The sequence below is a fragment of the Pseudopipra pipra genome, chromosome 6, assembly GCF_036250125.1.
Source record: "Pseudopipra pipra isolate bDixPip1 chromosome 6, bDixPip1.hap1, whole genome shotgun sequence".
In the NCBI taxonomy this organism is placed as follows: domain Eukaryota; kingdom Metazoa; phylum Chordata; class Aves; order Passeriformes; family Pipridae; genus Pseudopipra; species Pseudopipra pipra.
This window is the reverse complement of record NC_087554.1, coordinates 14,095,021-14,355,937: the sequence shown is the minus strand read 5'-3', so window position 1 is coordinate 14,355,937 and position 260,917 is coordinate 14,095,021. Positions and strand designations below refer to the sequence as shown.

The following is a 260,917-nucleotide window of genomic DNA, read 5'->3' as shown; positions in this document are numbered from 1 at the left end:
TCCTTTGCCAAATTACAAAGCTAAATATAGGCATGTGATTTTTTTTAAAAAGAATTTTAAAAGGGAAATACTTAATTCCGGTTTAACTAAAAATGCTACTGTCCATCTTAAATTGCCACCCTCTATCAGAAAAGCACAGGGACACTTTCTCTGCTCCTCGTTCCCAACTGCCTGTATGTAAGTAGGGAAAGCACCAGGAGGTGGCGCTTGGAAACAGGAGTTTCCTATTGCAAACAGCTCCACCGGGCGGTCACATGCTGAGGCCGCTGGCCCGAGCCCGGGAGCAGGTGAAGGATTTAAAATGTGCCGGCTGATCCAGTGGCCTTGGGCTTGTTGGAGCTCACACAGTTCTTGTATTTCGTGCCACTGGGGTGTCTCGGTCTGAACACATTCTGTACTGTCTTTTCCTGGCGCTGGTTTGCTGGAGGGGCTGCAGGCAGGCTGTGCTCACGTGGCATTTCACCCATCCAGAGGTGCTGAAAGCTGCTGACTTGGTAGGAGAAGAGGGAAGGGTAGGGGTTGTTACAGTGATGGGATCTGCCTCACAGGGGTGCAGGGGAGGACTACCACCATGTCAGTAATTGCCTTGTGCTGTACTGTCAGGAATGAAAACACATCCTAGGCTTGCGGTAAGATCAGGTCCAGGTGTTGAAGGTACTCTTGAGGATGGAGGAGAGGTACCCCTTATCTCCTATTGAGGAATGGTAATGGTATTGTGATTGTACTGTTACACACATGGAGTCCTGCTGCTTGTCTTGCTGAAGATTCTGTATTTCCTGTAAACATACAGGCTGGCTTAGGTACATTGTCTCTTTTCAGTAGGATTAATCACAAAACCATAGAATGGCCTGGGTTGGAAGAGACCTTAAAGATCATCTAGTTCCAACCCCCCTGCTCTAGTTGGGGACACCTTTCACTGGTTGCTCAGAGCTCCCTCCAACCTGGCCTTGAACACTTCCAGGGATGGGGCATCCACAACTTCTCTGGGTAACCTGTGCCAGTGCCTCACCATGCTTACAGTAAAGAATCTCCTCTTTCAGTTTGAAGCCATTTCTCCTGTCACTACACGCCCTTGTGGAAAGTCCCTCTCCAGCTTTCTTTCAGGCTTCCTCAAGGTACTGGAAAGATGCAATTAGGTCACCCTGAAGCCTTCTCTTTTCCAAGCTGAACAATCCCAATTCTCTCAGCCTCTCCTCACAGGAGAGGTGTTTCATCCCTCTAATGAACTTAGTGGCCCCCTCTGGACCTGCTCCAAAAGGTCAATGTCCTTCCTGTGCTGGTGACTCCAGAGCTGAGTGCAGCAGTCCAGGTGGGGTCTCACCAGAGCAGAGGAGCAGAATCCCCTCCCTCGCCCTGCTGGCCATGCTGCTCTGGATGCAGCCCAGTCTGTTCTTTATCCCTCGGGTTGCCAGAACAGGAACACCAGGAGTCTAACCCTTGCCCCAGGGCACACAGGTTGTCTGTTCAGCAGCTGCTGTGCCCCAGGGCAGTGGGTGCCTGGCAGCTGTAGGAACAGTGGAGCCAAGCGCTGACCCTGGGGAGTAGAACCCTGCAACACATGACACTGAACAGCACATCAGGGGGATGTGGTCCTACAGCTCATCTGGAGAGGAGGGTGGGACCAGGAGGAATGTGGTCACGTGGAAGCATCAGCATTTGGGGCTGTGGTACTGGGCTCTGCCTGGGTGAGGGTGAAACTTTCAGGTAGTCTCTTAAGGCTTCTGCCATGTTAGCTGAGCACCAGGATTGCCCCAACAGCTCAGGACTTGTGATCCAGCTGCCCAGGAGAGTTAGTGGAGTCTGTCCTGCTGCTCTGCATAAAAGTCCTGTAATTTCCCTTGTCTGGAGAGATATGATGATGGGAATAAATCCAAATCTGCAAATAGTTGCCCCAAATGAATTCTTTTTAAAGACCAGCACAAAACTGTCCCTGCCCCATGGTTATGTCCAGGCACCACACTGGCTTCCCTTTCCACAGCAGCCTGGGTTGTTCTCAGGCTTTGGGCCCCACTGCCCTCTTGCTTTCTATTGTCATGATGTCACATCTCTTTATGGCTTCTTTTGCCTTGATTTAGTCTCCAGAAGGTGTGTTGCTGTTTCTGCCTCATTCCCAGCAGCCTTTTCTGAATTTCTAGTGTTGCTTTTCCCTCCTGCAGCACTTTTTGCTCTCCCAGCAGGTACAAATCTGAACAGTGATTATTTTTTTTCCCTATTCCAGTGTGAGCTTTTTCCTGTGTTGTGCCAAGGCACACTTCAGAAAGGAGCTCCCAGCCTCTGCCACTTCCAGCTCTCTTGGTCCCTCTGGCACAGTGAAGCCTGCTTTTCCTTCTCCAGGGAGGTGCAGCCACAGGGCTGTGCTTTGACAGCAAGGTATGGTAAACGGGGCCCCTCAGCAGCCACATGGCCACGCTGTGCTCTGCAGGTTTGGTTCACAAAAGCCTTCCACTAGACTTCAGTCCTTGCCAGCTCTGCAGCTCTTCCAGGGTGTATGGCAGAGGCTGCTTCCCTTTGGCTCATCAAGAGCTGGGTTTGAAGGCTGGCTGCAGTGGCACCCTTTCCTCTGGTAGAGCCCTCCATGGTTGCCTGCAGTTTCCCAGGAAGGTTTGTTCTAGGGTTTTAGGAAGAACAGTGATGGTTCTTGCAGTCACTTCTGGATTGCTGAGGGTGGTAAGAAATGGTCTCCTTAGGTCTGAAGAATTGAGTTCTCTGATGGATGTCGAACAGGGAGATGGAACGTGGAACGTGGGCATTCTTCAGGTTCTAGGTTGTTTTTTCCACATAGATTTTTCTAATCCATTTTTTCATGGATTAGAAAAATTGATTTTTTAATAATCAATTTTTCTAATTCCAGGCAGTCCTTTCTGATCCATGCTTTTTCTTGTGAGTGTGAAGGTCCTCCCTCTCTTGCCTTTCTTGGGCCTTCTCCCTTCCTTCCCCCAGGTTTCTGTGTACTGCTTGCCTTGACACTTCTGGATGTGTGTCCAAGCTCTTGTTAAGGAATTTACCCCCTTTTTTTGCAAATCATTCAAGCCAATTTTTTTCCATTCCTTTAGGTAACCTGAGTTTAGCCCACCCTGACTTGAGTCAGCTAAGGCAGCATTCAAATGTATGAACACAACATAATGTTTTCTTCACTTGTGCAGTTCAGCCTGGAATGGTAAGTCCAGAAAGGTTAAGTCTTTGGTTAAATCAGTAAATGCCATGTGCAGTTTCTACCTTTGTTTCTAGGAAAGCATTTGAATGGTGACTGTTAAGTACGAAAAGGATTAACCTTTACAGGGATGTGAAGGAAAGCTTTGATTCAGTCATGGCCAGAGGACTCTCTGAGTGCTAGGTATCTGTTCATTCTGAAGGATTTGGTGATGTGCAACTGGTTCCCTTGTGGAGGCAAATAAACCATTTTTTACCTCTGCCTCTCTGAAAAATAAAAAATCCTTAGTAATTTATTTCAAGTATGGAAACTTAAACAACAGTTATTCTGCTGCCACGTCATTACTACTGCTGGAAGCCATGAATTTCTTTAGCTGAAAAGGGGCAAAAAAAGTAAACCAAGCTATAGTAATAACAATCAGAAAAGGCAAGAAATTATTTGGATTTATAAATGTAAAGCTGTAAATGTAGGCTGCCTTGCTTTTTCTGGAAAACAGCTTCTAAAGTGTGTTTTCAGTTGCATTTTCTGCCAGTAAGCAGTGAGCTTTTTAGTTTTCAGCTCAAAATCATTGCTTGCAAGTTAATACCAAATAGCAAAATGTGAATGAAATGTGCACTCTGATTTTTTTCTGAGCGATGGTTTGCGCGTCACTTTCTTCCACTGTTTTCAGTGTCACTTACAGATGATGAAAAACAATGTAGTTAAAAAGCACCTCACGTGTTTCTCCAGACTCAAGGACCAGTTTCTTTACCCATTCCCATTTAAATAAAGAGCAGTAGGGCCTATGGAATTCTCCGAAGGCAGGTTTGGTACTCCGTGAGCTCGGATAGCTGGTGATTCTGGCTTAGGCTAATGCTGCTTCACGTTCATGGAGTTGTTTTGTTTCCTTTTCAATGCTGGGATCAAACTAGTGAAAAAATGCGGCTGTTGCTGGGAAGTCCCTTCAATAAGTCGGCACATTTGCATGACAATATGTCGCTGTGCCCTGGTAACCTCCCTCCCTTGCCAGCACATATCTTGGCAGCAGGAAGTGGTTCCACAGTGTTTGCTGCACTAATGGGATGTCCGTGAATGTCCTTTTCTTGCTTCCAAGGATTTCTGGACATAGTTGCAGTTGGATAAATGAAGGCTTCCCTCTTTCCTCTTCCCCCTCTCCTGCGTTTAGGATAAATTTTACCTCTGGTTAGAAATCCATAACCTTTGTAATGAACAGTGTTGCTGACTGGTTTGAGTGCTTTCCTGTCACCACAGGATTTATTAAGATGTTAACCATCACAGATGGAACTGTAACTGGAGCTGAATCAATATGAAAGGACAATGTTAATGGCGTGGCAATATGTACTGGATGTGAGGATAAACGGTAGCATTGTGCTACAGGGCCTGATGACTAGAGAAGAAGCACTGGCAGTCACTTTCTGGAGGCTTGCTCAGTGCTTGGGGCAAAAGGAAGTGAAGCACAGCCTGTTACATCAGCCCCTGAGCTGAGATACTGGGTGGCAAGTAATTATGTTGGCTGTGCCTGAGGCAAGAAGTGTACCTACATTAAAAGATCACCTGAGTTTTCTAGTGAGTGTTGGTTTTACAGGCTGATATTTTATTCCCTTTGAGGCTGCTCACTCAAGACTCCTTTTCAGGTCAGAATTCTCCTTCTTCAGAGCCAGGAAGGGGCTTTCAAGTTTAGTGCACCTGTCAGGGATCAATCTCTTTTACAGCTCCTTCAAGTTCTTTATGATGCAGATGAATAATTTCAGTAGATCCTGACTCCTGTGTTGTGCCAGGATGGGAAGAGGATGGCTGGGGTTTTGAACTGTAGAAGCTGTTGACTGACTGGGTGAAAAAACAAGTGACACCCATTAAAAATTAATCAGGTTAAATGAACTTGGGAAGGATCCAAATCTCAGAGGACCTGTTCTGATGGTGAAGGCATTTGAGGTTTGCAAGACAGGGGATGGAAACCTCTCTCAATATAATATACTTTAGTGGACACAGGGGCACACTGAAAGTTGTTGTGAAATACAGGCTATAAAAGATACTGTTTCCTTGCGAGTTTGGGTTTTTTTCCTGTTGTTTTGTTGTCCCAGAAAAACACCATACATCTTCTTTTTTTTTAAAGTAAAGTCCATCCCATCTTGCTCAGCTCTGGCAGTCTTGGTTAAACTAGGACTACAAATTGATACATTTTCAGAAACTGCTGATGAAGCAATACTTATCTTTTGTATTGGGTGTTCCATTTACAGCTCAGACTCATGCTACAGATACCTCCTTGGACATCACTTCAGTAATTATTCCTGCTAACATTCTTCAGCAGTAGAATCAGGTCTGGATTCTCTTTTGGTTTAGTATTCTGTAATTTCCAGCATTGTATTTGAAAAGCAATACAAGAATAATATTTAAAAACAGTATTTAACTACTCTCAATCAAGATAAGATCTAAAAAACCTGTAAGATTAACAAATAAAGCCCTTACTACAAAAAGAACATTCCTGTAACATTCAAGGATGTGACTGTTTCAGTGGTCTCAAATTCCAAGTAAAGGTTATGTAAAGACCTAGGAATAGTTAGTTGCTGGAGAAAATGTGTAGTTTCCTGGAATTCGCCAAGTGAGAGTGTTGCAAATTTGATGCTGCAGGAACACCATTTCACTGATGTCCAGCTCTTACGTGGTACTTTTGACCCATAAATCTCTGTGGTTTTTGTGAGAATAGACTATACTATCCCCCAGCTTTGCAGGGAGACAGAGGCATAAAGCAGTGAAATAATTTGCCTGGGGCTGTAGGAGAGCTCAGCATTCAGCTCTGATGTCCTGGATCCCAGTCTGGTGTTGGGCCTGTGAGCCTGTGATGGTTGCACTTTAAACAGGGATGGATGTTTATATGTAAATGGCTTGTGTGTAGAGCCAAGCATGGGGGCAGTTCACAGAGGCTTCTGGGGACACAGACTGTGGCACTGACTCCTGGCACAGGATCCCATAGTGTGACCCTTGATGGACAATAGTTGGTAGTTACAATAACCCCTTTTTGCACTGATGTATGTGCGAGGTTGAGAGTGAAGAGAACAATTTCCCAACCTCTCCCTGCCCAGAGAGGGGTGTGGGCTGGACCTTTTTCCTTCCCTGACAGAGCACCAGGGAAATGGAGCCGGGTTTGTCTCAGAGGTTTGTCCACCTGACTGTGCTCTTGTGGGGCAGATAACTCTATGCTCCTACCAGCTCAGAGCAGATCTTGGTGTGGTCTGCTGCTGTTAGCTTGTCTTTCTGTGTATGGCAACTTTGGATATGGAAAAGGAAGATATTGGGACAGTTGGGACACTGTAACTTCTCAGTTTTGAAACTTCTTCACTTACAAGTTCTGTGGTATAATCCTTACAATAATCTCCTTGATTAAGCTGCCAAATATACAGGATTTTCCTTAAAACATAGGAAAAGCCTATGTTTCAGTGATCTCTGGAAACAGCATATCCCCTTCTTAACAAACATCAGTACCTTCTGCAGCTGTGTAATAAAACTCTGAGGGTCGCAGATTAGTCGAGTAAGAAATTCTATTTCATAGAGGGATTCCTGAGCCTTGCTTCTAGTCTGATCCAAAGATCCAACTAATGGGGTCAAATCTGAGTGGTTTAATGAAAAAATGTTATTTAGGCAAAGCAATCATGTCCTGCTGCGGTATTGTTTGGTATTAAACAGCAGTTAGATTTGTCTCCCCAACAAAATTGAAAAGCTCCTCTGAAAGCAACTGCAATCGGAAATGTCATACTGCAGATACCAATGACAGATATGGTCTAACAAAACACAGGCTTTGGCTGCAGTTCGTCACAATGATGGATAATCCCACGGCACACAGCAGTTTAGTACTGTTTATGTAGCTTGCAGTTTAGGCTGAGATTATTCATTTCACTGCCACATACACGCTCGTGTTTTTCTTTTTCACTCCAGCAGGCCATGTGACCAACAACCAGGTTAAAGTGGAGTGTTTTGCCCTGTCACTTACTTTGTAGTGAGGGTCAAGTGAAACAGCATTTGGGATGATGAACCTGAGGTTTACTGAGTGGTACTTGCTATAAAAGCACACGTGTTGAACTCCAGCCTGATCTTTTTGCAGTGGCTCACTCTGGAAGCACAAGAAACTAAGCAGCAGTTTTGGAAAGCTGCAGAGGTGGGTCATGCAAAAGTCAACACAGACAGTGAAGCAGATGTGCTGAAGTGCTGATTCAGAGGGGTCTTTACACGGGTTTTAGAGGTATATGACTGGATATGGTTCAGCAGCCTGCATGGGAAGTTTGACAAGGGATACTTTGTGGATTGCACAAAGCTCCATCTCCCAGATTCATACAAATTTACAAGAATTTTTTGCTTAAAAAAAAGACTAGAACATGTTGCATGTGTCTTAATGCAACTGTCAGCCAGTCTTAAAAAGCAAAACTTTTATTTGGCACAATATCCGGAGTAATAAGCCTCCCTCCAAGCATCCTGACTTGTAATCCTTAAACATCTGTGTTAAAAAAATATTAGAAATGAAAGAAAGCCGTATTAGCATCAGACTGCAGAGTAGGTACAAACACACTAAGTGTGTAAAAGAGCTGATCATTGGTGTATTTTTAGTCTTAATATTTCGTCTCCTGTGAGCAGGGAGACAGTAGGAAAATCCCTCGTGCATTTTTCATGGGAAGATATGAACGCTGTGAAGAAGTGTTAAGGTGTAGTTGCCTTGGAGGTTTGCAGCAGTAGCATAACTCCACGTTTTTATGTCCACAAAACCAGTTACAGACTGTGGGTTAGACTGTGCTAGGTGTTTCAAACAGCGTTTATTTTTTTTCTGCTCCTTAGTCTCTCTTACTCCTGCACTTATTAAAGCACGGAAACTCACCAGGAGTATGTTCAAGTGCCTGGAGTCCTGATGTGTGTTATTTGTAACTTCCTCTGAACTGTGCCATGGAGATATAGCTGGGGTAGTCTGAGTGCTGTCTCTCCCATCACTTCCCCTCCAAGCCAATGTATTCTGATGAAGACACCTCCTTTCCAGGTTAAAAGCCTTTGCCAGAAGTAGTGGTGCTGGTTCCATATTACCTCTTCTCAGAGGGCACAGAAGGGGGCCCATCTGATTGCTGCACTTTCCACGGGCACACACTGACCCCGGCATCTTTTACACACACTGTTCAGGTGCAGTTTCATTTCCTGGGTCCATTCAAGATACAAGTTAAGAGCTGGATTAAACAGAAACCTGCTGCTGCCCAGTCAAGTTGCAGGCATTTACTCCTCATTTCCAAGATGTTGCTATACATTTTGATGCAGGACACAATGAATTGCAGGCACCTCTCTCGCTGAAGGAGGAAGGGGAAACAGATTTGCCATATATTTTTTTGCCTCTGTTTCCCAAGCAGGGGAATGGGTTGCCTTCCAGCTATCTGCTTCCAGGAGGGCTCCTGGTGCTGGAAACCTTCTCCAGTTCCATGGCTTGAGAAGAGCCGAGCCTCATGTCTGTTGATTTAGGCTTCAGCTTGCTCTAGGGGTGAAGATGTCATGAAGAACAATGTGTCCATATCTGTATACTTGGGATATATTCCCCGTTCACAGGTGCATGGCTGTTTTCTGTCATCTGATCCTTTTCCCCCACTCCTGCCACTGACACCTTTGGTACCCCTGTTAAGAGAGCACGATGATAAAGTCCTCTCAGTAGCTGTGCAGGAAGCAGTTTACTCCTTGAGCAACGCTGGTGTAGCAGCCTACTGCTGCTGAAAGCGCAGCCCAGTCTAGAGCTACTGTTGCAGCTCAGTCTGCAGACACTAGATTGGACATAAGGATAGAGGCAGCGCGGGAGTGGGAGTCAGAAGAGGATCCCTCTCAGTGTGTGGCTATTTGTTAAATGCTCTTTGCTGTCATGCTGACTACAGGTTCAGCTTTGCCTGACAGCTGGCTCAAGGCAGCACAGAAGTGAGTGGGTGTGCAGGTCATGCAGCTCGCTCCGTGCTGGAGGAGGCTTTGGCATATCAGCAGCTTTCCCTCCATGCTTGAATGGTGTCACCAACCCAACAAATCTGTGAAACTGCATGTGAGAGGAGTTTTTGTGGTCCTGGTAGCAGGACGCTGCTGCTACCAATGCCTTTTCTGGGAGACTCTCTTCCCCTCCCTGCTATGTGACCTGCATAGGTCTGTGATAAAATGGGGAAAAGCCAAAAGAAAGGAGCTGTGGCACAGAGACGTGGCCCTGTGTGGATGCAGGCCACAGTCCAAGCAACCCCATCAGGGGCAAGTCAAACCTCAGAAAATTAGGATAGTTAGTTTTATGTGTAGCATTGTCATAGTTCCTCTCAGAGGGGCCCCAAACCTCTCCGTATAATTTTTTTCCCGTTTTATGATTGTTCAAATGTTTCCTCCCTCAGTCTTGAATTACTCTGAGTGCTTTCCATGTGTTAGAAGTAGCTCTGCCTTTTTACCCTTCAGGGTAATTGAACAGTCATTGGGCTTGCTTTTTTTTTCTTTTCTCTTGATCTTTCAAATAACTACTAAGCCATTGTCACTTTTTAAATTAATTTTTTAAAACATAATTATTTTATAGTTCAAGCCTATTACAAAAGCAAGATTGAAATTGTGCCTTTCTCTATGGAGAATGATGAGTGTGTCAGGTAGGGCTGCAGTTTCTGCTCTCGATACCGTAACTCCAGTAGCAAAGACATCTTTCTTCAAAGTACCTTCTTTCAATTACCCTTTTATTTTTCTTTCTTTGCTGATCTTAATAATTCAGTATATGGAGCTGAAGTCTTAAACGAGAAATAAATGCTTTGCGTCCTGTTGTCTTTGAGCTAAAATTCCTTTGGTAAATGCAGTCCATGGTGTGTGGTTGGGCTGTGGTGTGGCCTCAATAACTCTGGAGCATTAAGTGCAGCCGGATCATGCTGCCTTAGGAAACCCACGAGAAGATAGCGCTGTGTGTCAAGGCCTTGGAGCAGTTTGTCTCCACTTTTTAGATTCATTTATCCAATCCCCTAGGAAAGCCTTTTAGTACTGCACTGTATGTTATATCGCCTGCTTTTCCTGTTAAGTAAGGAGTACTTAGGGAAAGCAAAGGAAGCAGTAGGTTTTGCACAACAGTAATTACTTCAGGCTTCAACACCAGAGACCTTTTGACCTAATGCCACTCAGGCTGATTCTGTCATGTTCAATCCCTCATGCCCCATCCGTCCCTGTCAGTCTGCAGACGTGTCCTGTTCTTTGGCCTGAGCCAAACAGCTTCTGGATACTTACATATAAACATGGTCTAAAAGGCAAAATTCATGTGGTGTTTCACTTTGAATTACGCACTGAACCCATTCAGGAATTGCTCTCAAGCTTTGAGCAGAAGCCATGCTTTTGTTGGGAGGTTGAGATTGGCTGGTGGTTAAAGTGAAAGGCTGAGATTATGGATTGTTTCTGTTCTGTCCCTTGCAGGTTTGCCTAGAGCTGGTTGTTAATTGCTGTGCTTTTGAAAACAGTTTAACATTTTGGCTACATGTTTTTGTTTCCTCAGGGCTGGCTCTGCCTAAATAGCCCCATTTAATCATTGTTTAGTTTTCAGACTGAATGCTTCATACAGGTGTGGGTAGACAGTGGCTTCCTTTCTGGTTGGTAAAATCAGGCTGTTTGGATAGCCACTAATTTTCATTTCTTCATAAATTCTGGGTGTAGAAGTACGGACATAAACATGCAGAGTGTTAATTAAGAGTCTTTTGGCCTTATTGTTTAGTTTGTCCTTGGATTGGCCCACTCCTAATTACTACCCGGTTACTATTGCTATTATTCTTGTTTAATGAGATAATCCAAATAATCTCATTTCAGTTTCACAGATCATTAGATCCAACACACTTATTAATAAGGCATTTGTGAGCTCTTTATGTCCACTCAGCTGTTTTCAGTCCTTCTCTTATCCTCTACGATGGAAGGAAGAGAGATGCTGAACATTTTGTAGTTGGGTATGTTTGCTTAAAATATTAGCACTTGTCACTACGTATTGTTTGAACAGCTGCTTCTTTTTGTTAACTGCAGTAATAAAAATGTTGTACATCTTGGACAGAGGTGTTGATTGTGCTAGTGAAGGGTGGCTCTTGCAAAGAGGGAACTGCTGCAGCCTGTCTCCTGCCAAAAAGGGTCACCTTTCCCAGGCAGGCAGTAATGCACAGCAGGTGTGGGGCTACTCCGCTCCACTGGCAGTAGGATGAGAGCGAGCAGGGACGCTCTCATGCCAAGTTCCCAGTGACAGCCAAAGGCAAGGAAGCACTAGTGGGACCATCCAGTTCATTGCTTCCTGATCTTTTCAGCAGCACATTCACCCATGCAGCCAATTACCTGCTCTCCACAGGTCTCCCCAGAGCAGAACGTGTCAGTCACGGACGTGTGCCCCATGCCTTATTGGCTGTTTGTAGGTTCCTTGCTGGAGAGATGGGCTTCTGAAGCAGGGTGTATGGATCAGGAACATATGGTGGGATGGCAGGGAGTTTAGGTGCGCCCTTGGTTGAAGTATTTGCAGTGTCCTTTTACCCTGCATGTCTCCCACTGATACCTATATCAGTGTGCCCTGAACACTGGCGCTTGGATTCAGCTTTTGCTGAGAGGTATTTGGATATCCTTTGTTTGCTGGGACTGTGTTATTTAAAACAATGAAAATTCTCCAAAGAATTGAAATAAACAGGTGTGTGTGTCAGTGCTTTTGTGCCAAAAATGAAAAAAATCAATTTTGCACACACACACACACAGAAAATTAAATGCAAAGGGTAATACATGCTTCACTGCTTTTGATAAAGCAAACCTCTGACTCTGGAGGACATGTGCTCTCCTGGTCGTGTCAGTGGACTGCTCAGGGTGACAGCCCTGGCACTGTTGCTCTTAATCACTGGAGTTTGAAGCCAGGCACACATTGCTTACTCAGAACAGTGATCCAACAGTGAAATGACAAAAGGAAAAGGGTTAGAAAAATCAACCCTGTTTCATCATTGGACAAGCTGGCACAGGCCGCCTGGGCATCAGAGGTTCCATCTATTCTGTGAGACTCTTCTCCCTGCTGTGTCACCCACGTGTGTCTGTGATAGAAATGGAGGGAGAGCTGCTGGAAAGGGCTGTGGGCTGGAGGCCCAAACCGTGTGTGGCACCCAGACTACAGCCTGTGGGTCTTTTAAATCTTGAACTTGCTTTAAAGGCAAGAGCTAAAGGATGCTGCACTGAACAGCTGATGAATTCTTAGTGCCCAGGAAGCTGTTCTTCACGGTGGGGGAAAACTCCATCTGCTCCACTCATGATCACTGTGGGCCTGTTTTCACCACTGTGAAGTCCAGCTTAAAGCCAGGCTACTGACTTAGCCTGCACTCACATGCAGAAGTCTTTAGCCTGATTAAGTGTTAACTCTTTGTAAGGAAATGTGCATTGAGGCTTGCTTAGTGCTACACTGGGGATAACACAGGCTGTGGATTTCTCATGTGATACCAGCCCTGCTTAAGCTGGATTTAGCAGTCTTCTCAGGTCCCTCTTTCTACCCCTCTGCCCCTCCCTGGGTGTTGGCAAGGATGTTGCTGTGGCAGTGTGGTGAGCTGGAGCGAGATAATAGAGTTTGTGAAGGAAACAAAAATCATAAAACAAGTAGGGGCTTCATTTGGTTGATTTAAAAAAAAATAATTTAAGTCTTTTCTCGGATTTGTTTTGCCATGTCACTGCACAAACAGCTCTGAAAGAAGTGGAGCAAAGGCAAAAGCAGATCTCTGCCCCAAAAGCGACAGGGATTGCATAAGGTTTGTTTTTGTGTTTGATGGCAGGGCCAGCAACAACGCTGAGCTAATGCCATCTGTGCTGATGCTACAGTGCTGTCACCCGGGTTCTGCCAGCGCAGCTGGCTGCAGGGTTGCACTGGGACTCGCTCAGAGCTGCTTCCCGGCACAACAATCCCATGTGCCAGTGCTGCTGAAACCTCGGGGCGAGCCACCGTGTTGCACGGTGCAGCCCGGGCAGAGCTTCCAGCTCTCCTTATGTACTCGCTTGGGGAGCAGGGAATGAGCTTAAGGATGGATAATCCAAGCTAGCGCTGCAGTGAAAACAAGTACCTTACCTCAAATATCACCAAAGTCTCTTCTGCCCTTCCAAACCTCCAACTTCACTGTCCTTTTAACAGTAGCCGAGATTCTCCTGGCAGAGACTACAGCAGGGAAAATTAATTGTGCTCTAATGACAACCCCCCTCTCGGAAACTGGCCTTCTGTTCAGTGTAAATGGAGGGCAATCTGTGGCCTATCAACAGACTGTTTCCTTTGGGGAAACAGCCTCACAGTTCTCAAATGTCCCTTTACGCTACTGACTGTTGGCATCTCTTCCTACCTCAAGATCTTCTGTGTTGCTGCTCAGGGTTTTTTTCTCTTTAATTAATTTCTTTCAGCTCTGTCAGGATAGAGGGTAATTAAATGCTTCAGTATCTTGTCATAAAAATGCCACTTTTCAGAGGAATTGTCTTAATGAGCCTGTTTTTCAGTATAGCAGAGGCTCATCTATTAGTCCAGTGTATATTTTTAGAGCATGGCATTAGCCAGAAAAGCCCATTAGATCGTTATACAAGTGGCTGAATCAGCAAACTGTATCTGCTGCTATTCTGTCAAAGCAATAACGTTAACATTATCAAAGTGATTAAAAGCCATTCATTCATTTTGCATCTGGGTTGACAAGTTCATTCCTGCAGAGGCATATAGTGTGAAGCTGTAAGAAAGGAAAACTAAAAGCTCATCATATCCCCCAACCTGAAGATCTACCAGTGTGTGACAGATGCAATCAAAACATGACAATTTAGTGGAACACCGGATGCCTGTGTTCTGTCATATGGTGGGTTGTCACTGACAAAGCAAAATCAGCCTTAGCCTGGGACCCTTTTTAAGGGTTTCCATTTGTATGCAGTGAGTTTAAAAAGCTGAGTGTGCTGGAACAAGGTAGGGTTTCCATTAGAGAAACCCTTGCTGTTCTTCAGCTCTGGGTCATCCTCCTGGACCTTCAGAGCAACGGTGATGCTGCTGGTCTTTCCTTAGGAGGGGGTTACAGCAGTGTTTGGGCGGTGGCTTTCCAGCTCTTCAATCCCCTTCAGTACCTGTGAGCGCTGGCTACTTCAGTTCCAGTTCTTGGTCTTGGCAGAGGTGTTTGTGCAGTGTTCGTATAAGAGAGCAGAAGTTAGGGGAAGGATAAACAAGTGTGAGCATTGCTGTCATGACTTTTATGAAACAGCTGAGTGGACAGAAAGGTTCTCTTCCTAGGGGCTGCCTGGGGAAACTGTTCCATTAACTTGTTTGCAAAGGCTGCAGCATGTGCAAATCCTTCCTAGGGATAGGGGAAGATGGCAAAGGGAATGAGAGTTGAAAGAGCAGTCCCTGTGTCTGAGGCTGGAGTGACACAATCCCTGAGTGGGATATTTGCATGTAGAGGCCTCTGTTTTTGCTAACAAATGTTAAGCAGCTTTGAGTTCTCCAAGTCAACTTGTGTATCAAGGAAGAAGAAAGCAGAGGAGAAGGGCAAGCTGTTACTTGGTAAAAAATTGGCCACCTGCTTCCGTTAGTGATCCCACCTACTCAGTTCTGGTCTGTACCTGAATGTGCTAAATTGCATTAAAAAACAACCCAGTAATGACCCAGTGAGTTATCACACTGGCGTACATACGTGTAGCTGAGTTTTTTCCCACATTGTGGATTGTCTTAATTCTGCTGATGTCAATGTGGCCCTTTATTATTGATTCATTTTAGTGCCACAGGCCTGTTGTGGTGAGGTGTCACTAACACTGCGTGTCTGTTTTAAATTAGTGTCTTGTGATTACACCTGTATCACTGCAAGTGTCAGACTTGTGTGCTGTGTGTGCTTGTGCTTGCCTGTCCAAGGGGTATTTGCCCCTTTAATGGTTGTTGTGCATGCTATGCACAAATAAGTCTTTCCTACCATGGTGAAGAAAAACAACTTCTTTTTTATTGTCTTTTTTTTTTTTTCTTCATTTTTAATCTGCAAAGAAAAAGAAGTAGCAAATCTGCTGGTTGACATTTATCCAGAGAAGAATCGCTCCAGTAAGGCATCAGTGATATTCTCAGAGCCCATGAAGATAAAAAAAATCCATTAAAACTGTGATTTAGGCACTTTAGTTATCTTACTCTGAACTGCACTCTGGGATTTACTTTCCCATTTGTAGGTATGTGTTTTTTAGTCACTTGGCCTCCTGCTCACTGAATTTGTATCCTCATCACACTCTTCAAATTAAGAAAATTAATGCATTTACCAGTTTATTATCTTCACTAGCTTGCTAATATGAATCATGCCTGAGAAGTAGTAATTCTTTATAAATGGTGAATTCAAATCATCAGGTAACTGTGAGTTAAAAGACAGAAACAATGGTATTTCATTTTGAGGAGCGAATTTGAATTTCTGAAAGGTGTTTAAAAATGTACAGAGTGGTGGTTTGGTCTGATAAATGTATCTTGGCAGAGCAGTTGGAAAAGAGAATTGCAATAGCAGTGCTTTCTGTGCAAAGTCTTGGCATTGATAAAGGCATGAGAATGAACACCTGAATATTTTATAACCAAGAAGGAAACCTTGATGATCTGTTGTTGCTTTTTGTCTCTTTTATCTATCAAAAATCTGAGAATCCATTTTTATCTGTGGTTTGCTTTGTACATACCCTTTGCCAACTGGATTGTGTTAGCTAAATTGTACGTAGAGTGCAGATCAATAATTCCCTTTAAGTGTCTGCCACAAGAGAGCAGTGTTGGTGTAATAAGCTGCGAGAGTGTGCCTCGGGTAGTGGAATTCTTCCATCAAAATGTACACTGAAGTACTGCAAAAGAAATTCAAATATAGTACAACAAATCTTCTGGGAGCTCAGCGAGATTAAGGGATAAAAATAATGAATGATGCCTAATTTCTGGTATTGATATTTAAGTTTCTTAGAGACATCATTGATATGACTGTGGAATCTTTGGAAAATTTCAAGGAGTTTATACAAATTTAATCACACTGCCAATAATCTAAATATGTCTGTTCCCATATTTTCCAGTGTTACTCCACTGAAAACAGTGCTGTTTCATTGGTACCGTTGGGAGCATAATGTGGCAACGCACGTATATTTTTGTAGGATACAGCCAGCTTCTCAGATCTGCAGGAAGAACAGCTTCCACCGAGTGCACTGGAAAGTGAGGTTGCTCCAGAATTTTGATCCAGGCTGATTCAAAATCAGTGTGGCCAGCAGGTCAAGGGAAGTTATTCTGCCTCTCTACTCCACTCTGGTGAGACCCCACCTGCAGTGCTGCATCCAGATCCGGGGTCTTGGGCACAGGAAGGACATGGACCTGTTTGAGCGAGTCCAGGGGAGGGTCACCAAGATGATTAGAGGGATGGAGCACCTCTCCTATAAGGAAAGACTGAGAGAATTGGGATTGTTTGGACTGGAAAAGAGGAGGCTTTGGGGTGACCTAATCACAGCCTTCCAGTACCTGAAGGAGCCTATGAGAAAGATGGGGAAGGACTTTTTATAAGAGCATGAAGTGACAGGACAAGGGGGAACGGTTTCAAATTGAAAGAGTATAGGTTTAGACTAGATATAAGGAAAAAATTCCTTACTGTGAGGGTTATAAGGCACTGGAACAGATTGCCCAGAGAAGCTGTGGATGCCACATCCCTGAAAGTGTTCAAGGTCAGGTTGGATGGAGCTCTGAGTAACCTGGTCTGGTGGAAGGTGTCCCTGCCCACGGCAGGGGGGTTGGAGCAAGATGATCTTTAAGGTCCCTTCCAACCTAGGCTATTTTATGATTTTCAGAGCTGGTTCTAAGCTCTGTGGAGTCACAGACTGGGAGTTCTCTGTGGATATTATATGCTGGGTTGGGCTCGTTAGCACTCAGAGTGTGCTTCAGTTTTAAACATGGAACTCAGTCTACTCAGCTGTGTGCTCTCATAGAAGCACAAAACTACCTCTCCGCTGTAGATACCTAAATCCCAGTTATATGAAACAATTAGGACTGTGCCTAGTGGATTCACTGCCCTCTACACTTTCCTGGTTGGATACATGAGCTGCAGCAGTACTTGAAATATATTACTGCTGATTTCTCCTCAAAAGAAGAAAAAATTAAACTTTTATTTGGAGAAATTTGTATGGATTAGCTTTGAAATAATTAACTTTAATTTGCATGCGGTTTCTTAATGAAAATGTCTTAATATTACAAAAAATAACTGCTTTCAGTCTTGATCATTTTCACTGAAATGCATTAAAAATCTCTATCAACAGAAGTCAATACTAATTTTTTTAAAGTATGTGCCTGATAGTTCCTGACTTGAAAGCCTGGACTCTGATTTTAAAACTGACACTTTACTTGCTGCTGTCAATGATCTGTTTCCGTGTGACAGAAAATTTGCTATCTAAAAATGACAAGGCAAGTATGTGTCAAAATGAGATCTTACAGAAGCCAGGCTCAGGCCTAAGAAACCAGGATGGATTACTTTGAACACAAGATGTGTTTAAGGGAGGAAAGGATGTAAATAGGGAGAAGTGGGAAGAAAAAAAAAAGAGATGAAAAATGATTCAGTCATGAAGCAACTTTTTAAGCTTGTAGTAAGTAGAAGACATATAGAAGACTGCATTATCTCTTGGTAAAATAAAATGCTGAACTTAGCAGAAATGGATCAGCAGATAATTTGTTCCATTTGGAGGAGACCAACAAAAAGCGGTTGGGTGAGAAAATTATGGGAGAGCATGGCTGTACTATATCAGGGTATAGTGGACTAGACAGGTTGCTGGCCTATCTCCAAGTATCTCCTACTGGATGCTTAAGAAGGGGAAGTAGAAATGCTATGTGAAAAGTTTATGATAACTTTTCTCCTGCTTTACCAGTTACTTTTCAGAAGACAAGTAGGGAGAAGGGGTCACAGCGTGCAGTGTCTTGTGGGTGAGAATAAGAGCTGGAATAAAGTGTATCTGAACTGATTAGCCACATTAGTGCACTTGCTAAAGTAGCCAAAACTGAGCTTTATTTTGACTAAAAATAGTTCTCTTATCTAAATATGTCATGTACCCACTATGCCTTCCACTTCCGAAATGTTATCGCAGCTGCAGTGTCCTGCATCCTAAATATAGAACCATTCATCCCACTGAATTTTCCAGTACAGTAGATGGATGCAGCAGCTTTTTTAGAAACTAAAAAATAGAAAAGGTTAAGAATAACATAATGCAGAGCCACCATACTGAAATATCTGTGCTTCATCTTTGGTAGCTATTACTGTCTCCAATTCTTTAAGTAATGATAATACAAAATGTGTGGGGATTTTACAGTGTCTGAATTATCAGAGATGGTTCTGCTCTTTTCTAGAACACTGATGAGTGTCCTTGACACCCCTTTTGTGAAACAGTGTAATTGACTGTAATCTGTGAGTCACACAGGGCATGCACTGTACTGGGTGCTTATTGCTGTAAGTCAAATTTGGATGCGAAATATATCCCTAATATGCAGCAAAATGAGACAAGGACTTTCAGAGCTTTATAGAGCTATGGCTTTTCATGAACCCTCACAAGTACAGATCGTTTGGGATTTGTTTTGTTTTGTTTTTCACAGGTACATGCAGAAATAAGGTCACAAAATCTTTTTTTCTCCTACTCATATATGTCAGCACAACAGCCCACATAATGTCTGATAGCCAACACACTTTCATATTTTAGGACTTCCCAGAATTCCTTTGTCTAAATCCAGATTTAAACGAAAAGTGCTATTTTTTTAGTTTCTGTTATTAAATGATTGCAAACTCCTCCTTTGTACTCTGTCCAATCAAGATTCCTCTAAGATATAAAAAAACCCCAACAACTCTATTGAAAGAATAGGTGAGTAAGCCTTTATGTTTAGATTAAGCCTTTATGTTTAGATTGGTTATAATGTTGCTCATCAGCTGATAAACTGAGCAGGGTTCTTGATACATCCTGCATTGCTGTTAGATCTAGTAAAATGCATGTGAAATGTTGAGTTTGTCCTAATGTTTTGCCAGTTCTTGCCAGATTATGACCTTAAAAGTTTAGTAGTGTTACGTATGAGCTTTGGAGCAGAAAGTTGCTATTTTGTATCTGTCCAAGGATGCAGAAGTCTTGAGGGGCTTGTAGATTAACTGTAAAGCTACTGATTTCCCATAATATTTACAGCTGTTTTCCTTTTGGAAACTCTATAAATGCTAGTGATAGTGAGAATCAAGCACTTAAGCTGTATTCCTAAGGTGACTTAGAACATAAAAATCCTATGAATGGTACAGGGGGGAACAAAAAGATATTTTCTGACAGTGTGAACATCAAAACGCAGCTCCTCGTGGTAGCCAGGCCAAAGCAGTCTTTAGACTCAGCTATGTGGAGTGAACAGTGCTCAAAGTGGATTTCATGCTCGCACGTCCTCCTTTGTGTTGGTGAAAAGAGAGGCTCCTGCCCAATGCGGGGCGGCGGGACTCGGATGCCATTCCCAAAGTGGGCTGGCTGCGAGACTGCTGCTCTCCCCGGGCTGCCTGCTCTCAGAGAGAGACAGTTTTGTTGTCATCTGCAATTTCAATGCTTTTCAGAGCTGCAATTCCCTTGTAGAAAAGTTGTTGCCATAAAAGTAATTTTTACAGGGAGCGATGGTAAGATCTTGCCGGTGGGTTGCTATTTCAGTCACCCAGGATTGTGTGGGGCTTGTGTGGGGCTTGTGCAACAATTGGTTTGTTTGTGGAGTCTTTTTAAAATTCAGACTTTGATATAATTTTTTTTAATATTTCTTCTTATTTTTCAGTTAGGATAAGTAGAAGTAAAGGGAGAGCTGGACTGAACATCTTCCCTAGGAAGTAATGAATTTTGCACCTTAGCCAAGTTTTTCTTATCAAAACTGGATTTAATGATGATTTGCTCTCTGAGTGACCAGATGGGTTTGATGCCTGTCTGAACTTCGTCATTATCTTCTAAATCTCCAGGCGTAACCTCTGACCCTTCTTTGAGGCATCTCTTTGCTGACAAACCTGAAATCCCAGTTGTTAACTACCTCACCTGGGTTGTTTTCAATTCTAATTCCTTAGCTTTCGGGTGAGCCAGTAAAACCTGGGTCCATTTTGCTGTTTTCAGTTGAGGAGGGCACGCTGCCATTTTCCAACAAGTTGGCATTCTCAGCAAGTTCTGTTTTGTAATCACCCAGACTAACACTCTTGAAAACAGATTTGGTCATTTCTTTCTTAAAAAGCAACTCAATTTCTTACCACAATTACCTCAAGCGGTTCTGTGGCAGTTTCACAGTTATGGCAATCATTAAGAATGTTCATTATTTTGTTCTTTATCGTACTTGCCTTTAGTCAGACATTAAATACACATTGCTCTCTGAAATTCTACAGCTCTCTTTGTGCATTGTGTGACCCCATACCTGGACCTTTAATCAGGCTGTGGGAGTGCTCCTGTATCGCACTTCCTGAGGTGAAGAATAGGGCTCTGTAAGAGAAAGTGACTCAGGATCAAAGATTAATAATCACCCTTTCATTGTTACTTTTGCCATTTTTCCATTTCAGAATAAAAGGCATAAGATTTGAGGGGAGGGGAAGTAGAATTTCAGGCAGCATGATTTATTTCTCACTGTATTTTTAGGTTCTTTAAGTATTTTAGTCAGAAATCTAGAGGCTGCTGCAATAAGAACCGTGGGATACCTGCTCACAACTGGCTCAAAGTCTGTTTACAGCAGTAATGTTCCTGCCCCTAAAGGCAGATCCAGAGCTGAACTTTTGCAAAGGTTTGAGGTGGGATTTGATTCAGATTATGATTTGCTGTTACAGCAGCTAGAGGCCCCTGCTGAGATTGGAGCTTCCTTTTGTTAAGTAGCTCATATCAATTAAGAGGCAGATTCACAATGTGAAGAAAAAGGACAGAACAAGAGTGCAAGAAAGGAAATATTATTTTCCTTTGTATATTTGTAAGATGACAACTGAGTCTGAAAATTTATGAAATATTTGGGAACTGAACTCAGATGTTCCAGGCCAGTGTTCAGTCATAAGATATCCTTCCTCTGGTTTGTGTATTTGCTGGATGGTGGGGATGAGGGTAGAGTGAAATAAACTCTGAAGCTACTCTGCTTGTGTTTGGCAGCTCTTTCGTGACCTTCCATCTGTATGTGGTCCTCTTTGCCCTTGTTTCCCATTCCCATACATTGAAATTTCACTGCTGCAAAATTTCAGTCCTTCAGTAACAGAGATAGTCCAAAAAAATGTCAAGTGACAGATGAAGTAAAGGTTTCTGCCTGACCTTTCACCCTGCCAGAATGTCTGCAAGTAAAATGCAAACCTGAGAGGTTTTATTAAACTTCACTTTCTGCTGTGTTAGAATTGTTCTTACGCTAATTTCATCTGTTACCTTCATGGAATACAATCCTGAATTGAATATTGGTATCTTTCATGCTTTATTATGTGTTTCATACTCTGCTCCATGCCCCCCACTCCTATTTTTTAGTGGCCTTGACTCATGAGGTTAGGCCAGACTGCCAGATTTTATCTGAAAACACAATACTTCCAGTTCTCCTGGGGGTGATTAGGGTCTCAGGAGTGTGAACCTAAGGCTGGAAAACAGAAAGCCCAGAAAACAAAGAATGCTAGATTATTTATCTATTTATTTATTTATTTATTTATTTATTTATTTATTTATTTATCTATTTAACAAAAAGATTTAAAAACTATTACTATTGGTTTTAGTGGCTGACCCAAGTTTGAAGAGGCAGGGTTGGTAATACTGTGTTGTATATCCCATCTCAAAGCAATGCCCAAAATAAGGGACATGTGCTGGGCTGCGTCCCCTTTATTTCATAATACCTGGGGCATGAAGTAGGCATTGGGCTTTGCTGGCACATGCCCTCCATACAGAGTTCTCCATCTGAGGGCACTGAACCTTTTCTAGCTGCTTGTGCTTTGTGCACCAGATCCAGGTGGGATGGGAGGAGCAGGAGAGGTGTAAGGAGCAAGGAGAGCCTGGCTGTGGTATCTTTAACTTTCCTATGCACAACTGATAAAGCCAAACATCAGCCTAAGGAGGTGAAACTTTGGCTAGACCAGACCACAGTGTTTGTATAAGAATGAGGGAAAGTTGTGAATGTGTGTGTTCAGGGAGTGAATACAGGCTGTGCTTCTTGCCAAGGCAGTGGAAATACCTTTTTTCCTAGATGTCTTTTTAGGTGAATAGTAAAGACAACCTCAGGCAAACGGTTTTTGTATCCATTCATCTAACATATTTTAAGACTTACTCTTGTGGGAAATGTTACCTGCCTTAATAATGTCTCTTTTATTGTTGTCTTTGTCCTCTCTGTCCCTTGTTACTGAGAGCAGTGTGCCAAGATAATGGGAATTGGGGCATGGATTGCATTATAGATGTCAGTGGGAATTATGAACGTGCATCAGAGGGAAAACTTCAAAATGTTAGAAACAAATGTATTCTTGATCTCCAGTACATAAAAAGTGCATTGTATTTAATTTAGGTGGTCATCTCTCATTGTCCTCACATCCTCACAGAGGGCTAAACTCTTCTTTCAAATTTCCCAGCCTAAAACCACAGTAGCTGTGCTGGAAGTGTATGAAACTTGACCTAGAATACCTGCTAGTGTTGCATCTCCATTAGCCCAGTATGTGCTGTATATGAGAGGAGCTAAAGGGTTACAGCCTTGCTACAGGGGAGCTTTGCTTAGTACAGATTTAGAAAGTACTAGTCTTTTCTCCTTCTGCTTAGGATTTTCCCAGAGGCTAGTATCATGGATTATTGGAGAATACCCTGAATGCATCTCATGTAGGTCAGCAGGTAAACTAACTTAATTTCAATAAATTAGCTTAGATAAGCGAGAGCAGCAGGCAGTATCCTTTGCTAACCTTGGAGCTGATTAGTATGGAAAATATGTATTCATCTCAGATGGTGCCTGATAAACCAAAATGAATTCACACCATCACTGTTGAGTAGAAAATAAGATCTTGGAAAGACATTTTGGGATAGTCAGAGGCAGGCTTATTGATAGACAATGTCAATTGAGCCTCTAGATTCATACACATACCCCAAAACTAGACTTTGTGTTATTTCTTCCTCTGACTTGGTGACACAGTCTCTGCAGTTTGAGAACATGACAATTATATCTCAACAGGACACCTCATCAAGCCCTGTTCCCTTAACAAAGGGTTTCAAGGAGATGAAGCCTGTCTGCCTGCCTGTCTTCCACATTTACTGGAGAAGCCAGTGATGTTCCAGTCTTGCCAGTGTCCTTTTAGATGTGTTGCATTAAGCTTTGCAAGGGGTGCACACGCTGGTAGAAAGCTCAGCACTACACAGGTGGAAGACTTGAGCAGAGGAGGAGCTGGGTACTTTGCACTTGGCAGCATTAGGACAGTGACCCCAGAGCAGTCTTCTCCCAAACCCAGGTGCCAGGACTCTCGATTTCTCATAGATGCAGACAAGTCAGATCAAGATAATGAGATTTGATGGTGTGCTCATGTTCTGTTGAGAAGAAGGATGAACTCTCGGCTCCTAAACTGATGGTAGAGGTCCACCTCTGAAACATGAGCTGTTATCTAGTCAGATTGTTTCATAGAGAGTGAGTGTGTTTTTCTGATAACAATATGAGCTCTGTTTTGCCAGTAGATCTGCATGTCCACAAGAAGTGTTTTGCTGTGACAGTTTCCTGGATGAGTGAAGTGGTTCTGTTGTACAGAAATCCTTGAACCTCCTTGTCTCACAGCACACAATGCTTTATTTTTCCAGTGTGTCTGCACTGCAGCTATCAGCAGCCTGGCTCTGGTCTCACCTTTTCCTTTCCTCAGTCAGAGGGGGTTCTAAGAGTCTCTGTATCAAATCCAAAGGCAAAATCACTGTTGGTTACGGCAAGGAGTTTGCAGACTGTGGCTGAAAACATTCTTGTGACCTTTACTGGGACAAGCTCCTGTGTAGCTGCTCCAAGCCCATGACAAAAAGCTGTTGGCCAGTGTTGGTACATGTTAGTGAGGCTGGACCATAAGCTTTAGCTTCATGGCACACAGTTACTTTATTCTCTCTCCATAAGGCCTGGTGGTGCGATAAATCCACATTCCTTAGTCATCTGATTTGCACGCTGAATTTTTTCACATTAAGCCTATTTTGCATAGGCTTGTTAGAAGCTGCACTTCAAAACCTACTTCTTGTAGGAAAAGAGGATGCAAAAATAAAACTAGTAGCAAATCAGGTTTTCTGAGCTCCTCTCTATAAGGGTCAGTGTGTTCCTTTAAAAACAGACATTGTGAACTTCGGGCATAGGAAACTGGGAAAAATGCCAGTACAGGATAGAATGAAGATTAATGCAGGCAGCTCCTAGGCAAGTTTTCCACATTTCCTTTCCAGGATGTCAATATGCTAAGATTATTTATGAATTTATATAGGATATTATTATAAAGGCTGCCAATAAAGACTCTCCTTCTTAACCTAAACTGTAGCAGTTCTAATGTTTCAGTGTGAGGCTTCTTCTGCACAGAGCTGCTACTGTGCTGAGCAGTGTTCATGTGAAGAGAATACATTTCTGAAGGGATTATGCTGAAATTGCCCAACTTGTTTCCCTTTAGGCTTAAGTGAGATTTAAATTTTGGCTTGTGGATGTGAAAAACAAACACATTGATTTGCTGAATTGCTTCCTGTTCCCAGGAAGCAATTTTGCTCTTTTGCTCACACCCTAAATATAAGGGTGCACTCCTATGAGCAGAGTCAAACCTGCCACATTAGGATAAATATTAGCACCTCACACGTACCATGTCCCAGTTTCCTACAGATGCTCCAGTTTTTTCATTGTAGCCAATTATGTTTGAAACTAGCAGTTTGTCCCAGTTTCACTAAAATAACACCTTACATTTATGAAGTGTCTATTATCACAAGTTTTTTCAGCATTTTACAAATTACAAAAATATCTCTTAATACCTATACAAGCCGATGGGAACCGGAGGTGGCAATTGGAAATGGAATTCCAAAGAGACAATAATAGAGATAAGACAAAACAAAGTGTGGTACTTTGAATTGTTAGAATGAATTAATAAGTTTGAATCTACTTGAGTTTTACTGTGTTTAGGATCAAATATTGAGTCAAAGTCCAGAAGAGCAGAATATGTAAAGTTTTTTTTCTTTACATGCCTGTCAGAAATACCTTTGATTTCAGGACGAAAAATCCAGTGAGTGTTGCCAGGATTCCCTGTGGATTTCTATTACGTCTCCTAGTAAAAATCCATTGTTCTAATGCTTTTTGACTATGGGATTTCTTCACTTTTGGTCGATTTTATCAGCTTAATAAGAAAGCTACTGTTCTGTCTTTATTTGGCAGACTGTGTCTGCCAAATGAAAGTTCCTCACAAATTAATTAAAGATTATTTCCTGCTTTCCTTGGCATTCCTCAGTAATAGTGCCATTTTTTTTCAGAATTCATGCATGACCTTCTCAGTGAAGCTCTGTTGGGAAAAAAACCCACCAAAAGCTTGTCATAAGTGTATCTTTGACTCCATGCTATGCAACACAACACAGTTCTGTTTCTTATTTTCTTTATTTATTGGTGAGACAGGATTATGCTTAATGTGATGAGCTGGCATCTTTTCTAGGTATTGTGCTCTGTCAATTATTACAGAGGCTATTAGAGAGATGTGTATAGGACATTTCAAATTGTTGAGCTGGCAAATGTTTACTCCAAGTGGCTTTTGATTCCTAAGAAAATTCCAGGAGGATTTGAATTGGTCCTTTGCTCTCTGCCTTGCATGTTAATTTTCTGTTATGGTTTTTTTGGCTGGAGTACACTAAATATTTATGTCAATGACATCTTTGGATGAAAAATGCCACCAAATGTAAATCAGAATGTTTTGCAAAGCAATTTTAGTAAAGCACAGACTTCACAAATAATCCACAGTGCATACATTCTTTTATAGCTAAATTTCTCTCCTATCCACAGAGGAATTATTGTTATGCCACTCCACAGATACTGGCAGTTTCAGGTGGCCTTAAGTTGCATCTGATTCTTTTCTGTTCAAGATTTGAAATCTCATTCAGTGGAAATGATAAGGCAACTTGCAGAAGGACTTCAAGGAGGAGGGTTCACTCTTCAGTGAAAACAGCAGAAATATTGCTTGTTTCAAAGCAAGAAGCTTCTCCCTGCTTTTCAGAATGTCTGAAATATCCAAGCAGGTTTTTAGGATGAGGAAAACTGTTGTTTCTCAGAATTAATACACTATTATCTTCCCTTTTCCACCTCCAGGCCTATGGAATACAGTTAGAGTTGTGTAACTCTCTCCTGGGGATGTCAGACCCCTTTTCCTGCGAAGGCTGGGTTAATGTTACATCCTCTGCAGAACAAGCCACATATTGGTCTTTGGTTCAGAGGTTCTGTGCTGTTCTGCATCTACCCCTGGGTCCTCATACCCACCACAGTCTCACTGAAGTGGATTTCTGCTGAAGTGGATTTCCACTTAGTGCGTTTTGGTTTGAAGAATGTGAGGTAAAGGGCAGGAAAGTAAGACAGAAGGGTTAGGCACTAGACAGGGCACTTACCTACATTCAGGAGGCTGCATTTGCCTCTGGTGGATGTTGACTCGCCATTTTGATAAATTACTTTCCATCTCTTTTCTTGCTTTGTGTCTATCTTGTCCTTTGAAAGGCATCTTCTCTTCCAGGTAAGAATGATATCAGCACGTTTTCACGGCACACTGTCAGTCGTACCTTGAGTGCAACTGAGGTCTCTACAGCACCATAAGTAACAGCCTGCTCAGTCTGTCTGCTGCTAGGAATTGTGGATGCATTGCCATCCCTGAAAATATTATCTCCCTTCTCCCTCTTTTTCCAAGATTGCTATGTGTCTGGGAAACAGGGTGGGGATGGAGAAAGGCTGCTTTTTTTTTTTTTTTCCCATTTTTTTCCTCCCTGTTTTGCAATATTTTCTTATTCTGTGTTGCAAAGGAGATATTACGTGGCAGTGACTGCCCTGGCCCTGTTGGCTCATGCTCTTCTCTCCGGGAGCTCCAGCAATCCAGCCACGGAAGCCACGTGTGCTGGCTAATGTGTAACTAGTTTTGTTCTGCTCTTGTTCTTTCTGAGGACTGGCTCTATTTTTTTTTTTTTTGTAAGATTTCAGTGCATTCATTTTCTTTTTTACTTTGAAATATAGGGCCTTTTGGATCATTGCATCCAGCCTCCTGCTATCACAGGTACAACAGCATTCAGTTTATTTCCTAAACCTGCCAAGTTCTGTCTTAAAACTAGTTGCAATTACACCCACTGGAATGCTGTTATAAAACCTGCATATCTCACACTTGTAAGTATTATTAGTTTGCCTGTGCTGGTGCAGCCAGGATAGGAGAAGGCCATATGGAAGATGCAGCATGTCACACAGGGAAATTTTTCTGCTGGGCTTATTTCCCCACTTCCCTGGATACCAACAAAATATTCTGTAATTTTGCCAATGTAGACACAGAAGATAAGGTTTGGATTTCTTTCCACATTCTTATCTGACAAACTATAGTATTAAAGCTTTGTAGGATACACTGGGCCTTATCTGCAGATAACAATTGTATATTATGCAACTGCATTGTTTTGGGAAGCTGCTTCAAGGTATAGGTCAAATCTGGAGGCAGGATTCACTTCAGGTCAGTTTAGGGGAGGAAGGAAGGGGATAAGGGAGAAGAGAACTTAGGTCACTGGCAGGTGGAAAGAGTGAAATGTTTGAGTGCCCCAGGTCACCTGCAAGGACCGAGAAATGCCACACAAGCTTGGGGAAAGAACAGCAACTTTTTTTCACTTACAGGTAAAGTGTAGATGCCGTTTAGCCCCCTAAATCTTTTCACCATTGCTGTGCTGCTGGCCTGGGCACTTTAATCATGTGATTTTGGTAACAAGCTGTACCTGTGCCCTTAGCTTGCCTCAGCTGTTGATTGCACTGCTGTCATAACAGCAGTTATGTCCTCAGTCATGTGCCCTTGCTCTTGGTAAAAACAATACACCTATTTTTTTAGACTGTCTTAAATTATCTGACATGTCACCATAGCAGGAGTATAGCACTCTACCAAGTAAGTTGCTGAAGGAATTTAGTTACATTGATATTTATTTATGTGAACAAAGCCTTAGTAGGTGCTTAAGTTTAAAATTTTCTAGAAAACATTGACTGTGACCTTTGGTATGCATCTGATTTTTCTTGTTCCTTGAAAAAGCCTTTCTTAAGGGAAAAGGAATGCAGGAAGTTGATCAACAAGTTTTCTGACATTGATTTGCTGCCTCTTTAGATGACAGCTACTTTCACTGACTGACTTTCCTGCGGGAGCTCAAAAAGAGGTGCTAGGAATGACATTCCTGCTTAGGCAAATGTCAAAACAAGAGGATTTTTAAAGTGTAGAACAAATTCAGGACACGTAAAACTAGCAAAATTCAAAGAATGTCGGAAATCTGTCTGGATCCCTGTTTTGTCAGGGAGGAGCTGCATTTCTCGTTCTGCTCCCCTTGTCCTCACTTTTTGCAATGTACCTGCTCTTTGTCCGCAGGTCATCAGGCACCCCTGGTGAGACATGGTTACAGATATTTGCACTTCTTGTGCCAATATATTGCATTAATCACTAGGGAGACCTAAGCTCGCATTAGAATTAGGGGAGGATGCACCTTGAAAAGCACCCACAAGAATGAACCCTGGACACAGAACCAGGTTCTGTGCTGGTATCACAAGATGCTTTCAATCACCACGGGTACTGAGATTGTCCCAAATACACATAGGAACTTAAATGGGTAACATTTAGCATGTGCAAAATAGGTGTGAAGTTCTGTAATTAGTCCCCCACGCACTACATAGCTCTGCCTGCCATGGCCAAATGTTTTGTAAGATGCACAGCACTGATTTTTTATCAGGAACAGTGTGGCCAACAGGTCCAGGGAAGTGATTCTTCCCCTGTACTCAGCGCTGGTGAGGCCACACCTCAAGTACTGTGTCCAGTTCTGGGCCCCTCAGCTCAGGAAGGACATTGAGGGGCTGGAGCAGGTCCAGAGAAGAGCAACAAGGCTGGTGAAGGGACTCAAGCACAAGTCCTACGAGGAGAGGCTGAGGGGTTGTTCAGCCTGTAGAAGAGGAGGCTCAGGGGAGACCTCATCACTCTCTACAACTACCTGAAAGGAAGTTGTAGCCAGGTGGGGGTTGGTCTCTTCTCCCAGGCAACTATCAGCAAGACAAGAGGGCACGGTCTTAAGCTCTGCCAGGGGAGGTTTAGGTTAGGTATTAGGAAGAAATTCTTTACAGAGAGGGTAATCAGACATTGGAATGGGCTGCCCAGGGAAGTTGTGGATTCTCCGTCTCTGGAGGTTTTTAAGATGAGTGGATGTGGCACTGAGTGCCATGGTCTGGTAACCATGGTGGTAGTGGATCAAGGATTGGACTTGATGATCTTGGAGGTCCCTTCCAACCCAGCTGGTTCTATGATTCTATGATTCTTGTAGGAGAATGGAATTAGGTCATAGAGCCCTTTTTTTGTATGCTGGGAGACAACTGAGACTGTGAGACCCTGATGTTATAGGCATGTGCTCACATACCTGGTGTCACCCGGGTGAACATCCTGATTGACTTCAAAGGCTGAATCTAAGTCAAGTTGAGCATGTGCTTCAGTGCCTCCAAGACTGGATGTCCTACCAGTAAATCTAGAAGAATTAATCATGATATCTATACAGCTGATGAGATGAACTTCAAAGAAACTTGAGCTCCCCCCACTCCTCCCAGCACTGACTACATGTGTTTAACTGGTTAGCTCCCTTCGGTTTGATCCCTCTGTGAACTCATGTCAGTAATGTGATTAATTAATATTACTTAGAAGGGTTTGAGACTTATTAATGTTGCTTAGAAGGGTGGAATATGCTGTGTGTTATGTGCTAGTGCTATCTAGTGATACTAGACACAGATGTATTCTGAACAGATTCATGACAAACCATAGCCTGTTATTCAAACAGATAAATTGGTAACGTGTCTTTGTGTTTCTGCCTGTCCATCTAACCATTCTGATGTTCTCTACAGAGTTTCTGCATGCTTCCAAAATGTTTTAAAATATGAGATTTTAATGCACTCTCTTGACAGTGGTCAGGATGTTCCCACTCCTCAAGGCATTTAAATAAAGGTGGTGGTTATTTTTTAATTCACATCTCCTTAATCACTTTGAATATGTGATTTTCCGTAAATGTCATACATATTTTAATATGCATTTACAGTGTGATTCAACATTGAGTCTTCACAAGGAATTATATATTTGTACCAGCTGTGGTAAAGCCGTGATAAGGCAATTGAGAATGGTATTGGGCTGTTACAGTAATTTATCCTGGGTATTTGTAGTGCTGGAGTATCCTGGTTATCTGGACACATGGCTTTTACTCTAGACTGATGCAAAATTAATTACAGTTCCTGATGTTGTATGTGCAGCTGTTTTCCCTTGAGAAAAAGAAAATCCCACTGGGGTAAAAACTTAAAAAGAACACTGAAAGATCAGGGAATTGGCACTTTCGTTTGCAAGAATCTGAATAACTTTACAAGTAGAACAAGAATCAAAATTTTTAATGGTCTAATTGCTAAAACCAGTAACTCTGAGAGGAAATCATTAGACATGACCTTCTTGCAAACAGGAATTAATAAAATGCAATCTTAGGCTATAACACATTTTAATTAACATAATGCCTATTTCTGAGAGATGCTAGTTTCTATAAATATTATCTGCATATACAGTACAGTACTGCTGAGGAAATTGGTATAATCTGGAATTTCAGTCGTGTTTCTCCTGGGCAATTTTTTAAAACTTTTTGATTTTTCCTTCCCAGCAGAATCCAGTCTCCACACTGACTCCTGCTTATTAGGTTCTATTTTAGCCAAACTAGTTACTATGCCTGGCTAATGAGGAAAAATGGCGTTAAACTTCCAAGTTGGCTCATTTAATAAAAGGAACGTAGCAATAATGTCTATCCTTTTCTGTCCATGAGTCTGCCATGAACCACTGACAGCTTTATCTTTTGTTTGTACATTGACATTGACCCATATAAATATAAACTGTTCCCTCTCCCGTGTCCCAAGATGCAGTAGAAGCCATGTGTGAGCAAAGTAAGAGCCATTCTAGAAATAACCACCATTGAGAGGTATGGGAGAGATGGGCTAATGGGCAGAAAGGTGAGAGATATTAAAAGCCAAGGTTTTGCCTTTCCTGATTTCTCATTTATTGTGCACAGCAAGATACAGGAAAAAGTGTTTGGGCGACAGCTACTTAACATGGAAAGAAGGGCTACTTAATCCTAGAATCTTTATTGTGCCTAATCTTTCTCTTTTCATGCTAAACCCTGGTCTTATGAAGTCCTGTATTTCCTCTAGAATTAGTGGAACTATTCTTTACTATCATTAATGTTAAATGAGTTTTTATTATTAGTGATAATGGAACTATCATAGAGTACAGAGGAAAAAAAACTATAGTTTAAGAAAATTAACATTTGAAAATCTCATTTTTTTAATAGACATTTAACAATCTTCAAAGGAGAAACATGATCATGCAAGCAAGGAACAAGAGATGACTTCAGTTCTTCACTGTGAGGGTGGTAAGGCACAGGAACAGGTTGCCCAGGGAAGTTGTGGATGCCCCATTCCTGGGAGGTGTTAAAGGCCATACTGGACTGGGCTCTGAGCAACCTAGTCTAGGGAAAGGTGTCCCTGCCCATGATGGGAGGGTTGGAACCAAATGGTCTTTAAGTTCCCTTCCAGACCAGACCATGCAATGATTCTATGAATAAGATACCAAGGTGGCAGAGATGGGCCAAAAGAGCTCAGCTATCCTGGTGTTCCAGCACTCTCCTCTTGATGTTAGTGACAGTGATAAAAGTGCTTGAACTCACAGGACAAAGAGAAGAGATTTGGACCAAGTCAGTAAGACAACTATAACTTTTTAGAAATGAAGAAAAGCTGTTTCCAAAGGAAGCACTGTTGCTGCTTAATATTGTTTATTTATTCTCCTAGAAATTCTTTGAGATGTGATATGGGATTTCCCCATATGGGAAAAATAAGGCTGAAATGGGACGAAATAAGAGAAGAGACAAAGTTCCTCAACTTTTCCTTTGTCTCTGCATATTAGAGTGGATTCAGTGGGAAGGAAGCACACTTAGTCTTTCAACTGTACAGGACATTAACAGGGGGCTTTCCTAGCTGGTGAAGTAATACACCCTTCAAATGCACATGTTGATGAGCTTTAGTGGCTTTTTTGAACCAGTAATCTACACTACTTCATTCTTTGTAAATGGTATAATGTTTTGCATTTAGAGAGTGCATTTCAGCCAGAGCTTTACAAATACTCATTAAGCCCCGAAACACTGCTCTGGAATAGATGAATAAATTATATGGGGAAAGTAATCATTAGAAAGCTTGTTGTTTTGTTGAATGGTGTACAGTTTTCATGTAACCAAGGACTTAAGTGCAGCAAGTCCTTGACACCTATTTTCACTTTCCTATATGAATATTCATTTGGCTTAGGTTAACATTGCATCCCCACATCTTATCAGAACTAAAATTCATCGTCCTCTAATGGAAACTGTGCTGTTTCACTGCTACAGACAATGGTTGGCATCAAATGAAATTGTTCTTTGTTCCAAAACTATGGTTAGAATTCAGTGGTTAATCAGATGCTGATAGCAAACACTCTTGGTTTCCTTTACATCCATGTGACTATACAAAAGACAATTGATGTGGTTAGTGTAAGATTCACTCTCAACATTCCAGGAGCATTGGGTTTTGTTAATATACCAATCTATAGCTTGACATTATATGTTGCCTTACTTTGAGCTGTGTTTATTTTCCCTAGGGCAAAACAGCTGTGCACTGAACTCTATTATAGACATAGCTTAAATGCATATATCTTACATATATCTACGGATCTTACACTTGAATAGTGCTACATTTTGTTCTTAAAATCCCTCTAGAATGTTAAAATTAAAAGAAAGGATATTTCCAGGGACATATGGTAGGTTATTAAATGGTTCCTTCTAAAAATCCAGCCTGAATCTGATCCACGTTGTTAATCTCCAGATGTTTCTTGTTACATTAGTATCATCTTAAATGAAACAAGTTTAGTCAGGGTGCTCACAGTAAGAAAAAAATAACCATAATGGTATCATTTTTGCTAATTTTCTCAGTGAAGATAATATTTGAATGGCTGGAGTTGTAGGTGCACTTGATCCTGCCATCAGGTTTTACTACATCAGAGCTTAGATGTTCACAGATCTTAAGGTAAAACCTGCAGTATCCTAATTTATCTTGTAACTGCTTTACGAACTGTCTGTACAATACCTACTTATCTTCATCTTGATTCACAAGCCACAAAATAATCTTAGAAAAGTAAATATTCTCAAAACTGTTAAAACTGAAAATTGCAAAGCTAATTTCCCATGTACCAAAATAATTATTTTCCCGAGTTTAAATGACAAAATAAATCATCGATACCGCCAGCTGTTTTTTCAGCACCCGAGATGGACATAATTCCGACAAAAAGTGGAACTTGGATTTTATCTGATTTTCCTTAGCAGCAACAACCCCAAAGGCAGGGTTAAGTGGAATAATGACCTTTGGTTCAGGCATTTCTTGTGAAATCCACCAAAAAGTGGAGAGAATGGCCTGAAGTGCAAATGTTGCCTTGCTATTGATCTCTGGAAATGCCTCAGGCCACTACTGCTACTACCAGACCAAAGCTGCACCCTCCACTTGGGAATTAGCACATTCCCTACAGATTTGCATATAGTGGAAGTAGTTGTGATAGTTTCTCAAAAAAGTCTTTGTTTTCATCATGCCTTTGCCAAACCTGAGCCAGAAATGTGTCATCTAAGGAGTCGTTTATGTATTTAAAAAATGAGCACTGCTTTTACTCTGTTGCCATGGGACAGCTATAGCAGGAAATGAGCAAAACACCCACATAATTATTGTTGACAGAATACAGTTTCAATTTTATCAAGTGTAGCCCCTGTGTGATATGTTGTTAAGGCAGCCTTCAACATCTTGGTGAGTGAAATGCTGATTTGAGAAGTACACAGTGCCCAAAAGAAACGTACAATTGTTATGCTTGGAAAACAGAGCATGTTAAAGACATCTCCTTCACTGAGAGATGGCATGTGAGTAATTATTGCTAAGTCTCTGAGGAACAATTAGAGTTGTTTTTTATTAAATTTTCATGTTTTGATTGACATTGAAACGGAATGAATCAATATGTAAATCCAGATTACAGTGGTCTAATAAGATATTGAGAAAGATTATACTTTACAAAACAGTCTGTGGAAAAACTATACAGTGCTTAGAAAAGAACCCCATACATTTATCATTTTGCCAACTGCCTTGCTATTGTTCTTGTTTTTGAATTTAATCTGCTTAGCTACTATTTAAATTAGATTTCAGATGGCTCTGTAATTAAGGAGTGGGATATAATTCATCATTTGTAGAGATCACATTTATTATGTATCTAAATAATAAAAGTTATTTATAACAGTGTTTTATAACAACCTTAGAGAGTTTTAACCATTAATCAATAACAATGGAGAGATGTCAATGTATAAAATTGAATCAGGCATAATAATAATTATTGCATGGCTACTTACTTCACTGATTAGAAAGAAATCTATTTCAGGTGGGTTTTATTGAGAACATTAACAAATTTTGTATGCATTTAAGAGATATATGGAATAGTTCTACTCCCTCAAGGAAGGAAGTGTCAAATAAGAAAAAAAAATTTTTTGGAAGGTAATACTGCAGTAAACAAAGTTCGTTTCTTTTAATTCATATAAAATAATTTTCTGGGGTATGAACTGAGTCTGTATTGTTTATCTACTTTGACATGCATATTTCAAAAAGCAGGAATGAAAATGTGTGACACAGGTATAAGTGCTATAATTTACTGAACAATGTTTTGCACCCTGCTGACCTTTTTAGTGCTAAAGTAAGCTGAGGCCCTGAGTCTATTTTGGTCTTTTCTGTGGAAGTCCACCTACACGGGCTCTAGAGGAATGGTTAAAAACCCCCCATATTTTCTATAATACCTTGACTCAGTCCACTCAGATTCAAGAGCTCTTCTCAAGAACTTGCAGAAGGTTCTTTTCATATCTGTGTTTTAAAAGTTACCCATGCTATTCTGCATTATTAGAAGTTGCTCTCCAGCTCTGTGTAGCAGTGAGATGTGTCACAAGTACCAACACGTGGCCTTACTGCTGCAGAGTCTGAAGCGATCTCTGTAGACAGCACAGCACCATGCTGGGGAAAATGTCCAACACTTGTTAACTTCCCAAACTGCTCCCAGTTGGATCCCTGGGGATCTGCACCCACAGAACTGCCTCAGGTGGGAGCTGCATTACAGGGGCTGGCTGTGTGTGTGTCCAGCACAGCAGGGAGGCTCCTCAGAATTCTCATCCCCAGGGCTGGCTCCCATGCTGGGTGCCAAGGCCCTGTGAATCCACCCCCATGCTCAGGATTTGGGGATTGGGGCAGTCAGTCAATGATGCCTCAGTCCTGGATGAAGCCTTTGGCAATGCTGCCCTGAAGACCCATTTGTAACTCAAAAGTGTGAGCCTCACATCTGCACCCCATCCATCTTTTTGAGGAGTAAGAATAAATACTATGCAGTCCCCTTACATGTGAGATGGAACTGAGAGACAGTGGTCATGCTGATGGTTCATTGCAGGCAGGGGAGATTACTGAGGAAAAAAGACAATAAAAAAGGAACAATGGAAATTAATTTCACAGCCCACAAGGGTCATAAGGCTGATCCTGTATCAGCAAATAAGGCAGAACAGGGATAGTGACAATTTTGCCTGTCCTGGATTTGCAACTTACAGATTTATTTTTTCTTCTCTTCTGGAAAGAGACAAGCTTTTCTTTCTAGTTTTGTTGTATGTTATTATTTATTTATTTTTCCTCCTTCAACCAAGCAAAATAAAGTTTTATTTGTATCTCACTCTCTTTTGGGCTAGGGGGAAGATGTAATTAGGTGAAGGAACACAAGAGGATATTTATGGAGCCATGCAATATTTGGGGATGGAGGAAAAGATGAGCGATATCGCTCATCTTTTTTTGTTTGTTTTTCGTTTTTTGTTTAAAATGTGCTTTCCTGTTACTATAGCTACTGGTTATGCCATGCTCACATACAGATGGTTTATTGCATTGCCTTTGCAAACTGACTGATTGCTGTTGCAAATCATTGAAGCCAGGAGTGGAAGGGATACAGGTATGTAGCAGGAGACTGTAAAACCATGGAATGACCTGAGCCCGGCATAGGAAGAGGCAAGAAGAGATGTGGGGGATTGTCAAGAAGGCACACTTTCTAGGATTGTACAAGAAAGTAGGAAGAAACCAGAAGGAAGTCAGATACTGAAAAGCTGTGATGAGGTATGTACACTTCATGTTACCAGAAAAATCAAGGAGGATGGTTAACTCTCAGTTATCTCCTTCTGGAGCCAAGCAGATTCTCCTGCAAAGGTCTTTGAAAGAGGAACTGGGAGACCACAGCCAGAAGAGATTGTTCTGCCTGGCAAAAGCTTATTTAGGAAGAGGGCTGACACCTTGGTGAGTTAGAAGCATGCTGAGAAAGTAACATCTCTGGAAAGATAGGGCAGAAGATGCTAAAATTGAATCTTGTCTGGAGTCTTGTTTGGGGATTGCTATTAGTATGCCTAGACATGTGTTAAGTGATCTACCGAGCAGCAGCAAGCTATTTATGGGTTTATTAAGAAAAATGAAGTAAAAATCTGCTTCATCAAAGGCTTTGACACATTCAAATTTGAAAACATCCTGTTGAACGTGTTAGTTTGTATTACTATTAAGGGGAATCAGGGGTGAAGTTTTGGGTCTTGCAGAGCAAATGAAGAACAAACTTCAGGAGAAGACTGGATAGTGAATTCAGGGGTCTTTAATTTTTTTAGAAAAAATGTCTTAGTGAATATGGTTGGGAATATGTGACATTCTGCTTGCCTTGAATGTGGTATGTAAAATATTCCAAAAAAAGGGGGGCAAATATGGTAATGGCAGTTGCCAGAGGGGCTGGAAAAAAGGGGTAATAACAGTCATGGACTCAAAGCTGGGGGAAAAAAAAGCTTTGATGGGAATAAAGGAGTGAGGTATCTCATGTTGGGGAAGGAAATAAAACACAAAATTTGTGAGGAAACATCAGAGAATTGAACAGTTTGATTTAAAATTTTGAAGTTTTTAGTCTCAGAGGTCAGTAATGTCTGTCTTTCCATTTGTCCTGTTCCTTAAAAAAGGATCTTCTTCATACTCAGGTGTCCATAGCCATGGGATGACAGTGAGCCTGTTTGTGTTCATAAATATGGAAATGACTTCAAGTCTCTGCTTTAAAACAAACCAAATGTTGACAGCTGCAGGTATATCAATATTGAAGAACTGAGGGCTTCTCCGTGCTGCCAGGCTTACAGCGTCCTTTGACAAAAAAATAAGAAAAACACCCACAAATTTTCATTTCTGGAAATGATCTTGTAAGTGACTTTGGCACATAATTGTTTTTCTGTATTTCTCCCTTCTACAAGTAACTTGAACATTGTGCAGCAATTTGACTACTGCCACCTCTGTTTAGAATGACAAGATGTGCCATGACAAAATTATGACTATTTATTTAATTCTTAATTAAATATTAATTAATTAATACATCTTAGTCTGAGTATCCTAGGTGCTGGGTATGTAAATTATTGAGACTTTGTGAAATGCAAAAGAGAGAAAATGAAGAGAAGAAGCGATAGGACTGTGTTAAATATAGTAATCATAAAAGCTTGTGTGACAGGAAATTGTAAATTGACTTAGTAATTAGGAAATGCATTCATTCATTTTTGCTTTTGCATGCATTTTTGTGTATTTCAGGGGACATGCTTAACTCGATTCTATGACTATAATTCTTTAGGACAATGGGATATTCTGGTGAGAGAGGTAATTAGATATATTCAGATACATGCATCTAAAAGATGAAACAGTAGGATATCTTTAAACAGGAAGGAAATTTGTAAGGAAAATAGAATTATTTTGAAGATATCTTCTCAATTGCAGAAAGGGTACTTGCAGCGTGAACATACTTTTAAAAACTGACAGTGGTTTGGAAAAGAAAACCTTTTAAGTAAAGAGAATTACCATTTTTTTTTTACTCCTAGGAGAGTTCAGCATGGTTTGGAAGGAGAAGTTTGGATTTGCTATGCAGCACGAGTGTTGCCTTCTCAATGTCATTTTCCCATCTGTCTTGCTCAGCAGTGTCACTGTCTCGGCTGATGCCTGTGTGCAGTCATCAGTCAGATCACAGTGACACAGTGAGCCTGAAAACTATTCTTGTACAATGTCATGCTCCATATCTTCCTCAAAGGAACTGTGGATACAATTTGAACTTGTTTATATTCTTTCCAGTGGCCAGGAAAATGAATAATTCCTTTTTCCGTATTTGGAAATCCCTCAACAATGGATTTACCATTATTTAATCTTTCTTATTTTATCAGCTATATTTATCTTCTGGTGCTCATAGAACTCTACTGCCTGACACTAGTCCCATGGAAATTTAGGGAAACTTCTCAATCTATTGCAAGGGAAACAGGCTCTGAAAGTCTTATTTTGTCTAACATTTGCCATCACCTTCCCCACAGCATAAATTGTCCTGTGCACAAAATGCAAAAGATGTTTCATTTAATGTCGTACTTACAAAAAAACCAAACCACAATCGATTGGTGACAGTACCTTTTCAGTTCTGTTCAAGATTTATTTGGTGTTGTATTAATATGTATTAATTCTGTCCTGGAAAGTACTTAGGCTGGAACTGAGTGATGTCTTGCAGATGGTGTGCCTAACTTTTATACCTATCTTGTGACTCTTGCCGCCTTACATTGTGTCAAGCTCTCCTGGCTTCTGTGGATTATGAGTTTTGACTGAAAACATTCCAGGTCTGGAATGAGCATGCGCTCTATATTTAGTCATGTCATTAGGAGTACCATTGTGCAAGTTGCTTATCTTTCTTAACTACATCAGGGATTGTCCTTCCTCTCCTTGTAAATAACAGAAATCTTTAAATTCAAATGGTTGCCATGAATTCTTCCTGTGAACTAGTCAGCCGCTCAGTAATGGTGTTCTTTAGTACATATCATGCAATGACAATTTTAGACATCCACCTATTTCTAAAATTCTTAACATTTTGAATCAGCTTTTGTTTTCATAGAAATCCAGGCTAAAAGGGATCTTGTGAGGTCATCTCTTCATAGTTCCTGATCTAAACCAAAATAAGTATACTGAGAATCTCCCTGCCAGAAGCTTTGCCTGGGCCAGCCTTCAGAAACTGGTGATGAAGGAAATGCCATGACATTCCTAGCGGTTTTGCTCCTCATTATATTTGGGAATATTTCTATTTATTTCTATCTTCAAATTTATCTTGCATAAATCAGGCTGATTTCTACTTACCCTGCCATGGATGAACATGGAAAAAAAATTGATTGGTACGTATTAAATCCCATCAACTGCATTTTATTTTGAAATAATACAACAATGATCTTCTTGCTTGCTTTCCTTATCCAGTAAGGTAATATTTGGTCTTTCTTTGACTTGAATATTTTTATTTTGTCCTCTTCTTGTTGTAAACAACTTTTGGACTTGAGACTCGAAAATAAAGCAAATCTTTCTGTATGTTTGATCCTCTCCTTATAGTGCTCTTTCATCCTACAGCATGACACAGGTATTAGCTGTGCATGACCATTTTTTCTCTTCTGAATTATTGGAGAGTTCTGTTATATACTAATATTTTTATTCTTTACTGAATTACTGACATTAAGTAACCCATTACATATATTCCCTTTTTCTCTCTAATTCCTTTTGAAGGCAAGCTATCTGGAAGTGTGTGAAGTCTACCATTTTTTGTGGGTTCAAATTTGCAGCAATTGGGGACCTCAGCAAATCTCCTTGAGTTAGCCACGGACAAAGGAATCTGTTCCTCTTCTTGTGCTATTTTTGGAATCATTAGTACTGTTCTCCTGAAATGGCTTTTTCCCACGTTGTTTGGGAATCCAACAGTTGAAAGTTGTTTTCCCCAATTTGAACAAATATTCCATAGTGATTCCTTAGTGAAGTTTTTCCATCCTCTGAAAAAGCATTGTAGTTTTGGAGTAATGGCACTGAAAATTTTCCAGGAATGTGGATTTGCCTAATGCCTCCAAGACCTCTTTCATATTTTGTATTTCCCTATCATCTGATTAACATATTCTTCTACCCATAAGAATCAGGGTATTGATTTCTAGTCTCTTAAGCACTTGCCACTGCTGGATGGGAATTGCACTGCACAATCTTGAAGAACGATTTGGTTGCATAACCTATATTTCAGTATAATCAGGAAATGAATTGCTCTGAAATTGTCTTGCAAATTAACCTGTCTTACCATGAAACCTTTTGTGGTTTTAATTCTCAGCTGTTCTGAGCAGAGCTGCAAAATCATGCTAAAAGGCATATTACATGTTTTGCATTATGGCTTATGAACTTTCTGAACCAAGATTTAATAATTGAAATTCAGTGCTCCTCAAATGCTCTGCCTCTGGTCTGGCCTTGCACCTTTTATAGATTGTGCTTGCCCTTTATAAAATGTACAGGCCATGATGAAAAAGTCATAACTAGCAGGCTTTTCTATGCATTGTACCTCATTTAAGTTTCCTGAAACAGCAGCAGCCTCTAAGTCATCAAATTCGATTGTATTCAATTCTCAGGAAAATAGGAAATAGATCATTAGCGTACAAGGCAGCCTGAAGTCCAGATGTGATTCCGTAACCTCCTAGGCACTGGATCTAGTTGTGACTGATGGAAATTATACTCTTTATTATTATTATTATTATTATTATTATATAGTGTTTCCAGCATTATTTGCAGATTCCTACTCCATGTTTTGTTGAAAAGTTATAGCATATGAAGGGTTGAAAAAGTGCAGGGAAATATGCAGACCTAAGTTGTGCAAGGGGTGACGATGTGTGTAATAGAAGTGGAAAAAAGAGAAAATGAAAAGATTTGGATGTTGCCATTGACAGGGTGAAGCTGGGTTGTAAGGGCAAGGGCTGAAAAGAAAGGAAAGGACGTAGAAAGGATGTTCATATTCAGTGATTTTACTCTGGAAATAGCAAAGGCATGTAGTGATAGGAAAAAGGGTAACAATTTTAAACTGGAAGAGGGCAGGTTTAGATTAGGTACTAGAAAGAAATTCTTCACTGTGAAGATGGTGAGGCACTGGAATGGGTTGCCCAGAGAAACAGTGGATGCCCCATCCCTGGAAGTGTTAAAGGCCAAGTTGGATGGAGTTCTGAGCAACCTGGTTTAGTGAAAGGTGTCCCTGCCCACGATGGGAAGGTTGGAACTAGATGATCTTTAAGGTCCCTTCCAACCCAAACCAGTCTGTGATTTTATGTTTCTGTGAAAGTGTATATACAGATTTTGACATACTTTAAAATATATACCACTGCTCTCCCAAGGCAGAAAAAAAAATTAATGAATTCATCCAAAGTGTTCCCAGGGGATGCAGACAGAGCAAGAAACATCAGTAACAGATTTCTATAAAGCTGCCATATGTGGATTCAAACTTGCAGTATTCAGGGACCACGTCTCCTTGAATTACCCAGTTATCAACAAAGGGAGCCTCAAGTCTCACAGCTTTTATTAGACCCTTAATGTTGTTGAAGAACATATTTCACAACCTTTAGCTGAGTTCCTGATATTGTGGCCTTAAATCCCTAATTTTACCTCAAATGGTTTCTTCCACACAGTGCCTCTAGAGAGCAGTGAATGATATGTAATAGAAAAGTGGCCGAGATCAGCCAGGGAGGACTGGAACCAGAGCCTGGAAAAACAAAAAAAAGAAAGGAAAAATCAGAAGAATCTGGTAATCTTATTAATGAATGATGCCTGGAGGCATTCTTCCTCCAGGGATCTAAATCATAAACCTACCCCCTGGTCCAACACAAGTCAGCTTGTGAACTTGTATGAATCTAGACTAAGTTTTCATCTTGATCTTATTTTTAGAATAGAGCTCTGCAAGTTACTATAATAAAACATGCCTTTTCAATAATGTATTTGGCTGCAATTAACAGATGTATGTGATAATATGCTAATACCACAGGCAACATGATGCATCAACTCAATATCTGGTCATATGACAAGGGTGACAAATCGAAAAAGGGAGTTTCTAACTTGATATAATGAAAGTATGTTCACCGCAAGAACACAGGAATAAGTTGCTAAGAGAGGCTGTGGAATTTCTGTCCTTGGAGCATTTTCACACCGTTACCTGGACAAAGGCCTGAGCCACCTGGTCTAAATTCAATGCTGACTCTGCAGGAGGCTGCACTAGATGACCACTATCTCTTTCATTTCAAGAACTGAGGGGAATCAATGAAATAGGATCTGGGTTCAAATCAAACAGAAGAAGGTGATTCTTCATACACAGATCAGGTAAGTTGAACGTTAGGAACACTTTGCTACTGGCTGGCTGGAAGTTATGTGGGCTGTAGTCTGGACAGGTTCACAGAAAAGACTTACCAGGAGTTACATATGTAAATAACATCTTGCTCAAGAGCTTTCTGAGCTCACAGCTTCTGAAGCTAGCCTGCAATGTGTCTCACTATAACAACCATGACACTAGTATAGTGTCCTCTTCTCCAACAGTGGCCAAAAAGGGAGGTCTACACAAGGTCATCCTGATGCACCATACCAGCATGATGTCTGAAACTGGTGTGAAATTGAGCAAAGTCCTCTCTCTTCTCAATGATGTTGTTTTTCCTGCCTACTACTTTCTTCTGATTATTTATTTTGGTTATCTGGAAGAAAAAGGAAATATTATCGTACTGCAGCACTCTCCGCACTGCATGCACGGGTTCTTCCTTTCCTCCACAGCCATGTCCTCAGGTGGTCTGCTCTGTTTTATTTTACTAACCTGTCCCCAATCAGGCACATCTACCCTTTCCTACCTCTCTTTGCAGCCTGTCTTTTCCCTGCTTAACATCCTCCTTCTACCCCAAGATAGCTAACATCCCACTTCCTGGCTTTTTGATCCTTCTCTCTCCCCAGTATCAGACCAGCAAGAACCCCCCAGAACCATGCTTGGCTCCAGTACTGCTACCCTCAATGAAAGAAGCAGGTGGAGATTTCCACACCCTGAATCCCTTGGCTTTGTCAATCCCCCTCTCCTGCTGCAACTACCACTATGGCCAAGCCAAGGCACCAGCTAGGACTCCTCACCTGGCACCCATCCTGGCTCTGCCGGCTGGCACAGAGGACCAGAGTAAGAAGCCTAGGGGCTCTGCTGTGTGGCAGAGCATCCCTTGCCTGTCTCATCCACTCTGTCCCTAAACCACACTCTGGGTGACCCCAGCTTTGCCTGGAGCACTTAACTCCGTCCTTGGCTGTAGCATCCCCGTGCAGCAGCACCTATACGGATCGTGGTGTCACAGGTCTGAGCTGGGAGCCAGCAAAGCCTCACTGAAATGCACTGAGCGGGCTCTCATGTTACCACTCCCGCCTTTTCTAGGTCATTGATGAACACAGGGGCTGGCACAGGTCCCTCGCGATACCGGTGACAGCTCCGCTTCGTCGCCTGGCTCTTCCTGCCTCTCTGCGATGTGTTTTAACCTTGCTGCCACCGTCCCCTGTGTGCCCAAGGTTCAAAGTCCCCGCGGCCTGTCTGCCTCTCCTCACCTGCCGCCGCTGCGAGCGCGTACCCCGGGGCACGGCGGCAGCCAGGTGCGCTCACACCTGCACATCCCACCCCCCTCCCCCGGGCGTTCCGGACGCGGCTCCCACACCGGAGCACGACACTCTCCCCGAGCGAGGAGCGTCCCTGGGGATGTGCGCCCTCCCCCGGGGCCGCTCCTGACCCCGAGCACCCTCTCGCTGCCGGGCGGTGCCCGCGGGGGTGACCGCGGGGGGCCGCTGCGCCTCGCCGGCCGCGCCGGGGACGGGGCCACCGGCGCACGCGGGTCCGGGGGGCGGGCGCGGGGCAGCGGCGGACAAAGCCGGCCGGCGCCTCCGCACGGCTCCCGCTCTCGCTCCCGCCGCCGCGCCCGCGGCCTCCCGAGGGGCGGGAGGTGTCGCCCCCCGCCCGCACCGCGCCGGCGGCGGCCGCGGTGGCGCTGCCGAGCCGAGCCGGGCGCTGGGCGCCGAGCGCCGGCCGCCCGCCCGCCCGCACCCCCGCCCCGGCCGGCGGCGCGCACGGCGAACATGGCGGCGGCGGTGGGGCGGGACACTCTACCTGAGCACTGGTCCTACGGCGTCTGCAGGGACGGGCGCGTCTTCTTCATCGAGTAAGGGGGCGCCGCGCGAGGGGTGCGGGGAGGAGGGAGGGCGGCCCCGCTCCCGCCCGCCCGCCCGGGCGGCCGCACGCAGTCACTACTAACAGGTGCATGTTTTCCGCTTCTCCCTTCCCAGCGACCTGACCCGCACCACCACTTGGCTGCATCCTCGCACCGGGGAGCCCGTCAACTCCGGCCACATGATCCGCTCAGGTGGGTGCCCGGGGGGCGGCGGGGCCCGCGAGCGGCGCCCCCTCCTCGCCCCCTTCCTCCCCGCGGCCGGGAGGCACCGCGGGCGAAGTTCTCACCCCTCCTTTCCGCTCTCTCTCTCTCTTTCCCCCGTCCCTTGCAGACCTGCCCCGCGGATGGGAGGAGGGGTTCTCGGAGGAGGGCGCCAGCTACTTCATCGAGTGAGTACCCGCTCGCAGCCCCGGGGGCGCTGGCGGCGCGGCCCCGGCCCGCCCGGGGGCTCGGCTGAGCCGCTCCCACCCCCGCACCGGCCCCGCACGTCCGCCGGGCTCGTTAACGATCGGCGGGCGAGCGGGACGTCGGGGTGCGCCGTGCCACGGGCAGAGCTGGCTGCCGGGAGCGGCGGGATGCGGGATCCCCCCGCAGCCGCGCTCTCGCGGTGCTCAGCAACAGGTTTGCTCAGAGCCGGCGCTTCACTTTTCCCTTCTTCTTTTCTTTCTTTCTTTTTTTTTTTTTTTTTTTTTTTTTCCTTTTGTGGCGGTGTTTCCTCCCCCCTCCCCGGTATTTACAGAGCGGTGTGTGGCAGGTGGAGCGTTGCACTGCTGAGCGCCGGCCGTGGTGGAAAGTGTGGATGGTGGTTTTGTTGTTTTAAGTGGCTCGTGGCTGTGGACGCAGCCCCGGGGAAGTTTTGCAAGTGAAAGGCTTCCTCCAGTGTTTCTTCCCAGAGACCGGGCTGAACAGATGAACTTGCCGTTCCAGGACTGGTGGTGGCCGCCGGGTCTTTCTTGTAGCATTTCTCATTCAGAGAACAGTTAAAAGCAGAGATGTGCTGCTTATTTGAGGTGCTTTTATTCTGTGGGATGCCAACCTGTTGGAGTAAAGTAGAATAATTAACAGAGCCGCTTTAAAACATTGCATATACAAGACATTTACAAATGTAAACACTGATGTAAAAGTAGAGATTTAGTCAAATCAGTACAACTCAGGGACATCCTGCATATAGAGATATGTGTCACTTGTGATGCTATTGCATTTTTCCTTTGGAAGTCTGAATGCCTGACAAATTTAATGGAACTAAGAGAGAAAGTCTCAGTGTTTTCCAGTCTATCTTATTGCTTCAGTGCAGGACTGGGATGGCCAGGCCAGGTCATTAAGTACAGCCCCCAATAGCTGCAGACAGCTGTGTCATAGTTGCCTAGTTTTGAAATGCCTACAGAGCTTACCCCAAAACCTTTGACAAACTTGAGCTTTTTAGTAAAGATCAGATTTCCAAACTGTGCTGTGCCAGGAATTGACTTGGAAGGAGAAATTGACTGAAGGCATCAGAAATGCCCCTCGTGATAGAATGTTTGTTAAATAAAGTTCCAGATGATCCTAATATGTCAATTTTTCACCTATAAAGGAGAAAAAAGGCATTCAGTCTCTGTTTTTCTGAGCCAGAGAATTCCTTACAGTGCTGGACTGGGCAGTTAGTTTAGCCCTCAACTAAAGGAGGTAGTAGCAAGGCATTGGAGAGCAGCTTAATACCACTTAGAGCTGCCACCCTTTATCTGTGGCTAGTGAGTTGAAAGAAAGGAATAAAAGTTCTTCTGGTTACATAGGTGGCTGACAAAACTCTAAAATAAGGTAGCTGTCCGGTCTGTAAGTGTAGTGTAAGCAGATGCTTTATCTGGGTACAGCAAGACAAACTTGTAGATGTGGGAATACAGCTATTTGCTTTCCTGTTCTTTCCAGAAACTTACTAGTGCAGTTTAAGAACAGCTTAAATTCCTTTTCCCAGCTGCTCTATTTGGAAGAGTGCTTCTTCATGTCTTGTGTATCAGGCAGTTAGAAAACTTTTAATTTCTGATGCATTAAATTAGAGCTGTGTGCAGTGCAATGTCATAACTTGTGCTAATAACATTTTTTTAGCTTGGGCTGGAATTGTTGCAGGAAATGAAATAGGGAATGGAGTATGTATTTTACAGGGCAGTTGGATAAACTTGACCATCTTTAGTCAAAGTTTTGTGAGGAGGCCAGCAATTTTTTGACATGAATCTGTTCAACTGTACTGCTTAAGACCAAAGGTTCACCTGATACTGAATATGATATTCACCTCTTCAGCAGTGATACTTCCCCCAGCACTGCTCTAGCCTCTCTAATTTCAGCTCAGAGGCTTCCTGAGCCAAGTGGAATTTCTCATTTTTTCTTCCCTGAACATATTGAGCTCTCCTTGTGCTCATATAAACATCAGTATCCTTAGAGGATGATTTCCATACCTCACAACTCTGTTCATTCCTCCTATGTTGCTTCCACGTGATGAGCTCTCAGCTTACAGAAAAGGTTACTGGTCCCTAAACGCATGATTTCACATGTTGTGGTATTGAATTCCATTTTCTGGCATTCCAGCTCACAAAACCCATGAACTCTCCTGGATAACTACCCGGTCCTCTTTGTAATGGTGATAGTTCCAGTCTGGTGTCATCCATAGAAATTTCCTAAGTGCATTGTTACTCCTTGGCTACTAATTTATTGAAGGGTGTCAGGAGGAATATTCCAAGTAACCCCTCTCCCTCGTGATAGTTTCCAGTATTAATACAGCCCAGTATTGTAGTTTTCCAATCTGGCCACTTACTTGAGGTATCTTACAAACCTGATTTCTGGTACAGCAATAATGAAAATATTAGGTAAAACATTGGATGTGAGCTGTCTGTGACATAAAAAAACTTAACTAATCCTGTGTCCATTTACTTCCATGTCTATATTGCTTCTTTCTATACTGTGAACCAACTTGAAACATCATACAGTAAAACAAAGGTTTATAACCTGGTCAAGGTTAATATCAAAGCCAGATAAGCTTTTCTCCCCTTTCCACATAACCAGAGTTTGAAAATTTCCAGAACTCTCCTTCTGTTGGACAGAAGCTTTCCAAATGAATGTGCTGTGATTTAGAATGGTTTTTTGCTGTTCTGTAGTTAGGCAGATATCCTGTAGTCTAAGGAGCACTATTTTCCCTTTGGTTATTTACTCGAGATGCTCATCTGAAATCACATTCCCTCTTAGCCTTGTTTTGCTCAGCTAAGCAAGATGGGTTCTTTGTCCAGTCCTTTAAAAAGGGCTCTCTGTCTCTTTCATTATCCTGTAGTTTTCTCTGCACCTCTTGCAATATGAAGTCATCTTTGTTGCATTTCAGTGAGCGGAATCGTATGCTGGAGTGAGCTTTTGTGAGGCTCTCACACAACAAAAGTGCTTTTTTGGCTCTAAAAATTTCTCAGTTTTCTGCATTTTAGGTTGTTTGTGTATTTAGGGAAGATGCCCACACTGACAGCACATGTGAATGCTGCCAATTGACTGATACGTGCAGATCTTTCTTTTCCTTTTCTGCTTTAACTTCTAAGACTGTAAGTTATATTAGGAAGCTACATTCCAGTTCTTCCCATTTGTGCACATCCATGTCTTCATGAATGATTTTATCTGTTCCAATTATTCAGGTTTTCTTGATAGGAGCAAACCCTATTGGTGCAGTGCTACCTCTTGTCCTAAAATCACTAAATAAAAATTATGTATAAACTGATTTGTCTGGATCTCCATTTGGTAGTTTTGGTAAAACCTATTTGTCTGAAAGTATCATGGATGTTGTGTTTTCTGACTTGGAATGCTCAGTACATCTTGCACCCTTCTTTTCCATCTCTTTGTTTGTTGATGTTTTTGAGAAGTCTTGTGTTTGTTAGGCAGCTGCTTTATGGGAGAGTCCCTGCAGAAAGGTTGTTGCTGAGCATATGTGGAATTGAATGGAAACTTGACAGCACTGGCTCTGGTTTGTTTCTGTGGTTGCTGGTTGCTGATGTGAAGTGTTGTGGTTGGCAGACTGTCTTTGGGGAAGGAGATAGGGGCATGTAGGGCAAGTAGTGACTGATGGTAAACCAGTGCATGTATGTGTGATAGTTCAGATTTTTGTTTCCATTTGCTTACCTTTTTCTGGTCATCCAAAAGACTTGGGCAAGTTGGAAAGCTTTGAAAGTGTGGAATGCTTTTTTGTTACGTTTTTATAGCTTGCAAAGATTGCTATGTCTATTGATGTGAATGGATCTGTTCTTCCAGTGTTAGATACCTAACTGGCTTGTATTTAAGTGCGTTAAAAAAAATGTACTGCTGCTACAGTATTGCACATCTCAAAGGTAATATTGCATTCAAATTGTAATGTAGAATCAGGAGCAAAAGAGTAGAAATCAGCACTTAAATATCTGAAGTCAGTTTTTGGTTCAACATGGCCTCTTCTTTGGGTAACAGTACAAGAAATAAAACTGTGAAATTGGCATGTTCATAGTAATAGTCAGTAACTGTTTTGCAACTGTTGTTCTTTAATTCTTCTATTTATCTTGTAGTCTCTGAAGGAAATATGTGTGGTACGTATTTCAAGTGTTTGGAAATACTAAAAGAGCAAAGCACACCAAACTGAAGTCTGCCTTTTTAACTTTGATTCTTCTGTGCCAAGCCTGTACATTCAGGTACAATGTCACTGAAAACTGCACTGAAGCTCAGATTCACCCAGTGTGGGCTCTGGATGATACCCACTTAATGATTATTTAATCACAGAAGCCCAAAGGGGGAGAGACCATCTGGATTATTGAGTTCAGTCCTTTTGATTATCTGAGAAGATTGTTTTATAATCTCATTAATAAATTTAATCAACAAGTTTCTTCTGCCCTGCAGAAATTTCTGTGTTCTCCACTCCTAGCAGGAGGTTGAAAACTGTTTCTTTTTAGTGGCTGCTTATGTGGGCTGAAGCACTGTTTACTGTATGTATTCCATGGCCTGCCGTAAAGACAAATTATTATTTCTTGTTCTTAATCTGTTTTCCACGGTGGTTGTTGCTGTAGAAGTTAAAAGATATTGAAGCACTTAACTACTGTAAGGAGTAGTGATGGCCTTCATAATGAGATCTTCAATATAGATCATGTCCTTTGGGGTTCTTGAACCCGTGCTTAGATAAAAGGTCTCATTTAATGGATAAGTAAGTGTATCAACTGACATGAAACCCACCTGTGAGGAGCTGGCCTATGAAGCACTTTAGCATTGCTGTGCATGGCCAGTTTGAGTTGTGGGAAGCTCCTGAAGTGGAATAAAAGCTGGAACCATGTGAGAACTTCACTAAAAGTGATAAGTTTATGCCATCTCTAGAAAATTTAAGCATAGTCTCTGGCAAAATGGAGGGGCTTTGTATGCTGTGGAGTGTCATGGGGAAGCTTTTAGGGAAGGAAACCTGGACTGGTTCCACAGCAACAGGTAAAAGGTCTAGTTTGGATAAATCTTGAGAGCACCATGTACAGCAACCTGAATTCTAATAACCAGCCATAACCTACACTCAGGAGTTGCCCTTGAGGGGACTAGACTTCACTGAGGTGACTTATACGGGTGGAAAAGCAGGTGTGAAATGGGGAAGTGGAAGAAAGATGCGAAAACTGGCTGTTGCGTTGAAAGGCGAGAGTTGGGAAGCTGTCCCATCCCGCACTTCTGCAGGAGCGATCCATGGTCTTGAGCGGCCTCTACTGGCTCACTTGGCAGGAGATTAGGCAGCAGGAGAAACGCTGCCAGGCTGGGGGTAAAAATGTGCTGGTTCTTCTTCTTAATTTTCTTGGGATTAAGTGTTCCATTTGGGCTATGGGAAACAGAACTATTTACTGTAAAAGTAAATATTTCAGCTTTTACGAGTTTCTCTGTGTCTCTCATCCTTAATTCTCCAGCTCTGGACTTGGTCAGGCAGCCTGTTTAATAAATTTCTCCTGGATTGTGAACAGAATTGAGCTGGTAATATTGGATCTGCTGGTTAGATACAGTAGACATGTTTCATTCCAGTTGGGGAAACGGTTAAGTGTCCTTTTTTGATGACAGCTAAAATGAGAGATCACTCATTAATGAGTGAAGTAAATGCTGATAGATTTGGGCTCAGGCAGGGATTGCTGACAATTGCAGACAGCCAAAGTACTTTGTAGTTCAGCTGCCAGAAGGCGGGAAAAGGGTACTTTCATGCTGCCTGAATTCCAGAGTGCCCTCTGGAAGAACAGGCTTGGAACTGTGTGTAAGGGAAATGCCGTGTGCGGTTTGATTCAGTGAGGTATATGAATGAAGAGGAATATTGTGTGCATTCCTTGGGGGAGGGAGAAGCATGTAAGGGGAGGTGCTGGCTTTTGTTTGCTTTTAAAGCATGGCTGCACCTTGCAAGTACTTAGCTTGTTTTGTCAGTCCATGTTTGCCTTCATTCCAAGATACGCAGATGTTGGAAAACTGAATTTTGACTACCTGAGGAGGCCAGCAAGGATAACATACACTTGGGGGAGTGGTTTGCATTAATGTGAGATGCTTTTTTGAGTGCTGAACACTCCTGAAAATCAAAGTTGTCTGGGAAACAGAGGAACATTGTTTTGTTCTGCTTGGGGTTATATGGCTTCCTTGTGTCGTAGCTCAGAAACAAGGCCTTGAACTGGTTCTCCAAAGCTGCCAGCATCCACATTTTGTTTAGTACATGTTCTAGGTTTTTGAACATTAATGTGTCAGAAAAACTTCATTCATTCAGCCTCTTTCCTGAAGCACTGTCCACTTCTGCATTCACTGAATCTGTGCAGGTGAACCTATGCACATGTTTTAGGAAGGTGCATATGGTAGTGAGGGTTTCAGTATTTCTGAAAGTCTGTCTAAAATGTAAAGATTAAAAATAAATACAGTTTTATTGGGTAAGCATTGCTAGAGTCTTAAAAATAGTTTTCATAATCTTGTGTTACATTCCATACTGCTTTTACAGGTGTGCAATATGTCTATCCCATCGGATGAGGAAATAGATAATTTATTCCACACTTTTAATTTTATTTTTGTTACCCATTAGCTACCAGAAAAGAGAGAATCTCAATACTTAGGACAGCAGAATCTTCATATTATTAGTACATGTTTTGTTGGAAAAGGTTGCTTCTTCAATCTATCAGTAATAAAGTCTAGCAACTGGACCTGCTTAAAAAGGGTTACCAGTCTGCAGATGAATATTTAGAACAAGATGTTTTACTATTTTGTAATGGAGGGAAAAAAAAGTACCTTTTTCCAGGCAGGTCTAGCAATACCGTCTAAACAATCTTAGCAAGTGTTTCAGTGGAAAGAGAAATGCTGTGAAGTACATGGGTGCAGGTTTTTCTCATGTGTTCTATACCCTGCATTTTCCCATCATTCTGTTTGCTGCAGATGGATTATACTAAAATGAGTTTTTACCTCACTACTGATCAAAGTTTGCCATCATCTCAAATATTTACATTTCATTGGTACAGATTAAGTGTACTGCTTCAGTATTGTAGTGCTGCATCCCTGCAAAGACCAGCTTGAATAATGTGGTGTCACATTCATTTAATATGACATCTGATTCTACCCAGTATGAGTGTACAGTCTAATTTACTGCTAAATCTAATTTGTTTTGTCTTTGCCTCCTAGATGTGCTTTTTAAAATTTTTTCTTTATGACCTTGTGTTGGATAACGGTAAAAGATGACACATTTTATTTATAGTTTAATTGTCTTTTCCTGCAGCATTATTGGACAGTTTTACAAAGTCTGCTCTGAGATATTGTCTTTAGAAGCAGAACTTTTAATTTAAAAACAGTTTTGTAATTAAAGATGTTAAAATCCAAGAAGAATCTGGTTAAGTGCCCAACCCTTTTCTTTTTGATTGTCTGCCATGCAGTACTTGGCAAAAATGTCACTGACTTGTCTAGACAGGTACAAAAGCTTGTTACCAATACATAGTAGGTATGTGCTTGTCTGCCTGAAGTTTTCTGTTTAAACCCGTTTTCCTTATTGCTTATCTGTACCTTTAAGGGTTTTATCTTTAGTTTAATAAAATGTACAACCAAAGCTCTTAAAATGAGATTTGGATGTATTGCTGAAACGAAGCATCTGAGTAATACTGGGTTTTATTTACAGTTCTTTGTCAAGTGAGGACTTTTATTACATTTTTATTTACTTCCTAGAGACCAAATATCCTGATCTAAGAGCAGACTACTAAGCAGTTTGAAAATACACATTGATTTTGCAACATGCAGGTGATTTTTTCCAGGAGCTCATGTAGACTCTGATTGTAAAATATGACTAAGCAGGAAAGCTGCTGTTAATATTTTGATTTATTTCATCTGCAAAAATGTAGTTACTGCCTTTTGCAAGCGTCTTTGTTTCAAAATGTCATAGTTTCACAGTCATCTTCAAAGTAGCAAAATGCTTGAACAGCAACTTCCACTTAACTTTCATGTTTATTTTGTTCTTTGCTTTTTGCAGTTACTTCTTTGTCCCTTTTCAGGCAGAAGAAAGACTTGTTTTGATTAACTTAGGATATAGATATTAATATAAAGGAGAGAAATGAAAAGATAGAGGTACTGTTTGTTTTGCTTATCAAGCAGCATAAATCAGAGAACAAAAGCTAAAATAATTTTTTTGGATGGGTGTCTTTTAAGCCAGTTTTTAGGTGTTTTAAATGTGTGCTCTGAGGGTTAACCTCTTAGTGCCTACTTTGAAGCAATGAACTGGGGCTTATTCTAACACCTGTTAATTTCAGCAAATAGTTTAAATACATCTACAGACAGAACTGTGCTAATGGCTGTGATTAATATATGTAATTTTCGCTGGCTGGTAAAGCAGCATTAGTAATATTTTCTTTGCCTTTTTCTGAAGCTCACGAGTTAAAACATTAGCTGTTTGCATGGTGAGATAAGACTGACAAAATCTAGGTGCAGACAGTTGTTCTACAGAGGACATGGTGGTTCAAAACCGTGTTGAATACCCTGGAGTAATTTAAATTAATAAAACTCAGCTGTAAAATGGTAAAAGCCATTTTCCTTAGATGACACTTGTCAAACACTTGACATTGATTATTACTATCTCAGAATATCAGCCCTATTTTTTATTTTTTTTTTTATTTAAAGAGAAGAATTTGTGAACATGCAGTTTTTTTAATGTAAAGTTGTTGCTTGCTTTCCACTTAAGACAATTATATTGTCAAGTGGCTTGAGCAAATGTTTTTATTTCCTTCCTTGGAAATCATAGATTAATGCTGTTCTTTAAATGCTGCTTTTGTGCTTTGCTTTTTTAGCACAGAAATACTTGAATGCCTATTTCAGCTAGTGATAAGATTTATTCCTCCAGCACTGTGCATGTTATTACTTCCAGTCTTCAATTTTAAATCTTTGCTTTTGCTCTTCCAGTTAGCTCTGTAGTAAGTTGAAGTTTGAGCTCATTTATATTAAAAAAATACCCAACAATTTTGTATTTTTACTTGTCTCATGTGAAATCATATGAAAGTCTTTAAATGAACAGATTACAGGTGTCCAGTTGGGCTTTGATATAATTATTTAACAGGGTATTTAGTCCTTTCAGTTGAAATGTGAAATGATAAATCTTTAGTGGAGTGAGGTGTTAGTATCAGTATAAGAGATGCTTTTTGGTGCCACTGGCTGGTTTTTATCGTGTTACTACTAAGATGTTTGAGAAGGTGGACAGCTAAATCTCTGGATAAAGAGTCTTCCTTGAGAGTTGCATTTCCATGCCTTTGGAGAACATTGACTTGTCTAAGGAAATACTGAAACAACTAAATGATGAAAAGGAAATTGAAATTGTCGAAGGACACTGTCATAAACCTCAGTAAAGACATAAACCAACATTCACTTTTATGACTTTCAGTATGTTTCCATGTGTGGTGTGTGATGGCTGGGCATTCAATATGTGATTGTTGGGCATGAAATCCAGGTTTTGTGTGTGCATTTTTATTGCAGTTGAAGGATTAAAAAAAAATTGCAGGTAGAAACATAAATTGAAGTTAACATTACTAACCTGAAACATCCAGTGTCAAGGTAAAACACAAGATATTAAAATACACAATTAAGGCATTCAAACATATAATACCCAGTATTTGCTGTGCAGGAGCTGCCATATTGATGCAGAGTAGTCCTTGCTTAGAGATTTACAAGTAATATGGATTTTTAAAGTCTGGTAGTTTCCCTCTTCTTTACTGAGCAGTTTGAATTGCCATGGCAATATTGCTGGTTTTGTAAGAATTTTGATCCAGAATTTTGATCTGGAGAATTTCAGGAGAAATATCTTCAAATTTTGTATGAGATTTTAATAACCCTTGTATTTGGTGCATTTCTGCACTGCAAGGAAACATCCACCCCTGTATACTGACTACAGTAAGGGATAATTTAGATTGGAAAGGAGCTTTAAGATCGAGTCCAGCTGTTAACCCAGCACTGCCAAGTCCACCATTAAACCATGCCCCTAAGTGCCAATTAAATTAAATACCTCCAGGAGTGGTGACTCAACCACTTCCCTAGGCAGCCTGTTCCAATACTTGACAACCTTTTGATGGAGTAGTTTTTTCTAACATCCAATCTAAATCTCCCCTGGCGCAGCTTGTCCTGTCACTTGTTTCTGGGAGAAGATGCCAACCCCCACCTGGCTGCATCCTCCTTTCAGGTAGTTGTAGAGAGCGATAAAGCCTCCCTTGAGCCTCCTTTTCTCCAGGCTAAACACCCCCCAGCTCCCTCCAGTGTTCCTCACAAGATTTGTGCAGGAGATGCTTCACCACCTTCACTGCTCTTCTTTGAACGAGGAAGGTGGCGTCTCAGCTGTGACTGTAATTTTGGAAGTGTAGATAAGTAGTGAATTGAAAGCTTTTCGTTGTGGATTTTTGGATGTGTCTGTATGTGTTCAGAAATGAGAAAAGAGATGAAGCATTTTGAACTTGAAAAAGCCAGAGGCAGTGTTTATGTTGGATACTATGGACTGTTTCAAATACAGTTTCTGGCCCACCTCCCCCAAATCTGTGTCCTCTTTCTGCACCTTTTGCTGTATCAGCATTGCTTATAAGGAAGCTCAGAGGTTTTTTTTTTTTTCCATTGGTCAGATGCAGTGGTTGGTTGTGGTGCTGAAATGGTTGTCCTTTCCCAGGTCAAACCTGTGTTTGTGGTAGCTTAGGACTGGCTGGGTGATGAGGTGCTTGGAAAGCTGCACAAAAAGACAAGCAGGCAAGGCTAAAGAAGGACATGATGGAGCTTTTTAAGTATCATCTGTCTCTGGGGAGAACAAATTCTTCAGTGTGCAGGGAGCAGGATGTAAAATTTATTGATGTGGGAGGGTTGAAAAACATTGGTTTAAACTAGTTGCAAATAAACTGTTAAATGGTATTGATAAATAAGGTGGGCTAAAGACAGAAATGAACAAGGAAAATTGAAGTTTCTGTGTATGGGTGGTGTGATGTTTCCCTCACCAGAAAAGTAGCAGTAGGAAAAAGGGGAGCTACACGAGACCAGTTTTTTTGCAACTCATCTTTCTTGACAGGTCCAATAGAGGAAATATTTAGCAATTTGAGGGGTGTCTCTGATTAGCAGTGTGCTGTTCTTGTGTCACTCCGGTGGGCAGACAGCAGAACCTCAAGTAAACTGTGGTCTGTGGAAGTCAGATGAAGTGTTGCCTGAAATCTTAAAAAGAAGTAGCTCAAAACTGTGTTTTTAAGTAATATAGGAGCAAAGCCAAAGAAGAATTTCTGAATTATTGATGACCAGGACAAAATTTTGTTTGTGTAGGAAAATTAAAAGACTTGTAAATTTATGTTTAGACTGTCATACAGCTATTTCCTGAGTGGTTTCTATAATTTAGGATGACGTACATTGTAAATAGGCCTATTACCTTTTTTTGGTGGAGAGTAGGAGTATAGAAAAAACCATGATTTTAAAATATAATGGGCTGCTAGTGAATAATGTATCTATTTCCTTTAGAAAGAAAATTTTAGGTTTTGTGATGAATTTTTAAGATATCTATGATTAGAACCACGATGAAAAAATCTATTAATGTGATGAATAAACTGTGATAATTCCAAATGAGCTAATGCAGATGGAGTCAGTTTAAAAGTAACATTTGGCATCAACAATTTTGTTTTTCCCAGAGATAGATTAACTCTCTTTCCTTTCATCTCATTTTTCAGGAATTCCATTAATGATAATAAACATGGTTTTTACCTGTTATTGGTTCTGTATAACAGTTTTTGGTGAAACTGAATGAAGGAAATGTGCTGAAAATGCTGTTCTTGGTGAATTTCAACATTTGTAAAACACGGAGGTGAAAATATAAAATAAATTGAGCATGATTGTATGTTTGATTGATTTAGTAAAGTTCTTAAGTATTCTGTCACAGGGTTTCTTGGTTCTGCAAGAGTACAGAATTTGAGAGACCGTTGACCTCTACAAATATATTAAAAATTCTGCTGTGTTACTCATTTTTGTGTTCAGTTTGGCTCAGCAGCTCTTCCATGCCAATTAACTTGACATTCCATTTAGTTTGGCTACTGAAGTTTGTAGTGAAAATGTTAAATTGCAGTGTGGGACCTCCCTACCAGGGAAGTGAGTAGAAATATGAAGGAGGTATGAATTCAGAGAGCAATGGTCTGAGAGAAATGCCCATGTGAAGAATTAGAGTGGAGGAGCAGCGTTAGGAAAGCCCCAATGTTCCGCTGATTTGAAGGGAGTGTGGCTCTTTCTCAGCTGCACTGTGGCTTTCTTTAGGTTGAGCTCTAGTTCAGAGGTTTAGGAAACACCTGAACCTGCCATGTGGGAATGGATTATTGTAAGAAAACTCAACTTTCTGGAAGCTTTTAACTCTTTGTGAGGTAGACAAAACAGTTTCTAACAATCAGAGAAATTACTTTTTGTGGGGGAGTAGTGTGTCAGAAGTTGGCAATATTTGAACTGCTGTCTTCATGAACAAAGTTACTTCTGTTTATGAACTATACCCTGCTTAACCATTTAAGTACTTTTGCATACTTTTAAACTGTTCTGAATTTGATATATGAAATATTTCAGTGGATATTTCATGCTCCACCAGTGTTTCCAGAAATGGAATTGTTTGGTAATCTGGAGAAGAGGTCACAAAGTAACTTAAATTGTTTCAGTTAATAAATACACGGTTCCCACTTACATGTCACTTCTGAAGTGAGCTATAATGAAATGTCTCTTATTTGGTTGTAGTAAAAATGGATTTAAAAAAAAAAATTATAATTTTTTTTTTGCCTACTTCAGATAATTTTAAGTAGTAAATTGTGATTTCCCTTTCTCTTTTCAATCTGGTTTTAATCTAGACCCATGTAAATTTGTTCTCCCTTTCCTAGCGGGTCATAAATTTCAAAAAGAAAAAGTGGTTTAAGTGCATCCAGGTAGGTTTTCTTCACTTCTGACCTAGTTGTTGACTGAATTACCTGAATAACAGAAGGAAATATTTTCTCTGTGCCTGCCCAGAAACTAAAGCATTAAACAAACTTTTGAAAGAAGTTAAGAGGTATGTGAATTACTTTATCACCATATGTTATGGGCAAATTAAATTAACAAGGTTGATGTTGAAGTGTGGAATTTCCGATATGATAGGAAGGGTTTGTGGGGTGGGGTGTTGAAATAATCATGTATGCATGCATTGTGGAAAGCTCTTGAAATGGTCTTGCATCAAGGTCTTACAAGCAAGCCTTTACACTTAATCTGTTATTAGGAAAAAACCCACACACAACTCCCTGGCATTTTAAATGCTGTATGTAAAAAAAAAAAAAAAAGGGGGGGATTTTTTTTCTTTTGTCATTCCATCTAAGATAACGATTGCTTTTATGAAAGCTTCCATTTTGTAAGAAAGTTGCAGAGCTCTAATCTTGGAAAATTTTGACAGTGAAGTTATTCTGTCTACCTGATCAGTTTGTGTCAAAATGTGTTTATGTTAAAATACATTTATGTTAAAATACATTTATAATGATGTAGCTTCTCTCCTTTCCCTGCAAGAAGTGTTTTTGAAGGTCAAGCAGGTCAGAGATTGTCTAGTAGAAGCTTTTTTGTATCTCATGCTGGATAAATAAATCTTCTGAGAAGTGAGCACTTGTCATCTTCATAAAACAACATGATAAATATTCTACTTATTAAGATAAATAGCTTTCAGGAAATATTTCTGTATTGGGTATTTTCCTTGATGCTAGGAAAAAAAAGTTCTATCTCTTTCAAAAGTTTTGGAAAAATGGTGGGAGCAATTCTACCATAAGTCTTTCATGGAATTTATGCTGTTTGAGCTGTTAAAAGGTCAGTCAGAGATTTACGGTAAACTTTTAGCTTGTACATATCTTTCTGTCCATTTCCTTCATTTTGAAAGTGTGGACTTCTACCATTGTTTGGGGTAAAGACTCTTCACTAATTCCATTTTCGAGTAGACTATGGTAACTCTAATAGCGCAATTTTTAATGTTTTTATTATTTTATTTTTTAAAGTGGCTAATCATGAGGAGGGGTACTTGTCAAAAGGTCCAACGTTTAGAGGAATAAGTTTGTACTTAATCTGAAATGCCACAGGAGAGGAATGTCCTTCAAAGCTTTCTAGCTCTTAGGTTGATAGTCCCCTCCCCACTCCCTCCACAGTTTCTCCAGGGCGTGAAAATCGGGTTTCTGTTTAGGTATCACTTCTCTGGAAATAAACTTTAAAAAGACTGTAAGAATAACAGTTTTTAGTGATGTTCTGTTTTGGACAGCAGTGATCTGAGTGCTTGGAAGAAAGGCAGACCAGCCCACTCAAATGGGCTACTGCTTGATATGTGCTTAATAATAAAGTGGATTTTTTTGGTATAGGCTTCTTATATTGCCTGCTAAAGAAACTTAAGTGTCACAACTGCCTTTTTAAAGTTGACTTATATAAGGATATCCTGTAAAATACGTTGAATTAACTGCTTAGAATAGTTGCAAATAGCTAAACATTTGTCAGCTGAATACTTGCCTTCTCCTCACAATTGGTACTGTAGATACTGTAACTGATGGGAATGTGCTCCTGGTTTCAAGAAAAGTGAGATACTTGTGACCTGTGTAATCCATACCGCTTGTTTAAACATTCGTACACTAAGTGAGGTTCCAAGTGAGAGACCTTCTTAGCATTCAACTGCTCCAGGATTATGTTGGGATTGGGAAATTGTGTTCTCTGCCTGAATGGGTAGGCTGATGCTCTGGAGAGGAGACTTTCTGAGTCAAGATGGGTGGATACAGAGATTGAGAATTTCATTCCAGAGTCAGAAGACAGAGACACTAAGGGAGCTGCAGAAATCCTGGGACAGCACTCAGGTCTGGGACAGATCTGGGCTAAATTATGCAGAGGATGAATTTTTGTTACTATATACCTGAGGAAGGCTGGTTGAAGAGGAAGCCTTGCAAGGCTGAGTGCTACTCATAGGAAACCTACCTCTTCCAGTCTTAGGTGTGGTTTAACAACTAGTCTGAGGTAATGAGAACACTATGGTTTCTTTTTCTCTCCTTCCCTAACCCATCTCACTCGTTTTATATGGGTGTGTACACACATGCATCTATTCCTTGTATTCTACAGGCACTGGAGGAGAACTACATACAAGGGTGTGGGAGACTGCAGCTCTTAATAGGTTGGGATCTTGACCAGATAACTGGTCTGCTGAGCTTCATATGGCTTGGTTTTACTCAGTGGCTGATAGTTAACTTCTAGGTAGCAAGACCAGGGTGTAGAAAATAGACACAAGCTAGGATGACTCTGGAAGGAAATACTGATTTATTGGTTTCCAAAAGCATGAAAATATTGGTTGTACTTAAACAGAAAAGGGCTGTTGGACTGTTAGGACTGGAAGAATGCAGCTTAATGACTCTTGATTTTCTGCTCATGTCTTTACTGGAAATGCTGAGTGAGGAAAATGATCAGAAATATCTCAGATTCTACTGCTTTCCCTTTTGTCGTGTTGGGTTGATAAACCCTCTCACCATAATCCTGTGTGGTTTCTGAACTGCCTGAGTAGCTTTGCAGCACGGCTAACAGGGCTTTGTCCCGAGGAATCCGCCCTTATGTTCAGTGTCAGCGATGTGTGTGTTTCCATGACCATTGCATGAGGGGTTCTGTCATCTGAGGGGCCCAGCCCACTACAAATACAGTGTGTGTATGGGACTCTTCATGGGAAGACTTGCGTCTCAGCTACATACACACCAAGTTTTGAGAAAAAGCTCAGTGACTCTTGTCAAAAAGGATTTTTTTTCTTTTTAAGTTTACGTCTGTGCTCTTACAGATGAAACGACGTAGTGATTTCACTGAGGATTGAATAGTAATTTTAATTTAGAAGACATTGTTTTTATAACAAATGTTGAAAAGTATATAAAAAAATTTTCTTGAAACTTGGAACTTGAATTGAAAACTTATGTGTAAACCAAACAAGGACGGCTTATGTCTGAAAAGAGAAAGTTTCAGATACTCAAATAATTAAAATGTATTGTTATGTTCTAAGGTTGTCTTAATATTTCAACTGAAATTTTGTGCTCGATTGAGGGTTTATAGTAGATTGTGAAAGCACTGTGGGGTTTTCTTTTTTCCTTGTTTTTTAATTATTTCACTGAAGTAAAAATATTTGTTGAGTATTTTCCTGATTGACTGAAATCTGCTTTTTTCCTCTCAAACTTAACACTTTCAACCTTGGATGTTCTCTCCCACTGCTCAGCGCTGCGGATGCTGCTGCCAGCTCTGTCCAAGTGCTTGGAATGAGCTGGCAGCAGTGAACATGACCTTGCTCTGGGCTGCTGCAGATGAGCTGGCAGCTGGAATATGGTATTCCTGTGCTTACAAACAAGTGCTTCCTACTTGGGCTGTCTTTTGTAAAAGCAGAGTAACACCTTTCACATCAGACTGTTTGCAGAGGAGCAGGATGAAGAACCCAAGCTGATACGGATTGTCCTCAGGAATAATCTGGCAGGCTGCCAGAATGCAACCAAAAGACTGATGTGTTTAAAGAATGTGCTCTTAACTGTGCTGTACCGTAGACACGGAGATAGGAGATGCCCTCCCTCCTCACTGGACATCAGGACTTTAGTGCTTGTGGAGGTTTGACTTCAGTTTAAAGTGTGGTTTTTTTTTTTTTTTTTTTTCTTAGTGTTTTTTTTTTTGTTTGTTTGCTTGCAAATGAATTGCTACTTTAATGTCATTTTGGCAGGCTGAGAGCTAAAAAGCAGCAAAAATAAAACCTGCTGCTGCTTTCAAATAAGGGAATAGAAGCTGTCACAGCCACATTTCTGTTAACAGTAAATTTGTAGTGTGCTTGCTTTGCTCCATGGGAGAAAAATCTGTTGATTGTAGTTGTCTACTGATTGTTTCTCTCATGCTCTGAGAATTAGTACTCTGTGGGGATGAGAGTGAGGCAACCTTGCAAGTTGTTGCCTGTTGTTGGAGATGTCAAATTGTTTTTTACACATATTCTTTCATAAAAAGATTTCAATCAGCACAAAGACTCCCCTTTCAGGAATCTGCTCTGTTAGCAGAGCAGCTTTCCCCAGGAATTGGATTATGCTTAGATTTATAGGAGGGTCAGATGTTCCCACTACTTACACTAGCAGTCAAAAAAAAATAAAATGAAGGAACCACATAGAGAGACTGGTTTCAAGCATTCATTCATTCAAACTCTGAATGATATCTGCAGTTTTAGTTTGCCTTGTTATGTGCTTTCCTTATCTCGTTTTAGTTTCAAAACAAGCCCTGAGTCATATATTCTTGTTCTAAAATTTGAGTTGGAAGACTTGAGGGCAGGCTCTGCAGGGTTCTGCTGTGCCACAAGAGGGCATTTTTGATGCCAACTCTGCAACTATTAAGGAATAAATCTGCTTTTAAATGTCTCACTTTGGATGAATTTGTCTTGAAAAGCAGAATTGAAATGATGCACCTTTTCTCCAAGGGCCTTACTTTCAATAACTAAGAAAGAGCAGTTTCAGATCTTTGTTTTCTCAATTAACATGGAATTGTTGAATGATTTTTGTAATTGCAGAAAGCCTGAGAATTCAAAGTAGGATTGTGGTGCATTTGGAATTTTGTGTCTGGTGAAGTTTATTTAAATGATCTGCTTAGCATTGATTACCAGGAATTAAGTTGGACATTGAAGTAAATAACGGTGCTAGAACTGTTTTTCTTTAGGACCAGCAACTTTAAATAATGTGGTTTGGTGTGGGAAATTGTGTCATAAGAACAGTGTATCCTTTTCTTCTGCTTATATGTAATACAAGACTAATAAAAATAGAGGAAATGTACTATAAATACAGCAACATATAGTACTTTAAATAATGCAGGATATCATCATGCTAACATTTTACAGAGCTTACGTTTTGTCTCTGGAGATCAGTAATATTTTAAGCGGGAGAAAAAAAAAGTTTGACTTGCCGCTTAATTCAGAGATGCCCAATCTTTTTGGTGGTACAAGCCACTGCTTTGTTCAGTAAGCCCTAGAAGACCTGGGCCTGTTGCTTCCTACTTGTGCATGAGGGTGTCTGCATGGGATTGCTTCATCCTGTGCCTGTGACATGCGTGTGCCTGTTGCCTGTCAGTGCACATCCTCTTAACAACACGGAGGCGTCCGCGGCGTGTGCTCCTCTGAGGTGAGAGGGTACGTTCACTTGTTTATCTTGATTCCCAAACCTATTATGTGATAAGGGGGCTCTTTACTCACAGGAGAGGGTTGCAGGAGCAGAATGCCAGAAGAGTTTATCCAAGTTGAAATACATCTGTTTCTGAGCGTTCCTCAGGAAATATGGCTGCAAGGAAGAGCATATAAGCCAGATGAATTGTTCTGGCAGGTTTGGTTTGTTATGCCAGCTCAGCTAATCTTCAGGGGCTTTCCAATCTCACTGAACAAAAACACATTTGTGGTAGGATTGTTTGTTTTTTGAAATGTGGCAGTTTAAGCCTTGCAAACCATCGCTCGTGCTCTCATGTTGGTGGGCTACACTTGGGATGAAGACATTAGCAAATACTAGAAAAACAGCATTGAGAATTTGGAGAGTTGACACAAAAATTGTGACTGCGGCAAAAATTGGCTGGATTGTTTTAATGTGATTTTTGTGCCACCAAGTTCACATTTAGAATAAAAAAATAACTTATTTCTTTAATAACCAACCTGTGCATTATTAAATTCAAAGATAATATCAGATCTCTGTCCATAAAAGCTGGAGTTAGGGAACCACCGTTAGCTTTATTTACTTCAGTCACTTGGCATTTTTTGCTCCAGTTCATAAATCATATTTGTACTGAAATTGTGCCTTCAAAAGTTAGCAATGTGCTTTGCATCAGGAAAACAGAAACCTGTGCTTTTGTCATTTGGATCTGCAGCATCTCTGAATGATTATTTAAAGAATGTCTGAAGCCTTCTGAATGTGGAGGGGTATGTTGGCACCAATAATTTCTATACATCAGTTAAATAATGTGGGTGCTTATTTTTAGTAATGCTATCCAGTTAGATTTGGCATGGCTCCTTGTGAAAACCATTAATTCTTCTGCTGATGCAGTTTTCTATGGGGAATTTTTTTTTAATTGTGCTGTATATTTTTCCTGAAATTTGTGTGCTTTTCTATACGATGTGCCTTATTTTTGTGGCTTGCTGGCCAATAATTGAGTTACTCCATTGCTTGGTTTGGCTTTATTTGTTTGTTTGTTTTTTTTTCTTCTTTAAAGGGAAATCTACTTTATTGGCTTTAAAAAAAGAAGTTTGAGAAAGCTCCCTTGTAATGCAGGTGAGCATTGAAAGAGAAAGTGGCATACTAAATACATGCTGACAGAGAGGATAACCTTAACATTGTATTTTTTTAAAAAAAACCCTTGGTTCTGTAGTGCTCCTGTGTCTTCTAACAATTTGCTTTGGAGGCTGTTACAGAATTTGAATCATTTTGCAATGAGAAGGTGCATGTGCTGGTAACTCCTATTGTTTACTCTTAAGGAACAGTTTTTCAGTCATTAGAAAGGGTTTATTAACACTAGGATGGCAATTAAAAACTTTCAACGTATGTCTATTTTTAAACCTTTTTAGTGTGTTTTTGTGTTGAAATGCAAAAATAACTAGTTCCAAACTAAAGGTCTGTTCTTTTCACAGTGTTAAGGGTGACAATGGAAAATGTAGACAGCTGCTGGAGATTTGGGTTTATGTGTGCTTTTAGAGAGATTCTGTTGAATGAATAAAGGCTAATAAAGCGTTTGCAGTCTGGCTAGCCCTGCTTGGATTCTTAAAGCGTGCTCATTCAAGAAGTAGTGGCATAATTGACACCAAGTAATTACTGTTTTGAAAGTCTTAATTGGGGCTTGGCATGGATTACTCATGGAATTTCTGTTGTTTTCCTCTATAAATTCTTCTATAAATTGGTGTTGAACTGCGGGGAGAAACTGGTAGAAGTCCAAAGATAGACACCTATGCAGCAGAAGTACTTGCCTGCAGATACATACATGACTTGAAACTCATAGATACTGCCAATAAAACACTTTTCAAAACCTCTTGTCTTCTAATCTAGAGTCTAGGAAGTATGACAAGTTGTGCTTGCTGTATTTAAAAACAAACATACCCTCCCTCTTCCCACACATGCACGTGTAGAAATGACAGGACTTAACATTTGCATCAGCCTAGAACTGCAGAACTTGTGTTCATACTTGTGAGGTAAAAATCATACTGGATTTGTGGAAAATCAGCATTAAATGTCTTGTCAGAAGCAATGCTTTGGATGGTAAGGTTTAACAAAGATGCCTGCAAGTGTAGTAAAGATTTCTAGTGGAGACCTATCCAACAAAACGAGCAATAGATTCCAGGCAAGTTCCATTAAAACGTCATTGTTACTTCAAGTAGGCAAAGCTCTTGGATAGTATGATAAAGGGCCTGTTGTAGTGTAAAATATTTGCAGTCAGCCTTATTTAGAAAAGACAACAATTGCTTTTGTTCATACATGTAATGTAAATGGCAGTTTTCAACTTTTTAATAAATTCTGGTGCCTTCAGAAAGGCTTTGGAAAGAAGTATCTTCAGCTGAGATGATTGGTTATTGCCTAGATTATATTGTATAGGCTGGATATTTTTCATAATAGTTTTCTAATTATACACCACAACTTTTTTAGAATAAAGCTTGTTTTAAATGTTTCAAATAATTAATGCTTTCTGTGGTTTTGAACCATTAGAAGAACAGTGTTTGTGTGCTGCCCAAGAAATTTTTGCTTTTTGCAGTTCATAACAAGAGGGAAAGAATTAGTGGAGGGAAGTGTACAGAATGTGAGTGACTGTATATAGGTAGTGTTTGGACATGAGCTTTTCCAAGAAAATTATTAGGAGATAGCTTGGCTGCATACTGGTCTGTAAATGAGGAAACATTAGTCCCCACTTCTGTGATTACCGTATTACTTGGTGTGGAAAAAATACAGTAGTGATCAAAACAAATAATATATCATTACAGGATATAACTAGAGCATGTCTGCTTTGTGGTTTAAAGCCAGGGCCAAATCCTGGGAATGTTAATTTGGCCACGATGCACATGTGCATACTTGCAGTGCTTTTGAATATGTCACGTGCTGCCATTCCGTTGTTTGGTGCAGAGAATACAGTACCTCACCATAGGCATCGTACTTTTGTAAAATCCTCTGTGTGTGACATTCCAGAGATTTGAAAAGGAGAAAGAAAGGGAGAACAGTTTTCTTTAACTTGGAGAAAATACCCGTTTGACTGGCACTAAGTACCTGTGCGTGTAGTCCTTACATATATGAATGGCTTGCGATTTCTTTGCTTAAAGTAATAGAACAAACCCAGAACAATTAATAACACCATATATATCAAAGCTTTGGTTCTTTATAAGGTCTCTCCTACAAATATTTGATAAATAGGAGAATAATGAAGTTATTAAAACCAATAAAAGTTTTTTTTTCCTATATTTTAGCGCATGTATTTGGTTGTTTTCTACTTCATCTCTGCATTATTTATTATAATTGGCATAAAATCAGATGTCTGTACTGTCTGTATGCTGTTACTGCCTATACACTGTTACAGGTGTGGGCAGATGTATTTACTGACCTGTTTGACTCATGGTTATTTTGTGAGGGGGAATCTTGAAATATAACAGATGATGCCTGGCTTGGTTAGTGAATGTAAAGGTTATTTGGTGATCATTCAGCTGGTGACCTTGAGAGTGCCTTTTTAGAAAATGAAATTTCTTTAGCAGGTAATGTTCAACCTTGCCATCCATTTTGAGACATTTGTTTAGCCCTTTAGTTCTTAAGCTAAATCATAAAATTAGGTAACAGATTGGGTGTTCACAATTTTGAATCTTACTAGAGCAGGGCTTCTGTCAATACGTAAAAAAGGCCAAATTTGTATAGTTAAACTGCTTAAAGTCAGAAAATTGCTGTTTATTTCTGAAGACACTAACACCCATATGTGTTTTGTGGGTATTTAAATTCTAGTGTAAAACTTCGTAGAAATAAGTGCGTTTAATTTTATGTGGAAGGTTTAGGTAAACCATCTTGCTATGGTTTAGATTAGTACAACTTGTGGTGTACTCATGTGCATGTTTGTCCTGTCTTACCTCTTTTAAAGTCATTGTAGTGTGCTTGTTGCTTTGTGCATGAGGATATGCTAGTTCTGTGTAATTGTTGCAGTAGCTGAGGTTTTGTGTGACCATAAATTCAGTTGCGTCATGTGAGTACAATTAACTCTCATTATGTGTGCCTCATAAGTTCCATTCAGTTATCTGAGTTGTAATCAGCTGAAAAAGTAGTGGAGATACTGTACTCACCAGCCACGCAGAAGAAATGTGGGAATGTGTAAACAGCAGTGGGATTTGTGTTGGGAAGTAGCCTTTCAGGACAAGAAAGCCGAGAATCCAGCAAGGACGGGAAAAGTATCAGTAAGTCAGAACGGTATTGGCTGAGACCACGCAAGGAAGGAAAGCTACAGGAGAATGTTACCATGTGAAGGAGTAGTTTTATGTAGTAGTTTTATGGCATTTTTTCCTATTAATTCTATAGCTGGGGATGTCCCCACTGCTCTGCTAAAATGATTGCCGAAGTGCTCATCGTTAACTAAAAGTCAAAGCTGGCAGTTTGAGAACCTCATGTGTTTCTTGTAGCCAAGGTCCTAAATTTCAGACTACACTTTTGAGGTCCCACGACCCTTCCCTCCAGTGAATCCTCTTTGCATATGATGTTTTACCAGAATGTGCATCATCCATCCTGATGGGTTTTCTACCAAGTACTCATAAATAGTGAGTATTAGCAAATGTATATAAAGATAGGAGACAAAAACTGTGTGGGAAATAGAGTAAAACTTTGAAGATCTAAGTGTTAGTTGCACACTAGTAAGTTAGCATACTTAGAAGATTTGCTGGATTAAACACTTTATTCTGTCGTCTTTAAATCTCATGCCTTGACTTTTCCCAGAAACTTTCTGTTCTCTGAGGTAAATCCACAGTATCTGTCTTTATAATTTCCTTTTACATGAGCTTTTAACAATAGCCTTTCAAGTCAGCTGCATGTGCTGACAGTTGCGAGAAGTATTCATAAGTGAAATTTTAATGGGTGGAAAATAAGGAATGCTAAAGAATGGGTCACTCAAATGAGTCTGCAGGGAAAGCTAAATGTCTTGAAAATTAATGTAGTTACAATTTCATAAACCCCAGGCTTGTTACAGATTCATTTTTGTATGCTGTTACATTCTTGACATGCATTTCTTCTGTCCTGCAGTTCAACTTTTTGTCAAGTGTGTTAGGGAGTCTATTATAACTGGGAAAGCTTGGCTGTCAGTTCTGCATTTTAAAACAGGATATTTTGATAAAGGAAATGTAATTTCTGACTGTATAGAAAATATCGTACTGTAAAATAGGCAGACTTTTTGATAAAGAGTTAAGCTTTCAGGCTGTGTAGGTATTGTGGAAAAGCCTGTGGTTGCCAGTATTTGGTTCTGGATTTTTATGAAGGTCTGCAGTAAGCGGAAAAATGGACAGAAAGGTCAGAAAGGAAACTATCTTAAAACCAGTATTTTTCTGTTTTTAACTAAGCTTTGGGCAGTTTTCATTCAGGCTTGTTATATTTTTGTATGCATCAGTTTGTTGGAAAAAGAAAGTGGAAGTGGGAGGTTTATAGGATAAGATTTATTTATAAGGCAGAGTGTTTGTTATTCTCTGTTTGATTCTTGTTGATTTCCCCCCCATTATTCTCTGTTTGTTTCTGATTGGTTTATTCCCCCATCTCACTACCTTCAGGTTCCTTTTCTCACTCTTACCATGAAATATTTTGATTAGTAGTGTTTTAAACAATGTAATTCCAAACTAGTTACATTTAGTCGTCTTTGCCTTCAGTGTGATGACTGAATGTTGTGGTTTGCTTGTGTTTTGTTTTTTTTTTAAAAAACTTTGAATTATCTCCTTTAAATACTTTAGGTGACTTTGTTTCAGTTAGAATCAAATGGTCAAATGATAATTCAGTGTACTCTCCCCAGGTGTATTTGGAAGTTACACAGTTGGCAATGCCTTCCTTTTTAAAATCCTTTCCAAACTGGAGTCCTGCTATATATGACTCCTGTACTCCCTGCTGATCTAGCACAACCTGTAGTTCTGCCTAAGAAAATGGATGAATGTTCCTTGCCTAGACTTTCTTGTGATACCAATTTGACCATTTAAATGTATTTTCAGTTTTGGCATAAAGTCGTTCTAATGGTGTCCACTTCCTTTATGTTCTTGGATATTTCTAATATAATCTTATCCTGAAAGCTATAATCTGAAAGTTATTTTCTTTAGTATCTCTGTGTTCCTATTTCTGTTAATCTCTTCCCTGGCACAGTTGCAAAAAACGCTTCCATAGCACTTGCTAAAAAGCATTTAACAAAAAATGATATATTCAACCAAGAATCCCCAAAGAGCTGACTGATGTCATTGCAAAGCCTCTCTTAATTTTTGAGTGGTCTTGGGAATCCAGAGCTGTCCCAGCTGACTGGAAGCTGGAGAACGTTGTCCCAATTTTCAAGAGGGGCAAGAAGGTGGACTCCGGGAACTACAGGTCTGTCAGTCTCACTTCAGTGTCTCGTAAAGTTATGGAGAAGATTATTCTAGGAGGTATTGAAAAACACCTGAAAGACAATGCAGTCACTGGTAATAGCCAGCACAGCTTCATGAGAGGAAAGTCCTGCTTATCCAACCTGATTTCCTTTTATCACTAAATAACCCGTCTAGTTGACCTAGGAAAGCCAATCGATGCAATCCTTTTGAACTTAAGCACAGCTTTTGATACTCTCTCATGCAGTATCCTTCTATGTCCAGCACACAGCTGGACAACCATGTTATATGATGGGTGAGCAACTGGCTCACAGGTCGGGCACAAAGAGTTTTAGTGATGGGGGTGACATCAGGCTGGTGACAGGACATTTGGTACAGAACTAGAAAAGTCACACACCTGTGTAAAGAACTTTTCTTAAATGCTTTCAGTAAAGATCCTGAAATTAATACCTACCTGTCAACTGCTGTCCTTGTTGATTTGGGTCCAGAGAGGAGAGCTTTGTCCTTTTGCTAGGTAGTGGTTCCAGCTATTAGTCTGGGATTGATGGAATAACAAGTATTTATAAAAGAAACAGTAATGCTATCTTTTTTAAAATTCATGTTGTTATTTCAGTGGATAGTTGCTTCTGTGTTGTAACATTTCATAGGTTTTTCTTTAGTTGAGATACTCTCTGGGATTAATCAAAGTTTTGATTTTAAATAGAGTCTAAGCACAGATTCAGATATCTTGCCATTTTTCAATGTTCAGTTTGCCTCTCAGATGTTTTCTGCCTGCATACAATTAAGCTGTTCAACAAAGACTCTGGTTTTGTTTCTCATTTGTGACAATAGCTGTTGTAAGCTTTCAAATTCCAAACAGCTAACAAAATACTGTCAGCAGGAGTATCCAAGTGAAAGACAAAGAACTAGAGTCGTTAAAGTCAGAAAATCCATGAATAAATCATTAAGGGTACTGCAGTACACGTTTTGAAAGTTATTTAAAGAACTTTTCTCCATTTGTTCCTTCACTTCAGTGGGTGTTTGTTTACCTTTTTCAGATTATATAAAATGTATAGGGAGAAGAACCAAGACTTTTAAAAACAACTGATGTTGGGTAGTTTTGTACTTTTGTCTTCTGTTTTGTACCATTTCTCAAGTCCACTCCCCTCACCCCATCATAGCCATATGCCTTGTGTATTCTAAGCAGTTTTAAATGGTGCCCTGAAAAGTTTCTTGTTTCTTCCTTAAACTAAGAATTTCTTAGGTTACTGTATTTGTGACAACTTCCCATCTGAAGTAATTTTGTTTTACTTTTTCTGCATTCATTTTCTTAGATACCCTTATCTAACCTTTGCTTTTAGGGAGGTATTACATGCTCAGTTGAAGTAGTTGTTGCCACCAGACAGAGGGCTACTCACACCCCTTGTGTGGGAGTGGAAGAGTCAAAGGAATTAACATGTGCCGGTTTCTGAGCATTTCTGAGAAACAAAGAACAAGAAAAGTAAATTATGGCCTTTCACTACTCTAGGTCATTAAAGGTCCAATCTGAAGCTTGCTCGTTTTGGTGAGCTTTAGATTACTTACAGGGAAATTAATTCACCTACTTCACTTTCATTAGAAGGAAAAGGTGTGAAGCCCTGTCCTGATGGCTGTGGATGAGAACACCACAAATTGGCTAGCTAATAAGTTTCATGTGGGGCTTAAATTAATCTGAAAGTGAGCTGTCAATGAAGGGGATGCCAACATTTCCACTGTATGTTTCCTTTGCAGCCCTTTCCTGATCAGTCCTGGAACATTTATTTAGTAGCTTAATGCTCCAGTCCACTTCTTTGATCTAACTGAAAAACACATCCTAAGGGAGACTGATTTAACTTGCCCTTCACTTTGCTGCAAGGCTGCACAAGCACCAGTGCTGGTGCAGAGGAAGCATTGGGAGGGCAAGAGGTGGGACTGTTCCTTTCAGTAGCAATGGTATCTTTGTTGGACTTCAGCTCTTTAGAAAATGCTATGTTCAGTGGAACTGCAGGGCAGATGAGAATTAAGCAGAGCACATCTTAGAGATTTCGACCCCCCAGGAGACTGGATGTTTCTTGAGATTTGATAGATGTCCTTAAACAGTTTGGTTTATACACTTCTCATCTGAAATAATTTTATTTTACTTCTTACATTCATTTTCCTAGATACCCCTTACCTAACATTGCTTTTTATGGCTGTCACCTCACTGAGCAGAACTAAAATAGCTCCAGTTAAATAAAAGCAATGGATAATTAAAATTAAGTAGTTTTACCTGTGAAAGCTTACCTTGGATTTCATGTGAACTTTGAAAAGAAGTTACTATGCCAAGCATCCTTTGATAGAGATAGGAAAAATAAAAAGTTTGCTAAATGACACCTCTGTTTAAACTTTTTCAGAAGAGCATTAAGCTTTTGTTTTAAAAAAATAGGCACTTCACAAATGCTTACAGACAATGAATGCCTTGTGAAGTTCGGAATGCAGATATGCATGCTTTTAACATAGTTTAGGCTTTAATGTACTATTTATGGAGTCTCAATATAAGGATACACAGACACCCAGGCTAGATCACTGATATGTTCTGATAGGTGCTTAGGGAACAGAGACATTCCTGGGGACATGGCACTTGGTTTGTCTTGCTACTCTATGAAATGGGGAAACATGAGTACATTTCCTTTTCAAGAACTTTGCAAAATACCAAGCCATTATTTTGGTACATGGAGAGTTACTATTGTAAAAAAACCTGATATTTTTGTCCTTTTTTCCCAAACAAGGAATACAAAGAAACATTCAGATCTACAGCTGTGGTGGGAGGATGTGCTTTCTGCGGGGCCACCACCGTGTACATTCCGTCTCATGGAATGCACTTGGTGTGACATTTAACAAAATGTGTTGCCTAACAGCTTCAAGAAATACCAGCTTAATTGTAAAGACAGATGCAATGGGAACCCTTCCTGAAAGATGGTGTGCCTTCTCTACAGTTCTACAGAAGGCATTTATTGACGATATAGGGAATAGGACTGTGCTGCTGGAGAATGTTCTTGAAACAGTTGTGGCTTAAACTGAGTTACAGGAAGCACAGTTATATGTATCCCAGGAAGGCAGAAGAATACATAGTCCATATATAGTCCCAGGTGAGCAAATCGAAATGATTCATTTCAATAAGTAAGATAAATTGTTTATTCTCCAGGTGTTTATGTAGTCACGTTGAAAATGGCAGCTAATTTACAGTCTTCTACTGTCTGCTTTTTATGCTAATACGGGGTTATTTTGCAAAGGTCTAGGAAGGAAATCCATTTTTGGGTTTATTGATCTTTGTGGTATTGACTACTTGCAAAATAGTTTCTGCAGATGGAAAAGCAAACTCATGTTTTTAACTTAAGGTGGTGAATTTGAATGTTGTCCTACTTCCATTTCGTAATGAAATCCAACAAAGAGCACAGGAATTGTGAGTTGGGTTTTGGTGTTTTGTTGTTTGTTTCGTAACAAATCTTACAAAAACATTTGTTAAGCCCTAACAGTTATATTAGACAAAGTGTGTTTATTTTTGTGGGTTTGGGAGGGGAAAAGTTGGGAACAGTAACTTTTTATCTCCAAAAGGAAACTACATGAGTAGAATGTGGTGGTGATTATGGCATGTAATCAGTGAGAGATAATTCCAAAGTTAATCTCCAGTGTATCAGTTGTGAGGTTTTCTAAATAATATAATACTATCTAATGTGAAAAAAAAATTATAGGCATGATGGATTTTCTATAAAATCTGCCTGTCACATGCATTTCTTTTTCACTGGAAATACCAGATTGTAATTAACGCAAGATGACAATTTTTTAGGTGTCTCTACTTTGATGAGGGGCTACAATTTTCAATACTACAAAATAGGTCAAAAAGACTTTAATAAATTGAAGAAGCAAACAATATAATCAAATTTGGACAAAATCTATCTTCTCAATTGCCAGGCAGGAAGAATATAAAAATTGATATTTAAAAGTACACTTTGAAGAAGACAGGTTTAAGCCAAGAAAATTTCATGATGAACCTGTAGAATACAATGATGTATGGTCATATCTAGGTTTGTGAATATTCCTGAGACATTGGGAAAACAAGAATACTGAAATACAATGTAATTTGAAAAAAATCTTATTCAAGCCTGTTTTAGACGAATGTCATATATTTTTAAAATGGAAATAAGTTACACATATTTGTACTTCAAAGAGCTCCGTGTTTGCACTTCTCTCACAGTGAACATAAATAATATAATTTTCTATTTCTGTCTGTTAAAGTTTCATCTTTTTCTGAATGGGAACATTTGGCTTCTTGAAAATAATGGAAGTGTCCTGATCTTCTGGAGAATGCAACCAAAGGAGCTCAGTGTGTGAGCGGGGTCTTTTTGGAAGCCACAGAAGCTGAAGCTTGTTGAAACTGATTTTTGTCAGACCTGTTTCCAGGGGACAGGGACAAGGAACTTGTAGTCGGCAAAGTATGTCGAGGCTTCCATAATTGTTTTTGTCAGACTGTGCTTTTCTGCAAGAGCATGTCAGTCCTTGTTAGTGAACCAGATTCTTTTGATATGCTAGTTCTTGGTTTTCAGAGAAGGACTATCTGTTCTTGACCTCTGCTTTCCTAGCACTGCTTGTTCTAGGAAACTTAAAAGATGTGTAATAGTCTCTTGGTGTAGATTCTTTCTTTTGTTGTTTGTTTTTTGCTTTTCCCTGTTGTAATGTAGTGGAGAGGTCAAGATCTAGAATGAAAATTGTGTAATAAATAAATTACTTGTGTTCAACTTCTTCACAAAGACCCATAAGAGCCCTTTGTAAAAACCTGTCTTCTGGCCAGTTGGCCTCCAACCTTTGCTGCATGGGCTTATTCCAACCCAGGTGCATGAACCTGCATCTGCCTTTGTTGAGTGTCATGAGGTTTCTGTCAGCACGTTTCTTCAGCCTGTCAAGAGCTCTCCAGATGGCAGCTCTATGTAGCTTCCAGTCTAGTATTGTTTAAAACCACCTATTGTAGTAAATTTATAAAGTTTATTAAGCTTGGCTTTGGGTCAGCTTTTGCATTGGTGTCCTCTTTAGTTCTATGCTGTGAAGATTGGCTATAAGAAAGTAGGGTAAAGCACCCTTAAAGACAGCATCTTATTTTAGCATCTTATTGCACTAGTGCACAAAGTGCTTATCTATTGTGGCTCAGTTTGCTTAAATAATATAGTACAGCTATGGAACTCTGTAAATTTGACAAACCTAGAAGAGGAATGCTTGTCATGTAGGATTTTTTATGTGTGTATATGTTCAAAGAATGGTAGACAGCACTGTAAGAGAGATGTTTGTTGAAATCTTCATTGTTTATTGTGCTTTTCTGTGTATGAGCTAAAATGTTTGTAAGAAAATATTTGTTTTCAAAAACTTTTTTTTTTTTGTTCCTGCAGTCAAACCACTGTAACTGAAGAACTCCATTACTGTCAGTGATGCTGTAGCAAAACTTTGAGCCAATTACGGTCAACTTAGAAATGTCAGTGCAGGTATCTGTGATTGTCTTGCTCTAATTCTCCTTTAAGACTTCGCTGTGCTTGGCTCAACTGGTTACTTTTTCATGGTCAAATTTTGAATTCTTGTTGTGGGGTGAAGTAAAAGAACACACAAGGGAAATGATTGGAGTGTAAGAGTTAGGAACAACCTCTGAGTAAAATGCAAGAAAAGGATTTTTAAAATAGTGTATTTGTGGACCGTATTATTCTTTAATTATTAATACAGTTATTATTATAATTTTTCTGTGGAGTACACTAGAATATCTGGCATCTATACATCTCATGTAGACTTACTTAAAATTTTCTAGAATTACTGAGTTCTTAATCTTTATTTATACCCCCCCTATTTACATCTGCTTTCTGAGCCTCTTCAGGGCCTATTTTTTTTCTCTGAAAGTATGAGTACTAGAAAAATCTTTTTAAGATGAAAGCAGGCATTCTTAAGTCATTACATAATTCCAGGATCTTGGGTCTAAATAAAGATGCCAAATATCACCTCTGTTTGCAAATGGCAGCTATGAACTGCCTGCCAAAAGCTTTTTGTTGGATTGAAGGCCAGGCTGGCCCAGAATGTTGGAAATGTGCATCTCCCTGACTAATGCCACTCCGTGATGACTCTTGCTGAAGCGCTAATGAGCGAGTGCCTCTTAGCCAAATATATTCCAGTGTGATTGTTCCTGTCAGCTGTTCTAAGGCCAAGTCTAGTACTTATGTTGTATTGATTAAAAATATATGAATGCTTCATTTAACATAATATTTATTTCTAGCCTGCGTAAGAGCTTAGCAAGTCCATCCTCTCTTCCCCCCATGTTTGATAAATGCACACCTAAGAAAAGCCGTGCGTGTCAAGGATTGTGCTTACGTGCTTTGGGGCTTGGAGGGGCTGTGCAAGCACTGTGCTTTACCATCCAAGTATGACATCCACAAGTCTTCACCCTTACCCCTGATCAGCTGGGAAAGATGATTCTTCATTTTGAAAACAATTAAACATTGTAGTACGTTGCCTAGAGGAGGGGTGGAATTTCCCTTGCTGAAACTATTCAAGACTCAGTTTGGATGAATTTGGATCATCTAATCTAAAGCCCCACTTTCAGCAAAAGGTTGGACCAGATGATTGCCTGAAATGTCTTCCAGTTTAGGCCTTTCTATGTCTCTGATTCTTCACTGGGAAAGAGTAGGGTTTATACTCCAAAGTCTTCCTCAGATTAATTTGGGAAAGATTTTGGGTATTACTAGTTATCCTTCTATGGATGAAGCAGGAGTATGTTTGCTTTCTCTAGATTTAGTTTGATCATTTGAAGCTTTTAACATCCTTATCTCAGCAGATTGGGCATCTTGGCTGCATGGGTTGAACTGCAACAAAATGGATCTATACTTTTGGGGCAATCTAATGGATTCCAGAGCAAGCTGGGATTCCTGACATTCTGGACTTAGGATCATATCAGCGAAAGGTATATTCTTAATGAAATTTTGTATGATAGTTGAGGTCCTACTTTGCCAGCAAGAAGAAAACACCTAGCTTCTGATGCCCTTGTCATTCGTCTGGTTGGAGGGGAGGAAGGAGGAGATTCCAGTACTGTTGCTGGAACCAGATTGACAGAGGCAGGAATTCAGGTCAGATTCCTTTGCTGGACTGAAGAGACCACAGATAGAACATGATCAGCACTTGATGACCTTTTATGTTAATTAAAAAAAAAAAAAGAAAAAAAAAAGGAAGTAATTTCCTAACTGAGGAAGACAACATTGTTTTTGGCATCCAGCTGGACAGATGTTGAACTCTTGATCCAAGAAACATGCATTGCCCAGTCAGTGCTTTCTCTGTGAGTAGGCTACTGTGGACATGGAATATTATTTTCAGCAACGAAGCAGTTTTTAAGTACTATATAATGTGATGCCTTCGTGATATGGGAAAACTACATTTTTTTCTGCAAACTAAAATGTGACTTGAAGTTTCAAGAATCTGCTGACTTCTGCTCTACAGTAATGCTAGATAGCTCTTACTGTTTATTTAAAGGGTAGTCTAAGGAAACAGGAAAAGAAGAGTTAAATCAGTTTGTATAATAGCTTAACATGGTAAGCTCAGATTATCTTCTAGTATGTTACAGATCAAAGACTTCTATTGAGTATTTTTGACTCAGAAGTTCTGAAGTTTGCAAGTAGGTGTTTGCAAAATTGGAGAAGTTTCATAGCTTTAGAGATATAGTAGAATCCAGAATATTTATTGATCTTTAGAAACAGCCATGAATTCTTTGCATGAACAGTGTTATGGAGTACCGGTAAATATGTGAATTGTCTTTTGTTTCTAATTTTTGCAAGCAATAGGATGGTATCTGCAAGCAGGTATTGACTCATGTCTTCTGATTTTCACCACATCGTTATCTCATGGACTGATTAAGTGCATCTGTTTTTATGTTTGTTTGAGGGGGTTTTATCTTCCTTTTTCTGGTAGCTATAAGATTGTGTTGGAAATAAAGAAATTTAGGCAACTCTGTTTTAAATTCTGACTTGTAAGAACTAGTAGCAGTCTGGTATCTGTTGGTCTCCTGCCACTCCTGTTTTTTGATGAAGGCAACTTTCCTCTCCTAGTATTTGTATTACTGTTTTGGTTTGTTTGTTTTTAAACACAGTGGTCCTACACCCTACAAAACAAAGGATTGAATAGGTTTCATGTTAATGCCTATCCTCACTGTGCAGTGGATTGAACATGAGGCCCAGCTCATACACCTGTGTAGCATGAGCCAGGAGCATAAGTTTTGAGGCAGCAGCATAGTCATGTCTGCATGGTGTGTGCCTGGGCTATCAAGTGTCTCTCTGCATCCCACCTTCAGTCAGTCTGGTTCAGACACCACCTTAGCTTCTTTAGCTCAAGTTTCTTTGCTCCTGCTGAGTTTTACAAAGTACATGTGCCCCAGCTTGTTGCAAATGACAGACTGCTTGGTGCGTCCTGATCTCTTCCCCAGATGCATCAGGTCCTTTTTACATGTGCCTGTTTGATGGGTTCTAAATCTGGATTACCTAAAATGGTGCATGATATTCTTGATAAAGACTTGATAGAACACTTATAGTTAAAGGCTGCTTAAAATGTTTCCTTGTCTCTTCTGGAAATACCTGTTGTGATGTATCCTGGCATTGAATTTTGTCGTTTTCACTGCCATGTTACAGTGCTGGCTTTTACCAGGGTACCTTCTGCTTACTGATCAGTTTACTGTCAGACATACATTATGCATTATCTCTGCATTTCTGTACTTTCAGTTGTTAAGCCATGCTTGGGATCTAATTTCAAATGTTCTATTTCTCTTGCTTTTTAAAAATTTTTTACTTAAAGTTTTTCAACTATCTCCTAGATTTGAAGCCTTTTGTCTGATAATTGAAAAGAAAATCTTTATGCAGTATTTATCAAACAGTTACACTTGTGTAAAAATTAGTATTTACTCTTAGTTTCTAACAATGGGAGACAAAACTAGAGGAAAAAATTATTTGGAAGGGAAAGTTTGTCTTGCCAAATACACCTCTTTACTGGATTTTTTTTTTCTTTTTTACTTGGCAGGCTGTTGTGCAACTCCTCTTGCTGCTTTTTAGATTGGTTGTAGGCTCTTACGACACAATACAGCCATGAATATTTCATTATATTTTTGAAGTGCCTTGCTGAAAATGGTAGATGTGGTGGTTTCTGATTACATCTAAGGTGGTTCTGTCACATAACTCAATTGACCTCATCATGTTTCTTGAATTAAACTAATGTTACGTAAAGGAACAAAATGCTGTAAATTCATGTAGGACTCGTTATTACATTGTTATTATTATATAATAATACACATATACCAGCAGCTGAGTCTTGCTTTTAGGCTGTGATTTTTAAACCTGTTAGCTGTTCTTTTGCATGGAGAACTTGGCTTTTTGCTTGGCTTCATCCATTCTGTTTCTTGCTGCTGGTAATGAGGCAATCCTCTTCTGAAGCTCCAGCTGTTCCCAGGCTTTGCTGCTCATTTGAAAATCCTGTTAGCAGAGGAAATGTGGTAAAGCTCTGCTGCTGTCTTGGACAGAACAGGTCTATTGTAAAGATGCATGGAGAAGAAAATGGGAGGTTTCTGAAGAAATTATTCTGTTAGAAACCGTAATTTTTTTGGAGATGGGCTGTCATTGTGAAGCTGCTTTGTCTCTGATGTGGTACGTTTGTTGTGCAGTGAGTCTAGTGCTTAAAAACAAAGATGCTGCTGGTTAGTTTTAATCTTCTTATTGTAAACCCTCAAATTAAGATATGGTCAGTCTTTTTAGTCAGTGTAATCTCAGTGGATTTGAGAAAATTAGTGTTAACCACCCTCCTTACCATAGTGGAGATAAAACTGCCAAGACATGAAAAGAGATAGTTAAGGAAAAGCTTAACTACAGCCAAAAAGCCTTCACTACTGCTTTTGGCTGTTACAAGCATGTTTTTTTGCTCTGTCCAGGAATTCCAAGTCTCAGGAACTGCCAAGTTGTACAGGCTGTAGTATTGCAGCATGTGCTGGGAGTTAAACTTCTAGAACAATTACATCCATCCTGTGTCTCATGAGTTAGAAATACATTTAATTTTATTTCTCCTAGCTTCTGTTTTATCTAAAGGAGACTGCGACTTCTTTGTATTTTTCCTTTCCTTATTAATCTTTATTCTTTCAGTCTTCATTACCGTCTAAAAACAGGGTGAGTGGCAGTTTATCTTCATTTTGATGGATTCTCACGATTGCTTCCTTTAAGCAGCTGGAAATTAATCAGAGATAGTGTAAACCTACAAATCGGTAAGGTTTTTAGGGATATTTAAGCACAGCTATTTAGTAACATGAAGATGAAATAAATCAAGATACACTTCTGATGTTTAAACTTTGTGTAGGTGTTTTGAGTAACAAGTCAGGGCTTAGTGCACTTTTAAAAGCTGTAGACAGATATGAAACTTGCAACTGAGCAGCAGAATTGAGGGGGTTGCTCATACTTACTAATCAAATTTTCTCCTTCAGGAGTTTACTATCCCCTTGGATCAGCCAAGTGTAACTGTGTCTATTGCCTCTTCCTAACTTGCTGTCTCAGTGATCTGAGTTACTTTACTCTATGGTTTAAAAAACTAAGATTTTTTTGATAGGCTTGGATAAGGAACAATTACATGTACTGATCCAAGGGAGGGACCTTGGCTGACCTTTTGAGGTGTGAAGCAATGAGCTTTTGGAGGTAGAAGCCTGAGCAAAGCCTCACTTGCAGCATAGTCTGAAAAGAGTGATTTGCACTGGTAATTGCTTCTACACAAAGTCTTTTTAATCTCAAACCTATTCTTAGTCAACACAGACCTAATTGATGTGTTTGTAAGCTGAAATCTATGCAGATTTTGAACTCAGTGAATTTCATACCTTATAAAAGTATATAACTGGCTATGAATGTTAGTGATTTGTATACTGTGGAAAGTCAGTAAGATGAAGTGCAAGATTTTCAGAATCCTTCTGACCAGTTTTGAAGTTACTGTTACTTCCAAGAAAACAGTGGGGTCTTTGAAGTCATAGTGTTGTCCTCAGTAATGCAGAAGCAATAACAGCAAACAGAACTTGATGGAAAATCGTTCTCCAGAGAAATGTCATAGATCTTGACTGAACCCTTAATTTAGCAATTCACACAAATCTGTAGATTGTGCAGTTGTAGACTTTTCAAAATAGAATATACAAATGATACAAAATCTAATGGAACATATGGGGAAGCTTCATAAATGATCACTGTAGTGTGGTACCTCTTCTCTTGATAAATTGTATGAGTGAAGTAGAATAATACTCCTATGGATTTTGGGGGAACTAAATACAAAGACTGAAAAGTAGTGTAGAAATGGCAATGTAAAGAGGGAAAAAATTAAAAGTAATGAACACTATTTTAGAGCAGTTGAGATCTCACTGTTTTATATGGGTAGGAATGTGTATTGTCATTTAGCACTTCATCAGAATGGTTTATGCTGCCATCATCAGGAAATTTTATTAAAAGTAGCTGCTTCTACAGTGTGATACTTGTTCATCATTTAAACAATTCTCAGTTAAAACTGTTGAAGCTCCTTTTATGTTTTTCGGTATGCTTACAGACTTAATAGCATATTTTGGATAATTAAATGAATTAAAAATCTTTAAAAAATTTCCAAGCACAAGCATTTGGAAATAAGATGAAGTATAGAATTGAATCTAGGTAGACCTGGTGTTCAGGTTTCTGTGCTTTTAATATTTTTCTAAAAGAAATGCAGTGAAACCTGCAGTGTACTTATCTTCTGACATTTTGTATTAAAAACCACACAACATCTTCCATATTCTTCTAGATCCTTATTATGCTGCTTCTGGCATGCAGTGCAGAAGGAAAAATCTTCTAGACTAACACATCACTTATGATGTGAGGTTTATGATGTAGGTTTAGGCTGAACAAACACTTCAGAGCTTCTGTAGTAGAATTGCAGTGCTTTTCTCTTAGATGACAAAAGTAATCTGTTGGAACAGAAGTAGCCTTGGAATGGGTTTGACATTTTAGGATGTTAAGTCAGGAATAAATCAGAATCTGAAGTACCTAATGTACAATCTTAGAGGGTAGTAGCTTCACACAGTCTCTGGTATTCCAGCTCTTCATTTCTTTATAGTGCCAAACATGTCATGCATGAGGAAAAATATTGCTTTGGTTTACAGAAATCCATTGGAGGGTTTTTTTATGTTTTTAAATACTTATAGAGCCACTATGATTTTAATTTGAGCTTCTTTTAGAATTATTTTTTCTGTACCAAAAGGTTAAATCTTAGGAAAGCTGTTCACACAGCTTCACAGGACTTCAAAGTATTTCTCTATGCAGAAAAGCTGTTTAGCATTTCGATATATCCCGTGTCTGTTCTGTTTTAGATGACATACCAAAGCTGGAAGACAGGTCCACAAATTGTCACAAGCATCTTATGTGTAATCTTGTTTTCTTCTTTTCAAGGGCCATCAGTAACACAGATCCCATAGTTTAAGGTTCTCATCTATTAACTTATTATAGTAATCCTTTGGAAGTTTGAAAATTGTATCTCATTTTATGCTGATATTTCCTTTTTCATCAACAGTGTAAAGACTAATCTGTCTCCCCTTCCTCTTTTTTTTTTAAGCGAGAAAATTGTTAAGGGATAATAGAGTAACCATGAAGTAAGTCTGAGAATTTTAGTTTAATCTAAATACTGTGGGGAAAAGAGGTGGTCCTGTTTTATGTGTGGGTTTGGTTTTTTTTGTTTTGGTTTGGTTTTTTGGTTTGGTTTGTTTTTTTGTTTGTTTTGGGGGTTTTTTGTGTGTGGTTTTTTTTGGTTTGGTTTTGGTTTTGGCTTTTTTTTTTTTAGTATATCCATCTACTGTTCTCTTTTAAAATTTAAAATTAGCATGTAGAAAGTTGTGTGCTTCTTGGTAATGAGCCAGTTCTGATTTTTGAGGAACAGTGAAGGTATGAAACTTAGCTTTTTCCACAAAGCCAAGTAAAACTTGAAACTGGTTGAGAAGTAATACTTCCACTAGGAATGGCCAGTATATCTTAGTCTTGTATGAAAAAAAAAAAATCTGGTTTGTGAATGCCTGAGTATCACAAGAAGATTTCATGTTATAGACAGTTCCTAAATTTGGAAGGTGTCAGGGACAGAAGCCCCAGCTGAAGTCTTGGGGAGGTCATAAGGAATCATGGGAAATGGAGCAGGAGAAAAAGAGTGAGTCACCAAGATGGTGAAGTTGTGTTAGGGAGAGCTGGGGGAATCTGGGAAGTGGTTACTGAAATATCCAGAATAATTGAATTGAACTAATCAACACATCTGCTAAGTAATGGTTTTTAAACATCCCTATAGGCAACCCCCCTCTTTGCAGCCAGAGGTTGTGAACCTTGATTTTAGTGGTTGCTCAGTGTGGAGAAGGCATTTATGGCTGGTCCTGACAGGTGGTTGGAAGGATGGGACACTGGGGTTTCAGCAATTACATGTAGCACTGCAGGAAGATATTCATCCTCTTCTGCCCCGTGTAGTTTTTTGGGAAGAATAAACAATGTGGGAACCGGTGTCAGGTTAAGTGAGTGATTATGTTACGTTTGTATAAAGTTGAAGAGTGAAAATTTGTCAGCACCGAGCAGCTGAGGTGCAACAGCTTCTTCCTGATGTTGCTCTAAACCTTGTATGTGCTTGTTTCTGGTCTAATGCACCCCTAGGAAGTCCTGTCTGGGATGTGTTTACTGATGTAACATTATGTAAATACTATTTCAATGCAAAAATAACTTACTAGTGACTAACTGATATTACGATCCCAGCTTAAAATATTCCATAGTAAGCAGAGATCAATGTGCTTTGTAAGCACCTTCAATTAAATGGAAAGCAAATGTTGAGTTAGAATGGATTCTCACTTACTTGCTACATCTGATCGTCTGGTAGGCTTTAATGGAAATATTTGTGTAGCATTTAACCCTAGAACCACTTCTTTGCATGTATTTTCATATCTCATTTATAAGGTAAATAAGGAGTAATGAATGTATTTCCAAACTTTGAAGTTTTTGATCTCGTGGTAATGAGTGAAATAAAAGCTTAGGAAAAGGCTTAATTTCTCACACATATGTTTGGTGAACAGGAAAGGAAACAAGGCTTGCAGTTTCACAGACTTTTATTTTATTTTATTTTTAAAATTGTATGCCTTAATAAGACAAGCGTGGTAGTTTTGCCTTTTATTGTTTGCATTGCATTTGATTTCAGGCAAAACATTTTTACTTTTAAATGAATACTGTATGTAAATATAGCTAATATATGTCTAAACTGTGAAGATGTACCTCTTCAGATATTGTGTCATGCCTTGTGTACTGCTCTTTTGAGCGCAGCCATAACACAAATAACAGCAAAGATTACAGGAGCTGCGAAGAGCAGTTCAGTGACAAGAATTAAGTCACAGCAGCTTGGTGATAAATGACACCCCCTTCAGCCCCCTTCTTCTCCCAAATATGGAAAAAATTTCAGTCATGTAGTTTCAAGTGATGGTATTTTGACAAATATTTCTCTGCATATTTGCGAACAAAGTTCATGTAAAATACATATACTTTGATATAAGTGGCAGAGAACATGTTGAGTCTCTGAAACATGTTGAGTCTCTGGGTTGCCTAATATTTAATTTTAAATTAACAACTTTTTAGAGAAAATAAGGCAAGCACATCTCTTGCAACTTTAGATTTATTAGGAAGAGCTTTAAGGCAAATCTAATAGAAACAGTGTGACCTACTTAAGTTACCATAACATGTTAGATAATTGCTTTAACACAGCATATTGTTGAGACAAAATTTAGTTACCAGGAGCACTAACAGTGAGTTTTCTGGTTGGTTTGTATGGAAGTTTGTTACTGAAAAGTTTTAAACTTATTGAAGTGATTGGACTACAAGTCATTTTGTGATAGGCAGTATTTTGGTGGCAGTTTTAAAACAAAACGTAATAATTCCTGATAATGTTGTTACTTGGAAGTAGGAGTCATGGAACATATCAACGCTCTTCTAGTAAATTTAATATCTCACAAAACTGCAGAGATTTTTAATTCATATCTCTGCAGAAAAATTGACAGATTTAATCCCCCCATCCCAAAAGTGTTCTGATTTTATAAGAATTTCCATTAAAATCATGTTTGCAGTAACTGTTTGTGCTTTGCTTCGAGTAGTTAATCTGAGGGATATTTCCCTGAAAGATTATATTTAATTTAGCTTTATATAACAAGCTGATTAATTTGTTCTAGATGGGAGGAAACCCAGCAGGCAAAGTCGCTGTCATATCCACTACAGAGGTTGTGTGGCCAAGAACTGATGTTGAGAGCTAATGAAAATCATGCATCATTTAAAACATCAATTTCCTGGTTTTAGGAGTTACCTCAGATATAATATCATAATTATGCTTTCTTGATATGTGGTATTTAAATTTATTGCCTTTATCTTGAAATGTGTGAAAGAATGATGGCACTGAGTAGATGTGGTCATTTTAGGGCATCTCCATTTAACATCAGAGTAAAATGAACTAACATCAGGTGTTCACACATCAGTTACATAAAATGAGCTAATCACGGTTTGTTTCTCTTAAGCCAGTCTGAAACACTGAAACCAGTGTAAAGACCAGTTTTAGTCCTTTTTCTGTGTGTGGGTGACCTGTTGGGAGGAAATGATGGCAATGAGGTAGGCGGTGTTCTGCTCTAATCTACTTCCCTCCCATTTCTTTGTTTCCCTGGGCAGAAAGAGAGTAGTGAAGGTGTAAATGATTTATTTTTTTTTTTTAGCAAATGAGGACAGGGCAAGCACGGTCCTTTTTAATGACTGTGCTTCACTTGGAATGCTTATGAATGCTTCAGGCTTAATCATGAGAACTGTTAATGGCTGACTGCAGCTGATGGTCTTTAAACAGTGCTCTGAAAAAGTATTGTCTTAGGTATGTATCAGTGTTCAGTCCTTGAAAAAGAAAAGCTTGTAATGTTTCATTTGAAACTCTGTGTTTTGTCCTTTGTTTCAGGTACTAAATGCCTGAGGTAATATGAGGATTTTGTACTGATCTCTTGCTAACTCTTTGAGTTTTCCATCCTGTAACCTTAAATGTGCACTGTTTATTTAATGATATGTTTTGCAAAGTTTGCTTTGTGATTCAAATACCTGACTGAAAGTTGAGTGCTATTATCTTGAATAATTAGGGCAGTGAATGTTGGATATTCCTGCCTTTCTCTTAGTACTTACATTCCAGATTTGGGAAAGATCCTAAAGAGAAAGGTAGGGTTCTTTCTTGGTCTTTATAGACTCTGCCTTCAAATTGATTATTAATTCTTATCAAAGAAGATAAGTATTTGCATTATTTCAAAAGTGTTTAAACAGATTTTAGTATGAGAGATGGAGAGTGGAAGTATTTCTAATACCTTCTGAAGTAATGAAATTGGTGAAGCAGTCCAAAGTTTAGTTGCAAATGAAATCATATCTTACCTTGGCTATTTCTTATAATGCTGGGTCATAGGTTTTGTTGTCCAAATTTGAGTCTATGTCCTTCACATTTTTATCCTTGTAGTTCTTCGGGGGAGAGGAAAAAAAAAAAGCCCTTTGCTTTTGGCAAAACACCTGAGTTTAGGTGGTCAGATGTTGTAAACATGAATCATTTCACGTTAATCAACGTACAATTAGTGATTTTTATGTGTGTAAGTTAGTGTACGTTTTAAGGGATGCCCTGTTTGTCTCCTCTGTTTTGTATGGAAATGCATCTCATGTCCTTAAAAGCACGTGGCCTCTGTTACATTGCCATTCCTGGTGCTTTTAGGTATTTCATTTTATTGTTTCTCTAAATCTCATTGTTCTTGTAGAATTCTGTGCAGTCCATTCAGTTCTTAAGTGTGACTGAGAGTCAAGTCTGTGATGCACGTTGTGTCATTTCATGGTTAAGTTTAATTTGTGCCATTTCAAGATTGGGTATAATAATGGAAATAATAAGAATGTAACAGAATATAAAGTATTCCTTAGCATTGTTTTTTCTGAGATTAATGTGGCACACAAAAGAAAATGCCAAAAGTAATTAAATAAAAGCTTACAGCAACACAGAGTGAAGAGTTTAAATGGTTGACTGCTTAAAAAGACTAGTATGAAATATTTACATTTCAGAGAATAGATTTAATTCTAGTTTAGTTTGTAGTGCTGAATTGTCACTTAGTGGCACATGAATTGACCTGACAAATAAAAAGGTTTTGCTATGCAAATTAAATTTCTTAAGTGCAAATACAAGTATAATAAAAAATGCCATCTGTCTAATTAAGCAAATTAAATATTTCTTCAGGGAGGATGGGATGACATAAAGTTGATAAAACCTGTGTATACATTGTTTCTGTCTTTTAATAAAAAACACTCACCTGGTTTTTAGTAGTCCAGAAGTGCCTGAGGGGATGAATAAGTAGAATTCAGTAGATGTAATCCAAGAACTGACAGATACATTGTTTCTTTTTTTAATTCACAGATTATACTATGTTAAATTGATAATTATAAGCAATCTTATACTGATTTAAGTATGGAGTTTTCAAAATATTTTTGTGTAGTTTTAGTTATGTTTTTGTTATTTTTCCTGTGTGTGAGCATTACTTTTCTTCATTCTCATAATGACCTTCAACTGATGTTAATATGCTGGAGTCGATGCCAAAAATATTTTATCAAGAATATTTCAGATTACTTGTAGCAGTGGTATTAAATGAATGCAAGCCAGCTCTGGTTTAGAAGCCTTAATTAGGAAAGCTTATTTTGCAAGTGATTTCATTTATCACCCCGACCTCGGGAGTTTGTACACCCTAAAGTTTTGTTTTACTTTTGTTGTTTTGAGGCACATGGAGTTAACACAAACTGTCCACTTTAAAGTGGAATGACGGTGTTTCATTTGCCTCTAATTGTAACATTTTTCTGTCATCTGATGTGTCATTTGCACAATTTGCAAGGCATCGTAGTTGCAGTTTGTTTGCTAGTATGAATTTTGAATAGGTTATTATTACAGATAAGAATTTATCAGGGCTGTTAATGTAAAATATGTCTGGGTTAAAAAGGACACTGTGTGATGGTCCTGTCATGTAGAAGACTTTGATTTATTCTGAACCTCAAAAATACAAGAAGTATATGATATACTCTGCAGCTTCATCAAGGGCCAGCAAGCTGAAGTTTGGATGCCATTAAATAGGCATCTGTTTAGTTTGTATTAATAAATTGTGTCTGTTGGAGAGAGAAATGTGCTATGTTCTGGTAGCTCACATAAATTAATATTTGTTTGTGTCATGAAAGAGAGTAACCTTGCTTTCTAAATTCAAAGTAATTTTAAAAATTGCTTCTAATATCAGCATTCTGGCTTCTACATGTGTTTGAGGTGACTGTTCTAATTAATTCACTTCAGTCCAATTTACATGCATCCATGCTCCGTGAAATACTAGATTTCCTGTTTGCTTTTAGCAAAAGTTAATTCCTTTAAAGCTTACTTGGCTGACTGGGGTTTGTTTTTTTTTTTTTAATTCAATCATTTTAGTTAGTTTTCTGTTCAATATTTTCATGTCACTTGGGAGGAAGTATTTGTCTCTGCTCAATATAATTCATTTTTAATTAGGATAAAGTAGCTTAATCCCATTTCAGGCTCTGTGCCTTTTTTTAAATATATATACATATATAAAATAATGTAATATCTTCATGAATGCTATTTTTCTGGTTTTTATAAAAATCATTTCAGATTTAAGAATAAGAAATTATTTCATACAATGAGAGAATGTAATTTGATTCTCACATTATCTTTGAGCCAAAATGTGTAATACCTGCTGATTCTGTAGCACACAAGATCTCTACTCTTGTGTTTACAAATGCAGTAAGCACAAAATAGAATTATCACTCTGAAATGGTCTTTGAAGAAGGTAAAAACCTGCTACAGGCCTTAAAATCTTTGCTCTGTAGAACTGCTTAGAAAAGTCTTGTATAGATAGGTCAAGTTGATGAACTTCCTATTAGTGTTAAGGGTGAGATCGTCCCCCAAAGTTTACATAGGGTAGAATTCAAAGATGAGCAGTACAGAGTTTATGTGCACAGGTACAGAATAACTAACATCTGTGTACTTCAGACTGTACTTCAGTAGTGATCAGGTGAATCCTGGAAGTTAGTTTGCAGTTGCAGGCTACTTGAGGCTAATTGTTTCAGCTGGAATTGCAGTTGGAAAGGAAGACAAGGTTGTAAGGAGGGTCCTTTCCCCCTTCTTGTCTAGGTCATGGTCAATGGCTTTATGTCTGTGATGTTTCATGACTTACAGTAAGTTAATTTACAGCTCAGGTACTTCTCTCTGCCCTAGAAGACATCCTAATGTTTTATTGTTGACAAGAATTTTTCTGGTTCTTTCTGCAAATTGTTACAGACTACTTAGCCAGCTGTAGGGCAAAATGGCCTGGTTGAGAAAACAGTACCTGGTTACACAGGAACCTCATTGTGGTTTTAGGTTTGCAGGCAGGAGGGTTCGCTGCTCTAGTTCAACAGGACAGGGTTATCTCCCTCACGGGCAGGGTGCCAGCTGTGTTCAGTTACTCATGAATCAACTAAGAACTTTTGGGCACAATGAAGAGTTGTTTAGCTTCTGCCTGAACACTCGCTAAACAGTAAAGAAACATGCCTTGGTTATCTGACATCTAGATCCAGATTGCAGTTTATTAATTTCAGTTCTAGTGTGTGATTTCTTCACGTTTGCTATCACACGATATAGGTGAGAGCCACTGAGAATTCATGGCTGACTGTTGAAAACCTGGTGGCAAACGTTACCCATAGAATAACTGAAATAAGTTTGTCAAATTAAGTTTGTCATTATGGCCCCATGCTCTGCTGAATAGTTTATTTTGGTCTATGAGCTTTAGCTTACAATTGCTTAATTACCCATCTAGCCTTCTATGTTTAGAATAAAACTAAAAAATAAGCACTGTAAGTGAAAAGAGAAACTGAGTTCTGGTTTTTATTCAAAAATCTCTGAGGGTGTGGTGAGTGAGGAATGGGGAAGCTGCAGTGTAAAGCACACTATTGCTCAGGAGTTATATGGGTTGTGTGTGTTTCTGGACACAAGAGCTTCTGTCTGGACTCCTCAGTGATGCAGGTTTTATACAGAACAGCAAACCTCCTTTTGCTTTGAGATACAGTAGTAAACAACAGTGTCCCAGCTAAATCCCTGAGGAGATACTTTGGCATAAAGGGTCCTTCTGTGAACAGGGCCAAGTTGCTGCTGGTACATACCTCCACTTATTCCTCAAGCCACTCTGTGTTGGTCATTGTTAGAGAATAGTGTACTGAAACCTAATACCATGGGACATTTTGTTAGAGGGATGATGGCAGTATTAATATGTGAAGCCTGAAGAAGGATACTGTCTCTTGAGCATCCAGAGGAGAGTAGAAGGAGTGGAGCCTTCAGCTACATAAAAATGGGGAGTGACAACTTCCAGGAAAAGTGAAAGAGGCAAGAGAGGGAGGTGTGTCCTCTCGGTTTGGGCACAAAGCCTAGGAAAGTGTGCTTTGAAGTAGTGATGGGATGTGTGATTAGTACTTAAGCTGTGATTTTTTGACTTGCTGTAGCATTGTCATGCATCAGGTGAAAAGAGGCTGTGCAGGCTGCCCTGTAACTCTTGGTAGCTGGAGTGGCTTTTGGGTAATGCTGTTTAGATTGCCTCCCAAGTCAGGGCACTGGTGTTGGACTTTGAGCATCTTTACAGCCTTGCTACTAATAAAGTTACTACGAGCATTTTATGTTTGGGCTAAAAATACATCTTGTTTAGATGAGAATTTAATAACTTTTGCCCTTTTGTTCCAGACTGGAAAAAAAGACACTAAAAATATTATTTCTTAATCCAAGTAAGAATATCTGGAAGGGCTAAGGTAGCAAGCAGACATGTAGTCCTAGTAACTCCACTATGAATTCTCAGATGTTTAGGGTAAATTCTAGAATATTTTTCTGGTATAGGAATTTTTAAAATCTAGCCTCACACTCTTGACCTAAAGGCTCAATCCAGATTTTACTTGTTTTTTTTAAATCTACCAAAAAAAGGTTTTGTTATGAAATCTTTCCAAATCCAATGTATTTTGAAGTTCGCTTTGTCAAACAGCATTTAACTTTTTCATGTATGTTTTAATGACTGATTCCTGGAATGTTATTCAGAATACATGGAAGCTGGGGGCTGTCTAGAGGACAACTAGTTTTGAGTCAGTGCTGCTGATGTCTCTGTGTGACTTCTCTGTCTCTGAAGAGGAGCATGGAATGAAGCAGAATTGTTTGCTTCATATGTGGCACGTGGGAAATTATTATCCCCCTGCACGCAGCACTGGTGAAGCTGCACCTCAAGTACTGTGTCCAGGTCTGGGCCCCTCACTTCAAAAGAAAAACATTGAGATGCTGGGGCATGTCCAGAGGAGGACAATGGAGCTGGGGAAGGGTTTGGAGGATAAGCTGTGTGAGGAGCAGCTGAGGGAGCTGGGAGTGCTTAGCGTGGAGGCAGGAGTGTGACCTTATCACTCTCTACAACTACCTGAAAGTGCATTGTAGCCAGGTGGGGGTTGGTCTCCTCTCAGGCAACCAGCAATAGGACAAGAGGAAATAACCTCAAGCTGCACCAGGGAAGGTTTAGGTTGGACATAGGAGGAATTTCTCAGCTGAAAGGGTGATCAGGCATTAGAACAGGCTGCCCAGGGAGGTGGTGGAGTCACCATCCCTGGAAGTGTTCAAGAAAGGACTGGATGTAGCAATTAGTGCTATGATGTAGTTGACAAGGTTGTGTTTGGTCAAAGGCTGGACTCAGTCTTGGAGGTCTTGTCCAACCTTAATGATTCTGTGATCTTGAGATAAGGCTTTTGGATGCAGATATGTGTCTGTACCTAAAATATAACCTACTGCTATGTCTTGCAGTTACTTTTACTTCACTATTCCTTCAAGGATGAATCCTTAATAGAAATAAATTCTTCAAATTTCAGATACTTTATACTTCAAGGCCCTTATTATTTCTACTTTACGGAGTTCCATCAGTCTTGTCAGCCTACATGGTCGCAATGAAGTGTGTGTTGGCATTTTACCTTGCAAAAGATGTCTTTCTCAAGAATTTCATGTGATATGTAAAGTTCTTCAAAGGAACCTTTTTGCAACTTGAGAAAGCGAGGTCCTTTATAAATGTTACATGTTTTTGTATCTGGAAAATTAGGTTTGGGAGTGCACTTTTCCCTTTTTTAAAGTAAAAATGCAAGCATTTTGCCACTGAGAGGCTTAGCTAAAGTGAAAGAAAGAGTGACCAAGGGTAGTTAGTTTGCAAATATTTGTACTCTGATTTCTGTCCCGGAGTGGATTCTCTGAGCTGCTGTTCAGGGTGTCTGAGCCAAGGCTCTGTTCTGTAGAGGGTGCTAAGCTCCACCTCTGATGCCAGGAAGAAAGGCATACTTACAAGGATAGATGATGGAGCATTACATAGGGTTTAAAAAGCCTTAAAACCTCTATATTGTTTCTGGTGCTATTATGTGGTACTAACCAGTAGAGTTCACATCTCATGCCTGGATACCAGGGAAAGAGTAGATCTCTCTCTTTTTACTTTCCTTTTTTTTTTTTTTTTTTTTAATTTTATTTTTTTTTATTTTTTATTTCCCTAGAACTTTTTCATCTTACCTACCCAGCCTTTCAGTGGGTAACATGGGGCCCAACTGCAAATTTACTACTCCTTCTAAAGGAGATTTCACATATTTTTGAATCTTAGAGTGTCTTGGGCTGGAAGGGATCTTAAAGATCATCCTGTTCCAACCCCTCTGCTTTGGGCAGGGACACCTTCCACTATACCAGGTTACTTGGACCCCCATCCAGCCTGGTCTTGAAAACTTCCAGGGGCATCCATAAGTTTTCTGGGCAACCTGTTCCAGTGCCTCACCACCCTCACAGTGAAGAATTTCTTCTTAATACCTAATCTAAACCTACCCTCTCTCAGTTTAAAACTGCTACTGCTTGTCCTATCCTGACATGCCCACGTAAAAAGTCTCTCTCTGACTTTCCTGTAGTCCAGCTTTTTCTTCATGCTCCAGTATTCAGTTTGAGAGGGTAGCTTTACACTCACATTTTCCTTCTAAAAATAAATAAGAAACAGACAGGCTTGACAAACTAAGTGGAGATTCTTGCTTTTTTTGAGGGAATCTTGCCCTTTGAATCACTTTTATGTCAGAATCACAAGACATACTTCAGGATGTGCCAGTATATGGACAGGGAGTACGCAGAGGAAATGTAGGGAGACTTGACTGTCTTTGTGAAGTGTGCAACACTTAGTTGTTTAATCAAGTGTTGCTTGCTCTTTGGGATGTTTACTTCTTTTTAAAGATCTTACTGAGAATGATGTAAAGCTGGTGGAGGATGAGGATGGGTAACAGGTAACTATCTCTGGGCTAGATAAATGTGCTATCAAGCTGGAAAAGCATGTATAGGCCTAGTGGGATAGTGCCATATATATGCAGCAGAAAAGCTGTGTGTGTGTGTGTATATATATATATATGTATATGCAGAAAGCTGCCTTAAGAGTAGGAGGGAAAGAGAGGCTGGAGAAATGAAAAGCACTGAAAGGCAAACAGAGCAACTAGGTAATAGGAGACCAGGTAAATAAGAAACTTTAAAGATGGAAAGGTGGGATAGGAGAGGGGGAGAAGGTAGATGGGTGTTTTGCTTTGGAGAACCCAGTGTAATTGAAGTCAGAATACAAACATCTTCATGTGCTGCCTATTTTCTTTCAGTGGTGGCTCACTTTACTTGATTTTTCACTAGGTAGCCTACCTGAAAACAACAACTAACCTGCTTATTCAGTGTCTACTTATGTGACAGTGATAATTTCAGTTTTCTTGAGAAACTAGGGTGAAAAAATAAATCTTAGTTGAGTTACTTGACCAACAAGTTTAGGAGTGCAGCAGGGATTATGTATTATCATTGAACCGACTAGTCTGCCTCAGAAAAGAGTGAAAGACATCCATTGGAAACTGGGTTAGATGGCTTTCTCACATGGTTTTTTTTTCACAGGTACTGGTGTTGTTTACAAGTCCTCTTTCCTTCCAGTTGTCACTTCTGCATTGTTTATTTGTTTGGGGGGTGTGTGTTTGTTTTTGTCTCCCCCTATATAAACATCCAGTTAGTCTTTCACTCTGGATGAATTTTGAATTTTCAGTGGCAGTGTCCTTCTTCAATTTCAAATTTGCCATTATTCTTCAGTATTGTTGAATATTTCATTATTCTTGTATTTCGTACAGAAAGGAAGGAGAGACTTTCCATTATGTCTTCTAAGTACTGCTCATTATATTGAATATCCTTGTAATATTTTCTTTGTAAGTAGTCCTGTTATTTTCAAACTCCATGTAATTTTTCTCTAGATTTCTTATAATATTTTTTCCTTCTATTTTAGTGTCTAATATATTAGACACTAATATAGCAGGCAGTGAAAATATCAAATATAACACTTTGTATGGGAGTAAATTACTGATTTATGGTATTGATGTTACAGTAATTTCTGCGTGACACTTAATTCTATTTTTATGAATACTAGATATTTTATATGCATTTTGATATATCATCACATAATTGTCTACTATGTGCCTGCTCTCAGTTCTAGACTTGATGAAGTTGATTTAGATTTTGGTAATGTGTTTAGTTTCTATTTCTCCTTCAGACTGGCTTTTTAGTTTAAGCAAATTTTCCATTAGCTTACCAAGGATACTGCTTGTTTGAAATGCCTGAGAGTGGTCATGACCTTATTGTTGTCCAGAGTTTCAGGCTGTCCTTGCTTTTGAAGTGCAGTTAGATCTCAGTTAAGTATTTCATACCTTTTCAAGTAGCAGCATTAAGTGCTCTAACAGGTCTCTTCCTTCAGTAGTAGGGTCACTGTAAATTTTGGAACACACAGTATTTGTGCCTCAAACTTATTTTCTTTGTTTGATTTCGTTCCTGCAAAGTGATGAGTATTACATGGAATGCTATGCCAAACTACACTAATGTGGTTATTTTTAAGTGAGTTTGCTGGCTCCAAAACACGGAAGTAAAATTCAAACAGACGTGAGTGCAGTTGGAATGAAACCCACTTGTCTCTGTCAGTGGAGATGGTGTTTGGCAAGTACGTCTGGATCCCAAAAGTGGTTCTGTTCTGTGATCCAGCCTTCATGTAGAAAGAAATAAAAGGGACACTTGGAAAATGTTGGGTTTCATTGTGTGGAGGCTTTCTCTTGGGTCCTTGCCAGATTTTCTCTTTCCCCTTTCTCTGTCTTAAGCCACACTTTCCCTTCCTATTTCCAAATCACTGAACTCAGGTTTGATGCCTACCAGTGAAGGATTGTGCTTCGATAAAGATCATCTTAAATACAGTTTTTGTCTGCCTTTTGTCATCTTGCTTATCCCCATCTTTAAATGCTATGTAATGCTATCCACCTATTTAAAAACTGCACTTTCCACCACATTTTAAAATTTAAATGGCTTTTATATTTAAATTTCAGAGCACAGTAATGCTTCTGTTATGTTAGAGCTAGGAGCAGTAGACAAAAAGAAAGCTGTATTCTGAATATTCCCACACATCTTTTCCCTCAAATGCTACAGCTGTTTTATCCCTTCATAAATCTTTAATCAGAGGATTTCAATACTTAATTACAAAAAAAAAAAATTAACCTTGCATCATTCCTTTGCTGTCAGACAGTATTTTCCTTATTATGTGGATAAGCTAGGCATTAAGGGACTATGTGATTTTTGCAAAATGGCATGGCAAGCCACTGGCAGCCTCTAAGACTCCTGGTTTATAAGCCTGTAATCTTCTGACTTGACACTAACATTTTTTTCAGCTGGCAAATCCAGTGGAAACATCCTAAATCCTGTTTGGGACTAAGTAAGAAAGTTACTGCATAAATGTGCTAATGCTGTTGTTATCAGTGTTGAGAAGACACCAAGTAAAAAATTGAGTAAATGTACAAAATAAAAGTGTGAGTGATTTAAGGATGTGCACACAAGGTGACTCCTCAGGGCCAACCACAGCAGTGTAGAATGACTGGCCTGTCCCTCAGCAGCTGTGGCCAGAGAGGTGAAAGCTGACAGTACTTACCCTAACACCCCTCATTAGGCAAAGGTGAAGGTGACTCAGACAGACCTGGTAGAGTTTTCTCTTCCTCTCACGTGCACACAACTTTTTTTGCTGTTACCCATATGGTTTTTGAGAGTCTTGAGCTTTGAAGTTAATGCTCTATAGTAAACATGAGGGAGATTATGCTTTCTCAAGTCTGTTTGTAAAAATTCAGCTGATACCACAACATTATTTGTGCTTGAATTGCCTTTTCAAGCTTTTTCTTTGCAGCCAGTAGAGAGAGAAAAAATTATGCAAAATGACGTACCCAGGAACTTCTTTGTTTTTTCCAGACGTATCAGTTGAACAAATAAAATAAAAAAATTACTTCTCTGGGAAGACTGTGCTCTCTTTGTGTTATCCTGGTGTTTTTATAGGACTTCAGAAATTGGTGCCCTATCCAGTCACCTATGGTATCCATATTGTTCTGTGTGCAAGTGTATGTTGTATTTGTTGTGGAAAATGACCTGTGATTCCCCAAGTTGTAGGTGGTGGGAACAGTCAATTGAGTGAGCTCTGTGTATAACAGTGTGCAGAGCTAATTAATAAGCATTCCCTTTTTTTTTTTTTTTTCAGGTCTAAGCCCTTATTGTATAGCCTGTGAGTGTTTTGGGTTCCCCCACCCGCTGTTTCAGCTCTATTTGAAATGTTACCACATTTCACAAATAAGCTGCTGTTTTTTACACCTTGACAAATAGTACTTAGGTGAAGTGAGATAGCGCAGTGGTGTTAAAGCACGATAAAAGCAGCTGAGTTACGCAAACAAGAAACTAAACATTTCACTGAGATGGATTCAGTTTTAAATATAAGGTATATTTGAGGTAGAGGAACAAGCTCCGATTCTTTTAAATCAGATTTTAAAAGGTACCTTGGATAGTGACAAAGTTTTGTACCATTTTTCTTGTGACTGAGATGTTGATTATGGACTAGAGATAAATCAGGAGAAACCAATTCATTGTTTTCCAAAACTGAGAGACAAAATTAAAATAACACGAGAGTAAATATAAATAGTATGTCTTGGGGTAGAGGTATCAAACTCAACATTTTAATGTTTTCCAGTGCAGCTAGCACAGGAAATGAAATACTTAAAAAATCTCTTTTATTTAGTATTTTGCTTAAACTAAGCAAATCTTCATGTGAGGGCAGTGTACACCTTCTTTAAGAGTAGTGTAGGTACATAATCATTTAAGTCTGTTTGACATTAGGCATGCTACTGGGCTATGCTCTGACTACTCAGGTCTTCCTACTTTCCAGTAGTCTTTTTCTCCTCTGAGGAAGCGATGCCCAAATAAACTTTCACGCAACTTACCCCTGTACTGTATATCAAAAGAAATCTCACTTTTGATATTTCTTTGATTTAAGCAGTAGTAAAATACTACAGGAATGCATGCACATAATTTTATTTCTGTATTCAGTAGCTTAAATAATGTGGTTTAAGATTCTGTCTCCTGTCCTTCCCTCTTGCTTTCCCATAGTTGAGGGTGTAGCAGGAGAGGATTCTTTTTTAGCAGGGGAAGCTCAGTATGATTTTTTACATTACTGCGATGTGCAGTGCAATCTGATGTTGCTTATGAAACAACAGTGTGCAGTGTACATTTAACTGAAAATTTTAAATGAAGCTTTTGTCACTAAGTTCAAGGTCATGGATCTCGTGCATTTTCAAGGAAATTCTTGTAATGGGCTCAAACCATGTTTCACCTGCAGTCTGGCTCTTCATTAGCTGATCGGAGGGATTTGCGGCATTGGCAATAAGTTCTGCTGGTTGCTGGCTGCCTGCCAAGGCAGGGCTGCTGTTCAAGGCAGCAGGTCTCTGCCTCTCGCCAGCCTGAAAGGCACTGTGCTTTCAGGAAGAATGCAGTGCAGGGCTTTATGTCGAGTCAAAATCGACGGGCTGTCCTTGCTTTACTGAAACAATTGCGTGTTTATGGTTTTGTAGTACGTGATGTCATGAGGGTGTTGGCTTTTAGGAATTTCACTACTGAGGAAGCAGTTTGAAATGCAGGCAGAATCCTCAAGACCTTCGAGTATGCACTTGGTTTCTTTTTAGTTAGCTTTGAACAAAGGTACAGATGGATATGCACATACGTATTTTTTTTGGTAAGGACTTAACATATGGAATGTAGGAGCGCTTTAAGTGGATACAATACCTGAAGGCAATGTCGAGTCAGTCTGGATTTTCAAACTCTCTTCCTCTACCAGGATATCCATTCTACCAGGTGTCATGCAGGTATATCTTGTTTTAAGTTTCATCTTTTAATGCACTTGTATATAGAGCTGTAGCATAATGCTTGTATTAACAGATTTTTTGTTTCCATATCTTTGTTCTCTGAAAAAAATTATGAAATTGGAGAATTAAGAAGCTGAAAACCATAAATACAGTTTTAGAATGCTTTTGTGTCTGACCTTATAATTAAGTTCACATTTATTTAAGGCTAATGTTTTTTATTTCTAAACATACTAAATATTTTGAGAGGTTTTCTAACTGGAAAAATGAAGTTGTAACCTTGGAGATTTTTTAAGTGAGTTGTGTATTCGAATATTTCAGTCATTTATTAGGAACCAGATATCTACTGTTGAGAAATGGAAATTATACAGATTTCTAAACCATTAATAATTTTAGGTCTTTTTGTGCATAATTAAGGTAAATAAACAAAAGTACTTACTGTCATTATGTTTTTAAGACAATTCACACAAAACGTGCACGTGTGGAAAGGTGATAAATGCCAGTGTTGTGGTAAAGCTTAATCGTAAGAGCTTCTTACTGTTTTATCTTTTTGACTCAACAGTCTTGTTCTGTTAAAAATCCTTGCTTCTGAAAGTGCTGTATAACAGTTTGCTAGTGAATGGGTTGGATTCTAACCATGAAATTACTCTTCCTGCTGTAGAAGACTGTAATATTGCATAATAATTAGAGAGAATGTGTTACAGTACTTCTGTGGCTGAAAGAACTCAGGTTTCTGGCACACCTTAATACAGGAATGTAATCTCTGTTTATTGTGTCTAAATCTGAAGTCCCTGCCTCTCATGCTGCAATAATAACAGAGGGAGGGGAAAATCTGAGTTAGGACAGGAGTTTTGTGCTATTACTCATCTTCCTGTAACACATATGAAGAGAAGGATAAGGGAATAAGTTAATTATTAACATATTCAGATCCAGAGAATGAACCTGACAAATAAACTTCATAAACTGCAGCATAGACAGTGGTATGGGTTATTTTTGTAAGGTTGCAGTGATAGTCAGTTATGAGTAGAAACATAAGTGGTTTTGCACAGTGTTCATTTAAACACTTTTTTGTGTATTTCTTGAAATAAATGCCTTCATTTATTTACATGTTTGTGTCTCTGTAGCACTACCAAAGCTGTCTGCTCAAAGGTACCAGGAAGGTTTTATTGAAACCGGAGTTGGCCATTTAGAGGTCGACCACAGTGATTGCTCACGGTTGTTTGTCCTTTGGCCTAACTTCGGTGGATGCTGAAGTCCAGTAGCTTTTCTCCTTCCCCCCCTCCCTCCTTTTTTTGTGATAATAGGCATGAATAAACTGAAAATTAAAGACAACACAAATTCAGTAAATGGTGGTTGGTGTAAAAGCCTTCTCTTCCCACTAGTGTGTTAGGTTAGTCAAACACACAGCTTTTCACTGCTGCTCCTTGAGATCTGCATGACCAGAGCCACCACCCAACTCCCAGATTTCCACAGTGACCTTCTCGACGGAATGAAGGTCTCGTGAGCAGGTTCCAAGTCCTTGCCTTTCTGCTGTGAAAAGAGATAGATTGAAGTTCATGAACTTTTGGATCCCTGTGGCTTATCTGCATATTGGTTTTAATACTCTCCTTTCTGTTTTTTCATTTTTTAAATAGTTATTCAGCATTTCAATGAAGCCCGTGTTTAAGAATTTTCAGATAAGATAATTAGTTTCTGTGATACGCAACTGAGCTTATTAAAATCCTGTTTCATGTATGTAAAATTGGGTGGACTTACTTCCTTTCATGACTAAGTCATTCTGACTTTGCAACTCTTTTTGTTTCAGTATCTAAAAAGAGAAATTCTTTACATAGTGTACAATCACTGATAACTATGTAAAATTAGTATTCCTGCAGTCGTTTTAGAGCTCATCCTTGGTGCAGAATTTTCACTCAGAATAGTAACATACATCCATTTTTGTGTGGGGAGTAATGTACTTTACACAGACAGGGCTGAATTAGGGTTTTCATTCTACTCCAACTGGCATATTCTGGTGAGTGAACTTTTTCCAGTAAAAGAAATAGGCAGTGGGTTTACTGTTTATCATAATTTGTTTATGATCTCTATGGGTGGGAAGGTTAGACTACATTATGCTCAATTTGTATCTTAGCAGAGACATTAACCTACTGTGGCTTGCAATTGGGATGACATGGAAGTCCTGGACAGAGTTCTGGAAAAACTCTGTCTTCAGGAAACTTTTTGTCTTTTTTCTTGTAGTAAAGATTAATTTTCTGGAGATCAAGTTGCCATTGGGATTGCACGGTATTCAGAATGGGTTGTGTTTTATGTTACCCATAAGGAGTAATAGTTTTGGAATAATATTTTTGTGGAAGTGTAGTCTGAAGTATTGGTGGCAGCCTGTTCTGGAAGAGTGCACAGTCAGTGTTTTGTTCATTTACGGTTTTCTAAGATTGCTTGGAACATTGTTGAGCTTGGAGATGACCAAGATACAGTCTCCAAAACTAGGTCACTCAGGGTGGCATGGCCTCTTGGTTGTCTGTGGATTATGGCATTGCGTAAATCAGGAGTACAATGTAGGCACTCTGTTTTTGAGCCATATTGTAATTAATTTTTGGTATACCTTGCAATTCACAATTGGTGTTTCTTGGGAACTTTTTCATATTTGAACAAAATTAGCAGATTAATATAATTTATTTTGAGTGTGATAAAAAATACCCTCTTGTTTCTTTTATAAGGGCACTACGTAAGATCTGATCTAGATACTAGTTGTAGAAAATGCTCCACATGATTGCAAAATGCTTCCTCATAATGTATCGTCTCTGTTCTGTTACAATTTTGGTATTTAATGTAATTAATCTACTTTAAGATAGGTAGCAGCAAATCTAAACTTAGTATTGGCTGTTAAACTGTAAATGGTAGTCCAAGCACACAAATAAACCTGCTGTGTGCCATCACAGTGGCTAGAGTGGCATCAACCAGGTACTTTTTCACCTGCTTAAGGTTTTAGTGTTGGGTTTTCTTTGTATGTCATATGGTGCAGAAGGAAGTCTGTTCAAAAGTCTTTGATAATGTTTGATTTTCATAAACTTAATCAGTAGAGATTAAGAACAAAAGCTCCACTCATGTCTTTTTCCCAATTACCCTGGTATGGCAAGAGACCTTTATTGTAAGAACATTTGCTACCTCTCATTGCTTTAGGCTGCCAGACAAAAAGAGCGTAATCTTGTGAGTATTTCTTTGGCAAAGAGAAGACATCTAGTATCCTAGCCATGTTTGATGAGGGAAGCCAGAACTTTCAACTCCACTGGGATATTAGCAGATTGTAGCCATTTCAGAAAACAGTTGTTGTTTTTTTTTGCCTTAAAAATGTATGTTTAAACCCATTGTTGAATAGGAGGATGTTTTTTGAGTAAGAGGAGTTACATCTCTTTCCTCACATGGAGATGTGAGATAATACAAACCCCAGCCCTGTCTCAGCTATGGGACAATTTCTGGTGTTTCTGTGATGTAGTTGGAGTTTTGCTGGTGGACTGTGATACTCTTCATAGGAAGGCTCCTCTTTAGAAAGAATCATCTTGTTTCTGACACAAATGCGTAAGGCATGGATGTTCTGCATAGCTGAGTGATTTTACCATTGTCAGTAGTTACATTCAAACTGGCAAAATGGTTTTTAGGGTTTATCAGGGCTGTCATAGTCCTTCGACCTAACCAATATCAGAACCTTCTGCATCCCTCTGTAATAATAGAATTTCTTCTTCTAGCAAGGTTGATGGAAACTGTGTTCACAAGGAGAAGTCTGCTGTTCAGATTAAGACTTCCTTGGAATTGCATATGCTATTTTACCTTTTCTGTCTACTAATAAAGAAAAGAGAAGAAAGAGCTATCCAGTGAAAACTTGTGATTTTGATAGTGAAGACTTGTAATTTTGTGAATTTGAGTCAATTGCATCCATGCAGCTGAGTCCAAATGCAGTAATGCAGATCCCACCCAGTCATAGCAGTATTGCAAGTAATCTGTTATAACTGAAACTAGGCAGGGCTAATGTGTGGAAAGGGAAGAGATTTTGCAGCATTAAGCAACTACTTTTCTTTTGAGGAGGGAACTGCTACCCACTTCAAATGCTGGTCTTTTATTAGCATCCATTTCTTAAATTAAAAAAAAACAAACTGCTGTATTTTGGACAGAGGAATAAATCTTGATCACCTCCACGTGATAGAAGACAGTGAAGGCTTTTAAAGAAAAAAAATTACTGAGTTTTCTTTGGAGCATAATCTGACAAGTTTGTAGCATAAAGTGACAAGTTTAGCTAAACTAAAATCTTCGAGAAATAATGTGCCCAGGCAAATCGTAGTCAAGAATAACAAAAAATATATATAACAATATTTGCTTGTTTGGTAGTGTTAGCCAAAGTCCTAGGTGACTATTTAATGTTGCTGTTCTGAATATTCAGCGGTATGCATGTGTATGACAGGGATTTAAAGTTGCATTTTTCTTGGAATAACTAAATCAGATGAACAAAACTTCCTGTATTTTATTTTCTTTGTTGGTTCAGAGCTATTCTCTTTCTCTTGTAGGGACAAGGAGAAAGGGAAGGGCAGAGTTTTTGACAAAATTGACAAAATGTATGCAAGAACATGGTGTGCTAAATTCGAGCTCCCCTTAGAAGCTGTTTCTCCATAGAACTTGATTTTTATATATGCCTACAACAGAACACATTCTTTCATGTTAGAAGAGGGAGATTGGTCTCTGCTTTTTGGAAGACTAATTCCTTCTTCAGGTCTTGGGAAGAACTACTAAAGAAAGCTGATGCTGTAGGAATATATTAAATTCAGGTTTAAGTAAGAGAGGAAATGATTAAAATCTGAAGAGGACAGTTTTATGTATTTTATTCTCTGCAATTTTTAAAATGTGGGCAGGCTATTTTTATATTAAAATGATTTAAACATGGTATATATAATTGCTTTATAGGTAAATGAAAAGATTGCTTTTAAGCAAAAAAAAACCCACCCTTTTTTTTTTTCAAGGGCCTCATGATTAGAATGTCAGCAGTTATTTGGGCTTGACAGAACAAACAACACATTAAAAACCTTTCCATAATAAAAAGTAACTCATTAAGCAAGATTGAACTTGAAAAAAGAGTTTAGCTTGCAGGGAATATGTCTTAAGTACAGACTGCTCTCTGAGAAGACAAAATGATAGGAAAACTGCTAAAGATGAGGCAGGTTGCAAGATCATCATCTCTAAATTTTGTGTAAAAAATTTTGTGTCCAGAGGATAGAAGCATGAAATGGTGAGTGAGAGATGCTGATTAAGGTGTGGGCTGGTGGTGTGGTTCCTACCTGACTTTCCTCAGTTGCTTCCTTGGAAGAATGGAGCTGGTAAGAATGCTTTGCTTACAAAATGTTTCTGAGATGGCAAGTCTCTTCACTCTTCCCGATCTCCTACCTCTTGCCTCCCCCCAACCCCCCTTTTCCCCTCACTCTGTTTTGTTCAGGTTTTTTTCTTTAAATCTCCCCTTTTTTGTCATATGTGAACTGGAAATGAAAAGCCTCAGCTCTGTGTGACTCACCAGTAGATCAGCACAGTCCTGCACGTGGCTCCCTGGTGATCTCCAGGCCCAGGTGTGAAGCTGCGCGTGTGCTGATGCTGTCCCAGCGTTAAACTGAGCGCTTGTCAAACTGTTGGCTGTGGTGTGGTACCAGTTTTGCCTGTGTTGAGTTATACTGGGTATTGCCTTCTCTAGGCACGTGTGTCACTTCTGGCTTTCTTATCCCAAGTTACCTTCTGGCTCCTCAGGTCTCTGTTCACATTCCGAGCGTGGCTCGGGTTACGCTTGATGGAAAGGGCGTAATCAGATGAATGCGTGACTGATTGCAACAATTCATTATAAATCATTCTGTCAGAAAAGAGGAAACTCTGAGGAAAAATGTGAGCATTATGATAATGTTATCTATTAAGTGTCCTTAAAAGGAGACAGAAGTATAAACTGTGTATGGTGCAAAGCAGTAGCTCTTATGTGGACTACTTACTTTTCTAATTAATTCTAACTGAAACTTTGAATATTTCTTCTTGTTTACCTTGTGCTATCTGGTATTTCAGGCTCTTATTCACAGAAATGTAATTGTAGTTCTTCTAATGACATTGATATTTGTCTGGCTGAACCAGTTACAGCAAGTTCTGTGTAGCTTTTTTCTTAACAGCTATTTTCTAACATATTATTCATTCTAAAAAAAAAAAGGAGAAGGTCTAGTGTAACTAGACATTCAGATGTAAAGTATTTTGTACTGTCATTATTCTGAGGATTTCAGCATGAAGGGGCAGTTTGTTTATTTTTGGAACACTGTGCAATATTTCTGTTGTTTAAGGGAAATTTGTGTACGTGTGTTCCAAAACAAAATTCATCTGTTGGTATGAATATACACTAACTTGGTTTCCTGAATGATGATTGTTCAGAATTCTGTTTGGTTCTTCTCTTCTTTCAGTTACCATTTCTGCTGCATCAGTTGACTAATCTACTTATGGCATTAAGTTAACGAATTGTCATAGTTCTTACTCTAGTAGTGTGCTTCCCAAGATTTACACTGTGATTGCTTCTCTTAGAGCTGAAGGTGGTGGGATACCCCTTGGATCCTTTTAAGAATCCTTACAGGGATGTGTCTGGCGCTTTTCTGAGATTTACCTGGTGTGTTGAGTGGGCCCAGATTATGCAGTAAAACATAGGTCACAAAATCATCCTGTGATGCTGAGGGTTTATGGTCTTAATCCAGTGGTTTTGAAATTAAATATGGAAACTAAGTTTGAGTCTTAGAAATTGGACTTAAAGAGAAATATTGTTCTTTCTAGTATGCATAAACATTGGCTTATAATAAATCCTGCAGTTTAAAGGATGTTTGTGAAGCATTTAGTTGATAGTTTTAGAAATGTAAACTAGGAATTTGTTACACTTTGGTATGGAGAAAAAAAGTTTGAAGCACTGGCAGAATATTTGTAAGGCATAAATTTGCAAGTTTCTTCTTTATGCAAATTCAAAACTTATTAAATCATAAATGATGGCATTGCAAAGCTTAAAAGTTGCTTCTAAAACAATTAACTATAGGAAAATTAAAACCAATGTGGTGATTTATGTTGAAATTTGAATAAGTGTCTGCTAATATTTGAGTTATAACAAATTGTTAAGTATAGATAGTATCTATTCAAATCAGATGTGGGTTATATTTAGTCTCACTTTTTATGCTATTATTTTGGCAGGTGTATGATTTATGACATTGTTAATCCAGTTTCATGAGTCCTGCAATGCATATGAAGGACATCCTCTTGCAGAAAAAGAGCATAAATTTGAGCACTTGGTAAATGGATACTTATATATTCCATTTTTAGAGTTTTTGCAAAAAAACAGACTACTTCTTTCTCACATGCTGAGGAGAGCCATCTTAAATTAAAGAGAGTTATCTAAAATAGACGGTGTGTCCTGTTGACGTGTAAATGCCTCTGTACGCTGCCGAGATGACTGCAATGCAGATAATGCTGATGGTGCTCTTCTTTTCAAAATTTACATCAGGTTTTCAGCTCCTGCAAGAGGTTTCATTTACTCATGACTTTGGGTAAGGAATGATCATCTGCTGAAGCAAACAATTATAGTGGAGAGGACTGTAATGGCTGAGATTATGACCTCATGTGGGGAGGGTGCCAGGGCACTACATAACCGTGCTGCTTCCCTGGCAAGTCTGTCTTAGATATGACTTGCCCCAAGTGACAAATCAGGTTGACGTAGAGCTCTTTCTCAGAAATTAAGACCCGTGCCATTTTCAGACATTATTGCACTTCAGTCTCTTTCCTTGGAAACTCTTGGATGTTGTACCTTTAACTTTTGCTTGTTGTGACATTACTGACATCAGTTGTCTCTTCCCTGTGGCTACTGCCTTCTCCTGAAGTGGGAGAGCATCTCTGCTGTTTTCTTTTACTCTTCAAATTTCAACTGTGCCTGCACTTTACTACCCCTTTCCCTAAGGTGTTGAAGACCTGTCCATTTTCCCTTTGGCTTTGCAGAGCCTCCTGTTAGAGGGCTTGTCTCTCTGCAAGGTTATTGTAACTTTCTTGGAGCTTTGTAGCATTTCCCCTCCTCTTCCTTAGTCCCATTTAGGTAATCCACATTTTACCTACTGCTTTAACTACATCATCTATTTGAAAAATCCGTTTCTTGGCTCTCCTGTTAAACTGCATCAAGTTCAAGCTTGTCTTTCTTGCTTTAAGACATGCCATTAGCTCTGTCCCCACTCTGGTTTCTTACCAGGTTACTCCCTCTGCTTAAGTCTATTCAGATGTGGATGTAATAAAAATTACTTGGTTTATGCTGGTCTGCTGTTTACCAGGTAAGATTTGAAATTTGTCCTGCTTTATAGAATTTGTAACTTTTGGTGTGTAAGTATTCACCCATCAGTGTTCTGAAAATGTAATTGTCTGGTCTTTCTCAGCCTATTTTGGCTTTTACTGCTTTTCCTTCCCTCCTCCTGTCCCCTTTCAGGTAAAATTTGGAGTGTTTTCCTTCATTTTCCTACAGCCATTCTGTCTTTTCCATTGCTCTTAAAGAAAAGGTTGCCTGAAGGGAAGTAAAAGACAAGCTTGGAGCATTACCTATAATTGTGAAGTCTTTTAATTGTACCTTTGTCTTCTGTTGGGGAAGGTGAGGTTTGAGGTGATTTCACAGATCCAGAAGCATTGCTCACAAAACTTTCTCTACTGTGAATTGTTCCCATTAATGAAAAGTCAGCATGTGCATATCGATTAGAGAAATGTATGTATATATTGCAAATCAACTGGATTTTAATTAGAATGATTTTCATGGGTGTCCACAATGTACTCCTGTTGTTTTAACTCCAGCTTTTGTGAGCTGTTCAGTGATATCTGAAGAACAGTAGGAAGTGTTGGTATAGCTTTTGAATGGGGAAAGATGCAATCAGGTTTTCATTCTGATTCTGGCAAATAAAAAGGCAGGTTTATTTTTTCCCTGCACTGTGTTACCGTAGATGGATGAAACGCAGAATATTTAGTATGTGGCCTGTGTCTGCTTGTTATACTAAAATCTCAGTTTGCAATTCAAAATTGTTACAATTAAAGAGAAGCAGCATGGATCTATTAATGCCTACTAAGAGTCTTTTATTTTCCCTGGCAGAAGTGGTTTTCTTTTATGGATTTATTGCTACTGTCTGCTGGGCCTGCTTTATTTCTGTGTCCTGAAAACATTAGGCAAATGTGCAGTGGATTTGCTAATGTAAACTTTCCTATTGCTCTGCACCATGGCCCTTGATTTCACTCGATTGTCCTTTGTCTCTATATTCTTTTCTGCCCACTCTCACCCTGCTGTGTCATGATTTGCTGTATTTCAGATGCTTAAAGCTCTTAAAGGTAAGCCCCTTATTTTTAAGCACAAGCCTGTTCTAAAAACCTGAGTTGCTTAAATGTCATAAGTTTGCATGTTTTAAAACTAAGTAATTGTAACAACCAAGGCATTGAATGTTTGTAGTTAGTAAGTTTGCATAGTCCACTTACTGCATTGGTTTGAAAGAAACTTCCTGTGTAGTTTACCAATATTGATGTGTATTAAAATAATCTTCTACAATATTCTCTACTCTTCCCAGTTTCAGTTTAACCTTGGGTAGACTATGGTTTGTAAAAGTTCACAAGCACACTCCCATAATCTCTGGGTTTTGTATTATGACTGTGAATTTTTAGAATTTGGAAGTGTTACAGAGTCAGCGGCAGCATTTATTCTTTTCTACTTGAGTACTGGATTGATCAGGGACTGCAGTAAGTGTTTGGGCTGAAGTTCTTTGAAGCAATGCTGTTACCTAATTAGGTCTCTTAAGTAGGTGTGTCCCAATACATGAATCCATTCTCTGCTCTGTTATTTTTAAACTACTGTCTCTTCCTTGGTTGTTTTCCAGGTGTGAATATCCTGATGCTATGTGTTGGTCTTGATAGTTTATTCAGCTTCACCTTGCATCACATATAACAGATTAAGCCCTGCTTGAGTACTAGCCAGAACTTTTTTGGTGGAGTGATCATTGTTAATCTGCTGATCATTGTTAAGTGCACTGATTTGGAAGGGGAGATCTGTAAGTGTTGGGACATGTGTCTCGGATCAAAGCCATGTATGCTTATATACTTCATAGAACTCTGATGAAATATTGGCAGCCTTGACTGGAGCCCAGCTGGAGGCACCATGTATTGTGCAAGTGATTGTGGTTCAGGTTTAGAAATGTAGCTCAGATTGTTGAATTAGTTTTTTCAAAGGAAGATCCCCTTTCTAGACAGTGGAAAGAAAAACTGCTTTAGAGCAAATTGATAAACTCATATGACATGAATTGTCCTGTAAGAATCTGCTGAAACTAGTTTGAGTGTAAGAGTTTCTTTTACTGGGCTGTTGTACTACTGTCAGCCTTCTGATGCACGGCAATATTTATCTTTAAAGCATTGAAGTCGGAGCTATGCAAACAACAAAGGGTACTCAGTACTAAGGCCATCTTTTTGAGCTCAAAACATCATCATTCGTTTCCAAATGGCATCTGTGGTTTTCTTTCAGCTTGATTTAGTCTGGATCCAAAGTTGTCATGATAGGCTTGGGTCATGATGTGCTCATTTGCTTATATTGCCGTGTTCTGTGGAGAATTCTCACATACACAGAAGCTGGGGAAGTTTTCCTTGGTGATAAAGGAAGGACAGAAAGCAGAAATGGGAGATACCCGTAGGACAGAGGTGACTTTGCAATCTTCATGTCAGATGACTATAAAGCTGCTGCAAGGACATCAATTAACATTGTCACAAAAAGACCCCCCATAGTTCTATTACCTTGGTCAGATGTGATTGGTAATTTATGCTTTGCCTAAGCTGGTGTCTTCTTGCACTCTTCTTTAAAAATGCTGCTGAAGTAGTGAGAGTAGAAGCAGTAACACAAAGGGTGTTTGAAGAAGAGGTGAAGTTTGTTTCCCTGTGTCCTGACTATCTCTATTATCCTGCTTCTCATCCAACTTGGTCTTCTGCTGCTCTTCTGTGGTTTAATCTGTTTGTTTTGATAGTGTGGTTTGGATTTTTTTAAAAATGAAAATGTTAATAATTTAGTCTTATTTTTGTAACTATTTTGTAACGTACAGCACACTTTTGTTTTGCAAAGTCCCAGTGCCCCGCAGGTGTGTTTCAAAGAATATGTTGTCTGTCTGCTGCCTATTTGGATCACTGTGTTTTGGTGCTAGCGTGAAATTACCTGGGAATCTAATCTGATGGATGTATGGTCACTGAGTAATCACTAGGAACTCTCTTATGAAAGTGTCTTCATGTTAATTCCTCAAGGATTTTTTCTGTTGTTTGATTAGTGAAGAGCAAAAGATTTTTAACTATGCTTTATTGTAAATGTAGAGCCAAAAGGACATTTTCATGAGAAGCAACAGCTGGTGTGTCTGAATACACTTTTGAGGCAAATAATTTTGTGGTGTAAACAAATGAAGAACTTTTTTCATTTAATATTTAAGTATACAACATGATGTGAAATGTATGTTTTTTTCTATTGGCTACTTTTAAAGTGGTGGTTGTAATTTTAACTTGGAACTTGCTTTCCTTAAATTCATACCGCATGCTGACATTTTGGAACCTTTGAAATCTAATGTTCATACTTTGCTTCTAATATGTTACTTGCCTTTTATGACATGTACCCTAATGTTTGTGAATTTGGAAGTTCTTTTTGTTTAAGATCCTTCAGGAAAATGAGATAATGCTTGAAATAACTTCAGTAGCCCTTGGGCTAGAAATAGACACATTGATTAATATGATTAATACTGTTGGTATCTTACAGCTGTTGTTTCTGAGTCACTTCTGCTTTCTACTAGTGTTCTAATTAGTGTTTTTCTTTCTGATACAACAGAAGTTAAAGGCTTCTGTGCATAGTACAAACTGAAGCATTCGCAGTATTTGACAAATTGCCAAATACGAAAACTTTATAATTCAACAAATAAAATTGGAATTACTTATTGGCTTTTCTTGTTTTAGTTTAATATTATGAGTTCATGTTGAGAGTTGATACTGGCTTCCATGACTTCATAATTTTATCAATAAATTTTAAAATATAAGGAATCCAACATAAAAGTGTTGTAGAGCACACATATAATAACTAATGTAATTAGTTATTGCTAATAGATGAAGTCTGTTTCCCAGAACGGAGGAAAGCCAAAGACTGCAGTAACAGAATCGTTCTTCTTATCCCTTTTATGTATTATGTAGATGTGATATGATTGAGGTGCAAGTCAAAGTACTAAAGATAGCCAGGAAAACGTTTGGAATGATTTAAGCTAATAATTAGGTAGTTGGCAGGATGAAAGTTTGTTCCTTTATTTTAGATGTGACTTTCAAGAATGCTTCATTTTCAGTTAATTAAGGGCAGAGTAAAGCTCCGTGAAGCTAAGATCACTTCTTTCTCGCCTGACTTGTGATACTGGTTAAGTTTTAAATAATGTAGAAACAAATTTTAGTGTGAAAAGGAAAATACAGCTAAAAATGATATATTGTGTGTATAAAACTTGTTTTTATTATCATTTTAATGCTTATTTCTAAAGGTATAACTCTAAAACCACTGTCACACAAGATTGTTCCTCTTGAATTCTGGTCTTTTCTTTTCTTTGCTGCACTAGAAAATCTTACCCATTGTTGAAGTGAAATCCATTTTAGCAGATTATGTACACTGTAGCACAAGTAACTTGAACATCTCTATCTTTCCTCCTAATAAGCACAGCTATGAGTAATCAGCTGTAAGACAAATGGCTGGTTCTGACACTTCTTGTAAAGTCTTGGATTTCTCAAGTGATACTGGCAGTTGATACCAAGTGAGGCTTTTGTGATAAGGATTTATTACTTTAATATTTCATAAAAACCTCTGTTTAGGCACTGTATGTTAATGGTTTACAGCCTTTATTAACCCAGTTGGGATTCAAGGTATTTATGTAAATAATTCCAGTAGTCCCTCTGAGTCACAGAATCAGGTTGGAAAAGACTTCTGAGATCATAGAGTCCAACCTGTGACCTGATACCACCATGTCAGCTAGACCATGGCACTAAGTGCCACATCCAGTCTTTCCTTAAACACCTCTAAACACCTCCAGGAATGGTGACTTCACCACCTCACTGGGCAGTCCACTCCAATGCCTAATCACCATTTCTGTGAAGAAATTCCTCCTAGTGTCCAACCTAACTTCATCTGATGCAGCTTGAGACTGTCCTCTTGTCCTATCACTAGTTGCCTGGGATAAGAGGCTGACCCCCACCTGGCTACAAACATCCTTTTCAGTTGTTTGCTTCCTGTAGAAAATTTGATTTAAATTAGCATTGGTGATAAAGCCTCTACTAGTTTTAGTCATTACTTCTATGGTGTCATGGTTCAAAGAAAGCAAATACAGGTCATTATCAATATAGATTTTTATTTAGTTGATTTTTCTAATCGATATACATGCCAGAATTTTTTTGTGTTGATTTAGAACATTCTGCCTGTGTAACTTGCTAAGTTGTGTGAATAAGTCTGCTGTTGTTAAATGGTGCATTTTAAAAAGGCAATGATCACTTTTGCTTGGTCATGATTTGGAACAATATCTAGAAATAAAGGGCTTTGACTCCCTATCCCTTCTTGTCCTTGCAGTAATAAGCAGTTGAACGCTAACTCTTAATAGAAGGACGTTCCTTTTTTGTAGAAAAATGTGTATGTACTTTCTGAGAATAGTCAACCCTACTTTTTGTCCTTTGCTACTTGATTGAATGCCTTAAGGAGTTCTGGATGACAATAAAAATGATGTCCTTGATTTAGAAAAAAATCACAAACCAAACCATCGAGCTGCATAGGAAATTAAATACTAAGATGAGAAATTTTTTATGTACTGTATGTAACATTCATGGACTATTTAACATATACTGTTGCTTTTTTTGCCATCTGTGTTCTTTTAAAGACTTCCCGGTTTAGATCACTTCCTGTGAAAAAGTTATCTCTAGACAGATTGGAGGCTTCTGCAGTGTTTGTGAAGTACTTGGCTTCAGTGCAGTGCTTTCGGTACTATTTGTGGTATTAGTGAAAATGGGTGTTTGCTTCAAATATAAATTCTTTGAACGCACAGTTTTATGCATCCTCCCAAACTTTCGAGTTTCCTGCAATCTCTCTTACTTTCAAGGGATCACTAATTAAATCACAGTTCTCCATGTAACACTGCCTTCTCAGTCACGTTAAGATCTTACTAAGCAGTAAAAAGTTACTCTTTCTCACTGTATTGAACCTGGTTTTATTCTCCTCATTGAACTTGAAGCTTTGCAGTATTGATCCTTTACAAGTGTCCTTCATGACCATTTGTTTTGGAAATCATTCACCAGAAGAGCTTTTCTGGATTGAATCCATCTTTCCTATTTAGGATATCCTGTAGTATCAGAATAAATACATTTTCTTTATTCCTTTGTGGTTTTCTTCTGTTGCTGTGTTTTGGTCTTCATACTGTGGTTTGTCACGTTGGTAGTGGTAGTCTGGGCTTAAAATGTTCATCTATGCTTCATGTCTTGGAGAAATCGAATTAAATCTCATTCATTGTGCCTTACTTGTCACCTTTTTTGTTGTTGTTTTTCTTGTAAGAAAAAACTGTTGCTGTTTATTTCGTCTGTTTGTTGCAAGTAAGGGATTGAAAATGTCATCTGTTCACATATTCTGTGAAGTTTGCACACATTTCTATATCTGTAAATGAGATCAGTGTATGATAGTATGGTTTTTTGACATCCATGAGTACTTAAAAATCTGCATGAATGCAACTCTTAGCTTCAAATGTATGATTAAAAAATATGGGAGGAAGAGTCCTAACCCCTTACTGATTAGGACAGCATATATTCTGTATGAATCTGTTTTCATTATGAAAACTTATGTGCCTAGTGCTTCTGTTTGGTTGTTTTTTTTTTTCTCTTGTGGTGTGAACAAATGTTCTTAATATCAGAAAAAAATGTGATTTCCTTGGCAGTCTAACTACATTTCCAGTTGATTCATATTCCTTACTTGTATATTAATTAATAAAATTTCTAAGCAAAGTGATTACTCTGAAACCTGTCTAAATATTAGTTTTTCCACCACTTTACATTTTTATTTTAATTTGTGTATTCTTGCATCATATGAGTTTCTTTTTCTGTGTTTCCTGATAGGACATGTCGTGGTGGATATAGACCAAGAAGTCAAGATTTTTCTTTGTTATGTGATCTAACCTGATGTTCAGTAATTCAATACTAACTCTTCACAGAAGGACACTTTTTTGGTAGAAAAAGATGCATGTATTTTCAGAGAACAGTCAACTCCAGTTTTTGTCCTTTGCTACTTGATTGATGTTCAAAATATACTTTAAATATTATTGTCTGATGATAGACTGTAGTATATGAACAACTACAAATAACAGCAAATTATGAGATTATCAAACTGTATCCATTTGCCAGCTTGTTGAAGAAAAACAACTGCTATGTGGTTATACAAATAATTGCTGTAGTGTTTTGTGGTAGCTTGGAGAAAAATTAACACCAAGCACTCTGCTTTTTATCCCCTTGTATGTTTTTATGAGGGTACTGAAAATATTTTCTAATTGCCAGGATTGTTTATGCACACTGCGAGTAACGAATAGCCCTGTCAAGGTAGGCATTTAAGAATCTGCAGGATCCAAAACATTATGGTTTTTAATTATTTTTTTTTATCAGTATCTAAAACATTATTTTTAAAAGCCCAGAGCAGTATTTATAGCTGTCTCTATTTTTCTCCAAGATTAGAAAAGACATGAGATGTCTTGCCCTAAGCTTTTCCTTCACTCCTTTGCAGGTAACTAATCTGTAGTCATACTGACTTGGACAAGTCAGTCCCTGATAAATATTTGAGATTTCCTGCTGAGGTGACTTAGAACACTTAGTCTGCATTGACATGAAAAGAATTCTGCCAGCCATCCTAAAAATCATATTCTCACCAAAGTATTTGATAAACAGCAAGTGTGAAATCTAAATGTGAGGAAATAAATACAAAGAGCAGGATGTTCAAGGGAAAAAAAATTGTATTATTATTCTTGCAATTCTAAATTTTTTATTTTTTTTTTTGAGAGCAGAATTTGAGTTTCACTCAAACTGTCAGCAGAATGAATTTCAGTAATTAAAATTCCTATTGTCTACTTTAGGCATGAAAAGGTTTTTGTTGTTGTCATGGTGACAGTTGAGTGACAACCTCAAAGTGAGTAATTGCTACTGAGAGCTCCATTATGAACATTTGCAATATTTCAGAAAGGATTTCAGGACAAAATAGGATATCATTACTGGGCTTTCCAAACGTGGTTTTTTAGCCTCATTTTTTGTGTAAAGAAAGTGTCTAGGTGACTTTGGTTCAGAAGGTTCTTTTTAAGAACCATATGAAATATTACTACTAATTGCTTCTTCTCCCCATGCTCTCATGAGAAGGGCCAAATTCAGAGGAACTATTAGCTGATGGAGTGGGGTGGTCTTTGCAGTACCCTGCAGGTCCTGTATATTGAATTGTTCTCTAACTCTCTTCCCTTTTGCAGCAGGGATGTGTACGTGTTTCACCCTAGAAAGTGCATTTGTGTGCATACATGTACAGTCTGTATATATAATGTATTTACTGCTTTGTGATGATTTGTCGTGTGTTTCAGGTGATAAATTAGATCATTTGTGAAAACAATACTATGGAATTATAAAGATGTTATTACATTTACAAAACTTTTTGTAAATTACTTTTTGGAAAGTGTTGGAAAAGTCAGTTTAACTGAGTTCTACTTGCTCTTCAGAGCTGAAAGGTTGCTGTGAATCCCATTTCTGAATAGTGGACGTTATACACTCAGCAAGGGAAGTTCTGCATTCTTGATTTTTACAGTCTCCACAGTGCTTTTACCCCTATAAATTCTGTGATTTTAAGAACGATGAGGAAAGTAAGATTTACAAGGTATAAGGGTGTTTGTAATTTGCATTAGGTAGTACTGCACTGAAGTGTGTGTTTGTCTCAAAACACTGTATGCAACAGTAATCCAGTTACACACATCCTTGTTACCACATACCTGGTTTTCTTCAAGTATAAGATACTTTCCTAAGTTCTGAGAGTTGTTTCAGGTGAAATATTTTAATTCCTGAAGGTCTTTACTTTGCATTCAAGTGGCTGCCTGAGTTCATGTTCTTCTTACTGCTGGTAAACATTGATGGTAGCTTACTGATATATCAGCTTTCTGATCGTAAGCTGAATTGAAAGTTTCTCTTGGATTTTTACTGCTGTGATTCGATACCTTTATTACATGAGCATGTTACAATCAAAACCTACCTGCTGCTCCTAAATATGCCAAAGATTAACTTTTTGAATTTTAAGAATTTTAATCTTCAGGAAATTTGTCTAACTTTGGACGTGTCTAGAGCCCAAAAGTGAAAATCTCAAGTATGCACGTGTGCTCAGACATTCACATATTTGACATTTATATGTCTTTATACATATATATCTATAAAAGTACAAGAAAAAGTATCTGTAAACATATTTTTTTGTGGGGAATAATTTTAATTTTTGGTTTTGGCCGCATAGTAGTTCAGGAAACCTTGTAAACCTTACTTTCTGCAGACTGTCACTAAAAGAATTGGGGAGCTGAAGGACTATTGTGTGTGTGGAGGAAAACTCTGTTGAGACTATGCAATGAAATTTTCTCCATAACCATGAATTTGACCAAATTGGTCAGATTTTTCTCAGAGGTGATGAAATATCTTAGATCTGAACTGTACTTGGCAAACTCTGACAAGATTTGATTTTATTTGCTAAAGAATAAGTGAACTGAGGATGTTCCAAGTATTTTTTTCTTTTTGCTTCTGGTTCATAACTTTGAGCTCAGTCATTCATAACATGTTCTTACTTGAAAGGCACTGTTTGAAAATGAGGTTAAATACATTACATTGAGAGCACTGAAGTGTTTTTTTGCTGCACTGTAAGTTTTAAGTATCACTGTTTTCTGTATATTCCCTAAGTAGACTTACACTTTCCAATATTACCACTCTCTGTTTTAACTCATCCTGGGAGTAATGATTCGTAAGATGTCTTGTTGCAAAAACGACGCATAAGAATCCTTTACAGACCTACAAAAGGAGATGTACTGCTTGGTGTCCACTAATGTTAGTTCTGCAAACACTGAGAAATGTTAGTTGTCCCATTTGAAGTGTATGTAAACTAAGCATGTCTTTAATCAAATTTTGTATTGTAGTAAGTAAATGACATCTCATTTTTTTCAGGTTTCATCTTTATGGATGAAACCTTAAAAATCTTGGTGTTTGTGATGTTTGTCTATGAAATAATTTGAATATCATCAATGCTATAATTTAGATTCTCAGGTGATACCATTGCTGTGTCTGAACTATGCAAAGGGCATTATTGCATTGTTGTAAAGGTCTTGCTGTTCCTTGAAACTTGCCACTTCTGTCACTGCAGATATTTTTCCTTCCTAATGAAGGTAATACACTTTCTGATTAATTATTTAAACGTTATTTTGTTTTTTTGTTTTAAACTGTTTTGTACTTGTGTGTTTTATTTTCTTACTTGCAGAAATACCTCTGGTACTATAGTCATAGTGGCCCTTATAAATTCCATTAAGGGAGTTTTTAGTGCGATGAGTCACTTCTAGGCATTTTCATTCAAACAATGTACAGAGTCTGGTTCAGAAAATACAATAGCTTATTCTGTTCTCGTGTACAGAGAAGAGAATGCACACGGAAGTTTGTCACTTAAAGAAAAATAAATGGAAGTATTTCAAAGTAGTTTCTTTTTATATGATGAATATATGCAATATGAAGCGAAACTGTTTTGTGATCCAGTCAGCAAACAATGTGATCTTTGCCTTTTGCGTAAAATAACCATATTTCACATTGGGAAATGCTAATAAGAGCCTATAACTTGTACTTAATTTCTTAGTCCTCTGCAGGAAATCTGCTTCTTGCCAGTTAAAATAATGTGATTAGACACTTAACTGCAAAAATATTAGATGGACAGAAGCATGCACAAGCCAGGAGAAATTGGCATCTTACGAGTTCTACCTTAATCTGTATTCTACTACCTGCATTGGAGTAATTCTTAATTTATGACCAGGAAGTGTTACCTACTAAAATTCAGATTTTTTGGATGTTTATGTAAATTATATGGATTTAGTTGTAATAAATGTTGTTCATGCTTTTTAAAAGTACTAGCTGTTAAAATTTGTTCTTAGAAACTCCACAATGGAAATGCAGAGATGCTGTAGTGCAGTTTTCTCTCTTTGGTCATTCTGGCTTTTCAGTAGCAAGAAAATGTTTGTGAATGGAAACAGCTTAATATGTAAAATGGTATTCCTGATAGAGATGAAGAAAATAGAATAAGGAAGAGAGAGTGTGCCAGAGTAATGTTGTTTTGTGACTCAGGGGCTTACCTTCTATTTCTCTCTGTACATTTTGGTGCCAGCTTGTTGTAGAGGTCTGATAGTTCTCTGTGAATGAAGAGTGTGAAAAGTTAGTGGAAAATATTGTTAAGAAAGGTTGAGATGGATGTATCTTGAACTTTAGCTGGTTTTCGGGAGATAAAATATGTCTCTGCTGTCTGTGCTTCTAGTTCAGGGCTTCTGTAGTGACCACAGTGCTTTGACAGGCTGTTTGGACTAAAAGTAGTGCATAGGGAAAATTCTGCTGGAAGGTAAGGAGTTTAGAGACATTAGGGGTAGAAGAGCCTGAAGCAATACATGCACAGCGTTGTTACAATGTTTGGATATATGAGTGTCTGAAGCTTATTTACAAAATAATACTGTAAATACAGGCCCTGAGAAGATTTTAAATGAAAAGTTTTCCAAAAGTCTACTGTATTATGGAGTTTGCAGTAAAAGTGGTGTTGTGAAGTCTGAATTGAGAATCCCATTTTAATTATTTCCTGAAAAATCTGCTAATTGATACCGTTGAGGTTTAATTTATAGACACAGCTGCTGCTGCTAATGCCCCACATTCAGCATTCTGAATATCTGCATTTTTAATGGCTGCTTAATTTGGTGTCTCATAGGTCACTTAATACTTTGGTTTAGATTTTTGAATTTATGAATATATAGTGATCTTGATTGTAAAGTTGCATAATTATACATTAATATAACTTATATGGTTATAATGTGATATAATATTGTTACACGTTAGTTGTTGTGTGAAGAAGAGGATGGGATAATTCTTTGAAGAACTGGAACTACCTGTACTTCCAGCCCCAGGGAACAGTTGGGAGCTCAAGGAACAGAAGAGAACATCCCAGTTTCAGAGGATTAGGAAGCAAGGAAAATCCCTGCAGTGCTTATATGACTTTCTTCAGTTGCTGGAATTTTGTTCGCCTAAGGGAAAGTCCTGTGACCTGAGCTGTGTGTGTTGCAATATCATGTGCCTGTTGAAGGACATACAGATTTTTGCTAGTCCAGTCTCTCATAAGGTGCTTTAAATCTTTAAAATCTCTTAACTGCCTTGAAAATTTTGTGAGAAGAGTTTGTGGAACACCTAGTTTATGAACTGTACATGATGCTTGGATACTTTTATCAAGCATAGGAAGTCTTGAGCACTCCAGAATGCAGTTGTCATTAATAAGCATATATGCAGACTGTGTTAAGTGAAAATATATTTTAAATGAACTTCATGAAATTTCAGTGGGCAAATTGCACTTGGCAGGTTGAGGGAGGTGATTCTTCCCGTCTGCTCTTGTGACAGAGCTCCCTGCCTGGAGCACTGCATCCAGCTCTGGGGCCCTCAACATAAGAAAGACATGAACCACCTCAAGTGGGTCCAGAAGAAGGCCATGAAGGTGATCAGAGGGCTGGAGCACCACCTCCATAAACACAGGCTGAGAGAGTTGACATTGATCAGCCTGGAGAAGGGAAGGCTCCAGGGACACCTTATTGCAGCTGTTGAGTCCTTAAAGGGAGCTTATAGGAAAGATGGGGATGGACTCATTATCAAATGAGTGTGGTGACAGGATGTGAGGCAATGGTTTTAAACTGAAAGAGGGTAGGTTTAGATTAGACATTAGGAAGAAATTCTTTACTGTGAGGGTAGTGAGACACTGGAATAGGTTGCCCAGAGAAGTTGTGGATGCCTCGTCCCTGGAGTGTTCAAGGCCAGGCTGGGGCTCTGAGCAACCTGGTCTGTTTGGTGGACTAGGCAGGTGTCCCTGCCCATGGCAGGGGGGTTGAGAAAAAAATGATCTTTAAGGTCCCTTCCAACTCAACCCATCCTATTCTATGATTCTGTGATAATTTCATTGGAGTGACATTATTTCCCAGACATGCATCCCATGACTTTGACTTGAATGCTATTTTAATAGAACCCAGCTGAAAAGTTGTGAAATGTGTGGCCTCTAGCTTATGGATACACTGATTGTGGAGCTGCATTGCTGCTGAAACCATGTAATGCTGTAATTATGGATTGAGATAATTTGTGTTCTACACTGACTTTTTAACAGTTACTATGTAGAGTGACAATAGAGGTAATATATACTTCTGGTATTTTAAGTGACCTCTTTACCTGTTCTACCAAATACATAGACACATATCAGTTCTACAAGCATGTGACGAGGTCAGGTTGTATAAACTATTAATGCAACTTACAGGACAGTCTTTGAAAAAGTTCAGTTATTCCCTCATATTTATTTGTTGCTTGGCTTACTAATGATTTCATGAAAGAAATCTTGTAAGTTGTTTTCTGTTGATAAGCAGTTAGAAATATGGCATCTTGTGTCTTTGATACATGCCACTTGGCATTAGATGAAGGTTCCTTACTTCCAGAAATAGTTAGTGTTACATGTCATGGATATGATTATTTCTTTTCTTAAGAATCTGCACTTAACTGTAGCTGGAAATACCTTCAAAATGGGAACATGGTCCTTACATATGTGATTTTATGAGCAGGGTAAGACCACTTAATAAAAATGGTCCATCTGTCTTTTTTCTTCCATTGGATAAACTTCTGGGGAAGACTACTAAGAAACATAACATTATTCTTGGTCCTGCTGTCAAGATTCTTTTTTTTTCGTTTGTTTGTTTCTTCCAGCAAATCTTCAATACAAGATGCAGGGAGGTGGTCTACAATTCACATCAACATCCCTGACTGATTTCTTACTTGTGTTTTCCTTCCCTACAGGGCATGCTGTAGTCACAAAAATCCCTGTTGGAACTTCAATCAGTTACAATGTTTATTTTCTTTAGATCATGTTATTTAAAACAAAACTATAACTGTCTATTTCCAAGCAGAATTCTAGTGGGTTTTTTCTCCCCGCAGTAACTCTCAATTTTAATTTTCTAATGCATCAACAAAATAGCTTTTGTGTCTATTTTCTATTTCTCATGCAGCTAAAGTTTACATTCATGTCAGTAGAAGTATTTTAGAGTGAAAACAGGTATGTAAGGAATCTAGAACCTAGATTCCTTAGAAGTGCTAAAAAGTTGGAGCTGTTTTTTCTTAATGGCTTAAGAATACATTGTTTTCTCTGCAACCTGCTCACGTCAGAAGGATATAGAATATGCACATGGTCTTTGCAGAATTTGTGAGCCCTCTAATAGTAATTAAATTCAGAAGCATTAAAGCTTGAAGTCATGGTATATAACATAAGGGCCCTGGAATGCTGGGTAGAAAACAAAGTCTGTGTCATACAAGATAAGAATAATTGATTTATTTTAATTTTCCTAGAGAGCATCTCTTTATTCAGAAATGGGCCATTTTCCTTCGTTTCACTCAGATTTGACAGTAATTTGCATGACAACGTAGCTGTTTCTTTCTAGTGTTGTGCTTTGAGATGAATGGATATTGCCACTCATCACTTCTGGAGTTTAATCTGTTGCATTAGCAGCACTAGCTTAGGTTTAGATTCTTAGATTAGAAGCAAATGTATTCTGTGACATGTTAGACCAAACTTGATGTCTCAGTGCAGTTACTTATGAGTCATACTTGGGTGAATTAAGTTGACAGCAACTGTGAAGTGAGTAACTGAGCAGAAAGGTTTTGATTAAGTAGTGTAGGAAAGTTCATCTCAGAGGGAGGACTTAGATTTGGAGATGCAACTTTTCAGGTGGCATCGATTGGTTCAGTTTTGAAGTACTGCACTGGCAATTTAATCTTGCCAAATAATTTTGCTGAACTTGCTTTCTGGGTATGGTAATGCATTAGGCTTCATTATGTTTGTACAGAGTTGTATCCTGTTTTGCAGTGTGTTACCTCACAGCTGTGAAAAAGTACACTAATATAAAAGGCAACCACCTTCTTCCCACATCCATACACTTAGTTCTTGAAGTGGAAAGAGAATTGATGTGGCCAAAATGTTGTCTTCAGAATAAAGACAATTTTATGTTGGATACGAATACTCTAAAGAACAAATTTCTATGCACTGGAACAGATTTTCTGTAAATCTGTGAACAATTAATCTTGGAAGGCGGCAATGTGTCTTGTTTATCTAGATTCAGGAATTCCAGCCTGTTCTTGCTTCCCAGCTTTGATGGAATTTTTTTGAAAATTGGAAGTAGTCCTTTCTGCTATTGAAAAACAATGGGTGTTTTGGTTCTATGTGCTACAGTAGCACCCTAAAAGCTGTAAATGAAGTTAAGACTCTAAATTTATAAGCACCTTTTCTCTCTTTTGAAAGTCTAAAATGTTGAAAAAATGGTGATTTTATAAAAATAAGATGACTTGATGGGGTCATACAAGAAATCTGCTTCAGGGCCAAGATATGAATCCTGATCTCCCGAATCCCAATGTAGTAGTGCCAAAATTATTAACTTTTTAATTCTGTTAATGATGCAGAAAAACTTCAGGTTTTAGAAATCTAGCCACTTTGTTTGCTTTTCTTGTGGGAGAACTCCATTTCTCTGCAAAGACACATTTCCAAGTCCCAGTCTAATATCCAAAATAACTAAAATCCATCACTCAATTCAAATTTATGTTTTAGGGACAGTAGATGTTCAGAGAAATGATTTGTGACCTTGGTTAGTTTCAACAGTTCTAGGAGCTGACTGGGAGAAATGAAAATGAAGTTAATCTGAAATTAAATTTTTATATGCAGAACATAAGTTTTCAGAAGGAACTAATACAGGATTTGCCCAATTACTTACTGTATTTCCTCTTGCAAAGTTTTGACTTTCTGTAATCAGATAAAGTCCCAGAAAAGGTATGTAAACCAAAACTGAAACAAGCACAAAAAACCAAAACCAAATGGAACAACTGAATCTTCTTTTGCAAATAGTTATATTGCTAGATTAAACCTTTATGTAAGCATTTTTTAAAACATTGCACTTTTTCTATAATTAGTAAATTAAGATAGAACGGAAGCACTGAAAGCATGAAAAGGTATTGTGCAGCTTGTAATCCTTTTGATAAAGTATATATGCATATGAATACTTATCATGTTGTGCTTGGAGTTTTTTGCATTTTAAAAATTAGCATTAAATAAACCCTTCATACTGTAGGGTTGGTCTGAACTTATCTAGAGTGTCTAGCTCTTAGTCTGGCTCTGCTCAGTCATATGCTTTGGAGGACTTCACTTTTGATCTTGTGATATCTGAAGGAGAAAAAAATTTAATTCCCTGAATAGTGAAAGACTATTTAATATCTGCATTTTCAAGAGATTACAAAGTTTTCTGTAAGTTAAAGATGCACATTTTTCAAAGGCATTCTGTCATCGTATGTGCTGTTAAATAATTACCTAAAGAACAAATATTATTTCATGTGAAGTTACTTCACCTTCACGGCTGCCAAGTTTCAGTCACATGCTTGATAGAGACTATCTTGGCATTGAAAGGGCTTAATGCAGGATCTGAAGAAGTTTTTGGAATTTCTTTCAATCTCTAATCCTGCCAGCGCTCCCTGTTCTCACCCCAGGCCTTGTCAGCAACGTGAGAGCTCTCCTGCTGCCAGATTCTCTTGCTTCAGCATCGCCCTTGCCTGTGCCTCGGCTGACGGGGCAAAGCTGAGCAGTGAGACGTGCGGCCCGCAGCGATCCCTGTGAGGTGCCTGTGCTCTGCTCTGGCCCTCTTGTTTGACAGCAACAAACAGTGGTGATGCTTTGAGGTCAGAAAGTGAACCGGCACGGGACTGTCCTCACAGGTCGCTGGCCAGCTGGGGGAGATGGCAGAGAACTAGTCCTTGTATTACAAAGGTGAGAGGTGGGTGTTACTGCAGATCATTTGGCTGAGGTCTGATTTAAGACACTGACACTGCTGTGGAGCTGTGTAGGCTGTGAAAGTCCTGGCGATAAAGCAGCAGCAGAAGCAGTGCTGTTGTGCTCTGGAAGGTGTTATCTGCACTGGCTTCACTTCTCTGAGAATGGAGGGCTCTGCTGGGGGCTTCAGTACTGTGGAGCTACAGGACAAGAAGCAGGCAAAGAGACTGTAACATCCTGCTCAAGTGGCCTAGGAGGAATGTAGCTGATAGCTCCACTATATATAGTGGTGTACTAGGAGCTGTCTTTTGGATGAGTTTTGCTGCAGCCTTGCTCCCTGAGGCAAAGGAGGCTGATTTCGTCCTTGTTGGCTGTTGACAATTTAGCAGTTTTATGTGGCTGTTGACTTCCAGGCTTATTGTGAAAGGTGGCAATTGCTTCATCTTTCCAGTTACTTTAAAAAATAATAGCACTCCTCATTTTTAACGAAGGAGTTTTCGTCTTCTCCAGTGGGATGTGGTGGTTTCACAGTGAGTGTCATTCAGAACCGATTGTGAAGCTGTGTGCTGCCCCAGAAGGCTGCATGCTATCCAACAATGCATATTGATGTTTGCTGATATAAATGAAACCTCTGAACTACTTCACAGAAAACCAACAAAGTAGCTTTAAAAGTGTGTTTGCTAGCTAAAGCAGTTTTTGACACGGGAAGAGTGAAAATGTGTTTCTTTGTACATTCCTTATGCTATTTTCCTTAGCCAGTAGATCTTCATATTGACATCAGTCGTGTGAAGCCTGGACTTTTTCTGAGCAGATAGTTTGGGCATTGTTAATATGTCTACTTAGTGACATTAAGAAAATGCAAATGATTCTTCTCTGGCTGGGTAGTTTTCACTCTTGTCACAGCTGTCTGATTGTATTTTATTTTAATATTCTCAAATTTTCACCTTCTGATAGTACTGTGTGTTGACTCGAGAAATTTAACACAGGATGTGATTTTATGAGTTTCTTAAATTTGATTTATGTTTGGTTCACATACTTAGATATTCAATATACTAAACTCAGCATAACTTAAGCCAATAAAGTAAATTGTTATTAACCAGTTGCTGTTGGTTATATTGTGTCTTGACGTGCTTTGATTACATAGTGGGGAGTTGGGGGTTGGGGAGGAGACTCTGGATGACTGAAAATAGTTCTGGAGAATTAGTTCACTGATTTGTGTTTAGCAAAGAAAATTCTTCAATTACACACACCAAAATAGTTCATTTTCAAAACAGTTTGCTTGGCTTTCTTCGTTGAGTAAAATAATGAGTATTAAAGCAGAGATGTTTTAAAGATTGGAACTGTTTAGTGCAATGTTGAAGTTATTAATATATTAATGATTGCATTTTTTCTTCTTTGTATAAATGCTGTCTAGTAATGTTATTTATATTGTAGCATATTTTCCATTCTATAGATGCCAAAAAGAATACTTTAATTCTGCAGCAACATTTCTATGGATTGTTTGGAAATGTCTGAGTTGTTTGTCTGCTTATCTGACTTGGGGCCACTGAGTATTTCTACATCTCTGTAAGGACTAGTTGGCTCTAGGTTATTTCTTTGGGCAAGTTAGTCTGAAGCTGTCAACTTCAGATTGCTATATATTGATATAGCTACATATTTACATATTTATATAGCTATAAATACCTCCTCCCCTTCTTTTTTTTGTAGCTGATGAGCTTTTTGTTGAATTTAAAAGATATTTCTGGAAAATTTATGAACTGTGCATAATCTAAAAATATAATCTTCCATGTCTGTTTTACAGTTCCAATCCCTAAAATATTAATCTGAAAAAGGTTTTAGGCTATGAATCATAGTGGATTTCTTACTGCGCAGTGGGGTAACTTGTATGATGAAAACATTTGAGTAAATAACATTTTACAAAAGGTTTATCTGCTTTATAGCTTTGGTCTCAGAACCATTTTATATGAGGTATTAAAGGGTGTGATTAATACACGGTAACTTAATCATACTGTACTGATTAATGTGACTGGAAAAAAATATTTTTAAGAGATACTAGTCTCTGACAGTGCAAATAACCCCTTCCTGTAATCTTTGAAGTTTTATTTAATGGCAGTGTCACCTATGGTGTGTTTGGGGGTTTTTCCCTCACTGGTAGGGATCAGTGTGCAGGTGTCTCATGCAGGGGTGCGGCGGGGCCGGGCTTTGGGCCATGTGTCTGCGGTCTGCACCGTGTGCAGGAGGGAAGAAAGGCCCAGAAAGGAGGGATAATGAAGTTCTGCTAGGAATGGCTCCCAGTGCCCCAGTGTAAGAGCTGGTTAAGGAGCCTGCTCTTGGTTCTAACTGTGGAGTGTAAATTGGGCTCTGTGTGTGACTTACAGCTGCGCTCTGTGAACGGATGCTGCTGTCACGGCTCTTGAACCTGTCAGTGTTTCAGTGCTGTAGGTGCTGGGCTGCTTTGGAAAGGAAAGTAACCTTTGTATAATTCATAGCTTTGAAGAGTCAGTCTGAAAAGCTCCATTAATTTATACCTGTTGCTCTAGGCAAGATGATCTTGTGTTACCAATCTTCTCTCAAGCAAAAGCTTGATATTAAGGGCCCTTCAGGACTACTGTAGTCCATTTAATATTTAAGATTTTATATGAAAAATATTTTACAAATGCATTTAAATTTGGAGGAGATGCATCACATTTTATTCAGTACAGTGAGTTGAGAGATTGGGGAAGGAGGAACTCCTTTAAAACAGTCAAGAATTACACAAAACAGAAGAAATAACTTCATTGCTGTAGTTTTTTACTTTTTTGGTGTAAGCTGCAGATGAATAGAGTTTGAAGTGTTTCAGAGTTAACCACAAGATAGGCTGGAACAGTTTGCTACTAATGAAGGAACTTTTATTAATATATATACCAGTAAACAGCTAACCCACAAGAATAGGTGTGCTCTGTGGGAATTGTGGTTTCTTCATATTAAACATGACTTCAGAAAATACAATGGTAATATCCTTGTTTACTCTTTAGCTTAGTGTCTGAAGGGGATGAGGTTTGTAGGATTACAGTCAATACTAGTATTGTGAAGCTGTGGAAGACATAGGTAGGGCTAGAGAGGGGCAGAACCAGACTCATGCATGTTTTGAATGACCTTAGCTGCAGGAAAAGCTTTGGATGGAAAATGTTGGATATAAAGCACAGAACCACAGGAACCCAGCCTGTATAAATTATCTTCTTTCATGGAATATTTATTAAGAGAATGTAAATGGGCTTTGGATTTAATTATTTGCTGAAGAAGTTAATTAATGGTGTTATTGAAGTTTGAAAGAAACCAGGTTTTAATGCTATTTTGAGTTTTTCTTCCTAAATGATGTGGAGTTTTTGCATTATTCTCTTAGCAAAATCTGTTCTGCAAAACTTTCTTGTTTGATTTGGGTTTTGTTTGTGGGGGCTTTTTGGTTTTGTGGTAGAATTAGGAACTATACCCAACCTTATGCTTGCTGGACACCTTGTATTGGATGAGACATCAGGTCTCTAGTGCAACCTCCTGCTCAGAGCAAGGTCAGTGGTGAGGTCAGACAGGGTTTCTCAGTTCTTCCTCCACTCTAGTATTGAAAACTTCCAAGGATGGAGACTGTCCAGCCTCTCTGGGCAGCCTGTTCCAGTGCTTTGCCATCCTCACAGTACATATTCGTATCCTCAAGGTGAAAAAGCTTCTCCTATGAGCAGTCTGAAAGTCTCACATTTCATTTTACGCCTCTCTCTCGTGCTCCCATCATGTACCACTATGAAGAGACTTCTTGATTATGTCCTGGCAGGAGACAGGGCTCCTTCAGCCTCTCCTCACACAGCAGGTGCTCCTGACCATTTTGGTGCCCCTCTGCTGAACTCGCTTTAGTTTGTTGATGCCTTTCCTGTATGAGGAGGTCCAAAATTGGATTCAGTATTCTAGATTGTAACCCTGAGAGAACTTGATGGATACCAGCTATTCTTTAATTCCATTCTGGACACTTGTGATTTTGTAAAGAGACAGTACTTGATTAAAACTCCGTTCCCATGGTATAGGTTGTGTAGATAAAGCATTTCTGTTTTCTGGAGAGGGGAAAAGGGCAGTGTGTTTCTACGTTGTCTGAGGGCACGCAAGGTCACAGTCTGCAGTATTGTCCTCTGATAATCACTTTTTTTGTATTATGCATTAAATTCAATAAGTAATAAATCAGAGGCACATTTGCTTTAAGTTAAAATTGATCTCTGTTTTGAGGTTATATGTCTTATGTGACAGTGGAATGGAGTTTTGAAATCTATTTTATCCAGTTTTTATAGCTGTTGCATTGTTTCAGCTTTCTGCACTGTATGGCTTGCTACTTAGATGAAAACTGGATGCTGGAAAACTCGTTTTTCCTTTCATGTTTAGAGCAATGTGGATTGTGTTGTCCTTTATCATGCAAGTCTTCCCATCAAAGTAAAATATGCTCAACTAGGACTAACGAGGGGTTTCAGCCTCCTTTGGTATATTTAGATGCTATGTATGTGAACACCTATTTTAACCAGTTTTGTTATGGCTTACAACTTGAGATGTATAATATTTTTGTGTAAAGCTTCCCTTAAATACTCTTTCCAAACCAGTATGCTTATGTGGCAATGCTTGTTGGGTGCCTTCCTCACTAAACTCTTTAAATTATGGTTGATGTTGGAATATAAGAGTGCTGCTTTTACCCAGGGTGCTTTAGTCATATTACTTAATGATATCACCACTTTCTTTTTTATTAGAGAATGAATTTATTATTTAGTTTGTGTACCAGATCCAGAAGAAATAAATAATGTGACGTGTTGCTCTCTGTGTGCTGTTTCCTTGTGTCAGGATTGGTTTATGGCAGCATTTTTTGTAGAACTGTTCTGCAGCCCTGCTTCTGTAATGTGGTTATATTGTTTTCTTCTTTGTGTAAGGCTATACAGCAAATGCTGCTGAATGTGTTGGACAGAACTGAGTAGTGGAAAAATCTTAAGTTGCTGCTTTCCAATGACCTCCGGTGGAAAAGCACACACCTCCGTGCTTCCCAGAATCTTTGGTTAAAAAAAATACTTGCCTTCACCTTGAAAGATTCCATCAGACTACCTCTGTCTAAGGAGTTTCTGCATCTGTTGGACTGCTGGGATTGTCCCATTGTCCCAACCATTTAATCCTATGGAAGCTGAAGTGTTTTACATCACTGCAGAAACATCTGTGCCAGCATTGGAGACGAGAAGGATTTGTGTGCCCATATATATGCCAGATACACATATACATATATATATATGTCTGCATACAAATATATGTATGTATAAATCACCAGTACATGTATTTAACTGTTGGACCTACTCCTGTTTCCATTTCAAACTTTCTTGTTTTGGCTTAGATGTTGTTAGATGTGATATTCGTAAGGAATGTACAACCTATGGGGTCTGCTGTTCATTTTGTGACATTGGTGACATTTCATTGTCACTAAAAGTCAAGATTGTTTTTGTTAGGTAGCAAAGTTGCAAATTAGATAGATAGTTTTGAAGATAGTGCATTTTGTTTTGGGGGTTTAAGGAGAATCGTCTGATTACCTTTGAATGCTTTAGTGGGAAAGAAAGAAACAGTCCTAAGTGAGTTCCAAGCCTGAATTAAGATAATGTGATACAGTAACTTGATCTTCTACCTTTCTAATTTTAATTTGCTGTTATCAGAGTTTTTTAATTTAATTTTTGATTTTGAAGGCAAGGATTGTGATTTTTCTGAAACAGCGAAAGTAAGGAAATAGAATCAAATTTGTATTTTCTAAATATTTCCTTGTCTTCAAGACTAACATGTTTTTTTCCCTTAATTTCAAGTTCCCTGAATGTGTTTTTTTTGTGAGTTAATAAAATTCTGATGGTGTCTCATGATATGCATTGAAAGGATTTGTGAATCAGCAGATGACTTCAGCCTGTATTACTCATGGAAATCTGTGTCGATCCTGTGATGACAGTGTATTCATCCTCTTATCAGTACTTATAAATGACTGAAAATACTTTCAGTGATTCTGTGGCATTTTCCATATTAGCTTGCCACTGTTTTATTAGATCTGTTTTTGAAAGCATGTTCATTAACAAAATCTTTCCTGCTGATACTACTATTAGATAGTATAAATTATCTTTGGTAGTTCATTAAGACAGGAAAAAATAATTTTTTCAGTTCCAAAGAAACTTGCAGTTCCTTTTTAACCTCACCATTAGTGAACTGGGTAGAAGGACAACACAATGTGACAGCGTGACTGTCTGTTTACTGTTAGTTTCAGACATTAATAAGATGTTTTATTCTTGTCTGCACGCTTTTACAAGAAGTGAAAATATAATAAAATCTGATGTCAGATCAACTTGTCCCCTTTATCTGTCTTCATAGGCACAGACTCTTGTGTTGACTGATAGTAGTCACAGACATAGTAGCTCAAGATAGTTGTAGAATTGTATTCTGACTAAACAGCTAAACACTTGTGAATTCTCAGGGGGGATGTAAAATTTGAGAGAATCACTTTTACTCTGTGATTATTATGCACTAGTTCCTAGATTAAGATGCTGATTAAATTGTATGAGGAGGTGAAATTTAGACTTTATGAAAGTCTTCTAGCCACTAATTACAGGATTTTACTGCTACTCTGAGGATACACTTTTACTATTTTAAACTGTGGATAATGTTTGGTGTGTTGAAAAGATGAAGTTTTGTGTGCATGCAGCTTGTAGTGGTTGCTTTTGCTTGTGTAGTAGTGTATTACACTGTGGTTTTCTTCCAGTAATATTACTTACACAGCTTCGAGGGCACTGTTTTTCTTGGACTATTTATTGATACTTGTTCTAACTAATTCTAAAAGCCAATATCCAAAAGATAATCAGAAGGCAGTGCTGAAACTGTTTTGAAGCTGTTGATGTATTTGAGAAACATGTTGTGAAGGAAAGCAAACTATGCCTGGCTTTTTGCCTGGTTAGAGACAAGCACTTTCTCCTGCTTGGAGTAACAACCTGCTGGCTGAACAGTGGTTCTTCACTGTACAAGTTCTTCTATCAGCTGCACCCACACCAGAAACTCCCACAGAAGTGTGGGTACCCACCCATAACAATCATCACCATTTGGGGTATTGAACATAAAGGGGTTTATGTTTATCTTGGCTTGCAGGCAAGTCAGGTAAAGGAGTCAGCCTACCTTGAGAATAAATAGTGTACAAGTGGCTCCTAATAATTTATAGGACAGTCTGTCCAATGACAACATGAATTTTTCTTGCAACCTATAAATTTGTTGTTAATGTGATGTAGAGTCAATCAATAATTGATTCACACATTTCAAGGTTCATCTGCCTGGGCATTTAAATTACTCCAGAGGCAATCTGTAAGCTTGCTTGACTTCAAATGAAAGGTCATCAGCATCACTCATGTCCAAAAATTAATAATTAGAACTTGGCTTTGACTCAAATACAAAATGAACTGAAGTCATGTTAATTATGAGTTCTGCAAAAGCATCCATGCAAGCAAAAGTGCCTGCCTGTGTCAATTATATTATAGAATTGGAGACTGGATTGTAATTGTATGGTTTTCTTGTGTTAAAGTCAGTTAAATTTTATCATACTATAGGTTAGTTTAGTGCAAGCAAGTGATAGGCAGCGTTAAATTTGCAGACTTTCTTAATGAACACCTGAGCAATCTTTTAGGCTGCATTTGGATGGTGAGCAGTAAGGTGCTATCTAAGGATAGAGGTGTCTGTCTGTCTGCACTCCCACCCAGCCAGCAGGAGCGTAACAACTTCCCGTTTTTAAGGTTATCTGTTATCTGGTTCCACCCCCACACCTGAACCCAGAGCCAGCTTAGAAGTGACATTAGCTGCTCAAGCAGCATGACTTCACATGGGGTTCAGGTTAGCCAGGTGTATTCATTTTGTTTACATCTTGAAGGTCTTGAGTCTTTCTAAACTGCTTTAGTAAATCTGTCTTAAGGCAGTGGGCGACTGTCAGTTCTTACGCTGGTAAATGTTGTGTACACATGCTGTGAAATAATAGAATTTGTGTTGAGGTATCTAATTAAAAAGAAACGTGTTTAAACTCTGATTCCATTATGAAGGGTGTGAGTCTTAACTGTTACAAACCAACAGCAATCCTTGGAAAATGGTCTTCTGTAACTTTGAAGTTCAGAATTACTTCTAACAGTCTGTAGTGTAATTTAATAATGCTGGCAGTGGTAGATGCTAATGAATGTCATTTTTGTGTGGATTTTTCATGTTTTTATACTTGCTTTGGTTTGGTGGCTCTGTTGATCAGTATTTGTACAAAATCAGAATAATACAAAACTGTTAGAATTAGGTTGCTAGGAAAAAATGCTGTATTTTCTCACACAGAAAATTTGTAACATTGCTAGAAAAGTTATCTTGGCATTTCAAATGTGTGGTGGTGTACTAATACAAATTTCAGAGCATTCAGAAATTTCCCGTTTTTGTTGAGGGCTATTAAGTCTTTCTCTAGTGGAAAAAACAGTTAAGAGGGGCATGAAGAGTGGAGCAGCATATCGTGTCCTTTTATCAAGGCACATTTATTGTGCCTGTTATACATGATAGATTTCTGGACAATAGGAACATATTCAGCAGTTGCTATTTGGAGGAAATACAGGTGATTAACTACTGTGAGGCTTGGTTAGCTGCTGTGTCTGGAGAACAGCTGTGTCAGGTCTTTTCTTAGTCTGTGCTTGGAAGGAAAGGAAAACTTGTGCTGCAACAGGTTTACTAGATCACTCACTAGCGAAACTGTTGTTATCAATGTTGTTTAAACAGATATCCCTGTTAAGAAAATGTTTAAAAGACATGAAAGCAACAACAAAAAATTGTAATCTAAAGACCTAATGATTCAATTTCTCTCGTTCTAAGAAAAAGGTACTGCTAATAGTCTTGGAATAAATCTGTTTAAATACTGGGAAAGCTTAAGAGGTATTGGAAGAATTAAATTATATTTTTAGAGAAAGATGGAGCAGTATAGAATGATAGAACAGAATAATTCTTATTGGAAGGAACCTCTGTACACCATTAGATCTAACCCATCTTGTTCAGAGCCAGGCCAGCTTCAAAGCTGGAACCAGCTCATAAAGTTTGATTTGGTTGCTCAGAGCTTTATCCGGCCACATTTTGGATGTTTCCAAGGATGGAGATTCCACAGCTTTGCTAGGCAACCTCTTCCAATGTTTGACTGCTCTCATTGTGAACAAAAATCTCCCTGCTATCTAATTCTTGTTGCAAGGCATTAGCCATCTGTTGTATAGGTTGTTTTGAATAGTATCGCTTATTCTTAATGAGTCCTGTGAGGCAAAACACTTAAACGCTCACTTTTCAAATTCAAATAAACCACTGTGTTCTGCAAAACTAATTGTTAGTGGCAGGGGTTTCACTTCTCTCTTCCCGGTCAAGTCCTACTTACTGAAGCTGCAGATTTGCAGGAAGTTTTGCTTTTATATTCCTTCTCCTTCTGTGTGAAATTACCATCTGCATTTTGTGCAGTAACAGAGCCATCTCTCTGTTTCTCTGCTCTTAGTATTTGACATGCAAAACTTGTCCCAAAGTGCATTTGCTCAGATATTTAAGAAGTGTTTAATTTGCAGCAAACACTTATTATTAGTAAGCAATATTTAGCCTATTAGTAATGTACTTCCTCTTGAATTGCAACAAGTGGACTAATTCATCTTCAGAAGACCTGGTGAATTTATTTCCTGGGAAATAAAAAAGCATTTGTGTACGTGCTAGTACGGTATAATGGGTAACTTCACTTCCTAAACAACCCTAGAGCATTTCTGGAATACAGTCCTTTTTCTTAGTCCTAATTATAGAGTGAGTTATTAATGACTAAAAGCCTGCAGAGGAGAGCTTGTTGACAGTTTGGCTGCCCCTGGAGAATATAGCTGGCAAGGTACTTTGATTTTTCTAAGCTAACAAGGTATCTGCCTTTTTGTTAGCAGTCCTAACCTAAGCATCAAAGGTTAAACAGACTGCTTCAGGCCTGATTTGAGAAGAAACACTTTCAACATAAAACTGAACTGTGTGAGAAACATGGAGCTAATTGTTAGTGTTAGAATTTCTTTATTATTTTCTTTGAAAACATCTGCAAGTTCCTGTCCCTCTCTTCGGATGTAGACCCAAAATTAAAATATAAACTCACATAAAAACGCTTCTTTAGAAATAAACAATACTCCTCAGAGTTTTTGTGAGGAAAAGGATCCTGGCTGCTTTGTTGATGTTAGCACTGTGTGCTTATCGGAGACAATTTCTCTGGATCTCTGATTTCATGGGAAAAGCTGAAGAGTTAGAAACTGCAAAGGTCCTTTATTAACCCACAGCTGTAGGAGAGGTCAGTTCTCACCAGCCTAGGGAGCAAATGCTGTTGCTGGTGCTGCAGAGTAGTTGATGGCCAAATATCTTGTTTGACAGTTTCCAATGGCTTTAGGGTGAGAATTTTTGTAAGAGGTGGGGCTGGAGAAAGTCCTTTTGGTGTTACATAAGTTGTTACAGCTCTCAGCTTATCATTGGAAATGTTGTTATATGGGTTCCTTATATCTGACTTCCTGTAGCAAGGCACGTTGGAAAAAGGATGAGAAGTTGATAGCACACCAAACATCCTCTGCTGTTTGTGGCCCAAGTGGGACTTAGCATGAACAATTTGTGGGATTTTTGTTGCTGTTGGGGTTTTTTTGGTTATTTGGTTGGTTGGTTGGTTTTGGTTTGCTTGGTTTTGGTTTGTTTTTTTAAATCAAGGCATGTCTTGAGCTATTTACTTATGGCTGCATGAGCTGATTGATTTTTAGCTGTCCTTTACTCATCAGAAAGAGTGTTATCTCTTGGGAATTTCATTACTCTGAAACATCAAAATATTTCTTTATGCCTTATTCTGGTTTTGGGGGGACGTCCTGCTGTGCTAGACAACAGGGTCAAAACTGTAAGACCTGAAACTGCTGGGTATTATGAAAGGAGAAACTCCAAATCTTTAAGCAAAAAAATTGGTCAAGTTTTCATTTTTGGCTCTTTGAAATATAATCCTTTTGAACGCCTTTGTATTTTTGTTTTCTGAATATACTCACAGGGTGTTACTGTTTTGCTGCACTTGGTGGGAATTCTAGTTTGGATGTTTATCTAAAAATTGTTAATAAACCCAGAAAAATTCAGAACCTTGAATAAGTGAGCACTTCGTTCACTACTCTCTCTAATTCTAAGGCTAAGAGCACGTCAGCCATGACCTTTCTAATTCTAAAGTAAGATCTTTAATTTCTTATTTCTTTAAAATTTGTGATTTTTATAGAGCCATTCTTTTGGACAGAAGAATAAAGGGCTCACTACGTATAAGACTCTACAGAAATTGTCTTGTGTTTTCTGTACAATTAACTGAAATAATTGATTTTGGGGAGGAGGGAAGACTACCAGTTTAAACTGAAATAAGCTTTCTTCACTCCATATTTTTGCATTACATGAGTGCAGTTACACAGATAGGTAAAATATTTATCTTTAATGAGTAGCAATATTTCACAGGGGATAGCAAAACATCTAGATAGTACTGTGAGGGGAAAGTTGATAGAAATTCCTGACTTTAATTCAACTGAGATAAAATACTAAATTATGTTGTTTTATATAGACCATACAGCTGAATGGCTGCATGAAGGTGTGAAGAAAAATCATCGAAGAAATGCCATACTAGAAGAAAAAAAAAAGCAAGAAATGGCTTCCACATAATGTCTCTGTGATGTGATTAAATAATACAAAATGTGTAAAATGTTATCTAGCAGCATTTCAAGTTATTTTAGTGGTTCTGTTCTGTGAAAGTTATAGCAACATAATTCAATAAATTATGTTACTTGTTATATTTAAATTATCTGGTAATAATCAGGTTTAAATGGTCATAAATTCAAGTGTATCTCTCTAACTAAGGATTGTAACTAGTTTAGTTTTAAAACATTAACTTGTTTAATAATTAAATGGTACAGTGTGCCACTGGCAAAGTCAACAAGAACACAGGAAGGAGCTGAAAACATTTCAGACTTGAAAAGTACCTCAGAAATATGTTTCATTTCTGGAATAGAGCAGTAAAGCATCAATATAAATAGTTCTGCCTTTTAGAGATCATATTTTACTAAGTTTAGCAATATTAATTTCCTTTTTTCTTTTTTCTTTTTTTTTTTTCTTTTCAGCCATAATCAGCAGACCACGTCATTTAGACATCCTGTGACAGGACAGGTCTCTCCAGAAAATATTGAATTTATTTTGCGGGAAGAGTAAGTAGTTTTATACCCATGTCAAGAGATCTAAAACAGTAGCACATTAACCTACAGTAGATTAGTACTTTAGATTATTAACAGTTCTTTTGATATTGTAGCAAAAATGTCATTGAGATTTATGCTTAAAATTTTACTTCTCATTGTGATAGTATGTTTTTGATTCCAGCAGTGTTCCATGCTAGGGCTTGAGAGAAAATCTTTATCAAATCTTTTAAAAAACCCAAACAAACCCAAAAATAAACAAACAAAAAAGGCAATATATATAGGATATTTGAACAGTGATGCTTTAGCCTTGTATGAATATCAGATATACAAAACATAAATGAAAAATGTTTTTAGAGCAAGCTGGAAGGTTTATACTGAAATTGAAATACACAAAATATTACTAGTTTCCGTTGTACTTCCTTGATTATCTTATGTTTAAGATGTTCTACATTGATTAGACATTCTTCTTTATTCTGGAGAAATGGTGTAGAATGTGTTAGTTTCCAGCATATTTTATCTTGATTGTCTGATTTGAAAAAATAAAAAAGAAAAATGAAGAATTATGCATATGTTCAAACTGGTGAATTTGGGCATGTCTTTGGTCTTGGATTGGATCATGCCCTGCTTCATTGTAGGGTTTAACTACTGCTGTCATCCTTGCTGTACACTGGATTGCTCCTGGAATCCCTCCTGTAATGGAACGACTGTAATGGTGTCTTCCCTAGACAGAAGACACAGAGTCTAGGAGAAGGTTCTACATCACTTCTAAAACCACTCCAAAGGCAACAAGAATGGGACACCACCAGATAGCTTTTCCTTTTCCAACACTGTTTAAGCAGCCTCTAGCCCCTCATTTATCGCAGAGGCTGATCATCATGCTGTAATGGCCTTGATGTGGGGGTTTGTGTGGCTGCCCAGATGATTCTGAACACTTTGCATTTCAAACTCTCTGATATTTAGTTTGCTTTACATTTAATTCAAAGTACTTATTAAGAAAAATGAGACACAGAGAAGGGCCATGCAAGACTCCTAGGAGACTGAGTCCTTTCTGGCAAAATCTTCTGCTGTGAACTTGGAGAGGAAAAAGGTAGAACATGACTGTAAAGCTCAGAGGTTCTGATGCAGCCCTGAGAAGGAGCTCTCAAACAGTTTAAAAAGCAAACCAACCAAATAAAAACAACATTAGCAACAAAACCCCAACAAAACCCTCCAACTTAAGAGCTGCCCTCCCCCAAATCCAAAGCAAAGCCAACAGCCAATTCTACGTTAAGGTGCCTGCTGAGAACTAGCATGAAATAAAACATTGTGGGAGAGGCCTGTGATTAAGTATGAAGGCTGTGGGATGACTACTGAGCTGGAGGTCGCCCCAGCTGTTCAGTGGCATGCAGGTGACTTGTTGCTCAAAGGGGTTTGTCTCGTTCCAGTTATGCAAACAAGCTGCTCCAGCTCATTTAATGAGGTGAACAGGTACATTGCAGTGGAGTAAATCTGAAAGACATTATGGACAGTAGCCATTGTGTATCTGTGTTCCAGCTTCTGTCCGCTGATTGATTTTTAATTCATCTGTTTTAAAGTTTCAGTCAAATTTAATATAAATTTGTAGATGTGTACTGGAAAATAGTTGTTTGGATACAACTCCTTGGAGTGCCTGCCTGGGTTAGTCATACTTCCCTAGGCTGTTTTTGGTTTTGTAATCATGGTAGCAGATAAAATATTAAAAGCAGAATTGAAAGAACTGCTTGATGGTGGCACATGATTTTAGTGATCTTTAATGTCTGTTAGCAAATTTTTTGGAAGAGAAATGAAAGTGCTTATTTGGAGGGCAATCAGATGAATGAGCATCTGTAGACTTCAGTTACTCAGACTGAGATGGTATCAAAACCAGGAAAAATCTTACACTATAGTAGGAATTGATGGAGAGAGGTGGGTTTTATTTTAAAAGAAGAGGGAATGGCTGGAGGGATATGTTTATAGTGGAAACAGTCTGTGCAAAAACATTTTTCTAAGCTTTATTATTGACTTAAAGTACATACAGTGTTTTTGAAAGTAGACATTTTTAATCTGTCAAGTTAAAATTGCTTTAAAAATGTCTTTTTCAAATGTGTGGGATGCTCTGGTTTCCTCAGTTTCAAACCACTTTTATGCAACAATAGGGGTTTAACACAGATGCTATTCATCACGATCATATCTGAGTTCCTGTCAAGTGACACTGCCTGACACCTGTGGATGTCTCTGCTGAAATCAAAGGAGCTGCTAGCACCTCCCTGTCTTCAGGAATTATAATAGAGCTATGCCACATTTTCATTCTTTTCCCTCAGGCATCAGGGATTTCTTACAATCAGTGTTGTTGATCATGTATTAGTTTGGAATCAGAGTAGTAGATCATATCATGTGATGAAATGACTTCCACAAGCAGGACTTGGTCAGAAAGGAAGTCTCTGGATTGGCATGGCCTGGGGAAACTTCCCATTGTGAGATCCTTTGACCACGAATACTTTTTCCTATAGCTGAAGAATCCTGTCTGAAGTAGTAGCACTCTTAAGGGTTTCATAAAAGGTGATTTGTTCTTCAGTGCGGTTGTGACATGATTTATTACTGATGGGTTGATTTTAATTTAAGATTAGGGCCAAAGACAGGAGTTGTAACCAGATATTGACTGGAAGCTAGTGGGGAGAAGAAAGCACAAACTTGTTCAGGCTGCAGCAAACATATCCATTTAAAAGGACACATTTAACATCAGAAAAGTAATTTACAGTCATCTAGAAATGATGAATGTAGGGACTGCTCTGGCCATTCCTCATCCTGGAAGCAGTGTTCTGGCAAGAAGATTTGAAAACAAGTTTTGGAGAATGACGTCAATAAATGATGTAATTCTAGCTTGATTGTGACTCAGTTGTGAACCACATGCCCTTGCTTCACTTGATCAAATGAGAACTGGGTACTTTCAGTAGAAGACTGAGACTGTATTTCACTAGTCTTTTCCCAAGGCATTTAAACAATATCACGTCAGTTTTGCTTTTTAAGCTGAAATCTGGTTTCCTCAACTCCATTGTGACTGGAATCTGTGATTTTTTAATTATATTATCTTTGATCCTTATACTATTCCTTCTTCCTAAAGGTGTTCTTATTTAGATTTTTTTTTGAAACAGTGATTCCTTATGTCCTAACACATTCTTAGCTGGGACCACTGTGAAATCACTACCTCTTATTTTGTTTTTCCAAGCTTAGCAGGTTTGGTCACTTTGTGTGTGGGATGTGTGTTCAGTACCTTTCACTAACTCTGCTTGAGAGCCAGCTTTTCTGTATGTCACTTTCAGATTTATTTTTTTTCTGATGGAGTGATTGATTATAGGTGAATGCGGTATTCAGCACATGAGCTCATTGTTTGTTATAATAATTTAATTGTACTTTGCCTTCTCTATGCCTTTACTAATAATTCTTAACATTCTTTGGCTGCTGCTACTCCTTGTGCTTAGATTTAAAAATATCCTTTCCTTGCCAGTGTTGTTTTGAGTGATAAAAGCTGCAGAGATGTATTTCATTTCCTCTTCTTTTGAATTACTTTTCTGTTGTTGACACTGAATTCAGTTTGGCATCTTATCATTTGGTTACTCATATCTGAAGATTAATTTTTTATCTATTCCTGCCAGCATTTGAGTTTTTATCCAGCATAATTTTTGTTCTCTATTGACTGGGTTTTTAGGATCACCTCTAAATAAACTGAGCATCTTGCTGTATGGGAAGCCTCTCTGGTAGACTCCCTCCATTTCACAACTGCCTCTTGATTTCTGTGCTGTACTTTCACGTTTTTAATGAACCCTTAATCCACAAAGGGACCTTTCTTAAACAACCAGTGGGAAACTGAGAATTAATGATAAGGCTGCCAGACAGGTGTTAGGTTTATTTTACCACATTGTTACATATGTGTTTCTCTGAAAAACCTATGATAGAATTTCTTAGGATAGATGTATGTACTGTTTAGATTTCTCCTCTCTTATCTTTCTTTAAATAACAATTCTTTAAGTAATTGTATACAGAAAGGAAGAATAAGGCATATTGCACCCACATACCTAATTTTATCTGTGTTAAACACTAGTAGTTGTGTATTAGGATCTGTATGATGTATTTGCCATAGTAGTGTGTTTGTGAATGAGAAGATAGTACTTTATCTTTTAGAAAAGATTAGACCTGAACATAAATGTAGACATATAGGGGGAAAAAATACAGTGTGCTTAATCCAGTGAATGTTATCTTCTTTCTTGCCTGTTTTTGTGTGACTGATGAAACCTTTGTATTACCTCTGGGTAGAGAGCCATCTTATTTTATTTATTGCATTTGGTTACTATAGCAGCAAAAATATCAGGTGGAGAGAAAAGAGGAAACCCAAACAACTCAGAAAGAAATATCTGCCATGTTTACATATATAGAAATACTAGGACAGTTGTTTTTTCTTCTAGCTGATTAGGAGATTTATGGGTATTAAAACCAGATTGACACGATGTTATTGCATCATGTATGATCCAACAAAATTAAGTTTTTAAGTTGCAGTTGTGAATGTTGATCTTCCAAGTCGACCGATCTTTATGGTCTATTAGAGCAAAGGAATGTGTTCTCTCATGAGTATTGCATTTTCAATATGGGCTACTGGTGTAGTTGTTTTTTTTATTGTTGTTCAGTGTTGGTTTTAATAACTCGAATATTGGCTATATAACTCTTTTAGCTGGTAAATGTTATTTCTGTAGACATACTAGCACTGCATAAGTAGTGCAGAGAGCTGCTTGACAGGAGCTACTATATAGAGTGTTATTTTCAAGTACTTAAAAAAATTTACACAGTACTGGGGCTCCAAATGTACATACTGCAATTCTCTGTGTGTATACACACACTTGGGGGAGGCACTAAGAAAACCAGCCTGAAAATAGTCAAAACCCATCACTATGAAGACAGAATGTGGTATCTTGGATAACAGATATTATCAGACATCTTCGGTAATAGTGATATTGAACTAATGCTTCTGAATGCACCGTTAGTGCTGTAGTCACTTATTTTTAAAGTTGAATCTGTAAATACTGTTAGAACAGCATTAACTCCATTAACATGCCAGGATGTTTCATGTAATTCTTCATATTCTGCCTATTTTTATTTGATTTAAAACCAGACTGAGAATATTAATTAGCTGTTAAGAGACTTGAATACCTGAGTTTTGTTATGTTCTGATTTCATGCAACAAATCTATTGTATCCTTGAAATATATACAAATACTGAAGTTAATTTTCAGTATTGTTTGGTGTTTTCTGTTACGTGTCAGATACAGCAAGTTTAGATAACTAGTATTTGCTGACAAAGACTTTTTATTTTTAGGAGAATAATATTGTATTTTCTCTTTCAATGGACTAAATGTCTCTTTTGCTGGCTATTTGAATTCTTCCATGGCAACAACCTCACATTTTTTAAAAAGCATTTTCCTGCTTGTGAATTTGAAGTTCATCATTAATTTGGTACTATTAGAAAAGGAAAGCTCGATATATTGGCAGTGATCACTTCCAGTAGCAAATGGAAGAGAAATCACTATATGACCACATCATAAATGCTTAGAAATTACACATTCATCATTGCATTATGGTTTTCTGATTGTGATGGTCTTGTTAAACATATAAAGCTTATCTTCCTCTCTAGTTCTTCTACCTTTTTTTTTTTTTAAAGTGAAGTATGTTTAGCCGGCTGTGAACATTATCTTGAGGAATAGTGAAAATCAGTTCAATCAGAGTTGAATTTTTAAATTAAAACCATTCCTCTGGGATTATTAATTTTTTTTTATTAATTCTTTTATTGGAAAAATTAAATCCAATTTGTCAACACTTAAATTTTATTTTTTCATTTTTCTCTTTTCTGAGAAAGGTAGCTCTCTGAAATAGCTACTCTGTTAGAAGGAAGGTACGTAATCCAATCATGTTATCTAAAGTCTGGAAAGGCAACAGATTTTCTGCACATGTATGTTATGTGCTCTTTCCACCTCCTCCTTTCCTCCCTCCTCGACCCAGTAAGTACCTGGATAATAACGTGTGACTGTCCTACACTGTAACGCTCAATAGTTTGTGGTGGGGACCTTGTAGAGAATCTAAACCTCAAGGCAGGAAGGGAAATCTCTTGTCTTCTGAAGCCAAACATTTTCCTTGGATGTGTTTTGGTTTCATGCTTTTGTGACTCATTTCTAGTGGCTTTCTTAATGATATAAAATCTAATATTTTCCATTTTGAGGAAGCAGTGTAGATGATTCTCACACCCCTGTTAGTGTTCCTCCCTAACTGAAGTACCTACTCTTGGTTTAGTTGCCTTGAGCAGGGAAATGGAACTATTTTGGTAAGTAGATATTAGGAGAAGGCAAGTAAGATGCAGGCACATTGTACATCTGTATTTTCTACCTATTTTGAAAGTTTATAAAGTGGGAAGGGAGCAAGACAGAAAAAGCTTAGTCAGGCAGCTTCATATATGGGAAGTGTCTTAATCTTTTAACTGTATATTCCAGTTGAAGTAGGATAGCTGGTCCATAAGAGGTAAGGCAAACTGACTCAAATGATATGATAAAGCTCTCGTGCTTTAAAGGATGGCCAGGAATTTTGGCCTGGCCTTGCTGTAGTTTGTTCTCACATCTTGGACCTGAGCTTATGTGTAAAGTCTAGCAAGAAGGGACTTAAGCCAAATAAGCAAGGCATAAAGAAAATGGGACCAAGGTTGTGTTACTTGCTTGCAAGCTTAATTGAAACTCTGTGGTAACAAATGGAAAAATGTGCTTTCCCTGACACCAAATCACCTATAAAAGCCTTTGAACTGGTAATTGTTGAGATTGTAACTGAGGAAGAGCAGTGATGGCAAACGCCTTGACGTAGATAAATCTTGTGTTGAGCTGCTACAATCACAAACTATTCTTCTCTGTTCTCATGAGTGTTAACTGCTCAGAGTTACTCTGTTTTCTGTTGTGTTCAGAACTGGAATGAATTTAAGTGCTAGCAACAGCCACATTTGGTGTGGCTTGTATGTCATATTTTTTTTTTTTTTTTTTTAATAACTGGCTTTGCTGACTTACTGAGATGGAAAAAGGAAAATCATGGGTTGTTTATTGTTTGTTTTATTTTGTTTTCTGATGTGACCGTATTGCTACTTATTCCTAAAATACAATTTGCTAAATTATGTCGTTAATGATTTTTGAAAATGCCACCTATGGTTTTAATTCACAGGTTGGTGTCAAGCTTGGCTGCTGGGGCTTCTCTTCACAACTTGCATATGCGATTCAACAAGATTTTTCCCCTCCATTTATCCTCTTATTTCTTCATCTGGGCAGCTGTACTGAATTCTTACTTGTTCAACGGGTTCTTCTGGTGGGATTGACCTCACCTATGCTTTAAACGGGTATCTGAGCTAGTTATCAGGATTTCTGGAATCTTAGTATGACTCAGAAGTTACATATTTCTAACAATATCTGCCATGAATTGCATCATTTCACTAAAAGAGTGTTTTAATAATTCATATTATGGTATGAATCATATTTTGGGCAGATGCAAAGATCTAACATTAAGTTAGTGAAAGATCTAACAGTAGGCTGGTCTCACTTTGATTTTAAATAAGAAGCCTGTTATTGCAAAGTGCTGATTCCTGTCTTTCCCTCCCCAATATTTGCTCTTTCACATGTTTGCAGCCAAGTCTCTAAATTGGGCACAGTTTAGTTTCTCTGCATTAGCCCTATCTTCTCTGAGTGCTCTTTGTTATGTCTTGATTCTCTTTGGCAGTTTTTTTTCGCTCCTGATACACAGACAAATACCAATCATCAGATGTCACTGGCGGCATCTGCCTGAGAAAGACCTGAAATGAAAATAACAGGAGTGGTGCAAAGGAAGTTGCAGATTTATGGGAAATATTTGCCTAGCCTGTCATTCGTTTGCACACTGTGAATCTTAAATATGAAAAGGCGAAGCTGACTGTTTGAAACAATGTGCTTTAGATTATCTGGTTTTGTTTATTTTCTAGACAGAATTCATCTATGTCCAAGCAACAAATAAACCAAAGACCTTCAAGCATGGTCAGTGAAACGTCCACTGCAGTAACTACATCTGCTGTTGATACAAAACCTGGCTCTAAGGTAAAGGAAAAAGCTATTGTTTCTACTTGTTGACTAGAACTTTACTCACTTTAAATCCAATACTCCTTTAAAGCTGGTTTTAATATGGCCATGGGTTTAGCCTAGAAGTCTAGTAGGACCTCAGAGTAGTAGTGTTTTCTACCCAAGCAAAAATCTTTTTGCAGCACTGTGTGCAGGTGTAACAGCAGTGTTACAGCACTTTTAGAAGCACTTGTATACCCAGATTATATTGTTCAATATAATTTGAAAAATAGGGATTATTGTGACATGGGAAGTTTGAGAGTCTTCTTATGAATGGAAGTAAGTATATATCATACTAGTATTTCTTCAAGTTTTTTGAAAGTCCAGTATATATGGCAAGAAGTGCTGCAGACTACCAAGAATTATAATTTGTATACATATATATATATAAATTTTCCATGAGACCTGACTGCTGTTCCTCCTCTTAGTAACAACTTAAATCCTCTCTGCCATCACTGCAATTCAAAAACAGTGAAGGCACTAAGTTTACACTCATAATGTTTAATAGAAGAAGAAAATGTTTAATAACATTCTTTGTCATTGACAAAGGGCTGTGTTTATTATTGCACAAAATATAATAAAATGCTGTACTTGAAGTGTCACCAGCTATTTTAATGCTTCTTTGACCTTACAGTAAATTATACTACAGTGAGAATGGTAGTGGGTGGATAAAAAGGAAAAAAAGCAATGCTGGAAGAATTAGCAGAGATAAGATAGATTTCTTAACTTTGCCCTCAGATCTTAAACTTCTCAGTTTTTTTTAAATGCAGAAGTGAACAGCCTCTTATATAATTGAGTTGAAGAAAGGACTTTGCTGAATTGGTTGCAAAGATATTTCTGTTGAATATATGAAATATTTTTCTGATGTTTTGATGTGCTTGGGTGAATATTCGAGAAGATGCAAAGAATTTCATGAAAACTTAAAAAACAATTTAAAAAAAATATTTTTTTAGATCCAAAGTGTTTAAGTCACTGCACCAACACAAAAGACTGTTGTGTGTCAAATCTCAAGAATACATTTATCTTTTAAAGTGCTAGATGAAGTTATCACTGAAAACAGTAGGCTTGGTAGGTTACCTGAATTACTTGATACATTTCTTTTTCATATTTTGACATATGAACTTACCAAAGTACATCAGCATTAGTGTTTACTTTATTTATCCTCCTCACTCTGATTTTTTTTTTGAGCCTTAGAGGCATTAGAGGCAGAAGGTTCATTTTTTCACTCCTAAAACCAGCAGACTTACTGGAGACCTGATACTCTGCTTTGAGCAGGGCAATTCTCCAGTGACACTGTTGGCTTTAATGTACCCAGGATTGCACTTGTGCCAGGACATGGGCATCCTCTGTCACCTGCTGCTGCTGTTTCCCTTTGTCACATGCTTGCACTGATCTAATCAGAGATCAAAAATGGTGACTGGGTACAACTTACAGGGCCATTCACGTGCTAGAGACTGAATCACTGGGGATGTCAGAATTGCACAGCTAAAGGTGAGGGTAATGCTTTTTTCATCACAGCTTGGAGAATATCCAGAATCTCCTCCCAAAACTTCAGTTTGTCTGTTTTTGGTCTCCGCTTCTGTTCTGATTGCTGTCCTGTATAAGTGTGGCCACACATGCTTCTGGCAGGCTCCCAGGAGGGGCATTTTTTTAATACATGGCAGCTTTAGACTTAGAATAGAGCTTTTGCAGAGAGCTTGCCTGTACTTTGCTTCTCCACCAAGGTTGTTTTTATAAGATCCGTCCTGCTGCTGGCCCTTAATAAATACTGGATTAATTAAGACAGAGAACCAACATGTTTCTTCTGTATGCTTTGTTTCATTATTGCATGTGTTTCCAGGCTTGACATCACTTCTCTCGTTCTATAGTCAGAAGATCTATTGAATTCCTTCACAGCCTAACACAAAAATTAATTCAGGTGAACTATCAATGAGAACAAAGGCTATAAAATGAATAACCTGTTTGAGGTTGACTTTTGGCATGTTGAGAGTAGATTTTAAGGTCCTTTTATCTCTTTCTAAGTGGTTTTTTTCCATGAATTCCATAATTGTTCTTTCAAAGAGTGAGTTCCCAGTTGGAGAATTGAGGCACAATCATGAAGCGAGAGACATGTTCATGTTACAGGTCTCTACCTACCCATGGCTAATTATTATCTTTTATGAAATCCTTTCATAATTTTGTCCTACAAATGCCATCACAGAATGGTATATGCATAATGTTGGAATCCTGGCCAAATTCCAACTGTTTTTTTTTTAGACAGAGCACACTGAAGTAATACCAAATCAGAAAGTGCAGGAACAGGTACATGGCTTTCCACTTGATTCTTCTGTAGAAAGTTGGCAGATAAGAGTTGCCACATTTGGGGTGGAGGGGGGGAAGGTAAACTACCAAATGTACAGCAGATTTGTCATTTTCAGTTCAAGATCAAAGGAAAACTTTGGCTTGCTCATTGCAGTGCTCAGGTCTGAACTTGAATTGATTCTTTGGAAAAAGAATTTCACAATTTCTTTCCAGCAGTGTCAGTTGTACAGTGTACAACAAGAGCAGCATGTTGAAAAGAAGAAAAAGGAAAAAGCCAAAATTAAGCTCTTATTTACCAAAATGTCATTATGTTTCATTGATGTGCATGTAAATGTATAATTGCCTTTGCTTTGTAAGACACCTGAGATGGGCAGTTTTGCAGAAATGCACATAGATTCTTGTGCACCGTTTTGATGGAGGAACTATCTGAGTAAGTCATCTGAAGACTTCAGACCAATGCAGTCTACGGACCAATGCTTTTAGACATTTGAGGGGTATTGGGTTGAGGGAATGAAAAGCAAAATGGCATGCTGGTAAACTGCAGTAGTTCTGTGTCCCAAAGATCTGCTTGTTCATAGCCAATTCAATTACCATATTAAAAGCCATTTCTGTTGATTAAAAATTAAGGATATGGAGGAATAAAGAACTGTTTCAGATTGGGAGTAAGGTACTTTGGGAATTTAGTCTGTTAGAGCATCTGATGGTGTGAATGGAAGTTTGTAAATGTTAGTGTGCCATACAGGACTTGGGACAAGTTAAGAACGTAAAGAGGAGTAGTGTAATGTATTTATTATTACCAACATTTTGAGAGTGTGTTTTGGATGGATTTTGCTTGAGAGAAGTAATTGAATTGTTGATGACACTGATAGTTGCTGGTATTTTTCCAAGATAAACTGGTGAGGAATACAACAAGTAAAGAATGAGCCTAGCAGTTGGGAGGAGCAGGCAGTGGTGACAGGTATGTGATGGTGCCAGCTCTGTGGGACTGTCTGGGGCTGGGCTGGAGTGTAAAACACAATGTTTAATTCACGGCCACTGTATATGAATGCTCAAAATTAAGAGTGGGATTTTCTGAGGGTTTTGGTTTTTCCTGTCTGAAAAATAAGGACTTTTAGTCTTTTTCTTGGAGATACCAAAAGAATTCATAAGTTCATTTCTAAGTGAAGCACTGAAACCTTTTGAATGAAAAAGTTTGACTTAAACAGGTGAGGCTTTGTGGGTTGGGGTTTTTTTACATTTTTTTTTAAGTCCCCCCAGATTGAAAGTTACATGTTCTCTTATATATATATATTTGCATACTTTGACCAAGATGCAGTCTTCATTTTTACTGTTTAGAAAATCTGTTCCAAATAAAAGTCTGTCTACATTTTCTTTTTGGCTGTCCAGTTTAAAAAAAAAAAAGAAAATATAATATTTTGTAATTAATTTAGCAACTTTTCTTCTCAGCTGGAAGCTACTGTAAGGAAGATGAGGTGGTGCTGAAAAGGGATTTGAAAACTTTGGCTCTTTGACTTTTTTTTTCCCCCACAAAAACTTAAGTGCCACTCACGAAGTCAGCATGACAAATGTATTGAAGTCAAGTGACTCCTGTGTTTTCAGTGACACAGACAGCTGTGCTGACCTGCATTTTTCAACACATGACAATGATATCAGAATAATTTAAGTTAGGAAAAGGCTTCTGCAATACAGACAAGTAGTTTAAAATATAGACCTTTTCTTTTAAACTAACTCTTTAGTCTAGCCAGTGGAAGCAAGGTGTGACATGCAGTTTGTTTTATTCCAGAGCAGAATGAGATGATTAATACTGAAGATGATATGAGAATTTTAATTACATAAAGCACCATAAAATTTTGTTTCCATTATGGATATTTTATTGATGCAATAGAAATTGTTTGGTCTTTTGACCAAGTCCAATGATGACTTTTCTACGTTATGGTCTGCATGTTTTTTAAATTAAGTAAGATCAGAGACTACCAACGTGCTTGCTCACTGACAAGGGATCTGATGAAAAAAATCAAATTTAAATGCTGCTGTAAGGCTAGATCAGCAGGATCAACTTTAACTGTTCCTCAGTTCATCCAACCTTCCAAGGAGGACTATGAGAAAGAAAAATTTGGAAACTAAATTCTGTATGTTTTGTAAATTGATTTCTGTTCAGGTGCACAGTGTGAAATTTTCACTTTCAGAGCTTTAAACAATCTGGGCCTCATTATTTTTATTGCTCTTGTAGTTGTTGCATCTTAGGTTTTGGCAAAAATTTTTTAAAACTCCACTGAAATGTTTACTTCTCATTTTTCTTAAAAAATACCCATATAGATTGGCCATGGTATGATCATCCAGAGCTTGACTGACCTCGTGATACGCCCTTGTGTGTTTGTTTAAAGTGGTATTTGGACACAGGTTTGCAAGTTATCTTTTGAAATATTTTCAGTAGCAAACACAAAATCCCTAACATCTTACTTCTTCCTTCCTTTCGCGTCTGTGCGTGAGTACCCAGAAATATTTTTGTGGTCCTAGTCAACAGGCTGTGTTTGCCCAAAGCAGGTGCTCTGCAGCCTGTTAGTTGAGTGTGTTAGCACAGGTATGGCAGAGAAATGGGCTGAGAGATCTCGGCAGTACCATCCTCACCTGGCTTTTACTGTGAGCTGGTTCTTGGCATCTGGGTGTCAGGAGCACCTGCTTAGAAAGCCTGGCCTTTGGGTTTGTGCTAGCCCTAGAGAGCTGTCTGCTCAGGGGATAACCTGTGCTGCTCTGGGGCACAGCTGAGTCCTGTGCAGGCTCTCACCAAGGTTATCTGGTGAGGTGTCACTCCTAGGGAAAAGCCCATACTTCCTGTCACCAAAATGTCAGGGCATTTCACCGAAATGACCGTGACATGCATCTCACCTGACTCCTCAGCAGAGCTGGAAGCAGCATTCTGCTTCCTGGGGAGCACACCTCGGGGAAAGTACCTAAGAAAATCTGCCCTTTGACAGCTCCTTACAAGTGTTAACATGTGTGGCTCTGTTTTATATGCTATAGTACCAAAAGAGTAATTGTTTTTCTTACTGTTTGTAGCTATTATCTTAACTCTTCATAAAGATAGGAAATATAGTGCAGGTTGGTAAAGCTTGGCCTCAAAATGAATAGAATCTGTTTAAAGTTATCATATGTTGCTAGAATAATTTATTATTATGTATGCTGTCTTCTAGTCCAAGTGTTGCTTGACTGGCAGGAGCAGTATGATGAGATATTTTTCTGATGTTATCCCTTGTGCATGACAAATGTACTTGTTTCCAGAGCTGTTGTTTGTCTGCAGCTCACAGAACATCTGTACCCTGTTGAGCTGAGATAAGAGATTAAAAAGTGAGACACTGTAGGAAGGAATCTGGACACTTCTTTTCTTGGAGGGGTCAGGCGCAACTCTAAGGGTGGTGTGTGCATCTCAGGTTCCTAAAGCCATTGGAGGAGCAAACTGTGCTGAGGTTGGAAAAGAACAGGCAAATTATTCATCCAGAGATTCCTGCTTTTTCACAGATGGATGGGCTTTCTGTGTTTGTTTTTGAAATAGTTTTGCCCATGTGAGTCAAAACTGAGGTTTCGGTAACAAACAAATCATTACCCAATTCTTGTGATTTCCATTTACTGCTGTCTAGGTCTCTTCCCTTCCTGAGCGTCACTCTGTCTTCTCCTTCTGTTTGCAGGGTCAAAGTCCAAGCATTTTATTAAGCTATCAATGTTGTTTGAATTTAAACAGGAAAGAAAAATAAAATCAACCAAAAAAGTAACACAAAAAACCCAAACAAAGAAGAGCAAGAGTAGGATTCATCTGCTTAAAGTCCTGTGCGTGTAAGAGACTTGTACTGCATTGACACCCAGCTACCAGAGGCAGATTTGCATGGAACTTTCAAAAATACTTCCCAGGCACACTAAAAGTTCCATAGTTCTGCCTTTTTGACTTGACACATCAGTGCTGCTGCTGTTCAGCTCGGACTTGGCAGACCATCCTGGCACTAATATGTTGATGAAAGTGGAAGATTGACTTTGCTGTGTTGTAAATATCATTACCTGTTTACTTGCCCTTGAAAATGCTTGAATACTTTGTTAGTGTTTAATGAAGTATGAGTTATTGCAGTGAGATTATTTGTAATATGAAATGAGTCTCAGTGCAGTTTAAAAATGACTGCTACATTGTACTTCTTTACAGGTTGTGAAGACTGGAAGCAAAGTGCATAGCTTTGGAAAGAGGGAACAAGCTATCAGGAGGAATCCCAATGTTCCTGTTATAGTAAGAGGCTGGCTACACAAACAGGTATGCATGTGATCACCAGTTTCTGTTCATATACTTCAGTACAATCATCAAGTAAAAGCAAGTGCCTTCCAAGTAACTGAAAAAGCAGAAGCTCAAATGTTGGTGACACAGGGCAGTGTTGGATATTCCCACAGGCTTCTGTAATGAGGAATTTGTGCTCAGTGAGTGTGAAAACCAAGGTTTACATAGAGGTTTGATTCAGAAGTGGAAACGATGATAAATGGACGTCACCATCATGGTTAAATGTTGAAGCTATAACATTGTTGTCCAAATCTTGTTATTTTCCTATTTTAATCCTGATGGCTTCTTGCCATGACGATCTTGATCTCCCTCAGAATAACGCTGGCTGTGAAGACCTTATTCCATTTGCTTGTTTATGCCATTCTACCCCCATCAAGGCTTAATTCCAACCCACATACCTTTTGTTCTCCAAAAGCAGGAGGGAGAAAATTATGGGAGGCAGGGACCCATTCATCAGACATTGCTGTCACCAAGAGCAGTATCCAGCAAAGGCTGGATTATAGAATTTCATCAGTGAACAGACTTCTACAGCTGCAACATCTTGAACTCTTAAGCCTGACAGAAGCACATCCTTGAGTGCAATAAATAAATAAAGCTGTTTGTTGTATGAGAATACTTCCTTGCTTCTAATTTGGCAGTTGGCGTCCACCAGATTATCACCAGAGATCCAGTAGGAAAGTTTAGGGATGAGTAGGAGAAGGCTGAAATCTCAGGCTTACAGTTATGATTCTATATGTAGAGGGAAGTGAAATTTGCTGACAGCCGTTCACTTCCTCCTGCTTGGAGAGCTGTAATTCTGCTGTGTTCTGGTCTCAGCTCTGTTGACATTTACTACCCAAGTCCATTAGTTTTCAGGACAGAATCAGAACTCGGACACAGTGTGTGTTGACAACATTGTAGCGTGAAAATGGGAAGGGAAGAAAGTCCCTGCATACTTAATTTGACTGCAGAAAGGAGGAGGGCAATAGCTGGAGCAATGTTGTGTATCCTGTTTCCTTCTGTCCCCTTACCTCTGCTTATTAACTCTTAAAGCCTGAAGATGCTTTCTATGCTGCTGGTCTTATCAAAGCCTACCTGAGCTGAATAAGTTGTACTTCCTCAGGTTACAGTCTGGCAATTTCACAAGCTTCTAAAATTAATTTCAATGCAAATATTACTCATTTTGACAAGGTTATATATATATATATATATATGGATAGAGATAGATATATATGGATCTCCACTGGCATATTATATTATACTTCATTAAAATTTGCCTGTTATGCACCCTATCTTATTTCCTAAGGAATATTTTATTAAATTATGTTTTAGGCATGGGTAACATATGGAGATTGACTGTAGAATTATAGGATATCATTGCCTGAAATCTGATGTCATACTTCACAACTTTGTAGTGATTTTTGTGTTGGTCTACAGGCAATTTTTGTTGGAGTCTGTACCATCCGGAAGTATATTTTGTTTCTTTGTTGCAGATAAATCTGTGTAGATAAAATATGCATTGGTTGTGTATAAAGTTAATCTGAATGCTGTTAGGGATGCAAGTGTAATTACTTAATGAAAATTAGCAGTTGGAATATTCTGCCCTCATTATTTTATAGCTGGATGTTTTGCCTCTTATCTTTCTTAGTACATAATGTTTTGCTAAAATAGAAAGCACTTGTTTTGCAAGTATTAATCATATTTAGGTAAACTTCTGGTAAACTACTCACTGGATCAGCATTGTATGATAAGCTTTTAACTTCCATTAAATGAAAAGTGTGTTGCATTTCTTGCATTTCAGGATAGCTCTGGAATGCGATTATGGAAAAGGCGATGGTTTGTGCTTGCTGATTATTGTTTGTTTTACTACAAAGGTGAGTAGATACTAGCTGTTTTGAGTTAGTCTGTAACAGTTCTCCTGTACAAATCACACTTAATTAATGAACTAATTGAGCTGTTCAGCTATAGTTAGGTATTCTGAGAAGATGAATAGTGAAACAGCTGTTTGTCTGTACATTTATAATGTGCAGCAAATTTGGGGCTAGAGTAGGGGAAGCAGGAGATGCTGTATGATATTTTGTCTTAAAACTTGTCTTTGATATATGCCAAGGTTTACATTGCAGAACACTTGACTGCAATAAATAAGATTTATCCCATCTCTGGTCTGTATTGTGTTACCTACCTGCTTGCACTTGGAGATCTGAGTTTTCTGAGAACTTCTTATGGCCAGATCAGGATACTGATTCAGCTTTAATCCAGGGGACAGTGTAAGAGTGAGAACTTCTGAATGCAGTAATCTACCAAAAAAAGGTTAGATGTGATCTTAGGCCAAATTAGGAATAATGGTATTACGTAAGGCTATTTTCAAGTTTTGAATATTGCTTTTGAAGATTGAAAGGATTACAGAACATGAAACTTGGAATTCATATTCCTAGGCACTGCATTTTTACGGATGATCACTTAGAGCCAGCAGTAATAGAGGTTTCCTAATTATAGCAATTAGCCTAGATGAACAATGCTAAATGGAAGGTCCGTCATGTCGTGCAGCCTGTCACAGTTCATTTGGCACAATAAGCTTTATTCTTGAAGTGTAGTCTTCTGGCTGAACCTAAAAAAACAACATCCACCCACTCACCCCCCAAGAAAAGAACAAACCTCAATAAAAAACAAACTGATTTAAATAAAATTTCAGTCTTGTTTCTTTAAAAATAAAACATTTTTCTGTGTGTATTTTTAGTGTTGAGTCACAAGTTGAGTTTGGGTCAGAAGGGTCTTCAGGAAGTGTCTTGTCCTACTGCCTGGTGAAAGCAGGGTCAGGAAAGGAGTCAGCCCAGGTTGCTCAGGGCTTAATCTAGTCAGGCCTTGAAAACCTCCAAGGATGGAGATAGCACAGCCATCCTGGTTGACCTGTTCCCTTGCTGCTCTGTCCTCATGGGGAAAATTATTTTCCTTATATCCAGTCTGAACCGCTCTTCTTTCTACTGAACGACTGTTGTCTGTGTGCCCATAAAGGAGAATGTGTTGTTAGCCCACTGAATAGTGCAGGGAATTCAATTCTATTTTTTTCCTTCAACAGACAGCAGAGAAGAATCTGTTCTGGGGAGCATACCCTTGCCTAGTTATGTCATATCTCCAGTTGGACCTGAAGATCGTATAAATCGCAAGTTTTCTTTTAAGGTACAGTTTACAAGCCTTATTAACCAATCATAGTTTATTTGCATTAGAAATGCTGCTTCTGTAAACAGAAACATCATCTGTTTTCCTAATCTGTTTATTATTGTTTTTTAAAAGTAGACAGGTTTATTGGCTGCCTGTCAAAATGTGACATAGCACTTTTTTGTTGCTTATGAATTGACGTTCATGTCTGTTACTTTGTAAGTCTCTTTAGAGCTTAATGAAGTGTCTGTGAGTAAAGATCCTGTTTCTAAAATCAGAAATTAGTATCAATAAGTTGTTCCAGTACTGTCTACAAATTGAAAGAAAGCTTTTCTTATTTATAGAGTACTTGATCTCATAATGGACTGATGTCTGTTTGGCTTTGTTGTGGTTTTTTATAAATAAAAGAAATAGCTTAGTTCTCACAGTTGGAAAATGACAATACTGTAGCTCTTGGTGTTTCTTTTCCTGATTTCAAAGGGAAAAAGAGTAACCAATTTTTCTCTCCTTTTTTGGGAGGAAGCTACAGACATCCTAAGTGGCATGGACTTTTTAAAGGAAAAAGTACTCTCATTTGATATAGTCTGAAGTTGGTTTTGTGTATTTTTCCTTTTCTAAAAAAATGTAATTGTATAATTTACACTTCTAGTCTTCATTATAAAAGCCCACAAATATGAAATAAACCATATATTTCTTCTTGGCAGTGTAAAAACCTGACTCTAAGTGACTGTCTGAGCTGCACCACTGAGGCAGAGTTTGAAAACTTTATGTGCCTGTGGCAGATTTAAAGTCTAGCAATATTTGGGCAGAACTGGTTTTTCTGTCAAGCAAATGAGCTGTGTACTTTAAAAAAATAATTTACAAACCAGGTTTTGATCAGGCATACTTTAGGAGGTCTAGAAGGAAACTCTCTGTTTAAATATTTTCTGTGCTGAAATTATGAAGAACATCTGCTCAGAGTATATTTTCCCTTGCATTTTAATTTTTTGGGTGTGTTTTAAAATTGAGACTACCTCTTATTATTTTTGGTTCTGCGTTCAAGTGGATAATGGTTTGAAATTTATTAAACAAATATTAACTTGGGAAATATGTTTAAAAACACTGAGTGCACTTTGTGGAAATATTTATTGTACTTTTTCAAATGCATTGAGCATGAGATAGCAGGATATGCTACAAAGAAACCTTTGTTTAAGAGAAACATTCCACTCCAGTATTTTCTGAGTGTGATTCATAAAGCCTTCCTCTTCTAGAGCCTTTTCCTAGCAAGAAATGTATACTGAAAGAGGAGAACTCAATATACTCTTCTAGGCTTCCCTGCTTTTTATTTTATTGAAACGGTGTTTACACACACGCTCTTCAGTCACCACAGGCCAGGTTGTGGCTCTCCTTTCCCATGGAGCAGAATCCATGGTGTGTGATCATGGTTAAACATTTTCAGAAGCAAATACAGACTTCTCCTGTTCCTTTTAGGATATCATACCTATATGAGCTCTACCAGGTCTTTAATCTGAGTCTTTTTCTGAAAATCAGCATGAGCCTGTAACCTGAGACTTTCAACAGAGGCTCGTTACTAAAAGGTTGATATAGATAGAAATAGGGTGTTGATAGCAAAAGAAAGTTTATGCTAGGAATCTCTATAAAAAACCCCTCAACATTTCATGTATTAGTTTATCGGCCCAATTTTAACTCTGCTTTAGGTGTTTGATGATTGACTGCAGGCTTGATGCTGGGGTTTTATTTAATTTAGAACGAACTCATAGGCCGGTAGGAGGATTTTGTAAGATTCCTGTTTGTATGGACCCTGTCCAACACTGACGTTCCGTGGACACGGAGTCGGCTGTGGGTGCACAGCAGCAGGAGCACGACCGTCCTGGCATTCCATCACTCACCCACTCACCAGCCATTACCTTTATCTAATCTCCTCAGTACCCTTTGATATCCAGAGCGTAGACGGACATTCTGTCTCGCAGTGTAGTGCAGCCAGGAATAGAACACACAAGCAGATTAAGCCCAAAATAAAGATAAGACTTTTTTTGCATTTAAGACCTGAATGAGTGGGAGAATGTGCCATGTCACTTTTTACATTTGTCTTGTCCTTTATTCAGGTTGTTGTAAATCTTCTGTTACAGTGGAGGTATTGGCTCCCATTTTAAGTGGCTGTTTTAAGTGGCAGTGAGTTTTGAAGCAAGGGAAACAGTAAAACTGTAGGAAAAAAAAATCAACATTTTTGTTTGCAAAACTAGAGGAAGGAAATTCATGTAGCAAATACATGGATGCTTTTTGCACATGATTTGGTTTGGAGGTTTGTAAAATACATGCTCAGTAGGGCATGTATGTTAAACCCTGATAATTTAAAATGTGCACCGCAGGAGTTCTCAAAATCCTTTTCCATTCATCACCTCCTGAGGCCCAGCTTTAAGCTCTTGTGTCTCTTTGGGTGTTTAACAATCATAGGCCTGCAGAACTGGGTACAGGCTTTTCAAATGCAATCAGACCCCTACTTTGAAGTGTAGCAGTATGTGTGTTAAATTATTTTGTTTAGAAACTCTGCTTTTAAGTCTCTGTCTTCACAATTTTTTCACATTGTTTATTTGGCCCAAGCCAAGTGCTGTGACTAGCTGTAAGCTACTGTCACTAAGCTATATGACAGCTTAGAACTCAGGGTTCTTACTGCATATTTAGTCGGTAGCTAATGTCCTAAAGATATTTAATTAATCTGACTGCTGTATTTTAAAGTACAGTAATTTTTTTTGTTGATACAAATGTAAGTGAGCACAAATCCAGTGTTTAGATTTATAATGTGAAAAGGCTTACATAACATTAATATATACCTGGAAATACTCCTTGTGATTAACCGAGAATTGAGTGTATGTTTTAGTAATAGATCAATTTTAAACATGAATAGTATCAGTTTATGAACGTTTATGTCATCACAGTCCCTTTAGAAGCCTTGTCCTCAATAATGAAAATTATTTTTAATTGGTCTATATGTGTTAAAATATAAGAGAGACTACTGAAAGTAAACATATTTATATGAATCTGACAGTATTAAAAATTGAGAAATTTGGAAGGCCTACCGGAGTTAGCTGTAAAGAAAACAGGAAAACTTCATGCAAAGACAGTGTATGCAAATATATATTTGTATTTAGGTGCATATCTTGGTACCAAATAAAGTCAGTGAAGAATGTTCTGGTGTTCCTGTACGAGGTAGGAAGTAGCGTTGGAGACACGTGTTACAACTTTTTATTTCTATACTACTTTTAACATTTTTTCAGAGGTTCACCTTTTCAGCATGAGAACATTCAGAGCCTTGGAAGCCAGGCCAAATCATTACATCCAAAGGAGGCTACTGCAGCTTGGGTTTAAAAAAACCCATCTCTTTATTATTGATACTCTAGGTCTTACTAATGGAAGTATTTGTTCATTGCTTAGACCTGCTGGGACCAGAGCAAACTTCATATCTTCTCAGTGATTTTCCTAAAAAAAAAAAAAAAAGAAAAGAAAAAAAAAAGAAAATTGACACAGTTTGTTCCTTTATGTTCTCTGAATCAGTGTTGCTTCCTTAGGCTCCCATATTGCTTATAGAACTTCTCCCAGTGTGGGGAGTCAGGTGAAGAAGTGCCAAGGGCTATAGATTTGAGGAGTGCTATTTTAAAATCTGGAAGAGGGGAGTGTTCAAGTTTCTACAAGTCCTTAAAAAGCTCGATATTATTTGAGGGTGAAAGATGAGTTAGATTGTAGTGTGCTGTTGTTGAGTTCGTAGCGAAGGGTCGGAGTATTATTTCAATTTTTACTCATAAATGGTTCATAAATATCAAACTGTACATTGTAGCTTATTGAGAGAACTGATTTTGAAAGTTTACAGTTATTAGAAAACTATTCCCTTCCCCATCCATTTGTCCTATGAATGTTGGCTTATTCTCTCCTAGGAATTTTGAACAAGTGGACTAATGCTGTAGGCATTAGTTACTTTTAGTATAGTCTTTTGTTAAGTATTGTCTTTGAAACATGAATCTTTTACTGATTTTAACTTGTTTAACTTTTTGTCCTTGTCTTGTCCTGTTGATATGCTCTTGGGGTTTACTGTCCATTTCTCCTACTGTGCACTATGGGAGAGAGACTGCTTTTCTTCTCAGTGTATCTACATTAAGGCATCTGAATGCATGAATAGGTACCAATATTATTTTTTCCCTGTTGTGTGTGTGGCGTACATGTGCGCATGTGCTGTGTTTTAGGCTTTTTAGTATGCTGTAGTCATCCTAATGGCTTTTGCTTTAAAAAAAAACAAACCCAAACCAAAAAACCTGCTGGCTTCTGTCTGCTAGCAGTTGCAGCTACAGGCCACTGGCACAAAGTGCTTTCTTGCATATAAGATATGCTACTAATAAATAACTGAAATAAATTTAAATCTTTCTTTAACCAGTGTTTTATATTACAAACTTCAGAATGTTGTGTTTGTTAATTATTGCACACCGTCTCTATTATCCCTTCTGAAGCTGTGAATGTTTATGGCTGTGATAGCTCCAGTCTCAAGGGAGAATGGTGCAACACAGTTTGCATTTTTATACCGTTTTCACCTAGAGCCTCTTAGGCAGTGCTTTCAGCTGTGTTCAGCATGCACAGCTGAAAGAGAACCTAAAGTGCAGGTGGGTTATGCTGATTGGGATGTACAGGTCAGTTAAGATAGCTGTTAAATCCATTTCTTGATGTGCTACACAGTTGCTGCTGATAGTTACCCAAGCTTTTGTTTCTTATAAGCAAGTGTATAACCAGTGAATGGTTGGGTCGTACTGCACCATCTGCAGTGGGGCATATGTAGTCTGGTTTTCTGCAGGAGTCACTTCACTTCTGAATTTTAACACCTTCTATGGGCTCAACGGGATCTCTGAAGGAGCAATGTAGTCCTAAAGTCTCGCATTAAAATCACCGTTTTCCTTTATATCTGAAGCTGCTAGTTTTTGTCTCTTCATACACTGGACACTAAACATAAATTGAAATGAATTAATATTCATATCAGATTTGCTTTGAGCATTTTAGTGCAGTCAAAATGGCCAAAAAAAAAAAAAAAAGACAACCCTCAATAACAACAAAGAAAACCCAAAGAACTGAACCAGGCAAACATGAACAAAGTCTTTCAATTCTTAAATATGTGATTGATCAGAGCTGCTATTTAATGTATGGAGGTCTTGTTTTCCTGTATTAAGGTAGGTAGCTAATTGTGGGAATGGAGGAGAAATCACCTTGTATTCCCTTACTGGCCAATGCTGTTGGGAAGCAGAGACTCTTTCAGGCAGGAGAGAGTCTTGGACTTCTTTATGCAACCTTTTCTTCCTCTTCCTTCTTCTGCTCCTTCTTTTTGTAGCTGACTGTTCTGCTTGTCTCCACTTTTCAAAGCAAACTCAGGCTTCCTTGCTTGGGGCACAGAAGGGAAAGGACACCTTTCACACGTTTGGGAGAACAGGCTGCAATAGAAAGGGAGGAAGTTTTCCACAGAATTTGAAAGCACTCTATTAGCTAGCACGTATTTTGCTCTTTGAAATTGTTGATACAAGTCTCTAAGAGTATGGTAATTTTGGAAATTCAGGGTAAACAACTGAAATTATAATGTTTAGGGAGGGCTGCACTGGATTAAATAGCCTGGGTTTTGTCAAAACTGTTGTGTTTCTGAAGCCATCTATGATTGTAGAGTGGTTTTTTATTTAATTTGGAATAATGATGGGAAGAAGTTTTCATCAATATAAAGAGACCAATTGTTTAGGGAAGGTTTGCAAAATACATTTAACCTCTAAAAGAAGATGTGGCCAAATTAAAACGTTGATATAATTTTTTTCTTTTTAAAAAAACCCTGTCTCAGCAGCGTTTCATGCTATTAATTTTTGTGCGTGATAGCAGATATAGTTTTATAAAATGGAGTTTAAATTACTGATTTCATTTTAATATCATAAAAGAGCTTTGAAGCAGCATATACTATCTTCAGTTTTTTTGGAAAGTAAGGAGATGAATCTCTCCCTACTAATCTGAAGCACATCTGTAAAATAACTTTGAGGAAATATAGTAAGTGTTTCAGGACTGGTATGACTTAGTAATATCTATACTATCACTAATACAAATGTGGGTGAGATTTTATTAAATTCAACTAGCCTAGAGTTATGAAGACATTCCATGTTGAATACATTTGAATATTGAACATATTTATGGAGGAATTGCAAAATACCTCTGGTTTGCAGTGGAATTTCATGGAGTATTTTGGTGTGCAAAGATACTTGTCAGTATATTATATGCTGTGATAGTTCCATCAGGATTACTAACTTTATCAGTAAGTCTTGTGATTTTGCAGCTAATATATGTTAAGTGCACGCTGTAACCAAAAGATCTTAACAGGCATTATAATCAATTCTTAAATAAGCAGTTTAATTGCTTGAAATTTTGTCTGTGTTTTGTCTGAATAAATTGCTTTATTAAATGAGCTGGGAAAATTGACTTGCTTATGCATGTCTCATCGAGGATTTCTTAGATTTGTTTAGTATAGTATTTATTACAAATGAAATGCATCAATTAAAAGAAAATGAAAAGCTGAAATTTCCTACTATGAAAAACAGAAGCACTGTACTTTCAGCTTAATAGTTCTAGAAGGAGGCAGAGGAATTTCAGTGAAAATTGAACTGCCATCTGAGTTCACTGCACTACAGCCCATTTTGGCAGTGTGATAATTTACCCAAGATTCAATCAGCAGTCACAGAATCTGGAAGGGGTTTTTTTTCAGTAAATTTTTTAGTGGGGGGAAAAAATGAAAGAGCTGTTCTGATTTTTATTTCTTTTTTTTTTTTTTTTTTCCTCCCAGGCTGTGCATACAGGTATGCGGGCATATATTTATAATAAGAATTCTGTTATTGGCTCTCAGGCAGAGCATTCAGGGATGAGGACATACTACTTCAGTGCTGATACCCAGGAGGATATGAATGGCTGGATCCGGGCTATGAACCAAGCTGCTCTTATGCAAACACGCTCTTCACTGAAGAGGCAAGTTCCCTACAGAAGCTGTTGGCTTTTTAAATTAAATATGTGTTATATAAATCACATTTGATTTATATCTTGGAAATCACGGTGATTTCCGAGAGTGTCATTTGTAAATATGTGGATGAAACTCATTCCCATTTTAAAAAAATAGTTATTTTTCATTCACATTCTGTTGCAAATCAGTTCACTGATATTAATTAGGAAAACCTGGTGTTCAGTATTCGTGTGTACATCAAATTGTGTGCTTACATTTAATGACATGGATTAATTTTTTTATATATATATAATACTTTAAGGAATTGCAATTAAAAAGTTACAGTTTCTGTGAGCAGATTCCTACACCTGTGAGAGCCAATTGACATGCTTTAGGAGAGAGAAGTAAAAGAGGAAAGACAGAAGTCTAATGACTTGTTTCAAATGAGCATTTAGAACTAGGATTAAAGTGCTGTTAAGGGGGGAAAGGATGTTAAAGGTGGGTAAATCATAAGTACAGAGAGTTAATGGATATTAATTTATAATAATAACTAATTTATGCAGTTATGAACTAATGAACAAATTCATCTGTGCCAAAATGTATTTCCAGGTTTTTCCTTTTCTTGAAATTGATGTAGCTTTCTTGATGTTTTGACTTTGGAATGTGGTTCTTTCCCTACAACTGCATGTGAAAGAAGACTGTACTGTGAGACAACCCTGCTTTTAACCACTGGGGCTGTGAGGATTAAAATGTCACGTGCAGTTTCTCAGAGTATCTCGCACTACTGCTTTCTTTTGGCCAGTCATATATAAGCAAAGGATCAACATCTCTTTCAGAGCTTTGCATCTCATATTAAGACTATCTGGATTTCATTTAAATTTCAAGTAACATATAACCTGGTACCTGGATTTTTCTTTATCATCTTTATAAGGAATAATTAAAAGAAACACTGGGGAATTGGGCACATTAGAAGTATTGATCCAGTGTCCTTCCTCCTAAGTAGACTATTCATTTCTAAGTAGACTGAAGAGAAAACAATTGTGTTACTCAGAATTTACCTTCCATAAAGAAGCTGAACTTAATTTCAGACAAGATGAGGTGCTACTCTGAGATCAATGATATCCCATTGAATTGGGAGAGAAAAAAATGTTGTCAAGAAGGTTATTGCTATAAGGAGATGAAGAAAATTGCAAATTAAGTATGCTAGGTGTCAAAAGCAACATGAAACTTTTAGGATCCTTAGACATTTTATAGCGTGTTCGAAGTTTAGTATCAAGATTTCTAGTGTGGACTTTTTGAAATATTTAGGCAATAAGGTAAATAAGTAAACTAGTGTGCGCTGCAGCATGTGTTAGGAGCAATGGACATTTTTAAATTTGTTTTTTTGTTTGTTTGTTTCAGAAATAGCCCTCCTATAGAAATTCCCTGGACAATAGTATTGACTCAAATGTAGATATTGCTCTGTTCTCTTGGCCAGAAATGACTAGTCCTTAAAGCATCTACGAAGATACAAAGAGACTTTTTTTTACTTTGCAGTGAGCAGTTGGCAGTTTGGTTTTGGTTTTTTTGGCTTTCAGAATTTCCTAGGATAGGAAGACTTTCTCTTTTATATCTTTTTGTACATAATATTACACAAGTTGAACACTTTTTTTGACAAAATTAATATTTTCAGTCATTTTTACAGACGCGTATAAGTAATTTCTGCCTCCTTGACAACACTGTAAAGGTAACTTTTGTCTAACTGGGATAACAACTGAGTTTTGCTGAACATATCTATCTTAACATGTCAGTTATATCACAGCCTGCAGAATACTTATGTGAGTATTCTTTCTGAAAAAGTAATGAGACCACATCAACTTTTCACAATTACACAGTGTTCATTACTGACATGTATTTTCTTTTCAGAGAAACTGAAAAAGTGGATCAGCAAGCTGTTCCCCAAGTGAATCATGTGGATGCCAGTAAAGAGTGTGTGAAGGGAGAGATTACAGATAGAAAAGAAAGTTACCCAAAATCAGCTGAAATGCTTGGATATGATAAGCGTGAAGAGATAAGAAGAGAAAAGGAGGAGGAGGAGCGTTATATTCACAGAAAAGGAACTCTGGAAACTAAAAAGGGAAAGGCCAAGAACGTGTTAACAGAAGCTGATTCATTATTTCCAGACTTAACGAATGCATCGAAGGCATCGTGGTCCCAAGTAGCTCAACCTCAGCCAGCTGAGAAGAATGGAACCCTTCCTAGTTCATTAAGTGTGAGTGCTGGCCTAGTGGAGCAGAATGGTACTGGCTCATATAAAAGAGGGTTTGTTCCCAGAGCAAATCCAGATAAGCAGTTTCAAAGAAAAAGTAACATGGCTCAAGTGGAACACTGGGTAAAAGTCCAAAAAGGAGATACAAAAAGGTTAGTAATAGGCCCATCTTTAAATAGATTGCCAACTGGCATTTTCTTAAGCTAAAGGAAAATATGTGTTAGTAATATCTTTGGTGCAAATCAGAATGATACTTTACAGAGACAATATATAAGAAAACTTACTTTCTCCTTCGGTGCAGAATGGTAATTTTCAGGCGTTTATCTCATGGGAAAGTCAATATGGGATTGGCTAATCAAGTCTCTTTAATGTTGTCACAGTATTGCAAACAGAATAAGTGAGATTAGCGTGCTGGGTTTTTTTTACTGTTTTTAATCACTGTGGATACTTAAAACTTCTTAAAATTTGCTTAAATTTTGAAGAGCCGGAAAGTGAAGTGCAGCTCTCAGTTACTTCTTATTCATAAACAACTGCACAATATAAATGATAGATAATTGTTTGTTTTCCACTTAAAAGTAAAGAATGCTGATTGCTTTTCTTCTCCCTTCTGTTCCTGTTCCAAACATCCATTCACTTCTCTATATCAGATCACTGCACTCGAAGTCACAGTGTGTGCATCCCATGTTGAAAGGTCTCCATATATTCATTTAGTTAATGCAGAGGTCCTAGGATGTTCCCATGGTCTCCAGGATTCTCTTTTCCCTTTTCAGTCCCTGAAAATTACATAATTTGCACCAATAGAAGGAATGCACACTGGAATGCTTTTGTAGTTTGAAAATCCCATAATTGCTTTACTTTTGAAGTGTGCAGTCGGATTAAGTACCAGCTGAAAAAATGAAGTGATGTATATATGCATTTGTTCAGAATGTCACCTTGTCTCAAGGGGCAGGAAAGACAGTTGGGCTTGATGCTCCTTGTGAGGATTTTTCAAATATGCTTAATCTACTGAATCAGTGTTTTATAAATTTGCTAAAATCTAGTTAGAATATACAGAAATAAGAGACATTGGCATGTGGTTTTTAGGAGGAGGAAAACATTTTGGACATTTTTTTAATGCTTATTGAAGCTAATGTTTGTCACTTTAGAGCCAGTAAGAAATTTAAGGCTTGCTAATTTTATATGGAAGTCCATTCTTCTACTCTTTTATTTTTGGAATTGCCCTTGAAGAAGCTTTCTTACTTTTTGATATTATTTAGCATTCTGCTAGACTTCTAGAGTCAATTAACTTGCATCTTTTTGACTTGGATATAATCAGTGCTTCCCAAAAGAATATGACTTTAATGAAGAAAGATACTTGGTAAGTTAGTTCTTATTACACACATAGATGTATTTGTCTGAAATAATACAGAAAACTATTGATCTAATTAGCTAATGTTTAGAAAAACTTCTGTTGGTGTTTACATCAGAAGTATTGGCAGTAAGAGGCTTGACTGATAGCTAAGTATTGTTTGCTTCCAAATTAGTCTTTCCAGTAAATTAACTTTAGGCATGTATCAGGTGTAGTGTGAAGATAGTGGTATTGCAGGAGCCAGGTTTTTTTCTAGATAAAGCCAGCTACCTCAGCTGGAGCTGCTAAGTATTCAGTGAAACTAAATTTATATATATATGCATCTCTCTCTCTCTCTAAAAATGTTCTATTTTAGCTCAGTTGACCTGTTTCCTTTGTCTCTCCCTCCAGATGGCATTATATTTTCTGTTTGCAGAATAAATTGCACGTTACCCTCCTGAAGATTGATAGATCTTTTAAGCGGCACCTTCTCTCAGCCTGCTCAGGTTGTTGCAGTGTAGTCAACTGGCAGATAGAAGCTGCATGTTAGTTGTCAAATATCTTTTTGATTACAGGATATAAAATTCAAGCTAGAGATGATAATTTGATTGACATTCCATTTTGATTTTAGTAAATATTAGTGGATCACTTAATTTCTTAATGCTTCATGTTGATTCTTGTTCTAGCTGAAATGTTACAAATAAAGAACTCTGAGTCTTCCAAAGCCTGGATAATTTTTGAACACAGAATGAGTACAGTTTTATCTGTGTCCTGGCTCAGGTGTATACAGATGAAATGCTTGCCAGCAAGTTTGTTATGATGAGAAAGAACTCTTTCAGCTAGAGCCTTCACACAAATACAGCATTTGTTCATAGAATTATTTGCAGGAATTGCACCTTTAATAAAGATCTTGATATCTTTCAACTCGATGTTTTGCTTCCCCTTTTTATAAAGCACTCAGAACTGTTTGCTAAGTTGTAAATGTTAGCTGTCACTTCAGCTGTCTCTTAGTGAACTCTCTGCTGCGCTACAGTGACATTCAGTGTAGTCATCTAATCCCACTCTGTTCTCAGCAGATGGGAATACCTGCTTTGGTAAGGTTCATGCTAGCCTTTGAGAGAGATCTTGAGAATTGGAAGAAGGTTTGAAAGGAGGCTTTCAGGAGATTTTGGTTTTAAGTGCTTAAAGGTCAGGACCATCAAACGGCAGCTGCTCAGAAATTATTAGGTTTTGATCTGGTTCCAGTGCCTGCATAGACACAGTCACTGCGTAATAGTGAAGTATTTGCTATTTCCAGCAGTTTATTTGCACTTAAAAAAATATTTAAACCTGGTGAAGCTTAATATTCCCCAACTAAATGCAGTCATGTTAAGACATTTCTTTCCTTCCAAATACAGCGTTAAAACATTTCTTGTTGTGCAGAACTTTCTGTTCCTTCCTGATTTGCGTAAGGAAGAAACATTACTTGTCTTTGTTAGCTTCTGTGCATTTCCATGAATGGCTATAGTGTTTCTAATAATAGTACTTGTTTTCTTTTCAACATTTATCATCTCTTTTTACAGTATCTTCTGTGTGGTTGCTTTCCATTGCAGACCCCAAATGATTTTTGTGGCCAATAATCATATAATATGGCATCGGGCCATTTATTCACTCTTCAGTGTCTACTTTCTTTTTTATATTCTTTATATCTCATCATTCAAGAGAGGGAGATTCTCAAGAACAGCTGCATTTGCTGATTTTTACTCTTAATCCCTGAGAAAGCAATTGTCCATAATCCATTGTGGACTAATTTGAGTCATTTGGGACATGGTTCTTTTTCTAGCAATTAATTAGTGCCTATTTTTGTATAATGCAAGTTATTTCTAAGGGACTGAAACCTTGTGTGATAGAGATGCCACCGGGTCAAAGCTTGTCATCTCAGTTTGAGGTTTGTCCCTACTTCATATACTCTTAAAACACAGCCTGCTTGTATGTAGGCATTTAGTCTGAACATGACTTTATGACTTTCTCTGTAATGCACATGCAGCTTTCTTCTTTTGCCTAGCTAGCTGAAGTATTGCATGAATCTAGCTCTTCCCAGCTGCTCCTATCAGACAAATTCATTCTTCTCTAGAAGAAAGGCATGATTCCCCTGGCCCCCAACAAAGCTCATGGAGTCTTTGTTTTCAGGCTGGTTTTGCTCCTAAAGCTGCTACCCCTGGTGACTGCACTGACTACCATTAATTCCAGCTGATCCTGATCTCAATACTTTACCCTTTAATGTCTAATTAGAAAATAACCACACACAGATGGTTTGCAACATTCAACAGTTTGCTTATGCCTTCATGAGGTCTCCACTAGGTTGGAGTATGGGAGTGTTCAAACCCCTTTCCCTGTTTTTCTGCAGAGAAATCACCAAAGGGATCTCTCCAAGCTTCATGCTTTCCTCAGATGTCATTTCAAAACATTATCCACTCCAAGCTTTCTCAGTTCTTATTCTTATCTAGAGAACAGAGGATTTCTACCAACTTTCTACCATGTGATTTTCCTGTGAAAAAAATGGGCAGCAAAGTACAAAACATACAAAGTACATGTGATGCAGTGAATTAGGCAATTAAAAGAGGTTACGTGACCACTTTATGCTGATCTTTGAGTTGCCTTTCTTCATACTACCTGCCTGCTTTAACCTTGAAATTTGAGGTAACGTCAAGGTTCTGTGGTATAAGAGAGTGGGGCTTTTACAGGTTTGTAATCCTCCATGCAGTGCAGGGCAGTTACTCTGCTTTCTGGCACGAGGAATTATGTATCCTCTCAAGAGCATCCATATTTCAAGACAGCCTGACAGTGCCAAATCCTGCAAGTAAGAGGAGACAGAAGCAACTACTGAGCAGCAGTTATTGGTAGCAATTCTTTCTCCCCTGCTTCTGTTGTTCTTGGATGCTGAAGAAAGACTGTTCTTTTCCATCCTGCCCTTTCTTTCATATGGAATTCTTGCATTTTCCAAACCATGAGGGTTCCCTCTCATGCAGAGTGGAGTTTATTGAGTGGAATGGTGAACACGCTCATGAGTTTCTTAAGTTGTGGTTTTTTGGTTGTTTTTGTTTAGTTTTTGTAATGGTGCTCTGTAGCAAGTCTAGCAGAATGGTTTTCTGGTTGGAGATTCTGAATCCATGGGCGAATGACTGCAAGTACAAAAGCCCCAGATGTTTGACTGGAGAATCAGAAATCAGACAGAGGCAGATTCATATGCATGAGGCTATGGAAAGATTTTGACTTCAAAGTAGGGGGGAGCTAACTACAGTTTGTCAAAGCTTTTGCCAGTTCTGTCTTAACTCTTTACCTGCTAAAATGTTTAGCTTCTACAGTTTTAGTACATTATGGATGCAGTACTAAAGCCAGGATCATTACAGCTCTTTTTATATTCCAGTTTATCTTTGGCTTGTTGTAAAAAGCCTTGTGTTGATAAAACAGTAGAACCAGTAGCATTAGGTGAAAATAAATCATACAGACCTGGGGACTTTGAGCAGTTTCTTGCCTTTTTTTGCTTCATTCATATGAACAGAAATTATCTGAGCTATTCTGTGACTGGTGAGATTTCTTCTTGCACTTCAAGATATTTTTTTTTTAATGAGCGTACATTTGTTTTCGTAAACTGCACCACCTAGTGGTGAACAGGCTTTCGGTGAAAAGGACTATTTTAATTTATGGATTTACTCTTTAAACATAACAATAATTCCTTTCTTCATGTTCTTGACTTTCTTTTTAGTCTAAGGAAATGCTGCCCTCCCTTAAGTTTATTGCTAGTAGTTCATCCTAGGTTAGACACTAGATTAAAAGTCTGTATTTATACAGTGTAAGATTTTTGTGCAGTAGATTTCATCAGTATTACTTTGATAATATTTCTGTAAATTGTTTTAAAATTACTGTTGTATTTTATGTCTCATAGCTCCTATGCTTATGTCATTAGAGATTCTTTTTTATCAGTCACTCCCGCTCATCAATGTATGCTAAAATTTACGCTTTTCTTCCTTTCTCTTTGCAGCCTCACTTCTGATCAGACTCTTCCACGTCAGGGTCCCAATCCTCCTTTTCCTGAAAACTATCACACTTTGCCAAAGAATACCAGGCAGCCTTCAGGGAGCTCACCACCACCAAACCGCAATCTGCCGAGTGACTACAAATATGCACAAGATCGTGTTAGCCACTTGAAGATGTCCCAGGAGGAAAGGAAAGCAAATAAGGATGGAACTGTTTGGCAGCTGTATGAGTGGCAGCAGAGGCAGCAATTTAAACACGGCAGCCCCACTGCCCCGCTTTATGTAAGTTCTTCAGACTTTATTGATCGTGGTAAGTCAAAAAGTTCATTAGATGTTCCACGATCAATATCTGTTCCACCCTCTCCATCTGATATTCCTCCACCTGGACCTCCAAAAAACTTTCTCCCAAGGAGACCACATACTCCTGCAGAAAGGCTTACAGTTAAACCATCTGATGAGAGACAGACTGTAGACGTTCCTTTTGCTGGATCACCCAGGAAGATACGAAATCATGCTGCAAAGGTTTGTATGCATATAACTGATTTCAAACTATTCTTCATGTGGCGTCACACATGGATAATTTATTTAGTTATGTTTCATTGCATCCTTCCTTGTGTATGAAAGATCATGTAAGTTGTAAAAGTTAATACAATGAATAATTTTCTCATCAAGCTCTTATCATTCTGATCATTTCACATTTATTAATTTTTGTCAGTTAGGAAAGGGAAATTGGTGGCACATCACATTGGTTTGGAATATTTTTATTCAGAAACTCAAAGGCATATGTTTGGATATACAGAATACACAAATGGTAGTATTTTAATATATAGAGTAGGTAGGCAAGAATATAAAACTCAGCAGGATGAACTCTTCCCTGATTATTTATTTATGCTTATAGCTTTAAGTGTTTGCCATGCCTGCTTTCTCTATGTGTTTAGCTATTGTAGTTACTCTTGCAGCTGATTCAGTTTTTAGTTATGGAAAAAAACACAGTTATTTTTCATGCATTTGGTAGTTTAGGTCCGTTGCAGAGTCTTTATCAGTGGGCTAACCAAAATCAAATAGTGCTGGTCTGAAACTTCAACCTTCTCCTTCTTTTTTTGTTGGGACTCTTGTACCCTCTTATCCAGAGGTGACAGAAGTTTCCCTATTCGGTACTGCACATGGCTCTCCTTGCCTAAGGAATTTGGGGAAATTCATGATTGAATCAATGAAGGATTGACTTGTCTTGGTAGCTCTTACACTGGAATAATTGGTGGTGAAAGCCTCTGTATTCACCTAATTCTCTGACCTCAGCCGTGGACTCTGGTGGGGAAAGTATTTGCAAAGAAAGAGACTTGTAAATTCAGATACCCGGTGTGGATTCAGGACTTCAGGCTGCAGCTTTGTGCACAGTTTAGGTTTTTTCCAAGTGTATATGTGGTGTAGCTGTTGGGCGTCTTTCAGCATTTATAGGTTTATAATATTCTGTCAGAGGATTAAATAGTCTGGTGATGTGCAGCACTGGAAATTAATATTTTTTTAACGCCTGATTATATTCTACCACACATTGGTTTCTCCATGTGTAAATGGAAGGAGCATTACATCCCTTACGAAGGCATGTACAACAGTCTTTTCCCTTCCTGTGCAATGTAGCTGCAGGAATTTTACTCATAAAATAAAGCTCTTTTTATGGCATCCTGACTTTACCATTATAGGGAAACATGGTTTTCCTCATAATTAAAACTTCTCTGTGGAACTTCTGTGAAAGTTTCTAGAGAAAAAGGCTTATGTTTTCATATGTAAGCACACAGCATCCTTTTACATTTAAATCTGTACTTCTGCAGAAATCTATGACACTCCACACTCCCTGTAATGGCTTATTAAATTCCATCCAATTACACTTAAAAAAGAAAAAGGGGGGGAAGGCAAAACAAAACAGCATTCAGTGAAGTTCAGAGACAGGAATAAAGATAAATCAAGAGACATTTAGTCTGTCTTGAAGAAAGCCATAAATTTTGACTTTAAGAGAAAGATGAAAGGATGGGTGTGCAGTAGGTTTTCATTTTATAAACAGAGAGGGGCAGATCAAATATGATTATTAAAAAACCCCTTGGTATTAATGGAAGCCATTGCCACAAGGTGTCAGTCATGTCAGTAGCTTAGTGTTCCCTGGCTAAAAGAGAACATTCACAGTTGTTACGGTGTGGAGTACAAGCCTACTGTTGGAGGGCATAAGCCAACCAGCCTTTTTCTGGGAAACATTGTGGGGGGAACTTTATGAATAATTTTTTTTATTTGCTGGAAGCCACTTTGCATGTTCTGCTGAAGCACCTCGTACTGCCAGAATCTGCTGATCTGCCCCAGGGTGCTAAATTTGCATTTGTTCATTCATGAGTTTTACTTGTGTATGAAAGATCATGTAAGTTGTTGATTATATAAGTTGATGATTAAGTTTTACTTAATCACCCGCCGTTCAGGCTGGCCCATGAATGTTACCCTGGGAATTCAAATAGAAAATCTGTGGCAGAGGTGCATTCTGAGTGTTCCCTCGAGTGCAACATACCTGTCACTTGACACAATCCTTAAGAGTTCTGGCTGTGGCTTCTTGCAGAGCTCCACTCACCTGGACCGGCGCTCCATGCCTGCCGTGGGCTACATGACACACACCGTGAGCGCGCCCAGTTTGCACGGCAAGTCGGTAAGTGGAGAGCGCAGCTACTCTTTCTCTTGTGTCCTCAGAGCGTTGCAGTTAAGTTGTAAAATCCTGCTCGGTACTCTTTAATCTTAACTTTATTGGTTAAAGCATAAATAACTCGAATGAGAGCTTAATCTTAACCACCTCCCAGTAAAGCCTGTAGGAATTTTGCTGTTGTTTGCAGCATGAACAGGGGTGAGATGTCTTGTTATTACAGGATTCAACTTTTATTATGTTTATTTGACCAAATGCAGAGTTAATTGAATAATTGCTTAATCATGTCAAGTAACTGCTTTCTGGGCACTGAGGTGAAAAATGTAATTATAGTTACTCTCCCTGAAGACTGCTAATTTCCTCTTTACAATGTGTCTAAATACCTGCAGCCCGAAGAGCTAACATTGCTTCTCATTCGATTAAGGAGGCATCAGGCTAAGTTGGCTAGTATAAGAAATTACACAATCGCACAATTACTGCAGCACTTGCCAACTAATTCCACCTATCAGGTCAGCTGCTGCGTGGCTCATCTGTGCAGTATGAATTTTGTGACTCTGCAAATGCTTCATTAGTGGCATGCTTGAGTCTGTGCTTTCTTGCCCATTCTTTGGTATTCTACAGTTCCCAGGTTGTTTGTGGTTTTTCTTTGCTTACTGTTTTTGCTGTAAAAGGTGAGCATTTTAAGTTATATGGCAGCAGTGCATATGTTTCAAAGTGTTATTTCCTTCTTACACTATTTCTGAAAATGCTGCATCTTCAGAAATGTGGGTTAAAATACTAAGTAAGTTCATTCTAAAGCAAAACCATTTCTTTGTGCTGCTTTCATGATGAGATTGCCTCCCTGTGCCACATGCTGCATCACCTGCAAATTGAAATGCATCAGCCAGATTGTCATTCATATGAGCTTGTAACTGTGTTGGTTCTGCAGGTGATCATTGGTTCATAAAAGCTCAGGGGCATCTTGGACCATCAACAGTGCTCTTGATTGCACTGGTGTTATGAAACTTGTAAATATGAGATCAACCAGAAATGTACTTACAGAGCTCTCTGGTTCCTGTTAGAGCCTCAGAAATGGAGCCATCTGGGAATAAAATGTGGTGACTCCTTCGAATTGGTGAAGGCTTTGGCCCAAAGCTAAAGGAATTTTTTTGAGTTTGAAGAAGTTTCATTTCCCGACTTACCTCACCTACAGAACAATTGCACTAAGATGGGCGATAATAACAGGGATTTCTCCAAAAATGGGCAGACTTTCTAATCAAGTCCTCAGCCAGCCTTACAAGCTGATTGGACAGGAATTTTAAGTGAACACCTCTAAAGAAATGCAAGTGTGATCTATTGATTTTATGGCATAAAGGTTTTTTTTTCTTTTTTAACTGCACATTCTCATTGGCTCAAAACTTGAGAAAAAATGTAGTTGTGTTTTTCTTTTATTCTGAAGCTAAATATACCCAGGACATAAAGTCCTGTCAAAATAGCAGTTAAAATTCTAGAAGTTTGGGACATTTTGTCTGACTACAAAGCACATTTGCAACAGTTAAAATTTTATTTTTTTCTGTATTGCAAATACCCGTTTTGAAAAGAGGAGAAATAACTTTGTTATGACTTTTCTTGAAGTGACTGTAATGAAGATGATGCTAGACCAATATAACTATAAAATTAAACTGATAGCAATTACAGCTGAGCCAAGGAAAAATAAGAATTGAGTTCAATGCTATTACTTAAAAGACAAAATAGATTCTCTAATCGTGAGATATTTTTCAGTATTTTAGTCACAAAACTTATTTCATACTTTCCATGAATAAAGGAATTAATATTTTAAAATGTGTATGAATTGTGATCAAAAGTATTCTAATGATTAGTTATATGGTGGCTTCTAGTTACGTTTGACATTGTTAGGTACAAGTCTTCTCTTCTTCCCCCAAAGAGGCAGGGAGGACACCACCATAACTTTTTCAGTGAAGGAATAGTCAGTAGAAATTCTTGAAAGTATAGCTTTTGAAAATGTATTGTTTGAGGTAGTTCTGTGTCTCATTAGAGGTGGAAAGCAAAAATCTGTGTGTTTGGAGGATGGGTATAAGGCAGTAATATTCTTGCGAAATATTTTGCCCATTTTTCAGCTGTAAATAGCAATATGCTGGTGGAGCAAATGTGCTTTTTTATGTACTTCCTACTCTGTTATTTTGTTCCCTCTTTCATCTATTTTCTTATATATAATCAATCCAAGTATTCTGAAATTGTTTCAAAAATTCAAATACATTGCATTGTTTTTTTTCCCTATCCACTTATCTGAAGGCTGATGACACTTATATCCAGTTGAAAAAGGATCTGGAGTATTTGGATCTAAAGGTAAGATTTTACAGCAGTATATTTCCTTTTTTTTTTTTTAACCCAGTTCTCTTTTGTGTATCATCTTTGTACCTGCAGATTTTCAAGTCACCTACTAGTCAGAGACAGAAACTGTGTTTTTTGCCTCACTGTCGCGCTTAGAATATTGAGTGTCATTTTGGGAGTGACTGTACAATTAAAGTGAAAACTCAGAAAATGTAGTTGCTTTAGTTTGTAGAAGGAACTTGGGTTACTGGGACTACAGATGAATGATATGTGGGTTTAGGGAAATCAGATAAAAAATCAGGTTCAAAATGTTCCTATGCTGTAGCATTAGAACCAATATGAAGTCAACACCTCTAAGTTAAATTATGTGTTCTTTTAATATTTTTCTCTTTAAATATTCTTGAACTGGCTTTTTCCTTGTTTTTGTAATATGCCATATTTATAATGCCTTGTGCTCTTGTGAAAATGTGGTGATTAATTAGGACCTGTCATTGTTTTTGTGTTATTACAACTAAGAGATTTCAAATGCACCCATTCATCCATCCATTCATAATCTGACCAAGTAATGTTATGAGATATACTTTTAAAGAAAAAATTAAATAATGTATTGAGCATCATATCATCTGTCTAAACGAAATTACTTCTGTATCTGATGCACTTGATGGTTAGTAATTTGAAAGCAAATCTAGACTTCTTAATATCAGGTTTTGAAGGGGAAAAAGCCCACCAAAATGATGTAATCATTTTGCTTAGCAAAGCAGTCTGCCACTTCCGAAGGTGTGTAAGATGTCTCACCATATATAAATCCTATGGTGTTCCTGAAAATCAAGGTGGAGGGAAATTTGGCACTTTGTTCTCCATATTGTTTGCATGTACATAGTTGATGCCATGGGGTATTGCATATGTGCAGCTAATGAGCTGACTGCACCTATGAGGATGTGTATTTCTATTTTATCTGATGTTTTAATTGCTGAATATATAACCAAATATATAAACAAAAAATATTAGTAATACATTTTATATATATATAAAATATCATATATATATAGATTTAATATTTATCATATAGTTGGTATATATAGTCTAAATTATCAAATATGTAAACTGTGGGAATCATTAATATACAAATTTAAAATTGGTTAGACACATTTAATTTTAGGCCTTGTCCTTGGTTTGTTCATGGCTTTACCATGCATCCCAAACCGTCAGCTGAATTTTATGACAAATTACAATCTAAAAAGTTCTACAAGTTGAGAAATTATTAATAAACACAGTGTTTTGTCCATTATAAAACACGACAGTTTTCGTGGTTAAGGTGACCACAGTTCAAGCCTCTGAAAATTTGATATGCTTAGCAGAATTATTAGGAGGCATTTTTAACTTTCTAGCAGATTCTGTCCAGATTCATTTGTTGCAACCTGGGATATGAAGAACTGTTTGGTCTCCCAGGAGCTCCCACTGTGCCTGTGTAGCACCTAATGAAATCAGCCAGAAAGAGAAATGTACGGCGGCACCTGATCCTTCAGCGAAAAGAAACTTAATGCTAGTGTTGGTTCCCTTTTGAAAATTTTTGACAGTCAAAATGTCAAGTGTGTTTCCATAGGAATGATGTAATTTTTCAAAATGGGCATTTCTTAATGACCTCCTTTCAGTAGAGGTCCGGAAATGTAAAAATTCCTGTCAGGTTGCTGAGAGATTGAAGACCATGTGACACTTAAGAAGGTGTCTCTGTGTTGGTTGCCACTAGATGCAGAGGTGCTTTTTTTTGCAGTAAGAGGAAAAAAGAAGAGTGCGCTGTATGAAACTAAGCAAATTATATATTTTTCTAGTAATGGTGGAGTATGACAAATTCACAGTTAATCCATTTAAGACAATGAAGGCTTAGATAGAAAGCCTGTTAGTTCAAGCCTCTCTTTTGACTTCACCACACCCATGCTAATTAAACAGTTTCAAATAGGACTGAAGATTTTGGAACTGGAATTAAACTTTTTTCTTTTCACTAAATCTCTTATTTCTGAAGATTTCTTTTCTTAGGGGTTTTGAAATACTACTTTTCAACATGTAAATTGTGATTAAGTAATTAACTGCATAATGCTTGCCATAGTACTAAAACTGATTATAGTAACTGGTTACACAGCATTTAGTGATTTGTTGAGGCTCACATGTTTTTGAGCCTATTTTTTTACTATTTAACAGTCTTAAAATACTATATAAGAAATAATTTTTGTGTTAAGATTATATTTTCAACATTATAGTGTATTGTCACATCGTAAGTATAAATGAAATAAAAATGCTCTAAGATGGATATTAATCCATGTCAGTAATTTTCTCTTACATATCAGTTAGTTCTGACATGAAAAAAAGAATAAGTCTAAAGACTGTTTGTTCACACCGTGAGGAAAAATTATTGATAGTTTTGAAGATGCAAAACATTGTGGAGGTTTCTTTTAACAATATTGTCCTTAGATTAGGAGCCTTTTTTCTCCCCAAATTGTTGCCAAGACTCTGTATTCTTCTTTAATCCATGAAATAGAGGCATGTGGAACATGGAAGAAATGGTATATTTATATGCTATGGCATAACTATGTCTCTTTTGGAAAGAAATTTCCGCAGCTGTATTTCTGCAGTTGGATTTTTTCAGCCTTTAAAGTGGACAGACCCTGTATTAGAAAAGCAGAAAGGGAGAGCAAAGAAAAGAAAAAACTCAATTTCCCCCCGAAGCTTCTAAGATGACACAAATGGTGAAGTGAGTGTCCCCTTTTTGTGGCTATGAAATGAAGTTCAGGCAGGCTACAGGAGGGATCGATGGGCAGCCTCATGTCAGAATACTTTACAAACATTCCCTAACAAGTTATACAAAATATGGATGAGGAAATCTAGGAAAATTTGTGTCACTAAGTAGAAATCGTGCAACCAGTTGAAGCAAATCTGGAGCCCTCTCAGGGGTCCTGCTTCATTCTTCTGCAGTCAGGCTGTAATATCTGAAGCTGTTTAGTTTCTTCTGCAGTTGAAAGAGGTTTCTTCTGCAAGCTTTTGTCACTTAGATAATGAAGAATACAGTGCACAGCAGGTATATGTTATGGGAGGAGGGATAAAAGTGATTGAAATAACATTTTTCTCTGAGGTTTTAACTAGGTTGCTCAAATTATCAGTGTAGAGAGTTCTTGGTGCAAGTGTCACTGAATATTACATGACAGAAAATACCATGGTGTGTTGAAACTGCAACTGGATGAGACTGAGCAAATCCTGTTTTTTTTTTTAATGTGTGTTTTGAAGAAGTAGAAAAGTCTTGTTGTTGCATGAAGAATCTATCAAAAATATGAGACAGTAGGGGTAGATTCCAGGTGTAGCTTCCATCATGGCAGGTGGTGCAGACCATAAACCTTGATGATCGGTGTAACACAAGAGCATGTGATTACTGCTGCTCGTGGAGTTTTGAGTTGTAAAGTTTGGGGGTTTAAATCTTGACATCTGTAACAAGCTATTACTAAACTTTTGTTTGAAACAGATAGAAAATAATGGACCTCTGATCAACATGATATACAAAGTGCTAAAGAACTCAGCACAAGGGTTACTATCCAGTATACATGTAAGACTGCCTGCATCTGAAATGTGCTCATCCCATTGCTTTTTAAAGTAGCAGTCAGTGTTCTGGCTTTTATAGGTGTCTTATGGTAAACAGTAGTGCTTTCTGTGAGATTATTTTTTCTTTCCTTTTTTTTTTCCTTTTTTCCCCCTTTTTTGGAGTCTGTATGCAAAATTATGGCTGACTTCAGTGTTTGGTTTAATTTTGAAAACGATTGTGTCAAGTAGTGACTCCTCTGTGAAATTTTGGAAACGTGAAAGCATGCTAAATCTTCATTATGTTCTCATGTTCACTGCTTGATAATTAACAAATTCCTTACAATTTTGATTATGTAAGTTAAAGTATCCCCAAAATCTGCAGACTTGTTTTTATGTTAATTCCATTGCTTTGAAAAAGGCTTTTGCATTCTCTTAGCTTGCAGGTGATGAAATGTGCAAAATTATTACTTTGATTGCTAGTATTTCATATTTGTATTTAATTACATTACTATTATATATGTGATTTAGCATTTAAATAATTCCATTAATACTTTTGAAAGAAAAAAACCCACATCATTGTTGAAAAAGAAAATATCAAAAAATTGAAAGTTTTGAGAGGCAATAAGTGCTTTTGGTTTTGGTGGTGGGGAAGTAACATTTCAGCACATAAAGGTATGAGAAGTCTTTAAAGGGAGCCTGCTGTTGGAGAAGACACTAAACATAAATGATGACCAGACCCTTGTGTTTTAAATCTGCTTTGTTATTTGAAAACACTATGTGTGGATGGTTAATTTCATGTAACATGTTACATTACATGTTAAAGCTGAGATTATATCAAAGATTTATCTACAGTAAGAGTAAAATAGAAGTACTTTTAAAAAGCTAACATGGTCCTGTAGGTGACTTTTAGGTTAACAAGTAAACTATGTAGCTTCAAGTCTGGAGATTGCCAGTCAGTCGATAAAAAAGCAAACTACCTCTCCTACCCCACCAGAAAAGCCAACAGCTTTTGCTCTTACATTAAAACCTCTTCTCTTACATTATTGAAGACAATATTGAGGTGAATTTTTCTTCATAAACTCTTGATGGTATATGAATAGGAATATGCTGTATAGGAGTACTACTAGCTACCAGGTGTTTCTTTGGTAAGATAGTATTTGCTTTAATGAATCTTTAAAAATATTCTAATCTAATAATATTAAATCATTAGATTTTCAGGCTTTAAAAAATGTATGATTAATGAACTGTATTACATTGCTGTTTTCTTAGCCTCATTTATTCACCAAAAAAAATTATTCACGTGGAGGCAGTGGAAATAATAAACATTTCTACAGAGATAGACATGCCTTCACTTTAAGGTTGCTGTGAAGGTTGGAAGTATAATATAGTATCGTTTCTGTACTGATTTAAAAACTGTGTTATGTGAGAAGATAATCTTCTCAACCAGAAATGGAATATGAAACCAGTGATTTATGAAATGAGAGATTTGGTACATTATAAACATGTCAAAATAGATTAATTGCATTTAATTCCACTATAGCATTTTTATAGCATTCTGTCTTTAATAAAATTTACCCTGTGCTGAGGAAGATACTATCCTTTGTAGAATGAAATACTTACCAAAAGTTGTATTTTTAGTCATTAATGAATGCTGCTATTCTTGCAACCATCCATTTAAAGGAACTATTCAAGTCCTTTGGCTTCAAGAAAGCTATTATAGCTGAACTGTTAAAACTACTGTATTTTGCAGGAAAAGGACCTTTGCAACCATAGATAGGTGGGATTATGCTTCTTTGTACAGAGTTCTAAACTACTGTAAGAGTTAAATAGGCTAATATAACTAGTAATTCTTTCTGTTAACACTCTTCAAAAACTAAAGCCAAATTTGAAAATATTTGTACCCCAAATTTTATTAATTTTTGCTAATAACCATGAATATTTAACAAAACTTTTCACTGCTGAAGCATAACTAGGTTTTAGTTTGGAACAAATTCCTTATATTTTTAAAACCTGTTCCTCTTAGGTGACAGGACGTGACACATTAAAAGAAAGAAGTACAAAACCTGTCAAGATTGCAGAAAGTGATATCGATGTAAGTATCAAACACCACTTCAACACCTCTTGAATTGATTTGGTTGTTTCTGTTGTGCAGTTACATGTTCATTATTATACTTTTGGGGGTAAGATATTACAAGTGGATACTTTTCTGCCTAATTTTTAAAATCTAATGTTATATATGTATATTATTTCATTTCCAGGTGAAGCTAAGCGTTTTCTGTGAGCAGGACAGAATTCTGCAGGATTTGGAGGACAAAATAAGAGCTCTTAAGGAGAATAAAGTAAGTAGGTTGAAAAGGGATTAGTAAAATAAAGCAACAGCTTTTATCTAATCATAAAATATGAAATTCCAAACAAAAATTGAATTACTGGATGCTTCTTGCACTGTAGTAGTTTTCTTTGGACATGTGTATAAACTTCTGTGAGAAAAAGATGGGGGAGTGTGGGGGCGGGGGGTGTGGTGTTTGTGTTAGGACTGATTACCAATTGTTAGAAAACATGTTTTTGAAAGTGAATGTTTTAAATCCATCTGCTTCCCTGCTGCCTATGAGCTGTAGCTGTCAGTACATTAAGGTGGTTCAGAAAACAATCTATTCTAAAATGAAAGTGCTGTTCAGGTGGATTCTTCAGTAGAGCTACTTTGCAAAAATGATTCCACGTTATTTCCTCCTGACTGAATGAATTGGACCTGCTTCATGTTTTAGACAATATTTTAATCTCTCACATGGCTAATTCAAGTATAACAGTGAATGAGAATCTGTCCTTAAACAAACAGCTCATGCTGGGCTGTGGTAGAGCTGTCACAGTTCTATACTGATTAAGAGAATTTTTCTGAAACTGTAAATTACAGTTTCGTACAGAGTGTAAATAGAAAAATTCCCTTCTCAGTGCATTGTGTTTTCCACAGTTTGGGCTACTTAATGGAAAGAATTAATGGAAAGTATCAGATAATTTTTTTATAATATGTAACTAAGGCTCTTGCACTTTTTTGTTACTGTTGGCCTCCTAATCTCCAAAACAGGAGGCCAGTCCTCAGCTTACTGGGAAACTTGTGGCATGGAAAACACATTTCATATTACTACAGGTGGGTGCATAAAATTCCATGTAAATGTTGTAGACTTACTGTTTCTTTGCTAGGATCAGCTGGAGTCTGTTTTGGAGGTTTTACACAGGCAGATGGATCAGTACAAAGACCAACCACAACATGCAGAAAAAATATCTTACCAGCAGAGACTTTTGCAAGAGGATCTTATACGTATTCGGGCTGAAATATCCAAAGTTTCAACGGTATGTGTTTCTGGTTGCTTGAAGAAAACCATAACTAAAATACCAGGTAGAGTACAATTGTATTGTTCATTGGATAGGGGAGTTAAGTCCTGTTCTGAACAGTTTTGGTTAAGATACAGAATACTAAATCAGGTAAAAATAATTAAACAATCTCTTCAGCTTTACTTTTCAATATTCCCTGCCCCTGCAAAAAAAGATTACTCAGAAAACTTTTTATGTCTTTTTATTCTATGTGTGGGCTTAAATTGCAAATCTTTCAGCTAGTCCTTTAAAAATATAAAGGTGATTCCGTGATATCTTCCTAGGGCAAAAGGAACTGGGAAAGTCTGTTGATATTTCAGTCAAAATTTACTACTGATATTGTAATTCAATAAAATTAAAATGTAATTTAATGTTGCATTTTATTAATAAAATTATTTCTAAGAATTGGCCATGAAGGAGAGTATATTAAAACTGGGTGAAGTGTATCCACTCTATTATTCCTACCTTTTAATGAATATGGGACCAGCTCTTTGTAACATTGTTGGTAGAGTTGCATGAACACCTTTCCTATAGAAAGATCATTAAAACTTCAGGATTATATAAATATATAGATAGAGTGGTTTGTGCCTATAGAGAACATATGACTTTCACAGTCAGCACTTAAAATGTAAATGTGGACATAAATAACAAGTCATTGTAATAGAGGCTGTACTGGTCAGTCCAAGGCACCTTCTAGTCCAGAGTTCTGGCTTCAGCAGTGGGCATAAGCAGATGCTTAAGGAAGAGTAAGGGTAGGAGAGGTGGGTAGTATTTCCTATCATAACCAATCCAGCTTCTAACTGTTTTCTGCTTGGAGAATTCCCAGTTCTGGTTTTTTTGTTATTTTTTTTGGTCTATTTAGTAATCCTCAGTAGATCGTTTCCAAAAACCTATAAAGTTCCCTTTTAAATTCTGTGAATCTTCTGCATGCAAAACATCATTTGGCGAGGTATTGCACAGATCTTTTCTCCACTGCATGGACAACTCCTTTTCTTTTATTTGTTTTGACCCTGACTTGTACATGTTTAATGTGATAGACCCTTGTATGAGAGAAGGTGGGGAACAGTCAGTCATCTGCTCTCTCCATGGCACTCATGGCTTCATAGACCTCCATGATTTCTTGCCCTCAACTCCCATGTGTTCTCTTTTCTAAAATTCAGAGAAAAGCCTATTTCATCATCCTGTACATAAAAATGCACCAGACACTTGATTTTTCTCAGTTCTGGGTCAGAAGGCTGACTGTGATGCTATGGATGCTGGAAGTAATCCAAGTACAGTAAAGGTGATTGGATAGCCTTATTCTCCAGATGTCTGCTGGTTTATTCACTTTATAACATATTCTGTAGAACTGTTGAAGGATAACCTGCTCTGTGTTTCAAGACATGACTTCTGGTATAGGTCACTGGATTTTAATTATAAACTTGTTTTCAACAGAGGAGTAAATTAAAAGGAAATGGAACTGCAATAGGCTCAATTCCCTCACAGAGTATACTTCAGATTCTATTACATGCCAGTTTTATACTTAAGAAATGGGTTTGTGTAAGGAAGTTGGCCAAAGTTTTTTAACTAGGGATTCTTGACTTGATCTTGCAAGCTGTAAAGCATTTTGAAGCGTATAATCAACTCTAAGCAACGATGGAGACTACAAAATGGATTTTTTACTTCTTTTTATAGTAGAACAACACTAACTTCAAAACACTTTGGTGCTCCACTAGGGAATGATTTTGTAGTTTATCATAACATTGTATTAGAGTATTCCCTCTGTTAATAGGAAATGGAAAATGCCTGGAATGAGTATCTGAAATTAGAAAAGGATGTGAGCCAACTGAAAAAAGCCTTACAGGAACAGATGAACAGTTCATTGCTATCTCAGGTGGGTCCATTTCCAGACATTGTAAACACTTATAAGATGATTTTGTCTGAACTTGAAGCTATCATCTCATAACAGAAATTCTCTGCAATTTTTGCAGTGCATTCAGCTGTCATGTAGTTTAGTTGGTGGAATTCAGACACTGCAGCAGCCTGGCTGTGCAGGGTAGGGCGTCTGGCAGCACATACAGTAGTGTCTCATAAGTTGTCTATGCAAATTTGTCATTATTTTATTACGTTTTTATTACATGCTGACATCTTGACGTTGATAATGTATTTAATTTATAAGACTATGCAGGACTTCTTAGTCTTCCATTTATTTGATCTGACATTGTTGGCTTCTTTATCCATTTTTGAGATCATCAGTCACTGGATTGTTATAGTCATTACTTGTTCTTTGTCATGTTCTTCTATTTGTGGAAGATTTATCTCTGCAGATTGTTTTGTGAAGTGGAATAAGTGTTTTAACAGCCATCAGTAATTGAAAGGCATCTCAGTTTTAAATCAATTATTCAGTTTCGAATCTTAAAAAGAAGCTTTGTTTGAAGCTAAGTTATTCTCTTTGCTGAACTGGATGTGGCATACCAGATTATTTCTACATACCTGCTTACAACTGGTGACTTTATTCTTGGAGCAAGAAATGCAGACTGGATTGTATTTCCTTTGTTTAAGCAGAACAAAACACAAGGAACGAAGCTAATGTATACATTTTGCTCAAATTTTGGTCTGTTGTTCCAAATATTCTGGGCCAAAAGAAGGCACTAGTTAAATTTATTTATTTGCAATAAATATCTGATCAGATATGAATTGAAGCCTGTTTATTTTTACTATTAATGGATAAATGTTTTGTATCAAAGCAAGAGTTGTAAAACTTTTTTGAGTGCATCAATCTTCAAAGTCTATTTTCATTTACTTTTAATTCTAGGGAATGGGAAAGTGATTCAGTTTCTGGAGGCAGAATATTATGTAATTAAGCTCAGCTGTAGATTATGTATTTCAAAAAAATCCCAGGGGGATTTCAGAATAAAATGGTCCCTGTATGAAGTTTGTTTAACAAAGGAAAATTACAGGTTTAAACAAAATATACTTTGTTAGATTACTTTAACAAACAATTTCCAGTTGAGCATTGAGCATGCTTAAAATACTGGATGTGTGGCATGGGATTCACCAATATGTATGGAAGGGAATACAGTTTGCAGAGGAAAAAATGTTAATTCAGTTTGACTATCGTCTCATATCACATATGTGCATAATTTTAAATAGACACAGAAAGCACATTATCAGTTCTGTGTGTGTATACTTACATATATATGTATATATTAGTATGCATGTGTATGTTTGGCTCATATTAAAAAAATATTACTGAATACCTATTTTGGAGTTACTAAGGGGAACTGATTTTTTCGGAAAGTACCAGATATTCTTCAAATTATATTCCTTCAAAGAAGTCTCACTTGAAGTACCCATAATAGTTAGAATTTTTATGATCTCTGCCCAAGGCTATGTAGACAGAAGATTGTTTATCTAGCATTTTCCAATAGCACTAAATTAATACACACATGGCATTTAAAAAAAGACAGTCTTCATGGAATATTATTAAAAATTCAGTAAATTTGCAGGCTCAGATTTCTGTAGGAAACCACTAATATAGTTTCTATATAGCATTAATTTAGAGGTCAAAAACTAAATGTTTGAAGCAGCTCGGTCATAGTAAATCCGTTTAAAAAGTATTGTAAAGAATCAGGCTTTTAAGAGTACAGCTTCCTTGTCTTTTGCTTACGGGCTGGAGAGGATCTGGGCATGCTGAAATTAACTGACATGGGCTATTTTAACAGTAATAACTTCTTAGTGGGTGAGTGTTTCTCCTCTGGTTTTGTAAGTCATTCTAAATTATGTTTCTTTGTAGAGGAAGTTAGAGAAATTGAATTCTCTATCCAGGTTACTTTTTCATGCTGACCCATAAAGTATATTTATGCCCTTTTGTAAAGAGCAGTCTTGGCTTTCATAATTTTAAAATGAATTCATCTGCTTATTGTTCAGACCTAGTCCATTTTAGGTCTAAAATATTCTCTCCACATCAATATTTAAGTAATGGAGAGAAATAATATTAAAAGATCTGGCTTTTCTACATTGCTAATCAATGTTTTCTGAGTGGTTTCAAAAGCAGGATTTTTGGTACATCTAGTGGTTTTTTCAGCCATTCTGAGGCTTGATTATTGTAAATCCATCATTTGGTTCCTTGTAGTATGATTAATCTCAGAAAAATGAAATGAAATGTGCAAATTTATAGTTTGTGTCCTGACAATCTTTCAAGATATGTCCCATCTATCCAGTGAGTTTACTACAGGCAAATAACGTTCTCCATCATTTAAATGTTTGTGTTCTTGGCATCCTGTTTGCTGATCTGTAACCTGGCTGAACATATTTCCTGATCTAAGACAGAAAGTGGAAAGCAATTTATATGCCTTCCTTAGCTCTATGAGGTGTAACAGCTTTTACTGAAGTTTTTTTCACTTTCAGGCTTATAGGATTAATTAGTAGCTATTTTGTAGCTCATGGCAAGTGATGGATTTCTACAGAGCAGCTTGTAAGCAATTCTTAACTAAAGTGTTTCACTGCCTTCTGCTTTCTTTAATAGTACTGGTTTTACTACGTTTATTCTTGATGCAAATTTTTGCGGGCAGAGTTACCAGGCTTTGATTAATTAGATGGCTATAACTATTTATGATGATTGGAATGGCTGAAGTGGAGGCTTCAGTAGCCAAGGCTCTGTCTGTAAGATAACAGTCAAAAGCAGAGTCCAGACTGTAGACAGAGTTTCCCTTTCTTTCCTCCTGGAAAGGTGTGGTAAAACAATTAGGATGTGAATGAGACCAAATCCTGTAACAGCAGCAATATATTGTTTCAGCCTATAATACATCATGTCCAGTAGGCCTATCAACCCAAATATAAGCAGAAATTAAAATTGTCAGCCCTTCTGAGTTTGTTTGGGTTTTGTGTTTCATCTGTTAAAAGCCATTGGGAAGTTTATGGCAGGATTCAGGGAGATGATACGAATTTTTTGCTTTTTTAATATTGGACATTTCCCCTAAAAGTATTAAGATGAGATTCGTAAGGCTGCTGTAGCAGTCTTAAGTGTGTTAGTTATAGGATTTAAGGACAAAGTTCAAGTGAAAAGATTGTGTAAGCTTATTTTATGTGGAACATTAAACTAGGTTTTTCTAGCCTGAATAATATTGTAGAAAAAAATGTAGAGGTGTCTCTTTTCCCCAGTGTTCCATAGGAAGTCTTCCAGGACTCAGAAAATGCTCTAACAAATTTTATGGGCAAGATAAGTTGGTTGGTGTTGGGTTTGGGGTTTTTTTAATTATTGTTTTAAAATAATTATTTAACTCATTTCTGGACTCCTAAGTTTTCAGAAGTTCTGAACCACTAATTTGGGTGTGGTATCAAAAGAAGGATAAACCCATAGTAAATTAAAAATGAGGTAAAGTTGATTTTTTTTTGTTTTACTACAAATATCAGGAGAAAACACAAATACAAAAAGACTTGTGGAGAATTGAAGATGTTACAGCTGGCTTGAGTGCAAATAAAGCAAACTACAAGACCATAGTAGACTCTATTAAGAATCCAGGTAAGGAGAACGTGATGAAAAAATAAAAAAATGTACAAATGCAACTGAATCTTTGGGTCTGTGCAAATAGTCTGAAAGTTTGTTCTACTGCAGAAAATCCAGTTAACTCTATTGAATGTATCAGAAATCTCTGTTAATTGAACACATTAATTTGGTGTTTCTTTTCTTGAGGTGACAAGGTTTTTTGTTGTTTGTTTTCATGTACTGATGGCAGTAAAATGTAACAAGGCATGAAAAAAAGGAAAAACAATAACAATAATGGGCTAAGTTCTTCAGGTTGCAGAAGGAGTTTCTGACATGTGCTAGGTTCATACCAGCATAGTATCTGTTCTGTATTCTGCCCAGGAGCTCCCCTCTGTGTTTTTCTCTGGGGTGTTTGGTTGGCTTTTTTCTTTTCCCCTTGGATGCTGCCCAGCTGCCCTTGCTGCAGTTGCCTTCCCCCTCCCTCTTCAGGCAGGTGTTTGTGGGCAGAGCAACAACATAGTGGAAGAGAGGAAGGGAAGGTGTGTGTGGTCTGTGTTTCAGTTGCATTATTACATTTCAAAGAAAAGACAACGCATTGGGATAGCAAGAGACTGTTAACGCCTACTGTAAATCCACTCTATCTTTGCTCACCTTTTGCATACAGAGATAAATAGTTACGAGATGGTGAGCTCTCATTTTATTTATGGTATGGCTGTCAGTGCCTAGCCTTGTCTAGATCTGTGGGCATCTTAAGGAATCTGTGGCATGGGCCAGATACAGCCTATGAACTGATTTCATAAGACTCTCAGGCTTTTCCTTCCTTCCCTCCCGCTGTACTCTACAAGGAATTTTACTGGATGATACTAAACTGTGTGGTTTTATTTTTGGCCTGAAAGACTTACTAGATTCTCATTAAAAAATGTTTTCCACTCTTGTTACAATGTAAAGAACAAACATTTTTTATGTCCAAAACCCCCATTTGTGTCCAAAGCAACGTGCAGAGGACAAGGGCTGTTTTGTGAAGTCTGTTAATTGCTATTCTTATGAACATTATTGGTAGGAAACAACACTTAACATGTTTGTCTGTTTTTCCCCTAGAGAGAAAAACAGTGCCTTCATTTTCTCAGTCTTCAGTGCCTTCCTTACCAGCCTCCCTTGCAACTGCGGAGAACAAACTTCCAGTTGCTCAGAGCCCTCCACGCAGCCCGGTTAAATCCCCCCTGGAGGTCAGGCTGTATCCACAGCCTTATTTCCAGACCAGAACACAGCACCAAGCACAGCAGCTGAAAAAAATCGAGCCACCTCTTCAGTCACCAGTTAAGCTCAAGCCAAAGGTTGTAAGTACTGCTCTTCTGTGATTCATTCACCAGTGTTTCCTTTTCCTTCTGGCAGGAACAGTGAAATGTCATGGTTACGAAGTGCACACAGTGTGGAGGCACAATAGGGAGGCACTTAGGATGTTTCTATTGAATCTGAGCAGTAGTACAGCAGAATACATGTGTGTAACCTGGAGCTTTATGTACAGTGGCCATATACTGTTTTAGAACTTATTAATTCACAGCCTTTCTTGGGAATACTTTGTGGTTGATTTCTTGGGCCTCATTTGGGTTTTAAAGCCTCAAGCTCCTCGTGTGGGCAGAGGAGAGCATGCTAGATCAGTCACAAATGACATATAATGCAATGGACTTTCAGTTTGTGCCAGACTGTTTTGAGACTGTTTGCCAAATCCTGATGCTTTCCTGTTGCCAGGAAGATGAAGCACCACCCAGACCTCCTCTCCCGCAGCTGTACAGTCCTGATGATCAGCCACCAGCTGTTCCACCTCTCCCGAGAGAAGCCACTGTCATCAGACACACATCAGTGCGGGGCCTGAAACGTCAGTCAGATGAGAGAAAGAGAGACAGAGAACTCGGACAATATGTAAATGGAGATTATAGGGTGAGCACTCATACACCTATACCCCTGCATTTTAAACTTATGTGCACCTGTAATAAAAGATACTATTGTCTCTGAAATATATGGACCTGTAAGTCTGGTATTAATGATATATGATGGCATAGAGATGATAATGACAAGGAGAGACCTGTGCCATGTAATAGTAGCGGAGAGAAATTTAGTGATCCAGAAACAAAGCTTTAGGATTTGTTTTAAGATTATTAAGACCTTCTGTCTCTGATTTCGTTTGAGCTGATGAGTATTTTTCTGTATAGGTGGAACTGCGTTCATACATGAGTGAACCAGAACTGGCAATGATAGGGGGTGACCTCAGCCATCCTTCCAGTGCTTTAATAAACCCTGACAGTGGATACCAGACATTACCTACCCGTGGTAAGCCAGGAATTTATGTAGTTGATTTTTAACAGTACTATCTGTATAGGAGCTTTTCTCTCCTAGAATGTTCTGGAGATGACATTTATCGTCAGATCACTATTTTTAGATTAACTATACAGTGCTGTGAAAGTCTAGAGATTTTATGCATTTTAATGGTGCTGTTACAGTCAACCAGCCTTTTGCAAAGCAACTTAATATATAAGGCTTTAAAAAACCCTGTAGCAAAACATGGAATTAACTGTTAGAATCTCCTATATTCAGTTATTTTTCCTCATAATTTCTATGTAACCTTTTACAAACACTTATATTGCCATTGAAATGTAACTGATAAAGAATATGAATTTAAAGCCCTCAGATATTACATCTGACTTGACACTCCATCCCTACTGTGCTACACTCCTGTAACTATTTCACAAATGAGGATAGACATGATATTTGGGTAAAAGCAAATTCTTAGCCATTCCCTTCTTATTTCTTTCCTTTCTAACTGTGAATGTTAAGGTTTGATTTTCTTCACAGAGGTGATTATTTGTACAGTGTATCTACTCTGGTACAGCTGATTTCACCCCATCCCTCACTTAATATAAGTTTCTAAATTATTGTAGGTCTTTCTGAATTTGGATCAGTAGTGACCTGAAACACATTATGTTTGGCTGAAATGAAATTTCATGCGTCTCATGATCTTCTGAACTGCAAAATGTGAAATGCAGGCTAAAATAGTAGCCAGAATGTCATAGAAACATGATGACAATGTAAAAAAATATCTGTCTTGTTTGTCATTTGGTTTAAGGCATTCTCTTTTTCCTTATAAAGGTTTGTCTGGATCAACTTCCAGATTGCACCAGTCATCTACCATTTCATCGTTTGCAACACTTCGAAGGGATAGGTCCAAGGTAAGTTTTAAATAAACATCTGAAGGCAAATGCCTGAACTGTTGAAAATAGTTAAGCCCAAAATACATTTTGCATAGCAGGGAGTGGGACTGCAGTAAATGGGAGAGGACCAAGAGCTGCGATCTGATAAAATCTCCAATTTTTCACTTTCTTAAATGAATTGGAAAACAGACAAACAACTTACTGCATTTCAAATAGATCTATAAAACAAGGTTTAGAACCAAAAATCAGCACTACTAATAGAAAACACAGAGTCGAAACATGCAAATAAATGCAAAGGAAATAGAGTAAAATTTACTAATAAGGTAGCAGAAAGAGTTCATTTTTTGTATACTTTTTATGAGGTATTAATTACAAAAACGTGTTTTGTGTGCCTTGTGACTTTTACAGGAGAGACCAAAGAGTGCCTTGGAACGTTTATACTCTGGAGACCACCAAAGAGGCAAGATGAGTGCGGAGGAACAACTAGAAAGAATGAAGCGACATCAGAAGGCATTAGTTCGTGAGCGCAAGAGGACTCTTAGCCAAGGAGAACGGCAGTCTGTCTCATCTCGGTCTTTCATCAGGCCCGTTTCTGCAGACGTAGGCTCAGTATGTTAGATATGCCTTAAAAGGACTAAACTAAAAATATCTTTGGATTTATTCTTTTTTCCTGGCAAGCACTTTCACTTGAGTGTGTGTGATGCTCCTAGTCCAATTAAATTAGTGTTACACGGTATCAAATGAGTTCAGAGAGTGTGAGTAACAGGTGATCTTTTTTACCTGGAGTAATGGTAAATGTCGAATGTTCAGCAGGTAAGTTGGTCAGAGGTTAGAGTGATGAGTGGAGATGCCAGTTTATTGGGGTGACTTCAGAGCCATGAGTTTTTATCCTTGGAATTGTATTTAGAAAGTGTAAGAAGCGTGTACAGTTTTAAAACTGCTTCATAATGGAATGGGCCTTTTAGAATGTTCTTATTCACCATGGGTATTTTTCTTTTTAATTCATAAATTAGTCTGTGAGATAGTCATGGTAATATCAGACCAAGGTGGTGTTTGCTTTTTTTTAAAAAGATGATAAATGGATAATCAGTTTTAAAATCTAATCATGCAGATTAGGAATTTATGTCAGAATTAACTTGTTTTAATTGATACAAACTCTTCTTTAAAGCTCAAAACATGGAATATTCTAATAAGGCTCAAATTTAAGCTGCTGAAGAAAAGTATTTTTGTTGCATTCTGAGAATAAATGCTGTACAGACAATAAGTTTATAATGATACGTTTTGGATACTAACCAAAGCAATTCTAATTGGTGAAGTTACCCAGTTGCTCACTTGGTGCTAAACCAAGATTGTACTGTAATTGCACTTATGCTGTGGTCTTTTAATTTATTTTTTTATTTGGTCCACTAGAGCTTTAGAATGATCACATTGTTTTACCTAATTCATTGCACAAGATCTCTTGCTTTTAGATTTGTCACTCATCATACCTAATGCCTCTTTTTTTGTTTGCTTGTTTTTAATTTGCAGAATTATGTAGTTACTTTAAAATTTCTAACTGGACTACTCAATTTTTACCAGGCTTAATTGCATTTAGTACATGTGTGTCAATTGCTGGCATTAAAAAAACCCTTATAATATTCAGCTTTTCATTCCCACTGTTCTGTAGCACTAATTTACAGCCAGTTATTTGTATTTACTTTCCCAGTAAATACGAGTGCACTGCTTGGAGACATTCATCCATTTTGTCTTCTGTTTTGCAATCAAAAATTTTTTAAAGACAGTGCATAATGTTTGGGAACTTAAGTACTATATTATCACTGTTATTTTCATATTTTAATTAGAAGAAATAAATCTGGGCTTCGTATGTTTCCTGACTCGCATAACATACACAAATCGAATTTAAACATTTTCGTAACACTCGTTATTAACATTTGTGGCAAAGACTTTATTTATAAATTTGGGTGCCATCTTGGTCTTTTTCTTGCTGTAAAGAATTAAAATAGAGTTTTTCAGCCCTAGTAATGTTTTGTAGAGGTCATCTCTTGTACCTATAGGGCTTTGATATGCAAAAGCATGTTTGATAGCACAACTACTTACAGCATTACAATTATTTAGCAGCCAAAATGGCAAACAGTTAAATGTATAATTCAAGTGCTGCTCAGTATGTAACTTTTGCTTTAGACGTAAATTGTATGTGTAGTTCTAATTTTTAATTGGTCAGCTCTCAAGTGTAGTATGACATTTCAAGTATTGATCACAGTACCTGAATTCATTTGTTATATACATTGCCTTTTTAATGTAAAAGTTGCAACATCAAAGCCAATAAAAATCCTGCTTCGTAAGAATGGTTTGATGTTTTTCTTACCTATATATAATAACTTGAAAATGATACTGTGTGTTTAAAATATACTATGTCAATCAGGCCTGGTTCGAATATGAGTAGAAGGAGTTTGGAGTACTCATGAGAAAACTTTTTTTTTCTCTTTTGAATTTTGTAAAGAAACATCTCAATTTTTGAGGTATAATTGCCTTTTAGCTATTTAACTTTTTTAATATACGTGGAAGATACTTATCTTCTGAGTGAATACTGAGAGCTTGTGCATGAATAGGTTTCAATTAGATTTATTAATGCAAGTAGCATAATGACGTCTAAGGACTTCATGTGGAATTCAAACTTCAACCAAAACAAGCCAAAGATTTGTACCAGAAATACTGGAGATATTTTTAAGAATACATTCTCCTATTGATTGCCTCAAATGCTTGAGGGGATAATTTTTTTTGTTGTTGTTCCTTTTGTCCCTTCTTTTTCCCACTACACTGCTTAAGTTGCTCAGATCTACTGAATGGAATGGTGCTACCACTGAACTTAATTTTTTGAACAAAAAAGGTCTTGGTAGTGTCCTTAAGTGTGAGTTTATATGTAGCTATATTGTGTGTAGTTGTGAAGGAGGTACTGTGAAGTGATTTGAGAACTCTAAATTATGCTGCTTAATTTAAATATATTTCATATTGATAAATATTTAATATTTCTAATTTATATTGCTAAGTATTTACCTTATAAAGACTGTGTGAAAGATTTTTGCAGGTAGCTAGATTCTGCTTTTAATGAAGTCAGAAGAGCTTAGAAGTTAAACACTTTTTATTTCAAGACAAGTTAATGCCAGCATGTAAAATATTGTCAACTTTAAACAGTAGGTATTATTCTAAAAAGATACATAAAATTATCAAGTTGTGATTCTCAAGCTGCAATGTAAGTACCCATTCTGTGTAGTGATTCAAAACCACACAGCACTGTCTCCTTAGAATGCCTAGGACTAGTCTGTCAGTCTGTAGGCTCACTGGTATTGACACGTGTGCTTCCAAGGATGTTTGTGTGTGGCTAGTTCCATGTTCATCAGCAAATGTGAAATTGTGATATGTTTCTTAGAATCTAATACCGCTGAACATTACTTGTAAAATTAAACAATACTCCAAATTCCATGCAGCACAGGCAGAGAGGAAAACTCCCAACCGTGTGTGCCAAGAAATACAGCTGTATTTTCTTTCTCTTGTCAGTTAAGGGGTTTGCTCTTTGCATTCTTTCAGCAACGTAGCATTTGCAGCAGTAGTAATGTACATTGCTATACCGTGAATTTGGCAGTGTGGTTGAATGCTGTTAATTGTTTTGTATCTATTACCAGTGGAAACGAGAGCAAGAATTTGATTTGCAGTTACTTGAGAGGGCAATTCGTGGAGAAGAGAAGGATGAGAATGAATGGTTAAAAGTTCAGCCAGTAGCAGTGACAGAGACAGACCTGGAGCCTCAAGACTATGATTTAGATATCAGCAGAGAGGTAACACTCATAATTTTTTGCCTCCCATTCTGTTTAAATATTAACCTGTCTTAAGTTTTAGGCACTGAATTCTCATCTTTTCTTTCAAAAGTTAGCTGGAAGTTTGAACTAAAAGGAGTCTTTGGGGTTTTGCAAACTTGTGACCTGGAACATAAAATCTCTGTAAGGTTTGTGTTTGTATTGTGTTCTAGTGGAGAGAAAAAATTGAGAAGTTAGCTCTACTGTTTGAAATATATATCTCAGGCTTTGTAAAGGAAAAAGCGATTAAGTTAGGGAAAGTTATATTAATTGGGGAAAGAAGATGAAAAGACAACATGAAGAGTATTTGAAAATAAGAAACAGGAAAGAAGAAAAAGTTAGCTCCCCAGAGGTACCTTACTCCTCTTCATTTTGACTGGCAAAAGGTGACAGAGAAGAGGGAGCACTGCTTTATTCAGACTTGAAAAGAAAACACCTTTCTATCAGATTTTGGAATGCCTTGGTTGGTGTTCTGGACACAAGATCTTTTTTCAGCTTCGAAAACCGAAATTGTTAGTTTGAAATGCGATTGAGCCATCTGGTGGGAAAGAAAGAATATAGCAAGTGTAAAGGTTTCAGGAGGTACACTGTGTTGTGTTAAATGCCGTGGTAGATGGCAAGTCACTAAAATTATTAATGATAATTAGACTGGCAAGCACCTTTACTCTTCTGAAAGCTGTTGGCAGAGTAGCATTTTATAGAGAGAGATATTTGTAAAAGGTTTACTCTGTGAGCCATTGTCTGTTAATCTCTATGAATGAATGAATGTATCTTTCAGTTAATCTTTGTGTAATTTTTACAGAAAATGCAGTGCTTTTGTAAACTTCAGAAACAGAAAAAATACTTTTGTTCTATTTCCTGTCCTTGTTGTACTCTGCTATTAATTTTTCTTTTCCTGAAGACCCCCAGGGCAATGGGAATCACTTTCAACTTCCTTAATTTAAGCCTTGGATAGGAAACATTTTTTCTTACAGGCATTTCTGTCCTACTTCAGAGTAACTGAAACAGGTCTGAAGCTCTGAGGGTAAAGCTTCTTTTTCAGTTTACCCAGGTTAGAGTCACAGAATCATAGAATGGTTTGGGTTGGAAGGGATCTTAAAGATCATCTAGTTCCAACTCTTCTACCATGGGCAGGGACACCTCCCACTAGACCAGATTGCTCAGAGCCCTATCCTGGTCTTGTTGTCCTTTTCCATTTCTGTACTTTAGGTACTTCAGTGCCTCAGAAGGAAATGTACTGAGCTGTTCACATGTTAACTGGGTTTGTTATTCTGAAAATGGCAGGATATTCTGATCTAGGTTAGTTATATTAGGGAGATAGATATAGACATTTAAAAAAAACCCCAAACACAACTCTATATATGTAGATAGATACATAGATAGCTCCAAAGGGGAGTTGGATTTCAAAGTAAGGAAGTGTAGTGGAAATAGGAGGATTTTTTTAGGAAGCATTGGCTTTGCGTTTCCTGAGAAGGAAGTATAAAAAATTTGAGACTGTGATTTTAATATGGACATAAATGCCAGTGACTGTTTGTATGCTTTTGGCCTATGATTGCCTGTGAATTACAGAGCCTAATCACTGAGATTTGGGTTAGGCCACTTTACATAATTGAATTAGTGTGAACTAAGTTCAGTGGTGAAAAAATTTAGGATTATGTTTATTGAAAACTTTGAATTTTGAAAACTCATTGCCTCATGAGTGTTTTAACAAAAATCCAATGAGAAGAATCAAAAATAGTTCTCCTTTACTTATTTCTATTTATTTACACACCCTCTATTTTTGTTTTTCAAAAGCAGTCTGTTCTGTATTATAAGCATTGGTTTTTAAAGTCCGTTTCTAAACTGTGTTTTCATTGAGTGATTTAGGTCTCTTATGTGGAGAAAAAATTTTCCCCAAAGTAATTGATCGTAACAAAAACTTGTTGCTAGCTTTCATGCAATTATGTAGAAATTTTCAGTTTGCAGAAGTACATCTATGCAACATGTTGTTACAATTGCTCAGTGTAGTGTATTTCTGTTTGCCTTTTTTTTTTCTCCACTGATCCCAGAAGAATATGGCAGTCTCAAAAGAATGATACCATAGGTTAAAACTTTAGGTGGTATTTCCTTTCAGTTGTAGAAGTTCTTGCTTGCACGACATAAAAATGACATTAACATCTCAGGTTGTTCAGTCAATCTTGCAGTGGTTGCTTCTTTTTACTGTAACACCTTTAGTCAGAGCCCTACTTCGGGCTCTAAGCCTGAGCTGAAGAAAGGTTCCCTGTTGATTCTGATTTCTTTTGTAATCCCCTTTAATATTTGTTTGATCTGTCTTCTAAAGTAAAACAAATCAGAGGGAAAAGACACAGTTAAAAGGGCATCCACTCATATCCAGAGGGAGTGTTTAGCATCAGGTACATGTGCTGACTGCGAAAATCCATGCTTTATTCTTTTCACTGTGTTCTCCCATTGCGGAGAATTTATCTCAAGTTTTTTAGGCATTTGTTATTAAAAAAATGATGCTTACTTTCTTTCCACAGTTGTCAAAACCTGAGAAGGTTGTAATTCCAGAACGTTATGTTGAACTGGAGCCAGAAGAGCCTCTTTCTACTGAAGAACTGGCAGCAAGGCAGCGTAAAGCAGAAAAGATAAAGAATATTCTTACTAAATCAAGGTCAGGTTTTGGGGGTTTTCCCAAATCTTACATAGAGGCTAGTGTTGAATATTGAGAACTAACTCGATGCAACAATCTTAATTCCTATGAATTACCTAAATGTAACTTTTAGCTTTTGGAAAGTGAACTCTGAATTTGTGTAGTATGCTTAAAGCTGCTTTTTAAAGCAAATTTTTAAAACAAATTTTGTATATGTCCGTTTTCTTGTTCAGAGAATCCTAAAATGGTAGTGAGTCCTTACTAAGCAACTTGTAGATGAGAGTGAGGAGGAAGGAAAGGCACATATCTGGCCAAAAGCAGAAGAAAAGTCATTGTGAGAGCTGGAGTTGTGAAAGAACACTTTTGGCTACTTACAGCTGATGTAGAGTCAGCTGAAACATTCGGTTTCAAGAATTTGATATGTCAAGTATCTGCTGTCTCTGGAAGACAATTGAAGAGGCTGTGCCTGAGGGCTACCAGGTTATATGCCTTTTCGACTGAGCACTAGCAAGAAATTTTACTGGCAACTTCAAATAAATAGAATTTTTTGTAGTGCTTTTGTGTTAGCAGTGTATTTCCAACAAAGGGCTACTTAAGGCTTTGCAGAAATCGTGACTGAACATGTAATGGCTGTGTCATTTTTCTTTGTATGCTGTAGGCATTTACATGCAATAGTGACACTACTTTAAAGAACAGCAATGAAGTACGGAGCTTGATAGATGAGATCTGAAAACTGCCGTACGAATTCAAGCTTGTTCTTATCTGCATGGTGGATTCTTTATGTTTGCAAATGTTAATGTTGTTTTTCACTTTCCCACTAGTATGCACAATCTACAGCCTACTGTAGCCCAGGACAAACACAACTCGATTGATTTAGATTCACAGCTGCAAGAGCAGGAGCGCATCATTACCATATCATACGCTTTGGCTTCTGAAGCCTCTCAGAGGAGCAAGGAGGTAGCAGGTAATGCTTAGTTATTTACAAAATAACAGCTATTTCTTACCAGCTTCCAAAGTTGTTTGGGGTTGTTGCTGAACTCCTGGCATAAGAGAAAGTTTTAGTCATTCCTATTCAAAATAGTGTGTATAAGTAACAAACGTAGAAAAGTCTAACAATTTACAGTGAGTATTTGGCCTCAGTGGACTGGATGAAGGGGGCAAAATAGTATGATCAATAAGTTCAGAACTTGGAAACTTGCTCTAACTAATAGTGCTAAAAAAATAACATTTTAACTGAATTCTCTATAATTATGTTAAATTGGATATTTCTATATTTTTAAAAAGAATATTGATTTGTGACTTTAAAAAATCAAGAGAAAAGGATTTAAAATAGTTTTTCTTAACCTAAAGAATCCCTGGTCCAGTGATTGAGATTAGAGTACAATCATTTTCAACTTGAGCTGTGTGACAACAGGCTGAAAAAGACCTTGTAAAACAGGGATTGGCACGTTTCTGTCTGGTGACCAAGATTAGAGGTCAGAGCAAGACAGCTGTGCATGAATTCTACTTGATGCCTGGAAATTAATAGATCCTCTGCAATATGTTACTAAAAGTGATAATTTCACTCTTGATTGCTTTATAGTTGAAATAAGTAAGAAATGTCAAGAGATTTGTATCACACAGTAATCCATGCAGCAGCGATTCCAGCAAGTATCTGACTGGCCATTTATAACTGGCACCATTCACTGTTCCAGTGGAGAATGGAAATAATGGAAACTTCAACTATGATGGAGAAAAAATGTGCACATTTCTCATCTGAAGTTGTCAGTTTAAACTTATGGCACTTGCCACAGCACCCCTTAAGACCTTCCCATTAAAGACAGATTATTCCAATATCCAGATGCGTAACATGCATCTACAGTAGCAGACTGCTGATTGAATGTGGCTGTATACTCAGGGATGCAGTGCCAGCTAAACCTAAGGGGAATGGGATTTTGAGGCGATGGAATACATTTTCAAGATAGGAATCTTGAGACTTCAGAGAGTTTCTGTGGGTAATTTAACTGACTGGCAGGGGTAAAATGATTGACTGAGGAGACAAGACATTATAAAACCAAACCAAACAAACAAAAAACCAGAATTGTAAAATCATGAGAGCATATCAAGGAATAACCTTGTGGACCTTCAGGCCATCAGTGTATCAGAAGGGCTTCTCCACACGTGGTCTGGTCCCAATTCTAGCGACCAGGTCCTTGTAACAGGAACTCTGGTACTTCATGTTTCATGAGGTATGAGCCAGTGCAGCATTTTGGCAAGCGAGTTCTAGCTTCTGCTGGGAAAAGGTCACACTGAAGACAGGATCAGCCCAGATGAATGCAGCCCATACTTGAAATTATTCCTCTGTGTCTGTACGACAAGAGCAGAGTGCCTTCCCTACTTAAAGGTCTTCATGGGGCCAGTTAACTTACTTCTGGGTATATCTGAATTTGTAGCAACTGTACAGAACTGAAATAGGTTTGATTTTTAAATATTGTGTGGTGAATGTAGAAGTGTTTTCATTACTATAGTTTTTTAATTTATATTTTAACTTTTTAAATTGTAATTATTTCAAAAGTGTGACCGTCACATATTTATAGGTATATGTAACCACAGAAATCCTCTTAATTCTTTAGTTTTCCTCAAAGAGGGAATTAAAATATGTATTGGCACTGAAATGTTTAAATGCAACTTCAAAACATTTGCAGTCACTTGTGAGATAATTTTTAGTTTAATTTTCTTTGTGAAGTACAGCAGCTGCCTCTTTTGTCATTCAGACACTTAAAGAAATCCTAACACAGTAGCTAAGGACTGAGGGTTTTAAGGAATCCCAAAATGTTATGTCTGTGCACAGTTTTCCTTGCCACACTTGTATCTCAAAAATTCACATATTGAAACATGTCTGGCTTTGATTTTGATTATTACTTACTCCTTTAAAAGCAAACACCTTTCATAGTATTAAAAAAAAAAAAAAAAGAAAAGGAAGAAGTCAAGAGTGGTTTGGTTTTGATAGAAAATCTACAAACTGGAAAAGAGTTCAGGTTTTTATTTATGGCATATTTTCTGATGCTCTAAGGTGATTAAAAAGAAAAGCATTTGATGCTTTGCACAGCTGATTGTACATTCTCATTTAGTATCATGTTACAGATTCCTTCACGTTCTTATTTTGGTAGTTTGATTTTTGAAGTGTGAGTTGTCATTTGCTCCTTGATGATGAAACAGACAATATATGAAAATCCGAAACTAATTATCTAGATTTTTTTACGAAGGTTTGCTTATGAAAAAGACTGTGAAGCTTAACTTTTCCCATTTTTCAGGGGGAAGCAGTTATGTTAAGGTGCTATGCTAATATAAATCTTTTGAAATAAATTGTACATTTATCTAATCCTTGAAAAGCAGCATTTTAGAGTTCCTCTGTTCCTACTAAGAAATCAATCTTCTAAATGGAAACCATGCCAAGAATCTGGAAGATTAAAGTCAAATACAAGAGCATTAAGAAGTCACTTCCTAATTTGTTTGCTTTGGAATTACGTCTATCTTCAGCCCTCCAAAATATAAAAGCAGAATTTTAGACTGAGTTTCAATCTCTTCAGTTTTATGATTATTGTCTTCCAATACTATATCATTAGTCTTATTTAGAAACAAAGATAGTTTTAATAACTGTGTTCTTTATCCTGTATTTTTAAGCTGAGATCTGAAAATTTACTTACTGTATCATGCACTGTACTAAGCAAAATGTTACATGCATATGTAATATTTTAAAAATTATTTTTCTTTATTTTATTTCTGCTCATTGGCATATAACAAAGGAAATGTTGAAAACCTGTATAGCCTCAGTGGTGTCTTGAAATCAAATTAGCAAATGCAGGTGCAGGTCCAGAACTGCAGTTTTAAAAGCAGGACTGATGAGAGTATATTAGTGTTGTGTGCTTTAATCATGTTCCAGTGAAACTTGAATACTTATCCATGTTCTCATCCAAACAGGAATGTTTATTTGCATAACTTATGCAACAAATAGAAAAAAACCAGCAATTAGAAAGAAATGTTGTCATTTAGACTGTGTTCTGTGTGACTAAAATAGTGTAGCACCTCATTGTATTACTAATCAGGTTTCCTATTCATGTGGTAGAAAATTAAGGTCACTCCCTTGATAATATGAATGTTTGATTGTGCAGCCTAATTCCTGTATGTGATCCCTTCTAGCTCAGCAGTTGACCTATCCACCTAAAGCACCCTCACCTTCTGTACCACAGCCACCTCACTCCCCCTTAAGCAATGGATTTCACTACACATTTGTTTAAACACCTTAAAAGTAAGAACTAACTGCTCTCGGCATGTCTGATTTGCCATTGTGCCTGTGCTGTGGCTTGCTACATTTTAACATCTTTACTAAACCGAAATGGGATCCAAATGAAAGCATGCAGCTATTTTTCCTGAAACCTTTCATTCTTGTAAATATTGCTTCTAATGAGCTAACACGTGGGCTTCTGAAGTCTTCAGGTAACTCCTGTTGCTCTACAGATAAGGTGCTTCCACAATCTCACTGTGGTGAAGGAGGGAGACGTGTGTTCTGTTGGTAGCAAGGGGCCAGATTTTCAGCAGCCGTTTGTACTCCGGTGGCCACTGTTGGGCTGCACAGGTGGTTTTTTTGCTTGTGTGTGGTGTATAAAGTTGCTGCTCAAGAGAATCCAAAGAGCACAGTTGTATGAGCAGAGGGTTTGTTTGTGGGCTGGTTATCTTACACACGAGCTGGCATCGGAGTCCTGACTGAGGTGAGCTGAAAATTTGGCCCTTTATGACCAAGTCTGCAATCTTGTGTCTGGCTATGATCGTGCCTTTGATGTGTTTTTCATTGAATTGTGTTAATAGAAGATTATTTTTTTCTCTGATTAGGTTATTTTGCCACTTCAAATCTCGTTGTCCTTATTAAGAAATGTCTTTATTTGTATCTCTTCCTGGTAGGACTTGCAGAGTTTTCTGTATTTGAAATAGGAAAACATGTAAATATTACATATGACTGCTAAGTGTGTCCCTAGTTAAGACACTCGCTACACATCCATAGTTTCCTTTGATACTATTCTCATATTTCTGATGTCTTTTGGCCTAATTTTATTGCCTGAAATTGAAGAAAAAGTTAAAACACAGATGAAATAGTAAAGAGGGTTGATTGAGTAACTCAAATAGTGTTAATCTTTAGATAACTTTGTTTTAATTGCCACTAATCTGAGTCAAATATCTGTGCAAAAAATAAAAATCTAAATGGAAATGGCTACATACCAGAAAGGCCTTCTACAAGCCCTGTGAAAAATGACAAATTTACATCAAGAGAGATGTATAGACATTAAGAGCCTCTACAGACCTTGATGGAAAGGACTGTTTGCTTTTCTGGTTCAGTTTATCTTTCTGAGAACCAGATTCTACCATCTTTGCTGTGTCTGAAGAACACTTGACTCTTCTATATCCAGGGGTATGCTAGCTGATTTTTGCTATCACATGAGATCTTTGCATGAGAAGAGGTCTTAAGAGGTCTCTACCTATGTGTGGTCTAAAGAACCCAGAAAAATAATTGTACTATTGCAGAGTATTAGGTATAAAAAGGTACCTTTTCTTGCGAAAAATAAACTAATTGTAATGACCAGCACCATGCAGGGGGCACAGGCGTTTGAGCATCAGTGGCATAGTGAGATAATTATTCATTTAATGTGTCTGTGTGAATTGTTTATTCTGCCAAACTGCAGAAGGCTTTAAAAAAACCCAAACATTTCCAGAAATTGCTTAATGCTTGGGATTGGTTTACTTGTTTCAGTATTTAACCATGTTTTATTTTACTTCATACTAGCCAAAGCAGTAAGTGAACACTGACATAAGACTCGAGGCAAATCCCACCTAGTGACACTGTGTGGAAGACAGAGGAGGTTCTTCACCAGCTTTCTGTGAAGATACTCATCGGCTGATGACACATTCTTCTGGAAATACGTTCAGAAAATAATAGGGGGATTTTCTATGAAAATGAAGAGAACTGCAAATCTTTTTTTATTTACTTCGGTTTAGTTCACACTTTTTATACAAATAAACGGCACTTTTAATAAACTCTGTAAAATACTGACAATGTATTTTTAGAACAATGTATTTTAGATTTTTTTTTTTTAAATCAAGGGCTGAATTCATTTTAAAAGACAGTACTTGCATAGATATTAAAAGACACTGTTACTTTCCCCTCAGGCTCAGATGCACATTGTAAAGTTTTGTGAAAAAAACCGTACATTTGAACAAACCTAGGAGCACATTCATAGCATATGGATAGAGCAAACACAGGTGACAGGTTTGGTGAAAGGGTGTTTTGGACTGAATATTTTTGTGGAGTTTAATCACCCACCCTTTTACCCATTAAATAATACATTGCAAGAACTTTTAGCTTGAATTTCTAAATATTAGTAACCACTGTATAGCTTAAATTTCCCAAGAAAGCCATAATGAAAACCAGTTTTAACTCCCATTTCATTTTTTGATCCCAGATGGTTAACTTGCTGGTATCAATACACAGTTTGCTAGGTTGCCCTTGACAGTAGTGCTGCCCCCTCCATGACAAACAGCTAACAAATTTTATTTTTTCTGAAAGTTGAGATGTGAAAGAAGACGACTTTTAATTAAAATATGTGAAGTAAGCAATAAAAAATTATAATATGTCATTTTACTAGCAAATACATATTTTTCTTTCGATTTTTTTTTCAATAAACCTTCCATTATGATGTATATTTATCCTGGAAACAGCAAAACTAATGTAATGTGGCACCTGTTAATTTCTTATGTATGTTCACCTGGTGCTTAACTCTGCCAAATTTTTTGAAATTCAGTGTTGTACTTATGCATGGGGCAGAGGGTGAGGTAGTTAACATAAGAAGAAAATAAAATTAAAGGAATTGCTGCAACTATACTTGAAAAAACCCTGTGTACGCATTGAATGCAAGACATGCAAAAATTTCCCAATGTTATGTAATTAGTAGCTGAGTTCAGCTCTGGATGAGAAATAACTGAGAAATACTTCTGCAGTATTTTGTGAAACCACTAACTTGTTTATTTCCTGTATTTGAGTAATAGCTAAAACCCCCTTGAAATTGCCCCTCGTGTTTCAGACTTTAAGACAAATATTATATTAACACTATACTCAGAAATATTCTTAAAAGTATATATTTAGCTAATACAATCTATTTTACCTCAATACTGCCAGTATCAACTTCAAAACCTTTTGCCAAAATAATGATTTATTTTTGCCTTTATAAAAAGTTTTGAAAGCGTAAATGAATATTTTGCAAGAAAACATTAATTTAAATAAAATGTAACAGTTTGGAAAATGGTATATGTACAGATTAAAATATTAACATAACTTCCTCCTATTGCGTCTTTCTTGTCTGCTGTCTTATCAGTGTCCAGATAGTTGGAAATCCAGAGTCATTTGTGCTGTTACTATATTTTACTCTTTGATTCAAATGCCAGTGAAAATTCCCCAGTTTTGCACTTATTTCACTGGAATTTGAATGAGGTTCCCTCTACACCAATGCTTCATATTTTTTTTAATTATTATTTTGCTTAGAAATGTTTTTTTTAGCATTTGATTAAATGTGACTTAATTCTTGAGTATAAAGATTTTTCAGGGTTGTGTCCTAAACATAATAACCCCAGTACTGTCCTTTAAATCTCATAAATACAGATGTTTATCTGACACATTTTTAGCCCTTATAAAGTATCAGAAATAACTTCAATTTGACAACAACCCATCAACCGACCTGGAGGCACCACAGGTGCACTGTATGTGAAATTGGCCAAAGGGAGGAATGGGGGGCACCTGCCAAAGCAGGTTCTGGTGCAGCGATTTATTTTCCAGCAGTTCCCTCAAATGTTGCCAGTTTGATGGAGACCACTGGAAATATTTAATTCTTCTGAAAATTCATATGTGGAACCAGAAGGTAAAGAAGCTGTTTAGAAGTGTTTCTGGGGCTTAGTGTTGACTCTGCGAACATTTGAGGCTGTGAGTCCTTGACCTTTAAACGGGAGCGGCAGAAATTCAGAGCGGAGCTGCCCCGTTTCTCTGGCACACAAAGAAGCCTTTGACCCCGTGTTTCGTGGTTCAGTGGGACGGCATTCTTTCTGCGGGAGCTTTGTCATGCAGGAGGGAAGAGTTTGTGGCTGTAATTGGTGGGTGAGGAGCAGGGCCCGCGGGGCCAGGGGCTGCTGTATCCCTTGACTCCAGATTCCGTCTGCTGCCCTGGCAGTGAAGGGAAAGGAGTGCAGGCACTGCTGCGCTGCAGGTTGTGGTAGATGTTTGTTTTCTTTGCTTTGATCACACACACAAAATCTGCTCGTTCGAGCTTGGAAGGGAAGGATTTTGCCTGGAATAATTTTATCATTAACGTTTTCAGTAAAACCAGATTTTGGTCCGTGTCCATAGTTAATCTCATATTTGGGAAAAAATTACGAAGGTAATTTTTATTCCAAAACTTTTTATTGAATATGTGAAATGTTGTTCTTAGTGACCATCTTTTGTAGGGATGAGCGTAGTTTTTAAGTAGTAATGGCTAGTTTTCCTATGCAGATAGTGTTTGGTTTGGGTTAATTTCCTTTTTCAGTTCTTTTAATCAAAATGTTCTTTTCTAAGTGTTACATGCTCCTGTCTGATATTAAAACTAGAAAAAAAATTATGTCTACTTGCAGATTGATATCATTTTGGTCAGAAAGTGGCTTTTTTTTTCCTTCTGCCTATTAAGCAGTGAAGTGTTTGGGACTAATTATACTAACTCATTAGAAAGCATTATCAGTTGTTTTGAATGCACTGTTTTTTGATTAGTATTTTGTAATGTTATACCAAGCAAAAACTATGCAGACTGACTTCCCATGTACATCTGTTTCCAATTTCTTCAGCTGAAGTTACTAAAATTTATTGCTTAGCTGCATTTATAAAAGTACAGCCTGATACTCGTAAGTAGCACCTCTGTCACCTTTTTGGACTTAAACAACGTCCCCCACCTCTGTTTTTCACTGCTCTTAAGTTTGTGTGCATTGCTGGGCTGCTGGGAACCCTGTTGAGTTGTGCTGTTGCTTGTATTTGCACATCTGTATTAAGCTGTTTGTTTTGAAGGACTGGGCAAGTAGCAGTGCTTAGAGGCATCCAGGCTGTTCTGGAACAGTTGAGAAATGCTCCCTCCTCTCCCCTCCCTCCCCTGCAAAAAAAACCCCAAACAAAACTAAAACAAACCTCACCCCAAACCCCCAAAATTAGATAGAAGGTTTTTTCAGGAAACTGTTAAGAGATTCTATTCTGGGATGTTTCTTATGTGTGGAGCGAAAAGCTACTGAAGGATGCTACTAAATTGTGTGCTGCTGTTTCAAAAAATTGTTAAAGCCCAGTAAGGTCTTGGGTAACCCATAGCCTTTGGAGGGAGGGGTTGGTGTTTTGAGAAAGCAGAGTGCTTCTGTCATGTTCTGGTGCTCTTTACACCATTATTTTTCCACTTGCACCATTTACTCATCTGATTTCTAGATCTTCAAGTGTAAGTATTTTATATCAGTGTCTGTTCCCCTCTATAAAAACACCTATTTCCCATATGTCTTAGCAATTAACTTCTGGACGTTATATGAAAGGAAGACCAGATTTACTTGGTGTTAGAACTGAGAAGATACAGAAGGCACGATGTGATGTTACCCCTCTGATTTATGTGTGTCTGTGGGTATTTTAAAGTGTTCACTTGTGCTGGTGTGTGTCTGTGTAGCTATGTATTGCACAGTTATAAAAAGAACAAAGCCATGCACAAGAAAAACATGAAAAAATTGCTATATTTTCCACACCTAGTAAACATTCCCATTGGTTATTTGGCTGTATTCAAAAGGCTAAGATTTTTATTGCTCTACTAGCAAAAGCAACCTTTCTTCATAGTGGAGCAGTACAAAGAAAGAGCACAAAAAAATACCCACATCACAGTGCCTGAAATTCTGTTTGAACAACTGTATTGATTGGGCCTGACCCCTTTACATTTTTTTTCCATTATTTGAAAAGGTGCATCTAACCGTAGCTGAATTGAACCAACCGCAATGAACTTTCCATGAAAACTTCTTGAGATATTTCTTTAGTTCAAAGGTTCGGAATTTTAAAGAGCATTTTTAATACAAGTCTGTTGAGGTATTCTGTGCAACAACCACACTTTGAATGTTAAACTACAGGTAAACCTAAGAGGAAGGTAAAATTATAAAGCCTGCCATGAAATTGCTGGGAGATGGCAGGGTAACTTCAAGTGCTAATTATAAAGAAAACCAGAAAGTATTGCATATGTGCACATTTCAGCTCTGTTTACTTGTTATGTACTTGTCAGTGCTCCTGGTTGCCTTTCACAGAGTGTGAAACAGCCTCAAAAGAAAACACTGACAATTAGCATTTTTGGAGCAGTTACTGATGAAATAGTGTTACCAGATGTAAGCTTGAAGGACAATGATGTTTTCTTGTAGTCCACTAGAAGAAGCCTTTTACCAGGAGCTGTAGTGTAAGAAAGCACTAAAGGAAGGAAGAAATTAGGAAAACAAAGGTTAGTAGTGAGTTTGTAGAAAATAATGGTAGAGCTATATCTGCAAACAAGATGTAAAATAAGAGGCTGAAGGTGAGGGTTGAGAACAGCCTAGTGATTTGATGTGAGAGGTTGTAAAGATTGAAGGAGCTTGAATATGTGGACTTGGACAGAAGCAAAATGCTTTAACAAAAGAACTTGGCCTATGTAGCAGGGAAGGTAAGAAAAAGGAATAACTGGCAAATGAGAATGTAAGTCCAGTGCCCTAGTACAAAAAATACCTTGTGAAGGGGATAAATGGGAGTAGGGTGTTGATGGTGCCATTGGGTAAAGGAGAGAATCACTGATGGTTTCCAGGTAGTGTTTTGGTAACAGGAACAATTGTCTTTTTTAGTGCCAGCTGCTGCTGTGTTCTTTAAGCCCGTTGCAGCTAAGAATGACTGGTATGAGCAAAACTTTCCTTTTCCCCATTAAAGCAGCTTGCCCCAGAGCCAGAGGTGGAAAAGGCTGGTCTTCCCTGGCACAGAGCCTGGCCCAAGTCCGTGCTTTTCTCTCAGCAGTGGTGATGTGCCAGTGCAGGATGGAGTGTTGGGTGCCCTGCTGTGGTCTGTGGCCTCAATTCTGTTACACCATCAGGCAGTGTGGGCTTGCTTGACTCACTCTACAGCCAGAATTGGGAAAACCTTAACACTGTTCTCTGGTTCATCTCTTCAGGCATGGCAGGTTTTTTGATACCCTGGCCAATGGCTTATGCAAGATGTAACCTTAATGAAATGAAGTAGCTGGTTATGTTTTGTTCTGTTGAGATGTACCACTCTGAGGGACAAAGTCACTGCTAATCCTGTGTGTCCCTTGTATTGCTGGCTTTTCTGACTGCTTCATTCATGCTGAACAATTCTGTCTCTGGCCTGCTTCTTCTGTGCTATCCCTTTGAGCATCTTTTCCCACTGCAGAACAGGATTTTGTCTGCAGCCCAGCATGGTTGTAGTGTGTCTGTCTGTATGTTGGAGGGTGAGAATGCACACACATACCTGTTGATCCCATCCTTCCCTCATTTGGTGCTAAGGCAAAGGAGTGGCAACAGCTGAGGGACCACTGTTGAGATGAGTACCAGCACTAGCTGCTCTGCTCTCTTTCCAAACCCAGACACTCAGAGGGAAGAGAGAGCAACACCTTGTGAGTGTAGCTGTGTCCTCTGGCATTCTCAAAGCCTTCTGTATGCCTGAGGACTCTTCAGTTGTCTTCACTGTTACTTGGCAAATGGTTTTATATGCAAATTTCATTTGGGATCTGTGTAGTGGCTCTATTAGTTGACTACTGAGGAAATTCTATTTTATATTTTATGTCCAGTATTGATTTCTTATGTTAAGAACTCTTTTTCAGAAAAACAAAACAAAAAGATGTTTTGGAAAAAGATGTTCTGGTCCTGCATTCTTACAAACAGGTCACAATTACTAGATTTTAGTAGCTGTATTGGGAAGAAGGAGACTTGACTCCAATCAGTTAAAGATCAAAAGCTTTGCTTGCATTTGTTTTAAAGCTTTAGAAATAAATATGAGGGTGAAAAGATGTCAGTTCAGATTATCAAAGCTTTCTGCAGTTTTTAATGTAGCTCAGTACACTTATGATGAGAACACTTACTTATGGTAACAGTTTGAGGGAATTTCCCTGCAGGTCAAGGTCGGCAGCTTTGAAAAAGCTAAAAGGAAAGAAGGTTTTGGTTTTGTTCTTTTTTTTTAATTATGTGAGTCCCTGTATTGCTTGACTGATGATACAACCCCCTTCTGATGTGTGTTACTTTTCAGTCTCCTTTTTTTTTTCCCCCCTCAACTGGATCCTCCTATGGCCACCATAAATGGTACTGGGTTTGGATAGATAATAGCACAAACTGACAGTGTGATCTGATTCTGCACCTGCACATCAAAACTAACTCAAGTTGGATTAAATCAGCAAGTATTGTTTCTTTAATGCTGTGCAAAAACTAAGGAAACTTTTATCTCCCATCATGATGCTGTACACCTGTGTACTAAGACACTTTTCTCAGGAAAAGTGCAGTTGAGGTGGCAGGCTTAAAAGCAAACAAAACCAGCTTCTGCTTTGTCCCTTCAGTGAGGGTACATTGACACATGTCCCTTCTCTTAATCCCCTGACAGCTTCCAAGAAACTGATGCAAAGAACCGTGCCAGGCTTTGATTATGAGATATTGCACTGCCACTTATTCTCTTTGTCTCCTGCAGTTTACAGAGGCAGCTTCAGTGCATAATTTAATCCCTGTGCTGGGGACTGTAGCAAATCCACAGAGATTTCTACCAACCGTCCTCTCTGGCATCAGAACAACATCTGCACATTGTCTTTGATGTGAATTCCCCAACCAGAGCCTTAGAAGGACCTATAGCTTTGAAGCTGGCCTATAAATTGTGCTTTCAGGAATCAAGTTGTCAGCCTCCTCTTCAGGAAGAAAGGGAGAGTAAAGTGTAAAGCAGTTGCAGAAAGCTACAGGGCAACTTGCAGATCTGGTTTTCTTGGCCTCAGAGAATTCCTGTAGGATGTTGAGAATCCCTTTTTACTTGGCTTAGAAGAACCCTCTTTTGTGACTGCAGGACCTTGTGGACAGTGGGGCTGTGATGGAGCTCATCTTGAGGAGTTCCCTGTTCCAGGGCAAATGGAAGGGGAACAGGCACACCGACAGTTTCAACATTGTTCAGGTGTTTTCCATCTTCCAAAGCCAAGTGCTGATAATGCCCTTGCGCTGCCCTTTGTGTAGGTAAATTTTCAGTGTGGTTTAGATACAGAGGAAAACTTCCCAGATGTGACGGTTGTTCCTTGTCAGCCATCTGTGATCCAACTTCAGTCTGTTGTTTCTGAAGACATGTAGGAGAACGGTCAGATTTCTGCCTTTCTTTTGAGATGGAAATGAGCTGGTCTTTGAGGAATTTTAGTGGCCAAATCTTGTTTGAATAGACAAATAGCCCTTTTTATGATTCACTGTCTGCTTACGATGTGTTCTGCTGTCATCTCTGGGAGCTCCTTCCATACCAATCTGAAAAAGTGAAGGGCTGACCAGAGTCAACCAAGACACCAACCTAGATTTTTCCTTTGCCTCTGATGAGAGCTGAAACCATCCTGCTACTATCCATGCCACTACTGCTGATGCTGTTATATCAAATGTTGCTAAAACTGACTCCTGAATTGAAACATTCACTACACAAACTACACTGAGCCTTTTTTGCTATATACAGAGAAGCTTCTTAGGCTGCTCCATAGAAGGACCTGTGAGTTCTTAGTATGTTTATAAATGTTAGAAACAGATGTGATTGTGTAGAACTCTTAACTGTTTTGAGCAGGTGAGTCTTAGGTCAGCATTGTAGATGAGTTACAGCAAACCTCATCAGATGTTCATGATATTAGGTGTCATACTTCTGGGGAATGGAAGTTGATTTTATTTTTTCTAGTCAGAGCTATAAATAGAACCGTTAAATTTCAGTTTATGGTTTTATCTTTGTGTGTTCTATTTGTTTATAATAGCCACAGCCAAATGTGGTTTGTGAGGCAGGAGGCTGAGTGGAAGAGCCTCTCATTGTGTCTGTTGACAGAGATCCATGCAGGGCCAGCCAGCTGGATCTGCTTTTCCTGGGTCTTTCCAGATCACTTGCACTGTGGAGAAAAGCCCTCAGGTGAAGTTTTACCCTGCCCTGCCTTGAGGCTAGTGGGAAAGCAGCAGAGCCCTCTGCCTGGGAGGGTGGGTCTGCAGCAATGGATTCCATCACCTGCCCAACACAAGTCTCTGCTTGGCTGATGCTGGTGGGAAAGCCCGGAGAGCTGCAAAGGGAAAGCTGGTAAGAGGAGCAGTGCTGGGACAGAGAAGGCAGAGGTAAGTGCATACACAGCAAGGCCGTAAGGGGCAGTCACAGATGAAAGAATTTAAGTGAAATGCTGTTTCAAGTGTCGCTCCAGTGTCTAAATAGGAAAAACCTGGCATGTTTTTATTTAGGAAAGTAATCAGCTGATCTCTTGGGGAGGGCCTTGCTCTCTTTCCTGGAGACAACAGCTTTCCTAAGTCATGGTGACATTTTCTCTGTTCACAATGCACAAGCAACCTGATTTTTTCTCTATGTATTAGCAGCTTGCAGTATTGGGAAAACAAAATATCCATATCAGTCAAGTACAAATGACTGACCATTCGGGGCTGAATGACTAAAAAAATTTGTATTAAATGCAAATATCATAAAACATATAAATCAAAATCTACACTCAGTTTTTATTTACAATATTACTTTTATTCTTTTTCATAATGTAACTTATTCCAAGTCCTCCCCCAATAACTGATGCTGCAATGTTTACATTCAATAACTATGCAATGATAGTACAAACTGCTGCTTTCCTGCCAGCCAACTGGCTGGAAAATGCTGTCTGCACGTCAGAAATTGTACACAGGAATGGAATTCTCCACGAGCATCTGGAGTGTTTCTTGAAACACTGCTGTGGCAGAACATGGCTGTACTAGAGGTACAGATCAGATGTCCTGTTCTCCCAGCAAGGAGAGGCAGGTGATCTAATGTACTAAGAGGAAACAAAGTCTAAAAAGCTCTGATATTTTATTCATTACTTGAATGCAATGAATTTGCAGAGGAATGGATGCGTTTAATTCTTGCTGGAAGGAGTTACTGGCTCTCTAAGCATATCAGCTGACTTGACAGGTACCACCTTGTGATAATTGACTCAGACCTTCAAGTGATGCATGTATGGGGAGAAAAGGAAGAAGGGCTCAAGTACTTAACTCTTTATTCTATATTTTAAAAAAGCTAAATGATTTGTATATCCTTTTCATTATCAAAGTATACCTTCTCTTTCAAAGTAAACTTTTCTTCGGGAGGAGTTATTTTTAATAACAGCTCAGTGCTATAACCAGGAACCAGTAATTCAAAAATCACTCTTTTCTACTGAAAGGTAGAAAAAACTACAGCTTATTCCCCTCATTAGAAAGCCAAAGAAGCAATTAGAGCCTTCTGTTGTATTATGTTTTTCTAAAACATCTTCTCCATGCAACTGCTGTAGGACTTCAGATGGATACAGTGATTAATACTATCACAAAAGTGAGCGATTTCCCCTCTCAGCCCTGCCAACACTAGCATCTATAGACAAAATCATTGTTTAAAGCTCTAGTACATCACAGAATAATGCTGATATTGGTATTTTACAACTAATGCAACATCACGTAATTCACATGTAATCTTAATAGTTAAAAATTCAAGACTGGGGTACTAACTGAATAAACCACTAACATGAAGCTTCCTTATCTGGCATGGAATAAGGGAAGGGATAGTTTAGATAACATTGTAGAGATTGGGCAGAACAAATTTATTTCTCCGTCCAGGATTTCATACACTTTAAAAAACCCAGTAATATCACTGTGCCCATAAAAATGTTATCCATGGCAACAGAAAGCAAATACTACTTTTTGTCATCTAACGGGGTCTTTTTAAAATCAAAATACAAAGATTTGTGCTGTAGCAGTCCTCCACTTTGCACTGTAACAATAAGGCTTACTGTACTTTAAATACAAAGCTGTTACATCTGCAGTTATGAACCACTGGCTTTCACAAACATCATTTTATAGTTGCTTTTTGCTTCTTTTTTGTTTTCTGGAACCTCAGCTTCCTCGTGTTTTTCAGCAGGTTGTAGCTCCTCTGCAGACTCCTCTTGCTCCGAATCAGAGCCACTTTCAGAGTCCTCTGAACTCTCATCAGAGGAGTGTCCAGCTGCCTCTTCTTGTTCTTCATCTTCCTGAAACTACAAGTTCAGATTATGAGACAGATATAACTTGATTTCCTGGCAACTCCATTGCAGCATTTAAGATTTCCCAGTGAGAATGTTTTGCTTAACAGCTCCTTTCATTTTGCTACTAAAATGGGCTTTGTTGCTAAACAGTGGCCTGGAATACACAAAATTTTAGACAAGAGAGCAACTCCCCTGAGGTGGTTACCCATGCCAATTGTGACATCCATAAATCAGTCACTGGTTTATTTAATTACAGCAGAAATCCTAAAGACACCATTCAGCGAGTGTGAAAGGTTTCAGATCACATCAGTTCAGTAATTCCGCACTTCGGTCCACACAGTAGTTGACACTGGAATACTTGTCATGGAATGTGACACAATGGAACTAAGAGCCAGCCCATCAAGAATTCACATTTGTGACTGATCTTTCAAAGTAAGTTTAGCAAACTGCAACATGAGGAACGCTGAAGTGATCCAATGATACTCCTAACTGGAACAATCCCAAAGGGCATTTTGTTCATGGTCCTAAAGAGCAAAGCCTTCCTGGCTGTAACATTAAGAATTCCCAGCACTGCACATGTGGTTTTACTCACTCTGGCAACATCAGCTATGTTTTTATGCAGTTATTGGTGCTAAGAGTTAGCAAAAATTTAATTATTGTGCCTTTCAATTGGCAGATGGAGCCATGTTCCTAATAACCTGATTCTCTTGGTTTTTGTCACACTACTCTTCCAGCTCATTCCTATGGAATTCCTTGTGAGTACAAGACTAGGCAGATGTCAACTCATTGCAGGATTTTGTACAGCAAGTCTGATCCTTTACTTTTCAGGACCACAGAGAGGTATGTGCCTCCCTACAACAAGAAGCTGAGATTAATTAGCTTTCAGCAACAAGACAGATGGTTATTCTGCCTACTTATGTATTATTCCTTGGCAACACCCTGTTGTCACTTTCTGCCCTAATCAGTCTTGAGTGCTATGGAGCATTAAGCATATCATACCTCTTATCAGAACAACAAGAAGCATCAATCCCTTCCGGGCATCTAAATGGCCACCACACTGTACATGAACAGGAGACAAGTGCCTGCAATAACTCTCTCTTTTAACCCAAACTGTGGAAGTTTGACAATAGTGGTGGTGATTGAATTTTTAAACCAATCTTAGTGAAGTGAAAGCCAAATCATTATGGAAATAAACTCAGTACCTCACTGAAACCAAGTCCACAGTGGCGCCGGTTCCGCCCAGACATCGTGCTGTCCATGCTTTGTTGGTACTGGGACTCCAATTCTTCATTCATTTTCTTGTCTTCTTCCCCTGCATTGTCCAGGGTACTTTGGTTATGGTTCATTCAAATTAACAAAGACATCAAATTACATGAAGTCACATTTACGAAGTCAAAAAGTTTAAATTTAACCATCTTAAACTAGTGGATTCAGAGTATTACCGCATACAAACCATCAGATTTATAAGCAATTGTATCAAGTGTGCAAGCAGAACTGCTTTGATACAAAGTTCCTAAGACCTGATGTGTTCAGTTGTACTACACACAGTGTTACATCCCACTAAACAACCTAACTCAGCATGAATTCTTTGTGCTTCCTGCCAATACTGCAACATGTCACAGCAAGGAGAAAGTTTTTGACCTTTACTACATACCACAGGATTACTGTGATTATATCATGATGCATATATAGCATCAGAACTCAGGACAATACTACCACTCTTGTTTATAGATCTGTATCTGAAACTGTTTCATGCATCCTGAAATACCAGCTGCAGTTACTACAGCTCTGCATTTTTCCATATTTAGGAATTAGCAGAAACACTAATTTTCACAAGCTACTTCTACATGCTCTTTACTTACTTGTTTAAATAAGCAAATAAATAATCATTTTCACTGGGGAAACATGGTTTACAATGGTTAAGACTCCTCTGTTCTTTTAAAAGGTAGGCATCTCTAAATGTCCCTAACAGGCCTACAACACTAGTTTTTAATTTGTATCTCTGTGAAGCTGAAAGGTTGTATTGCAAATTCACATTTCCTCATTTGGAAGTTAGAGCTGTGTGTTGTTGTAAAAAGGCAATACTGTATGTTGGACAAAGCAGTGTTAAGAAAATAGATGTCCTTTTTTTTTGGTGAAAAAAATAGCATTTTAGCCTCTTGCTAATAACAAAGCAGTACTGACTCTTTATGACTCCTTAGGAGAAGCATCATCTCCTTTCTAGGAAATTCAGGTATGAGGAAGTGATTCTCAGTCACTCTGCAGGCTAACAGCAGAACCTGGAACCAATCCTCAGGCTTCTTTTGGTCCATAGATAATTATTCATCAACTGAAAAATTATCAGTGGAGTGTATCATGGCAAGTTTTCTGGAACAGTGAGAGCTGCTATTCTACACAGCTTTATCAAAGCTCCTCTCAGGCAGTGCAGTCCGACCCACCTTTGGTGCAATGTACTTTGACTTACTGCCACGATAAGAGGGTACCATGGTCATACATGACATGCAATTGTTGCTGATTGCCAAGATGACCCTACGGATCTTTTCAGCTTCTGCCTCATTGCTTTAGGGCAGAAGCAATAGGTAACTAGGTGAGGTAGAAATCAACCCTATTCTTTTCCATACACAACAATTTCAAGGTTTGGATATCCATACCTGGCAGCAAGGAAGTGTAACACTGCTAGGTGCCAATAGCAATAAAACTTATTTTGACAGCAAAATAACACTGAGGACCTACAGGCCCTGATTGCCAGGGCTTTTGTACACAAGTGTACGTGACCATCTTGACTACTTGGCTGAACCTGGACTTCAGAAGGCAAGTGCAGTCAGAGAAACTGCTTGTCAGTAATCTAACGAGAAATTAGGAACAACTCCACAGCCTGACCTGTCTTCAGCTGCAGCCACGAAACCTGAAATTCCTCCCTGCAATACCTACTCAAAGTACTGGCATGTTCCTAAATAAAGGTTAGATTTCCAACTTTGTATCAGCTGTTGGATAAACTGACCTGTCCTGAAGTGAGAGGTTGATCTGTGGTCTCCGATAACAAGGCGGCCAGTATGTTCTTTCTAAAAGAAAAGGCAGTTTGTTTTGGAGCTTTAGGGTGCACTGACAGCTTTGCCAGCATCCTGGAATCTCGAATAGAAAAGGTTTGCTGTCAAACCCTGACAACCAACTGTAGGACTGTAAGTTTCACTAGCTAACAGCTGCTGCCTCTTGGTGAACTCGTTTCATCTTTGTTTTGCTGAATTTTCTGAAAAAGAAACTCCAACAACTAGACACTCTTTGCTCTTCCCAGACCCCAAAGCTGGTTCTGTTTTGTCCTGCTTCTTGCTATGAAAAGAATACTACACAATGCTGGACAAATGCATATGTAGGTTCTGACAATCTTCCTTTTCTCTGGCACTCTGCAATAGTTCAGGCTGTGCATCTTACAATGATCCCACTTTCAGACTGGTCACAGAATCAGGTAAGAACTTTACAGTCCTCATTAATTTATTGGCTCGGTAGTTGCTCATTAGCAAGTGTGTCCCAACAGGCAAGAACTGGCATTACACAGCAAGCAGCATTAAGTAACCAAGCAGACATTAAGATCAGTGGTAGTGGGATGCTTTAATAGGGCATTGTATCCCTATCCATTAGGAAGTATTAACTTTCACCTCTTTCATACAGTAAAATATTTTAGCTTACAAAATTACTGTATTCAAGCAAAGTAAGCTAATGCAACTGAAAATATTTGTCTTGGGGGTAAGTAAAATAGAAATACCAAACCAACATTTTATACATGAACAAAGCATTATTATATTTTATGGGGTTTGCAATATTTTTTGCAGCAAGCATAACCGAAATATAATTTTACAGCATTTTCTCTTTAAAAATATTTCCTGGATGGATTAAGTAGGTTTACTACTTTACTGGTTTAGTCTATCAGCTACCTTTTTTTTTTTTTTAAGTTTTTTTCCACTGCAAGAGAATTTTACGGAGCTAATACGTAGGTTTGTTAGTTTGTAACAAGGACTCTCTCAGACGCGTTCACAGATAGTTTTACGAGCTGCTCTGAAAGCATCAAGGCATGGGGCGGGGACGAAGCCGAAGCCCAGGGACTCGACAACTTCAGAGCGACGTTTTGTGTTGTGATGACACAACAGCTGTGAAACCCAAACCCTCCCGGAAGGAGAACCCCAAAGCCCCGTCGCTTCTGATTGCTGTGGTTTCCCCCAGGGCGCACCGCGGTCCATCGCACACAGAGCCCCGCGTAGGGCCCGGGGGCTCCCCCCGCCCGGCCCCGTGTGCCCGCGGGGATGGGATGAAGGCAGAAGGGGACGGGGCGGCCTCACCTTCCCGGCGCCCATCAGCCGCAGGAACTTCTGCTTGCGCTCCTCGTTGCCCAGATCCGCCGCCTCCCAGCTGCTGGAGCCCTGCGGGAGCACACGCTCACTGCGCCCGCCCGCCCGAGCGGCCCCTCCGCCCCGCCGCGGGCCCGCCCGGGCGCCCGCGGCCTCCCCGCGTCCCGCCGGGGGCTCCGCCGCCGCGCCGCGGCCCCGCCGCCTCCTCCCGCACCGCCTCCTCCCTCCCGCCGCGCCGCCGCCCCGCGCCCGGTTACATCGGGGGAGGCCGCTCGCTTCAGGCCGTGGTGGCTCTGGGACTCCCTGGCCGAGCTCATGGTGGCGGCTCAGTGACCGGGCCCCGCTGCCGCCTTCCTGCCGGAGCCGCTCCCTCGGGGGCGGGGCCGGGTCAGGGCCCGGGGGCCGCTGGGATCGGTAGTTCGGTGGCGGCGGCGGCGGCGGCAGCGCGGGCGGGCGGGGACTGCGCAGGGACTGCGCGGCCCAGAGCGCCCCGCGGCGCGGGGCCCGCCCAGTGACGGGCGGGGCGGGGACAGTGCCCGGCACTTCCCGCACATCCCGGCGCGGGGAGGCGGGGTGGTGGTGGTGCGGTGTGCGCCGATGTTCGGCTCGCTCCGGGGCCAGCTCCCCGCCGCCCCCGGCCCTGTCCCCTCGTGTGGAGAGCGGCAGCGTGTGCCCGGAGTGGAGCCCTCTGTGTGGAGCTCCGAGTGTTTCCCACTTAACCCCTCCGTTCCTTGGGCCGTTTGCCGCCGCTGCCCTTCCTGCGGTCCCGTCGCCCGTACACCTGTGCCATGCTCAAAGGGCAAATTCGCCTAATGCCCCCACATTTGTTAATGCGTATAAATGTCTCAAAGGTGGGTGCCAGACTCTTCTCAGTAGTGCCCAGCGACAGGACGAGGAGCAATGGCCATAAACTATGACACGAGAAGTTTCATCTCAACATGAGGAAGAGCTTCTTTACGTTGAGGGTGGCAGAGCACTGGAACAGGCTGCCCAGGGAGATCGTGGATGGAATGGAATAGAATGGGAATGTCTCCCTGGAGACATTGAAAACCCACCTGGGTGCATTCCTGTGTAACCTGCTCCAGGTGACCCTGCCTTGGCAAGGGGGTTGGATAGATGATCTCCAGAGGTCCTTTCCAACCCTAACAATTCTGTGAAATTTGTATTTTCTCACGTATGTCTGCTTTGGAACTCGCTCAGTTTGAATGGGTTGCCATTGAATGTTAGTATTCTCGAGTTTTTGCTTAGCTTTATTGTCTGTGAAGATGCACAGTGACATCTTTAGGTCTTCTAACCTTAACTTTAAGAAAATCCCTTCTGTTTAAGTTACACAATGACTTTGTCCCCATGATAAAGTTGTAGTCATCCAGCTAATGCCAGGAGGTCATGGTGCACGTGCTGAAATGTGCAAATGGTGCGTGCCAATTCATACTGCAGCTTAAACCTGGCTACTTTAACCTTAAAGTTGGTTGCTTAAGGATTTTTGAAACAAAAATGAGATAAACTACTGGGGATAAAAACAGGTCTGAGCACACATAAGAGTATGCGTTCTTATTGTAACCTCCTTAGCAACTGATTCAAAACAAATGATTGCAAATTTCTTGTGTTAAAAAGCTAAACTCACTGCTTAATTAGATCTTTTCTGAGTGTTTTGTGGTCTGTGTGCATGTTGTCCATGTGCATAAAGGCAGTCTCTTCAGCCATGGACTTTTCATCTCCAGCAGTACCCATGAATTACATGTGCTTGTTCCCTCAGTTTTGTATGCTTTGCACACACAGTACTGATGGTCAGAATACATCCCAAATTTTCAGTTCTTCTCAACAGTTGGTTTGAATCTGAACATCTAACTTTCAGTGATCTAAGCTGCATTTATTTTCAACTACTTATATTTAGTGGTTTGTTTGGCTTATTTTATTCTAATCACAAGTTTTTATTCTTATTTTTATTGTGGTTTGTTTTTTTTTTTTTCACTGCAACTGTTCAATGTTTTGGATTTGAGCCAATAAATCTATCTGCCCACCTGTCTAGCTCTGTGTTCTGTCAAGGAAATTTTTGGATTTTAAAGGTTAGAGGGAAGGAATGAGAATGCCTGCTGATGCCATTTATAAACATCTGCAAGGGAGACTTGGCACCTGAGCTGGGGCAATCCCAAGCACAAATACAGGCTGGGCAGAGAAGGGATTGAGAGTAGCCCTGAGGAAAAGGACTTGGGAGTGTTGGTGGAAGGAAATCTTTACATTCACTGGCAATGTGCACTTGCAGCCCAGAAAGCCAACCACAACCTGGGCTGCAGCAAAAGCAGCCTGTCCAACAGGTCCGGGGAGGTGATTCTGCCCCTTTGCTCTGCTTCCATGAGACCCCACCTGGAGTGCTTCCAGCTCTGGGACCCCCAACACGGGGACCTGTGGACCTGTTGGAGTGAGTGCAGAGGAGGGCTGTGAAGATGATCACAGGGGCTGGAGTACCTCTCCTATAAAGACAGGCTGAGAGAGTTGGGGCTGTTCAGCCTGGAGAAGAGGGAGACCTTAGAGAGCCTTCCAGTACCTAAAAGGGATCTACAGGAAAGCTGGAGAGGGATTTTTTACATGGGCATGTAGTAAAAGGACAAGGGGGAATGGCCTTAAACTCAAAACAGGCAGGTTTAGATTGGATGTTAGGAAGACATTGCTTACTGTGAGAGTGGTGAGACACTGCAACAGGTTGCCCAGAGAAGCTGTGGATGCCCCATCCCTGGGAGTGTTCAAGGCCAGGCTGGGTGGGACTTGGAGCAACCTGGTCTAGTGAAAGGTGTCCCTGCTCATGGCTGAGGCATTGTAACAAGGTGATCTTTGAGGTCCATTCCAACCCAAATTAATGATATGATATGATGTGATATGTAAAATATAATTAATTTCAGCTATTATTCATACAGAATAGCACCAGGATAGTGATGTTTTATTTCATGTTTACATATATTGCACTGCTTGAGTGTGTAAAACCAAAGAGAAAGGCACAGTTGTTGCATTTGCTTTCTACAGCTTCTATGGTTATTGTTTGACAATGACAAAGAGCAGAAGGGAGAATTAATCTGAGATAATCATGTATTTACAATTTTAACCTCATTTCATATATTTAAATTTACAGACTATTATATAGAGACTGTAATAATGGATGAATTAGTTTAAATATCATTATTTAAAAATTATTTCTAAAAAGAAGAGTAAAATTGCAAAAAAAAATAGAGAAAATGACATTATAAATTAAAAAACTTGATTTTTTAGTAGTATCTAGAGGCATTTTTAGTCTGTTAACTTAAAAGGAATTGTGATAATCCAATACCAGTGAGATTATACCTTTATTTTTTTAAAGTTAAGATGTTATTAGGACTTCTTCACTATTATGCCTAAAGACCTGTCCCTTAATAAAAACAAATGTGAAATTTTAACTTCTTGGCCACATTTCTTTTATGGAACAAACAGAGAAGGTTTGTCTTGGGGGAAAAAAAGTAGAAGAAAATAAGACTGTTAAACTCTAAATCAGCTATTATAATTGTGTCTTAGTTGTGGCTTACTGTTAAATTCCAGTCTTTTTGAGGACAACTGAAATGAACTAATGTTTATATGTCTGACTGATGGTTTGGTAATTTTGTTTTTGTTTACATTTTGAATAGTAATGTGCTGCTGATATTTCAGTGAGATGCTTTTACAAATTTTTTTCCCCTTAGTTTTTTCTCACTTGTTTAAAATGCTCTGTTTTTGCAGACAAGAGCTACCTTACTAAACAAATACATCCTCAACATTAAATGGAAGCTATCTACTTATGAGGTAGCTTAAAAATTGAGAGACCTGACTGCTAGCAAAAATGTGGATTCTCTTAGTAGCAGACTGGTTATGTAAAGGTTTCACTTATCTTTTTGGAGATATTACAGATAATTCTGAGGATGTGTGACTCATGAGCTTTGCGTAATTCCAGTAACACTAGTAAATGATAAGAAAGGAGTTCTGAAAATCCTGTCATGCTGGGATCCAATGTTACATTTGCTGTGTTCTTTTGAGCAACTGAGAAATGCAATAATTTGGAGGAGAACAAAACAGATTGTGTTTCTAAGAAGAAACCTGTCTCCTCCATTTTCTGAGACTGTTTTAGAATGCAAACAAAACCATAGGTAAGGATCCTGGGCAATATTTCTGTGAGCTTTCCACTTTTCTTTGAAACGTTTGAAGAGATTGTCCTGAAGTTAATATTCAATTCACAGCAGGTGAGATTTTGTCATGAAGCAGAAACTGGTTATGATGCAGAAATCAGACCTCAAGTAAATAACTATCAATGTAGCGAAATCACAATGGGGAGGAACGCTGAGGTTTCTTGTTGAACATTAGCAGAAGCAATAAGATGAGAGTGAGATGAGGTGAAATAACAAGTAAGATAACAAAATTTTTCACTATCATGTGCAATTATACTCTGTTTTAGGCTTTTCAATGTATTTCTGCTTCTCTGCTGAGCTCCAGTCTGTAGATGGGAACCATCTTTGGGGGTGAAGGGTAGGTGCACACCAGCTCTATTACAGGAAATACCAGAAGAGCCACTTGAATGAAGATTTCCCACCCCAGTCCAATTCCAAGTTTTGAAATTCAGCAGTTTACATTATAAAAACTTTCAGGCAGACAACAGCTTAGGAAAGCTGGGAATGGGAAAGCTGAGGTTTAACTAGATGTTGCAGCAGCAGTTTCATGTTTGAAGAAACTGATGTAAAGTTTTCACAATTTTTTAAATATTTTTTAAGCTTTCTGTGTAGACTGAGGTAGCGTAGATTAAAGTAGAACCAGGTCTGACAGCCAAAAGAATTTTTCACGTGTAATGTGATAAGGATGTCTTTGCCCTGCAGTGATTGACTTAAGCTGCAGTGATAAAACTATCCCAGAGTGACCAGTCCTGGCTTGGAAGCCATGGATATAGAGTTGAATCTTCCCCTGTTTAGTCCTGGCTCCACCCAAGACTAAGTGGCTTTTGGCAAATTATCTCACCTTTCTGCTTTATCTGTGAAATTAGGGTAATATATCTACATGCCAGCATTAAGAATTAATTAACAGTTGCAGAGTGTGTTCAAAGCAATGTAGAAGTGCTAAATATTAGCTATAGAGTAATTGGACTACTGTAATTTATTATGTGCTCACTGACATTGGCATATAAAATAGGATCAACCTCAAGTGCTGTAGAATGTTTAATTGTTACTAATGAACTTCTCATACTCAGAGTAGCTATCACTGTGAGACAGGGAATGCTGCCAGTATCTGTCTGTAGGAAAGTTTAACAAGGAAACTAATGATTTCTTTTTAGCTTGAAATAATAATAAAAAGTATGTATGTACACATACACCTACTTTAAGTGCAGAGTTTAAATTAAATTTCTCCTAGGCAGAAAGCTTTATTTCATATTAAATAGACACAGGACATTACCCTAGCATTTCAAAACTTTCATCTCTTTTAGCATATTTTAAGCTGAAAATGCTTTCTGTTTTCTGAGCAGCTTTGCTTAGTAGTTGTCACTCCAATATATAGAGGTTGCCACAGAGAAGAGTGGAAAATATTCTGTGTATCATTGGAAGTGAGAAAAGAAACTCTTTTACCGAAATCTCACTTGTGCAACGTAGTTATTCGGTGTGTTTTAGTGGCACGATGTCTGCCGAAAGTTCAGTTCCAAGTTCTTGGCTAAGTTTTGTTTTAAGGGGTTTGGAAGATGGAGAGACAAGCTAAGAGCAAACAAAGAGATGTCAACAGAGAAGGGGCCATCATTTGGGGGAAGGCAGTCGTAGCTGCTAACATTTAAAAAGCCCTTTCAAGGACTAACAAAATAAAGGATAGAGAGGTCCTCATCCTGAAATGGCTTTTATATTTCCGAACCTGTTGTAAAAGCTTTTCTTAGAACACTTCCCATCTAAAACCAGAATAGTTTCTATCATAAACAAGACAGACAGCACATCAATACGAAGACTGTCTTCACTTACTTTTATTTCTGGGCTAGCAGAACAGGCCATTATTCAATACCATAGAAAAAAGAATTGTTGCCTCAGCTTAACAGAGGAAGAAAACAAAGGATGGAGAGATTATGTCCTTGAACCTTGCACTGGGCAGGTTTCTAGTACCCCTGTGTGTATTAGGCTTCTACAAATATTTTTTTAAAAATCTCCATTTTTTTAACATCATAAAAGGTGTGTTAAGACACCTTTCTTCAGGTACAGTCCTAGTGCAGACCAGTCACAGGTAGTTTTTATATCAGTGTAGCCAGTCAAGGCCAGCGATATCTTTCTTACTTGGAGTTGATGTGAACCAGCTACACCAAGATAGGGAAATAGAGCACTTTGTTTCCTTAAGATTTTCTATCATGTTAGACTGACTAGGCCTCTTCATTTACCACTGTACAAGGTACAGTGCTAGAATATTGTACCTGAGTAAAAATCATTTTTATTGCAATGATATAGCTTTATATATCTCACTGTTTCCCTTTCTTTTTCTTTTGTGCTTGCTAGCACTTAAAAGCACCAATAAAGACACAACATTTCACAGAAAGTATCTGCCAAATTCAATTATTCTGCTGTGAGTCTGAAGGATGAGAAAAAATCTTCAGTATTATCAAAATGAATTGTGTTTGTTTAGAGTGTAAACACTGTAGTTCCTTTCTTGCATGTATATTCTGTTTCCTTTGGTATACTGTTTCATCCATCTGTAGTAAAGCAGAATACTATAAGAAAAAGAGAATTTTAACATTTCTATCCGTTTCTCTTAGGGAATTTAACCTATCAGGTAATTTGAAAATGGTGTAGACAAACCACTCCGTAGCATACCTTAGTGAGTAATGCTCTGCTCTAAAAGGTTGAACAAAATTAACATTGTCCTTTTTTTGAGTCATGTGGTGCTCTCATTGTCCTTTTTTGAGTAATGTAGTGCTCTGAAAGCCAAAGTCTCTGAAGTCCATTGAAAATTGTCTGTAAACAGAATTTGTCTCGCCATATAACTATTCCTGTTCCTAACACTTCTGCATCTTTTATTGCATGAACACATAGAAAGTAGAAGGAAATATAGGTGGTATGAGAAAAACTGTAACTTCATATGTTCTCCTCCTTCCGAATATGATTGTAGTAGTTGCTATTCCCTAGGGACTCCAGTAACATTTGTGGAAGTGGCCAGTGGAAAGGAATGAGAAATAACACAAGATATCTTTATACTACTGGTTTCTCTTTATCCAAAATGCTTAGAGAAATATTTTAAAGGTGTGAAAAAAATAGGTGTGCTAAAGCTCTGATATATCTGCATAGCTCCCACGTCCTTTTTAAAAAGAAATGCTTTTCCTCCACTTTCATCATCAGTGGAGCACCCAATGTCCAAATAAACTTTGAAGACTGCAGAAGATTTTTCTTTCCTGACAATATCTGCATCTGCCTGATAGAGCTATGTCACAATATTGTCTGCTGCCACTGCATCAGAAAGATTTTTCCTGCTGCAAAAACATTTTCATTAATTTGTGTTCTGACAGTATATGTTCTAAATACTTGATCACTCATTACCCCTCCTATTTACATGAGCCTAAAGAAGATGAGTCAGGTCCACTGCAGCCAGTTTGTATGTGTTCTGGTGACTTGTGTTCCTTAAAACATAAGCAGCATGTCTCCTTGGCAATGCTGATTTTTGCCCATTTTAGCTACTGGAAGACCTCTACTGTACAAAGGACATACAAATACATATTTGCTTTGTCCCTGTACCTGTGGGTTATTTATTGTGCCTTAGTCTCAGCCTATTGGCTTTGAGTGACTGCAAAAACCACAAAAGTAAAAGGGAAATTCATTACCCTCTTTTACCTGTTTAATACCATCATCTTACTTCTTACATCAAGTCTTTAAAATTAATATAGTGATCTTTTCAAGCTCTACGCTATATTAATAAACAAGAAAATTTCTGGCAGCATTATGAAGAACCTACTGTGCCCTTGGTCTATACTAATGTTGACTTTACCATTTCGGTATTCATGCTCTTATAATAAATAGCATTCAGTTGCAGGTGCAACACTGCAGCAATTTCTGTACATTTTGACTTTGAGCTTGGAAATTTGTAGCCCAAGCATCAGGATATTTTTAACGGTCTGAAATAATATATTTTAAATAAATTCACCTAGGCGTGAAAGATCACATCTTCTTAATATGATGATATTTGTGATAGGCCTGAGACTGTCATGGAATTGTGGTATCCTGCCTAGAGGCAGGACAATCTCCTTTACATTAGGACAGTGGTTGTGACATACAGGCACAGTGTGCCAGGAAAAAGATTTGACTTTATGCTACTTTACTTGTTTGGCTGGTGGCATAAACAGGTGCCTTTTTCTATGTTAAGTAATGCATTATTTCTAAAGCATTTGGAATCCAAAGTGGGAAGGTGTAGTATAAGTGCCATGTCTAATGCTGTTAATTTACTAGACATAAGTTCTGTACAAAAGACCTAAGACTTTGACAGAAAAGATGAGAAAAGCAAATGTATGCTGCCCCTAAATTGTTTAATGATTGCCTCGAGTGTGATACTTGCAAATGTTCCTGTATATGACATTGTTAAAACTGGTATGTGTTTCATACAAAATCACAGCACGTATGTCATGGAAATGTGTAGATGGGAAAAGACCGCCCGGGGTGATCCAGTCCTACCTCTTGATCGGTGCAGGTCCAATTAGAGCAGGTTGCACAGGGCTATCTCCAGTCAAGTTGGACTATATCCAAGGATGCTGATGCCATAGTGTTTCTTGGCAATCTAGCCCAGTGTTTGACCACCCTCAAGGTAATTTTTTTTCCTTACGTTGAATTGGAATTTCACATAGTTCAGCTTGTATCCATTGCCTCTTGTCATGTCCCTGGGCACCTCTATGAGGAGCCTCGTTCCATCTTCCCTACCCCCTCTTTTTTGGTAGCTGCAGGTAGCAATAAGCTCTTGCCTTCAACTGCTATTCCCCAGACTGTGCAAACCCAGCTCTCTCAACTTCTTGTATATCTTGTATTTCATGCTGCAGCCTCCTAGTTGTCCTGCTCCACTGTTTCAGTATCTGTCTTGTCCTGGGAAGACCAGAGCTGGAGGCTGCTCCTGATACAGTCTCACAAATGCCAGAAAGAGGGAAATTACCAGGTCCCTCAATCTGCCGGCAGTGCTCCTGTTAAAACAGCCTGGGATGCTGTTGGCTGCCTTTGCTGCCAGGGCACACTGTTGGCTCATGATCAGCTTGTCCACAGGGACCTCCAGGTTTTTTTCTTGCAAATAGGCTTTCTAGCCAGTTGGCCCCCAGCCTGTGCTGTTGCATGGGGTTATTCCATCTCAGATGCAGGACTTTGCATCTTAATGTATTGAATTATAATTACAGAATTCAATGTATTGACTTATAATTTTGTGTTTGTAAGAATTAATGGCTTTGGGTTTGTCAGCTGGGAATAGCAGTGGCATGCCTTCTGAATAGCCCAAATAATGCAGAATTGTGCAGAATATGACTCATTTCTGGATAGCCAGTTTAACAAAATCACCTGAAGCTGATGATACATCAGGTGCATCCTGGGATAAATAAATTACAGAAATCATAGTAAATTAGGATTTAAGGATAGCAAATTGATTCCTGAAAGCAGATAATTTTTTCAGACTAGCAATGCTTCATTTTTGTTTTGTACATTTATAAATGAAGTAGGCTGTGCTAATTTGGAAGCAAAACCAACACTACTTTGTGGTTATTCTCTTTATTGATCAGCTGACTATTTCCTGTTAGATTAATATAGTGTGGAATGTTTTCATTAATGAAAGAATTCAAAATATACTTCATTCTGAGGATACTGAGATACCATTTTAATATCTTCCAGGGTTGTCATTTTATGTTGAATGATTTTTGTATAATGGCTGTTCATGAGTATTGGGCTTTCATTGGTACGTATATTATGAGAATAAAAACAGAATTTTTATACTGTATATCAATCTTTATAATAAAATATTTTATAGAATTTAAGAATTTTAGAATTATATGATTAGTTTTGGTTTGTGTTTTTTTTCGCAGTTATAGTGAAGGTGGTTTTCCTTGTGGTGTTAGCAAACTCCCTTAGAGGTAACACAAATCTTTATTTATGCCTTTCCCCCACTGTTAAGTCATTTGCCATTTTTGAGAATCTTAGAATTTGTCAGAAATGAGTTTGGGAGTATGAATTCAACAGATCTCTGTCCATGGTCTGCTGCAGCTTGCACAAAAGGGCTGTATGGCTGCAATGTTAGGAAAATTTGGCATATTGTAAATTAAACCTCAGCGCTGAAGACTCTCAGCTAGGAGATGTTGTCCAAAAAGCCAGCATTTCTGGTTCTGCCTATGATTTTCAGCTGATGACCCCTTTTGCTAATGAAGCATGCAAGCCTAATTTGGCACAGGTCAGAGGTAGGATGGTCCTCTTGCAGGTGAAATGTCATTTGCCACATTTTGCGGAGTATTAGTCGGAACCTATATTTGGTTGGCACCTGTGCTCCAAAACTGGCATCCCACCTTGCGAGAAGGCAGCATGCCACTCTGACAGATGGGGAGGAATGTGAGCATGCCAGCAAACCAGTGTATGCATCAAGGGGTCACATTTCTCTCCAGGAATGTTGAAATACCGGTACATGCAGAGCTTCTGTATCTGAGGCACGCGTGTTTCTTGGCAACAACCAAAGTTCCTGCTGAATGTCTTGGCACGGGACGTAAGGAAGCTTAGTGAATTTTCATGGCTTTCATAGGGTTTGTACACCATGGGAGCCTACATATAATTTCTGCTAAGAATGGTGCTCTGAATGTAAACAGAAGAGGGAATATATTTTGCAAATTATTCTTTCTTATTAATAGATTAAGAACTGTTAAAATGCCATCATAGCTTTCATGGATAATGATTCTTTTGATTAGTTAATGGTTGGTTTATCCTGGTCTGAGAGCAATAGAACGTGTGGTTTGGCAATCAACCCAAAATGCGAATATCACAGCTTAAACTTCTACCATTTCTTCTTTTGTACTTTATTTTATTTCAACTTAAAAGTAAATTCTGAAATCCCATCACACTTTTGTACTTCATCAAGAAATTAGTTTCTTTCTGTGTTTCCCAAAACGACAGACTGTATTAAAATTAACTCTGGATGTTCCTTTCTTTTGCTGAAGGTAATTCTGAATGGTTTATTTCAGTGTTTTTACTTTTTTCCCCCAGAATTACTGTAAAGCTTTCCTATTTCATCAGTGTTTTTCACATTTGAATGGCTGCATCAACATGAATCCTTTATAAGGACCTTAAAAACAAACTTTGCCAAGTCCCAGAATACAGAAGCTGATTCACATCCCAATACTCAGCTGCCTCATGAATAAAGGAGAGTCTGTGCCTGACACTTTGAAGCTGTAGCTGTTAAACCATACAGACTATTTACCTCAATAAATCATTATAAGAAACTAAGGTACAATTATACCCACAGAGAAATAGAATTCAAAACACTGATTTATGTGGTTCAGTGCTTGTTCCCTTTTCCATCATGTTTTGAATTTTATGCATGTTTGTCATCTTTGGCTGCTTCCATGTATCTTTAAACTAATGGGTCTTACTTTTTTAACATTCCTCATTAGGTTTGTTATTTTACTTTGACATACAGACATGATTTGCATGCTGTACAAAGTTTTGCATTTAAAATTAACTATCTAATTTTTTATGCTATAGACCAAAAATGGAAAATGTGTGTAATTTGTGTAAACGAACGTACACCCTTTTCTGGTTAATTTGTGACCATCTGAGCTGAAATTCCATATTAGTTGAGAATTTTTTTGGTGCTTATTTGTGGGATCTGAAGAGAAATCACTGCACAAAAGGAATCTGTCATTGTGCTTTTCAGAATGTGCCTGCTAATCTAGAGGGTTCTCAGGAAGAGAAGGAAGCATAGGAATTTACATTTGGAGTCAGTTCTTCAATTTCTTTATCCATCCCCGCAGAGGCAAAATTAATCTAAAAGATAAAAAATAAATAAAGTGAAAGTTCAGCCTCAGAGGAAGGAATGGCACTGAAACCAACAAATGATTCCATATGAAATGGTAGGAGTAAGGTAAATATATCTAGCAAGGGAAGTCCGAGAACAGCCACAGACTCTGTTAGGCCACCCAAGCCTTTAAGAGCGTGCAGTGTTGTCCTGTAGAGCAACAGGGTGGGGAGTGATTTAATAACCACCGAATGTTCCTTAATAAAACTTCAGAAAGTTACCAAATGTTTAAAACAACATTTAAAATGTGAACAATAGTAAATATGCTACAGTTCCAAATACTTTTTGCCTTGCTAATAACTTTCAGTGCTGATACTTGGATGGATCTGAATGGTCTGGATTGAGGGTGTATCATGCAACCTGCCTGGTCCCAGTGATTTGGATTAGAGTAGTGCTTGTTTGCACTATTTGAGAGGGAGCTATAAATCCATCATTATTTCTGAAGTGATTTATAACATGAAAGTTTTTAGGCTATGTGCATCTTTCATCTATCTAGTTAAAAAAGCTGTGTCTGTTGAAGACAGGTTTGGCCATTTCAGACCATTTTTGCTTTACAGTCAATAACAGGAATCTGAGTGAGAAGTCCAAATGCTCCATCTGTATTTTCATTATCTTACACTGAATTTCATAGGATATTTAATTCATAAGTGAATATGTATCTATACTCTGTATATAACATGAGTAACAGCAAACAATCTTTTGCATACATTCTTTCATTTGCATATATATATATATGTATTTGTAGATATGCCTTACTTCTTGCTGAGTTTTTGTCTCTGAATCTACAGGCATTTTGTGAAGAAATAATATTATACCTAAAAATTTCCACATGCAAACAATGTTATTTATCCAACACTGAAAACTCATATATTCCATAACCTTGTGCCCAGTATTTCGAGTCTATAACATACTGCTTTTACAGTCTGTTAGTATTTAAAAGGTTTCTGTCGTTATACCCATGTAGTTAATAATGTTTTTATACCACTGAAGCAGAGGATTGCTTAGAAACGTTGATGATGGTGGAATTTAACGAATCTTTGGATAGAGCATTCTACTACCAGCTATTGTCAGGGTGCAATGTGAGACCTCTTGCATTATCCAGACACAGAGGAACAACGTTTAGGAGCCTGGGAGCAGAAAAGCAGGACAACCACTTATCTCCAGAAGAAAATAGATATATTCATTCTCATCATCTAGTATATTTCAATCTGATTTCAGATAGAAACACATCTGCACTGTCTGTGCCAGTCTGTATCTCAGAAAATGTTGGCAGATTTGGATAGAATTTGACAGTGGGGCAGTGTTTGAAGCGTTTCAAGTTTCTGTGAGCTTTAGAAAAGAAAAAAAAGGCGACTAGATAGGGAAAGGGAGTGATCCAGTGATAGATACTGCTGCAGAATGAATGCAGCAGTATCTATAGCCAGCCAGGCAGCTTGTCCTCACTGCTGTATGAATCATGTGCTGCATCTTGCCCAGCTCCTATCTGAGTACCCCACTGCATTCCCTGGGGAAGCTCTAATGGGAACCAGAGCTCGTGGTGTTGCCTGTGGTCAGGGGAAAGTGGAGGGAGAGCCCACAGGGTGTACATGCAGCAAATGGCAATTACTGTGGTGGGAGCCACACGAGTGTGGAACAGCACAAGTCAGATGGAAGCCACACTATGAACATTTCCACTGCTTACGGAGCAATTTGTTTATTAAAACATTTTACAACTGTTGAAATTCCATTTATGAAACTACATATTCTAGGTTTTTGTAATATCTAAATCTTATTTTTCCTCTGTGCCTAGAACAGTTTACTGCTCAGTTATAAAAATGTCATCAGTGATTAAAGCTTCCTATTAGATATTTCCATTAAGAAAATTTCAAATTAGTAGTGTTTCACATTGTTTTTATAGTTCACTGCTACCAGGCAGGAAAGAACCATTACATTTTGCAATCTACTGAAAAAAAACTCATCCTAAGTTGAAGGAAATTCTGAAACATTTTCAATAGTTTCTGAAATTTCAAATATTTACTAGCATTTGTTGGCTCAGGTGATCTTGCATCTTTAGTCTTTCAGTTTTCTCAGCAACAGATAGAAATGCATCCTGAATGCTATTTAAAGGCATCCAAAGTTGGGGATTGTTTGCTGTGAAAATTACAGCACCTTCTCAGCTATTGGGATGCCACAGAAACTCAGGAAGTTGGTTCTGCCAGTACTCAGCTAGAGACCGACTATTATATCTGAAACTTTCCGTGAGCTCTCAAACAATACACACCAATAAAAAGTATTTTAATTCCTAATAAAATCTCTTACCAAAATTTCCAAGGGCCACCTACTTTTCCAGCTGTACGTTCTGTTCTGAACATGGGTTCTAGAGCAGTGTAAGTATTTCACGTTATGTTTTATTGAAGTAATTGTGCAGGTGTAACCAAGATATGGATGCAACTGTAGTTGTACAGAAGGGTCGTGTCCATCTTCCCCAATGAGGAACTTCATATGTAGAAAGCAACCTTATGATCTCATCACAGTGCAGGGTTTGAGCTGATTAAATGAAATCAGTGTAATTAAGCACAACTTTTGTATGTAGGCAAATCTTAAGCATTGCATGAACACAGAGCAGGAATGAACTTGCTTAGTTTACAAAACAGACTGTTAGCTGCAGCCTATCACAGGTGATCGGTTCTTAAATAATTGTAATGAGTTAATGATGCAACACTGTGTGTGTTTAGGAGGGCAAGATATGTCCCAGGAAAACACTGTGAATGTTAATCCTAGGCACCTGAACCAATTTGTTGATGTTCCCTAGCATGATTTTTTTTGTGGCTAGTTTGCAAAAGCAGTGGCAGTAAGGAAGGACAGTTCTCTGCAGGTTCTTTCTAAGCTTGTCTTCTATTAGCAGATGCCTTTTGCTCACCAAAACTTTAAATTCAAACAAAGGTTCTTTAATTTTAGCAATGATTCTTCAGAATATCCAGGGATTACATATAATAGATTGCGAGTATAGCATGAGCAAACAAGGCATCAATAATAACCTTCTAGCATGGTTTTATCTGGATGTACCGAATTACAAAGAAAACAGTTTTGGATTTTTTCCTAAGTCTTGTGGATCACAGATTGCATGTTTAAAAGTGAAAAAGCAGTAGCCAGACAAAGGAAAAGAAACAACATAAAAAGCCTTACGTTTGCATGAGTTTCACTATGCTGAAATCCTGACCTCAAATCAATAAGAAATCCTTTATCTGACACATATTGAGGGATTATAGACTCAACATTTTAGAGGATGTGTTTGAACAGCATTGACATCAAAACCTTCTGAAAACTCCAGGTGGATTATGAACTGCGCACTGTTTATATCTGTAAGTACAAGCAGCTGAAGAGTTATTTCAGTCTATCTGTGCTACAGTTTTGCAACTATGCCACGTTTATTTCTTAGGAAATAATTATTAAGGAGTGGGGGGGGGTGTGTTTATGTTGGTCGAGTGGTTAAGGCATAAGGACTCGAGAGGTCAGAGTTTTTATTGCAGTTATGTGACAGACGTTCTTTGTGTGTGGGGTAAATCAAGTCCTCGTTTTGTATCGCTGTTTTTCTGTAGGTACAGCAGTGATGGCACATTGGCAGCACTCAGTGGGCTATTACAAGATGTGTTTTATTATTTTTGAAAGGTGCATGTGATTACTTGTAAAGCTACAGTAAGGCTGCACTAGGTGTTGGGATTTGAAAAATATTTCATATAGGGTAATGGTGCTCTTCAAAAAAGCTGATGTCTTCCAGGAATCTCTACTTATTGAGTCTGAAAACCTCACTGAAGACATGCTGCTGAAGCAGTTGTATTTGAGGTGGACGAATATAGGCTGCTCTCTGTATTTTCAACTGTTTAAACAACTTTGGTTTGCTGCGAAGAGTGTTAAAGATGCTGAATGCATCAATGGAATAGCCATTTATTTGGGTGCTTTGTGAGTGATGTAACTTACTCTGGAACTTTTGTAAAAGTGTTTATTGGATAATCTCTTACCCTAAATTGTTTATTCGCTAAGCTCTTACCATGTATTCTGTGATATAAGAAAGGGAATAGATTCAAATGTGTGTTAAAGACAGAAAAAAACCCTTGAAAACAGAAGGGAAGGAAAATTACTGTAATGAACAAACCATTGGACTATATCACGCATGTTATAAACTCAAGGAAAAGCTCTAATATTTGATTTAGGAGACATCCATTCAAGAAAGCCTTTTGGAGTCTGCACAGTTTTCTGTCAATTATTTTAACAATTTCAACTCTCTGTTCTCTACTGATGGCCAACTGTCCTTAAATGGAGAAATGCAGAAGAGCTAGAATTTTAAAGAGGAACTTAGATAATGAATGTCTGTTTTCCCCTTGATATTGAGGAGGAAAATGTTTTGCATATTGAAAAAAACCCCCTGTATGATATAGAAGGATGTTTCAAATCCTAAAATTAGTCTTCTGTTAATTTTCATGTCAAATGTGAAGAGACTTACCAGTGGCAGCAATCTAGTTAATGCGAATCAGGAGAACTGTGGACTAGTGAAAGTAAAAAGGAACAGCCCTGTATCTGCTGTTATAATATTCTTTCTGTTTGACAAGTCTATGCATTTTATTTCATATATGTAGTTTCTGTTTTAAATGAGCTTTCTGAGTGTTTTCCTTGACTACCATTGAGAAATGCAACATTTAGTTGTGTTTTACAGTTACGGGGCTTTTAAAAAAAAAACAAACAAAACCACGGAAAATTTAAATCTAGATTTCCTCATGTTTCTGTCAGGATAAATGAAAACTTTTTGTTTTAAGGACTGACAAAGTTCAAACACATTTCATGTGTGATCAGACTTGAGCAGCTAAGTTTTTATCATGTCCAAGGCTGTGTAAGGGGAACTTATTTGGAACTGTTTATTGTTCTGGCTGGTGTCCTTAGGCAACAACAATGACAAAATCTCTGCTGAACAAAACAACAAAACATGTAATTTGGTGATAGTTGAAGTACAATGGTGGGCAAAAATGCCTGCAGAAATACAGCAGAAAGGAAAAGGGTAAGTTACACCTAAAATAAAATCTTACCTTTTGTTGAAATATTGTTCTGAATTTACCCATCAGGGACAGCAGGTACAGTGCTGCAGAATTCTCTCAGGGCTTTGGTGGCTCTCGTACATCTCTATGGAGCTCAACAGAATAAATCGTTTATCTCATTTAACATCTCTGCTAAACAGTGTTGCCATTATTTAAAACTATCAGTTTGTGAATACCTGGCCTCAACAGCAGCTTGATGGCTGCAATGGTGATACCTGTGTGTGTTTGAAGCAGGACCAAGTTGTTGGTCAAAGGTGACAACACAGAGGTGAGAAGGGGAGCTTTGTCTGAAGTCGTGTTAAGGTGTGCTGCTATATCTTGGAGTGGGCTTTGGTTTCCCAGTTTCCATGAGTGTTTTGACCTTCTCTGAGCTTACATCTGTACTACTGATCAGTTTTGCTTTGAGTGCCATGAAACTTGTAGCTTCTGTAATGGAGACAAGGATTAGGATTAGAAAAATAGCCAGTGGAAGAGAGCATTGCACAGTTTGACATAGGAAGAGGTGTGTCAGAAAGACCATGAAAAACACTTTTTTTTTTTTTTTTTTGCTGTGCTGGTCCCCATTAGCTTTTTTTTTTTTTAATTACAGGCACTAATTTCACTTGTAAGTGTTAGAATGCTCTGAATTGGTTTTACTTATGCTGGTATTATTTTTGAGATTAAAAACGTTAAAACACTTAAACAGAAAGAAAAATCTACTATTCAGATAGAAGGAAAATATTTAGTTTCTATTATTGGAAATGTGCTCAACAAAGGTTTTTCTTGAAAAAAATTTATAGTAAAACTTGTAACTGTGTATTTTCCTAAGTCTTAATTAACAGCTCACTAACAGGTAATTAGTGTGGTCAAGCAAGGTATTTTTTTCCTTTTTCAGAATGTTTAGATTTCTTCAGAAAGTATAATCATTAATGTATTCTATATATGTATTTGTCTTCCTGTGTCTCCCTGCACATGAATATAGATACATATATATATATATATAACCAGTTAAGAATGCAAATGTGTGTGTTCTGTAATATAATTATTATAATGCAGTGGGATTAGATGTATTATGTGCTACATATTTCTTGTTAGGTGAATGTGTGAACTAAAAATTAGGAATACAAAGAGGATATTAATGCTAGAAATTAATTTCCCTTGTCATAATTATGTGATTTCCATTTTAAGATGTCAAAGGAAACTTTCAGGTTATATTTTCTTTCCTTACTCACTAGTCAAAATTTGTTACTTTAGATTTTCTGTCATACACACTGAGTGAAAAAATATCTTTCTTACTAGCAATAATAGCAAATAAGAGATGCTTGACAGCTGGTGCTTGGGACTTGCTGCTTAGCCTGGTAATGGTCAGGTTTTAATTTGAAGAAGTGAGTAGGCATCTTAGATATATTGTTTATCTCGTTCTGGGTTTTAATAAGACTTAAGACCTGCAGAAAAGCAACAAAGTCATATGCATGCAGACAGGAATACTGATGTGTTAGAGGACAGTGAGATCTGGTGTAATAGAGTGCAAGATCTGGTGTAATTTCTGGCTCTGCCACAGTCTTCCTCTGTGACCATGAGCCACTTGCTTACCTTCTATTTGCCCCACATTCCATACCTTTATTTAGGCATTACATTCTTTTCTCATGCCTTCTGTTTCTCTTGTCTGTTAAGCTTTGTACTTTTCGGATAGAATCTGCCTTTTACTGTGCATCTTCTGCCTATGAGTAGTGCCTGCTAGAATGGGATGCAGCTGTAGGTTGGGCTTTCTAGTCTTTGGTCATTTTGTATCACAACTAAAAGTGATTAAATTTATTATGTTGGGGTGATAAAAATGGGTTCTGAATGTTGAACAACTGAACAGAAATAACAATCCTTTCCATATGCAATGAAATTAACATACAAACAACATCTATTTTTATCTTTGGTGGTTTTGTTGTTCTTGGACAGCAATATAATTAAGTTCATTTTGCTATCAATGAAATTAATATTCACAATATTAAAAGAACAATTATTTTTTAGGTTCTTTATACTTTTTAGTGATAAAAAAAGTAAGGAATTCTAAATATAAGGTTACTGTTTACTTATTTGGAAGTGTGTGATAATATATTGAAGTATATTAAAACTGCAACCTGAAAGGCAAATATTGTTGCACAATTTTTTCTTTGCAATCTGCTTTAATGAAGTCTCTGTGTTCAATAGATACCTGGAAGCAAGGGGAAAGTCATTGATAGAGAAGTTGTTTACTTGGCTTATAGGTCACCTTTCCAACTTTAGTTCATAAACTTATGGTAAAAAAAAAATTACTTAAAAATGTTTTTCTTGGTAAAGGCTAAGATAATAAGGTACAGTGCCTACTGGAATTATGTATATCTGTTATTTTTGTATGGTATGAGTAGCAGATTGGAACCATAACTGTTTCCATTTTAAAGTATAACTTTTCAGTGTGTCAATAGGTAACTGCTGTGTTTTTAAAATAACCTTAAAACTGTAAGAAAGACACCAAGAAACAGTTTGTAACTATTTGTAATTTAATTGAGAATTCTTAACTTCAAATTTTCAAATGTATGATTCCTGAGAAACATGCAGAGTGTATATATACTTGTAAATACTTTTAATAGTTGTGCAGGAAAAGATGTCCTAGTGCAGGAAAAGATGTCCTAGTACAGGACAGTGTGCATAAAACATTAACCTTCAGTGTAGAGCAGTTTTAAATTTACACACTGCTTATAAGCAACCCAGTTCATATGCTTGCATTGTAATTAGTTGATTTGTAATCCTGGTGACCATTTAGGATGGAGGAATTTGTTTGGATTTCTCTTTGTTGTCTACAGATTTAACCTTTTATCTGTCTTTCCTCAGGAGAGCTAAGATTTTGGGTAAGTTTAAGATGGGTTCAGTCTGTTTAAAAAAAAAAAGGCAACCTTAGTTTCTAGTGTCCTGACTTCTTGGTTATCTACTTTACAGATTTTATAATACTAAAATAGGGCAATTTATATTTGCTGCACTGATATGCATTTGCAAATCTTTAATTCACTGTGTTTTGACTTTTTTTTTATAACTTCCTTTTTATGGTACCAAAGCATCTCATCAGGCAAAGACACATTTCTTAAGGTATTACAGGAGTTGAGTGACAATCCAACAGATTTTGAAAAATCACTGATTACCCATGAATTATCCCAGTGACCAACACTCAATAAATAGGACATTTGATATCATGAACTCAGTACAAAAGAAGATCAGTGATCTCTGCCCACTTGTAATAATGTTTTAGATTTTAGGTAAGAAAAACGTTACTTTTTTTGAATACTATAAATGATTTAGTAAATTAAGGTGGTTACTTTATAATTGTATTACTGTAAATCATAATTTGCTGTGATGTGGGACTGTAAGGAAGCATTCTGGACTGAACAACCCCATGGTCCACAGCATGGGGTAACTGCAAAACACTGCCTGTATCATCTGCTCTGACCAGAGCAGTTCCAGGCTTCACTGCAACCTGAAAGGCAAATATTGTTGCACAATTTTTTCTTTGCAGTCTGCTTTAATGAAGTCTCTGTGTTCAATAGATACCTGGAAGCAAGGGGAAAGTCATTGTACAACACAGTTGTACACCCACACACCCTGATTAAACAGACTATTGGCTAAAATCTGGGCACTCCACTCGGTGATGACTGGCTTGGACAAGAGCTGTAGTTTCTAGATTAAAGTACTGTAGATAGGAAAGAGATTCTGTGGTCTTTGTATTCTTATTCATATGTTTTACTACCTTTATGCTGTTAAGAAGAAATGATGCTTCGTTATGTTTTGGTTTGTTTTGTGAGAGGGTTGTTTGTTTTTTTAATAAAAATTAAAAAATTCCCTAATGAAATACATTGAATCTAATGAATCAGATGTTGAATTTAGTGAAGTCTATCCACTAAGTGTGGCTCAAACCTTGAGCTGTGCTTCTGCAGGCAGTTTGAGTTCAACAGACTTGATCTGCTGGACTAACAAAACTCCGGTTTTGAGGACTGCTACCAAATGTGTATAAACAAAGCTGAGCAGAAAGACGTGGGATTTGCAGGTGTTTTTGTAGCTGTATACCCAAAGCCCACTCCCAGGCTCAGAGATGCCATCCTATTCTTCCCCAGGCCATGTATCTTTCCCTTCCCAGGTTTCTTTCTGCTTGCTCAAAAAGACAGAAAGTATAGCAGTGCTGCTAACAACAACAAATCAATACACATCCAAACTGGATTAACTGAACTGAACTTTGCTTTTATTATTTGAGCCAGGGTAGGCCAGTTATCAAATCTTCAGAAATCGAGTTCCTTACCTTTCCCCTCAGTAGCTGTACACATGACCAACAGAAAATCCCACATGAAACTTTTATTTTTGAGAATTTTTATTTCTAGAAAACTATCAACCAATAATACTCCAAATCTGAAAATTTATTGATTGCATGTGAATTACTTTTCCTCACTCTTCTCTTCTTTGAATTCCTCTGACAGCTGTTTTCCAGCATTTCCCCCTGTAAGGAAGTATCCTTTGTACTCTTTCCTCAGTGCTCTCCACTGCTGGCCTCCAGAAGCAGGCATTTTTATCTCATCATGTGATCCAATGTTTCTGCTAACCTTTAACATAGCCTGACTACTCTACTTAAGTTTCGGAAATCTTTTTTGTGTCTTCATATAATTTATACTTATTTCTTAAGTTGTCAGCAGAAGAGAGGAAGATACTACAACAGTGGGAGCACAAATGTGTCTGTAAATACTGATTTATCTTAGATTCAAAGACCTGTCTGCTATCAGTCTGTTAGAATCCTTCATTCTGGGCCTTCTTGGCAAGTCAGGTAGTCAATATAAACCTTTCTAATATTGTTTTAGGTGGTTTCCCCTAAATCAGTTACAGATTTTATCTTCCTTCCAACCAGTACAAGCTGCAAGGGGAAAGCTAAACCTACTGACTAATATCTATTTATTTCTGTACTTGCAAGTAGCCTATTCTCTTTCAGGAATTAACACACCAATCCTTTATAACTTCCCTGAAGCTTTTGTCTGCAATTTTCAAATCTATCTTTTACAAGGATTTTTTTTTAATATTGTTACTGTAGTCAGCATATTAGACTCTGTTTCTTTTATTTACAATGTGATTGTAATATCAGAAATCTTTTTGTTGTTTATTTTTTTTTATCTCCTAAATATTTTCCTCCTTTCTTTTAAGTTCAGTTTTTCAACACTTCATCATGTCTGTGTAGTTGCCCTTACAAACTTAAGCCAGATTAAATCTGTTTGTTCTAAAAACTTATATGCTTAGGTAACGAAAGATTCATATTTTTGTGGGTGTGGAATGGTAGAGTTTTAGATACTTGCATAGAGAAAAGAAGTACTGTCTTCCTCACTGTTGATTTTTCTAAATGCTAGAGCTTCTAGTGTTCTTGGTTTCAGTCGTTTCCAAGCTGCCTTATCTTCTCATCTCTGTGCTAACGTCGCAAACATTACAAAACATAATATGTAAAATAATGTGTTTTATAGTGATGATGATATGGAGTTCTCTAAATAGTGAGTAATACTTACTGAAATCACTGCTAAGGTCTTCCTCTCAATCCAAAACTACACAGTGAAGGCTTAGAAAGGAGAAATCGACTCACAGGAGTGATCTGTGTAGCTCAGGAATGATTTGTCCTTGCCTGTTACGTTCTACAAAAATTCTGCTAGATAGCTTTAAGACATGAGGCTTTTTTCTTGCTTTGTGACCAGTGTTTAAGTAAGCATCCTGATTTTATTTCTTAAGTGTCTTGGTAATTTCAACTCTATAAACTTACTCATTCTATCTTAGCATTTTTGAAGAAAGTGCAGAGGTTTTAGGAAGCTTGTAAGCGGTCAGGCTGGCTCTGGCTCTGGGTCCATCACAGCTGGAGTTGATCTAAGTTTGGGCTGCCTTGTCCTCTCTGCTATTGGCTCTGGCTCTGTGTTTCCACCTTCTGCACTGTGCTGGCACTAGCTCTTGTCTGATCATTCTGTGAATTGCTTCTTGGAGCAAATCTGGCTGAAAAGTTTTTTTGTTTCGTTGTTCTTTTTTTTTTTTTTTTTTTTTTTTTTGCTTTTGTGGGGTTAGCTTACAGACGAGCAACCTCCCTGGGCTGGCTTCTGCACACTGTGTGGGGGTTAGTGCTGATGCAAGGGAAAGAATAGACAGCCTTAGTTGGTAGAGAAAGGATGAGAGGTGCTGTAGGATCCCACCCTCAGGCTGCAGTTCCACTCTTTCTTAAAGCTGATCTCCGCACCAGCTTTCATTCACTCAGCGCTGTTCCCTCTGGTGCCAGCACTAGTTTTTGTGCTGCTGTGCTATTCCAAATCACAACAGACCCCCTCTCCCTGCCCCCCAAATCCACAGCAGTTGCTTCAGCTGACCGAATATGTGGCCATGTAATGTTGCTGCTGGCAGGGAGGATGGAGCGAGAAAAGTAAATATTTTTTAAAAAACATAAAAAAGTAAAAAAAGTAAATGCCAGTCATTAAGACATGTAAAGTAACCATGGAATTGCGGCTTGTGAAGTGTATATGTTACATTTTACAAATGTAATGTTTTACAAATGTTTAGCCTTCACATGACTTTTAAGAAGACTGTTCTTGAATGGAAGATTGTTTTCCCCCACCTCCTCCTCCCCCCCCGCCATCAACTCCCACTTTAAGTCTTTTGGTAGACATCTCTAAACCCATGTTAATATAAAGTCCAGATCTGGCATTTTTCATATTCCAGAAGTCTATGATGTGTTTTTACAAATAAATATAAATATATATATTTCTATTTACATAGAAAATTAATAAACCAATAGGGTTATGAAAAAAATATGACTTTAACAGATTTTAATTGAAAAATAATTTTATATGGTTGCCTGAAGTGTGCAACCAAATTCATAGGTGAGGAATAGTTGAATCTATATGGTGTAAATGATCGCTGTTCCTTTAGCCTTTTACATAGATAATGATCTGCCCTGAAGTACCCTTCTGGAGTAACACAAGGCAGGGAATGACAAAAGGTAAATGGTAAGACTAGGCAAGGGTTGCAATAATTGTGCAAGACAGAATTCCTCTCACTCGCTTTAGTCTCTAAAAAATATTAGTTGTGTCTAGATGCTTTTTAATTTGGGAGAAAGGGACAGACTCCTCCAGTGCCAGTTTCTCTTTTACTTCAGTTATTCATGGGCAAACAGGGCATTATTGCAACATGCTATGGTGATACCTCTCTCTATGTATGTACTTGATTATAAAGGAATTCTGCACAATCAGCTTAAACTAGACAGCTACTTTTAATTTCCTAAACTTACAAGAGATATAAACTAACATTGAGGCTCAATTATCATATGCACAAATTTTTATCTCCTTTAACTGTGGAAAACCTTTATATGACTGTCAGCTTTTTTGTATTAACTAACTGCAAATATTTCATCAACTTAGCAGTTACTCTTTACACAGACAGAACTACATTCATTTTAAAGTTCTGAATTTCTAAAAAGTGTAGTGATTTGAAACAGAATGAAATTTCAAGCAAACATCTGAGAAAATATGTAATTTTTTTGAGTTTTACATTAAAAAATCTAAAATAAAACAATGCTAGAAACTAATATGTTTTGGTAATAGCTTGCTTGTTGAACATAGAGCTGTTTACTTTGTTCACTGATTATGTTCATGAAACCTTAGCAAGTTTTTGAAGTAAAATTTGCAAGTATCATAAAACTCTAGCTGGCTAATAACAGGACATCCTTTGCATAAGTGTGCTTAAAAATAATAATTAAAAAAAAACCAAACAAACAGATTTTAAGGAGTTGTATCTCTGCATCAAAAGGGCAAGAGTCTAAATCTGAATGTAAGTATAAAACCTGGAAAAGATTGAACATATGTTATTTCCCACCAGCATAATATTAAATGCAATTATTTTCTTTCTGCTAAAATCTTGAATATATCTTTCAACACAACCTCAAAGAATCCCCTGCTGCTGTTGATTATAGCGAATCCCACTTCCTGCCACCCAGTTAGTCTTTGCAATTTTCTCTTTTTTACCACCCTGTGGAGATAAATAATGTATATTAATGTGAAAATATCAACAGTAAAATCTCTTAATATTCTCCACAAAATAAAGCTTCTCTCTAAATTAAAGGATTTGTATCATTTTTTTTTTTTTGAGCAAAAAGAAGCAAGTTCCTCATGTAAGGGCTTTGAAAAGTTTGAATCTCACTCTTGGAAAACAAGTGTGCCAAATACTCTATAGAAAAGGGTTGAGTTTTTTAGAATTGGAAAAAGGATTTGGTATAGTGTACTACATTTAAAGCACAGATTTTAGTATTTTCCTATCTCAGTCTTGCGTTAAATAGGCCTTGACAAATCCTTGCTAAACCTCCTTTGACCCAGAACTTTAGGAAGTGTGTCAGAGAATTTTGTGCTGTTTTTCAGGAATTGCTACCTGTGCTGAACACATGACTGCAGAGGATGTTCTATAAAAGGTTCATCGTGTGTGGCTACCATAGCTGAGTGCATTCAAATATAATACACTGCTAATTCCACACTCAACCCCCCTTATTGTACATTAAAAACCATAACATGACCAATTTCCTTTGCAACTCTAAATTCTAGAAAGAACTAGAAAAGCAAAGGCAGAAACTATGACTGAATTATGACTTGAACACCGCTTTACAATCGAGGTTGAGGTTTCAGTGCTTAAGTGGAAAATTGCCATACTAAATAAATGATTGCTTGCTGATCATAAGAGTTGGGCATTTGGGGGGTGTGTGACCATATTGATTCTAAAGTGCTCTCTTTTTGCTTAACATGTTTTTCCTTTTAATTTCAACTTCCAGAGACATGGGCTCCTTTGATGGACACTGTAAACATTTCAAAAGTTAATTTTAAAAAAAAAACACCTATAATGCTAACGTTGGGCATACCTTTCTATTGCACAAGTGAGAAAGCTGATTGAAAGAATTGTTCAAACCAGAAAAAAAGAAAAAATTTTTATAAAAAGAAAAAGAACCCCCCTAGAACAGAACACTTAATCACAGACATTTCAGATGGCAGTTTGAAAAATCTAACCATTCCATATCATTAAAATGCCATCAAATTAAAATAACGGCAAAATCCTGAGGCAGAGGCAGATTGTGACCCCTCCCCTGTGGTTGTGGCAGCCCAGCAGTCAAGGACCCAGCCAGGAGTATGATTTCTGTGGGAAGGAGGGGAGGGAGAAGGGAGGATACCTTTTGTGTCTCTGGGCTGCGGAATGTGGTACTAGAAGAAGTCAGCAGTCCTGAGCTGTGTTGTATCGGCTGCTTTGCTACTTGGCATTAGTGCAACATCGGTCCAGGCTGTTACTGACTGAGGGAGAGGCTGTTTCCTTCTTCTGTCCCTTTCTGCTCTACCAATAGCAGCTGCTGGGAAGGTATTTTCTCCACGGTGTTTTGTTGAAAAGTAGACAAAATATTTTCAATTATCCCTTGCTGTTAGATTTCTGTGTAAATAATTTGTGTTATGGTAAAAATCCATCCAAGGCAGGAAGACGGTTTGCTACTTTCAGCCCCATTTCTATAAACATTTCTATGCATGTTTAGTTTTCACCATGTGAGCAGTATCCATTTGGGTGAAGTTAAGTATGGCTGTAGCTGCACGTTGGAAACTTGACCTACTTTGCATATCATCATATATAGAGAGCCATTTTAGTCCAAGAGAGTATCCCATAGATGGGAAGTTTGAGTTGCAGAAGAGACCATCGAGGAAATGAAACCTGGCAAACTAATATGAATTAAATATTTTTGTACATTAGTGTAAGATATTCATTCACAGCTGAAGAAGTAGTAGGAATAATATAAGCATTAACAAAAATTAGAATTTATTCAGTGGCTGAGGCAAAAACCAAAATCAGCTTGCACGGTGGCAACACCCAGTTGATTTATGAGTACCTTTTATGATTAGAACTGCAGGCTTTGGAATTATTTTACACTTTGCAAGAGAGTTTTGTTTGGTTTGAAAAAATATATATGACAAGATAGCAAAAATTTTTAATGTCAAGTCAGGTATGCATCCTCTTACTTGTACCAGAACACTGTAATAGCAATATCCTAAAAAACCCTTCTATCAAATGTGATGCAGGACTTTAAGAGTGTGAAGGCTGAGCCTCATTACTAACTTGTATGAGTATTTCTACACATTATCTATTCCCTTAACTTAGTTCCTGATACTGCAGAAGTTTGGATGCCTAGAATTATAGAGAGTGAATAATTTGATTAGAGTAAATTGGACTACTACAAATGTGTGAAGCGAAATGTGCTTGTGAATCTTTGCAGGGCTGAGACTTTTAATGGTAATCTCATTATGCATAAATATAATTGATATGTTAGGAATCTTTTATGAATTTAGTCCCCCAAGAATCTCCCTCTATGTAGAAAAATATGATAAAAAGGTGAAAAGTCCAAAAAGAGTAGGCCCCAGGTTTTTAAAGACACATGCCCACATTCACACGCATACGATATAAGCAGATATGGATCTGTCTAAATTGAGCTCAAGGCAGGCATTCTTAGCATTTTTCCTACTCAAGTGACTTGGTGTAAGTGACTTGTTCAAAAACACTCTATAGGTTTGTAGCACAGTCAGAAATAGAACCCACATATCCTGACTCACAGTTATAGACCAGAGCTCTGCCTAAATTTGTGTGAGAAGTTAATTGGCCACGTTTCTGTATGAGAGGGAATTTATTAATATTGTTGCTAGCTTACATGTTCCATAATTTTCGTGATATGATCCCATTCAATAAAGGTGTAGAGCTGAACGTGGGCTTACTCTGTGTAGATGCAGAGCATCTGGTTTATACAAATGGTTTCCCACCAAAAAGGAAAACTTGGAACTGTGGATTTTTAATGCACAGATCTTGTGCTTTTGCAATGTTAAGAAGTCCTTGTTGTTATGAATGTGCATTATGAGTATATTGTACACAGTCCTGGTATGCAAATGTGTAGCATTCAGAGAAGTGAAATAATTCTGTGTTATTATTATCTTTGTAAATTGCATCTTAAGAGTTTGTTGAGGACTTTACGATGGCAGTTTTCTATAGTCACAGCTATACAGCACAAAGTGTTTCTTTCATTATTAACAATAACTGAGCCAATGAAAATGCTTTTAAATATACACCAGACAAGCAGTTATCCAGCTCTTCCTTCTTACCATCCACAAACCATCTTTTAGCATCTTATAAACGAGCATGTAAAATAGCTTTGTAAACATCTGCTTTTCATTGTTAATTGTCAGGGAAAACTAGAGATTTAAATGCTTCTTTTGTAGCATTCCTTAATCCTATCAGAAAGGAGAGCTCTAGATGCTTCTCCTTTTTCACTGCAGATAGCTTCCGTAGGCTGTGGGCTTTCTTCTTTTTTTCCTTTCCCTTTTTTGTTTTGTTTTTAATATTGATAGTTTGTATTTACTTACAAACAGCTTGTTTCACATCTCAGCTTGAAAGGTCTTGCACATTCTAGTCTGCGTGGCAACTCATTAAATTTAAACAAAATATACCGTGTAATTATTGACTGCTGTGTAAAATGTGTTGAAAATCTAAATTTTTTTCTCGTTACAATCTGCTCAGTATTTTCTTTCATGTATAAACTATTGCATTAGGTATTGTATCATACGTATGCAATAAGAAAATGAGAGTATATATTCATACTGTCCTATAAAAAGAAAGAATAAAAAAATAAATTTCACACTGCTACAATACAATTATTATTTTTTTAAAAATACTGCCTTTATTTTGGTAAGCTTTTCTGTTCTAAAAATCAAGTCATTAATGTCAGTTGAGTGTGTCTGGCAATGATTTACTTAAGGTAGCATTCATAACACACAGTAGCTGCATTATACAGGAAAAATAAATCTATTCATGTTACATTTCCTACCTTTAAAGCTTTTTTGAAAATCTTGTATTATGGTCTTGGATTTGTAACATTTGACTTTTTGCTTCTTGCACACACAAAAGCAACATTCATGATTTAAAACTATTTCATGTTTTATATTTCTTGAACAGGAATAAATCTTTTTTTACATAGGTTTTTTTTCAAATCTCCTTCAGTGGGAGAAGATACTTTTTTTCACTTAAGTCTGAATGTTTCCATAGCTTTCATCTTTTAATTTTGGTGTTTTTAAAGTCAAAGTCTGCTTAAGTAGTTTCTCCAGCATAGTTATTATTTTAGAATAATTTAGGTTTCTCCTTGTTTTGTTAACTAAATAATAATTGAAGAGTACCATTACCTAGTAATGGTTTTGTTTCTGCTTTTCAATATTTACTTCTAGAACTTCCTAAAAGAATTGTTACATGGACCTCAGCATTGCTGCATGTAAAATTAATTGAAATGACATATTGTTGCAGTTTCTATGACAACCATATCATGATGCTGATGCTCTCAAAAATTTATAAACTACTATTTCAACTATGCTAATACCACTGAAGAGTTAACATTTATTTACTTAATATTCTTATTAGAATTAAGCTTTTAATACTTTAGTTAAAAAAAAATCAGAAAAAGTGGTATGTCAGTGTCTTTTGTTTGTCTGATGTTGGTTTTTTGTGAAGGAATTCTGATTTTTTTGTAAGAACATTTTAAAATATAACTCTGCTACGTAATGTTGATGAAGAGATTATTCACTCAAAACAAAGAGAATGTATATCATCACTCACAAACTTTTAAACATGACATGCCAAAATAACTCTTACAGTGTAATCCACTGCAATTGATTTAAAAACAGTCTTGTTTTGCCAGAGGAATATTTAAAGCAAATTTATTCCTATTTCTATTGTCCTAGATGCTAAACCTCTAATGCTTGTGATATAAGAGTACTGATTCACTGCCATGACTTACATAAATAAAGTCACAAGCTTAAGTGTCTGCATGACACCCCCCTAAAAATATCTACTTATATTACTGCCTTCTTTTATTGTAGATGTGGAAAAGCTTTGCCTGGTAACTTGAATATTTTTTTTTCCATATTAAATACATACCTTTAGTATAATCTCGTTATTCCATCAATCTGCAGGCTCTTAGAAGTTAGCTGATTTTAACAGTCTGACAGGGAACTCTATTACTCAGGCGACACTCACATTGGAATCAATGAGTGTTTTACTTGAGTAAAACATTTAGGACCAATGTAAGATGCCTTATTCAAGTTACTTCATAATTATATAGATTGCAATGACTTAAAAAATAGTGAACTTTGCTCTCCAAACATAGTAATTTTATTCAGTCTAACTTTTATTTATTAAAAAAGTGTGTTTTCTATTCACTATGCATGATTCCCATGTATAAGACTTATTGATAATTGATTCAAATAGGAAATAAAACACCTTTGAGTCATTTGTCTTAGGAAGATTCCAAAACAGTCGAATAACATTTACTTCACTTTAGTCTTAAATTTGATACTACATTGGAAAAACTTCTCATGTAATTGAATTATCAAATATGTTGAGATCACACCGCCATTTTATTTTCTAACAGTATGAATACTTTCAGCAGTTTCTACCCAATATTCTCGGTTTAGTAAGCTATATTTAAACATGTTTTGAAAGATTTATACAGTGATTTGCTTCTTAGTCAACTTTGTTGCAAGAAGTTCTTACTGCATATTTGGGTTAGAAAATGTGCCCTAAGAGGAAAGGAGGGAGGAGACAGCCATACTACCCATGCAATGTGCCATGATATTTATAAGCTCCAAGTAAAACTGGACAGTCTGAAAGAACTTTGTACCCCAAAATTCCTCTGCAGACATTTTAACCTTTTGTCTTGATGTTTTTGAAACTGTTAATCCTTTCTGGCATCATCATTTTGTTTCTCTTAATAAGAAGCATGCACTTTACATGCACAGGACTTGAGTTTCTGGGTGAAACAACTGACAGTGACAGAAGACTAGGCCATATTATCACAAATTCCCAGGAACATCTTGAAACCAATGCAATTTATAAGTGCACAGTGACAGTAATATAAAATACAAAATCATTGGCCTATCTCAAGGATTCCTTTTATTTCTGTTCATGTGGCATGTATATGGGGCTTAGTGGCAATGCATTTATTTGCAGTGTGGGCCAGTCCGCAGGTCAAAGACAGCTTTGTTTATTTATTCTAGCCTCCAGGGTTGGGTTTTTTAAAATATATTTTTGTTTGGGTTTTGTTTGTTTGTTTGTTTGTTTGTTTTAAACAGTATCTTGTTCGTAGCACAATAGTTCAGTCAGGGACGTTGAAAATTGTGCTTTGCTATTGCAGGTTTTTTTGTTTTTTTGTGGGTTTTTTTGAGGGGGTATGAAACAAAATAAACTGATGGGATAAATACAGTGTCACAATATAAAGCCTATACATGCTCTGTGGAATTCTAGCATGTGTTGTCAGAATGGGGCTTCGCTAGTGAAGAAATAAAAGCACTGTGGTGTGCTGATAAACCCTTACAGTAATTCATAAGGGGTTGCAGTCATCATGTTTAGCAAAGGTTTTTCTGTGATTGAGGTTCTAGGGGAAAATATTCTGTAACTTTCATGTTTATACCACTGACCTACAGCTTACTCTGGGCTGTATAAAATAGGACTACTGCGGGCTGCAAGGGGGTCCTCTAGGACGTGTCCCCTCCCAGCTCCTCAACCCTGTGTGCGGGTATAGCTATGCCAGTGTATCTTCCTCTCCTTCCCAGCTGAAGCTGGGAATATCAGTATAATATGTGAGGCCACACAGGTGTGTGCTCAAGGAAGAGGTGCCTTAGTATGACTGTGACGATTGCTTTAAACACCTCTTGCACGGCTTTAGGTTGCTTCTGAAAAAGTATGTTTAAAATTGCTGTTAATCTTGAGCTCCTTTTTTTATATGTTGGTGGTGTTTTATGTTCATCCTGTTGTACAGAGATGGGAGTAGAAAAATTAATAAGATGACAAATAGGTAAATCCAGCTGTTAGGTTAAATACCCAGAATAGGAGGAGCAGATGCATTTCAATGGGAATGTTTGCGTCTTCCACAGTCATGCTACTGTTTTTCCACTTTTACTCTATACCTACAAAGCTTCAGGGATCCAATCTTAATGTGATTTCTAATCTCAGCTGAATGTAATTGCCATTTTTTGAGCTTGTTATTAGCGTTCTCTTGATTCATTTGTGGAGCTTACTTGGCTAGTGCAACTTGTAGCTAAGAGTTAGGTGACTTCAACCTTGCCGGTGCAGTTAATGCTTTTCTGGGTGCCAGGATGCACTGACATGATGGATGCTTTCCGGTGGCTGGGGCAGAGCATCCATCCCACCAGCTGCTGAAAGACCCATAAGAGGAGCCCCCTCCCTTCCGGGTTAAGGCTTTTTGTTGGAGTAGAGTTAAGAACTGCACTATGTTGTGATGTGTTGTGCCCCTACATAACAAGATCTGTCTGCTAAAGTGGATCCATTCCCATAGCTTTCATCCCTGAGAAACTCATCGTGCTGAGCCCAGTCCACAACTTTTAGCGGTGTCACCCCAGGTACTGTTGTAACAGCCTAGTCTTTTTTTCTTTCCTTTTTTTTTTTCCCTTTCCCCCTCCATTAAGAAAAAAACAAAACAACCCAAACCCCAAAAACAAAAAAGAAAACTAAACCCCCAGCCTCAGACTTGAAATCACCTAAATGACTGGAGAAGCAAAACCTTCTAGGAAAGCCTGGGCAGTGCAACTGGCCTGATTTTGGCAGGGGAAGGAAGCATAAGATGGGTAGAGGAGACAGGAGAGCTCCCTGGCACATGCTCCGAGAGGACACTGCCTTCCAGCAGGGGTGTCGGAGGGGAGTCACCGGGAGCGGTGCCGGCGGGAGGAGCGGGCCGGGGTGCGCTTTGCCCTGCTCACCCCCCAAACCTCCGGGGAGGACGAGTGAGACAGGCGAAGGAGGGAGAGAGTCCCGGGGCAGGTGGCTGAGGAAAACGCCGGTGTCGGGGGTTCGCTTTGTGTCTTTCCATTTCCTTAAAGTCTCCCCGTCTTTCCCCGGCCCGTGAGAGCGGGCGGGCGGGAGCGGCGTGCGCTGGCCCCGGGGTCCCGGGGACTGCCGGCTCCCCGCGGCGGGGTCTCCGCTCCCGCCCGTGCTGGGCTGCGGGAGCGCTCCGGGAGCGCGGCGGGCGCTCGGTGCGGGGCCCGCGGCCGCCTCACGGTGGCGCGTTAACCCCGCGCACAGGCCCGGGCGCGGGGAGCCGGGAGCGCGCTCCGCTTCACCTTCGCCGGAATAACAGTCCCGTTAATGTTTCTGGATAAATCAAACCGCCCGCTACGGCGGGGCAGGGACGGGGAGGTGCGCGATGCTCTGCTCCGGAGGAAGGTGTTTCAGCCTTCCCGGCCGGCGCAAAGCCCGGCTGGATCGGAGCGAGGGGCTGCGGCATCTGAAGAGCGCGGTCTCACCTGGGTTTTCCCCCCTCCCCCTCCCCGTCTCTCTCCTCCCCCAGCCCCCCCCGGAGAAGTTTGCAAAGAATGTGATTGAGAGGGTAAAGCAGCAGATGCCAGCGTTAAGCTCCAGCCCGGTTTGGGTACAAGGATCTGAGCCACAGCCCCGAGCCACCGCCCTCGTTAGCACAGCAGCGTGCCCCTGGGACCTGGGTTACCCGGGGAGGACAAACACAATGTAGAGTCATCTTACCTCCGAGTCGAGGGAGCTGCCTTAGCGGCAGGAGCGGGAGACGCGCGGCTCCCTCCATCCCGCCCCGGCCGGTCTGTCACGGCGCTCCGGCAGCGCCGCCCGCCCCGCCGGGCTCCGCTCCCGGCGGGCTCCCCCCGCCCCCGGCGGGCAGTCCCCAGCCTCAGCCCCGCACACATCCACGAGTCAGGGGCAGCGTTCCGAGTCAAATCCGTGCCGGTGCAAATCCCCCATGGCTCCTCTCCGCCAGAGCGTGGAACAAAATTGCCGTTTCCCCTGAGTTTTTCTCAGGCTGTGCTGGCGCTCGGGAGCAGGTAAGGCGGCTGCTGGCTGCCAGTGATCCCCGCTGCACTTGCAGCGAGCAGCAGAAGCCGGTGGAAGTGGGAGTGTGGTCTGCTCTTCATTAGGGAGGGGGGAACGGACCCTGGAGGTGATGCAGTGAAACACTTCTACTCCCTTGCATTGTGTTTGTCACAGATCACGGGCGCTCTCCTTTTATAACATTCACTTCAGGCGTTCTCAAACCCAACCGGAATAAGTTCTGATCCTCCCCTTTAGTTTACATTGGGGATGTCAAAGGATTAAATAAATGAAACTTTATTTGACCGTGGAGTTTACAGACCCTGGGATCCCTGCGCGCTCTGGCCTTATTCTAATTCTATAGCGGTAATTACCCTTCGTTTCTTTAAGTGCAATAGATTTATTGCCTTAGAGACTATGCACAGTTTGATTGAATTATTCATTTTTTTTCTTTGGTGTAGACTGCATCTGGGGACTGATGTGACGTGTAGATTTTTTTTTTCAGGAACAAAGGGAATGTGGAAATGAAAGAGAGAGGGAGAGAGAGGCTGGCAGATGTGATGAGATGCGGTGAAGGTGTATCCAGCTTGGCACTCCCACTCCTCTCTTCTCCTCTCATTGCAGCCCTGGGTGACTCTCAGGCTAACACAAACAGCTTTTCTTCCGCAGCCTGCCCTCTGTCACTGTAAGTACAACAGCCTTCTCTTATCAGCATGCAAATTCCAGCCACTCACTACCTTAGCCTGGTGTTTGCACTTTAGATTTACAGAGGGGACCTTTAAAATGAACTTTCCGAGACAGGAAGGGGTTTTCATGTCGAACTTGCTTTTATTTTCTTTGTAAAAGTTTATGTGGTTTTTCCAGTTCTCTCTCCCCCCCTCCCTTTTTTTTTTTTTTTTTGAACGGGGGGGGTGGAGTGGGGAGATTGTTGCTGCGGCTTTTTCCTTCACTGTCAAGATGATGCACATTTTAAAATTAAATTAAAATCTCCTTGATCCTCTTTCTGCCAAGACAATACATTTTGTTGGCAGATGACGCTGTAAGGAATTCAGAGTTTTTGTTTTCAGTCAGATCTTTAGCTTTGAGTTACAAAATACAAACATCCCCTAAATTTTGAGGAGATCGCCAGAGATTCTTGTTCTAGGGGAACTCGTATCAGCTGATGGCTTTGATTTGAAGGAACGTGCAGTAATATGCTTCTATCTAGTCTAACAAAACTTTCTCCCAATCGGATGATCAGGCTTTAACTTCCTTTCCTTTAGCTTTCTCTCAGATGCTCTTGATTATTTTGCAAAAGTTTCTCTGAACATCTTTAGCAAGCCTATAAAAAGCCTTCATTGTCGGAGAGTGTCCGCAGAGGGAATTTATAAAGATGCCTCTTAATTGTCCGGCATTAACTGGGGAGGGAGGGGTGTTTAGAAGTGGGTGAATGACTTTTAAAGTGGCATTTCTTGCCCTTTGAATCAAAAACTTCTGAGACCCTCCCGCCAACTCTACAAGAGTTGCAGGTTTGCTCCTCATGTTAAAGATGCGGTACGTACAACTTAGCACACAGACAGGTTGCTTTGCTTGTTGAATATTGCTTTACTTTAACGTGTTTAATGAGACAGACGGCGCAAAATGCAATGACAGCTGTGAACAGGTAAGTGTCCCGACGTGATCTGAGCGCCTCCGGTCCCTTCCCTCTGCAGGGACCTCCAGCAGGTCAGCATCCTTCCTCAACATCTGCCTGCGCTGCCTGGATTTAGCCTTAATGAAGCCAAAGCAAGGGAAGTAATTTCAAACGCGGTTTCTAAACGTGGGGTAACACTAAAAGTAAAAGCGTTTTCTTGTTTCTCGGCACGTGTATACGGATCTACACGGCGGGTGTTCACTTATGCAAACAAAGAGGGAACCGCAATTATCCCCGTGCAGCGCTCACACACACACACGCACATTTGCATACAATGCCCAAGGAATCCTCTTTTCCTGGTGCCGAGAAGTTGTCGCTCTCCGGCACTGTGAGTTACATCTGTAACTTAATTGATCACACAGGGGAAGCAACAAGCTGGAGAGCGTTGCTTGCGCTCCGCCTGGGAGCGTGGCCGCATCCCTGCGGTGTCCTGCCCCAGCCCAGTGTCATTCCTTGCACTGGATTTTCGGGAGTGCAGTGGGATGCTGCCCCGATTTGGAGCTAGGTGGGCGGTTGGATTTATATGATGCCTTAATCATCTCTTGTCCCATTCCCGCTTCGTGTTTAATAAGGAGAACGCTACATTAGAGGCATTTGAGTAGTCGTCGATTTTTTCCCCCCTTTCTGTCTGTTTCTTGAAAGAAAAAAACTTCCACTGACAAATTGCTGGAGTTGCAAACTGAGGCAGGATAGTTCTTCCTTGTGTTCTGATTTACATCTCTTTTCTTACAGACCTTTTTTTTTTTTTTTTTTTCGCTCCAAAGCTACTAGTTATGCAAGAAGTCAAGGTGTTTCTTTTACTTGAAGCAGGTTTAAATGTGTTACAAGCAAAGCGTTAGTGACCAATTACGGAAATTCTTATAATTAAAGATTAAAAAGGACATAGCAATATCTGGAAAGACAGCTATTTACTGCTGTTAAATCCATACACCACATAACTGTAGCAAGGTGCATATTTTGAATTACCCAAACGCAGGTGAATACAAACTCAGTATTTACAGTCATACAATTTTCCCCGTCTCTGAATGTCATTTTTTTAGTTTCTTTTATTAAAATTGAAAGAATGAAAGGAAATGAGTTACTATGTCCTCATCCAGTTAATTTGATGATAAAGCTTTACTAGATAATTGTAAAGTTCTATTTCAAGGTGTTTGCTACTTGCTGAATAGCACTCGGTTATTCCTTTTATTATAGTGTAATTCCCAAAAATACTGTATAAAATAGGTCCATTATTCCAAGAGGTTCTGACTTACAACTCATTTTCCCTGGACTCTACTCGAGAGGGACGATAGCACCTCGGATAGCAAAGGTAGAGGATGCAACGTGCATGACTCCAGTAGTGTGTCGAGTTTTACACCTTGTTAACAAAATGAAATAGAGGCAGGTCAGCTCTGTCCTGTGCCATCCCGTTAATGCTCAATTTTAATCACGTCCTTATGAAGCAAGGTTCATTCACAGTGGGGCTGAGTGTGCTTCTGGGTCTAACACAGTCCACAAATTTCTACTCGAGAGAGGAGGAAAGCGAAATCAGGATTTCTCTTAGTCTTTTTGGCCTCTATAAGTTATGAAGCTATTTTAAAATTAAAAAGTTTGTCTGTTACTAACTGTTCCAGGCGCCTTCTGGAAAACGGGGAGAAAGTGCCAAAAATACAGAGATGAATCAACAACTTCTCTCTCTCTCATTTTGTGGGCTTGAGGTTGCTTTCCGCACTCCCATCTTAACAACAGTTTAGCCTAGGTGTGAATAATATCAAAAGAGGGAGATGTTAGCTCTGCAGCGCTGTTTGCCCACCTGATCTGCGGGCCCCTGACAGTTTGAAAGACTCTTTCATGTTTACCTTTGGAATGCAAAAATACAGCAGATAGACTTTCTTGGGTTTGCAGTACTCTGCCACTGGTTGATTTTCTCCTCAGCTCCTTACAGTTTTCCCTTCTTTTTCCCAGATCAGCCCCCCCCCCTCCCCAATTAGCACTTCCAAAGGAGCGTGAGTTCCTAAATTGGTATTCAAGCTGATATTCCAGTCCCTATCTGTTGCCTTTTGGTAGGCAGAGAGAGGGATATTTATATAGTGCCGCTGCTAAAATTTCTCATCGTCGCCACGAGAATCCCAACTTCAGCTCGAGTCCGTCCTAAATCAGTTTTTCCTCTCCGGCCATACCTGTCTTTCCCTTTTCACTGCACTCACGTTTTACCTTTCTGCTGAATGGATCACTAAATAGTTTGTGGACTTTGAGTGCCTTCTGCCTCCTCTCCCCCGGGTCCCTGTCTCTGGACTCCCATCTCTAGAGCAATTTATACTTTCCATTTCATCTGTTTTTTTTTTTCCCCGGGCCGGGCTGCGGGATCGGGCTCTTCAGAGTCCCATTTATCAGCTGTCAGTAAGCGCTTGCTGAGTGCTTCCCTCTCGTCCCCGCTCCCTCCACACCCCGCCAGTCCTTCCCTCCTCCTGCACATCGTCTTTCTCCAGCTTTTTTTTTTTTTTTTTAATTTTTTTTTTTTTTTTTATTGTAACCCATGAGCGGGAGCCCGGCAGGACTCTTCTCGCGTGTGCCTCCCCACGCACCCGGTGCGGTGCGGGGGCGGGAGGGAGGAGGGCGGGCCGGCCCCGTGTCACACGCCGCCCCCCCCCCCCCCGCGCCGCCCCGGCCCCGCGAACCGGCTCCCCTGGGACCCCCCCGCTCCCCCTCCTCCTTTTCCGGCCCCCGCCCCGCCCTCGCACCCCCTCCCCGGTAACTTTCTAGTACCTTTCCTCACCACTCCGGGCAATCAGTGGTCATTAGCGAGAGCAGAGCGGTGTAGGGTTTCATGTGTCTAATGGCCCTGTGAGTGGTGATAGCTGCGCGGGGATGCGGCTGGCAGCCCGCGCCGATTTCACTTTCTGTTTTGTGCTCACTTTCTCCGCAGTTGTTGCTCTCCCTGCTCGCTCCCAGCCTCTCTCTCTCTCCCTTCCCCTCTCCCTCCTCTCTCTCCCTGTGTTGTCTCATCTTGCCTGTGCTGTCTGGGCGGGGGAGCCCTGCCTCCTTTTGCCTTCCTCAGATCAATGCCCTGGCCACTCACTTTCTGATGTTGCACGACGGGAAATGCTTTGAATACTTACGACATGGCCGCTCACATTGATTGCCAAGATTGACAGCAGTAACCATCGCCTTCACTTGTTTCAGGAGGAAAAAAAAAAAAATGAACCTGATTGTAACCAAATCTCCAGGCAACCCATCCGCAAACTTCTAACGATCGGGATCCTGCACATCCATGGCCCGGAGAAACACCAGCAGACTCTAGTTCATTTATTTTATTTTATTTTACCGAATTACTACCCATTTATTCCTCTTCCCTCTCTCCCTCCCCCCTTCACCTTCCTTTTTTTTTTTTTTTTTTTTAATGAAAATTACCGAAGCGCGTTGCAAAAAAAAAAAAAAGGAGGCTCTCCCAGTGCTTTGTGCCACACTGGATCCCGAGGAGGTAACCAGGAAAACCAGCCCTATTGTGTTGTATACCTGTTGTTTGCTGTGGTGTGTAGTGCTGCGTGGCTTGGTGGCGGTGGCGGTGGTTTAATGGGTTTTCGCTGGATTTATGTCGCTTTGCAGGAGAGAATCCGGTTCCCCCTGCGCTGTCTTTAATGGGTTATTAGTTGCAATTGAGTGAAGCAGCAGCGTCCGGAGATAGATCTGTTGTTTAGCTTTTAACATTGCTGAATTCACCCCTTCCCCCCGCCTCCCCCTGCACGATTATTTACTTTTATATCACGAGGGTGTTGTGGGGTTTTTTTACTTTTTTTTTTTTCCCCTTTAGGGAAAAGTAGTTATAGTCTCGTCCCCGTGCGTGTTTCCGGGGCTGTTTGAATCCCGAGGCTTCCGAGACGTTAAGGGACCCCAGTACCTTGAAATCACAACACTTTCTTCATCCTTCCCGAGTAGAGTTTATTTTAAAATGTAGTGACAGATCAGCGTTGTATTTTAAGATCACCCACGGCAGGCGAACACATGGTGCGGGAAGATATTGTACGTAAGGAACTAACACGAGAGGGAGAAAGAGAGAAAGAAAGGAAAAATAAAATCCGAAATAAATCTTCGAGAGCGGAGCGCTTGCTGTCATTGCTCCGAAGCGCTCGCGTGGGTTCCTCCTGGCGGGTAACCCCAAAAGAGGCGGGATGGAGAAAGGCGAAGGGACTTTAGTGGTGCTTGTAGGTTCTCCGCTAAGTTTGAGGTGGGTGAGTGCTTTGAAGTTGGCCAGGGACGAGTGCGGGGAGGCACACAAAGCTGCGGGAGCGGCGGCGGCAGTGCCGGGAGCGGCCACGGCGCGGCGCTGTCCCGAGGAGCCGCCGGGCTGCGCCGCCGCCTTATCTCTCCCAGCAGAGCCTTCGGATAAAGTTATACGGAAAACTTTAAAATTGATATCGCACCCTAATTTGTGATACACGAGGAGGGGGGAATAGAGCAGTCCATCATCAGAGAGCTCTGTTTACACCTGGGGAAGGGGAGATGCGTGCCGCTTTGTGGCAACAGTCGACTTGGGATTTCTTGCTGCCTTAGCTCTTTGCCGGAGGTCATGCAAATCGACCTTAAAAGAATGCATAAGCCATAAATTAAAATAAACCCTTAGCCAGGGGCTGATCCATAAGTAGACAATACCTAACCTGGACAAAACGGCTTCCTTTACGAGCTGAAAAAAAGAATAGTGCCTAAACTAAATGCAAAGTAAGTTTTCAGGAAGTATTTCACTTAACTATTATTACTGTTATTCTTCTTTTAAAATAAAATAGTGGCAGTTGCAACAAGCCAGCGCAGCTGTTTACAGGCGGTGCTGCAGGATACGAGTGAGGCAAGGTGTGTCTGGTGAAGAGCTTGTTCTTTTCCTGGGTTTCACTACCTTCGAAGCTGTTTATTTTTTTTGATTGGGGATAAGAAACCTCTTTAACCGTATAAGCAATTTGATGTTTTATCTCGGATAATGCCGAAGAGTTTATGACCAAATCTGGGTTGCCTGCAACTGTCACATGCGTGCACACAAGCTGTGTCTGTATATAATAGTCTCGGGGCTTGTTTTTTTTCCCGCAGTTTTTGACAATTGTTCCATTCATGATCCTGAAAGGAATCATCAGTGGGAGCTAATGAGTGTGCCTCTGCGGCTTGCCCTGCTCCGGGGAGGAGCGGGCACCGGCGCTGCCCGCTCGTGTAATGCATGTACGCGTGTACCGGCGGCGGGGTCGCGGCTGGGTGTAGATACGTGAGAGGGAGAGCAGATAGGCGGGATGTGAGCAGGTACTTCCACGCGTGCATTGCCAGCTGAGCTGCCAGAGCGTGTCCCCGAGCCGGGGAGCCCCCGAGCAGCGAGCCCGCGGGGCTGCGAGCCCGGGCAGGGCCCGGAGGTCACTCACAGCCACCCCTCCTGTCCAGCCGAGCGCTGTCTCTGCTTCCTGCGGGCCGTCTCACCGTGGGGTTTGCTGCGGTTTTGTTGTTTTGAAAGGACGGGAAGGAGTGAAAGTGGCACCGTGAAAGGACAATTAGTGTTGTGTCTGAGTGGCGGGGGGGGGGGGGAGGAGGGCCCGCAGGGAAAGGCAGCCCAGTGGGAGCCTGGGGACTGCAGATTAGTGCTGTCCTAGGGGTGTTTCCCAAAAACATAGAGGGTGAAACTTTCTGTGATAAAGTAATATATCTTCGCCTGCTGTTTGTAGATAAGGTATATGTTTATTAAGCAAATTAAATAGCCTTCGGCACACGGGCGGCACTTTGTTTCTACTGCTTTCTTTTACCCTCATTTTAACATTTTTGCTATTTCTGTCTTCAGTGCTGATCCTGAGGACAGAAGAACAGTTCTATCCAGTCCTCAGAGTTTGAAGTCCAAAAATTAACGAATTTCCCTTTCTGTATTCGTGTAATGGAGCAATTTTGAAACCTGTTTTGAGACTTCGACTTGACTTGACTTGTTTTATTGACGTGCTTGTGCCCACTCACTTAATTAAGCCATTATAATACCATAAAGTAAATAATAAGAATGAATGTGAGATATGTGCATGTAGCCTGCCATTACATACAAATATTTCCCTGGAAAAGACTCTTTAAAAAACTTTTTTCAGCACCCCATGATTCTTTGGCAAGATCTTATGGCAGGTTTTTGTTCTGAGCCAGGATATTTCGCGTGTTTCTGTGCTCACGATGTTACATGCACACTACTCTCAGAATATAAACACCAAGCGTACCTAGCAGCTCATTCTAGTAAAACTAAGAAATAATTATTTATAGTGAGTACGTTTAAAAGAAAATAATGAGGTCATTTGGAGTATGCTGCAGTTTGAAGTAGCTCGACACCTGGCAGAAACTACATACGCGTTTTCTTCAGACTCTGCACTATCCATAACTTTTCCTTATAATACATTCTTGTGTTAAGTGAGAAAGGCTGTTTGTAAAACAATCCCCTGGCTGGTTCCAGTGTTGGGTGAAGCTGATCCTGTAATGGCATTTTGTTTTGAACAGTTGCTGTAGTTGAAGTTCCCTCATAAGGTAAGGTGGCACTGGGTCTGAAAGGAGGTCCAAATGCCACATTTATAATTAGACTACCAATTCAGCACATTGTATCTATTGCTATACAGGGATATACTGCTGTGTCTGGTCTCTCAATAGACTGTATTCAGAATTAGCCAATTCAACTGCTTAAACTTTGGAGTCAAATTTAGAATAGGCAATGAGAGAAGGAAAGAAAGAAAACAATAATGCTTTCTTTTTTTCCTCAGCTAGCTATTAAAAGCCAAAGAATATACGGAAACCAACCCAGGCACTGCTCTTGGAAGCCCTGCACCGAGCGCAGCCTGGCCAGCCTCGCCTGCAAAACCATTTTGAAGCGCGCTTCTCCGGGGGGAGGGGAAGGTGAGCCCTGGGCATCGCTCCCAGCGCCGCTCTCCAGGCCGCTTCCCGGGCCGCCGCCGGGCGCCCGCAGCCGGGCCGGGGGGGTCGCGGGGCCCAGCGGGGGCGGCCCAGCCCTGCCCTGCCCCGGCCGGGTGCGCGTCCTGCCGCCGCCGCCCGGGGCGGCCGGGGAGCCCGGGCTGCAGCGCCCCGGCCCCGCGGGGATCCCCCGGGGGCGGGCTGGGTCCCCTCCTCGGGGCCGAAGCGCTCCCGCCCCCGCGGCGGGCGGGGGCAGCCGGAGCCCCGGGGGCAGGAGCGGCCGCCGCCGGGACCCCCCGCGCCCCCCCCGGGGCCGCCGGGCCGCGGGCTCCGGCCGCTGGCGTCTGTCCTTCTTGTCCCCGCCTGACGGCTCCTGGCTCCTTCCCTCCTGTCACATTTTCTGTGCCGCTCGCTCCGGTTTCCCCGGCCTCCTCCCCGAGAACTTTAATTCATTCAGCGATGAGCGCGTAAGAGGCCCTTTGGTCGGCAGTCTCGCATCCTCTGCTAAACGCATTATTTTCTCCCTCCTCCTTGCGGCTCAGTGCTCCGTCTCGGTGCTGCTGGGAGCATGAGCTGGGCTGCCTCAGCGCTCACTCGGTTCCCTTCTCTGCTAGATCGCAGGGTGCAAGCCAGTGCCATGTGTATAACACAGCATAAAGGGAGCGAGACAGATGGCTCTCCCTGCACATTCCCAGTTCTCTGCTCAACTTATGTAACCGCTTCATTTTTTTCCTTTTTTACGTTTACACACCAGTGAAAGAAAGAAGAGAAATAAGAAGAGACCATCAGTTTCATTCGTAAGGCCACTAGTGTCTGACTTGTAGAAAATGATAACTGCTGTCCAAAGTTAGTTGCCTTCACTTGTCAGTTTGATTTTGTTCACAAGTGGGAACTGCCAGTGCTTGTACCCTCACCAGTGGTTTTTAATATGTGGCCAACAACTGTTTGTGGTCACTTCCAGCTGAACTTCTTTTGCTCAACAGGCAAAAAAACCCCTTTCTCTTTGGACATGTTTTTTGCATCTTTGACCGTATTTTTATTCAAAAGTATCCACATATCTCTGCAGTTCTTAGAGGTCTTGAAATATCTTGTGGTAATAAAGGCCAGAGCTTTGCATGATGATAGCAAATATAAATACATTTTTTATTCTCAGTGGGCATTAGAAAGTTTCTTTAGTCACTTTTTATCTGCTAAACACTGTGATCACCTTGGGAGATACCACTTCAGGAAGCATATCCATTAATCTTTTACACTTGGGTTGATTTCCCCCTTAGAAGTGTATAGATCACACTTAAAAGGCTTCCATCTATTTATTTATTTATTTATTTATTTATTTACTTCCCAGAACAAAAATTAGTTCGGAAAGAGAAGCCACGATGCACTTTTCTTTCCTCTCATTACAATGGGGTTCTGTATATTTCTTTTTTCCATAGTGTCACTCTAGAGATCAGCAGGCTGGTTTGGCAAAGGCTGTGTGTAATGACTAAAGTTTTCAAAAGTTATGTAAATAGGGGTGTTTGTGTATATATGAGCTATGTCAACTGCAGTGATACAACGACATATTTTTAAAACATTTCAGTGAATACAATAAATCACAGAGCCAGAGCCTTGAAACACTTCTGCATGGTGTCAGAACCTGCAAAAGAAGTACTGCTGTATGATGTATTTGGTAGTTCACATATAGATTATTCATCAAGTAGCAGCAAAACACAGAGGTGCATGTTTCAGGTTTGTGCTGTAGTAAGGTGATTTCTATTCTTTATTTTTATTTTTGTGTCTTTTTGTGTAAATTTTGTTTACACCATTTTCTATTTTTCCTCAGGTAGAACAGCAAGAATGAGAACTTTAGAGGACTTGTTACCAAACCACAGAAACTGAGTTTTCTTTTGTTTTATATGAGCAATTCAGAATTTTTTAGGCACACAATTCTCCCACAGGATGTATCTGCACATGAGTCTTTGCAGGCCATGACATCATATTATGAAAACAACCAAATACGATAAAATCCTATCATTAATAGGATTGTGTACTGAACTGGTGTGATGTCTGTATGAAATATGTGTCTATTTATTTAGAATTAGTTCCGTAAGAAGAGAGAGATCTGATATACATATTTGCTGGAAAGCAGCCGATTTCTAGTGATAAAACTGGATAATTGCATGTTCCTAAAGCCTTTTCAGCACAGAAGTAGGTGTTCTTTTAAAACATTATTCTGTGACAACAACAAATATTTGTGACATCATTGTAAGAGATTTCCTGCCGATTTTTAGTTTACTGTCTTTCAGAAAGTCTAGAGTTCTTTGGCACTCATGAAACTGCTAGAGATACCCATCGTATATTCAAGTATTCAGTGAAGTTTTAAATAATTCTCTTTCAATTAGTACAACAGGAACCTGAAAAATGGATTTTCTCTTAAAGAAACAAGAATCGGTACATAGACATTTCTCTCCTGCTTTTGTATATTTTAAAATACTCATATCAGTTTTATGTTTACTGTTTTGTCTTCTTAAATTAAGAAGAAAAAAAAGTGTCCCAAGTTTGAAAATCATTGTTTAGAAATGAGTTCAATCAAATATATCTTGAACCTTGTGAATTGGAAAGAGTAATATAAAAGTAGGTATATTGTTAAACTAGGTTAATCAGAGTAATTCATTTATGGTGGAGAATGAATCAATTGATGTTTTTTTGAAGTCAAAACATTCCATCAAGTTAATGTGTTTAAGGGTATCATATCAGGGACAGACAGGTACTAGCAGTGATAAAAACCAGATAACCTGCAACAAAATGATTTACAGATGGGTCATTATAGTCTATAGAGAGGTTACACAGATCATATTCTTTAAAAAAAGAGAATGTAATGCTATAGAGCTAGGAGAATTATCTAAATAGGTCTGAATATTTAATGTTTTTTCTGAGTGACTGGTAGAATTTGTCAAAGCAAAATTTTTT

At 38.6% G+C, this 260,917-nt stretch overlaps 3 protein-coding genes and 2 long non-coding RNA genes across 35 annotated transcripts in view; 2 read left to right on the top strand and 3 right to left on the bottom strand.

Annotated features, from left to right (window-relative positions):
• Nucleotides 1-37,017: 37,017 nt before the first annotated feature.
• On the bottom strand, nt 37,018-44,570 carry LOC135415564 (uncharacterized). Of its 2 annotated transcripts, XR_010431183.1 has the most exons (4): nt 44,380-44,570; nt 42,672-42,949; nt 41,877-41,973; nt 37,296-37,562 (listed from the first exon to the last, which is right to left on the bottom strand). It is a non-coding gene; the product is annotated as an uncharacterized LOC135415564 (long non-coding RNA). The 2 variants fall into 2 exon arrangements; XR_010431182.1 differs by having other exon boundaries at nt 37,018-41,973.
• Nucleotides 44,274-202,157, top strand: PLEKHA7 (pleckstrin homology domain containing A7). Of its 15 annotated transcripts, XM_064657451.1 has the most exons (30): nt 44,274-44,431; nt 44,556-44,632; nt 44,772-44,829; nt 135,149-135,232; nt 143,243-143,354; nt 149,863-149,967; nt 151,769-151,841; nt 153,044-153,144; nt 159,965-160,143; nt 162,020-162,514; nt 167,711-168,227; nt 170,299-170,385; nt 170,766-170,885; nt 172,669-172,722; nt 176,216-176,296; nt 178,295-178,363; nt 178,530-178,610; nt 179,467-179,616; nt 181,409-181,510; nt 185,032-185,140; nt 186,203-186,441; nt 186,854-187,042; nt 187,315-187,432; nt 188,249-188,328; nt 188,719-188,919; nt 191,991-192,143; nt 194,681-194,814; nt 195,615-195,757; nt 198,973-199,081; nt 200,609-202,157. In XM_064657451.1, exons 1-29 carry the CDS (start codon nt 44,349-44,351, stop codon nt 199,068-199,070), a joined length of 4,092 nt encoding a protein of 1,363 aa, XP_064513521.1. In that variant the 5' UTR covers nt 44,274-44,348; the 3' UTR covers nt 199,071-199,081; nt 200,609-202,157. The 15 variants fall into 15 exon arrangements, with proteins under 15 accessions (XP_064513521.1, XP_064513524.1, XP_064513523.1 ...); XM_064657454.1 differs by having other exon boundaries at nt 160,025-160,143; nt 198,973-202,157; XM_064657453.1 differs by having other exon boundaries at nt 186,203-186,438; nt 198,973-202,157.
• Nucleotides 202,158-209,574: 7,417 nt separating this feature from the next.
• Nucleotides 209,575-215,831, bottom strand: C6H11orf58 (chromosome 6 C11orf58 homolog). The gene is made up of 5 exons (XM_064657467.1): nt 215,695-215,831; nt 215,429-215,509; nt 214,099-214,159; nt 212,300-212,409; nt 209,575-211,109 (listed from the first exon to the last, which is right to left on the bottom strand). Exons 1-5 carry the CDS (start codon nt 215,752-215,754, stop codon nt 210,900-210,902), a joined length of 522 nt encoding a protein of 173 aa, XP_064513537.1. The 5' UTR covers nt 215,755-215,831; the 3' UTR covers nt 209,575-210,899.
• Nucleotides 215,832-226,433: 10,602 nt separating this feature from the next.
• LOC135415559 (uncharacterized) lies at nt 226,434-255,405 on the bottom strand. Of its 2 annotated transcripts, XR_010431181.1 has the most exons (6): nt 254,588-255,405; nt 253,838-254,244; nt 252,346-252,826; nt 249,124-251,169; nt 232,513-232,614; nt 226,434-227,424 (listed from the first exon to the last, which is right to left on the bottom strand). It is a non-coding gene; the product is annotated as an uncharacterized LOC135415559 (long non-coding RNA). The 2 variants fall into 2 exon arrangements; XR_010431180.1 differs by having other exon boundaries at nt 249,124-252,826.
• SOX6 (SRY-box transcription factor 6) overlaps nt 249,988-260,917 on the top strand; it is a 375,371-nt gene continuing 364,441 nt past the window's right edge. For 10 of the 15 annotated variants that reach the window (XM_064657437.1, XM_064657433.1, XM_064657444.1 and 7 more), the window contains exon 1: nt 255,700-255,787. The gene's annotated coding sequence lies outside the window, so the exon portion shown is untranslated. Of the gene's footprint in view, nt 250,106-254,242; nt 254,553-255,699; nt 255,788-260,917 lie in introns of those variants that run through there. The other 5 variants (XM_064657438.1, XM_064657435.1, XM_064657428.1 and 2 more) reach the window with 2 other exon arrangements.

What these genes read in the sequence shown, in the direction of transcription:
- C6H11orf58 (XM_064657467.1), bottom strand. Translation starts at nt 215,754, where the DNA reads ATGAGCTCGGCCAGGGAGTCCCAGAGCCACCACGGCCTGAAGCGAGCG. An exon ending in AGCGAGCGGCCTCCCCCGAT is followed by an intron (nt 215,510 to 215,694) that starts GTAACCGGGCGC and finishes GTGCTCCCGCAG; the next exon opens with GGCTCCAGCAGCTGGGAGGC. An exon ending in GGCTGATGGGCGCCGGGAAG is followed by an intron (nt 214,160 to 215,428) that starts GTGAGGCCGCCC and finishes CTTTTCTTTTAG; the next exon opens with AAAGAACATACTGGCCGCCT.
- PLEKHA7 (XM_064657451.1), top strand. Translation starts at nt 44,349, where the DNA reads ATGGCGGCGGCGGTGGGGCGGGACACTCTACCTGAGCACTGGTCCTAC. An exon ending in GGGCGCGTCTTCTTCATCGA is followed by an intron (nt 44,432 to 44,555) that starts GTAAGGGGGCGC and finishes CTCCCTTCCCAG; the next exon opens with CGACCTGACCCGCACCACCA. An exon ending in CCAGACATTACCTACCCGTG is followed by an intron (nt 187,433 to 188,248) that starts GTAAGCCAGGAA and finishes TTCCTTATAAAG; the next exon opens with GTTTGTCTGGATCAACTTCC.